The 288,358-nt window shown below is 38.6% G+C and overlaps 1 protein-coding gene across 1 annotated transcript; it reads right to left on the minus strand.

The window, feature by feature from the left end:
• Positions 1-267,114: 267,114 nt before the first annotated feature.
• Positions 267,115-287,087, minus strand: LOC139690392 (inositol monophosphatase 1). The gene is made up of 7 exons (XM_071587824.1): positions 286,915-287,087; positions 286,493-286,626; positions 285,762-286,027; positions 283,295-283,400; positions 281,105-281,256; positions 275,671-275,804; positions 267,115-269,511 (listed from the first exon to the last, which is right to left on the minus strand). The coding sequence occupies exons 1-6, from the start codon at positions 286,975-286,977 to the stop codon at positions 275,689-275,691; spliced, it is 837 nt and encodes a 278-aa protein (XP_071443925.1). The 5' UTR covers positions 286,978-287,087; the 3' UTR covers positions 267,115-269,511; positions 275,671-275,688.
• Positions 287,088-288,358: the final 1,271 nt, after the last annotated feature.

Raw genomic sequence — 288,358 nt, forward strand, 5'->3', positions numbered from 1 at the left:
TTTTTACCTTTTACCCCTTTTACCTACCTCTTTATCGTTTTTTACCTTTTACCCCTTCTTGACTTGTGGCGCTAGCCTACTAATTTCATTTTTACTTTGTTTAGAAAGGTAAACTGTTTAAGGCTATTGGAGTTTCACATTTATTATTATTTACCGTTTATTTCATACTAACCCCCAGCACAGAGTTATGGTTTGAGATAGACCAAAAGTGCATCGATAAACCAATAGGAAACATTTTCTGCATAAAAAGATAAAGGCAGTTAAGTCTACGTCATTTGGGTCCCGGGAGACATAAAGAAGGTAGACAGCAGCATTAGGACAAATTTTACTTCAAGCATAGGGGCATACCTGTAACTTCAATATCTCTTCAAACTAACAATTTTCATATCCTCTATCCCATAATAACCCGTAGGTTCAAATCTGATTGAAGGAAAAAGATTCAAATCGAAGCGATCTTACTTACTTTCTGGAGATGTCATTTATAAACGTTTAAATCCAGAAAGTAGAAACATTTACCATGCAAAACCGCTAAATATCTGAATCGAGAAAATAAAGATTATAATTTAATCATACGTAATTTTATGCTTCTTCTATATTTATTTTGAATTCGGCGAACGTGAATTTAAGTAAAGTAATGAAAAATGTTGCCTTTAAAGTGATAAAAACCGTTAGGAAAAATATGCAAAATGTCTTCCCCGAAAAAGTAAACAATTGAGTCGAAAGCTGAGCAAAAGAATGTAATATGTCACGCATTTCTACTTCGGTAACTTTCATGGGTGTTAATCGATGAAAGTTTATGTTTGATTACAATTTGCACACACTATTTTTCATTAACTGTAGCTATTCATTAACCAAATACGACTCTAGTAACATGATTCTCACAGAGCAGTCTATGCATATCTTTTAATATGAAACTACAGTAGCATGCGGTATTAAATTTGGTTCCTTCAAGCATATGAAGATTCAAATTGAAGCCGCGTTGAGGTAAGCTTGAGCTTCGATATTTTACGCGAATAGCAGAAAGTACGAAGGCAATTCAATACTCGTGTGATAGGCTATTAAGGGTAAAATTTACTCCGCACTAGGCCCTAAAACATGCAGCGATTTAAGGATCGCTGCTCCTTTTCCTCGGTCGCCCTTGCTTCGTAGATAACTTCGGCGCCCATAATGGCACGTGGAGGTCTGGGTTGGACTAAATGCAGATGATAGTGGCACAATTTCTACTTGAAATCCTATCTTTACCATAAAAGAGTGAACGACAGAAAGCATGAACGCCCCTGACTGCCACAGGTCTGCGATAATGTCCGCGTTTAACCTTGGAAAGGGGTTTATTCCAATACCACATCTGTTACGGATACGAATAGCATAAATTCTATCAATCTCACAATCTGAAAATTTAATTTACACATTCTGACTGACAAAAATGTCGGGACAAGAAGAGTTTATACATTTCTGATAAAAAAACATCACTTACAACAAGATGTTGGAACTTTCCTAAATCGCCAAGTTCCATTAGGAAAAATAATGTCACCATTATCAATCGAAAACCCATCCGGCACCTTATCATGGCGCTCATTAAATGATAGTGATGCTTTTATTCCACGTATAGAGCGAGGGTAAAATCACTGAACCGAGACAAAAATCGAGACCATTACGTTACACAATGCTCAACTTTGAAATGTACGACAGGGGAAAAACTTTTTTACTGCTGCAAAGTGACTTGCAGCCATATGTAAGGAGATGATTTTAGTGAGATGATTTTAAAATGCATTCATTCTCACACAATCTGACCCCGTAAATTTTAAAGCCTTGAAGTGGAAGGATTTGAATAAAAACCTAACTTTGCGGGGAGTTGATAAAATAAGAATAGGAATACGTCAAAAGTAATGGCAACGCTCAGTTTACGCTCTCGAGTCGCGCACGCTCTCCTACCCCGCTACGTGACAAGAACAATTCACGTCAGGAGATAGCAATGACCTCACGCCGTGCGTTTGACGTCAATCCCTCCTCCTCGCCCATATCTTATCGCCTGGCGGTGAGAAAGAGACCCGACCAGTGGGTACCGGTACGACTGGTATTGTCGCAAGAGCATGTCCCAGTTATGGAGAGTGCCATCAAGGCATGCGGGCGAGCGAAAAAAAACAAAAGAAACAGATAGGCACCACTCGATTGGTGGAAGTGGGTAGAGGAAATAACGTCCCTGGCAGGACGGGAAAAATAAACTGCCGAATACTCACCGGAACCGAAAAGAGTGGAAGAAGAGCAGGCCTCCATCCCCGAGCTGTGCTGGCGAAGTAGCTGACTGGGCGAGTAATTGGAACGGCGTCTGCGATGCGACCATGCAATCAACTTACAAGGGCAGTCGTGGAGAAACATTGGATTCAGATGCACACATTCCTGCGTAAAAAAATGAGAAGGGACTTTACAGTAAGGCATATAAGCACTTGAAGGAAATCTATAAAATATGTATTTTTTTCCCGTCACTTAAACCCTTTAACGCTTTTGCTCCAATGCGGTTCGGGTTCACCAGTTCGCAAGATAAATTTCAAGATAATCGATCCATCGCAATTAAATTCTAGAAATCTTGCCTTATGCCAGGGAAAATAAATTCACCACTAGTATTAAAGCCACAACCATGCACACGATCTTTTACAGAACTCAAAAACTTACTGTGATCAAAATATCGATTGCCCTCGTTATCTGTTTCCATGCCGCATTCACTGATTATAGCAATTTTGCCATTTCTCAATGACCGTCTTCCTCGAGTGATTCTTTAGCCCATATAACTAATCGAATTCACTGTAACGCAACGACTAGTCACCAAGAAATTCGGAAGTGTTCTTCACCTTGTGATTTATATTAATGGCCAGTCTTTGAGAGTGCACGACACAAAAACATTTATTTGAGCTCATGATTTTAAATTATTTTTGGTGATTCAACCCCTTGTGCATAACTTTTATATTGATAATACTAATTATCTTAAGCAGGACAGTACAGGGTAGAAGACTTTTCAGGTGAGTTTCAAAATCTTACACCCCAAGATTCGACATAGTATAATATTGCATTGAGTTTGCACTATTTTTCAAAGCATAGAACATAAGAAAAAAAACACAAAATAGTAACAATATGGCATTATGAATTTCGACTAACTTATACAGGAAAATTAGTAAAACTCTAATAACCAAATGTTTCAAAACTTACCACTATGGTTCGCGAAATAAATTCGTAACTCCACCAAAGTCACGAAAAAAAAGTCAGGCGAGTCAATATTCATTACTTTCGCAAAATCTACACACAAACTGCCCTCATACATCAATCACTAGAAATGCCTTTTATGGTGACTACAGAAAATACAAAAGAATCGGCATTCTACCGAAGGGGAACGAACATTCCCACTCCAATGCCTTCAACCGCTAACATCCTTTTTGACACTGTCGATCGTATGTATTTCACATGGCTTCGCTTAATGCTTCCGAGAAGTCGTTCCTCCGCCTGCTGTTAGTCTCTTTGGTAAAACTCCAAGAGGCGCCGCAGAAGAGAGATGGGTACACGGTACGTATGATAAGCTATATGCCCCGATACAGGAGAGGAGAGAGGAGGGATTGCAAGGGAGATGAATCAAGAAGAATGAGGAGACGTGCACTCCACTCGAAATCATGCTCACGGGACGTAACCGTGATGTAGGTTTTCATAAACAGCAGCAAAAAAGTCGCAATCAAGCGTTACGCAATGCCGCCTACGAGTATTCCAGCGACGGTCGACCTGACTTGGACACGCCATGTAAGAGGAGCAGAAGACAGATGGCGTGGACACAAAAACACGGAGATAGGGGCAAGCATACGCAACCGAATAATCTGTTGAGTTTACTTCTGAGCTAAGACTACATTTTGTTCTTTCTTTTCCCACCATATACTCTAAACCAGTGTATCCATTAAATGGTGACAGTGACACCTCCTCCAACATACTGATGGACAAATAGGAAATAGCTTTTTTTGCAATTTTTCCGTTATTCCCGTTTCCGAATATCCAACCACTTAAGTCTTATTCCATGATAACTGTTAATTTTCCATTGGTGCTTAAAGCTTCACTTTTTTAATTTCTACCCGTTATGACATAGTTTTTATTTAAATTTATCACAATCGACCATAATAAAATATTAAATGGTATGATAGGCTATGAAAGAGGCCAGACAAAAAGTGTGTGACATTCCGTAACAAAATAGGAGAGCCAATTAATTTCCCCATGTCATTTGTTGTTTTCCAAGAAAGATATGGCGCTCTGAGAAATCATACAGCTTGGTTGGAGCTGGAGGTGTCCAAATTCACCTGGACTCAAACCCGGGCAAACCAAACAGTAGTCGAATGCTTTTCCTTTTAAGCTACCATTCTTTTAAACCTGCACAACTTTATTTTACCAAAAACACACGTAAGCGCAAATAGGACAAATGAAAAACTTTAAAGCTATTTTAAATTATGATTACCTCTTCCGTTTTCTATGAATGTACTGTACGTATTAGATATTTTCAGCGTCTTTCAATACCAACCTTTACTTTTATGCCTGAATCTTAGGCCAAAAGAGAGGACGAATACGTAACATTTGCCAAAATAAAAATAAAGCCTTTCAGGATTCCAACATTAATTCAACACACTTCTTAATTTTCTACTCTTATTTATTTTCCTCGATCATAAACATTACATCCAGGTGCATCTGGCTGCGAATGCTTAATTTAATTCTCTTCAACCGGAATATGAGCAACAAGCGTACAAAATTTATCATATTGTGAATGGTCTCAGAGAATCATACTTTTCCGGTTGAACTGCCTTGGAGTTCTTTTTCAAAAATAAAACAATTTGCCGCTCGGAAATTGCACTTCGTATTTCCATTTTCCGAATTTGAGACAAGAAAAATTTTAGAATGACACAGGGTTAAAGGCAATGTTACAAATTTTAAATTCAAAATTTCATTAAATTAATACATCAGTCGCATTCAATCTATCCTTTTACTAAATTTTATGAATGAATAATGAAGAAAAACGCATTTATTACCTTCAATTCATTAGTTTTCAAATCGTGAGCATGGGTTATCATTTTAAGAAGATTTATTTGGCACTTTCACCTTTTCCAATTTTATAAAAGAAAAAAATTAGCACAATATACCGCGAAAAGTGCAAATTTGAACTGAATTTTGGGAGGCAATACAACGTAAGGTTGAGTCCAAGTTGAATCAAGAAATTACGAATCTTCCCTGTTTTTGTTTATTATAATTCTCAAATACTTCTTCACATATCACTTATCTACTATAAAAATTTTACCAAAATGTTTCCAAATGTTTAGACTTTATTCTACGCAGGGACTGAAAACTTCATATTACTTAAAAGTGGCGAAATCTCGGAAGTCAAAAAAACCAATGAGAAACAATCCTCCAGAATACAAAATTGAGAGCCACATCAGAGGCTTTCTCATTACCGGAGGTTAGATAGCAAAAAAATAATATGGCTTCGGGAAAAGTAGATCACGAGAAGAACATCTGCGATTGTTTGTTCATTACGTCATAAAACAGTGGAATAAAAGATGCACGTTATTAAAAATAGTAATAAAGCACCGAGAAAAGTTTCATCAGGCAAATTAAGGATGCGGAATTATCATTAAAATAGCAGTTGCGTTTCTTATTTTCTTCTCGGTGGTAAACAAAAGTTAATCGTTAAGTAAGAATTTCAAACTTTATGATGTACACCTCTATCGACCACAGAGAGGTGCATTCTATTTTCACTCTCAGCACCAAATCATGAACAGAGCTGATGTAAAAAAATATGCAGAGAAGTCAACAGTTCAAGGTTAACTGTGAGACCTTGGTTGAAATATCTCAACGCTTCAACGAATGTTTGTGTCTTAAAGAAGTTTACGCCACAATTAAAAAACATGCGTCCATTCAAATCTGAATAATTACCAAAAAGCCTCAAGTCTCGCATGGGAACACATGATCTCATTGGATTTTTAGGCCTGGCATTAGCGTCACTAAAATCTCAGTCTTCAAGGCTAAGGGTAACATATTTCTTCTGACATTTCAAGGAAAATTCGTTCCAAAGAGTTATTTTCAAGCTTGGTTCTCAACTAATAGTAAACAAGGTGGGGGAATTATTTTGTATTAGTCATGTACAACACTAATTAAGCCATTTGAAATAAAGCTTTTGGACTCGTGACAGAAAGAACCACTAAAATCCAAACGAATGCTTCCCAATTCATCTGAAATAGGCTGCTTTAACTCTGCTTTGAAGGAAATATTCTGAACTCTAAGCCACGTTTTTAATACCAAACGCTGATTTTATAGAGAACGTGACCCAACTCTGATGACTTTATTTTTTCCTTAGTAAATTTCGTTAGATTTCGTTAGAAGTACCTGTGATTTTCAACTACACATTTTCAATGAAAATTTCCCCAATTCTTTTCATTTGTTGGTGGTCTATTTATCTATATGAAATACTCATAATGACTTTAGTAGTGACATGCTATCGAATTTGTATAATGGATTCACCTTAAATATCCTAGATACACAAAAGTTAAGAGGAAATGATTCTAATGGATGCAAATTTAACGAATAGAGTACACAAATGTACCGTCAAACACTCGTAATGTGCACCCCTAGAACCGTTGCGAAAAGGCCCATGACTACATTTACTAGGAAAAGCCCCTGGCATAAAACACTGCTAACCTATAACTACCCAGTGAAACTCCTTGGTTACGCATTTTATAGCCATTTTTTTATATTTGACTAGACTATTGGCAACGGCAAAAAAAATCTTTGTAACATTAAATAAATAATTGGTACTTAATAAATAAAAATAAGAAAATGGGAGGAATATAACTATCTCATCTAAGGCCCTCACAATTGCGTGAGGCCTAAAGTTAAGAAGGGCCTACGCTTACAGGCACTGCCAGGGGAATAATATATTAGATTCTAACCTTTGAAACGCTGGACTCATAAACAAGCGAAAATCGCATGCTTTACTTCAAAGATTATTCGAATGAGTATTGCCACATAATTAAAACCATCAAATGGTTTTTGGCAAGTAACTAATGGTAGGTTCGGGAAGATACGGGCCTTGTAAATGGCAAGGCTTGGAATAAGAAAATATTTTTGATTTCTTGCTGTAGTACGAAGCCTTTTTTTATGTATTCATAACAAGAGCAACAGACATGCGCCTGGGGTCTAGGATTTGATAGGTGCTCTGCATCGTAAACATAAAAGATTGTCAAAGAATTTAGATCGAATAGACGCCTTCCTCTCTGCATCGAAAATTGAGGTCGCATTGCGAGCAACGGCCTACCGGTCACGAGTACTCTATCTCCATATGAAACGTTTGACTTTTGAAAGCCCCCGTACAAAAGGAACCATATTTACCCAACTACGCTATCAGCTTCTCATGCTCACACAAATTGGAAAAAGCAAACAAGTCAAAACTCCGGCTTCGTTTTGCTCTTAACCGCGCCTCGTAAACAAGGAGCTGCGACACATCCTCTACATGCCATGGGCGTGGTTTCATTCATGGACACGCACGAAGTCATGCGTCGTGCACTCTCGTATGTCAATGCAAGGTTACGAGAAAACTCAATCCATCAATCCTGAAAGAGATATTTTGAAAACTGAGATGACCTCACTTGAACCGAGGGGAATAATCTCCTCTCAAAATCTGAACTTTCATGAAATAGCGACAACTATTTCCATGGTCTTCTTCACTAACTAAAAATGGAGGGGTCAGAGACTTCTGGGGACATACAAAAATGACCCGCAAAGATGTTTATTTATGCTCGTTCCGTAGTAAAAATAATGATCATCTTCTACACGTGGAAAGGTACGTTTCCTGTTATTTCGAAAAAGTGAAAGCCAAAAATAAATAGAAGAATAACCAATGGGCTTTCATAATTTATACCAGAGCTTGAGATAGAAACCGAAGAGTTTATAGAATAGTATCAGAGCTTTTAAATCATTAAACACGCAGTGAACAGTGAATGAAATGATGTGCTTAATATATATTAGGCCATACTTTTACTATATTTACCTATGGCTACCAATATTTTACAAGGAGCTGACGAGTAAGATAGCTTTCGGCCTACACTGATGACGAAAGAAACTTGGGTTTTTACTCCAAAAGAGTAGCCTTTGTAAATGCTTAAACCAGTTTATGACTCTTTTTCTCATCGATAACCTCTATATTACGTACATAAATTAGCATAACTTCGGTTACTTATAAGGTTGGGTATACCATAATACCCTTAATCAACTTAATAATGGGTATAAGATATACCCATTATGGAATCGATCACGTGAAATCAAAAAACGATTCATAAGAAAATTACATGGGGAACGACCTTCCAGATTAGAAAGGAAACGGATTATAAAATAGAGTTACGAGATTGGAACTTCCCAGAACATATCCGCGGTCATGAGAAATTTGTAAACCATGTTAATCAACCCGAAAGGTTGACCTGATAGATGAAGGTAGAGCTCACCTAATACAAAGCTCTGCGGAGAGTGTTCCAGTCCACATCAGATCCATTCCGTGCGCCACCTGTGGTATCTGGAAATCTGGCACCCGAAACATAGCAAATCTTTGATGAAGCTGATGCAGCACAGTGACACTTGAATATGAATATTTTGCACTACGATCACAAGTCGAACGCTCTTAACTGATACAACTAAATTCTAAAAACATAAACATTGTATTCATAAAAAGAGTTAGTCAAAATGGACAATCAAACCGTCGTAAACAAAGCAGAATTAATAACAATTGACAGTTAACCAAACGGATTGGGTACTCTGAGTAAGAGATTTTCAAGTAAAATATTAACTTCTCAATAGAGATTATACTTGGATATAGAAGAATGAAAAAGTAATGGAAAAAACAACCAAAAATTATGCCTTCTTCGACAAAAAACGAATAATATCAACAGCTATGGTATTATGTCTAAATTGGAGCATTAAATAACACTTATAGTCCTCTCCGATCTACTTGGGATACCATAGCCAACCTACGGAAAGGAACTAGCTGGTATGTGAATTTAATACGCCGTCGTGCTTACCACTCATACTCGTATTGAGGGACTCTACCATCACCTACCAAATGCCCCTCGGGTTGAATACCTTGTTTATGGCAATTTAACATTCGGATGGCAAAATAGAACACAAAAATAAAATAGATAACACGTAAATGGACACACACATTTCAAAAATTTTAAGCTTTTGGCCTTCGGGTCAGACAGAACTTCCTGAAATGTGTCATTTTACGAGTTATCTATTTTATTTTTGTGTTCTATTGTGCCGTCCAAATATAAATACATTCATTCACATGGAAATAGATGCAAGGAAAAGGGATAGGAAGAGATATAAAAGACCAACATAGGAGAGGTGGGGAAGGCGGAATCGAGCAGATGACAAGTAAAAAATATTTCCCTGGCCGAGACTTGAACCACGGATCTTTCGACTAACCAAGCAAATGCTCTAACCACTCCAGCTATCGAGGAAACGTAATTTACATTGAAATCTGCGGGGGGTTCATGAAATTAAGTGCCCCGATTCTTTGGCCAAGAGGTGGCGTCAATGAGCTGCTTCACCCGCCAAAGGAGACAGTAGGGACAGCAATCATACAACATTATAGTTGATAGGAACAGTGCGTTTCGTGGTATGCACAGCCAGAGGAAGGACCACATTGGCCAAATACATATTCAAGTACGAAAACCCGCCTTTGCATGGATTTCTATACCCAGTTTTCAATCACCGCTTTGGTGATTTGTTTTAAATAATAATTTGATGAAATGCTCCGTCCAACCGGAATGAATTTTTCCACAACTATTATTGGCCGTACTCCTCTCTCTATCAACAGCATTTTGAGCCTCTGTAGCCAACAATACTTCCTCGTCTTTCTTATAATATCTATGCTAGGCTATAATGTTCTCTGACCAAAATTTTCTCAGCTTTCCGGTGAAAATTGGGATAATTGGCTTTTATAGTTCTGTGTACCAGACGCTTTTTTAACCATTTTCTTCTGAACGAGGAAGTACCTGTATATATTCTCTTACTTTCGAAGACATTCTGTAGATGTTTTCTTTCCTTTCATCGTGATATATCGTAGATTTTTTTCTTCTTGTATGTATGCTCAAGTACTCACACCTGAAAATGTGTGTAGCACAAATGAAGCGCTCCATAAATATAATACTTAAAAACAGGAAATTTTGGCAAAAGCTATCAGTATTGTAAATGTATCTGAAACCTTGAAGATAGTTGGATTTAGCCACAGCTTTTGAGCAGGTTAGTAGGGATTGCTATTTTTCAGATAAAAGCCAAGGAGTGAAAAACCTACATAAATCAATTTTGGGTTGGAAAAGCAGACTCTAATGCATATTTTCCAAAAGTACATAAGAAGTAGAGCAGTGCCAGCTCTTATCACTTTAATCCTAAATAATACTTTCCGGTTGAGTCCAGTTCAATCCGTACGAGTGCGAAAAAACGGTAAAGCGTCCTTTTCTCCTATGCGAGCGAGGAATGGGACTATGGAGGAAGGAGAGGATAGTATGGTTGAGACGGAGAATTGGAAGCAGCCCTCGAAAATCCAAAATAAACACCCAGACAATGGAAGGGATCCAACGGAGAATTATATGTTTCGAAATAATAGCCGGGCGAGAGGGATGAAAGAGGCAAAAAAAAATGAAACTGGTTCAAAGGGAATATGCACGTATCCCTGAACAATTCACCTGAAACCATGTAAACCTAACGGGGAATAATAACATTTAAAATAATACCATTTTGGATTTCTGAATTTACAAAATTCAGGCTTTCACGGATTTTTCGAAGCAAATTTTCAATTGTTCCCGTTAAAAATGGCTATGATGCAGTCCCACATGCTTATATATATATATATATATATAAATAGTTTTAGTATAAACTATATATATATATATATATATAGTTTCCTATTCCGAAAAAGGTAAAGGCTACATCACGTGAGGACTACGGGACAATTAGTTTGATATCGCACGCAGCTAAAGTTGTTCTCAGGACCATAAACAAAAGGATAGAGAGAAGGGCAAATGATTACTTAGGGGATGATCAGTTTGGGTTTAGGAAGGGGAGAGGTACGCGGGATGTCATTGCAGTAATGAGATTATTAATCGAGAGGAATATAGAACACAACCAGGAGATATTTATCTGTTCCGTAGATTTCGAAAAAGCGTTTGATAGAGTGAATTGGGAAAAACTAATGAATATATTGCAGAAAATTGGAATAGATTGGAGGGAAAGGAGGCTAATCCGCAACCTGTACATGTCTCAGACTGCTCAGGTGCGGGTGGGGAACGGGGAGTCCGGGTGGGCAGTGTTAGGAAGGGCAGTGGTAGGAAGTAAGGCAGGGTTGCCCGTTATCACCGTTGCTGTTCAACCTGTATGCAGAGGATATGATTGAAGAGGGATGGGAAGAAATGGAGCTAGGAATGAAAGTGGGCGGGGAATTCGTAAAAATCAGTTAGGTTTGCTGATGACCAAGCTTCAGGTTGTCAGTCAGCCAAGGGGTTGCAAGCATTGCTGAGTGAATTGGAAATTCAGTGCGACGGGAATAGGATGAGAATCAATATTAATAAAACAAAGGTAATGCGATTTTCTAGAAAGAAAAAGGCTAAGCTAAACATTAAAATAGGAGGGCAAAAACTAGAGCAGGTAGAACAGTTTAAGTATCTCGCTAGTGTTTTGGACCAACACGGTCAAAGTAGTCGGGACCTTAGAAGAAAAATTGCGTTTGGCAAAGAGGCTTTCACGCGAAGGAAGTTGATGACAGGGACGTTGAGTAAGGATGTTAAGAAAAGACTCGTAAAAACTTTGATATGGAGCGTAGCTACCTGTATGTACGGCGCGGAAACGTGGTCATTGAAGCGGGAGGATAGACGTAGACTGGAGGCTTTTGAAACGTGGGTGTGGAGAAGAATGGAGAAGGTGAAATGGACAGAGAAGAAAACAAGTGAGGAAGTACTTGGTATGGTGGGCGAAGAGAGGGGTTTGTTGAGAGAAATCCTATGGAGGCAGGAAAAGTGGATGAAGGGGGTATTGACCGGCAGCGGGATGTTGAAGAATGTAATTGAGGGGAGAATGTTGGGCAAACGAGGAAAGGGAAGGAACAGGATAGGGAAGTTGGACGGGATGAAGGGAGGAAGAAAGTACTCAGAGCTGAAGAGGGACCTGATGTAGGGTAGGATGTTGTGCTTTGCTAGGGGTCACAAATTAGTTAATTAATAAAATAGACATTAAGAACATAATACGAATCCCAACGTATTACGGGCAGCGGGATCACGAATATAAGATTAGAGAGATAGACTGCAAGACTGACAGGTTTAAATGGTCATTTTTTTCCAAGAACAATAAGAGACCTAATGCTTGTAATCGAAATTCCCCAGGAGTCAGCTCGACACAATAAGTATTAACCTACAAGGTAGGGACTGCGCATGGTTATGAGTATATTTATATATCTTTAGCAGGCTCCCCACACCTTTCCCAATTCATTTGAAAAACTGTCCCACTTACCCTGAGGCATGAATTTTACATTGAATATGAAATTCTTTAATTCCAAAAGCAGCGCCCTCGCAAGAATAATACGCATTAAAACCTTTTAAGCCTCACCGTAGGCTACGGTTTTAACTTATAAAATACCCATAATAATATACCGCCGATAGCCGTTAAATTTGGTTTTCTGAAAAATATTAACCCGCATACACTACTGCCAGTCCATGATTTATTCATTTCAAGTTATGCTATGAAATACTTGATCGAGTTAAGTTCAGATCCACTCAATTTGTTCGACACATGATATCGCAATAATATCTATCGTAAAAATTTAAGAGACATATTAAATCATAAAAAAACAATTACCGTGTTCTGTTTTCAAATTAAAAATATAATTAATGATTCCTAAAATACATTTTAATAGCAATATAATTATATTGACAAACATGGCGTTTCGGCTGTAAAGTGGTCAAGTAACTCTAATTAAATGCTTAATCCTAACGGGCAATGCTTCCCAACCATGTTCTATAAAAGGCACTAATTATGAAGAGGTAACCGAGAGAAAACATGTAGCAAAAATAGCATGATCGAGTACAAAGCAAAACCACCAAAGAAACTACATTCCGTGCCCCGGTAAAAACAGAACACAACGACAGAAATGCTTATGGAATCGGCGAATAAAGGTTGAACACAGCTATTTCTAATAGCTGGTATTTCAAGGAAATTCTTCAATGGGGAAGCAGATTGCGAAAGCAATCACAAATGTATTGACTTTCTTCTCCTAACTCTTCACAGAAGTGTACGCAAGCTCTTGAGATACCTATGGAGACATACCTTCGCGAACGCAGTGCAATGAAAATAGCTCTTTTTAAAATGCGCTTTGAAAAATTAGTGGTGAATAGAGAGACAAATAACTCAACGCGAGATGGGGACGAATGAAGGACATGGCACAAGGATTCGAATGACGCAAGATGGATACTGAGAGAACTTTCTTGCGCAAACCTCGACTTTTCAGTCCAAAGCCTCCACGAACGCCTTCCCAACATACTTCCCAAGAAGCCATTGAAAGTACAGCGGAAGACGACCCACAGGAATTTGGTCCGAAATCAACAGGGCAGCATCCCAACCTTTGGCCACACAATCGGTTGCTATGGAGGTCGGCTGCTTAACGAGGGGTGAAAGTGTCCCCGGGGACTATAATTGTCTGACTGAATGCCCGGCGGTGGAGTGAGAGAATGGGATGGAGAATGTCGAGCGCGCGTATAAAAGAGTGCGAATCTCGACGCCGGTTGGGGATGTCGACTTGGCCGGAACCGATACATTACACGGGTTACCCGGCCACAACCACAGAGCAGACTGTTTTTTTTAACTCAACCACGCCGAAAAATAGTACCAAAAACTTTATCCGGAATCCATATGAATGACAATACTACAACGGGCGGCACAAATTTTAGTCAAATCATAAGTTATTGGTCTAGGACGTGCAATAAACGACCAGTAACTCTCCCAACTCCCTCCCAAAACTGCGTTTTTATACTACTTTTTGAACTTAATTAAAAATTTTAACTGTAGGCAAACATTTCAGAATCAAGAAGAAAAAAATTAAAACGAGGATATTTCATATTTTAAACATTGAAATTACATAGTTTTCCGATGATAATAAGAAAAATAATAAATTCACCTAGTAAATCAATGAAATGACGCTACGCATTATACTAATATAAAAATAACAAACCCACCTGAACGACGTCACCCAATTAAGGATGGTAGAGATTAGGACAAGAAAGCAAGTCTATTATTTTTCATTAACGAGAGTAGCTGAGCGTATTCTTCGAAATTTCCTCCATGATACTAGCCTATTACCAAAACAATGAAAATAATATCCATGTATTTAATGCGTCTACACATATATCAGACAGCTGCCCAAATTTTACTAACGAAATACGCAAATTAACTGAAGGTTTACAGAAACCAGATTGACTGGATGGCTCCTCCGTTAGTAATGATAATACATACAAAGTAAGGAAAGGAAAACTACGTATTTGAGACTGACCGACAAGAGGACGAAGACATAAAATCCCATATCACGAGTCACCCCTCAGTGAAACATCTGTGATACATCCCGAATCACTGCATGACATGCCACGAAATCGTAGAGAAAAGGGCATGCATAGGACGTCTGACATTTAAGTATAGCAAATATGGTTTTATTTGATAATGTGAAAAGCCTCGCTCATGAAAAAAATGATTCCTTCTACTTGATGGTCAAGCCCCTTTAATTTATGCTACACGGTAGGCTAAGGAGGAGAGGCCGACAGGTTGAACATTGGCGATATGTTGAAGCAAAGAGCGCAAAATTTAGTGGGAATTAAGATAAGGGATTCCCACAAATACATGTACATAGTGTAGCCCTGTGCTTCAGTATGTTTTAATGAAACCAGTGATGCTTTGGTCGTGATTTACAGATCTAGGTACACGGATGATTTTGTTTATGCGTAGGAAACGCTAATTAATTGGGTTGAGATTCCATTTTTCTGATTATCAAAATAAATACATTATCGCCAGCCAAAGTTTTCATATGCGTGCTATACGCTAATGCTCATTTACGCAATCGGTTTTGCAATAATTCCAGCGAAGAAGATAAATTAATCCTACTGGCACGGAGATGTGAGCGCTGGAAACGAAACTAATTGATGTAAAAGAGTTTCCGGATTCGGGGAACAATTATTGAATTCTTTGAACTAGAGATTAAGATTAAACTATTGCAATGCTGAAGAGCACAACGGCAAAGCATAAGACTTTCTCTTCGTACCTGTGTTACAGAGGGTGCCCACTTCCTTCTTAAAAATGCCTCCAGCACACAAATCCTCAAAATATTCCGCAGGCAGAGAAATAATCAATTTTCCTCAGCATAAACGAGCGATCCGATCGCTAATACTAATTTCAAACACGTAGGTGCTCGAATTGCAGTGCCCATCCGGTGGCTGAAAATGGCCACTGTCGACATGATGACACAACGTGGCTTCCAATGGGAAACGCAGAAGGCATTACTAATTTTGATTACCGGGATTCGACATTTTCCACAAAAACACATACTCGACATATTTAAACGATTTAGGGCCGGATTAACCAATTCATGGTGTATCGCTTGTCTGATCCTATAATTTTGCCTTAATATCGCTAAATTACACCCGGCGGGAATTCTGGCTACCAGATCGGAGATCGGCATTTCAATCACAATAACCATTGTACTTTCATGATTCTACTCATATATTTGTATTTTATGAAAGTAGAGTAGCTAAATTTTGTCCTGGGGCCGTCCCTCTGCCGTTACAATCTTTAGTGTTTGCTTTAAATTGGCGTTCCTCCACCACAGCGACGCGTCAGTTCGCGTGCGTTGTAAGTTCCGAGGAAAGTTTTCTAGGGACAACAGAAATGTTACAAGTTGCAGCGCTTCAAATAATAAAACTTTTCCCAACTGCAGAATAGGTTCTAAAGCTGAAATTCTTGTGCGATCGTATAGACCAAAATAAGGCCGTCGTGTTTTCATACATGGAGCTTTCTGAGCCCAAGGACTTACAAAAGCAATACTTCCATTACGTAGTATGGGAAACCCTGAAATCTTTTTCTAAAAATAAAGTTTAAGGAATTTCCAGACGATAATTCAGTCAAATTTCTCAATTATTGACCTCTTCGGGAGTTAGATAAAGATTAATCCACGAATGTCACATCGCAGAGAAAAATTATGCGTTACAGATTCAACAAGAAATTCATAAATTTTACTTTCGCGGCCAAATAGCCACCTTCAAGAATATATTTATTTAAATGACTCACAAAAGTTATAAAACAGGAGCAAGAGTATAATTTTATTTAAGTTTATGGCATACATGAAGTATGAATGAATGAGAGGAAATTGTCTTCGTACTGCTTTCGTTATCTTACGTTTTCAACGTCATAATAGTTTTCCTCGCGGAGAGCGAAATAACACCAATAAGTCATCCTGAAATAAGAGTAACCCACTTCTCCAGCAGATAACAAGGAAGATCGTTACCGACACAGAGAAGTGAAAAAGGCCATAGAGTACACGAGGGGACTCGGGAACACATGCGAGCACTCCAAATGTCACGGGTTTTTAAGAGAGACGCAATGTTCATTTGAACGGCTACAGACGCTCACGCTCCCTCCTCTTCAAATCCGATCCCTGACCTTCTCAGTCGGCCCACGAGCATCGCTCATTTAGAAAAATATCCGTTTCCTTTCGAGATCTCTATAGCAACCGCCCCTTTCTCTACTGGAAAGGTCACAGAAAGGAGAGCAAAGCCATATACCAAACGTCCTCTTCTGCCCCTTGTGAAGATCCTTTGAAAATCGCCTTACCCTTAATGTCCGCTGTAGCCATCCCGTCCTTGCTCACTTTCTATAGAGCACTATCGAATGAAGAAGGGAGTGAGTGGACTATTTGATCTCAGCGTCGGATGGGATTTAGACCGCATGCGTCTATATTCTAAGATCTCCCACCCCATTTCGTCCTTCTCTTCTATCTCAGCGCTCGAGGAGTTTAAAGGATTAGGGAGGCATGATGGATGGTTTGGACCAGTGAGATACATCAGGAGAATTAGGGCAGCATCCCCAGTGAATTCCCCCTTTCCTTTAAATGGCTTATCATTTACGTTCAACAATCCATTGCGATTTTTCTCACAGAAGACTAAGTTCGTATCTGTCCGAAGGAGGTAGAAGTGAGACATGAAACTACCCTGAGGACCCCATTGGTGACACATGTCCCGCTGTTTGGCTTGTCCTTCAAATAACCTCCAAGAACGGCAACGTATTTTATTCAAGGTATTTTTTATGAAAGAGATTGACGCATAAAGGTAAAAAGATTCGCATAATATTTCCAGGTCGTCTAAATAGTTAAAAGAATTAGACGGAGAAAAAAAATTCCGATATTTCAGAGCATACAACTGACATCTGAGTAATTTCTGTCAAAAATAATTATTCTTGCTCTACTTCCTCTCTTTCCCAAAATTATCCACAGCTTTAAGAAAATGGCCTTTCAAAGCTTTGAAAAGTTGGTAATTGTTGAAGCATGCGTATGAGAGATTGACCGAGGCATTTTCAAAGAAGGTAAGTCTGTACCTGGTAAACATCGGAGCCAATCGATGGTTGAAGCTATTCGGAAGGGTTCACCCTTAAGTAGGGACTTTCCAATATCGATCAATACGTTTTCCACTTATTTAAATCTTCCGATGGGTTCAAAAATCGCGAGGCCAATTGAGTCAGTTAAGCTGAAGGGCAGAAGGAAACGGAGAAAGTGACAAGAAGAAGGGGGAGGAAATGGCGGGAGACCGAGAAAAAAGAGAAAAAAAAGATGCGGAATGGAATCGAGGCGAGGAAGGATTTTGGCATGGTGAGCATCTCATGAGCAGGTCGCAGCCTGGCAATTGGCCACCTTTGGCTACCGAGGGGCACCCCTTCCCTTAGAACCTGCCAGCCCTTTCTTCGCCGGCGAGGACAACAGTTTTCCGAGGAGCGGGCGGGAGTGCTCGCATGCTCGGCATACGGAAATAGACGAGCGGCAATGTGAACTTTGAAAAGTTATTGAACGGTATGAATTTAGAAGGGAGTAATCGAGACTGGTATCTCCTATCAATGAACTCGTTTTCCGTAAAAAGTATTTTCTCAACAACTGGTGGAAAAAGTGACTGAATACTACGAAGTTCAACAAAGAGATCACAAGGAAAAAAAGAATGAAAGGAAAAGGTTCATGAGTTTTCTATCAAGTATGACTTTTGACGACATAGCTATAGACTCACCCCGGTACCTTATTCAAAAGTGCAGACAATACATCTCTCGTCACACAAGTTTTGTGAATCCAAATATATGCATTAACATGTTGGTCCTCCAATCGTGGTAGCCCCTCTTAACTTTGGACCAACCTACCATATTTCATTAATTCACCGAGCAAATACGTATAGTCAGCAATATGAGGAAATAAACGATCTATGTTAAATTGCACAAAACAGTGAGCAAGGACGAAAAGTTAGCGAAGCTCATCTGGAACATGAGCGGCAAGTCCATCAATCAGAAACCTTAAAATCGACAACCGGGTAGCTCAAATAAAAATGAAAAACGAACTTAAGTCGAGTGGCTAGGGCTGGATCATGTAAGGAATTAAGGTAATTGCACCTGGTACTCATCGGCAACGTGAAATAAAAGGAATTTAGTAACTTATCATTCAAATTCCAACTAACCCGAAGATATTTAAGGAGGAGAACCACAGAAGAAGTACGCATCCAGTGTACCAGAATATCATCTCTATAATTATGCTAGTAAATCCTTTCCATACATTCTTTAAAGGTGATGGTTAAAGGATTAATAGTTTAAATGTCCCTCGTCGGTAATCGATAAGCCAGTATCTATAGCCACTTTATATTCACACATTATTATCTGAGTTACTTTCCAAATTATGGGTTAGGCAAGGTAGGTACGCCGACATTCAATTGCATCCAAAAAGGAAGCAAAGAAGAATTAACAATAAAGAACCGAAAAACCAATTTTCCAAAATAATATCAACTTCGGTAATTAACCTATAACCATGGCGAAGATATAAATCATAAACCAACTTCACACTTATTCGCAAAGAGTATTCGGAGAGGGGCTTACTTAAAATCTGGAACTACCTCCATAAAATATCACTCTTTTTCGTGATACACATTTAAGGAAGGCAAGGATGCAAGCAATGCAATACTTGCACTCGAAACCTTGGAAAGTGAGAATCAAATAAAAAACCTCATTAATAGACATGCATAATTAAAATATTCCGAGTAAACCACAGAGTCATCTATCACTGACGTAAGGGCCATTTTTTAAAATAAATATAAAAACGATAAATCCGACTACTATTGCGGTTAAGTTTTATTTATGGAAGACTTTGAGTAAATTTCACCAAACGCACTTTCAGTATATGATGTAATTACTAAAATTTACACTGCAGAAAAAGTCAGATACCAGGTACCATGTTTATTAAGAAAAGAATCGTATTATAATACGTCCATTTTTTTCACTAAAACACTGTACAAAGAGTCAGATATCAGGTACCACGTTTATTATGAAATGAATCGTATTATCATTTCTCTACATTTTTAGACAATACCAAAACTTGACTAAAGAGAATCTGAGTAGCCAACATACCTTCTGATTATTCACTGAAACTCTTAAGCATAATGGAATATTAGGGATGCAATCACTCGGCTCATATAACTTATTAATGCGTTTAACATGAGATCTAATAGTAATAGAAAATCTGCCATGTAAATGACCTCCCAAATATAGGAACAGAAAACGATGAGATAATTGAAAATTTTCAATCACTTTTACTTCCTTTCACCTTCTTCATCGTAGCATGGTAATATAAACTTCGCATTAAAATAAAAAATGGTCCACCATTTAGACATTTGTAGTGACCCTATGAATTCCTCGGTGACAATTCCAATTATATAACAATATGCTCAGAAGTATGTGAGCTATGGCTTGAAACATTCACCAACTCAACCAATAATTTTCCCAATCTGTTCCACATTTTGTGAACACTGGAGAAGATGCTACGTGTGTAAAATGAGATCATTCCACCTTAAAATAAACACGAACAATAAGAGTAAAGATAAATCTAGGCAAAGAGAAATACCATCTTCCCTGTTTCTCCACCATTTAAACATGCATGGCAAGTCAAAGGAAGTTAAATACAGTATTTTCGAGAGAGATAATATCCTCCAGGAAAGAAAAGTATCCCCCAGCGTGACCTTTCCGCCCTCTAAGAAGCCACGCCCAGTGATAAACTGTAGAAAAAACGTTGTAGGCTTGGGATGACTTAATAACGATCAGCTAGGATGATGAATCACTCCCAGGCATGGGCAATATCAAATACGTGTAACCAAGTGTATAAGATGTACCTATACACTCACAGAAAATCTTGCATACAAAAGTTTAAGGCGACATAAATTAACCTAAAACATTTTTATCATTCGATAATATAAGAACAGTTATATTTTAAATTCATTTCATTTTCATGGCGCAACGTTTAAAAAGTAATATTTTCGATTTTCGGGAGTTTGAAAAGAATGTAACAATGCATCATTTACATTTTTCTTATATCAGAGCATGAGACTTACAAGCATGAAAAGGACAATTTTCAGGATGTTACAGGATTCCTGAATTGGAATATAATTTTCTACACAGCAACATTTAGGAAATGGGAAATATTTAACAAATCCATGAAAACGTGTTATTCCTTATCATTAAAGAGTCATTAAATGATCCGAGTATAAGCGACTAATGAGGATAAATATTCTTAATATTTTAAAAAATATCATTACTTTATTTTAGGGGGACCACTTAGAACAAATCCATTCCCAAAGGAAACATTATTATTCCTAAAATTTAAAAAGTCTAGCCTATCGAATTTCTTCATCCCTTCGAGAGAAGCGCACTTCTGAGGTCATATGGGACCGTATTAAACGATTTCATGACCTCTTCGTTAAAAACTCCAATTTTTTACATGAAAGAGGAAGTGTATCGGTGAATACCGATTTTGTTGGAACGTACCGTTGTACAGTTAAGTTATAGGTGCATGTTTTATCACGAACTATCATCACGAATTTAAGTCAAATGCGACTGATTACACATGCATTTAAAATAAACCGGGTTACTCTTATTCCATGGAGTGAGTTCGAGCCCATTCTATGACAATCAACAAGAAAATTCAAAGGCGAGTAAAATTAAAAAGAGAACGAGCTATCAATTTAGAAAAGAGTGCTTGAGAAAAACATGCCGCTGGGTATATTAGAAATTATTAAGGGTAGACAATGAAGCCTTCTACTTTTTTGTGGAATCAAAAAAGCGGGTAACGGGTAAAGATAGACACCGTAGTCAGCACGAATTTCCTTGAAGGAACTCCACTCCATGGCATCAGCACATCACAAGGAATGCTAATCAAAAAGGGATGAATTGCGCAGCAATGAACTGGCCTTCGTAATTAGCGAAATGGCACGGACGTTAAAGAATGAATCCTGAAAAGGAAACCATAATACATGAAAGGAAAGATGACAAAAAAGCAAAAGATAAAACAAAGGAAAAATAATAAAATGAAAAATGAGAACCAATAACCTCGAAAGAGAAAAAAAAAGGAAATTGAAGAGGAAAATGAAACGTAAGACGATGTGGGCTGGAGAGAGATAGCGGAGGAGCGGGGATGCGATCGCAATCCTTTGCGGGACATGGAAGAGGACTTAAAGGGTAATAACGGCTAGGAATGGGATGGGGAGAGAAAATGAGGGTGGGAAGAGCAAGCGAGAGATGTTTGGGATTGGTATGACTGGGAGGGTATTACTGCAAAAAACAAGAGACGTTAGAAAGAAAAATAAACGCGGGAACTCAACCGGCGAACGAGAGGAGAGTTAGGAAAGTGAATTCACCGAGATTACCAGGTGACAATTAAGCGTATGCGAGCTCAGAACAAAAGAAAATACAATATGTCCGCGAAGTACTACGGAAGTTCGGGGCAATAAAAAAAAGTGGATAAATACACAGTAATTTACATTCCACAGTGAACACTTAACCACAGAAAGATGGCGCATGAATTTCTTCAATGCCAATTTCTATTTCACCCTTTTCATTTTCCATATCAAAATATTTAAAATTATAAAATATAACAGGTTTAAGTACGGTGTGTTCAATCATATTCACTTAAGGGTGCTTACGGGGTATACAAAATATATTAGGACTGAGGGGAAAAAATATTTCAATGATTTCGTATTTGTCTGGAAGTGCTAGGTAATCATTTCTACTTACTCCAAATATAAAGATCAATTATTTTGCTAGGGGAAAAACCAGAAATGCAGTCCGTTAGTAACTCAGGACTCCAAACAATCAGGATCAAAACAACAATGCAACAATTTCAGAGTGTAAAAAAAGCGAATGACTTTTACACTCTGAAATTGCTGCATTGAAATGCACATTAGCGGATGACTCCGTTAAAAGTTACTGTTGCGGCATCTCCCGCAGTTTCCTTGGAATTTCACAACAACTAGCTAGCCACTGACAAAATTCATAACGAGCAATGAGACCTGAAACATCGCAATATAATATAAGAGTATCATCTTTCGATTCACATCCAATAAATAGTTTTTCACATCCACGATGACTTTCTTTTAATAGATATCACGTAGTTGATCGACAGCTAGTCTTCGGGTAGTATTTACGTTTACGAAAGGAAATTAAGCGGCTGAGAAAGACTTCTGAGCAAGCTGGAGCGAGTTTGAGCTTCATTCATCCGTGTGAGCAACTCATTGAGAAAATCTGTCCACTAACTCACCACCTTTCCAATACCGTTCTTTCACATGGAAAGAGGTGGGATACGACAAGCTTTCAAATCATCTAACTCTTATCTTTATTAATGAATATGGCATAATATATGCCTCGTTAGCGTTTCAACATTTACACGGATGTCCTCTGTGTTTGTCTCAGTTAAAACAACGCTGTTTGCTTTTTATTCATTTTGTGCTAATTCTTGCCAGCGTTTGTCCTCATGGGTTTACGAGTATGCACACATAGATAGAGGGAGGGTTTTAAACAATCTGGAAATTTTGGAAAAGGTGACATCATGAAACCGTCAGATTTCAGAAAAACAAAAGCGACTTTAAATTATACAAGATACAACCACTCATTAAGAATTTTTTTATAATTCTCTTTCATATTTAAATCGAGCTTAAGGCTCTTTTCATTCTCTCTCGAGAGAAGTAAGAGATGTGAAGGTGGCTGCACGCGAAAGAAGTCAAGGCCGGAGATGAAGGAGGCCTCGGTAAGTGAAGTGGAATGGGGTGACGACACAGGGGAGGCCACGGGAGAAGCAGATCCTTTAGAAGATCGCGAAGGCATTGTTGCGTGCTCTCGAGTGAGGCCGAGGCAGTGGGCTCCTCAAGTGCATACGCAACAAGGGATCCTCACTTACAGTCCTCATCCTCACCCTTTCGCACGCAGTATTCTTGATATCCTTCAACTCTCTTACCCTCCGGTGAGTAAGACCCTCTTGCATAAATAAGGTTGAGTAGCAATTAAGAATCAAAGAGGATGTGGAGAAGGATACCGAGAAGTGGTTGGAGGATGTAGCTTACATCCTCAAATAACCCTTGAGAGCATGATGCTGGGAATTATTTAACATAATGAAAGGAAGGTAACTTGACTACTTCCGTTTCGGGGAAAATAGGTCAACTTATCTGTAGTGGGAAAAACTAAGTAATTTGACGAACCATTCCTACCTAAGATGAACCGCTCAAAATTATCAGGTAAGCAACCGCAAATGGGCCCTATTTAACGGATCTAACTTGAGAGGTAAGTTTGACACAAAAACACACTGCAAAATGAGAGGATTGCTCATGGATTTTCCATTCCCCAACAGATCTGCCACTGAATGCAGACAGCCTCACGAACAAATACGTGGATAAGAGGAACATTTGAAAACTCCGGACGAAGTCTGAGGAATAGCGCCACTGATGTGCTTCTAAGTAATTTTCCGTTAGTAAAATCTCTCAAAGGAAACAATTTTTCATTGAGCTCGGTTCTCTTGCGCTCAGCGTTCGCTTAAATCGAACAATTAGAGTGCTTTCCAAAAAATGCATGGAAGAAAATGCTGCTACGCTGTGTAAACATTATGCCAAGAAGGACAACATCGCTACAGAATACTAAAACGAAACTTCATAAACATTAGGACGAAACTGCGCCTTCGATTCAAATATTTTACAAGTACGAGTCATTTCAAAATGTTCGGAGATCATACCTGTATGAGCATGTTATTAGAATGTTATTAGACCGTTTCAAAACCGAGCGGCTAGAACAACGTCTACGATTGGTCGACACAGAAGTCCTTTTTCGAATCACGGACCACCAGCTCACTCCTCTGGAGCTGTGGCCGCCAAATTGATGAGGGTCACGATTCCAACTCGTTCCCCATCCCCTTATTTCCAGATTTGGCTGCCTTAGGCTACTACCTGTTCTCCAACACGAAGAAGTGACCGGCGGGATGGAGATTTGATTTAAACGAGGAGGTGATTGCGGAACGAAATGCTAATTTTGCTGACTAGGACAACCGTATTAATTGGAAGGGATTAACATATGTAGAAGCATTGGACGAAATAAAGGCGTACATGAGAATAAGTTTGACAATAGATTATCTTGAAAAATGAGGCAGACTTCTACAATTAGTTTTGTACATAGATATGAATATGAAATACTTCGCCAACGAAAACCTGCACTCATTTAAATAAATTAGCTTGTAATAAAACGAGAAGGATATAGATGAATGTGAAAAATCACGAATTTTTTGGAGCCTGGGGGTGACCCCTTCGTCAGTAACCGACCGTGAAGAAATTCTCACTACTTAACAGATCTTGTTGACTATAACCAGCTACACTGGAGGATTCAATGCGGTCACCAATAAACGTTTAACCGTATTTAAGAACAGATATAAAGTAACATTACATAACATAACGAAGCGGATATTTAATTTTCTGGTTGAGCCACACTTCTACCTGCATTTAATCCCATAAATGCGGGCCGCAAAGCACTTTAAATTCTAATGATCAATCAGAGCAATATTAAAGAGGAACGTTAGTAGCATTATCTAATCAAAAAACCTGTTATTCAGTCAGTGGATGCCGCCGCAAAACAGTAGTGCATTTGTCTCCAACAAACCATCTAGCGCTGACATGTAGATTGACAATTCACAGTTTCATACGTATTTCGGCTCAGTTTTTGGCCTACTCACTGAATACGGCTCAGAACTATTATGCCAACCTTTACACCAATACCAAAAATTTACCGTGCAACCTTAATTGCACTACTGTCATCCGTAACGCCGGGCTGAAATTTAAGTGAAGGAACAGAGAAGGGTATTGAGACATTTTATTTCGAAAACAAAAAATGGAATTCACCGACGGATTTAAGGCGAGATCCGAGGGGGACTGGTTGATGCACAACAGAGGCATACTTCCCCTTTTAACCCTCTCACTCTTTTCCTCTTGTGGACAGGTATCACCACCCCATCGTCTCCTGTGGTTCCACCCCTTTTAGGCTTCTAGCCAATACGTCGAGCATGACGGAGAGGAGAGAAACAAGTGCGGTTGGGTTTTGTATTCTCCTTCCTTCCTCCCTCCCTCTCTCTCCCTCCCTCCCAGAGAGAGAGAGGCAAGGAGGAGGAGGGTGAGGAAGAGAGAGAGGCTGTAGCTGGCGCGAGGGCGGACAAGTCATATGGATGAGGAGACAGGAGCGGATGAGGGAGGGTAAAAGGGGGTCAAAGTCCTTTTAACGGAATGGCTTGGGGAATGCCGAAGAAAACCGCTCCGTAAGGATAAAGGATTTTTTACGGAGTCGCCCTTTTGTTCTAAGAGCCAAAGAAATATCGGGAAGATGTGAGAGAGGGGGAGATTCAAGAAATGCTAGCAAAATGAGGAAGAGGAGCTTTCCAATCAGGTAAATAAACCAAAGGCGGGCGGAAAGAGGAGACCGAAGATTAAGGCGGCTGAGGGGAGGCGTTAGAGCAAGATAAACGAAAGCCGCTAAGAGGAGAAACGAGGAGTACAAGGTATTAGAGAAGAATTTTCATCGAAAAGAGAGAACGACAGCGGTAAATTTAATCCATCGAGAGCACAAGAAGAAGTTAAGGAAATGTATAAGTTTTGCGGGTCTTAAGAATGCGATAAGGAGGGAATCTTAAGGGTATGAAATGCTAAATTACACTTGGAGATTTGAAAGCAGAAATGAATCAGAACAATGTGGGCAGAAGTCCAGGTCATCGCAGAACGTACATAGTCTACCTAGTTCAAATCTCTTCGTGATACTAGTACGTATCAATCTATCCCATTGCAGGAGGATCGGATCAACAGTGTAAAAAAATGAATACATAATTCAAATAATTTCATCATAAAAGTACATATATGATATATAAAATATCCCTGTATGTCAGAAATCCACTAACGAAAAAGATAAACTGGCGATACGATAGAACCCCAAAATACTCTCAACAAAATTGTAGAAAAAACCAACGCTGAACAGCTATGAATGGTGCATTACGTTAAGAGGCTCAAATTTAAGAAACGATGATGGAGAATCGAATATCAAGCACTGATCAAATTTTATGACCACAGATAAATTACATATTTGTACTAAAATGGGTGAAATAATGAATAAGCAACATCAATAAGTAATAATAAGTGATTCGAGTAGCTAAATAAGAATCATATTATTAAAAAACACCCGAGTTAATATAATTTCGAGAAAGAAAAAAACCCAATTCTGTATTATCAGCTAAGTAACAGCGCCATCCGCATGATCAAAGTCTCTCCTTGGCAACAAGGCTGTGAATGCAAATACCATCTCCGGCCATCAAAGCAATCCATCCACAAACACTCGTATTCAAGGGAAGGAAGTGGAGGTTTATTTCGAAAACAACATACATGAAACACTAAATATAGAACCATTTGCACCCAGAATGGGACACTTATTTCCCACAAGGTTTGTAAGGGCACCCACAAATTAATGGGTTTTAAAATGGAGAATGGTTGTGGTTAATATTTGACCTCGAGGCGTATGGAGACACAAAAACCTGAGGGAACATCTGAAAACGCAAAAACAGGAATAATAACAGGGAAAAATAAATTCAGGAATCATTACTTACGTACGTGTCTCAGTTCCACCGCAAAGCTACAAGCACAATATCTTAGGAATCATGTTCAACGCTTTTACATTTTTCAGTGAAAGAATTCCTTCGTTGTTACATATATTACAATTTTAATCTGAGTTTAGTATCAGTCACGGAACGAATGCTCAGAAATATACAAGCCGCAGGGGGAAAGAAATCAAAGAACACAAGTAATACGTCATTCAAAGTATCTAAAAGTCAATCACCCGTTGACCTAATGGTTCAGGGCCATTGATTCCCATATCCAATATCGAGTAATCGACTACTCAGGTGACGTTCCGCGCGGAAAACCCGAAGTATATTACCGTGAGCACAGTTACTTATATAAACGCTTATCTCATACTCCACTATTGTCCAGAAACATGGGCACCAAACGTCATTGAAACACACTGATGGGAGATGAAAATGATTGAAAATAGAAAAATTAATTCACGCCAAAAACTTCGTAGCGAGCATGGTGTCAATTAAATAATTTCTCGAACGAAAAATTTAAAGTAAAATTGAGGAAAATATTTTAATTCTGGGGCACAAGTCAAATTAATCCGGGGTTTTAAAGTCTTCCAGTTTGGGATCAAACAAAGGTGAATTACGACTTCTCGAAGCCCTGAGGCTGGAGTCGTCACGGGATCAAGACACGATTTACGACACAAAAACTATGACATATTAGCTCTGTCATCAGAATTGTACAGTTCCTACAGTAAATTACTATTTCTCGAGGTGAAGGCAACGATTAGATTTTGGGGCGGAAGGCGTTTTTACTTCATTTCATCTAAGAAAGAACCGTATCAACCTAGCATTGTAGATAGAGTTTTCAGAGTTTCGCGCACTTCAACCCGTCCATTAAGCATATTTATACGCTTTATGGCACTGTCTTCATTCGCAACCTTGATACCCACTAGGTATCATCAGCGGCATGACTCTCACGGTCATTCTAGTCATTTCTATTTCGGCACTACTGTATTTTTATCACCACACTAACAATTAAGGGTGAAAATGACAGCGCATGGAGACAGAATTTAGGATTGTTTCCAAGCAACAACCTTAGAATCAAAATAGATCGTTCAGCGTTTTATCCGGGCTTCACAGATTCCCAGGAGAAAAATAATGCCGACTAGACCCGGAAACTGTAACAGCTAAGGCCAACAAAAAATATCACGGGATCGCGAAATAATGGAAGTATTTGTGAAGGACGACAGCGGGCGAAATGCTCAGATAAACATACCGAGGGCACTCGCTCGCGGTGGCAGTCTAAGAGATCAGGCGAGGATGGAACGGCGGGGCCTGATGGATATCCAACTTCTACCCTTCATGCCCACCGCCTCTTTATCCCGACTCGGACGGCTCGCCTCCTGCGCACTTAGTCGACCTCCCATATGGGAAGAGACGTAAGGGGGATCATTAATCGTCCAAGGATACTCCCCGCTCGACCCTCATAGCCCCACGAAACGCCTGACCCCCATCTTTCAAGCCTCGGCACGCGCTCTATCCCGCGGTGTAGACGAATGGCGACGAACGAAGGCGAGGTCATTCTTCGAAGCGAACAAAGGATGGGAGGCGATGGGCGAGACGTGTGTATGAGACGGGAAGAAAGGGAGACGGGAGGAATGGAGGGAGAAAGGCGGGAGGAAAAGACGGGCGAGTTGCGAGATAAAAAAAACAAAGAGGGAAGGAGACAGATGGGTGACGTGAGAACGGCGAGGAGTACTAGGAAACATTAGCATTTAAATGTGGGGAGTTAATCAAAGAGGCGAGAGAGAGAGAGAATGTGATCGCTCCTTCGTGGAGGCCATGGAAACCTCACACGAATGAAGAGCAGGGAACTAACAACGTGGACTGGGATTATGCTGTGACGCGGCGATAACCTAAAGAATATGCTAACTATACTTGCCACCATTCAACCACACAGCCATCTACCGCAGATTAAGAGACCCCAAGTTGAATATGACAATTCCTTCAAACACCTTTCCATGTGCTTATTTTTTGGTGCATTACGCTGCTTCTATTCTAATATAAGTCGTGGATAAAATGGGAGGGAAAACAAAGGCCGACGCCAAAGTTTCACACAAAACCACCAGCATCAACAGAGAGCTTAAAAAAAATCCTCAAGGATCAACTTTCATAGAGTTCAGAGCACATGAAGTATGAAGGTTGGAGCATCACGATATGAAGCATGAATGATAAGGGAAAATTTACATGAGATGCATAGAGCGTGGGGATAAAATTAAGGTCTAGGAGGCAAACTACTGCGCCTGCATAAACATATGTGTGTATGCGCCGAGCCCTCGAGACCAGACGAATTAAAACACGCCGCCTCAGCGATATGCCAGCGCCGGCTGCCGCGCTTCCCGCGCGGTAAAATAAAATTAAATAAAAACACTAAGTTCAAGCCATTCGGGCGACCGCATGAAAATAAAACTGTTCCGAGAATTAACCTAGCGCAGTAACCCGCATAGCATACTTGGGAAGATAGAAAAGGAAAACGAGGGGCACAAGGGCGCAGGCGAACGCGAGCAGCGAACTTCAACGTTTACGCGAACGATAATGGAGAGCAGAAGCCTTTCACGAAGACTCCACATTTCTGCGCTCGCGAGTGCCAATGTCGAGGGTAAGCACACTTCCCATACGTATATTCTTCAACAGATATACGTACTCAGGGGGGAAAAACACTAGTATTACTTTCCGTAACTGAAAAATGAAACTTTCATATCCCATCCATATTTTTCCGTGCGCCAAGCCCGAAACCTCGCAGCATTCAACGTCAATGGAAATTCAGCAGTGACGTTATCTTAGGGCAAATAATATAGTGAAATACATGGTAAAATCATATCAAGAGAAATGAACAGCAAATTTCATCAATTTAAAATAGGCTATTTAAAACTACTAATTTTTAAACGCGATGCTTGAATGTTTTATGAAGCTATTCTCATACAGTTGTGGCCCATAAAAACTTAAGGCATAAGATACTATGGACAACGGTCAAGGTCTTACACTCTGAAGTTCTTTACGACGTCATATATGCGTGACATCGACAGTGAAACAGCTTAATGAAGCGAATTGCAAAAATCATAATTGTATACGCATAAAAAAGTTACAGAGTTTAGAATTTTCCCCCGGGTAGAATGCCAGATCTCCAGAAATAGATACCTTTGTATTGTCCCAAAATTCTACTAAAGACAATTATTAATTACGAATTTAACTTGAATTCTTGGTAATATGTTAGAGAAAGCACGTGAGTATAAATTATAATGGCTCAAAGACAAGAACGTGAATCCATCGTCAGCTCGATTTAACGACTTGAACATAAGTAAGGGAAAGCCGCAGAGCTAAAAGAGACTCGCCATATTTATATCCTCTTCTGAAACACCGATGTCCGCCTCGGACGGTCCAATTAAACTTTCACATCAACAAATGCGTTAACCACATTCACTTCAAGGAGCCGAGCCATTACGGAAAAGCTTAAGGAATGAGTGTAACAATTCCTTGGGGGAACACTTATGGCAAATAATCGCAATGTGACCACAGTCGCTCCGCCACACAAAGGGAAATGTGTCAAACAACTTAAGTAAACAAAACAATCACATGCATCTGAGAGTTCTCAACTCGACGTCCCCATCAACGCGGGTAGCGGTAGCGAGGCCTAAAGGGAACATTCACAGTTTTCAACCTCTACTCCACAATCCCAGCGACCGCGATCGAAGGGGAAGGGTGGTGGGAGGGTGAATATTGCACAAAATGGCTAAGAGGCGACGGGAGGAGAGCGTAATTTAGTGGGAACAGAGGAGAAACCCAAAGTCAGAGCTAGCCGTCTCCCGTGGAAATATGGCAATCGATAAACTGCCAACTCCCCCGCACAACGATACACACTACTGTGTTCACTTTCCACTGAACACCAACCTCGCAAATTTATTCGACACACAAAATGGAAATGCCAGCATCTACCGGGGGGGGGGGGGGAATACATAGCGCGATCGAAGGAAAGAGTTTAATTTGGAAATTGGGAATTTGAGAATTTTGAACAAAACTACTCTACTTGAATTAATAATTCGTACGATCTCTACTATATTCAATATCTTTACATTAGGAGTTCAATTGCTTTGCCCAAGTTTGTATTTCATTAAATGCACTTATCAAAAGCTAAAATAAAAAGACTTATTTTTCTGTTAGCGTTAGAAAACTCGGAAATGATTGAATTCGAACATCCCAATAGTACTCGTATGTTCGTCGTTTGACCGTATCTGGAAACTGGAGCATTAATAACTTAACGCCCCTTCCCTCATTGCAGGTCACTAAATTCAGAGTACTAACCAATAAGATGCTAACAGCTAAAAATGCTATTCACCTTAACTTTGCTGTATAAGATTTTCACAGATGTTTCTCTATAAATAATATACTACATTAAAAAAATGTTATGGCCCGGAGTTTTTAATTTTTTGACATTCCGAGAGTACTGTAGGAGGCTTCGTACGCATGGGGAATGACAGTTTCGTGTATAAGCAAAAAGGAGTTCCAAAGTTCTCAACGTAAAATTTTAAAATTAAACTCAAGTATTGCGAATAAGAACAAACGTTTATAACTGAATAAAAATAATATTGAAATAATAGCTCAATCAAGAGATTACGATTGGGATCCCAAGGCTAAGACTCAAGGCCCAACGCCAGTTCCACATTCAGAATCTCTGGGCTATGATATCATAGGTGCCAGAAAAATTATCCTGCGTATAAATTTGGAACCCTTGAGCTTGATGTCCGAGCCAAATCTTCCTCTTCCTCTCCCCTTTCCCATTCTTTGGGAATGACAAAGGATTTGAGAGCACAAAAAATTCATTCCTTTGGGCCATGATAAAAATTCCAGAGCGATATTTAATTCAACAGGAAAACAAAACATCATTTCTGAAGGTACTGCTAGAACTTTGATAAGGATTAAATAGGTGATACGAATAGGTGGACAAAATTGATTTGCTAAGCTGTCCACTCGTGTGTTTTAACTGAGTCAATTAGGCAAATCTCTGCGACGGGAACGATTTGAATACAGACAAAAATACCTAGTCAAATAATCAATTTTTGCGCTCTTGGCTTCAAATTGCAGCAGCTCATTTTAAAATTCATTGATAGACTGGCTACCGCTCAAAATACATTCATGATAATATAATCATCATCGATATTTAATTGAATAACGGCAGCTATTTTGCACAGCTATGAGGCTTCCAAAAGAACCATTGGAATCATTTTTTAAATTCCAAGCTAAATCTTTTTTCACCAACTTAAACAAGAGGTCATAATTAACATTATACATTTAGTATCACCACTTTCATAACGATTTACGTTACGGTCATTTGTAATCGACAATAAAGCAATATGGTTTGCCTTTACGAAAGTGATTGATGCAGGTTTTCTTTGCATCCGCAGTAGCATTTTTCTCAACATTTCAAATGTTCCAAGATTAAGATGGTATTCTCGCCCACGAATGCCATCGCTGTGCAGCGTCTATTTTAAATGTATCATGACACAATGGAAACAAAAAGAAGTAAAGTCGTAATCGCCACACATTGGTATTACATAGAAAATATCGCAAAAAATACGCCTAACGCATGCGAGACTGTGAGCACCTAAAAATTATCATCATGCATAGAATCTCTCCGCTTCTTTCAATTCCCTACCGAGCTCCGTCGCACCAAAACCTCGAGCCCACAGAGGAGATATCAACCCTGCAAGTATTCACTGGAATTTATCCGCCCGCTCATTCGCTTCGATGATGTAATGCAATAGAGCATTGAGGTGCGGGATGGGAAGTGGAGCTCCGGGCGAAACTGCGCGAGAGGAGAGTCGGCGCGGAGGCCTAAAAGGATAAGGAGAGAAAGTAAGCGCATGAAGGAGCAAGTGACATAGGTTGCGCTTTTGGAGAAGAGAGAGCCTCCGGACTACGAGGTTCCGATCAAGAGCGGGGGGGGGGGAGCACGGGGAACGGCGAGTGCACGTGAAGTAGACTACCAATCGAGGTCCGAGAGCGGGTTAGAGCGAAGGGAAGGAGGATAGGAAAGATCCATGTCCTACAATAAACTCATTTGGCTCGAAATATCGACTAGACGCTGACGGACGGCTCGGGCGGTGTGGTGAAGGCGCGCTCGTTCGTTTATGCGACACGAAAAAGTGAATCCATGTTGCAGAGCACGGTGAGGAGGATAGGGAGTGAGGGAACGAGCGCAGCTTTAATCCCCGGCCGAGATTAAAGCCAGAGCTATTCTATGTAACGAAGCTGACTAACTTTTTCATCAACATGCTCACGCTATTCAGGGAAATTCTTTGCGTGTGGCTAGTGATGACGGCTTGCCAGGGAGTGGGAGTTATAACAGACGGGAGTGGGGGTAAAATACGTATATTCCGCGTCTATCAAGCAACCTACAAATATGAAAAGGAATTCATTGGCGGCCAGGATGGTATGTATTTACGCCTCGTTCCGAAAAGAATGGAAAGAGAGGTGAAGTAAGCGAGAATGCCGCGTTCGGTGAGAAGTCGGTGAAAGTATGGACTTGGAAAGAGAATCGAATGAGAAGGAAATGAAACGGTAAAAGAAGCAGTTTGTGTGTAAAGAAAAGTAGGTAGAACTGACCAGCTGGTCTCGGTGGCGAAAATGTGTCTTGGCTGAGCGTTTATGGCATGGTATTCGGCTCGTGAGAAATAAAGACAACAATTTGGGAATATTGTCTAATTAACCTCCATGATTGAGAACAAGATATTTCCCTCTAAGACAGCCGCGATTTTACATAGTTTGCAAAACTCTAGTCCAGAGGCTCGGGGTGATCGAAAACAGGAAGAAAGATACAAGAAGAATTTAAATTCACAGAAGACAAAAAATCAACTAAATGACGGGAGAGACACTAAGCGAACGAACTAATCCTTTTAAATATGATGAGAATGGTGACGGTTGGACGTGGAAGTTATATCATATGGCGAAACCACGGGAGTAAGAAAACAAAAAACGTTTTCAGAGAATCTGAGAAGATCCTGGAGGATGGGATAGGGTAACCAAATTTATCGTATTAACTCTTGACGACACTCTTACTTCCTGCCGTTATCTACAAGGTTTACATAAAAAGTATCAGTAACAATTTTTTCCTGACGTGTGCGTGAAGTGCTGAAGTCAGACCGTCGGTTAATTGTACCCATGATGGCAGATCGTGTTGGCATTGATAAGTTGATAGTGCACACCATTATCACTGAAATTTTTGCAGCGAAAGATCTGCGCTATACTTGTCCCGAAGGTCATGACGGACGACCACAAGAAAAGTCGAGTGTTTCCTTGCGAAGACCTTCTTTAACGGTATCGCGACGATTCCCCAAACCCATTTACAGTACCGACTTGGCACCAGAAGACCATTTACTATTCACAAAAGTGAAGTTCTCCTTTAAGGACACCACCATAAGACCCTAAAAGCCGTCAAGGAAGTTTGCACGCGTACCCTTAAGGACATTCCGTAATCCGCCTACCAGGGAGCTTTGGAGTCGTGGAAAAGCCGCTGGCGAAAGAGTGTCGATGCAGAAGGGATATAATTGGAAGAATTTTGAGCCATTTCAGCAATATCTGAAATAAATATATTTGTCTAAAAACCCACGCCATTAACATAATAACGCTAAGATAATGTATTTGTGAAATACCTTATTTGGACTCAGCCATGCTCATGTCAAATTTAAACCGCTAGGTTTACACGCGTTAATTGTATATATTACAAAACACCGGTGTTATATCACTAATAGAGAACAAAAATATATCATTTTCATCTTACTGATAGCATATATTCGTGTTAAAATAGCATATTTAAAATATTACCCGGATCTTTAACTTAAAAAGTCTGGCAGGAGGTTCTATTGGTATTACTAAAAATACCACGAAGAGGTATTTTGCTTTGCGGAACTTTGAAGAATTTTGAGTCATTGTAGTAATACATGAAATAAAAACCATTATTCCGAAACCTTCCCCGATACCTTTTATACACACCATGAATAACTGCACTGTAAGTATGACACAAGGGGGGACGGGGAGGAAAGAGGACGATCATGAAGTTTCATGGAGTAGAGACGGAAAAGCGGACGCGAAGCCGTGTAGTCTAAACATATTCGATTATCTTTTTTTTAACTACTTCTATTGTGCATATACATGGCTTTTCACACTTGTTTCGGAATGACTCAAACGAGAGACAGAAACTAGTGGTAACTTCCAGACACCTCGTAAAAGTTACGACGTCTGTAAAAACATCTTCCAGATAAAATACGATAGCGCTGGCATTACCCTGGAAAAGACCATTTCAAAAAAAGAAATGGATCACTACAACCATAAGCAGAAATGTGATCAACTTTTTACAGTACGCAGCCCATTTAAAATTTCTGAGATGGCTCCCCTCAAGGACAGTGAGAGTGGATGGTGGGTTCATAATTAAACACATCACATTTACCAGGGCACATACCAAATAACCCCGACAAAAGAGTAACATTTTTAAATGCAAGGAAGCTTTGAAAGAAGAATGGAACATTATCAGACATTAAATGCCCCAGAATGCGTGAGAGATAAAAAACTGACGGTCGTGAAACTCTGTCCTGAGTTATAAAGGTGAATGTATGTACTGAGGGAAAACCAATGCGACATTAGGAGTAACTTTTAGGGTTACTTTAGCAAAAAGCAAAGCGTAGAATAAATAATTTGTAAGAGATTCGGCATAAAAATAGAGGGAAACGATCAAAAGAAGAAACGAAGGGAGGAAAAGAAGGTCAAAAACTTGTACGAGTCTCAAAGACTAAAGAAGAAATCGCATTAAGATGCAACTAGAACTCAGTCGCAATGCAAACAGATTGCTTTATGAAAACTGAATGATACATTAATATCAGCAAAAAAATATTCCATTAATTAGACGCATAGGACTCAAATTAAATATTTACTTCAATAAATACGAGTACAATTATTAATTTATACCGCGCAGATTTATCGGCAGCCAAAGAAACTCTACACTACCCCGTCAAAATCTCCATTTTAACTTGATTGGAATGTAAACACAATATAAAGGCTAAATTCGTTACTCCCTGAGTCACCGTCGCAGGACTTTACTCTGTATTACCAAGAAATTTCAAGTTAGCAGGAAGGTTATTTTAGTGCCGTAGGAAAGTGATACGAAACGATTTTTGCAGTGGTACAATCCTGAAGGGTGAAATCTTTTCTTAAGGATTACTCTGTGTAGGATGGTGTCCGTTAACATCCCAGAGATCGTGGATATTTAAGTGCAATTTAATCTAATAAATGCCAGATTACACCATTTTTGAAAAGCTACCTACCAGTAGCCAGAGAAAGCGAGATTTCAGAGATCGAGCGATTAAAAGATCATAGCAAACAAATAGAGGTAACTCAAGTCACATAATTGCCAGAGAAACAGAGCAGCAGAGAGTGAAGGAATGCTCCATGGGATCAGAGGAAAAGATCTTACCTCCGACTACAGTTAGACGATTTGAATTCCGCTTGGCATTTTGATTACGAGATTTTTACAAAAAACTGTATTGATTCCATCTGTGATTATTTTCTTGCATAACACCTACATGCTCAAAAAATTCTGGTTTTCAGCACTGTTACCATTATGCCGAAGTTGCACTAAAGACATTCAGAGTCCAATTTTTGCTGCAAAGAAATTTTACTGAGTAATGAATATTTGACAAAGACTTATTTGGATAACATTTTTAACCAGGTATTAGAGATCAAACAAAATATAATTCAATAAAAGTAGAAGTATTTAGGGAAAATAAGGAGATTAAGTGGAAAAAGTATACGGTAAAGGCACTATGTCTACATAAATCAATCAGGAAGTGAATGACAAGAATAAAATTTTGATTTTTTTTATAACCGGATAATTTTAGATGAAAAACAAACTTTTTTCTTAATACTTAATCATGATCTGTTTTGAAAGAATAATCCGTAGAGACAAAAAAATTTATGATTTCCGATTATGCTCATTAATGCCATCCATTTCAATATTCCCCGTAGAATTTAAAAGAGCGTTTCGGCTAGACTTTAATAGCTGATCGATTGATCATTTTCACAGATAAGTCCAGCGTGGGGCGCATCGAACATATCCTACAACGAAAGGATATCGAACGCAGCTTAAGGCTCACTACATAATAATAGCCACTCTAAGCATTCCTACTCCACGCGTTAAACTGTTCGCACAACCCCTTCTCCATGCTCCCTTCCTCTCAAACTGAAAAAAAAACTCTCTCCAACCCGGACCCCCCCCTGACACTCCACGCCTTTCACATCGCTTTGCCTCCTTCTACCACCTCCCCCTCATTTCACATCGCTCTCCCTTCATCTTCATTCCACCACGCCCCCCTCCGTCACCCTCCGCCGCGTCGGTCTCCCCATCCCTAACACACATCACCCTCCCCGCTCTCTTTATCCCCCTCCCTCTCTCCTTTCTCCTCACCCTCTTGTTTCTCCACCCTTCCGCCCCGCCCCCACGATCCCCCATTTCCACGCCCTACATGCGACCTTCCCCAAAAGGAAGCACTTTACACGCCCCCTCTCTCGCCCTCTTTCGACCCCCGGGGGCTCTCCCCACGCCCTCCCCATTTCGCCCAAAACGAATCAAAGATAGCAGCACCGGCACTGTACCCCACTCTCACGCCCGCCGCCGTTAAAAAGGCCGAGGAAAGAGAGGATGGAGTCTCGTGTGGGCCGCCATTCCTACGGCCGAGGGATGACTCAACCTTTTCTTTCCTTCCTCCCCACGAGAAACGGTACAGTTTCCCCACAACCTTCGTGACCCGGTGGGGAAAAAATAAAAATGAATAGCTACATTTTAGGCACTTTTGAAGACGCCTTATTTCGCCAGTTTCGAAGCAAGCAAGTTTTGGAAAAGATGAAAAGCCAAAGTTCTAGATACATGTCAATGCTAAAGAAAGGATGCCGTCAAGGCCCCCTATTCTGTACCTCCTCAGCCCACTATACTTCATGGTGCGCCCAAATCTGATAAAACTCCCCAAGAATGCTTCTTTCCCTCCTGTCTACCCTCTCCAATGATATTCAATACAGACTTTGCTTCTCGTGTATCTCTATTATTACGAGAAAATGATAAAATATTTTAGTTGAGCATACTGAAATTGATTATCAGTGAAAATGCAAACCCTTGGAAAATTGAAATTCATCAAATTATTCGAGGAAAAAAACGAAAAACAAATGGGAGTGTATACATGTACGAGGGCTGTTGGATGAAAATTGGTTCGCATAATTAATTGTTCAAATATTCATTCTATAATTTTTGCAAATTGCGCAAAGAGAATTTTACACGTTTCATTTATTTGGCTCCGGTATTGCGACAGCAACAGCCGTCGCAAATCGGTACGACAACGATGGAGGTTACGCGAACAGCAATACGCTACATTGAAATCTTGCTTTCCCTTGAATAAACCCGAGGTCAATGTAATGCTACAGGAGGCTTACAGAAAGTATTTTCTTCTCTACAGCACGTTCACAGTATTATCAACAAAATTCACAATTTTAATACACATTATAATTGGTGTAACCCTAACTGAAAAAACTGTTGGTAACTGAAAAATTGTACATGAAACCTTTGTGCGCAGTGGCTTCTACGAAACCCAACGAGAAATCACATTCATCTCGCGAATTTCAAGGTAGAGTGTGCTGCTCTTCATAGTCCTCCCTATATTTCAGACCTAGCACCATGCGACTTTACCTGTTCGCCAATGTGAAGAAACACCTTCATAGAAAGCGTTTTCAACATCAGAAGCAGACGTAAAAGAACTGAACATACAACGGCTGCCGTTGATGCAATACTATGGTCAAATAAATTAAACATGTGCCACATAAGTATTAAATATTAAGCTACGAAATATAACAGAAAAAATTGAATATTTATGCGCATTAATTGTGCGCGAATAAAAGCAATATCACACATTCTAAAAAATAAAAATGGTCAAAACATTTTGACAAATATTGCCTCGCAAAAGAAATTAAATTAGTGCAGCCAATCGTAATGCACGCAGGATGATTTCTGACGCATAATTCACGAATAAAGGTAATTTTCTAAAATAAAAATCAAGGCACGGCAGCGAACTCACGGTATACCATGTAAAAACTAGAATACGATACACCAAGAAGTACACTTGAATTATTTCCACTTGGATACCGATTACAGGGTCAAGGATAGTAAAATTTAGTTTTAGTGAAAATATAGCATCGAAATTCACCACCTAAAAAAATACGATGCGCATATCCTGCCACAGAGTAATACCAAATACCAAATGAAAAAATATTGAAAATTTTCGGCAACACTGCTGTATTGCAAAAAGCTTTTCCTTGTCAAGTTTATTAGGCAAAATGTTTTCTGGGGACGAGTGGTAGTTCTGGGGCAAGAGGCACCCTAAGGAATGAACTCTCTTTCTCCCGTCCCCAAAATGCCCCCTACTTGCTCGCTCCGCATGAAATGGAAAACCCAAACATTGTTCTCTCGGCGGAGACGATGGGGAAAGAGGCCGCTTCATCGCCTGCCGTGCCACCTGCGCCCCCGCCACTGGACCAACTCCCATGCTCTATAACACTCTCTGGCGAAAGAAGAATTTCTCATAAGAGATCGCCCCGCAGTCATTTATAACAAGCCTATGGACGGGGCGTAAAATGAAACAACTAATGCGCGAGAAGGAGAACTTGTGCTACAATGCGGAGGCAATGGCACCCAAGTACTTTTGGAGAGAGGATTCCCAGGCAAGGGTACACGTTAATTATCGACTTTCCCTCCACTAATCAGGGTTTCTACGATGAAAGAAAGATTTCCCTAGCCAAGCACTCGATTAAAAAGAGCTAACGATGAGATGCGAAACGCCATCCTACACGGCCCATAATACCTACACGGTTTCCTTAAAGGGGAAGTCGTGCAGGTATTTTATGCAGCATTTTCCCCAAACAACATGAACCCAGTATGTTTGAATCCAGCCGTGCGGTGTCCGATATTTCCTTCTTCTATTTATATTACAGGACAAGATAATATGTAAACATGACATTTATGAGAAATTGAGTAAGTAATGCGTTTATTATGTAGTTTTCCTCACGTAAGTGCCAAAAACCTCTTCAAATTAATTTTATTACTTATTTCTCATACCGATTACCACATTAACGAATGCATATAAACCCACAGTTTACGAAAGTATCGAAAAAAATGCCCTGTTTTACTCATTAAAGCATTTAAACAACTACTAGAGAATTTAAGAGATAACTATTTACAAATAACATACATTCCCTTTAACTTTGTATTTCTCAGGAGAAACTACTAACTTAGCAGAGAAACACTGAGTTACACAAACCCATTAGCCATTATGGCAAAGAGCCTTGTTATGAGGAGTGGACCATTTGGAAGATGAACCGTTATTCAACACTGCCATTATAAACGGCATCACTCATCGAAATGACCCTTCAACTCTATTTTCAACCCACCAGAAGCATATGAAAAGGACAATAACGAGCGAAAAAATGGAAATGACTCCGTCATTACTTGCTGTAAGAGCTCGTAGACTCGAGACGAGCTAAGTGAAACAGTTTAGATTGAAAGGCGTATCGGTAGAGAGGAAATACGACATTGTCTGCCTAAGAGGGGACCATGTGTAGAACAATGCCAGCCCATTCAAATACAATTATGTTTCAAAATATTAATGGAGTCGGCCAAAAGACTCTTCTCGCTGGCATGCAACAGTGTAAGATTTAAGAACAGAAGGGTAAGTCAAGGACCATGTGTATCGCAATAGAAGCATATTAATAAGGTAAGTCCGGGCTTGGGACCGGAGGTAAAACGCACAGGCAGCATATAATAAGCATTTTATGCATTGAAGTAAAGGTCACTCGTCCCCCAAGAGATGGAGCAGAAGGACACTTTAGCTTGAGGGACTGAAAATACGGCGAAGAGAAAGGAGATAAAGAGAAAGGCAACAGGGAGATTCCTCGTCCTGCACTGACTCTTCCCTTGGGCGCTGCAGCAGAACGAAGTGGGAAGATAACAAAAGGAATTGTAATGAATAATAAACTCCCTTTACGGAAGGAGTCTAGCAAAAACAAAGGTGGAACTCAACGGCTGCTTGCGCATACTCCTCTAAATCTGAAGACCTCATTATCAGGATAGAGTTGTCAACTACAACCACGTCAACCTTTTTATAAAAGTATCTCCTCGTCACTTTTCAGTATAATATCATAGAAATAAAATATAAGAACATAAATGCTGATAAGAAAGCGCAAGGGAGTCGGTGAACATATCATGCCACTTTGGAGGATTCGGGGCACGGAATCGTTGAATTCGTTAATTTACTAAATGGATTACCTATCAACATAGTAAGCCAAATTAACGATCTGAGGACACAGAACTTTTATCAGATTACCTAAATACTATACAACGCTGCTGCGACACTTGGCAATTAGAAGTTAACCTAAAAAGTGCGTAGTGATGACTTTTCGGTAATCCTCCCGAACACTTACAGCATCGGGAACGCCGAAATGGAATGTGTAGACTCAACACGACTTGGGCGTCACCCTCACTCACGACATTTTCTGAGTGAAACACATACGGGGAAGAAGTGGACAAGCTAACAAAAAATTGGAATTAATTAGAAGAGCAATAGGTAAATGTGATGAAAAGGTCAAAGAGAAATGTTATCTTTAGCCGGTTAGGCCTCATTTAGAAAATGCTGTAAGTAATTGGGATCCTCACGAAGTTGGATTAATTGCCTAATCGGATCGCGTGCAGCGTAGAGGAGTCATCTTTGTAAAACTTTATAATGATAAACTTAGTAGCGTATCCAAAATATTAGATCAGCTAGGTAGGGAATCACTCACGCAGCGAAGGTTAAATTACAGGTCTAATCTCTTGAATAAATTGGAAGGACGTTTCTTTATCAATGATGCTGAAAATGTACTATTGCCCCCATCGTACTAGGGTAAGAGAGAATATGTAATAAAATTAAAGAGTTAAAGAGAAGAAAAGATGGATTTAAGATGTTAATTTATCCACGAACGATCTGGAATCAGAATGCCATTGTCAGACCGCAGTTGGGGTAAAAATATTCGGGCAAAAATTAGTGCGTATTCACCCCCTGCCAAACACCTTAGCGATGGGCTGCAGGGTATTGAAAAAATACAATACAAAAAACAAATGCACCGGCAATGTTTTAGGCAGGATTTTTTAAAGAAAGTTAACGACCGTTTCCTGGAGCATAAATTATTCCCATTTTTACTGCCGATATATAGTAATTGGAGATCAACCTGTAATGTAGATCACTATCTACCTAAGTAATAATATTGAATGTTAGTAATGTCATTGGAATTCATGCAATACACCTATTAATTGTTTCTCGCAATGCCATAGACATGAGAGGTACGCAACATAGTTGTGATTGCAAGGAAAATGACTTTTGGGTAATTTACTGAAAAAATCCAACTATGCGAACACGCCAGCGTACCTTTCCGAATAATCGTCAAAATGCCTCAGGATTACCAACACATGGTACCATGAAATTAACGCGGAAAAGTTTAGTATTTTAAGGGAAGTGGAAATTAAATTTAAAAAACTGTAGCGAGGATACAGACGTTGAAAGCATTACATTCGCCAAATTCACTCTAATGAATACAAATTGAAATAATGTTTTCAATAGTCATGCATCTTGTACAGAGTGCACTCACCAGTATCCCATTAAAACAAAAAAATTATCCCTTAAGATCCCATTAAGCCAACAAATCCTAATTACAAACGGAATCGGAAATACTCGATTCAAGAGAACATTCGAAATAAAAGCAGTTTTCCAAAGTAAATTAAAATACCACTTGCTGGTAAAAAAAACCAGTCGGAATTGATTTTGTTTAACAAACATTTCACTAAAAGGCCGTCAATTTAGTACTAATTGCGGTGTTGAAGCGAGATTCCGACGATTCTGAATTACTTCGTTTATTGTGACTAAATTCTTAGTGACATCCCGTCGCGAGTACGAAACAACCACAGAAACGAACTCTCTGTTTCCCCCTTCCCCGATACTAATGGCTTCTCTTATCTCTCGTAGCCCGAACAAGTTTTCTCTCTCATCCGCCGAGAGTGGGCGAATTGCCATGCGAAGCGTGATAGACAATCGTCAGCAGCAGAAAAATATCTTTTCCGGTCCGCACAATCCTTTGAAAATCGAGTCGATCACGCGCCACTATCATTCTAAGAATTGGGTAGTAATGATGAAGATAATAATAAAATTCATCTCACGGACAAAACGATCTCTATACGGTTTTTTCACAATTTTACCTGTCATGAAAGTCATTTTCTCGAAGCAATTTTTACGAAATTTCCATTCATTTTCGCCAAGATTTAATAGGAGCTCCTGCACCTCGGAAGATGTTGCTATGGTTTCACAAATGCGGCAAAGAAATAGGAATCAAAACAGTATTTCAAGGAATTGTATGAAGTAGACATGAAAATTTAGACATCTCATTATTTTATTATTTCATCACGCGTAGTACAGTTCAATATGCTGGTTTACAAGACTACAAAAATTGTTTAAATCACTATGAGAAAAAATGTCATTTAACTTCCACCTAAAAAAATAACCATCTTAAAGTACTGAATTTATTAAACTGACCAATAAAAAAGAAACTGCGAGCCCAAAAAGGTTTCCCTCAAAACTTTATTCATAATTCTTCCTGAAAAAACCTAGCATATGTAACCGGAGGATTGTGGATTCATTTTATAGCATCTCAGCCAACAAGTTATTTCTTGAGAGTCGTCAAATATGAATATGAGAAACGATAATAGAAGGTCCTCGCAGAATATATTTCAGTATTGTGTTCAGAAGAGTATTCCTCATAAAAAGAGGATGGCCATGTTCATTTGCATATAAATGTGCGCTCAAAAGTTAGGACGCACCGAGTTTCCAATCGAGGCAAATTCTTAGATAAATTGTGTCAATCTAAAGATAACAACTAAAGTCTGAAGCTACGGGGAAAACTTTTAGATATACCATACTAGTCCCATAAAGATGAATTAATACATAAAATGTATATTTGATTCATCGCACAATAAATAATACTATTCATGAAAATGGATTGATGCGAGCTTAATTAATCACAAAGATACTCTTACAACTAGCATTCTTACAATTTTCGAACCCGCGAAGCCGACTAACAATGCACGTTTAATAATTTCTCTGATAGAAAATTTAATGGAAACATTTCTTTATAAATATGTACATGCTAATAAAATAAATCAATAATAAGATAATACATTTTTTAAAGGATTAAAAATAACCTTTTTAAAGACATTTCCAGAATCAAAACTGTTAAATAATTTTTCTGATTAAAAATTAAATGAAAATATTTTTTTTATAAATTTGTATGTTCATAAAAATCAACAATATGATAATAATTTTTTAAAGGATTAAAATAACATTTGAATAGACATTTCTATTATCACAACTTATAAATTATTTTTCTGATTAAAAATTTAATGAAAATATTTTTTTATAAATTTGTATGTTCATAAAATAAATAAACAATTAGATAATAATTTTTTAAAGGATCAAAATAACATTTTTATAGACATTTCCGGTATCAAAACTTAAATAATTTTTCTGATTGAAATCGTGGATAAATGGTTCTTTTAATTTCTTTGTTTGTTAATGAAGAAAGGAGGGACACACGACAATCCAACTAGAAAGAAATGTACCATATACTAAACGATACGAGCTGTACGAGAAAGGATTCAAACAATCAGTTGGTCATTGATGATCAAACATACGTTAGGACAATTTACCGTTTCTAATCTAAATCTTGACGAGAAGGACACTTCGTTAAAGTAAATCTTCTGCATCCTCGAGTCGTGACTGCCAGCTATGGCAGCATATTATCCCCCACCCCTCCGTTTCCGCTTGACTTGAAAGAAAAAGCTGGGGATATGCGAGAGGAACTAGAAAAACCTAAGCGAGCCTCAACCGAGATGGGGGCGGGGCTGGGATAGCCTTGGAAGGAACTTTAATGCTGTTTGGATGCGAGCTTAAGTACTATATGTTCACGACAAGAAAAGCAAGTACACCCGCCAGCCATGACAATGTGGTTCGGAGAAAATGAGGACAGGAATGGGGACTCAGGGAGGAAGTTTCATTTCTCGACGGTCTCGAGCGGATCTGATATCTCTTTCCCTCGCCCATCGCTCCCTTTCACTGGTCTTTCTTCTCCGATAACGGAGGACAGGGAAGCACCGAGGAAGAAAACGGGCCAGAATGGAGGGGAAAGGGATTAAGACGATGGGAGCAGCTAAAAGGACGGATGTCGCTGACAACCGCATGACCGATATATCTCTCTCGATCACCGTCCTTCGCTGGTCCATATCTTTTTTCACAAACGTCAAAAGGGAAGTTCGGATGGATTCAAAGATCCCCTAACCCAACTTTCATTCCCATTTCATGCAAAAATTCAAAGACATTCCTCAGCGAGGTCGTGGACAAGGTCAAAAAAATGGATATCTACATTCAATAAATCTCGAGAGTATAATTAAACATATTACTACAAGGGTAAATATTGAAATACTCAGGATCATCATAAAGTTTTTTGTTTCGAAAACTTGTTTCTCAAACATTAACTCCCCAATAATTATTATTAATGCGTAAGTATTCCAGTATAACCGTTGTCAAATTATATTAATCATACGTGGATGTAATTTTTACTGAATGTGGTCTTTGCACTGAACAAAACCCTATTTACCAGGATGGAAATCGTGATAAAGGAAAAATCATTTTCTGGAGTAATGTACCCATTACAAACATGGCAACAATTTATGACAAATATGAACCAACAGAATAACATGGAAAATTAAAATCAAATAAACTAGAGCCTTCGCATTAAAAGTCGTGGCATCAGTACAACTCTCCCAACTTCCACTACAGTTAGGAACTTCGTATTTAGCTCGATAAGACCAAGCAACGTAATTTCGTCCATTAGCTCAAATCACTCCTCGAAGAATAGCGCTACCACACAATGAAGAGTCATTTTCCCATAAATTCCGTCGCTTAGTGCAAAAAACCAGCAGGCGAAAACGAACTGAATTGCCCAAAGCAACGGTATCTGGTCCACATGCAAATTACAACGTTCTAGACAAATATTTGATAAACAGGTATTTTTAAGAAAATTCTTATAGAAACATAAACTGAATGCTAATAAACAGAAAGCATAATTCTCCATTTATTAAAACATTATACTTGTAAGTAATACTCATATCGTATGCAAACGATAACTACAATATTTTCGTCAATTGCTTTTCCCCGGAACGCTTTCGAGGAAGCTAAAAGTCACCAAAAATATACAGGCGTACACGACCACAGCTTTAAAACTTTTGGAATTAGAGCTTATATGGACGAATAGCATGCAAAGTGAATACATCTTGAGCTTCGAAGTCAATAAGTGTGAACAACTCCGAACTTTACCGCTGGTGCGGGGAAGCTCAATCTGCCTGGAGTTTTAATAGCGCAACGATATACATGTTTGCCGAACATTTTGGATTGGAAAACGGGGTCGAAACAACTTAACGAATAGTGTGAAATCCTCAAACCAAAGAGTGGGAAAATATGGCAAAAACAGTTGAAGATTCAAAAAGCTTTTAGTATTAAGGATGGATATCTATTGGAAGATGGACGAGTTAAGGTATATGCATAATATACTGATGCCACGAACTTATGCAAACAAAAATCTATTCGCAAAAAGGGCCCTCACGAGCAGTTGATGAAAAGTAAAATAATTTTGTAGCACGTTATGTTGAAACTTGCCATGACAAGATGTTACAAATCAAAAACTGCTAATTTATATGGACAGGCTCTATTTCCCATGCCATATCTGCAATTGCAGTGAGATATCGGAAGCTGACTAAACTCTCCATCATTTTCAGCTTTCTGAACAGTTAATTACGTTTATTCCTTCGGATTATGGGTATTCTAATTTAAATCCAATTTTATAAATAAGAGTTACACGTTCCATGTTTGAAGTTATATCACAAGGCACTTAGCATTGACAAATGGATGGTGGACATATAACCGAGCATTGCAACTAGACCCACATTTCCAGACTGATTGAAAAGCGGAGAGAATCTTCTAAATATATAATACATTCTTGCACCATTAAATCAAGAATAATGTATACGACTCGACAACACAGAGTCATCGTCATAACAGATTAAATGCAGTTCGTCCGATTACAGACTTATGGAGATTGGATATTAGAGGATGAATTTTCTCTCCATGATTACACAGGTTCAGCCAAATAAAAGGAAGAGAAATAAAAACATTCGGAAACAGCCAAAGGACAGCTTATTTCCCCTGTGGGATGAAATTATATTTCGCTCGAAAGTACACAAACCGCCACCGACTTAACACTATGCCCTAATTTCGTTTGATGTGGCGTCCCAATCAAGCTGCCAGCGAGCGCCACAGCGTACCCCAAAACACCATTATAACAGAGCATTGATATTTCCCATCATCTTCTATCTCCCATCGTCGAATACAACATGTAGGTGGTACGTTCGACGATGGAAGTGAGATATGAAGTGATCTTTAATGATAACAAAAAGTAAGTGATATTCATAGAACTGACCACGAAAGCAAACCAAAATGAAAAATGATGCGAAACAAAACGGCAGTTGACTAGATGTAAGGCAATTACGTAACCGTTATTGAAAACCAAACACGAAGTTATTTCCGATCGGGCAGACTGACTTCATATTCCCCTCTCCGTATAATTTAGAAGTTGGATTATATGAACTATACCAACAAATTTCCAGCATTCCATTCATTTTCCATGTACGTACAAGCCCTGACCGTAAATACAGTGCGACTAATAAAATAAAAGGTCACCATTATGACCATTATCCCCAACGACAATAAAAAATGGATGCAGTACAGTCACAGGGAAATAAAGTCATAAGTGGTACGGAATTCACGCCCCAAGTGTTTTAACTTCACCCAAATAAACAAAACTAGGGCCGGGAACCCAAACCGTGACACTAGTTTTCAGCATATGTAGGTTAACATCATACAGGTCTGGTTAACAGCTCACTCAATCTGAGTGTCAATGAAAGGTGTTTTGAGACGCAATCAATATACGTTGAAGATAATAGTTTAAAACTATCCAACTACAGTCGCCAAAAAACCATGATTCTAAGCGATTACACCCAAGGCATAACAGCAGCACTGACAAACAGAAATTGCAGCTTCACTAAAAATTCATTAAGATTACTTTCATTTAAAAACCCTATAAGGTCAGTCACACTCGTCACTCCCTTGAAATCATCCCTCAAATTAATAATCTGCAGCTCTGTTTTCAATATGTTACTGCCCATACAAGGATAGGAATCTATAATATTTGCAACGACATCTAGGAAAATGACTTTATAAGTAATGGAAATTACATGTATGTTCGATTAAATATCTAGTAATTTGTTTGAAAATCCAATCTTTTCTTCGGCGTGCTCAGTAAAAATCACAAACCTTTTTGGCCCTCTGACATATTCATGTCATTGTATCCCCTCTTCTCTTTCCCGAGGTTTGCAATGCCGATGATTATATAAAAAACTTCCCTTATTTTCAATATTAACTTATCGAAGAAAGGGGTAACAATCTTAATTTGACAAGGGATTCAATGTTTTTAGGTTTAACTTGGAGGAAATCCATTATCACTGAAGTAAAAAACCAATATATCTTTCCGCCAAACCAAGACCCGAGGATGACGCTGATGCGTTCATGTTCAACTGTTGCCAAGTGGACAAACGAGTTTAAGTTTAACCGGAACAGCTTAGATAATGATCCAAAACACCGGCCTCGGTGGTGGCGGGGTAACGTCCTCGTCTGCCAATCCAAGGGTCACGGGTTCGATTCCCACCTGGGGTTGGGTTTTCCTCCATCTAAGGCTTGGGGATTTGTAATTATCTCTACTGTTTACACTGTTAATAGTTCGATGTAAAGGCCAAAAAATGCTGTTTTCGGACTAAAGCTAAATAATAAAATATTGGTCGGCCAAAATGTGCCACTACTCCAGAAACTATTGCAAAACGTGGTCATGAAGGATCGCCGAATGAAAGTGAGAGAAATAGCTGAAGTTGTAGGGATGTGATCTGAACGGGCATATCACATTTTAACGATGAAATTGGATATGAGAAAATTATCTGCTATATGGTGGCTATGAGAAAATTATCTCCTAGATGGGTGCCGTGACTTTTGACGCAGGACTAGAAACGCATCAGAATGGAAATTTCCGAACAATGTTTGACCCGTTTTTAGAGCAATCAACAAGATTTTTTGCACCGGTTTGCGACCAAAGATAAAACTTCGGTCCATTACTATACCCCGGATACAAAACAGCAGTCAAAGTAGTGAACACATGTTGATTGACCACACCACCCCAGAAGACAAAGGCAATACAATCAGTTTTCTGGGATGCGAAAGAAATACTGCTGATTGACTCTGCTGATAGATCATTCCACGGGTCAAACTATTACTGGACAATGCTACACTAACCTCCTGGACCAACTACAGCAAAAGATACAAGAAAAAAGGCCAGGTATGGCAAAGAAGTTAATCATCTTTCATCAACAATGCACGCCCACACATAAGTGTCGTCATGGCAAACATACGAGAACTAAGATACAAATTGATGCCACACCCGCCTTATGCGTCTGATTGGCTCCATCTAAATTCCATCTCTTCCCCAAGCTCAAAATTTTCCTCGGTGGTCGAAGATTCTCTTCGAACGAAAAAAAACAGCCGAATGAGATGGGTATTTTACAGGCCTGAAGGGTTCTACTTTTCGAGATGGGATCAATACATTGAAACATCGCTGGAACAAGTGCATTGGTGAACAGAGAGATTACATTGAAAAATAAAAAAAATTTCATTGAGGTAAGTCTTTTATTCCTCTTCCATTCAGGGAACTTTTCTAATTCCCCTCGCACGAAAATCTTCAAATGGTTATCTTCAAGAATAGAAAAAAACTAAATTCTTAAATCTGGATACTTGTATGGCGGAAAAGCATGGGATAGGAATCCTCGTAAAACATTGATACATTACGGTTATGGTAGTTAGCACTAAATACACGGGAGTGGTTCCCCAGACATTTCTATTACTAAAACATTACTTGAGGTTTGGCGAGGATTTTCCTAGGATTTGAATCCTCGATTCTCCGATTAATACCTGAAATATTTTTCGAATCAGCTAACATTCTTTTAAAAAATAGCTATAGGATAAATTTAATCTTTAAAGTATTTTCTTTTTTCCGGATAAATTACAAGTGGCATTCAATAATATCTATAAATAGCATTTGCAGGAACAAAATACGTACGAAAATAGATAGTTACTGAAGGTACACCTCTCCAGTAATGATACTAAGATAAAAAATAAATCATCATTTACATCACATTTTTGTTCATCTTCCACTGCAGTTTCTTAATAAATAAAGCCACAGCTTAAAGAAAAGGAAACGATGCAAGAGTAAAACTATGCTCAATCTTTCTCCAAAAGAAATGTGAGTATTTTTTATTCTTATAAGTAAATCCATCAAATATGCCTGCCGTTTTAAATTTATAGCGTCATTAGGGCAATACAACAGCAATTAAGACCGCGACCACGCACATTATAAGATAAGAATTAGACTATAAAAACAACGAATTTGATAAAAAAGCCCACATATGTGACCCCCTTCGAGGAGATAAATTCTCGTATTTTATACTTCACATGCGTTCATTAGAAATCGAAGCATCCACCATTGAGATAAAATTTGGAAACGACTTCTTTGTCAGAAAAAATAACCCTAACAAGATAAATAAAAATCTGAACTACTAGTGCACGCATACGAACAAAAATACATAAATTTCTACATTTTTTACGTTTAATGTGCCACAATTACGACAAAAAACGTGCGGAAACTATCTTCGGGATTATAAATATACATACACATTCACACTTTTATACTGATTTATTTTTTCAATACAAACTCTATACACGCTGACACTACGTTTTCATTAATATGGACCCAAACTTCCCAAAATGCCACTTTGAGGTAAATGAAAAAGATTGTCTTGAAACTCAAAGGTTAACTTTTCGGGGCCAGGAGGCCCCTTACAGATGAATTTTAAGTTATATATAAATATATATATAACAATTATAACACATAGTCTAATGAATGTTATACTTCGCATAAACTTTTTTACTAAATAAATTCCGTTTTTATACCGCTACTCCCTTTTGAGAAATACAACACCACCATAGTAAATTATGATGATAACTATCTCCCATTATAAATAAGGTTATAATAATCCCCGCAAATTGAATTTAAAATAAAATCATTCATAAAAGTTCATTCCGCATTTTCCCAAGTCCCTAATAGGTTTCACGATCGTTAGAAACCAGGCGAAAACGTTTGCGTGGTCAACCTTCATTTAATTAAGGCCCTCAATCGAGCCAAGGATAAATGAGTAACCATTTTACTTCGGTATCATACGTATTTCGCTTTTTGAATCGGATCGTTCGACTGGTCGAAATATGATGAGTTTTACTAATTCTCTCAGTATCAGATATGATCTCGAGTATCGTGCCCATTTCTATTTTAATTATATTGCCTTCTTCAAAATTCTCCAGTTCTGGCGTGAAGGCACTCGCTGGTTAACCGGAAGGCCGCGGTTCGCATACTATTTGAGGTATGGATGCTTGAATAGGTTACTTGAATGTAACTTTTCCCTTGAAATGTCCTAAATGGAGTCTTGTGCGTCCTTAGACGTAAGGTCTAAGGACGCAAAAGACTCCATTATTATTAATTTTGTACTAGCTGTAGCTGTAGGTTGTTACACCATATCAGAGCTTAAAATTGTACGTAAAACATACATTAATATTATTATATTTACTAGGTGTAGCCCACTGACTTAAGGTGGATTTTGAATGGATACTGGTACTACATACTACCGTACTCAAAATCCGTAACTACCATGAAAATATCATAAAATTCCACAATTTACACTTCTGTAACGCATTAATTAGCTCTGCTAATTGTCCTCCTGTAATTCGATACAATATCAGCATAATTTTCCTCCCATTCATTGTCTTACCCAGCACATTCCCTTCCATTACCGCTTTCAGCGCATCATTACCTCTCAGTATCTCCAGTTTCCACTTGCCCTGCTTTCTTCGGATTTCTCCCAACAGCCGTGTCTCTTCCCTTACCTTCCATAAACCTAATCGTTTATTTTCTTCAATCCGTTAAATTTTCTCCAGTCTTTTCCACAAACACACCTCAAACGACTCCAATCCATGCGTATTCTTAAGCAACAGTCACTAATATCCCAACCATACAAAACGACGTACGTGCGGTCAGGTTCGCGAAAAACACGAACAAAAGTTAAACGTAAAAAGCTTGTTCCACTGTTAAGAAAATGCCATCTAATAGTTTTCTGTTACGCTGAGTACAGTTTTAGGGTCATTTTCATCGAAGACCAAAGTATTGGAGAGGCATAGCAGAAATGAAGTTACTTCAAAATTTCAAAACATGACAGCTAGGTTGAAAAACACAAATATTCTGTCGAGACACACTCTTTCAAATCCGTAATATAATTATTAGCGTGTCGTAAATATTCCACTAGGTTCAATCATGTTAGTGTTGCAAGCGAAAACAAATATAATGAGTCTGAAAGGCCCGCCAAGCACAAATTATCTACTTAACAAATGCTTTCTCTTCACCTGATAGGACAGGTAATGAGGTAATAACTGAATACATAGTACTGGAGATGACATAATGATCAATGAAAAATATTGCGTCCAATGTAGATGATGTCGATACATGATCATAAAAAGTTGTTATTACAAAGAAAAGAACACTAATACTACGTTAGATGGCTTTGTAATTTTAAATAAACTGAGGGGTTCGAAATATAGATGTAAACAATATCGGGGAAATTAACGCCTTGATAAAACCAAGTCCAGCTCTTTAGTAGAACAATGGAGTCAATTCACGAGCATGCTGGCCAATTTGTGATATTTGAGAAAATAAGAGTAGTTTCAGGAGGAATTTAAGCTTATCTATCAGCATATATGTAAATTTAAGGATTTCACAAGGTATTTCATTAAGTGAGTTTTTCGATAATATATTGGCTGTCATTATTCTCCTGCAAATATTTGTGAAGGGGCTGCCAAGTGAACGTCAACGACGTCATAACTAGAAGTCGAAAAAATCAATACCTACTTAGATGCTAACAATGAAGTAGGACCTAAATTAAATAAAAAATGTACATGGGAAGTTTTGAAAAATTCAGCATTTATTGAGGACCTTGATATTTGAACCGCTCTTCATGCAAAGGTGGAATAAAAATAGAAACAGGAACTACCTTCATAAATCCATATGAGTATTGATTAGAAAAATACTTGTAAAACAAATGATCCCAAATTTGGAGTAGGCAAGCACTACACGACTGCCAAATGAGAAGGTGATTTCAGTAAACGAAAACAAAGTGCCCACTAAGACATGCTAACATGCAGACGGAGAAAAAGGAACTGAAAAGACCATTCTTACTTAGTATTTTAAATGGGGTTGTGGAAGGGGTAGAGGATAATGTTTCACAGCCCATCCTTGAGGGGAACCATGAAGATATCCAGGTTAAACGGAAACAAAAACATTCCGAATGTTGAGATTTTGCACGAAAATTCAAGTAAGCGGCAATGCTCCAATGAAAGTCATATTGCAAAAATCCTGGTCACAAATCTCTCTCAAAACCTACTGTTCTCATTCCCCCAGAGGTCTGGCAAGAGAGCGGAACAAGCATTCTTTCAGGCACACGCTCAGTTTCAATAGCTGCACATCAGATTTTTTATATTACTTAAATTATTATTATTTCTCATTAGAAAAGAGGCATCCGCGGTTCCTATTCGTCCCTGGCCGTCGTCATCTAGGTGGTAGAATTTCATAGTTACCCTTCTTAATCGCCAATTATCAGATGTTTTTCACATTATTATGTTCCTAATACAATACAAGACCCGAAAACTCCCACAAAAATTACCTTCATTTGAGGCACTTCTAACTATCCAACATACATATAGAATTTTCCTTGATTCATGGCTCCCAGCTAAGGCTACATTACAGACCTGCGACAGGGAACAGGTCTATTATTGAAAAGTGGTCCCACTTTAATGGTAATATATCCACATTATGGTCATGCATAGTTTACCGATTTTCAGTACACCTGGCAGTCTAAAATCATTAAATTTATGCATTTAAAATGCTACAAAAATATATTCATGCGATATAGCGAGTCTTTGAATTGATTTACTTAACTTAGTAATAGCTTTCATGCAAAGCAAGAGTTTTTACATTATTCCCCAGACCATCGACAACATAGGATACCTATTCTAATAAAACTACTTTCCTCCAAAACATTTATTAAATAGTTGATTTTTTTAACCCTCAACGTTAAAATTTACTTATGTTAGCTTTCCCATTTCTTGAAAATCTCAATACCTTCCGATTTATATGATAAATCCTCATCCCATACCTATCACACTGATTATATAATGCGCTAAGTAATCATTGTAATCCTCTGTCTGACCGGCTTACTGACGCATGGCCCTCCCAATTTCAACTTATTAGAAGAGTTCCCCAGCAGCCTTCGCTCCAACCTACATCCCTTCCCATGGTTCTCTTACCATTTCCCCGCATAAATTTTGAAAACAACAGGGAATAATGAATATCCCTGCCTAGCAATGCCAATGCTGAGTCTCCATTCGAATTCCACACCTGTGCAGCCTAAGACGTACGGGTTCCAAGTAAGTCGTCGTAAGACGTATATCGATCCAGTCTATTCCTATCTTTGGCAAAATATCTATCGTATTAATTGCACCAAATTCCTGCTGCACAAATGCTACGAATGAGCAGATATAACTCTTCCTTCCACATTTTACAACATTCTTGAGTAGTCCTCGCTATCTATTCCCAGGACATTCGACTTCATTATATTTAGCCTAATCTATCTCGCAGTCAAGTATTCTTGATCTTAGGCTATCATTGCCAACATTACATTCTCTTCGCCTACCCAAAATATCTGGCCTATTATCTTATATTCTTTCCATCTTTCAGACTGTCTTCTTCTTTGCTTAATATTATTACCGCCGTTCCTCTAATATGCAAGTGGGAGAATAATAAGTAAGTGGGTAAATAATCCAGTGGGTAGAGCATTGGGCCACTGATCGGACGGCCTGGGTTCAATTCTCTGAGACGCCTCAGTGCACCTTCGGCTACACCCAAGCTACGTGTATATTTGGATTTTTTGGTTGGCAAAACTTCCTCTGAAACCAAAGGCGGCACAAGAAAAGGAACTACAGCACACCCACCCACCCTGATGTGTGAACACACGCCGTTGGGCTGGGTAATGGGTGAGCTACACCCTCACACAATAAACCAACCTCCAGGTTGATAACTGTGGTTTGGTTTTTTATAGCTTCGTGTACAAGGAAATATCGTATACACCTATACGATATTCCCTTCTACACGTGCATACGATATTTCCTTGCACACGAAACCTCAAGTGTTCCTTCAACTTTCTGTGCAGCACGCCCTTTTAACCCTGTCCATGTAAAATCTCTATATCCCCTCAGTTTTCTTTCCACCTTCTATTTTTCCCCATTAGCTTCATGCCTCAGTTAATTTTGCGTCACAGTTCTCCCATTTCCTTATTACATCCATCTTTCTAATCATTGCTTCGTACCCATTTTTTTGTTTACCACTTCAATTGTTTCATTTACCGCTTTCCTTACTCCTTGTTTGAGACATTACACTTGAACAAAGATCATTCTTCTGTACGTAATCTATGGCTTCGTAACCCCTTTCCTATTTACCCTTTTTGTTGTTTCGCTCACTGATTCTTTATTCCTCGTTTGAGATATTCCCATCTATCTCCTACTTCACCCGTTTCCTTATCCTCGCTCAGAATTTTCTTACCTGCCTCGCGGTACTCATTCCTTTTCAGCCCATTTACCACAATAATTGTGAACCTATGCCAAAAAACTACAAGTATAATATAGTTTAACTGATATCTCCTGGCATGTCAAATGTTTACCTACTGTGGTTTTTGTACCAATTGTTTGTTAGTGATAATAAAGCGAATTCTCGTGCAAAACTCGATAGCTTTCTCCCCGAGATCATTAATTTCTCTTAAACCGTTCTCTCGTCTCAATCCCATCCCTAACTTTGCTTACCGCCCCACATTCCAATCCTCCATCACTCTCAATTGTTTTCTTCCCGGAACAATCGCAAACATTTAGTCTAACTAATTGTACACGCCATTCATTTACATTCATTCATCTCGTATTTCTTCCTCCCTTGGACTGCCTGTCGGCATATAACTGGGATTACCACTACATGAACTGGGTCTGCTCTTATTTCCAATAATAATATTCGTTACTTCACCTGGTCCACGTTCATTACCTTTCTACCCAGTTTTCTTTTCACTCCTATGGCTACCCCACATCTCTCCACCCCTCCGATATTATATTCCGCTATCCATCTCTCGCTTAATTTTTTCCAACCTTCCGGTCCTAAGCATGGTACTAATATTTCAGGATTTTATGCTTCCTCTTATATAGTCCCTATTTTTACGGTGGCGTTCATCTCATATATCTTCTTTTATGATGCCATCCGCTCGGTTGTCAACAATTTCGTGTGATGACGACCGTGGGGGCCCTAACTCACCCCTGTGGACCCATTCCCGCGGTTGCCGGGACTCATTCTTACTCCCGCAATAAGTTTCAACAGCATTTCTTGGAATATACGTATAATCAGGTAGTTCCCTGCTGTCTTCCTCAATAGAGTCATCAATTACTAAATATAATCACTGCAATGGCCGCTCCACTGGGGTCAGTCTCCTTATTGAGAATAAGACGCTGCCACATCTACAGCTCCTCTTTCTCCTACTCTTCGACCTATCTAGAATGGGTGACTCTACTAGGAGCAATTATTATTACTCCCGCCAGATCTGGTCATAAGAACATGCAAGCCCTTCCAGAGCATCAAACTTATGGTTCATGGGAAAATATATGAATATATCTTTACACTTCAAACGGCAAAAACTCTGCAAATTAATGCATTTTACAAACCAAAAAGACAAAATCGAAAGTTTTAAATATATTTCGAAAATGATTTCTAAAACCCTGGAAATATCTAACACCTCCCTCTATAATCATCATGAAAGTGAAGATTTAACGCATTTGTAGCCAAACAGTTGCCATGGTTTGGCAAAGGTGTGCTCAAGCAGCCAGACGCCGATCGAAGTTATTTGCCTGGTAAACACAGTGGATAAAGTAAATATCGTCTCCCCATCCTGTCACGCGAAAGGAATTTCAAACTCGAATGTGGTCGGTAGATATCCACAACCTAAATGAAAATCAGTAACAGGCTTCGATCCTTGTACACTCCTTCGATCAAGTCTACCCACATCTGGTTTCAATCAGAGGTTTTAACCAGTGTTACAAAATTTATGTTTACAGATGATTTTAAGCGTAACGCTCAAACATCCATTGCAAACATGTATCGAACCACAGGTCTTTAAAACATGCCGGCAATGCAATGTGGAATTGCTTTTCTTTTGATGCGAGGAATTCAAACTTTTTTTAACTATCATTAAGTTCATCGATATTTCAGAGGAACAGTTTCAAAGAAACACCTTTTTACTGCATAAATAAATAAATAACACATTTTACTCAACACATTTTCAATATTTATGAAAATATTTTCACTATCTACATAATCTTAAAAGCCCACTTAAAGAAATATTACAATCTTCTATTTATAAGAAATCTAACGAACTTGGTTCCAAGCGAAATGTGATTAATTTCTTAATTTGAGAGTTATCAAGAAAGAAGTAAAGATACAGCTCATAATATGAGTGGTGTTCAATAAAGTGTGATCATAAAATTTTATTCGCATAATTTATCGCACAAAAATTTGATTGTAAGTTATATTATTCATTTTAATGGTAATTTATGAGCGGTAAAGGTTTATTGAGTTGACTTAAATCTTGCGCTAGCGGCAGCTGTTGCCATTTAAGACATGTCTCAGTCTCCTACTGAGACGACGGAAGATAACACGACAAGCAATACGCTGCATTCAAATTTTCATTTAAAAGAAATTTCAGGTGAGGCCAATGTAATGCTACTGGAGGCTTATATAACCTGTCTTCCCACAGCTGGAGGATGGTTTAAAATGTTTAAATTGTGACAACAAATTTAAAGCAAACAATTCGAGAACCTGAAGCTCCAGTCACTCCTTTTACGGAACTGAACATTAAGTCCTCTGTGGTATTGGAAGAGACGATTGTCTAATAACATTTACACCACTTTCAGAAACAATGACAGTTTCAAGCAATGCCACTCACACGTTGGTAACATACCTACTGCACATGAGACGTGTTTGTGCTTGGTGGATTCCGAGACCGCTGATACCCGAGCAGGACAGGACATTCACTTGCAGGCTTGCTCACAGTTGAACTTGACGCTACACCAAGATGAGGAGTTTCTTTCGAAGGTTATCAATTTGGATTAAACTTGGCTACATCATTTTGATACTAAGCGCAAACATTAAAGCTCGTGTGAAACTCCCCGGCCTCATCAACAGCAAAAAGAAGTATTAATTGGTAGCTTCTGCTGGGAAATTTAGAGGCTGGTGTATCGGCATGGCATACCAGCAACCACCGACTGTCAATGGAGCCTGCTAAACGGGACATGTATTGAAAATTCTTCAAGATCATATTAAAAATCTCATAACGTCACATTTCAAAGCAACAGACTGGTTGATTTACCACGAAAATGCACGGCCGCATATCGCGAGTATTGCTGCTGAATATCACGCAAAAATCAATGTGATGTGTAAACGTCATCCTCATAGGCGTCCAGAGCGCCCATTTTGACTTTTATCGAAGAAGCATATTCGTGGAAATCGTTCTACATCATCAGAAGTTCACGAATGCGAACTGAAGATGTTTCAACTTGCAGCGGCTACCGCTTTCGCGATTTTGGAGTCAAAACCAAGAAACTAGTAACACACACACACACACAGATATATATATATACATACATACATATATATATATATACATACATACATATATATATATATATATATATATATATATATACGCATTGCACATTTAGCTAAACACGTTTAAAAAAACAAAATCAAATTTTTGGAGACGAAATTCGATGGTCAAATCGCATTAAAAACAATTAACAGATATTTCAAACATTTAATCGGAATGTAATCCTGAAATAGTGAATACCAATTACCACTTTTCCAATTATTTTAAATTCAGTACAAACAAAATCAAGCCCCAGTGAATCGAAGTAGATAACTAGACTTTCCTCCGATGCTAGAGAAAACTTGGCTAACAAAACAACTTCTAAAAAAAGTGCTCCACCAAATAGGTTGCATGATCAAGTTATACGCACAGAACTTAAACTTGGAATCTCTTAGTTGGTCATTTCCAACTCTAATGGAGAGAGTAGGTGACCTAATTCGCCATCGGAAGGCTCATTAGCGAGCGAAAAAAGAGAAAAAGTTTTTCGAAACTAAGTTACTGAGTTACTGACCAGGCTTCCATATTCGTCCTCAAATATGCCGTTTTCTCATTGTTGGGTTAGAACTAGGCCACTTCTCGCATTAAGTTAAATTACTTAATTTGAAAGGAAGTGAGGCTGTAAACTAGGCTTGAAAGGCAACACTCATTACGACTACCGTATAATGGAATTAATACAAAATTTCTAAAGAAAACTTAAATACCATATACAAGCAACTCTGGAATCTCCGGCTATTTTTTAACATATTTTTATGACACCGTAAAGGTAGACTAATCATCGCACTTGTCACACTAGACGTTGCTAATGGAATGAATTTCATTTCAGCAGACGAGTCTCCAATGTCTGTCAGTTCTGCCAGACATTGGGGACTTGCCCACCTTTTCTAAAAGAACGGTATGTCCGCAAATGTTCAAATTACGTTATTTCAGAAATATCAAATGTTCGTTCTAACTCTACAAATTTAAGACATACGATTAAGATTAAATAATGCCACAACGGGGCACACCTTGCATATTTGGATTATGCTGAAAACAACAAGTAAAAGACTTTAAGCACGACGTGTTTTTTTTAGCCAGCACTCATTTCTATTATTCCGTGAATTTACAGAAAAGCTTTATCTGTGAATATGAGCAAGTTCAAGCAACATGAAGCAGCGTATATATTACTTGCGAATTAAGCTACAGACTGTTGCACCATGATGATTTAAATACACAAAGAATTTATTCAAACCCAACGTTTATGACATAAAACAATACATGAATACACAATATCTAGCAATGAACAAGAAAGCTTTGGTTTCAGATCATAAGAAATACCGCAAGAAAAGTGGTTTATTTCGAATAGTGAGAAATAAACACAAAAACCCTATTTTTAAATTCTCCTGCTTACGAAAATGCTCTTTCTATTACCCAATTCTCGAGATCCAAAATTTAAATGCATCATAACTTTTGAGAATGAAAACGTTTGCTCCCACATATGCCCCTAAGATGATGGAAAGGAAGATGAGCTAGAAACAAAGCAGGCCATCGTTAACACATTGAACAGACGTGCCTCGGCCATTGTGGTTTGCTATATCCTGTGACGACAGGCATTATCAATTCCATTCATCAAGTATTCAGGCGCCACCAATTGTCGCAAACAGCGAGGGGGCAGAGGATGGGGGAGTCTGAAGAGGCGACGAGTAGGAGGGTGATGGGAGGCAGTGGTGAGGAAGCACCCATTCCTCCTCAAGAACCGCCAAGCGGCGGGGAGCCCTCTTCTTCAAGGCATATGGCGCAGACAAAGGCTGCCGAAGTTTGCCTCCGACGCTATATTCCTACTCGTTCTCACACTGGGCTGAATTATTAACGACGGGGGTGGAATTGCGGGATGTGGAAGATAGTGTAGGAGGTTGAGCGGTAAGGAAAAAGGTGGTCGGGGCAGAGAGAGAGGTAGGGAAGGGAGTCTGTCACGGCAGCTGCAAGGGGAAAGAGGTTGATGTGGGAGATGGAGGTGGTTTCTTGCCCCCAGGGTGGCTTGACGAATGGGATTGTGGCGCGTTGAGACGAAGGAAGGAGGTTAGGGAGGTGTGAAGTATGGGAAGGGATTCGCGGGGGGTCACGGCAGCCAAGAAAACGGCCGCGAATACGCAATACGAATTTGATGACACCGTTCCCAGACCACCTCATCCTCTTTAGATCACCGCACCAAGAGTCAATGCTTAGTTTAACTTATTTTTCGCCAGTCAAAGGTAGAGAGGCGCCCTTTCGAATAAGCCATAATTATGGGTAAGAGCGTCAATCAGAAAGGCGAGGGAACCTTCTGAACGCCGAATACCATTTCCTCGCCGCCCGCTCTCACTCCTTATCCTTTTATCTTAATGGGATTAGACTCGGGGGATATTTGCGGCTGAGGAAACCGATGAATTTATCGTCAACGTTCTCCTCGTAATTCGAATCCGAAGGGAGCCAACCATCCGGGCACTATAATGAACGCACGCGCCAACGGCGTCGAGATGAATGGCGAATATGCACTCGTACTTCTATAAGCTTCTCCAACTTGCTCTCAAAACAGGCGATATTTACCAGAACACCTTACGTTCCTCCCTCTAAACCGAGATATTTATCAATCATGTTAGATTAGGCCTTAGGTTCCACAGTCCTAGGTGCCTTTCATAAAATAAAACGGCGGTAAATGGTGGATCGAGGAGTATGTGTGTAGATGTAGAAAGGTTGCCCTAAAGAGACAGGATACATTTCTATAAAGTAAAAAAAAACAATGAAAATAAATCCCATTCACAAACATTTATAAATATAATTATTCAAACTGAAAATAACAGATATTAAACAGGAAACAATAACTTAACAGAAAAAAATGCCCCAAAAAATTCAGAAATTTTTCCAACTGAACCATTTGTGGAAATTGAATACATTCACCATTTGAAAAATACACGATCAAATGCATGGTCTATAATCCTATTCTGGACTGACAAGTTCTTGCCCCAACATGCAACCAACAGCCAAAATCAAAAATATGTAAGCATCAAAGGGTGATCCCATTGAAGGTCAAAATTATGTAATACTACTGCTTACAGGGGAATAAAAATTCATGCAATGCCTTCTATGATCATCACAATTACGAGAACATGCATTTCAACTATTTGTATGTTAAACAAAATTAATGAGATCAAAACAATAAAAAGAAAAAATGAATAATATTTACTGAATTCGGTGGCTTCAGCAATAAGACCATTAAGTTGCATGCCATTCACCAGACCAAAAGTAATGTTTTCTGGCTAGTAATATTGACAGGCCGTCAAAAAATGTGGTGTTGCAAAGAGAAGAAGTTATTTTCAACTTATTTAAAAGTACACTCCATTTTATCATAAGGTAGAAATAATAATGCAATTTCTTTTGGCCAATAAATACACTCTAAACGTGAAAAGAACGCAAATAAATGGCGAACTTACAACAAACTCTGGGGAACTAGAAACTGAAGTGACTATTAAACCTCTGGACAAGGAAGTTCCGGGGAAAAGATTCCCATTTCTGTCAAACTCCACATTTAATTGCCTTTAACTCATTGAGCATATTATCTATACGTCCTAATAAAAATATAATTGATGTCATTTTATTTGATATTTCATCCATTACGTAATAAAAAACAAAAATAAATATTATTAATTTTCACTTCCAATCATTGGAAAAGAAAACCATAAACAGTTCATCACAGTAATATAAAGAACCAAATATACGTAGCAATGATCATATTTGGAGTCAACGAGCTTTAAGCTCCTAAATAATGCCACAAGAAAGAAGGGAACAGAAGAATTTAAACCGCCCAAATTTTACGCTAGGTTTGTAAATAGTGGGCAATGACCGGAAGACGGGAAAACCCACAGTGATGAGAAAAAATGGAGAGGGTCGGAAACAACTGTAAGACGGAAAGTAAATGGAGAGGGAAGAGAAAGGTCAAGTGTGAAAGTGGAATAACGGAGGGTTTGGAACTTATGCAAATAAGAGGGAACGAATTCACAAAGTTGTCATTTTACAAATCTCCGTGACCTTCATAAATATCAGCGAACTACAAAAAATGTCATCACACGAACTCCAAGCAAAAGAAAAAAAAAGAAATTAAAACTCTCGTATATCTATAATACCTCCCACCGTTAACCTCAGTCCTAACGGCTCGCGGAAATCTCCCGATGACGAAATGACATGCAAAGCGGACATCTTATATTGTTTGCCATTGCAATCACATGATAAAAAGGCAAAGAGGCACGTGTAGATGTTGACAAATGCCATAAGAAGTAACAAGGTAAGTTTAACGGAGCGCGAATAGTGTATTTCAAAATTTGCAATAATTAAGTTATAATTACAGGCAACACTTGCTGTTTTAAGAGTGTTTGCAGATCCAATAGAAATATCACGGTGATATTTAGATAAGTCAGCATCGTTTTGCCTAGCGTGACATCGATTGATATTCTAACAAAAAAACATTACATTATTACATAAATACACTTTATAATCACTGTGAGGACAATACCGCATTTGACACGCTCGCTTTAAGTCCGCAGGTTCAATTCCAGGGGCAAGAATATACGTTGTAACCCTAAGGTTTTAATTAAGTTAATTCACAGTACGCAACGATATTGACCAACGGAGGAGGTATGACAACCCTCGCATGAATTACGGCGTCCATTCTATTCCTTAGACATAACAAACAATGGCATTACTAGGCATTCTTCATGCTACGTGTAAAACTGGAAGAATATAACGAAGCAATAGAAATCAACATCACCATTCTCCAACCAAAGAAAAGCGTGGCCACGGTTGCAGAAAGCAGGCAGCGGGCGTCGACAGAAAGAAGGGGACAGAAGAGGGGAAACAGCAGGGTGAGAGAGAGAGGGAGAAAGTACTACAGAGAACAGGGGGTCGATTTCGGCGGGTTGAACACCTTGACCTTATTCGGAGGATGAAGGCGGGGGCAGAGGGTGGGACAGAGGAACGAGAGGAGCGGCGAGCACCTGGGGGTTAGGAGCAATGCCGAGAGCCGGACGAAATGGAAAAGGATTGAATCAAGGGGAGGAATTTCGGAGGACGAGAAACCGGAAACTATGGGCGGGCGAGGGAAACAGGCTGAGGTGGGCGGAAAAACCAGGAGATGGGAACGGTGGCACCAAACGGGAGTGCGTGGGTGACGGGAGATAAGGCCGCGAAATTGGCGGAAGCCGGCTCTGGGCGGGGGACTACACCAAGATTCGACGGTGATAAAAAAAAAGGTGCCGGATGAAAAATCGCATTGTAAAGCGGGGAGTGGGAGATTCTGTCAGACGACGGATCCAAATCCGCAGAAGCCATATTTCTCCACGCACAATGAAAATACATATGTTGATGCAATGCGCCGGGGACGGAGGGAAATGGAACGGGGATGGGGAAGACGCTGCCGAAGCGGCCGATGCGACCACAATAAAGCCTGAGCTGAGGGAACGGAGTGGAGGAAGGGTGGTGGACCTGTTCGGGAACTCCTCCTCAGCGAGCCTTACGTAAGCGTTTTTGTAGGAGCGGAAGGATCAAGAGATGGGGGAAGTGGAGGCAAGAGTTCTTCTCCCTTAAGACCGGAAGCGTGAAGCCAACGCTGGCAAGGGGGAGTCCGCGCCTGGAAGACCGGTCGAAAGGGTCACTTCGTGAGTCTGAATATTCCGTTTGATATCCGCCCCTTGACCTCCTCCAGCACCCCTTGGGGCTCGCCCTTCGTCCCCCCACCCCATCCTGATCTTCCTCCACCACACTTAGGGGCCGGAAAAGAGAGAAACGCGCTAATTGACCTCGGTTGAAAATTGGTTTTCTGGACGGGGTGGAAGCATTTCCGCATGAGATAGCGGTGGAGAGAAGGACCTGTGGATGAGGAAAAGGAAAGACCTCGAATGAAGGGGGCACGGAATGAGAAAGGGACGCGAGAACGGAGAGAAAATGTTTGAGGAATTGGAAGGATGCAGGGAGTAGGATGGTGACGCCGGCAGAGTAGGGATTAAGGGAGACGTCGGAATCGTAGGAATGTCGGGCGGGAGATGGGAGGAAAAGCAGAGAGGGGAGGGAAGGAGAAGTAACGCAGAGGGGGGTGGGAGAAACGGCAAGGTAAACCGCCACAGCCGCCGACGTCGCTAGGTGTCGTTCCGTGTTTGTGTGCGCGAGTTCCTGGGTTTCGGCGTGTGTGGGTGGTTTGGGGGGATTTCGAAACGTGTGCCAAGACGCTGGGGTTGGCATCCCTCCCGTTCACCCTTACTCCCCTCTCCCCCTCCGACGAGCGAGTCCTGGACCCACCCTTGCTCCCGCTGCGGCTTTAAGGAAGGCGGGGAGAGCCCCTTCGATCTGCCCGAGGCATAACGAGGCTGAAATGAATTTAATAGGTCTCCTCCGCCCTCGGCTTGAGAATAAGCGGCGCCAAAAGGGGTTTTCGCCTCGCATTTGCGCGGGACGAAAGACAAGAAACGCTTTTTGTGGCCCGAGTTGCAAACAGCCTTCGGACCATGTAGGAATTTAAAGATCGGGTTTGATATCTAGCATCCTTTCGACGTTTCTCCCAAAGAAAATTTTTTTATGGAGGATCATTGCAGCATGGCGCATTCAAAAATATTCCATGATCATGCTCCAACGGATATTGCTATCTAAAAGCTCACATCGACCTACGCAAATCGCTGAACGTTAATGGTAAAATAACGATCTACAGGAGGCAAGTATAGCACAAAAATTACAACGATAAATATTATTCAAAGATAATAACAATATTTAAAGGACTGAAATAAAAAATAGTTCCCTTTTCGAATACGGTTTTTTTTTTAATTTTCATATTTTAAAATCATTGACATTAAAATCATATCAAGTAATACAAATGATTTTGAAGGGATCCTAAGAATCGATAACACTGGGTAAAAAATGTTTACTCTTTGTTTATGACTCAGTCTCCCTCAGTGTAACTGGTTCCGCTTGCACAATGAATGAAAATCAATGGTATAATGGCCCTGATTTCCCTTTGCGGTCAGGGCATCGAGTTTTTATGCTTTCATGCCTTTTCCGAATTTTTACCCAAAGCTTACTCCGAACGACCACTAAAAGTCTGGAGACCCGAGGGAGTCACCCTATACTAGAAAATGCAAGGTGGAGCCCGAAAAGCAAAAAAATTATTTTATAGCCTTCCTCGTATTTTTAAAAAAATGGCTGTTTTTGTCATTTAGGCACCATCCCCGAAACAAAGACTTTTACGCTATCTCAAAATGCGATATCTATCTATTCTAGACTTAAACATAGGAGGGTAAAATACTGTTTACTGGAAAACTCCAAATGCATTTTAAATGTAAATGCCCTATATATAAGGAATATAGCGCCGTATACTACTTAATGATACTAAAAAGCTAGTAAGTGTACTAAACGCACGTAAGCTGTAGCATTTAGACCAAGCCACATATCCAAAAGAGCGCTCTGGTTCCCCACAATCAAAACTAAGATCTCTAATCGAAGCGAATTGCAGTCTTTTGGCACACGTGAACTTGGTTTCAGTGGAAATGACAGGAGCAGGGTGTGAGCTTCTTGAGTGGTTGGCGAGCTGGGGCAAGGGGAGAGCAGGGAAGCTCGGACAAACAATGGGCTCCGAATTACTGCTGCGACTCGTGCAAAGGAACTTTGGACAGTTTGCGCCTTTGCTTTGCAAATAAAATCTATTATTTTTCGCTGAAATTTAAATGAGCTCCAATTAACTTTAATTTCATGCCTATAGTTTGAGTAATCCAATTCACAGAATGCATTATAATTGTGTGGATTAACTAAACAACTGCTTAATAAGAATTGGAAGAAGGATTTCGATGTACATCTCCGACGTTTTGGACAACGTCAAGATGACAAGAAAAATCTGATGATATAAGAAATTCAATCCACTCTTCATCTGATGATGATAAGACAAACGCACCACTAAATGTTTATATTTGTCATTAACTACGTGATGATTGATAGAATAAAGATGCCAAAACTGCAAAAAAAGATGTCAAAACTACTTTTAAAGGAACAGAACGGTCACCAGGCATCAACTCAAACGAGATGTGGCTTGAGAGCACTCGTTCCCATTTATCGTAGGTTATAATTTAGATGAGGTAACGCATTGATATAAGAAGAAAGAACTTCAGTAAGTATACCAATTAAGATGCAGTCATGCAAGAATGTCACGAGATAGATACCTTATATAATACTTAGCAGGTGGTTTAGACGTAAGAGATGATTTGTGTACATCATGACGTCTGTAAAACATGTGGACCATTTCATGGAACCTTCCCGTGACAGTAAAATGCGCTCCGTATTTTTCCAACATCCGAAGCAGTAAGCGAAACGGCTGCTTACTTAACCATAGCTCATGGGTCGCCTCTCGGGTGTGATGACCGTACCATAGTTGTTCGATTCCAAAATATACCGATGACAAGCCGCAATGAATTAGAGGATCTTCTCGGTTACACGGGACACCGGAAGCGTCCGGAAATACATTTTATTGGCCAAGGGCTCTCAGAACGCGCGTGGCAGTTGGTGGGTGGAGCACTGCGTCAAAATGGGAGCCAGAAATTATATTGGAATACATATTTTTTAACATGGAAATTCAATTTTTTATTACAATGCTGAAATTAAGACGATTTTCAGGAGTCGTTCGAACTGAATGTTTCATTTGTAATTTTAAATACAGCATATTAAACTATTGCTTCTGTCAAGGATCTTGGTGTATTAACTGATCGCAAACTAAATTTCTCAGGTCATATCAAAGCAGTTAAATGCAAAGCCATGTCTCTTCTAGGTCTACTTTACCGCTACACAGAAATAAAAGATGTACAATCTCTAACCGCATATTTCTCAACCATTATCTTACCATTAATTACCTACTGCTCCCCTATATGGTCAATGTCTGCCCTATCTAACCTTAATACCCTTAACACGATAACTAATTTTTTCAGTAAAATTGTCAAGTACAGAGTCCCCCATCTTCGGGACTCGCCCACTGAATCACTTCTTTCCTCGCTCTCGATTTGTAATCTCTCCACTCTACGTCTAAAATCCGATTTAAAACTCATGCATAACACCCTTAACTCCATTAACGACTGTCCTGAACTAATTTCCCTTATCAATTTCAGAGTTCCCCCCCGAGTTACCCGCGATCGCTCTTTATTCCACCAACCCGTTCCCAGATTGTCCCTCACCAAACGGTCCCTTTTCTTCCGTCTCCCCGCTTTACTGAATTCCCTTCCCGAAAGTATCGACCCCCTCTCACTCCCAGCCAACACATTCATAAACCTTTCTCTGACACATCTCTCACACCTCCCTCAATAGTATAGTCTTGTTGATGTTTGTATGTTTGTGTCCTTATATGTTCCTGTTATATGTGTCACTGTAAATTGGCAATCCTGCTGTATGTGCACAATTTTTACTAAATAAATAAATAAAAATAAATAATCAAATTACAAAATTACACTTAAATGATACTGAGTTTACATTTATTATAAAAACATACATCATCCGCTGCGACGACCAAACTCTGTATTCCTTATGAATATACATTTTTTCTCTCCGGACAATTTTCATATATTATAAAAACATTTATTTTCATCACTCTCCAGTACATACTCTTAGAGCATGTTTTCCTAAAATATCAACTTGTAGAAAAGACAATAGGAAACCAATGAAGCATAACACATAGAAACATAATCGCGTGCAAACACATGCAGGATGCCTCTCTTAAATTTGATTCGCCGATAAGCATCGTAAAGACTTAAATGTACAAATATGTATTTAGTCACCCTTGCTGGTAATGTAGGAAAAATTAATTAAAATTACCTCGAAGGAAGCAATTGTCAGTAATGGTTTGGAGCGCGAAAATTAAGTGCTAATAAATACGAGGGTCATCCGGAAAGTAGTACCCGTTCGTGAAATAAAGACAAAAGTAAATATTAACAAACATAAAAAATTTTATTTGAAAGAGGATACTTTAAACTACTTCTCAACATAATCTCCAAGCAAATTAAGGCATTTGTCATAACGTGTGACAAGTTTCTGTATTCCTGCTGCATAGTCCTTCGCCGCCAGCTCATTGAGATACGCGAGGGACCCATCTTGCACAAATTTTTGCATAATGCAGATGGTGTTTAACAATTTCATGAACAATTGTTCGAGAAACATTGGGAAAATGCTCACAGATGTCATCAATTGTGACGCGCCGATCGTTCCTCACGAATTCGTCAACTGAGCTCACCAGTTGGTCTGTAATGACAGACGGTCTCTCCGAACGCTCATCGTCGTGTGTGTTCCCCCTCCCCATGTTGAAGTTGCGACACCACCGCCGAACAGACGACTCGTCCATTACATTGTCTCCATACACCTCCTTTAATTGGCGATGAATATCACATGGGCGAACGTTTCTTGCATTGAGGAATTTAATCACTGCCCTCACTTCACAACTGGCGGCGTTCTCAATTTTTTTAAACATTGTAAACAATCACAGAAACAACACAGGCAATGCTAGCGTCACGCAACTTGGCTCAGAGAAGGCAGACAAGCCACTGAAGCTATCTGACCTCGTCCAGCGGCTACTCGCGTCGTCAGCACTTCATGCGGCACGAACGGGTACTACTTTCCGGATGACCCTCGTATATGTGTGTTCTCTATAACAGCCCCAATTCATTTAATGGATGTACGTGATTCTAACTTTGACACATCCTTCACATTAATAAGTCAATATTGCTTCCAAATAGAATGTCCCGTTGCTCCACTTCAGTGATTAATTTTCAGTTGAGATAAAACATCAATTTCTTCAGCGCAGGCCGTCATTCTTTTGGAAATATAAAACTACTGACCTATGACCTTCGGGCATCGATCATAAAATGGAAAAATGAAATCAAAATATTGTCTTTTCCTGCCTGTTGATCGTAAACGCTTATATTTCATCGAGACGTTACTCATATGGCACTGCCATTGCTCATTTGAATTGAGTATTCATAATTTGTTTCCACATTTAGCCTCTGCATGCATAAAAACTTAAGATTAATCAAAAGCAAAGTTATTTCATAAAACATGATAATTCCTAATATTTTACAAAACTGTTCATAACACATAATTTCCAATAAATATGTTTCAATACTAAGTTCGGAAATTCATTCTAGAGGCATAGCAACATTTGTAATTGCAATGAGGTGTAGGCGAGCGATTAAACAGAGAAATTCTTGTACAAACGAAGTACAGAGAATGAAAATTATGCTAATAATGAAATGGATGGAAAATGTACTTAAATATTGACCACAACTGGTAACCGATAAATGCCATGCTTCTTCGATTGAAGTCATTTCATCAGACTCACGGATTCCATGAGGAACTGAAAGATTAGTTTTACTCGCTAACTCAAAACAAATGGGCAATCATTGGTCATGAATGTAACTTTAGCAATAAATTAAGCAATCAAAAATTGTGAACCTATGACTACTGCACGTTCCCTACACAGTTCTCGCAAATTGCCTCAACTTCCCGCAAGCAAACGTCTCATCAGAAAAAGAAGAGAAATATCCTAGATTCCACACTGTTTTGAATAGATCGTAAAGCATGAGCACAGGAATACACATTCACATGCATATAAAGCACAAATTTATTATAGGCGTGAAACGTTACCAGGAATTTACGGTAGAAGTTATCACATTCTCAGCAGTGGATTACTAGCTCAGACCATCAGTCATGGAGCATGAGAAAATGGTGTATGAACCTTAATTTACTTAAGAACTATAAACCTATTATGATACTCAAAAACAGAACTGAAACACAGACTCTGAGTTCAATGGTGGGTTTATTCGGAAACGGCAAAATATGCTCAACAGTTGCTCTTTCTCGGAGAAGGGAAAATAAAAACTGAACAGGATACTAAACTGGCAAAATTCCAAAAAATGTCCTTACATATAAATGTTCGGCGACATTTCCAGGGCCATTAATAGCTTTGCAAACATTCAAATCTTCCAACTAAAAACAGTATCGAGCACGTTGTTGACCCATGGCTAACCACAGCCTCTCGCGATGGCCAAAAGATATATAGCACTCAGAAAGGGTGTTAAATATAATCACGTAGTTTATTTCCCATTGAACTTGTAAAATCTACTGAAAATAATGGACACAATAACTGACATTTTAAAGTTAAAAGTTTGTTCTCACGTTGTTCTTTACATGAATGCACCAATATTATGCAATGGTAAGACATATTTGGCGTTCATTGAAGCAATAATGTTAACTCCTCAGCAAATATATGCGTTTCAATATGGTGAGCAAGTGCACTACGCGTAATTATTGCCCACAAAAGTTTTTCCTTCGAACATAAATGGCTCCATGCCAAACCAATCGACATTGGCCATGTCAACGAACAAATATTAAGGGCAGAAAACTTACATTACATCACATTAATTTAGAGATAAATAAACATGGAAAAATACTTGCACGAAAATGAAAAATACTTTTACCTATCTCTACAAAATGTAAAATCGAAACATTTCTTCACAAAGACAGATAAAATCTTTAATTTAAATTCTTTTAATTTAATACTCAAATTCAGTACAAATCTCCAATCATACTAATAATATCAAAGAATACAGTTTTTTTATCATTCTTTCTACCCATCTACCCGGAAATAGTCATTAATTCCTAATTGAGAAATCGAAAGTGCAAAAGCGGAAAGTAGTCATGAATTCTACATTAATCGACTAATGCAACCTTAAATATAATAAATAAGAGGGATAAAATGGATTTGAAAAGAAATTTGAAGCAACTTAAGCAAATTCCGCTTTTCGAAACATTCACTCACTTCAAATTTATTTTAAACGCATTCATCTTCATTACCTTAAGAATACTTTAGCTTTATCGGCGAGGTCATGCATATCTGTGATATCAGAACAACAATTAAGTACCTGAATTAATTCGATAAATTTCGTAACTCCTAATTAACCAATTTTTGTATCTCAGAAGAAGATAAACGAGGATTTATCTCTTCATCCACACAAGGCAACGTGAGTTACCCGATTTAACTGAAGGATTAGAAATACCAACCCCAACGTCCACCCCCTACCGACGACAGTTTTCATTTACAGTTTTATGTGCCTCAATGAAAACAAAAAAACATCCATATCGGTTGACGAGTAGAGGCCATGAAAACTCTTGAGAGGAAAACATTATCCAAGATGACGAAATGGAGCGAAATGAACGAGACAGTGTATATACACTGTCGGAAATGGAAAGATGCCGACCATGGAGGACGGTGTGCGGGGGAAATGGGCGAGAGAATGCGAGATTTGCCGACTTCACTGGATAAGGAAAACCCCGAAATGATAAAAAATGCTCTTTTTTTAAACCCTCTAGAATTACACCCAAAAATTCCTCTCACTCCCTCCCTCCCTCTCCTGCTTCCTCTCACTCTCTCTATTCCAATTTTCCGACCACCTTAATCTCGTTTGAGAATCCAATCCAGCCCGTCCACTACGCCCTTTTGTCTCTCTTAGCCTCCTTTCCCCACTCTCCTTCACTCCCTCTCTACGCTACACTGTGCCTCTTCCTCCTCCCACGCCAACCCCGGTAATCCACGAGTCCATGAAAGGATTTTACCCAGGGCAACACATGGAGCGCCTGGCGACCGCGTCCTCTAAATCTCTCTCCCTTTCTCCCGCTACCTTTCTCTCTCTCTCTCTCTCTCTCTCTCTCTCTCTCCACCGCTTGCCTCAGTCCCTCCCTCCTTCCCACCTCCCCAAAAGAAACTGGGACGAGACCATCCCCCACCAACCCCTTCTCCTCCTCAAAAACTCTTCCTTCCGCTCAGAAGAGTCCAAGAGACGTACGCGACACGAGCCAACGAAATCGTCCCTATACGATTTCAACTCGGCTTTACCACTCACCTTCAATTTGGCGTATGCCGATGTACGTATATTTAAGTTACCAACGACTATTCGGAATGATATATCAAAACATCAATTCCTTGTAAAATATTAATTAGTAATAAACTCGCCATCACCCATTTGAGTACACAAGTTCCGGCGCTTGGTAAGGAATAACTTTAATTTCTGTGGTAAACATACATGTATGATGGCAGAAGAAGAGTTCGCTCGCTTAAATCAATCGGAGTACCTGCTCGCAAGATGTGACCTCACACGGGGAGCCTCAGGATTTGGGAGCTGCCTTTTGTATTAGAACGAGTATTGACATACAACGGGTAACTTACTCCCACCAGCACTTATTCCAGCAATGCTCATCGTTCAGAACTGCCACGGCACTCCTCTTCCTCTTGCCGTCCTCCGCAGCTACGTCTCCCTACCCTCCTCGCCTCCCTCCTCGCCTCTCCATCGATGGCAAGTGGCCCTTCTGCAAGGACGAGAATGACGCGTGTAGTGTGTACGTGTGTGTGTGTGTGTTTGAGTGTGCCATTGAAAGAGACAGCGGGGAGTTGGGTGGGAGGAATGCGAGCGGCAGATAGGGGGAGGGGGGAACGGAGGATGCGGGAGTGAAGGATGCGGGAGTGATGAGAGTAGGAGTGTGAAGGGGGAGGGAACGGGAAGACGGGCGACGCGGAGCAGGAAAGGGAAAGGGAAAGAGGGTGGAACGGACATCGAGTACGTGAAGAGGCAGGGGGAAGGAGTTGGGAGGGGTAGGCGAAGAAGTTTGAAAGACTTGGGTAATATAAGCTCAAGGGGGCTGGCAAGCAGAAAACGATTTAACAAAAAAGCGATGAAACGACGCAATTCTCCAGGCGAATCGAGTCCCTAACGAGTGCACAAGAAGGTTGAAACGAAGAAAAAACATTTATTTACTTAACATATAATTAGTAACTTTTATTCGCAAAATGGTATTTCATAGTACTTCCCACGCCATACACACCCGGAAAGTGTTCTTTCTAAAGGGGGAGCGGCTATTTCACTTGTATTAAAATTTTATTTAGCTTGACTGGAGATGTAATAGCAATTTAGTAGGAAAGTAAAAATGTTCCAAATTACCACGTATTATGATTATCTTTGGTTTAATGCAATATTGCGCGGTCGAAGATAGATTCAAGCATTTCGACACCACTTTCATTTTGTACCGCTATGATTATCGATTGCATATGAATTGATAAAATACTTCAAAAATGGTTATAACTCACGCTTGGCTAATTATCGTAAACGCTCAGAGGGGTATGCCTGACATGGCAGATATTGTGGTTTATTTATTTATTCAGCCACATATAATTAGAGTGAGCATCAAAGATATGCCCACGAGCAAGGTCATTAATCAATGGTGCCGGAATTGTACTTATCACATTAGTGGAGCTCAATTTTTTCCCATAACGGTTATAACGAAATGATGAAAAGAAAGCCATTGAACTTAGTAAAATTCATACAATCGTTCTTGGGAGAAAATTTGATAAACGAAAGTAATACTATAAAACGACGCCATACATTTTGGTCGTTATTCGATCCTATCCCATAGAACAATGAAAATATAAATAACAGTTGAGTCATGGGAAAAAGCTTTGCTCACAAAGTAGTCGACAAAAATATTTCAGTTGGATTAGATGGGCATTCAATATTTAATATATGCTGAGTGAATATAACTTTTAAAAAATACTAAAAAGTTTTCAAAACTCATAATGAAAACGAACTACGTAATTTTGCACTATTTTATAAAGTAGTTTCATTACATTGTAACATACTCATTTGCGGAGTACACAACAATAGAGGGCAACGCCTCACGCCGCTTATGAATTAATTGTGGGAAATTGGTTACTTTTTCTCGTTGATGATAAACAAAAGATGAGGATGATGAACAGCTGTGACTACAGTATCAACGAGAGCATGCTAACAACGAACTATTTATGCAGAATTACATCGCTACTAACTTCCTTCCACATCTCCATCCTCTTTGTTTTTTATCTACTCACCTTCTTTTTCTAATTTAAACGCCATCCAACTTGGAGCCCACGAAATTAGATCTGCGAGCGACGCAGACAGATAACAGATTAAGACAAGACGAACGACGAAGAGAGTGGAGTGGAAAATGAAAGGAGACGAGAACAGCGGAGGGACTACACATCCAGAACAAGAGGCGGACTAGGCTCGAAGGAATATGCATTGAATCGGATTGATGACTTCCTCAACATTTCACTAAGCCTTTGTCCATTCGCAGATTATTCATTGCACTTTCCCGATCACAACCAGTCTTTCTCGCTTATTATCGGATAAATAAGTGAACCTGACTCGTCTTCGGCGAAGTGAGCCGGAACACAACCCATGCTTTGACATGAAGATCCACTGAAGAATAATTCCATTGCGACTATCGACTACAGTCACCTCCCCTCAAGAACGCAGTAAGAATGGCCGGATAAATGTCCTTAAGAAACAGTCTAAGATAATAAGGGAGGCCGTCCCTTCAACACACCACTTATGCCACAGCTCCCACTTGTCCACATTACGTTTTGAGGAGGCGTCGACTCTGACCGCCAAGATCGCTTTAATCCCCATCGCAGCGGCCTGCTGAACACTGCCAAGGTTAAAAGATGAAGGCGACGCGATGGCAGTAACAACGAGGAGGGCTTAGAATGGAAGCAAATCAGGACAGAAATCACTCGACCGAAACGAAATGTGAATGTTACCATCGAAAATGTGACAAAAGAAAAACTAATACGATACGAAACTGTAACCTCAATAATGCCAGCAGTTTCAGATGACCTTAATGCAATAGAACGCTGGTGCGACACTCGGCAATTGGAATTAAACCTAGGGGGGGGCGTGGTCATGGATTTTTGGAGGGAGAGCGGTTCCCGCCCGGGCGCCTGCTGCGTTGGGAACGCCGGGGTGGAGTGTGTGGAATCAATTGTGTACCTAGGCGTTACCCTCGCTCACTATTCGCCTGGGTGAGGCACATACCAAGCGATTTTTAACGCGTTTCCTTCTTAATTACCCCACTTCCCCCAATATGTGGACAGGATAACAGGGGATTGGGATTTGTTGGAAGAGTTCTTGGTAAGTGTGATGAGGGGGTCTAGGAGACGTGTTGTCTGTCGTTGGTTGGGCCTCGTTTGAAGTGTACTGCAGGTATATGGGATCCCCACGAAGTTGGATTGGTTGCCGAATTGAATCGCGAGCAGCGTAGAAGAGCTAGATTTGTAAAACGTTGTTATGATTAACTTAGTAGCGTATCCAAAATATTAGAGCAGGGAAATGGGAATCACTCGCGGAGCGATCGTTAAATTACAGATTAAGGCTCTCACATAAATTGGCAGGTCTCTTTAGCAATGATGTTGAAAATGTATTAGTACCCCTATCGTACTGCGGTAGGAGAGATCATGCTAGTAAGGTTGGAGGGATTGAGTATGGTACGGATGGATTTAGGCTGCCATTTTTCCACGAACGATAGGGGATCATAAAAACATTGTTAGAACGCGGTAGGGTATTGTTCGGGTAACATTATTCTGGTGTGTGTTCACCCCCTGCCGAACACCCAGGCGGTGGCTTGCAGGGTATATATAAATAAAAATGAAGTTAAAAAAATGATAAAATTGGTACAACACCACTCCCCAATGAACGATGGCTTAAAAATAAATTACTAAAATAGCATACCAAGAAGAATAAAATGTCATGTTAATTGGCACAAAGAGGAACAACAAATAACTACAGGCACAAAATAACAATAAGCACTACCGTGCAAGGCACGCTGATTTCCTCAGACTTGTTGGTATCCGTGTCGACCAGATCGGACACTTTTGATGAGAAAAATTTAACATCCAAAATAATTAAGTCCTTAAACGTCACCATCCGGTCCAGAAATGTCATGAATAAGTTTCATATGGACCAAAATTACTTCCTGAAGGCAAGGAGCACGATAAGAGGGAAGAGTAGCAATATGCGTATCCTACACGAAATGGCTGAGGAATCTTTTCTAAACGCTAGAGGGTTTCCATTTCAATTTCCGGACGACTCCAGCACAGGTGTTTTCAATGCCAACTGGCGAAAATTCAATCCAATCCTCTCTGCTAGTACACAAGACAGGTATGCGCAACTCCTAAATGATAGCCACGGGTAACTGTACATACAGAAATATTGGAAGACTTATCTGGCAATATATCGAGAGAGAGAGAGATATATGATCTCCGGAAGGGCTGTATATTAGCTCTTCAGCGTCAGGTGAATTCTATTTTCATAATCTCACGCCAAAAGGCACCTTGAGGCTGTTAGACGAAATACCGAGGATGGATTTCGAAGAAACTTCCACGGACTTCTTCCCCATTTCTATAATCTGACATCACCAGGAAAAAATCCCACCTTAGTGATTAAATTTGAATGATTACTTTCAATATGTACTAGGTAACATTTCTGATGCACGCTTGACAACTATCCTTATCCGCAATGATGGCTATACAAAATCCCTCGCCTTTAACCCCTTTGGCGACAGCCTCTAGGAAAACACCATCTAAAAACATGGAATTAATTTGCTACTAATTATTAAGAAGAATGCATGTTTTTTTTAATTTTTTCATCTAATAAGCTCTTTAATGGAGGCAAAAAATGAAAAAAATCGAAAGCAGAGCATAAAGGCGTCAAATTCCTCCGTTGAATACAATGAAAGATAGCGCGGAGTCAAGCAACTTTTCATTAACTATTCACATCTATTCAATTACTTTCCTGGTATTTAATAGCCAAATAATAAAACTGATGCTGGGAGAGACAAATATAAAAGATGCAAGTAGGCAAATTAACGTACCACACATGTACATTCTAAAACGATTTTAGACCGTCATACGTTCATGGCAACGTCATATAAAACCACAGTAGAAACTAGGAAAACTGTTAACATTGAATGTAAATTTAGATGATGGACTTCACTGAGAGACCCATCAATTTCGTAAATCAGGTTACGCCGTGAGTCATGCATTTAATTTTCCCCTTTTCACCGTACCAGAAATTAATAATAAAGCACAAATTTCGTTCTCCCCATGGTCCTCTTCCCCTTCCCTTCTCGCCACCTTTTGTCCACCCTTGCCGCTTATCGATTCGGCCTACACAGCCACGAGTATCCTGACCTACAATTCCACTGAAAGACACTTAACCTCAAGACGCCTCGCCACCCAGTTTCACCTAATGAAGTAGAGGAGAAATAGTGAGATTTTCATAAAATAAAGAAAAACAATGGCCAAAGGAGTACACACGACGCAAAAATTCTCTCCTCACAAGGAAACTAATAGTAAAAGAAAAGACATTCTCGTTTACTTTTCGCCATTTCAAGATTTACGCTCTACTACGCCAACTATTTCTCCCAAGATTTCAAGTTCGTCTATCTCACTTTTATGCACATTAAGTGCATTCTGATGGATGATTGCATTACCATGATTTCATCACGAGGTAGGTACAGGATTTGGACAGCCTAACAGAGTGTACCAGCCATGAATGGATACCATCAGGAATAGTAGTGCAACTGAGGGAATCATTTGCATATGAAAAGCATTACCTCTTTCATGTCAAGGCAGTTGCTATCTTGGCTGGACATATTTTGGCAGCCAATGAAAAATGTACACCCTTCGTCCCTGCGATACATTTTTTAGCAGTCACGACAGCATTATCATCAAAAAGCAAAACCTAAAAAGTGGCGTGCGCGAAAACAGTTATATGAGCATGTCAGAGGTTGGTTCCGTCATAATGAAAGAACGTTACCTTTGCTCCTCGCAAATAAATGCCATTCGTGCAAATGCCGAGGCGAACATATTAATCAAAAACACAAAATAAAATATCAAGCCTATTTGGATCTTCAAAGAATACTGTGGCCAGAAGGAACCACAAAATGAAGTACACACAAAGCGTGGTGCACGAGTCTCGGGATATATTATGAAATAGCAGAGAAGAAAAATTCGAAGGAAAACAAAACCGGCAGAATAAGCCACGAGTACAAGTTTAGCGGCAACAAAAGAGTGGCACTTACTAATAGGAACGCAGGACATCCCTTGTGACTGGTGTGGAGATGGATGAAACTTGAAGGTGGAGAGAAAATGGAGTTATTAACATTGAGAAAGAAAGGAGAATAGAGGAGGGGCTGAGGGAACGACTGGGTGGGGACCGTAGTGTTGAGGGGCGGAAGGAAGGGTCTTCGGGAGGAAACGTTAGGGACGATAGAGATTTTTCCCGAGAGCGAGCGAGACCCACCTCTTCATCTATGCCAAGAAGAAAATCCCCAGTTTCATAATCCCACGCGATAACAAATGCCGAGAAAGTGACATATTCCGGCGTGAATGACAGCAGAAAGAGGGCAAGAAAAGGCGCAAATGGGGCCAGCAAACACCAGACCCAGTCTGTTTTTATGAGAACGCAAAATATAATCATTTTTTGATTAATTCCCCCACCCTACTATCACGTTGGCAATATTTTTATCACACTTCCCACCTCTTTCCCTTCTACTTTCTTTTTCAGCCAAGATGGAAGATTCAGCCATTAGCATATTGATGAAAACGGATGGCGTCACGGAAGACGTCGCAGGGATTTGCGAGTTATTTTAATTAGGCTCGTAGTCAATTAATGTGCCATCAGTCTTACTCCTCAATCTCAAGAGTGAACGATAATGAAAAAAGACAACTACAAATATTTGACGCTATTCAGAACGTTATTGCTCTGGAAAAATGGAACAACAAACAACAAGACCACGCAGATGAGTAAAGAAATCATTTGACAACTGGTTTTTGACATGTTAGGTACAGAGTATTTTAAAACAAACGCAGATGATTCTAAAATATCAACCACCCATTTTTAAGAAGCGTGATAGAAAATACAAAACTGTATGCAGACGAATAAAGCTCAATTAAGGGCAGAAATAAAAAAATATCTTGGCGATTGAGTATAAATAATTAATGATCGGCACAGAAAATTGAACTTGCACTAAGCCTTCACATGGCTGTCATCACTGTTCCAGTGCATAGGATAGCAAGTATGATATAAAGTAAAATAAGTAGATGGTAATAATCATAAGGCAATTTTTAGCAGAGCAACCTGAAAAAGGATATGTCAATAGCACTTGGGTACCATCTGCTCCTTCCAGCCAAGAGCATGCTTCCAAGACTCGCAATTCTATTCAGCAAAGTTAACAATAAATTGGACAAGGATAATGAAATAACAGTCTTAATCCCAGACTAACCCTAACCTTATCTTCTATTAATCCTTTCATCAGACGTCATCTCCTATACGACGGGCGTATCCTTTAATCCCCAATCCGTGGAGCTCAGTTAGCCTTAGCCTCGCCTCTCCTCTGTTTCCCTGATATCTTTTCGCACTTTCACCACTGATAAATATCTTATCTTATTGAATATACTATATATTTTTATACACGATATATATATATATATATATATATATATATATATATATATATATAGATATATATATATAGATATATATATATATATATATATATATATATATATATATATATATATATATATACACACACACATACATACATACACACACATGTGTGTGTCTGTTTGTGCGTGTTTGTATACTATACTTATCAATTCCCAAAGCTACAGTAATTCTATTCTAATTCTCGTATATTTGCAGGCATGAATTTTTTTAAATTTCACTCGAAGACAATAAATAATATTTACCAAAATTTAATTTGATTAATGAGAAAGATTTGGTATGTGAGGACAGCATTGACTCCAAATAGCCCATACGGCATGAGAAATTCACGCCTCCACGCCAAGGAGTTGAACAAAGGTATTTCCCTTCCGTGTCAACATTTGGTTTCCTACAATCTTGTGGTAACCAGAAAAAGACATAGCTGGATTGTACATGGGGACGTCTACAGACTTTACCCAGCATTTGAACCAGGGACACGGAACATAAACTATGCTACCCGCCGCCGCCGTGATTAATATTTGAAAACAAACAAAATTACAAGCAACCGACTACATATTATTATTAGTCTATTCAATCAGTTACAATCCAAACATAACTCTTTGTTCATTCATAAAGCTCACAAAATTCAAAATTACAACCACGAACGACCACATGAGAAATATGAAATATAAAACATTATGCCTATCGTGTCCATAGCAATACATCTGGAATGAAAAGAATACCTTAACAAATTCAATTAGGATAACTACACTAATACAGAAGATTTTATAGTTAACATCAAACTTCTCCCACACTAGTACTAATACGTCCTCAGAGTCGTAACTCCTACGACGATACTGGCTTGGATTAACAGATTCAATTGACTAGATGTAACCACTAGCCGCAGGGTGGGTACGAGGTAGTCAATTCTTTCATTTCAAAAACTGTGAAGCAACAGTCGGGCAAAATCAAATACAAATGGTATAATAATGCCAATAATGACAAACTATGGACACTAAACTGGTGTACGGAATTTAAGGTCGTTATCCTTATAGAAAGCAATATTCTGGCAAGAACACCTGGACTGGGAAAGGAAGCGACGGTATAAGTAAACACGATTTGACCCAAGAACCACATCCTTGCCTCTGTCCAAACACACAATTACAAGGAAATATGCGCCAGGAGACAAGAGAGAGCAGAGAGAGAGAATACGGAGAACTTAGGAAGAGAGAACACGAGCTCAAGCTACTTCGCAGAAGCGAAACCCGGGTTAAGACGATGCGGTAGACGGCAAAAGAGAAAAGCTAAATAATTCACGGATCAGGGATGAAAGAAGCCGAAACGAAAGGATGGATGTAAGAGAAGTGGGGTCCGCAAGGGACGTGAAGGGAGGAATAGAAGATGGAGAAGCCTGGATCGATTTAAAGAGATCAAACCCATAGCCGAGAATAGCGGCGATATTGAGGGGGAGGATGAAGTCTTTGACGATGGTGGCATGGAAAGCTGGCAGAAAGGGGTGAGAAAAGGGAAGGGAAGCTTGGGGAGAGATGAAGGGGACCTTGGGGACCAGTCCACCCCGCTACGACATGCTATGGGATTCTACTATCATAGTACGTCATTACGACCGCACCGCAGGAAAGCAAACGGCAACATGGAGTGTACAGCAAGGCAGAAACTACACACGAAGGAAAATCCAAAGAAAACACAATCTGGCTAAATATTTCAATGAAAAAGTGAAGTGTAGTGCAGGAAAATCTACTCCGACAGCTCTCCTGAGGATATTTATTAGGTCTTCCATTCAAGCTATTTACTGCATGACCCAAAATATCGAAAAAATTAAAATGAGTCACGAGAATTTCAGAGTTGATTCGCAAACCCTTCCGTCTCATTATTCTTAATCAAAGAGACATCCAATTGCGTGAAACTTTGCTCTTATGATAAATTTCGTTTAGTTTTACATATTTTCGCCATACGCTATTCTCCTCCTTTTAGTCACAACGTCCATTACATCATGGCAAATGTGTGAGCTCATCATGTTCATTCGCATTAATCCTGAGCTCCCGTTGTAACGTTTTTAAGGTAAAGCCGATTTTTAAGGGACAGTGCGGCCATAACGCACTTGAGGACATGCACAGAAACGGGCACTTCTTACACTCGCAATTTTGAAGTATCCTCCGCAAGCTTAAGAATAACTTATTACTCCTAGTTGAGGCATTTATCTTGAAGAAAAACTGTGTTTTCAGAATATAATGACATCAACCGGCAGATCACTAAATTCTTAAATTTATATTTCCGCTAAATAGGTTTCAACTGTAATAATAATATGATGCATGGTCTATATGCAATTACAAACAATGATAACCTATCTCCGGGTACACTTAACTAAAAATTGAGCAGCTAAAGGAATTGACCAAGCTAACAAGTATGTGGCTGACCAACACCATTAATATATAGGATGGTTCTTTGAAACTGCTGCTAATCCAAGGGGCATAAAAGAGTGGCGCCTATAATTAATGGATTACAATGGATTCCTATTTAGATAACGAGATTTTCTGCTCAAATAAACAAACTCAAATGCGGCGGCTATTTAACCCGTTTTTAAGGATACTGATGAAAGTATAGCAGTAAATGTTACGACATACGTGCAGACTTTCAGAGAGAGAGTTAATTGCTTATTCTTTTATTTTAACGAGTTTTTATATTAACGAGTTGAAATGAAATCCCTTATTTCCAAGTAATTCTTCAGGTCGAAAAACGAAGTTATCAGTAAATGCGGTATCTGACACGGAAAAATATTCAACTTAATTAATGTATACCACTCATCAAGGGAGAGATTAATAAGAAATGGTTATCGCTACGAGAAATTGTTGGAGGGGCTAACTATCACCGTTATTCGCCTGAAAAGAGGGCTGTATTATATTTATCTTATGACTGTCTGTTTCAATTTCTCGGATAATTAATTAATACCTTTGGAAATCAATCAGGAATATGAAACCTCCCTGCTTCCTTTCCAACCAACGGCCTACCACACGGGAAATCCATAAATAAATGGATTAAGAGAAATTGGCAATCCATACCGGTAATGTGTTAAGACATAAAGGCATTCGAGATAAAATTATTCTAAACAGTAACAAACGTGAGGTTAAGAATAAAATGAAAATCCCAATAATAATGATTCCCCCTTGAAGAAATACAACATAACGAAAATACAAACGCAACAGCAGAGAAATACTTATTGGGAGAGAACAAAGGGGATTGATGGCAGGGGAAAAGTCATTGGAAAATAATTGAATAAGGTGTTTACAAGAAATGTTTCTCCTCCTCAGCCTTCTTCCACCCGCCATCACAGAGTTAATCCCACACCAAAAGAAAGGGAAACGCAACTTCCCTTTCCCCTCACTAATGTACTTAAGCATTCAAGGTCGCCATTCACGCCAGCATAGCGGCTTCTATCGTTACCGCACGTCAAGAGAAGGAGCTGAAAAAAAAATTTCCCACGATCACCGTATTTATGAACCGCATCGGTACTTCGAGAGAAGAACCAGGAGTGGCATCGAGGGGATAGGTGTGGAAAATCCTCAAGAGAAAGAAAACGAGGGGAAAGAAATAGAAGTTGTACTCACCACAGGTCGAAGAGGTCCTGATACTCCATGAACGGACGGCAGGTTTCGCGAGAGTGCTCTTGAGTTCGTTCCGTCCGTGTGGTCTTTAGACGGGAGAGGGCGGGAGCGGCGGCGGAGGCCAGCGGTGTCAGAGGAGAAACGGGTCCACCAAACCACTCCCTGGTCACTCACTAATTCCTCCGGTCCCCCTTCGCATGACGCTCCCGATAACACAACATTTCTTCCCCGGGAACCGCACCTCAAACAAATGGGCACAGGCACACACCCTCCACGAAGGTTTTGGAAACTCAACGATGGCCCCCCGACCGTTGGAAAACAGCCTCAACGATCAGTTCAGTCGAGTTTAGTTTTCCTTCTCACTCACCTTCCCCTCACTACGCCTTCACACTTCCTGGGGGATCCAGCCAAGGGAGTCGCGGGAATGACTTTTCACGTGCATTTCCACATATCTGAGCGTAAACACTTCCAAAAATCACAATGGGAAAGGTATCACAGATCTGGGTGGACTATGAAGCACCACAGGCAATGGCCAATAATCCATACCACGTTTTCGTCTCATATGGTACCCCAAACAACGCGGTCATGAGGGGCGAAGAAGACAATGAGAACGTAAAACCTACATCTGACGAGAACCCAGATAGAACGCCGAAACGATCTGTGGTCCATTTTTTTACATCAGGTTCATGGAGTATCACCGCCGAAAGTATGTGATCTATTTCTCGAAGAACAATTCGATGAGATGATGATCAGAGCCTAATAGCAGGAGGGTGATGATCCCGCGACGACTAAACACCCTTCATGTCTCATTCGACTCTTCGATTTGCACTCATAATAAAATCGGGAACTCACATTCGGGAGTTTTTCTCAAGTTAACAACAACCAAGCAAATGACGAATACGACATACAAATAGCACAAAATACATATATGCACATTACAAATGATATAGTTTCTAAACCAATTATAAAAATGTACCAAGACTTCATATACGATAAAAACAAAACGTAAAAGACACCATATAAATAGGACCGAAGAACCAAGTAACGTAATTGACACATTAAAGACAAATATGTTAACCAGAAGGCAGGTGCGATTGAAGGTCAAGAATTAATTTATACCATTATCTGTCATTAAACTAACTTTTTTGGAAGGAGAGGAAGAAATGCGGGAGGTGGAATGATGAAATGAGAATGAGGATGAGGATTGAGGATGGGAAACCGTCAGGCGCAGAATCACTTCGGTAGGGTAGGTGAAAAAGAAACAATGGTAAAGAACGGTGTTATTGACGTAATTGAAGTTGAGTCAAATGACTGACGGGAAAAAAGAGGATATCAAGAATCACTATTTTTCCCAGAGGAAAAAGGGCACGGGTGCATCTTCCCATGAAATAAAGGGACCCACAGGTCCATTCCCATCACTCCCTCTCCCTTCGTCCGGAGCTAAATGGCTCGATTAGCTAACTGTATATGATGCTCGATTCCTGAATCATCGCAAAAGGGATGGGATAGAGTGCACAGTTTTGTGAGGGAGCAGGCTTGGAAATCTCTTTTATTTTCAAGCGCACTTTCACACCACGCTGTCGCTCAAATGCTCTCGTTCCCAGCCTTTGTCGATCGCATGGGATTCGCATTCATGTGTTTCACTTTAGGCGTAATAACCTACGGTAATTACAAAACGAAAGAACACCAAATAATAACGGTCAGGCCCGAAAATTGTGCATAAAAATGTGGAAAAACATGAATTAACCACGCCATGAATGCCACGAAAGGGTTCACGCAAATAAAATACTGCCATTTGAGAAAGAACTTTGCCACACACCACATTGCCAGATTGCCTTACAAGCGTATTTTAGCCCTCTTCGGACAACGTGAAAGAGAAGGAAAGTTTGACTGATAATGGAATTATAAGTTCTAATAAGCACCCCTTCGACAGCATTTAAAGATTTTCTTTCTGATGGTAACTACACGGATGGAATTATTTCAGAATGCTACAGTTACGACCGACTCCATTCACAGAGCAAGCATGGCACAAAGTGACGGGATTAAAAATATTACATCTCGAAGATGATAGTGGTGCCAACCTATTTTATAATTACACTTCAGTGAATAATAAAAGGATTGTAACTCGAGAAAGAGAAAAGATATGTAAAAGAGGGAACATCTAGACCCGCCACCCTACGCTTTATCCTCACTTTGACATGCATATCTTCCGGAAAGGCTAATCTATTTTCAAAAAATATCAAGGCCACTTACGGTTAATAATTCCATTCACAAATACAATAAAATTCTTATAATTCATAGTCATTAATATATCATGCAACTGATAATCATATTCCATTTCCCGTCGATAAATGCATTAAAATTATTCGAATCGCTTTAATATCTTTATGGGATCCAAAGTGTGAAGGTATCTTCCTACGGGTTAAAAGTCACTGGCCTGGTACTAGTCTTGCATATGCCCCACCGTCTCTGCACCTGGCCCGATCCCACACAAGGGATGAAAAAGAAACGGGAAAGAGATAGAATGGACTAAATCGACCGTCAGCAGAGGGCATTCAAGTGGCGGGAGGACGAGTAACGACGATCCGCGGTGAGATGTGCAGGAAGGAGAGAGGTGGGGAGGACGATTGCATCGCACAAGATACTACTCCTCCCTCCCCCGAACCAGTTTCACCCTGCCAACCCACAAAACCGTACGCCCACCCCGATATGTACACCCCCCCACCCGGCTCACCTCTCTTCCCATTCCCTTTTTACCCTTCGGCGAGAATAATCACTTCGCGAGCACTCGAAAGGGCTTCGCAGCCCGCGCTGTATATAATGGAGGAGGCCCTGCAAAAGCTCCTAAATTCCATCCACCCGCGGCCATTTCCCCGCCCTACTTCATGCCCGCTGCCCAACCCGCCGTACTTCCCGCACGTCCCGACGCCCATCCCCCACCAACCCACCCCCCTCAAAAGGCCCGCCTCGCATAAAACCCATCCCCCAAGTCTCCTGCCCCCCCCCCACCTACCACCCCACCTCCTTGTTCTTACCGGAATCCGGAAGATTCGGCAGCATATGCGGGGAAACTTACAAAATGTAACGTATCATCCGTTCCTACCTCGATGAAATATCACGGGGGAAGGAAAAGGTCCGGAAAAAAATTCAAAAGTTTAGAAAGAGAAGAACCATGTAAGATCCAGATCCAATATACCCATATTCCCTTCCGTTCTGGTCTTTTCGGAATGCGGAAGATATAATTTCATCGTTGTAATTCAAAAAGTATACAATTTTACCAGGATCGGAATAGCATAGGAGAGAGGTCATGTCTTTTTATTCCCTAAGTCACACGAGAAAAGCATTTTCAATTTTTCATTCTAGCTTGCATTTCGAAATGTGAGAAGGCGGTTGCACATCTAAAAAATAAAGGAAATGACATGCCAGCCACATTAATTTTTGTAATTGAAAATTCGTTCCTAATTAGTACCCGCAATTTACGACCATCATTAATCCATATTAAGAAATAAATAAAATGGCTGAAGGTAGTAAAAGGAAACATTTCCGGCGGAACGCCACAAAAATTAATTATAACTTTTACCAATTATTATTCAATGTTTTTCTTCCAATCTGAGAAATAACAGAATAGTGACAGTAAGCGCTTCAATGAATGACAGAGGAAGATGCTAGGGATACATAATTATTAATACCATACAAAAATCACCGACAACACCTGATACAACTATTGCTCCCTATTAATTTTAAAGCAGAGCCAAGGGTAATTTGAGAATAAAATACATTCCTATGCCCCGTTTTATTTAAAGATAGAACATATGTTTACGCTCGTAAAGAATCACAACGCACTGTAATTAAAAACGTATGGTATACGGTTAAATAGAGATTACAACCACTTCGAGAAAAATAAACCCTCGAATGCTTAAAACTACGATTTCTCGACGGCCATTTCTTTCTCAAAGCACAATATCACAGATAATAGGTGCGGAATTTGAAAGGCTTCCCATGACGAAATCTCTTCAAATGAGGCTCTTAAGAGGATTGCCTGAAAATGATAAGAGCTTTGCAAACTTGGGAATTTGCAAAGATGGAAATCACTTGGACATCTCAAAAATTTTTCAGGAAGAAAATAACGGAAGCTTTCAATATGAATGAAGGAAAAGGGCATATGAGAGATATTAATACACGTTCCGAAAGGAATAGTCTTTTCTCAAAAAAGACTTGCAGAGAACCAAACGCTGAAGCATAATATTTAACCAGAGCCCAACGACTTTTTTTAATATTCAGCACACACTTTCCTTAATTTCTACCTAGGAATTACACATCTCGAGGTACTCTATTTCGCAAGACAAAATCCTGAATACTCAAGCTCATTAAAGAATGACCTAAAATTTCGTGATGTGATTTCAATATGACGTTAAATGGTTGGCCATATTAGGACGAGAGTGAAATTGATTTCAAATAATCCAAGATGATGTATCAAGCAATAAATAAAATCAATACAGTTAAAAACGCAAGTCTAGGTCAAGAAAATAATTTAAAATGGAGTTAATAACACGTATATCCTTTATCACAAAAACCACCAATACACTTGCCCCTGATAAAACTGCTTTGAGGGTAAGAAACGAGAGGAACCGGGAAGGGATCAATGTCATAATATAAAATTGAATAACTCCATTTTTCAGAGTACCTAAAATCTGATTAAAATATTTGATAGGCGTGGAAGTGAAACGGGGAGACACTACATGCATATAAACATTAAATGTCCATCTTCAGTCGTCCCTACACAAACTCACATCAACAAAACTCTTGATAATTACTTTTTTCGAGGTGAACTTAGCGCGATAGCGCGGAGGCAAAATCAAAATACAATTTTCCTCTAAACGACCACCCTTAGGGATACTTACAAACCTATGAGCGAAAGAGAATGAGGTAATTACCGGATAGTCGTGGAGAGAGGTGAAGGCGTGATTCTATGCGTCTTTACGGTAAACAAGAAAATAATACAACGAAGGGAAGCAGGGAAGTGTCTAGGCAAGGTATATAGCACGGAGGTGAAGCACAACATGAGCAAAGAGACAAAGGATGATTAAGAAAACATGGCTTGAATGTGACGGGGAACATCCTACGATAAGGTTTCAAGTAGGCAAACAGTAGAAATGAACATACTATATCATTCGAGGTATTGAGAAATATTTGATATGCAAATTCTTCCTTCCTTCGCACTAATTTGTTTTAATGGCCAAATTTGCGAACGGGCATAACTACGAGTAAATGGGGAGGAATCAAAAATTGTAAGTTAAACGATTTGATCAAGTCGCACATTTTGAAGAACCTCGTCTTCGTGGAAGTTGCAGATAGCAGAAAATAATATGCACATGCTCAACCAAAATATATTATATATAAACATTTACAAGCTGTCTTCATCGAATAAACTGACCCCATGGTCATAAATTAAGACAAAATTTAAGCATACCAGACAACGTAACCAAGCAAAAAAATTAGAAGATATTGGAAACTGCATAAACATTTGCAAATGTGACTACTACAAACTACGCTTACCTTAGATTCTAACCAGAAAAAAATCTGCGATAAACAACTAGATTTACCAAGATAAAATTCTCATTTGGGAAAAATTCTGGCCTCGCAGCCATATCCTCATGGAACGGATATCCCTTTAAAATTCTATTTACACGACAAATACTATAATGAAAATACTTTCTCCTATATCTCCAGGTCGATCCAACAAATTCTGGTGACACCTAATAGCAATGCAGAGGAATGTCCAACCTTTATTGTGTGGAGGGTCCCCTTACTTACGAAAAAAATTCCGCTCCGGTTTATTCGTAAACCAAAGATATCTTAGGAAAACCGATCGAGTAGAAAATGAGTCCACGTTAGAACGGGCGCGCGCGCACACCCTACACACACACAAACACCGACACAGACATAAAAAAGCCTGCTCAGCCGAGCGTTCATAAGGCGAAAGAAGTCGAGTGGGCGGCGAGATGACGGGAAAAGTACGGTTAAGCACGAGATGGTGTCTAGAAAGCGATTGAGTGACGACACGAAGTTCAAAGAAAGAGAGAGACAAGGACAAGGAAGGCCACAAGGAGGACGTAGATGGTATCCAAATAAAATAGTGGAAGTGAAGCGCAGAACAATGCACTACACAAATGTTAGCGGCCGAACGTCATTAGAGGCAACAGCAACCCTAGGAAACGCAAACACGAAAGAAGGGATGGGAAATGGGTGTTAATGAATAATCGATTGCGAGTGAAATACACACCCCTTCCGCGACAGACAAACATTCGCACGAAAAAAACAAAACCCTTAGATCACTTAACTAAAATGGGACGACTCAAATGACCACCTTAACCAGTTTGTGCGGTAATTTTTTAGTGCGATTTCAATGAAATGCCTGTTAGAAGCATAATTAAAATCAATAAATTCATTCACCAAAGGTTCGTGACCCCACTTGAGTGAAATACAGAACACAAGTACTAGCTGCGAAAAGCAATGCTAGACAGCTATTAGGTGGAGTAGTGCATGAGACATAACCGAGAGTAAGGACTCAGGGAGTCCCCAACGATATGGCAAATGATAAAAAATATTGAAATAATACGAAAAAGATTAAGCTAAAGCGATAATGAAATGATAGTTGTCCACCAGAGGTGAAGCACGAGGAAATCATCGTGACGAACGAATTCTGAATAAGCACCCGTGAGAAGGCAATGAGACATTTGACCGCGGGCGTGTACACTTACACGCCAGCGTAATTGAAAGAGCTTCCTGAATGTCATTTCGAAGGTCATTCCAACAGCATTTCGTTAGTGCAAGAGGAGCATGATTTAGCATTCAGCGGAGAATGTTTTCGCTCAATCGTGCGCTCTTAACACCTCTCTTCGATGCTCCCTGCGTGAAAAATAAGGAGAGAGAACAGATGGGTGTGAAAAGTGGGCATTTTCGGAAAGGAAATCGGGAGATGAAAGAGGATACAAATTGGATCGAGGGTAAAATTGATGTGATCAGGCAGGGAGAGGAAAGTCGAAAGACGAGCTCAGGAAGTTAAAAAGGATGACTGAATGAAGGGGACATGCATGAGAATAGCAAGGGGGTGGGGTTGAAGAAAATTTCCAGCTAAGGCCGTCTTGCGTTCCGACAAGGAAAAAAAGGAATTTCAGGCACTTTGAAAATGCGAGATAATGGGCAAAGCCTTAAGAACTTGGCAAAGCAATGAAAAGTAAAGGAATTGATCGGTACCCTCTACAAGGCAGGAAGGGAAAAATACAGCCTCGCTTTCTACGAAAGCTTTCAATGAATAAAAGAATGAGAACATTCAAGCGAGGCGAGTTTCTGTGGAATTAACAATTTAAAGACGGAGCCGTCTATACCTGTCACGTTCTATTATCTTATAAATAATGACCTGGATGGTAGCCGAGGAAGCAATCAAGAACTTAGCTCAAATCCTGAATTAAAAAAAATAAAGAAGGTCACATCCGGAGTGCCATGTCACCGTTTCCATCCACTCAGCAAAGCAGCATATTTCATTACCCCAAAGCTTCCGGTGAATATGTCTTGAACTAACCTCTCCCTCTATCAGAAAAATATATGCGCAATAAGCAAAAAAATTTATAACGCTTAAAAACTTTCGATTTTATGATAAATAGTCTTGCCGTCACAGCTTTTATAAAATATCCCTATTATTTTCTCGTACAAACATAAACTCCTAACATAAACGTAGCATGATAAAATATTATTCAATGCGCACCCCATGCTATCAAAACAAAAAAAACATCGTGAAAGATAAACATGATTAATCTGAACGTGAATAATGAATTTTTATGGAGTAAATTACAGAATGAAAGCGGTCAAATGGAAATAAGGTCTAACTAATATATTCTGCTTTGTAATTAGCTATTCTCAAAGGCGATTAAATTTAGACTGGCAAATGGCTAACATGGAGCAGGCAATGGCTACCGCTGGATCAGTCGAGCACACACCTTGGCAGGTAGTGAGGCTCATATGGCTCAGTAAAAAATATTTTTACAGTTTATACAAATACACATGGGTTCAGCCATAGTCAGTTTGCAAAGACAGATTAATATATATTTATACGTTCAATTTTAAGACAATTATTCACATTACTGCACAAACAAAAAAGCGAGAAACAACTTCATATGCAAGCCAATGCATACGATCGTATTTGGTACTCCGAAGAATTATTCTGAATTTAGAAATTCTATTTCTGAACAGTTTCCCGTTGTCTAACAATGGATTTAAGTACTTCCCAAGTACTGCGGGCTATTCTCCCTTTCTCGAGGTCCCAAGATGTTTCCCCTCACGCAAGCCTATTGACCGACACTAATGGCATTATTATGGCGCCATTATTATTACATTGATAGATTCGACCATAGGAAGAAAATAAGAGAGATGGAGCATCACCGAATAATATATACCCGTTCTTTTCTCGCACGATACCCAACGATAGTAAAATATAACCTAACCATCCGGGAATTTTCATCGTAGATCAAAATTTTATAATCTAGTCTAACATAGCAACAACTTCATGATGTTTATAGGCATGCATGTGAGTGACTGCGTACCCGCCATACGCCCTTGCGGCGGCTCGTTGCGGGGTATTGTGCAGATGAGATGTAAATATGTGTTAATATGCATGCGTGAACTGATAATTGTGCACGCGTGGCTGGTGCCTTCATACTACCCGGCATACGTTCGCCCTTTATAAGGCTTGGGGGTATTCTAGATGGTGATTGACACATCTTCTTTCACTTTAATACTTCAAACTCAAAATATGGTGAATTTTCGTTATACTTGCGTCTCTGCCATATCTACTTACCACAAAACGATTAAATTTAAACACGACCTAAGGCGAAAAACTTAGGTTTTTTAAGCATTTTTATTAGCCATTGACGCAAAGACACAGTATTACATGCATAAACTGAAAAAGGAGCGATTTGGTTTTGACATCATTCAACTAATTTCTTATTATCCCCAAGTTGAATATGTTCTTCACTACACTATTTCATTCGTTGGGGGTCATTACTTACGTTTCAAAAATACGTAAGTTATCACGGATACCACCAGAGAAAAACACAACGCTCTCATTTAACCGTACCACAAAATAAATAATACTGACGGTGTATTCGACAGGAGAACCAAGAAGAGAACACTTTTCACTAAGGAATCAATAATGCAATAGAATAAATTGGAAATAATACGGGAGCAACGCTCTTGAGTTCGTGCCTTAAAAGAAAACAATCTGAAATTCAATGATAATGGTTGTATAGCAATCAGTTAGTGACAGAAATATAAAATTTATCCTACCCACTACTCCTTCTCCTATGCCTCCAGAGTCGCTATTTAAAAAATATTCAAAGGGGACAGAGTTTTCCACGAAAGCCTTAATGAGGCCTTAAAAACAATAATTGGAACTAACGGGCTACCACTCTCCCCCATACGTTTTCAAATAAATCGAAAAGCGACCTTGGAACGATATTCATTTTAGATTTGGGAATAAGAAGAAAAAAATACTCCACAGAGAAAACAAAATACGAGTGCACGTGCGGGCGGCGTGAGAATGAGGACAAGGCAAGGCGACAGAGGTGGAGCGGTGAAGATGGCAGTACGAGTACTACCCGACTTGAAGAAAAAAATGAACGGGGAGAAAGAAGCCGAAAAAGAGGTCGGGACTCTGAGCGGTCGTGACCGGAATGACTTGATCCAAAATGAGCGGGGATGGGGTGCGGAGACCCACGGATGGGGTTGAGAGCAAGGCGAAGAGGATGGGAGAAAGAAACAAAACAGTGTGAGCGGGAGGACGCGCGGATTAAAGAAAGGCAAAAACGTGCCTCTCTTCATTCCCTTCACCGAAAGTTCATCTACAGGTTCCCTCAAACGCAGGGAAGATCACATAAGACCACAATTACCGCGGGAAATTCTCAATACGAGCATGAGTATGAAGAGAAATTGATTTGGTTTACCTTCGTACGTTCGCCTGTAGGACTCCGGTTAAGGGTTTGATACCGCTCTAGGTCGTTCTTCACATACCCGTCGCAAACCCCACTATAGCGAAATTGCTTATCCTTTATGGGAACAGCATGTCTCCTAACCGTCCCCATTTCTCGGCCCCCTTTTAATTTCCCGGATCCGGTAGGTCTCCCCCCCCCCCCCCCAATAATGGAGTCAGCACTAAGATGGCTAAAGGTGGATGGGAAGGAAGGAGAGGGCGGGGGAAGGGAGATGAGAAGGACTTCCGAGACGAAACGGAAGGAGAACATCTACGGGGATGAGAGAAAGAGCAGGAAGGGTGGGAGGATGGGTACAGAGGGGTGGGCTAGCAGAATGGCAATCTGGAGGGAATGGAAAGAGGTTGGCGAGAGTGGATGGCAGGCCATCCTCAAGGTCTCCAGCGATGGGTTGTATTCGACGAGTCGGAAGAGCGGGCTGAATGAAAAATGGCGGAGGAGAAAATTGAAAGGGGAACGGATGATGGCGGAGTCGAGGAGGAAGAGGAGTAGAATAGAGGGGAGAAATCACGCGGAGGGGGTGCAGGGTAAGGGAGAAGAATCGGAAGAGCCCCTCCGAGGCGACTACCAATCCACCACACTTTCAAACTTCGGGGAGCGATTGCACAAGCCGAACACGGGGAGGCATTTCCAATGACTTCCCAAACAAATAGGATGTCATCGAATAAAAATACTGCTCCCAACTGTTTGAATGAGGCCAAAGAAAGCGTTCACTCGGAGAGGTGAAACATGATTTTTGCGCCATATTCGAGTGGAAAAAAGTCTCGGGAAATGCCTTTATGAAATTCAATACGGAACCCAAGCATACATCCAAAGCTTTTGGAGAAAAAAATAATAATTTATATTGGGCCATAATATTGGCTACAATTCTAATCATTTATCGAATGCATGATTCCATCACTGAATTTGAAGATTTAGCCAGAAATTAATATGGAAAATATTAAATCACCAGCGATATTATTCCACAGGCAAGAAGTAAAATAAAAAATCCCTAGAAAGAGTTAACCCATGTCATGCGCTTATGCAATGCCAAAATGAAATGTTTCATAATGCACATATTTTAGTATTTTCGATCGCCTAGAGTAAAAATGACGACTTTATAATTATGAAATTCGAAAATGAAAGTAAAGAAATTGAACTGGCGTCTTACCACTATTAATGCAATTTTTCACTCAGCTGGAATAAGATTGCGATATAATTTAACCGTCAAATATTCTATAAGCTACCTTTGATTATAAAGATAATTCATTAAGTGCTCATAAATTGCTTCCCTAAATAATAAATTTCGCGTCTGTTATTAAATAATAGTCTAAACATTTAAGTAAACTTTCTAGAATATCCATATTAACTACATTTCCATTATCAACTTATTTTCATTGATCTCAAATGAGCGTGCAATTTGGCGTTTTTTCATGCGCTATGCACTTTCACCGATATAATCCTCAGCATACAAACATCAATTTTAAAATATACAACGCAGCTCGATCAATCACCAATCCGGCGAAAGTCAAATGAACCACCAAACGCATCTTTCCCGTCTTTCGCAACGCAACCTGATCCCGCTCAACCATTCTTCCCAGTTGTATTTCCATTCGAAAACGTTATAAACCCCCTACATCCAGTTCCGCTACTACCCGGGGGGACGCCCATAACCCTCGCGCCACAATCCCTACCACTCACACACATAGCCGAGAGAGTCCCCGCCTCGACTCGCCCGGCATCATCCTCCCCCAATAGGAGGCGGCCTGAGGATGAGTAAGCCCCACTCTCCTCTTCCCCAGCAACTAACCCTAAATCTCCACAAACCCCTCAAACATAGACGGGAGAGGAAACAACGTTTACTTCGCAACGAGGGCAGAGAGAGAGATAGTGGGAATGATGCCGGCGGGTGAGGAATGAAAAGGGAAAGAAGAGGCATCACTAGGAAGAAGCTGAAGCTGGGTTAAATACAGCACTTGGAGCCTTTTAAATTAGCCACTCTGAAAAATATCATTTAGAAAGTTGTATCTTTCCGCCACAAATTTTATTTTTCCCAGCTCGCGCGAGTTGAAGCTAACGCAAATCCACACGCGCCAATTTTATTAGGCAGTCAAAAATGAAAGTATCACAGAAATCAAGCAACATGTCCTTTTCTTTGTGCCCAAAACGGATTCATTTCCAATTTTGGATGGTCGAATAGTAGACTTCGCTCCACCTGCAATAGCTTGCATATTCGTAACTAAATAGACCATATAACAATCAATTCTTAGGTGGAATAGGCCGCATAATTACTGATCAGTGGGAAAAGGTAAAATGAAATCGAGCTCTATATATTACGAAAGGGCATCCCTACTCCAGTTCTGAAGATGGTGACTGTGACCGATATGTATAGAAGCTCCTGTGGATGTTACGCTTATTTTTCGTCTTTTTTTATATTTAAAGTGACTTTTTATTGCTAAAATGAACTGTGTGTACATATTTACATAGATAAATATTTATTTATACGCATACATACATACACGTAGACTCAACATATAATTATCGCGATTATTTTCAGCTATTACTTTCAATATGAATAACTTGTGTCCAAAGTAAATCTTCATAATGACAGGAATGAATGAATAAAAACATGAACAGCACACTCGGTTGGTTAACATAGGTAAATTAATAACGTAAGAAAAATCATAACAAAGAATTGAGCCATTTAACAGGAAAATCCACGAGGCACAAAAACGTTTAACTGACCATTGAGGACTAGCACTTAGAAATGACAGTCCTACTATTTCCTGCTTTCAAGTTCATAATTTCGCTCGAGAATTACACCAGGTCCTCCCCATTACTCAATAGCTAAGATCTCAAAACGCATTGCAAATAACAAATGCCCATCCTTGAGTATATATGACGGTTCAAACTACACGATCCCCAAATCTCTACTTTTGGAACCACAAGCGAAGTCAGGCACCGCCCCCTCACCCAATTTTATCTTCAGAGCCACGCCGCACATACAAATAAACCACCGACCCACCAAAGGTCAACGCTTCTTCGACGAGGAAGAGAGACTGACCTAAAAGTAGCTTAGGCCGTCACAAGCAGTCAAAACAGATAACCATCCTTGACGTGCATTCCGAGCATTCCACTCTAGGTCAAGGCGAAGGTCGGAAGGCAAGACGGTTTTTGCCCCTTCCAATAACCTGTCCCCGAGGAGAACAATACAATCGCCAATCAATGAACGCGCTCCAAGAGATACAGTGAGAAGTGGGATGTCCTGTGGAATCACTGGCACGCTATCAATCACATGCCTCGTGAGTATCAAGGAAATCTAGGACCGATGTACCGATGCCAAACGCGGATTTGTCGGGCCATGTTTTCATTCGCGCCATGTTCCCATGTCCCTTTGATGAAGCAATAACGCAAACAACATGATGGCGAATCGCCTGGCTGGGGAATTAGCGTGTCATTAATTTTCCAATTGCCGCGCATTGGTAAACTTCACTCGAAGGATAACGGTACAACTGATTAAACGGAGCGTTAATGAAGGTACCTCCACAAATATTAATGGTAGAAAAATCACACTTGAGGCGGCAAGATACAACTGTTTCAAATCAAGTGTAAACACGGAGAAACAAACAAAATTGAGTATTATATCGCAAAAGAAAACCCTTATATCAATGCTTTGGACCAGAGGTATTGAGCGTGATGACGACTACTTGTCACCGAAAAGCAATCCATTTTCAAATAAGGAAATGGAAGAAACTCAAAAATATATTTCATTATTAAAGTAAATGACGATAGATTGGGCCGCAGAACACAAAATCTCCGCCTACGTATGACATGACACCACACAAATCAATGGTGCCCTAAGCTATCCACGTTATTTTGGGGTTTCAAAATTCCCAATCACCTGCGTAAAAAAAGGAGAAAAGTGGCCCACGTCCCATCGCTCTGAAATTAAGCAGAGCAGAGGTCTCGTCCGACCCCACGGCGCCGACACGTGATGTATGCGAGAGCCACGGGAAAGAGACAATGCGCTGCGAAAGGCGACCTCGTGAAAGGGAATGAAGGCGACTCGTCCCGCACGGCAACCCTCTTCCCGGACAGAGAGGGGGGAGGGGCGAGGGGTGGACGTCGCGAATTGAAAGAACTTGCGAGTGGGGGGTGCAGTGATGCAGGGAAGATGGACGGCGGGGGCGAGGGCAGTTGTTGAAGCTTGGCGGACAAAACCGTCGAGGATGGAGAGTGAAGAGTAGGAAGAGATTCCCATGCATATACGCGAATTCTGGTGGGCCAGCCATAGTGCTACACTATATGGATTTTTTTGGAGCAACGTTATCTCGTCCGAACGGCCCGAGAAAGAGAGCGGGGGCGGCCTTTATGCCATGCCCACGCACAGAGTTAAAGAGGGACCAACGACCCGCCGACCACTTTTCCATGGAGAAGGCGGAAAGCTGCCGAGTTTTCGCGGTTAATGGCATTACCCTTCCCCCCTCGTGGAAAATTCCTCGCCGTCGGGCAAAGAAACGGGGTAAAAATCAAGAATTGTCCACCTTTAGGCAACTCATCATTGCAAACTTACTATCCGTGGTTACACCCCATCTCCGAGAAAGATATTCCTTGGGGTAAAAACTCACTGGGATAACAGGGTATACGAGATAGTACGAGGCGAAATTAAAGCATACTAAGAAAAAATCAACTACCAGCATAAACTAGTTCGAACCCCGAAATTCTCCACAAAAGATCACTTGAAAAACTCGACGGTATACTAAGAACAAGACATTACATATGAACTACAGCAGAAGAAAGTCGCATGAGCTAACGATTTAATTTGGAATATTTCATCTAATTGTTCAAAAAGTTAGTATCATTTTGGCCGTAGTGACTTCTAGGTTTTCGGCAGCCAATTTAGAAAAGAAAAATGATTTTAAACGCCATTAACATTTACGTTCTCACATACACTGGACACAATTCTACATGCCCATGCAAATAAGCTCGAGGCATGATTTGATGAGACTTGGAAATTATATCCGTAGACTCTCTGGGAACAAAAGATATTTTAGAAAAGAAATTCACCCCCAAAATTTTTCTGAAACGACTGCTTGTATTCTGAGATTCTCCATTCGGCGAACATATGACACATCTAGACTTTTGAGCATCACATTCCGGAGAAAATTTACGAAAGGTATCGTTTTCCTAAGGAAAACTAGATTTTACCGTTTCCAAATCCTTTGCTCATTACTCCCTTCCATCCATAAGCTTTCCACCACGATTCCCTTCATTTCGCGAAAAGAGCAAATTTGAATTACTCCTCCCACATTCGACCCACACTCCCGCAGTTCATTTGCCTTCCTCTGACGGAAGAATGGAGTTGCCAACGGATCGAGAAAATTCCCAAGACGAAAATGCGAAGGAAGACGATGATCCACGGCAATTTTGGTGATGAGGCGAAAGTTGGAACGGGTGACGCACGCGATAAATATCCACGGCGGCTAATCAAAAAGCTCTAAAAGCCCCTGTCACATCTCCTAAACGGCGTTTCCTTGAGAGACTCGCTCTTGTAGATGGGTATCGACGAAGTCTTCTAAAAAAACGCTCACTCCGTAGCCCCGTACCCATCCCATTTATCCTGGAGAAATAATAGATGCTGGGAGTGTAAGTGTGTGTGTATCTGTTCTAGGACCGTTTTCGGTGATTAAGGGCGAAAAGAGATACCATAGTGGGAGGGGAGAAGCAACCCTTACTTTGAGGCATTAACCTTACGACTCCTTAAAAGTTTTCGGAACACTTTTAAGGGCATATTTTTGCTACCATCTACTCTATCTCTAAGTCTTGCAGCAACCAGTAAAAATAAATTGCTTCCCTCAAGAGAACTTACTCTATTAAGTTTTATACGAAGCCACACCGTCAAAATCATCACAGCATATTTTGTAAATTTCTAAAACGTAGCTTAATGGTTTGGTCAATATTATGTTAGGAGGCACACTAATCCGAGAAAAATCATAGGGAAAAATTTATGAACTCGATTAAGCATAAATAAATTCAAATCTCTTTTATCCTGTATACTTCCTGGATTATGAGATCAATCAAAAAACATTCAAAATTCAAGTCCTTATCAAAGAGGACAAGAAACGTGCTGAGCAGACATTTAGTACACATTATATTAATGCATCTACAAATTTCAATCCGTATGAATAGTATACAACCTACGACACTAATAGCCAAATATCTCACTATCAGTGTTGAATACATCCGCAAAATTAGATGATGAAGGTGGTTCCGCATATTCGAACCGTTGTATTTAAAGGAAAAGAGGTATCTTTTTGAATCCTCGTGAGTAGCTACTCAATACAGCTTTTGGAAGCTGACTGGAGGGTCCCTGTTTCAAATTCCGGGAGATGCCTTTCGACCACACCACCTTAAATCTATGATTATCTCGTTTTTGGGTCTTCATGCAAAACCGAAGCAACTGGCCACTTTAAACACTCGCCAATTCTTGCAAATGTTCCCGAGTTCAGTATCTAAAATAAAGTATATATACTTGATATGCAATTTCATTTGCGATTAATTACCTGAATTGCCACTCTTTAAATGAATATACCGAAATTTAATCATAACATAAATGAAATCTTATATATTCCAAATGATTAATTCCGATTTAAGACCCGATTCCTCGATCTTTTCAAATTATCCACTCTCCGCACTATCACCGAGAAAGATGAAACCACTGTCATATCTTCCTTTTTATTCGGCAAACAAAAAAATAACGCCGAAGATGCCGGCGAGGTGACTGAAAAGGCATTAACTTCCGATCGCATCCACCCCCAGTGAAAATGCAATCCTCGAGTTTTTCTTCTCTTACTAGCTCAAAATCGCGATTACGGACTGTGGAAAAGCAACGCAAAAACACATCAACGCTGTGTTTATAGGACAAACTGGAAAAGGTTTGAGGCCGGCGCGTGTATCCCCAAAAACAAGTGGAAATTAAAATATATAATCAACCGGCAGGAATAAAGTACGGGAATAATTAACATCTGAAGGGTTCTCTCTCTCCACTCCCTTTACCTCCTATTCTTCCCCTTGCCAAAGCAATCACACGTAGTGAGCCAAGAAATGACAACCGACCTCGAACTCCACTGTCATCTACCCACCGCAGCCTCTGTTCACCCCACCTGTTCAGACGTATTGGGAACGATATCCGTAAAATAGGACGACACCGTCACATCCAGAGACGTGACTGGGATTTTCATGCCAAAAAAATAAACAGAACAAGAAAAATAACATTTAAAAATCGATATTCTTTGAAGTGACGTTCTTTACTGAGATAAGAAAACTTTGCTTGCGAAGTTAAAACGGAAGCTATAGCCATTGACTCCTAACAGAGGGGAACGATAGGGACGGCACTTAGCCTGACCAAGAATAAACATTTCTTTTCTCAAGCGCGACTTCCAAATGAAGAACTTCAATTGATTAGTGAGAATAAGTTGAATCAATAGGTCATAGCCTCATTAATAATACTGGGAATGTAGTTTAAGGGAATCTACCCGAAATTTCCGAGAGAAAAATTTCCTTAAAAACGATGTTTGAAACGGGTGGCAACACCTAAAATATCTGGGTGGTCCATGGAAAATGTTTCGTACTAACGGGAGCACTCATCTATCCCACGGAACAGATAAAGACATCGAGGTAACCATCAACACCGAAGGTTTCCAAAGAATTTGGAAACGTCTACCGTTCTCATTACCTAATTCAGAAATATTCCGTCCAAATATTATCACGGTTTCCGTATTACTTTCGTATCCTCCCTCGAACAATGGCTGGATTATTTAACTTAAATGTGGAAATCCATATTTTCGAAAACTACAGAGAGAGAGGCAGAGAAGTAGCCACATATATACTACTTGTCAAACAAAAGACCAGCAAAAAGCAAACGCCGAAACGCGAGCTCCGACGCATTGGACGACCATTACGTGGGAAGAAAATATTTCCGAGTCTACGCAGGACTCAAATATTTCCCAAAACCTCGGAGGGCATACCTCTTCATATATTCGATGGGCGTAACGTGAACGAGCAATGGGGAGCGTCCAGAATTACCTTCCACCATAACCATGCGAGAATGTGCCGAGGGTCGGCATGAGGTGGGGACGTGCAGGAAGGGGCGCCGCTCGTGGATTGAAGGATGCGGAGAGGAGGATGAAGAGAGACGAAAAGAAAGATCTGAGGGTTTAGGCGACGTGGGGTTTTGGAGGACGATGGAGGTGAGGCATACGCATGGACATAAAGCGCGGGCGCATCATCATCTTTTGATTGACCCGAAAGCCTTTTTACGAGGCCGGTACTGAGTTTATCGAGCACTCCACGGAGTGCGTTTCAGCCTGCCGGTTTCGGGTAAACATGAGACGGAGGATAGGAGCGAATTAGGCAGGGATCGGAGGGGAGGGAGGCACGGCAGAAAGATCGAGGACTGCACGGGGTGGGGATGCGTTCGATATGGAGACGCGATAGCAGGTGAGGAACAGTTATTGTACGGCGAGGAAGAGAAGTGGGCGGGGTAACGTTTTCTGGAAGTAGAAAATTCGGACGAAAGAAAAGGACGGTCGGCGGCCGTGAGCTGTGCGTGCCTTGGCGCGATTGCCGAACCCTGCAGAGGAGCGTGGGAAGCGATTGATCGGCGAAGACGGAAGTCGCCGACCGCCGACGGGGAGCGAAAACCCGGCTAACTCCGCGTGAGGGTACGGATGAGAAAGCGAAAAATAAACGGGAAACCCCCCACGAACGCTTGTGTTGAGATATTCCCCCGCGCGTGGAGGGCGCGTGATGGGAGGGGACACGGATGGGGGGAAACGAGGGAGATGGTCCGCGACGAGAGAGAGCACGTCGTTAGGCGAACGGGTGCAGCGCGCCCACTGCGTATACAAACACACCCCCGCGCTACGTCGCCCTCGTAAACGTGGAGATGGATGCGACAGGGAAATGGATGGGAAGAGAATGACACAAAATATGTTGCGCGCATCCAAAACAAAAAAACCTCACCCTCGCATTTTCACAGTCATAAATCGAAAGGAAAAACATCCAACTGACGTTTGAGCAAAGGCTTCTGAATTAGATGCGTGTGCGTCTTCGTGAGCCTACAATATATCCTATGAACTGCATGCGTGGAAACTAATCATTTTGATGCAAGATCTACCTGCGGTAGAGATGGAAAATGCCTGAGGTAACTCGTAATTTGAGAGTAAAACAGCTCTTGGCAGAGGCAGGTAATACTATATGGATCTCGGTAGACGGGGATATTACTCAATCTCTTGCATATCCCGGAACACCCCGATCGTAATTCAGGAACACATGGAAAATATATGAATCCAAACTTGTGCGAACATATATTCAAACTTCAATTGAGTAAAAATTATATTATTCGTTTCTTTTTACAATTTAAAAACGAGAGTAAAGGAATTCTATCATTGACACAAAACAGGAGAACATACAATCCTTTATTTGCCAAGTTTTCAAGCAATAGTGCTCTCCAAACCATCGATTCAAATAAGGCGGTACACCTTACATGGGAATACAATTAACAAGGGAATTAATTATTACATAATTTTAGAAATTATATATACATAAATAATTAATTAAATATGCATAAAAAGTAATGAAGGACAAAATGATTGCAAATAAAAGCAGTAAAATCTCATGAAAACGAAACTCATTACAGAAGAAAGTTCGCCTACACCGACACCGACATAAATGGTCAGCTGTCAGTCTTAAATTGATGGAATCAAATATAGGATCTCAATTAGCTATTCGGGATCAAGAAAATAAGAAAAAATTCTCATGTAATTTATTAAACATGGGACAAAGTATTATTAATACAAGCATGACAAAAATAAAATGTTATCATCTGACAAATAACACCTATTTTCTAAGAAATATATGCGTAGTATCTCGCATCTGGGAATCTGGAAATATTTTTCACAAGATAGTGCGAACGTATACTCCAATCAAATGGATGATCTAAGCTAAAATGAATGGAGTACTTCCATGACACAAAATTTAGTTCCGACCACGTATCTACTCGATCATTTTAGATTCGTACAGTGGCTTCATGCGCGTTAGTGTCGATCACCGTTGGCGGTCATAAGGGTAAAACGATGGCTAACCGCAGAACCACCCCGCAGATAAAAGGCATGATGAAAAGCTTTTTTTAACAATGCGGGTCGCTGAAAATTTCGGCGAAACCGGGAGATCCACGCGAAAATCTATTAATCACCGCACCCTAAGGGATATTGGGAGGGTCGGAAAGGGAAGGAAGAAGCGGGTTCCCAAATCGACTCATAAACGCGCTATCACGGTGGAGCGTAGAATTAAGGAGATTGACAGGCACCGAGGCGAAAAACACAGTGCCCCAGTCCTCCCTCCCGGGGCCAAACAGAAAATAAAATGAAGACCCCGCAGGGAGCTGCGTAATCGATATTAATTTTTGGTGGCACGACCTCAGACGATAGACATGGTAATTCACCAGGTTTAACAAATGGCTTAACTCTTTGCCTACCTACCGGCCGAAGACCACCAACGACCCTAGCCGACAAGTGGTGAAAGCAGACGAACCTGGTGACCGCGGCACGACTTATCAGCATCTCAGGGAGCCTGATTTTGGCCATCCGAACTTCTAAGAAAGTTCGGCCTGAGTGCGAGACACGGCAGTTTGGGACTGAGCACCTCGGTTAATGATCCTCCGAATGAACAGTAGTAGGATGAGCGGCGAGATCACAGGGATACACAACACGAAACGAGAATTCGGCCACCAGCCTTTTAACAGTCACTTGCACGAGGGAAAAAAAACCCGAAGGAAAACGGAAAAACGGCGATTCGGGAACAGCTGGATAAAAGAATGCAGGACGGCAGAAGCAGGCTCTGTATGAGTGGAGAAAGCGTATGGCAAAAGAATAAGATAAGACAAAAACTAAAACGGGCTAAACAAGTAAACTAGTCTGCGCCATCACGTAAAAATATAATAACTTTAAGCAGGTTGATAAAATTCTACCAAAATATAAGCGCCACTAAAAGCCAATGAATTCGTCACTCTCAAAAGACTGGCGAGTGACTCATACTTCCGCACAATCTCGTCATCTGACAGGAATCGGCGGAGAATGCCAGGAGCCACTAAAGAATTATCAAGCCGATAAAAAAATATCATGATGATTCAATATCTAGCACGGATGGCGATGAAGAGAATGACCTCGACGCATCTTCTCCTTCTGATTACAGAACTAAGGAAATAAGACCGGGAAAAAATAGTCTCGCGGCAAGGGAAGCCGAAAGCAAACCAAAATCATAAGCCGGTAGTGACAACTCAGAAATATCTTAATATACATCCAGTGCAGACCCAACGCATAGAGGTCCCCAACATTACCACTGGCGCCGAACAATCTTAAGTATGTACTGAATCCCATCATTTTGATTGCGAGGAGACCAAATTTGACCCCATTCGAGAATGAAGGAAGAGAAAAGAAAATAACCCGCTTCTCAAGCCTTCCGAAGCTTTGAGGCATTTACGTAGAAATATACACCGTATACCTACATGAGGCACGAAGTTAAGTAATCGATTTTCAACGAAGTGAGGATTGTAAACCTGAAAGCCCGATAATTGGTGGGCACTTCGTGCTCCTGACAAGGATGAAAAATGTTCAAATTCCAAATGCAACGGGTAAGAGGGAGATCTGGGAAATGCAATAAGTTATGTGGCACAGAAATGTTGAAAATATTAAGTCGAAAGAATTTCCCGGATGCGGAAAGATTTTTCTTGGGAGTTGCGTGGGCGACTGGGTTATGGAGAAGGGGAGGTCTATCAAAAGGAGAGGACCGAAGGGTAGGCGGGGCAGGGAGTTTGATTCCGCGTTCCGATGGCTAGTGGACATGCTTAGAGGAACATTAAGAATACTTGATATTGACCTAAAGGATATGGAGTAAAATGCAAATTTAATCCTAGATATGGCTTCATAAATAACTTCCAAATGAAATCAAAATATAACACGTTCCCAGTTCACAGCACGAAAAAAATAAACACGACCATTTGAAGTCAGCCAAGAGCAGACAATAAATGATGAATACATCTTACGACAGGAATTACATAGTATTAGAAAGTTATACCAAGAAAGAAAGTAGGTGTGGTCAGACAGCTCCTGCTGCATACAAAATATACCCAGAAAATATTTTAAAAGAGCCAAAAGTAACTTCACCATGCACATTAACTGACATGAGGTTTTTCAAGGTTTATAAGAAATCAATACTATTGAAAAGTAATAAACATGTAATAAAAAGATTCTAGAACATAATACCTATTTTTATTAGGTAATGAAATTGAATAGGGAAATATTTTATTTTAGTAAAAGTTACTACATGAATAAATTAAACTACCAGATTGAAAAAATCATCAATCGCAATAAAAAATGTAGGATTATGGCAGCAGTCATAACTTCCACTGATTTTACATTTTTTCCAATAACAATTCCTAACCAACAATTGTTTGAAAGCTATTTCTTAAATAAAGAAATTTACCAGTAAAATTCTTTTTTAGTCCAAGAGGGACCTGAGACAACCTATGAGGCTTCTATTCCCTATAAGATCAATCAATATGTCATTTAAATGACTAATTTTAGGTGAATCTTCAAAAGTTATTTTCCCCACCATTTGAAAAACTCTTGAAGGAAAACTAAAAGCCAAAGAGACATGACTTCCTCTCCATTAGCCATTAAATTTCAATAAGCATGATCTATTAAATAGTAACTTGTAAGCATATCAAGTATATTTACCCGAGCTATAAACTATCAATCAGTATGGTTGTTTTGGCTTAATCCAAAGTGCCATATTTCACTGGACAAAAACCTGCAAGATTCTTTTAAACCTTTTTAAGAAAAATACACTTGAACATTCAACTAATTTAGAATGATTAACTTGACCGCCTGCTTAGAGGGTAGAATTTTAGGCCGCTGAGCATTTTCCCAGATTTAATGCAGGGTGATTCCTTTTTTAATTCCCAGTTAAATGTGAGCAGGGTACTGGAATTAAAACAATTGTACCTTTATACAATATTTATTTTTATCAAATGACCACAATTTCAATGTTTATATAAAATTCTCAAGAACAGTTTGAAAATGTTGTACTTTGAAACCTCAAAGAGAGTTACTGGTTAATAATAGATTTCTGTGAAATAATACAACAGTTTTCATTCCAGTATCATTTAAGGCCCTGAACTATTGATTATAAATTTTTGCCCCAAAAAGTTACTGGGAACTGCTACAAAATTTTCAATGCAAATCCTGATATCCTCCAATTTTTAGCATAATCCATCGGTATCATGGTTATCAAGTCCGTAACACCCAGCAATTATTACATGCATACCAACACAAGCTTCACCCAACCATTACACCATATACTTAGTAGAGCATAGAAGTATTATCAAAATTAACTTCAATATTTGCCATCACTTGTGAGAATATAATTTGCTGTGTGAATTAGTTCAACATTTTTCATCATCAATAAGGTCGAATTCAGTTCAATCTATTAACTAACCATGTGATTACACACGTAATAGCTACCAATACTACCTGGCCTTAATTCAATCAACTTAATTCAGGCTTTCCTCACCTTTGTGAGGAAAAATGTCTTTTCAATTAACAATAATCTACCAGTTACCAGTAGGTTTTGGATGAACACACAGACTAACTACTGCCATATTGCCAAGCCTAATCTAACATGACACAATGTGACACTCTACACTAAAATAAACCCCTCTTCATTTCCAAATACTTTCTGATACCCTTTATCAACAAGCCAGTTTTCTTCCTGCCCTAACCTGCTTGTCTCAGTCTCACCCTCTGTCACCAACTTCCCATCGCCAATCAAATTTCCCGACACCCACTATTTTACCTTTTTTGTATATTTCTCCACAACCCTATCTCCTCCTCTACCATGCAGAGTTGCTCCTCAATTGAATTTTATTTGCACTTTTCAATATAAATAAACTAATGTAGTTTCCTTCATTTAACATGATTATTCCACATACCATGTGGTGACGTAACCGCTTACATATCTTACCAGAAAAACAAGCTTAATATTTTTCATAGTAATACTTTAGGAAAAATCATCCAAGCTCTTATTTATTACTACCTCACATTTTAACATGAACATTTTCAATAAGCAAACACTTCCATGGAATTAGAAGAAGCATAGTGATTTATTTTGATTGTCGACTTATGCCTATCATTTGATTGAAGCACCTCCACTTCCAGAGTCGAGTATATATACTGATTTATCCACTCAATGACAAACTCATTAAGGCTGTAAGTGCAGATGACCGTTAAAAGTATATCAATACTGCTGCCAGTCTATGAATGATCGATAGCATCACTGGATATATAATCAAGATGTAACAATCTAATTCCTAACATTCTTAAATTCAATTAATGAGCACCTCCATCAAAACATCTCTTGCAATTGCCTACACTCAGAAATTATAAAACATATAGTTGCTTCCTTCCTTTCTCAATACCTACAGAAAATCTCAGACATATGCTAATGTATCTGTATAATAGCCAAAAAATTATTCATTTGCATGCAAATACTTCCAAATGAAAACAAGTAAAATAACTGTAAAGACAAGCAAGCAGTTTCACCAAATAACAACAGTATTGATATGGCTTAGAAGATGTAAGTGGCGGTTAAGGCAACAAAACAATTACACCTTGCACTCAAAGGATTAAGCTAAGGTTGATGAAGTATCCCAAGGTTTATTTTAAAATAGGATATTTAGAGATGAAACAGAATTAGACAAAAATGACCACTTTCCCTCAAAATTAACTCATAATATCAAATATGATGACTCCACTAAAATCATATATGGCAATTGTGAGCTCCAAGATTACCTTGGATATTGAACATACAAAATAGTTTCACATAATGGGGGTCACTAGAACTTGAAACCAAATCTGGTCAATTTTATAAAGTGCCAAATATATGCAAAATTGTAACAAATTTTAAAATGTTATGAGCTACCAATTTATCCCAAACTGTACACATTAAACAAAGTTCCCCTTGGAATCAACAACAAGATAAAGGAATTTACACTAATAATTGTACGACTGATATAAGCACAGTTCAGCAGAGCAGAAGTTCTACAGCGATTGCTACAATGGAAAACCACCAAGTAGCAAATAGATACTTAGTGTGAACTAGTCGAGACGACTAAGACCAAAAAGCAAAACTTCTAATTATAATAGAAAGCACAAGAGCACCTATATCATGATCAAGTATTATATCCACAGGGAACATGTCCTCCCACACAATTCTCAATTCTTGGAATAAAAATAAATGAAAGCAAATGCTAGTTCACACAAAATGAAGAAACTGGTATGATTTTATCTCTAAGTGACAATGTAGGACAAATGGGAGTTATCCTATGAAGCCATAACCATAACAGTAATAATAAAATTACTCCAAAAACTATTTACATTAGAACCTAAAACACTGAGATAGACCAACTGATATGACCCATAGGCTTATATTTACTGTCAGTATTTACAGAACTATAATATTTACTCCACAGGCTGTAAATGAATTCGATTCTCATTAACTCCGAGAAAATGAATGCAATTTACAAATTCACTCATGAAATAAGGTTTTAAAGGGAAAAGACTTAATGATACCTTCAAGTGCAAAAGAAAACAAAAAACTAAATTTATCACTCAGCAAGCTAATCACAAGAGAAAAAACAACAAACATACACACCTGATGAACAGTAAATGGTAAACCTAAGGCAACAATAGTATTCATCGAGAAATGACAAGTGACCGCTGGACCAAAACCACTGACCAAATGAATGAAATAATTTAAAAAATCTAAACAGTTATAGTACCCTGTCATATATTCACCTTCTTACGGGTTAGGACATATAATTACAACCCAGTACTTAACTATTTATGGGTAGTATGCTCATACTTATGTACTAAACACACCTAAAGTCAAAAATACTGAGATGTAGTCGGCTAAAAAACATCAAATTAGAGATGATAACTAAAACCCAGGGACCATTACGAAGAACATGTGAGTGACGATACTTAGGGATTAATTACCTTTACGATTTACCACAGTGCAACTACTGTAACTTACCTGAATGCGATTTTACTTTACCACAGGTTAACTCGTGAAGTGGCAACACATATAAACCGCCAAAACAACGGCATCCGATATCAAACAAAGTTACGTTTCACAATGCTACCAACTTCTTCAGGATGAAACTCGTGCATTCTAATTTACCCGCAATAAATATCGTAACCGGCAGACGCGCACTACTAACACACTCGCTAAAACATTGCCAACACTGAACTACCCTCGTACTAGAGAGTTGCCATATTGAAAATTCTGCCTTACCGAGAGAAAATAGTAGCGGCTCTCTCATTGGTGGACGGAAGCCAATTGAGGCCCGCGTTAGACTTTTTGTATTATTGGCTCATGGCTCAGGAAGCCATTCCATTGGCTAATCTAACATCCCGCTCTTTTTAAAATACTTGACCGCGAAAATGAATTTTCACGAATAATAATTTACAAAAAATTATTATATTCAGGTGTGCATCTATGACACAAGACACATAACGTGGGAAAATGTAACCAAAACCAAATATCTCAGTGATGGATGGATATCGTCATGAATTGATTTTATTTGGCAATCTTTCCATTCTTTAAATACCAATGTTGTTAAGTTTGCCTTCCAATGAAAACAAACTATCACATCACCGAAAAATATTTTATTTTTCGACTTAGATAAGTAAAAAATATTTGAATACGAAATACTACCACCAAGGTGTTGCAATTGTTGCGTATGCTGCAGTTAAATTTTATTATGGACAGTTAGTATCAATTATTATGAATTCGTACACTTTTACACTTTTTATCTGATCTCCAAGAATATGTGGAACATGCAACAGAGGTGACATCCGGAACCGAATCCGGATCCTCCGGTCAGTAGCCCAGTGTTCCACCCATTGAACTACCACGTCTTCTTGTTGAAAGAGGCCTGAAAAGGAAAATGGCCCTTTTTATAACACCTTCAATAGGAGAGTAGGAAAACATAACGACAATACAACGGAAAGACAACGAGAGAAACGCTTTTCTTCATAATAGATAAAAATGATATCCTCCGCAATCCCTAAAGTCCACTACCGACCCAAGTGAAGAGTTAGTTCAATGTTCCCGAGCAGAAGATTAGCGCGCGGACGTGGAATACCATGTACGCAACGAAGACTGAAAATAGCTCGCTTAAAAGATAAAGCTCCCTTTGGCGAACGTACATTAAAACCAAATCTCCTCTCCCTAACCCTTAAGGCATTGAACAGAAAGTATGAGGCTGGAGGATTATGTGCCCTTGTGTGCGAGTGTGTGTGTGTGCGTTGTGCTGGGGGTGACTTAAGCTAGCACTGTTAGCCGCGGTAGTTGGGAGAGAGAGAAAGGTGTGGATTAAAGAGAGGATAGGGTGGAAACTTACGTAGGGAAGAGATTGCTCATGCAGATACGAGGAAGGAAGGGCAGAACGACGCTCTTGAGTGATGGTCGTCCTTGTAGTCACTCGCTAGTTTTGCCGTGTTATGGGTGCCATGGATATATGTGTTAAGATGGGTCACGGATGTGGTGCATGTCGTGCAACGAACCGGTCAGGGGGAGCTGAAGAGGGTGGGAGGTTTTGTGGACCTGAAAGTACCGCGGTGGCACTGTGGGGTGGCGGGAGTCGTCGGGCTGTCGCAGACGTTGCGGAAGGACCTTCCCGTATTCAGGTCGTTGGACTAATTCGACGGTCACGAAAGGAAGTGGTTGTTGTGGAAAAAATTACTGCATAAATTTCACTGATGCTTTATGCAGAGTAAGGAGGAGACATGTTGAATGTCTCGCTGTTTTGCCTCGAGATAATGATATCTGGGGAGGAGTTTACGGTCGGCCGGATTTGGCCTACCCAATCAAAAATAGGAAGCCCTTCTTTTCTCGGGATTTTTCAAAAAACTTGAGACAATGCGGGTAGGGAAACAGACGTTGGAACGCTTTTCCAGCTAAAGGAAGAGAGGTTTCAGAAATCCTTCAACGCTATTTTCTCAGACGGACATGTTTTTAACCTACTTACGCCATCTATGTACCTCCCCTTTGCGATGTAAATGGATCAAAAGTTTATTTTTCTCTTTCAATGAAACCTTCAGATTCGGAAAAAACGCATAGTTAGTCGATCCACTTGAAACATACCAAGCACTGTTAATATCGTTTTAAACAGCCGAAAAAATTGCAATATTCAAGCAATTTTGTGTCCTGCAAGTACGGCGATATAACTTACTTTTTTCAAAACGCAAAATGCTTTAATTAAAGGAGGTTACATATGTTGCCACACCCTGTATTTGGTGAAAATAAAATGGACGCAAACGAAAGCCGCTGATGAAGTTACAGGTATGGTAGGATAGACAGCTGTTGGTAGAAATTCGAAGATGGCAGGACGAGTGGATGAAGGAGGCAATGAGATGCTAAAAGATAGAGGGGATAATGCTAGGAAAATGTAGCAGAGGGATTAAAATATTAGACATTTGGATGGAATCAACTGGGGATTGAAAGTATCCAGAGCTAAAGAATTATTTGCTTTATATAACAAGTATAAGGCATCAGAATGTTTTGTGTTTTACGACCCACAAATAAATTTGTGGGTAGTACCAGAGTTCATCAAAAACCTAGCCAAAGCCTGTAGACCACTGCTTATGACATCTATTCGGAGCAAATCGCTTGGAATACCAAAAGTTATACACGAATAATTCGTTATACAGGAATAAGTTCAAGTTTCTTTTGAATACTTTTTCTGTGCGTGCATACTTAACCGCTGTCTTTCGGTGTTATATTCGCGGATATTCGTTGATTTAATTGCATTGAAAGTGGTGTAGCTCGAATTAACAGGGTTAACAGCTGAAAAAAGATATGTATGATTTAATTATAATGACAGTATTTTTGGCTATAATCGCATGAATTACATCTACTATTTTTTTAATACAAGAAATTCATGAAAAAACATCATGAAATATAAAATTTTAGAGCGCCCAAAAAACAGTTGATATTATCTGCTTACTGCGTCCAATTTGAGCAAATCTAAGTTTATGGAGATTAGGATATAGGTTTCATTCATTGGTAAATAGGGAGTCTTAATATTGTTTGTCATGAAGTTTATGATTAGTCTTTAGCCTTGGGCACGGCCAGGTTTGATCCTCGAATGAGCAGAAATGTCTTTTTCGGAATCCAAGTGGCTTCAATTATACCAACCAATTCGTTCGGACTGGACTAGAAGCCATTGTAAAGAGCGCACTTTGTGTTTCATGTTCGCACTCATACTATATTGAAATAATAATTGATTTAATTCTAGAAAGATTTTTATTAGCTGATTTCAGCCGATGCAAACAATATTTCTGATGGTTTTAAGCGTTTATACACGAATTGACGTCCAAGTTGAGACGACTTGGTGTTCAATACGATAAAAATTGATCAATTATGTGTCATATTCTGAATACAATGATCGGTTGTATAATTGCTGCAATGGTGGGGAACATTTCACATTCTGAGCTCAAAAACTCATTGCGACGTACAGAATTATTTCGGAGTAAATTGACATGCAACTAGCTGGATCTCCAAGTTGTGAATAATTATTTATATAACTTCTGAGAGCCTCGCATCCTTTGGGTGAGACTCTATGGTTACCATGAAATTTATTAAGATACATAGTTAATGACTGCTATCGATATTTATCATAAAATATAATAATTTTACGGCAAGGTTCTAATTACACCGCAAAAAAATTAAATTAATTTTAAAGGGGTATTAAATGAAAAAGGATAGTATGAAGACATGAAAAACAAGATAACATGTTGGGATACCATAAACAAAACCAAGGATTCACAAACTGTGACGATATTGATGGTAAATTTGTTTCAAGTACTTAGTTGTTACGAAACAACTGTAAAATGTCTTGCCATTGGCCAACCGGAATATAAACTCATTTTATTCATTCCTCTGAAAATTAAACATAAGCATTGAATGTTGAAGAAGAATTGATAGACTAAGATAAACGAAGTGGCTTCGTTTATCTGAGTCCCCATACCCATTAGCCGTTAGTGTCGCTGGGGTGCGGCTTGTTTGTTTCAAAATGCTCACCAGCGCTGGAGTGTTTCTTGATAACAATGAAAATATTGATTTTTGATTTAAAATACAAACTCCTTTTACGAATAAAAATGTTCAATCTTACCTATGTGGAAAAAATATACAGAGCTAAACAATTGAGTTAAGAAGATACTGACTATACGTTATTAAAACCAAAGTTGTTTTTATTGCAAGCGTAACATCTCCGACGCCAATAATTACGCACCGTAACGTTCTATGATAATGATAATATATTCGTCTGAAACACGCACTCATTGTAACAAATTTATGAAAGTTCTGCCATTTGGCTTACAAGCCGGATTATCGATTCATATTTTTCTTTGCTCTGAAAGCTGACATTTAGCATCGAATGTTGAAGTGGCACTGATAATGCTTCGTTTATCTCAACTATCCTATTCATTATCTGAAAGTGACACTCGAGTGCGGTTTGCTTGTTCCAAAATGCTCAACAGCGCTCGAGTGTTTCTTGATAAAAACGTAAATATTGATTTTTTTATATAAACTGAGTAAAGTTGGAGTAAACTCTATATAAGGAAAAACATTCATACCTAACTTAAAGGATTATCTGTGTGGAAATAAAATATGCTGAGTTGAATAAGATAGGGAATAGGATATTGCCAAAATGATTAAAACTTTCAAGCATTCAAAATTCTAGTCACTGTGGACATAAATTCTGTATCGCCAATGATTAACTCTTACCGTCTTCAAACTTACCCTCACTTAAAAATCAACTTAATAATAAGCACCCTAAATTAACTGAATTCCTGAATTCCTAAATGGATAGAGTTTTATTCGGTTAATTTAAACGAAAGTTGCCTTAAAGTTTAATTGGTAGCATTAGTAAGCATCAAAAATGCTGGAAACTAAAACCTTATCCCTTTTACGAGTAATTAGCTCCTTAAAATAAACTCCTAAAGAAGTGTGTAAATAAATTTACAATGCACAATAATTGCGATCAGGGGCTGTTAAGCTTAAAAATAATAAAAATTATTCAGCATCCATCGCAAGATGCCAGCAATAGCAAGAATGGTAATTCAAAATTTTGAATTACATCTGGAACTTAAAGGACTAAAAATTAAAATGCTACTTCGTGGGCACTTATAATAGTTTCTGCCGCTAAGGAATTCTGCTTTCCATTATTATTTCTCCCTTCCCGCTTGCCCCGAGAGCTTCGCTCGTTTCGGTTGAGTCAACCGTAACGGGCGCCCCGCAATCCTCTGCCTCCCTCGATTGCAGTCCGCGGCCGGAGGAGAACGCGAAGGGGGTGAACGACGTGGGAAGTGGCGGGGGGCGGCGCACGGCATGCCGGGCGGCTGGCTCTGCGGTCGGTTGGGGGAATGGAGGGGAGACTTGTCCGGCGGTAGGTCAGGTGTGAGATAAGGGTGGAGTGCACATGCGTGACTAAGACGATTAGTCGCTCATCCAGGGGGCCACACTCGGCGGAGGCAGGGGGGTGAGCGACGGTGGAAGGGGGACGATCGTCAGGAGTCATCAATGGTGTACTTCTCACGAACCTCTTAGCCCTCTGCAATCTCCCGTCCCTCTCCCTCTCATCTAACCCCCGCCCAGTGGCCATCCCAATCCCTCTGCAGATTCTAGCACATTTTCCATCCATTCGGTAAATACCAATTGCCTACTTTCGCTTCCCTCCCATTTTACTCTTTTGGTTCCCTTTTATTGTTTTTTTCCCTTTGCGCACTGCGATTGAGTTGTGCAAATGCCATATTTATGCAGTCGATATAGGTTCTATGACCAAATTAGCTCAAGGCTCTCGCCAAATTCGTTAAAAGATATATTCAGGGCTGATTTCCCTGTTGTGGTGAGACATGGGCAAAAAATATTCACAAATGTGTCGTCAAATAAGCATAATGTTTATCAAATGTGCGGATCGAATATCTGATCAGACCTAAATTATCAATCCGCGATCTAATATGAGTAGGTTCTTTGAATGACGGGAAAAGAAATGCCTGACAATGAAAAGTAAAAGGGCTAATCTTATCGGACGCACATTGAGACACGATAGCTTGATGCAGACAGAGATCGAGGGAAGAGTGAAATGCAGGAAATTTGGAGGAAGACCCCGTATGATAAATATGGAAGAAAATGTAATAGTTGTAAAAACATAAGGGGTATTTGGACGGTTAGTGGGTTAGTGGTGGATAAGAATAAGTACAAGTTAACATGAAGAGGTTATCTTATAGACGAACGGATATTTGCATCAAACGAATCTAAGGATTAATGACCATGGATGACGATCTCGACCCCAAATGGTTTACTCACAAACAAATAATTACCGGCTCAAATCTAATTCATCGAAAACTATGTAAATTATAATGAAAATCTATTGTATGCCAATAATCTAATGTATGTACCATGATATTCCCAAAATTATTGGTCAAAAATCTCCATTATGAGAGAGTTCGTAGAGACTTCAATACTGTCGTAAGGGTGGGCTTTGCTGGATCGAGCGCCATGAATTGTTTGCAGAAATAATGGCAAAAATGGATATTTTACAGTTTAGTATCCAATGCCGAAAGGTAAGAGGTTCCCCAATCTATCAGCAGTCTGCCAGATATACGCCGAAATAATGCTGCTAAATAATAATCCTGGAAGAATTTTTATCATAGATGAGAACCATATGTTGAAATCACTATTGCTGCTTTTATAATCTATATTTTTGCAATTTTATTTCTCCATAGTGGAGTGCTTGATGCTCTAAAACTTTTATCGCCTCTTACGAAATAAAATTGATTCTATTCTACTTATTCTGGGGTCATGCATTATTCTGTTTTTCATCAACCTCCGCATGTACCTTCAATCAACCTAATATCTCCACCCATAGAGGGATATTTTCGCAATATTAGTTTCTTATTTAGCATAGATGTCTTGGTGATCCACTCGGCGAAGTGACATCTGCCACTCATACTAAGGATCTCTTTCAGGATTTTCTGAACTTTTATCTAGAAAATTCATTCCATCAGTGCGTTGTATTGAAGCGTAAAAGCAATATGGCCACAGAATCGGAAAGCGAATAGCGGCTAGAATCGAAAAATGGCATTTTGCAACACTCAAATCTCACCTGATAAATCAACCAAAACTACAGTGTTTGAGTGAACCCCGGTTTACCGTGGAATGTACATGGCACATCCAGCATATCTCCTGTGAGATGAAAGAAAGGTGGCTTGAAAACAATAATGGTTACGAAGGCTCTCTTTAGCGGAACATTTGGTGAATTTTTAATTTGAAGAGGAAATATTCATACCTTGCTAACGTCATGAAGAAAATTTCTTTATATCACTAAACTATTTAATGGGACCTATTATTGTAAATGCTTGGGTAGCTTCATTTTAATGCAATAATTTCATTGTATAAAAATCATTCTCCTTGACCGGGATCCCGGTCATGTCTGTACTATCGCCAGAAAACGAAGTCAGTTGTAGACGATGGCACGTATAGACGCTGGAAGAAGGGGCCAAATGATTCCACTAAAAGTTACTGTTGCGGCATCTCCCGAATTTTTTTGGAATTTAGCTAAATTTTTTTTCGAATTAAAACCCAAGGCTGACAAATAAATGCACCCATCAGTTCGCGGAGAATTAATTTCCCTAGCGTGACCATTTTTGCCCGGCGTCTTTTTCAAATACCATAGTAACATAAAAAATGATAAAACTACCAGAAGTTTTAAGAGCCATTAATCTTTTAGTTTTCGATTACTATTTAAGATTAACCTTGGCTAGGCCCTTGGTTTTAGCTAGTTGTATACCATAGTTCCCTTGACTATGCTATCCCATCTCTATGCTTTTATTTCTCTCTCTACGAAATGACGTAACAGAAAACTTAAGCTTAAAATACAATTCTTCTACGCAAGATAACTCTCTCAATTACCGTCATATTATTTTGGGCTCCCTAATCAAGAAAGACCTCTTCTCTTAAAACGTTAATTTCATCAACAGTATCTCAGCAGAAACTGGAAGGCACCATGCAGGTGTAAAAGATGACTATCTCCAAGAGACAATACATAAACATTATCAATCTTTACAATAACAGTGCCCTTGACGTTCCCTCCATCTCAATTCACTCCTCATCCTTCGCAAGCTAACCAAATGAAAAATCCTACCCTACGTCCACTATTTTCTGCCGTCTTCCTGTTTTCCTCCTCGCCGTACCCTACGCCGTTTTTCACACACCCCTCCCACTCTCTCCAACTCCGAATGCATAATGCGATCACCACTCCTCGGACCCAAATTTTCCCTTTCTAATTCCCTCTTCGTCCTCCTCGCCACATTCCCGTTCCATCTCCCAATCCCCCAACCTATCCACTCGGCATCTCCTTCTATTCCTCTCCCCTGCTCTACTCCCTTCCCCAACATCCAACCTCAGAAAAGGCTTTTTAATTCAACAACCCCTCTCGTTCATCGACCCCTCTCGCCTCATCCTCCCTGGATTGGAAACCAACTTCCATTAAATGCAAATTTCCGCGTCATCTTGTCTCGAATCTAGACATTCTAATCACTGGCGAGAGAGCGAACAGAGCGAGAAGAGAGAGAAGAGGGAGGAGGAATAGAAGGGAGACAGTGGGTGATGAGCGAGTGAGAAGGAGATAGTGGCGAATACATGGGCCTTCGTTGGTTATGCCGAGTACAGAGTAATTTTTTTAAAACCCGATTCTATGCAGAGGACGGAGGGCGAACTCTGGACGCTCAGAACATGCGGATACGAGGGAGATATGAGTGATGGATGGAAGTACTTATCCGTGCCCCAAACGTGAAATTTTCGCCAGCCATGAAGCGAGGGACGCACTAAACTTAACGCGAGAACTCAGGGATAGCCGTGTGCTGCTGAGCCAACGACGTGGAGGGAAGCGGCTAGTGTTTTCAATTACGTATAGGGAGAGAGAGAGAGAGCGGCGGAGGGAAGGGACATCAAACCTTAATTTATGGATGCCTCCCAGGGGTGGGATTTATGGATTTTCAATGGTCTTCCCTTCGGTCCCTGTCTCTCCCTCTACCTGACTGTACGAAAGTGTACGCGAGCGTTGAAACGTAGGGGAATCTTAGAAATTGGAAATATGTATTCCGGAAGGACGTGGAGGATGTGGGTCTACATTTTGTGATCTCTCTCGCTGAAAATAAATTCGAGTTCTTGAGCTTGTATAAGAAATATGCCAGAACAGGACTGAGCATTGGAAAATCTCTGACAATTTCGAAATGAGAGAGTACGATGGATTAAATGAAATAATTTCAATATGCCCGCCATCGAGGGTATATTTCGGTTATACATTTTAATAGAATATATTTTAGATGATAAATAAAATTTAATCTGGGTCTAGACGTGGCTTAGTATCCAAGGATATTTGAAACTGAATATTTTTCGAAGTCCATAAATGACCCATAAATGCTTCCACGCATGAGTTTTACCTATCTCAGGTAAAATGCTTTTAAGATTGTACGTGTATTGAATGCTTTGAGTTGAAAAATCTTAGGAACGCTAGTATCATGTCAAGTATTCGTAATACTTATGTGTGATTAAACGAATTATTCTCGCCGAAAGCTTCTCTGTTATATAAAGAATATTATTCCAAATTATCGTGTGCAGGGACATTTTAATTCGGTGTTTGTATTGAAAACAGCGTTGAGTTTTTCGCCTTTGCGTCAACGCTTTTGCCTCTTAGGTGTGCAATCCATGAATAGCTATCAGTCCGCCACGAAATCAGATATATGAGGCCACTTTGAGATACAGTGGCCTCCAAACTCCCTGAATAATGGCTGTTATGGCGTAATAGGCAATTATAATAAATATTGGCAACTCTGCGGATTTCAATTATTGAATATATTGCATCTTTACGATGAGACATGGGCATTTGAAAAACACTCCAACAAAAGTGGTAGTTAAATATAACAAGTAAATTCAGAAATAAATCATCAGAGTCTGAAAATGGTGCTGGTACTATAATTTAGGCGTGTGCTCTTGTTTGGAGTGTGTTGTCACGAATGTAACATGTGGGCAAAAACCTTATTATTTTGATTGGTTATGCAGATAATGTCAAACTAAGGTAATGACAGGTTCTTTCACTAATACTAGTCAACACGGAGCAGATCTTTTGCTGACTAAAATTCTAATTAAATGAAGTTAAACCTGCCAGAATTTTGGATTCTGTCTTGACTAAAAACTAACCTGGAGCTGCAGTAATGGCTAGCTTTGCCAAATTAAAGTCAGTGATGCACTCGTGGCTAGCATCTAAAGCTCTAATTTCGGTAGAGGGAAACGATTCTTGTGTTTCTTACGTACTATTACTGATATTTCCTTTTGGCGTACTTGTGTTATTTGTATTATCTTTATTATCTTGACGAGGTCAATTATAGTTTATAGACTTAACCACCAATAAATATTATCATTATATTTTGGAAAACAGGGGTTTCTGGACCATGGCAACTCGAAACATACTGTTGATACGTGATTTGCCTCTTTCTTAGAGTTTTTTGACAAGAGATTTCTTGACTAGAGAGTTTCTTAGAATTTTCTCCCGCAGTAAATATTTTTCTTCTCTTTTTGAGAGCTCTTGTAAACATCAATATGGTATTTGAAAAATTGTTGGACTTGGCGTGGAAAATCTCTTATGTGCATGTATCACGAAACTTGACTAATCTCTTGATTTTCTGCTCATGGTCCTCTTCGATCATGTGTTTGAGAGATGACGAAAGTTATCTACCCTTAGAATGGGAGAACTCGGCAAATGATTAGAAATACGTTAACTTTGTCTGATGATGTGAATGAATTAAGGCATAGTAGTACTCGTAGCATTCTGCTCTGAAAAAGAAGAAGCATTCAAATGAATGTTGAATATCAGATAACATTTCTAAATAATTCATAGCGCTACGTTGAGTCATTATTTTCAAGAAAAAAATTGGTAGTATTTTGTTCAAATACAAAATGCATAAGACTGACGTCATATTTACCATACCCAGAGTTAGGTTGGGCACGGTAAATAACATAAATGTCAAAATTAACAGAAATTATATTATACAAGATTATATTGCCATTAAATATATGATTCATAAAGATATTTAGCATTGCTTGAAAAATAAAATGAAAGCTCTTAGTTGTAATTGAATCACCGCATTTTATTTGGTCCGCTGCATTTAAAAATTATGAGTACGCAATTGGCTGATGAGAGAAGATTTGCGACTACGGATTACCATCCGTGCGCAGGTATTGGCTGTAACAACTACAAAATTCACAACTGAAGAGGCTTTCGGCCAAGCAACGAGCAATTGGTTTAGGTTCTAGCTGTTCAATAATTTCCGCCCATTCAGATATATGCGCATGTTAACTTAGAATTCATTTTGATGAAATTACCAAATGAGACAGAAAACCTATAAATTGGAGATTGTCATCATATCTGGCACACAAACACACACACACACATCTGCTCAATATAATTTGACTCGATTAGGAGATCTTAAACATATACCCAGTTAGTTAGAGGAAGAAACCCTGATTGAAAGGGTGAGGAAAATTAAAAATATTTAAATATTTTTAGCCAATTAATAAAGTGAATAAATAATTAACCCTTAAACCTCAAAAGTTACCTTATTTTCAATGCATAACAGGCATGTAAATACAAAATGCACATTCTTCAGTCCAATTTCTGATACTAAGTTTTAAACGGTAAGTATATCGCAAACTTCAAATTCTCTTTTAAAGTCTTCTCCATTAGCTCCTCTTTCTTACTGTTCCCATTTCTCCTGTAACTCTTGCATTTTTAATTTACCTTCACATGCTGAATTTATGGCCGCCGAAAGGGCTTTTAGCGTTTATACCTTACGTGTAACACCTCTTCCAGAAACGTATTACTTTTAAGAGCATAAGCCCAAAAATGTTCGGCTGGTAAAAATGACCTCGTGTGGTTCGACAGTTTTATGTTGCATTTTATTATGAAAGAAGACATGGTTTCTCCATTTTGTAGTCATTTTGGATTATAAAAAATTAGCAAAGCGAGTGAAGAGATTACTTATTTATGTATTAAGAGTCATCTATGGGTAGAGGCTAGTTTTTGATGGATCCAATATGTACGCTCTGCGATATTTACAAGCCACACTTAACACAATAAAAAATAGATATTCAAAAACCTCCAATACAATGAGCCATATTTCAAATTTACATAATTCATCTATATCTATATTTACAAATTGCCCAGCAAGCTGTCTCTCAGGAGTTTGGTGAGGGGTGTTAGAGCACCAGCCATGCATGCAATAACAATTCTGTTTGTTTAGCCAGAAAACTCAGGTGCCCCATATTTTTCTTGAAGTCTTAGCCTGTTCTCTCCGAGGATTGAGAGTCTTCCAGGCTAATTCCTTCAGAATATCCTTGACACTTATTTGCTAAGCTTTGAACAAACCCTGCACCCTCAACCAATTGTAAAGAAAAAAGGATCAGAAATATCCCTAAGGAAAACGATGAGTGAAAATCTGTTTTAAATATATATTTTCCAGGGGTACTTTATCGCTTGTTGACGTGCATTCAAATTAGAATAAAATTCATTTGAAGTTACAAAAATTAGCTATTTTCAGTTTTCAATGTAAATTCAGTAGATGTCGCGATCGAAAGGCTTTCTGAAATGAATAATCGAACGAGAGTCACGATTGCACCATCGAAATCCAAGTGAATATCATCTCTGAGTTACAAAAATGAATTTTGGTACCTATAGCGTTTACTAAAGTTCTGTCAGCCTATGAATACAATAGGTATGTTGTGACATTTGAACACCTGTTATCAGTTGTGCTGTCCATGCCCGAAAGAAACCATATTAGATCTAAGTACTAATATAAATTCAATCATATCGCCAAATATTACAGACTATGCGATCACACAAAATGAATTTCGTGTGTCCAGGTTTTCCTTTTTTCAGGGTGTTATATTGAAATTTAAATGTGGCAAGTCTTTCTTTTTGATTTGGAGAAATATTCATTGTTTTTATTATTAATTTTACTGAGAATTTTTTGCTGTGGGTATTATGTTGAAAATAATATTCCATTAGGTTTTTTATTTTATTTGAGGTTTTTTAAAAGATGTCCACTGCATTGAACAACATTCATATGGACTAGCACGTCTTTTTAGGGTTTTTAATGAATATTTTATACCTTTCCCCTACCATTTAAGCACCTTTCCTCTTCCTTATCCCTTACGCTACTCAACTGGTTCTTGAATCCCCTGCCACAAACCTTTTTGATGAATCGTGGGGCATTTATGCCGACATATGTGACTACTTTATACGGAATGAATACTTGGCGAGGGATAATTTGCTTTTTTTGTTTTATACATGAGACAATAGTTTCCCAGGATGATTGTTCATAGATTATAAATGATTAAGGCTATATGCTTTTAGAATAGCAGGAGGGAAGGTAGAATCATATTTTGCAATAAAATATGAAGATAGCTCATTGATAATCAAAGAATTTTATTTCAAAAACGGTGGAAGATTATCAAAATAAAATCGGAAATAATATTTTCATAAAAGCATTACTGTTCAAAGGCTTGAAAGTGAAAGTATTACCAGAAACACGTCTTATTTGGTGGAGAAATTCTAGTAAAATAAATAAAAATTTATTCCAAAGAGAGATATGTTATATTTAAGCTACGGTTTTTTCTGTCGCCCCTGCAAAAACAAGTGACGCCATTCAATGGCTAAAAAGATCGAGGGATAGATTCATGCGCAAAAATTAAAGATCTTGAAAATATTGTTCCCATAAAGAATACAAATTGATTTGAAAAGTAACGCCTCAATTAAGTGGATATACTAATGTGCCTACTTCTGGACTTTCAGATGTTTTTCATTGGTGTAGTAATTTTTACAAAAATGACGAGACGCATGAAATAAAAATTACTTTTGAGCGATTAATTCGTACAATGAATGAACAACGAATAAAATTGTTGAGAATAAATAGAATGGTTGAGATTTATTGATATTATGAACAGCAAAATAGGTATTATAAAATTTTTAAATAGTAGGATCCCATAATTTATCTTTAAATTCAATTATATTTATTACTAGCTAGAACTTATATCGCTTTTTCCACCAGAAAAAAGACCTTACCAAATTTCAACGGCCATGACTTTTTTAGAAATCTTGTCCGATTTTGAGCGAAGAAATTTAAAAGGCTGAGACTCTTATTACTGAAAATTCTGTAACTTTAAAGCTTACAATATACGGTTTTCAATCATTTCTTTATTTAGACCTATTAACAATCCCTCTCCAATCGTTGGAACCAACATGTTTCGGGGATTATTGGGCGATATACCTTTGCTTCAAAAAACACAAACATTTTCTTTAAACCGAGAATATTCATCTCTCCCACAAATAATTTCCTTTAAAAGTGGGCAAACAGGAAATATCAAAGGTATGTGAAGAATAAATTCCTTCAGACTCGGTATGTTGCTGCTAATTAACAATTAATTTTCCTATTGGTTATTATGCTCAGATGAAACGTGAAACCCTTACTGCTGAGTTGATTTGGTCCCAAATTTCTCTTATTCTCTACTTCACAAATTAGTCAGACAGTTCAACCGTTTTTTCCATAGCGCACGGAGTCTTCGTTGAAAATCAAAGGTCTCGAACGAAACGTCCTCTATCCGTGCCCTTTTACACAAAGGTCAGACTTTTGGTACAATGCGTTCTTTAAACTCCTATTCGACAACCGTCCGGGGAGCTATTGCGACTCACGACTCCCCCTCCGGGACACACCGGAAAATGTGACCGTAAAAAAATGGCACTTACCCACACCCGCTCCCACTTCATCCCCTCACCTCTCCCCCAATCTTCCGCACTCGTGCGCCACGTTCACTTTTCTTTTTTTTTGCGACATCAATCCGCTGACCGCCCCCTTATCCATCACCACTCGGGTCTCGGTCAGCGTTTCTTTCGTTTACGAGTGGGAGAATATATATATAAAAAAGAGAGAGCGGTCGTTTTGTGAAGCCAACCCGGCCGGGGTCACGCCAAGTTCGCGCCTTCCAACCCCCGCCCTCCGGCTGAGCTCTCCTCCTTCCCCAGAGCTCTTTTCCTCCTCCACCCGAATGCCTACCTCTTCTCTTACGCCCATGGTCTTTCCTCACCAAATTAGGAACATACGATTTTGCGGTATATCAAAGAACCTGATTCGTTTTCAAGCGATGTCTCATAGTCGATGTAAACTCTTTGAAAACATTGTCCATATCCACATGGTCGATATCACGTATCGATAAAAAAACCTATCGGGCGAGCGTGATGTGTACGCCTACGTATAATGAAAATGTCGGAACATTACATTATGTAATACTTAGAGTGGCACCGTCAGGATTAGTTCCAGAAAACCCGCAAATGGGGCACACGTTTCTTTGTGAACAAACATAATTTTACCTTTTCTTCTACAAAGAAAGATGAAAATCATGTTATCAGCGCAATCTGATGTATGAACAAATGCTCGGGAGATAAAATGTATCCAAAAGTAGTGCCCCTGCGACCCCGCTCTTTGATTTCCGCTCAGAGGGGTGGGGTCCGGTGTGCAGAACGTTCAGGAAATATGCGAAGTTTCACGGGTTCAAATATTGGCGATAACTTTGAAAACTTGTAGTTCTACCCGAGCTGGGTGATTTTCTAGTGACTGGTGGTCTGTGAGAAACCGAATGCTAGGACAGGAAAGGAAACTGATCCATACATGAATCAATTTCACACGTCTTAGTGCTAAATTCGAGGTGAGGTCTACCTTCTCAAATCAGGACCAACCTCAAGGTTAATTTCTCCGATAATTCACATCTCACTACGTTTTTCATACTCGAATGTCGCACGAAACTACACCCCCTCCCCTCCGATAACGCCAGTGATTTCCTGGGTCCCTATCACAACTTCCTATTTTTTTCCTCTTAGAATCACCCACTCACTCTCCTCAACCCAATTTTCTTTGTCTCTTTCCTTCCTTCTTTGGCCTACATCGCAGTTCTGCGATCGAGGGATAAAGACAGAGGTGAAGGACAAAGCAGTAAAAGTGGCAACCTCACCCAAAATCTCAGTTTATGTAATCTATTACAGTCTGATCGTACACTGTGGTTACTTCGTGGGGATCGTGGGTCACTTCAGCAAAGCTACATTTTACCCTTTGAACTTCAAGCAAGCTCACTAAGAGACTTTTTGCTGCTGTCGTGCTTTCTTCAGCGGAGGTTGTCGGATTAGCGGAAGCAAGCCAAGCACCAAACACACAAGTATGATGAATTATGTGCTCACATGCAGTAGTTAATTCCAAAATTTAGCGGGATTTAGCTTCGTATCTATTGCAATGGACGTTAATCACCAAAAAATGATAACGTTCAGCGTCTTATACTATTTATAATTTCGCACAAGTGTTTTCCGCGCCGGCGGCCCTTTGATGCCGGCGAGGATGGATACTCTAATATTCAATTATTTTGACATTAGTGGTCAGGGACATTATATCTACGCAAATGGAGTAATCGGGTATAAACCAGCGACGAGCATGAATGAAAATGGAGGATCGTTAAGAGGAGGGAAGGAGAACAGACATCTAGCTAACCAAAAATCTCGCTCGTCTGTGCTTCCATTTTACTGACTATAAATACAACATATACTACCCTTAAGGCCACTCAACTTCTAGCATCCCCGAGACCGCAGGTTCGGAAGCCCATCAAAACTTGATTAAATCAAACCCTTGCATAAGTAACAACGGGAATATGGCAAACTTTCTAGTTCCATTCAAAATGTTAATTTTATGAACTGGTTTCATAATACTGGCTTCACTGCTTTAATTATGGTATCACTCTGTATAGAGAACATTGTCTAGAAGTCCTTGGACACTGAGCAGGAACCTCGAGGTTTAGCTCAAATAATAAGAATGGCATCGATTTTTCTCTCCTAAAGGAATTGCGACTGTATTAAAATTACCCAGATACCACGCAAAATGTTAGGAGCACTTAAAAAGTAAGTCCGCTAGCAACCAAAATAAGTTATTTGATCACTCAAGTTATTTTTATAACAAATTTATTCCAATGGGTAAAGATTCTATACATGATTTGTGCAATTGAATGACCAGACATGAGGGGTTTCATTCAAAAAAAGAGAGAGGGAAGAACAAACTCAGAGAAAAGGAGACAAGTTGAAGAATCATAGAGTATCGATTCAAGGTGCTTTCCATCTGCCCTACTTCCCCTCTCTTCTTCACGTTCCTTCATAACTAAAGAACATTGTACTGAAAAATATCGTCATAACTTCGAAAAATTAATACACATTGAAAAGCGGTGACAAATTACAAGGGAGTATGAATCCGTTTACAGCCTTCCAACTATCTCGTACAAAATGGTTAGAAGAAGTTTTGCACCTTTTATTTATTATTTGAAAGGCTTATATTCCGCGAGATCTGGTCAATTAGGTACCTCCCGTGTCGCCATATCCTCTTGACAAATCTTTCAGCCATTAATTTCTCACAATCTGACTTAATTTTACTACATCATCTTAAACCTGCAGTCTTATATTCTCTGGAATCACGGACGCCCTTCATCTAAATTGGTTCCCTTCTCGAACCGACTTCAGCTCGTCTACCAGATTAACCCTATCCGATAAACTCTGAAAAAAATGATCCGACTTCCGACGGCCATAATGAACATCTGTGGCAAATGCGGCTGTTTTTGATGGGACCCATCCAGCCGGACGGAAAAGTGCCACTTCGGTCCAATAGTCATTCCGTTTTAAAATCCACACCGTGAGTTTAACCGAGGGCATAGCCGCGTGACCCGGCAGCTCAGCAGCAAAAGCTGACTTGCGGCGCTTTATTTCCCCCGAACACACCTCAAAATCCTCCCTCTCGCCTTCTCCTCCCACCTTTAATCCTCCCCAGGCGATAACGACTTTTAACAGTTGACGTGCCTCAGGCCCACATCGCAGTGCCCACACCACCCTTTTCTCTCTCCCGCTCCTACCTTCACGGGAACACCTACCACGCCCTCCCACCTCCATTACCCCGTCTCCCATCGACCCCTCTCTCCGGGATCCCAAAGCCTTCCACTTCTCCTCCCCTCCCGCACCCTCCTGAACGAGCTCTCCCTGCAATCCCTATCACGCTGCCCCCTCGTAATAACCTTCGTCGGATCCCTCCCTTTCCTCCACTCCTCCTTTCCCCGCCACGAACTCTCTCTCACACCTTCTGCCTCCTCCTTTCCCCTCCTCCCTGTGGGCCTCCTCGTGCGAGGGCGGCCTGTTGAATGCCCGGACGGCCCTGTCGGCGAAACTGTGGGCGTGGAGGTGTGTAAGGGGGAGGGATAGGACGGTGGAAGGAAAGGGGCAAGGCGTGCGTCGACGTGCGCAATGGCATGTATATCTGTGTGTGAGTGCGTGTGAAGGCATTTCGATGGCTGCCCGTTCCACCGAAGTCGCGAGGCGGGGCTCACCGAGAGTGAACGAGCTGAACTTTTTCCCCGGGAGGCTTTTCACACGCGCATTGGCCTTGACGTGACGGAACAATTGCTTTCCTCGGCTGACACCGAGATCACTTTCCTCCCGTATGACCGGGCAAAAGATGTAACCGCTTGTTATGCGTCAGGGAGACGAAAAATGCCAATCGTCAGTGCCCCCTCGTGTGGAGTAGCTGCGGTTTCCCAGAACAGTTTATTTGTAAAGAGTCACAGTAAAATAAATCGTACCAATCGACCGAAATATTGGTTTGAAAGGTGATTGTGGAGTCCACGTAATACTAGAATACTAACCCAAATGACGTACAAAATTCAAGCATCAGGGTAGTGGGACTCACGCATAAAGGGCCCTTCCGGTTCTTTTCTCCGTGCCACCTGTGGTTTCCAAGGAAATTCTAATTCTCAAAAAATCACACTGCTTGAGTGAAGGTAAGGAAGCCAAAAGACTTCCTCCGAATTCCAACCCGGGCCCTCTGGTCATTATCAAAGTGTTCTGCTTACTGAACTACCATGCACCCACTTTTAAAGAAATATACTTAGATTTTATGATAAAGGCCATTAATCAAACACAGTTTCACCAATATACTGTCATAATGGAAGATCGATAAGTAAGTATAACTTATCGCTAATGATTTGGTTGGCTTGCTTTTTTCTCAGTTGGGTGCTTAATATTATTGTCGGGAGCATAATTTGGGAGAGCTAGATGTTGCGATACGAATTGGAAGGCGTCTCAGAGTTTCTGGTTTATGAGAGCTTTAAGACAACGCTAGAAGGAGCACACTGTGTTCAATCTATCCTTTCCCCGTCACTCCTGGAGACTGAGAAGCAACCCCCTTTCATCTGTCATTGAATCGTATTGGATTTCGAGTGGGTATCGGTAAGTGCAAGAAAACGAAAAGGAAAGTGAAAGAAAAAGTCGGTAGAGAAAATAATGCTGCGGTGGATGTGAACGTTAAATTTGATGCAAGGAGTTAAATTTGTTGGACGTTGCTATGGAGAAGGATGCGAGAGGCGAGGTAAAATGAGATCAATGTTAAAGCATGGTCACGCGGGGAGCCTTTACGGGAAATGTTTCAGCGACCTTTTGCAAACATTTTTTGCCATTTTATTGACAAGCCACTCATGATGTTATTGGAGTGTTAGAGCAAATAGGAAATCACATCATAATGATTCGCAAAAAGTATACCTCTGCCGGTGGATACAAGTGCCTTGATAAAAATGTAAGAGGCATAAGAGTTTTTTTTAAGATAAAGGTTAAAGGCAGGACATGCATTATAACGATTTTCGGCGAGAAAAACAAGTGGCTACTTTCTAAATAAGAAGGGAAAGGAAAAATATAAGCTTTTAAAAATATTTATAAATTTGGTTAGCAGTATGAGCTGCAGTAAAGACAGATGGAAAATTTAAAAAAGTGTATTGCAGTATAAATGAAACAGGCATTCATACTTATTGCACTGTTTACTGGTAATATGGTCTAAAAAATGGAGTCGCAGTCAGGAATGTGTATGGAAATTGATAATTGAATTTGTCTTTTAAACAATTGTTACAATCACCAGACAATTTGACCGAGATTTACTTTTTCCATTGAATGAATTTCTAACAGTGAATGAATAATTGTTGTAATTTTGTCAGTTTTAAAACTTCGACGATTCCTTTCTATATTGCTACAAATGTTCAAGTTAAAAATGATATACGAAATAAGTTATAAAGAGAAAACTGTAAGCCACATTTAAATGAAAGTAAATATTTTTCGTTAAGTTTGTAAACTAAAGTGAGCTTAAGTGCTAAATGGATAGTAAAATTATTATAACTTCACCAGAAAAGGCGAAATTAGCATGTAGCCATACATTTGTAGCCTGTAACTACACATTTAATTCTCTTGGATTTGCATGGAAGAAAAATCATAAAAAACAAACGTTTACGACGTTTTGTGTGCCGCTCGAATAAATAAATCTCCACCACACAATCTTTGGCATGCACAGTTCACTTAAATGTTCACTGTATAAAGTAGTTTTAAAACAAATATTCCGAGTTACTGCACTACTGGCTTTTGGAGCTTTAAGGCAACGCTAGAAGGAGCACACTGTGTTCACTCCATCCTTTCCCCGTCACTACTGGGGACTGAGAACCAACCCCCCTTCATCTGTAATTGAATCGGATTGGTTTTCGAGTGAGTATCCGTGAGTGCAAAAAAACGATAAGGAAATTGAAAGATAATGCTTTCTGTTTATTATAGATTTTCTGACTATAATTGCTTACTTTCCTTGAAATATCAGGCAGCTACTTGACAAATGAAGCCTAGCTTTGAAACGAAAACCAGCTTCGTGCTCAAGAGCACAAAGCGACAAATAACCTGCATCCTAGCCATTAGCCAGAGGGAAAGAGAAGAAATGGCAATGGACGGTAATGATATGAGTGAGGCCAAAATTAAGAGTAGGGGTAAACTTGCGGAGGACTATGAGCACAATGGCGGTCAAGTTACGAAAAGGGAGAATAAAGTGAACTTTAAAAAATATGTATTTCCAAAATGTCATTCGCTTTGCTCGATGAGGAAAGAAAAGTCTTCAGTTGCTGAGGCGATTTACACTTACGTTAATTTTGCTAAGTGTTATTTTTGCACTCAAGGTGGTTTACCTTCAGTTCAGTTAATCTATCGAAAAAACCCATCGAAAGAAAAAAATAGAACAAAACACATTTAGGCGTAAAAAGGTTTGGAAACAATGTTTGAAAAGTTGAACGCCAGCGTCACAAAGCATTAAAAATAACATTTACTTTTAAAAATGATTAAATATGAACAATTACAGACATCGTCTCCCAGAGCTAAATGGATCTTTTGGATGATGTATTTTACGCTTAGAGGTGTACCACAGGGCTCGCACAGAGCGTCGTGCACCTCACCATAGGGCATGATTACTCACATTAGCCAAGTGCGACTAATTCTGAGCAATGAACATTTAACTTCTTGCCGGAGATTCCGGAGTTGGAGGAGGACCCACTCCAGAGTCCTTATTTCCCTAAGTTTATTGTCTCGAATAAGATCCTAGAGACTGGTACAGAACTTTCAGAACACGGAAGACATTTTTGACATTATATCGGATAATTGGTGGAAAATTGTGCTCAACATTTTCTTCGGCAAATGGGAGTGGGGGGTCTTTTAGAAAAGGTTTTCGTGCTCGCACATTATAAATATCTCACCCAAAGCAGGCGATGTTATCCTTCGAGAGAGACAAAACCACTCCTGCTTCAACCTTGCCGTTAATCGTTTAACCCAATCGCTTTACGTGAAATGATGTGCTGTCAGGGGTTTTAGCGCTAACCCTTTTTTATTACACTGAAGTGCAGTCTTCGCTTCGACGATAATGGGACTTAATCTAGGTATTATTATTATCTACATGTGTTGTTAGACAGTGCCAGGTGGCATGTATACGTGTGGCGCACAGATTGTTAGCTTCAGAATCAACTTGTTTTTTTCCGAAATAATTACTTGAAACATCCAAATAAAAATCTCTATCACAAAAAGGGATTCGTAAACCAATTCTCATTCACAAACAAATCTGAACTAAGCTGCTAAATACAAAAGATAATTAAAGCAAATGAAAGTAAGTAATATCATTAATGGAAAAAACTAAATGCTAATCTCTAAAATAAGATTTTATCTCATTAACAAAAGATTCTAAATAAATAATAAATCAAAATTATGATGCTGAATGAAAATAAAATCAAAGTAATCACATGGTCAGTATTATTGCACACTGCATACAGAATCATATATCACATTATGCTCCGTCCAAAATCACGCCCTTTCCAAATTCACGCACAGTCCAGCATAACATTTTTAAAGTTTACATAGTTCAACTGCTCCCTATTCTCCTCCCATATTAATGACAGGTCAATATCATATGCAGTTATTGCAAAGTTTATCACCCAGTCCTTTAACAAATTTCACGAAACTGCGGGAGATGCCGCAGTAGTAACTTTAAACGAAGTCATCCGCTAATGTGCATTTCAATGCAACAATTTCAGATTGTAAAAATCATTCGCCTTGACTGGGATAGTCAGTCCTTAGTCCTGTGGCTGTCTTGTACTTCTTCTGAAAACTCTAACAATTAATGGGAAGGGCTCAAACAACTCTCAAAGTTCAATTTAATTCCATTTCAAAATAAAAACTTTTTCTAATCATTTTTATTCTTATTCTTATTATCAAACATCATATTTTTCATTACAATTAGATTTTTAACTTTCTTCCTTCAATATTCCGTATTCTCAATTTTAACTATTCTACGCATCGCAACCAACATTTTCTTCTATTTTACGAGCTTCTCCGTTTCAGAATGCCCAACATATCCATAACGCTATATGTTCTTTTATGCCTACCGAGTATGTATCCGGCTGAATTGCATCGTACTTTTTCTAACTTTGTAATATATCCCACTTCATACGGGTCTCATATTATGGGCAAGTATTCGAGGATGAGTATTCCTTTTATGTTCAGTGTACCATATACTTTCATTGACTCTCAAATGCACAAATTTTACTCCAGCTGTTTCCAAGTGCCATGAGGAAATATTCAGTAGGGGAATTAAATGCGTGTTGCACGCTATAAAAATTCAAATTGAATGTATGTATGCATAAACAATATTATACATGTATATATGCATTTATTATTTCTATAAATATAAAAGTTACGAGGAATAAATGTGAAGGGCGATGAAGAAATCGAAGATGCATGCTTAAGTATCATACCATGTTTTTTAATAATTCACAATAAGACATGCTGGCAACTTGCTATAGACAGAAGTAAAGATTTATAAATGGAGCCAAAGACTGCAAAAACAACCCAGTTGCAGATGTTGGCAGTGGCCATAACTTTTGAAGCTCCAACATCAATTCTTAAAGAAAAAATAAAGACAGCGTCAAACTACGGAATTGCAAGTAAAAGATCATTATAAACTGAAGCGAGGCTTTTCTTAAGTGACCCCCGAATTACTAACGGAAAATGAAGCTGATACTTTAGGAACCGATGCAAGATAGACAATATTTAAATTAGAATTCTGGATGCTGTAAAAGGGAATGCGGGAAGAAAGCTGCTAAGAGATAGGCTTGGACTACGTAAGTAAAAAGGAAAATATTTGAAGAGAAGGGATTATAAGAACTTGAGGGCTGAACAATGGCTTAAGTAAAAAAACTTAAGAGATAAAATTGCTGGAAGGCAAGAAAATGCAAGAAGGAATGGTTGGACGAAGAAACTTCATGAAGCAGAGCGGAGCTAACTCGTTTCGGGATAAGTTTAAGAAGCATGGAAGAAGCCAGAAACCACTTTAAGAAGCATAATTTAAGATGCAAAACACACAGATAGAAAATGATTATATTGCACACGAAGACAAAGTTAGGGTATTAAACTCGTACTTAGAGAACTTCTACAAGAAATACGAACTTAAAATAAACAGAGAGGTATGCCCTATTCACAAAGAGTACAAATTAGATAACATGCATATGACAGCATTTCATAAAATAATTTTGCTTAAACTATACCATATAGCTTACTAATTAAGAAAACTTTAAGGAAACAACCCGTATCAAAAAATCTGTGACCATGGGCTTGGTCAGCGATGATTTTCCGAAAGAACGCGGAAATTCTCGAACAAATTACAGCAGAAAACATGAAAACGTTCCGACCATTAACCTGGTAAGACGTGGTAAATGAAGAGAAAAGCATCTTCCTCCTCTTAAGCACGAAACTGGTAAAAATTAGAGCTAAAGCAAATGGAATGCAAATAGATTGCAAGAGGAAGACTATTTTGTTCCTAAGAAACAGAGGCGCAAGGATGTTATTGGGACGTAATCAATCATTAATAACCTAGGAATGTCCTTCGACTACAGGGAACTAATAATGATGCATTCAGAAAAATAAGCGGCTTTGATTACCTGTGGGATGAACAGTATAAATGTAAGCAAGCGTAGGAAAAGGAATAAGGCAAACGTGCTCTTTTGCCGTAATTTTCAATGATTGCTCCAAGAAGGCAATAGATAGTAGAGTCGGCATTCGTATCCAGAGAAAAATAAGAAATATGTTGATTTTTCCTGGAGAAAAATGATGTTTGAATAGCATGATGACTGAAAATTGAATTAATTTTCAATTTTAAAGCAGGAGAAACGGTGCTGGAAAATAGATGTGGCGAAATAGCCCAAGCCAAGGAGATTTTCCAAAAATCTTTCTATCGAGAAAACCATGTTTTAAAATCAGTTGGCAGGGAGATTGAAAGAAGCCGAAAAAAAGACCGTAACCATGTATGCCACAGGATAATGACGGAGGCTAAATGACAAAATGATTGTCAAACAAAGAATTTCTAGTTTGACGAAAGAAAAAGTTGTCAAAACAATAAAAATCCACGGAGAACATTCCTTATGTTCTCTTTGAAGGTTAAAAATAGCTTTAGGCAGCTGTGTGAGACACATCTAACCACAACCGGTACAGGGAACGGAACTGGTCCCCTACCCTGCTGTGTGAATCTCACGCGCCGTCGGGCTTAGTACTGGGTGAACTCTACTATTAGATACCAAACCGACCTTCGGATTGATTGCTGCGTTTATGGTTTATTTTATATATGTATATATAGAAATATATAGAAATGTGTGTGTGTGTGCGTGTGCGCGTGCGTGTGTGTGTGTGTGTGTGTGTGTGTGTGTGAGTGTGTGTTTGTGTGTATACATTCAAACATGAAATTACGGCGAACAAATACTCATTTATATTGAAATAGATGTAAGGAAAAGAGATAGGAACACACAAAAAGGGCAAACACAGGAGAAGTGGGGAAGGCGGAATCAGGCAGATCACGAGTGAAAAAATATTTCCGGAGTAGAAAGATCCGGAGTCCATATCCCAGTCTAGGAAATATTTTTTCACTCGTGATCTGCCTGATTCCGCCTTCCCACTGCCACTAACATTTTAAAGGACACTCACACGGTAAATTGCTCGAGCTTTCGGCCCTCTCAGAGGCCTTCCTCAAGAGAGACTGAAAATATGCTGTTGCTGTGGAGAGGGGAAAGAGGAATGGGCGGAGAGGGGAGGTGTGGAGGGAATGCTGGGAGGAAATTAAATATGGCGGTTAAGAGTGGGAATTTTGAAAGAACGGAAAGCTAATATGTAGGCGAATTCACGAGTTCTCACCTCTACATTGGTGGCTGAATCAGTTAGGGATTCTAGGATGCTGAGAGCAAAACACTGGTCGAATGAAAGGTTGTGGGAATTGGCGTGTGAAGGGATAGAAAGAGAAGAGAGTGAGGCAGAATTGCAGGAGTACCGGTGATTATTCATTCGGATGGATAAGCGGGTAATGCATTCGCCTATGTAAAAGAAAGTGCAATGTTTGCATGATAAAAGATAAATAATATTTTTTGAGAGGCAATTAGCGTGGGAACGAGGTGAGGGGGCAATGAGGGGATGTAGGCAGAGGGGAGTAGGCATAATAAGAGGACAGGTTTTACATCGGGGGCGGTTGCAAGTTGGGGAAATATTGGGAAATTTGTCATGGGGGGGCGCCAAAGGGTTGGTGGATCTGAGAAGGTTTTTGAGATTGGTGGGTCGTCTGTATGCGATAGATGGGCATTGGTGTAGTAAGGATGAGGTCGCGTCATTGTCATGTAAAATTGGAATCAGTTCTTTAAGGAGGATTTTCAGTCTGTGTGATCCGGGGAAATAGGTGGTACAAAGGTTGAGTCCTGCGTCAGATGTGGGCTTGTTATTGTGTGGTGTGTGTGGTCGGGTGGAGCGGTGGATTTTATTTTGTAGTAACCTTTCTGGGCAACCGCGTTTGAGGAGTGCAAGATGTAGATTGTCAAGGTATTTGTTGAGAGTGGCTGTGGTGTTGCAAATTCGGTGTCCGCGGATAGACAGAGAGTTAGGAATCGAGCGTTTCGTGTGTTGAGGATGACAGCTAGTGTGGTGTAGGTATTGCTGATGGTTAGTGGCTTTGATGTGTACTGGAGTAGTGAATTTGTTGTTTTGAAGTGAGATGTCTGTGTCAAGAAAGGTGATGGTGGAGTCCGAAATGGAAGAGGTGAATTTAACAGTGAAAGATGAATTTAAGGAGGATAAGAAATTGTTGAGAAAATCAGAGCCATGTGTCCAGAGAATAAAAATATCGTCTATGTAGCGGACCCAGAAAAGAGGTTGAAAGGGTTGCTGTGATGGGAAAGTCTCTTCGAGATGGCCCATGAAGAGATTGGCGTATGATGGTGCCATCATCGTTCCCATCACTGCGCCTTTTGTCTGTAGGTAAAAACAATTTTGGAAAGCTAATGCATTTTTAGTTAGGACGAAAGTGGCAAGATTGAGGAGAAATTTCGTTGAGTTTCGTTCCCAAAAATGTTACTATTCTATTCTATTTGTGTTATATTGTGTCAGCCCATTATATATGTATATGTGTGTATATATATATATATATATATATATATATATATATATATATAGTACAATACACAGTAACACATAATATAGAAACACAAAAAAAGAGAACACTCACACGTATTTTCTTGATATTTCGACGGAAACAATCCGTCTTCCTCTGAAGATGTAGAAGTAATGACTGCTGGAATTGTTGAGGTGAGGGGTGCGAGAGAAAGGGAAGGGGGCCAGGGGAAGGGGAGAACGGGAGGCGAAGGAGGGGTGAAAGGAATGGTTGGGGAGAGGAAAGGGAGAGGGAAGGGGTGGAAGTAACAGTTTTAGGCCACTCCCATCAGTGAACGACATTGAGGCCCGGATGCTGATAGGCCATACAGATGTAAATGAAAGCCAATTCAAGGGTTTTTAATTCTATAGGGTTATCGGATGTGGGAAGGGACGCTAGGACGGAAACATTGTAACACTGGTTGAAGGGGGTATTGTGATGGGAAGCATGTTTAGGGATGGGGAGACCCGCGGACGGGGAGGAGGGATTGCACGAGGCGCGGTGGTTGTTAATCCTAATGTTAAGTGGTGTGGAACATTGGCCTATGTAAAAGGACGGGCAGAGTTTACAGGTAAGAAGATAAACAACATTCTTGGAAGTGCAAGAGGAATAGGGGAAGGGCGGGAGAGAGTTGAATGGTGGGATGGAGTGGGGTGGAGTGGTGAAAATAGGGCAGGTTTTGCATCTTGCTCGATGACATGGAGTGGGTATGGCTCTGGGTGTGTGAGGGGATTTTGAGAGTGGCCTGGTGGATTTGAGGATATCTGCTAGGTTGGCGGGACGTTTGAAGGTGACAGAGGGGCAATTGGGGAGAAGGTTGGAGGAAGTGTTGTGATTTTTGAGGATGGGGAATAGGTCTTTGAGGATGACTTTGAGAGACTGAATGCCTGGGAAGTAGGTCGTACAGATTGAGAGAGGCTGGGAGTCTGTGGTAGACGCAGGCTTGGGGGTGTAGGAATGTTTAAGTATTTTTTTATGGAGGAGAGAATCAGGGTATCCTCGTTGGAGGAGGGAGTGGTGAAGGTTGTTAAGGTATTTGTTAAGGGATTCGGGATGGTTGCAAATGCGGTGACCGCGGATAGAAAGAGAGTAAGGGAGGGAGCGCTTGGTATGGGAGGGGTGACAACTGCTGTAATGAAGGTATTGCTGCTTATTAGTAGGTTTGGTGTGAACAGAGGTAAGGAATTTGTTGTTGCTGAGGGAAATATTAACATCGAGGAAGGTAATCTGAGAGGATGAAATGGTCGAGGTGAAAGACAAAGATGAGGAATCATTGAGTTTGGAGATGAAGGAATTGAGGGAATCTATGCCGTGTGGCCATAGTAGAAAGATGTCGTCAATGTATCGGAGCCACAGGAGAGGTTGCAGAGGATAGTTGGAAAGGAAATTCTCTTCCAGGACACCGAGGTGGAGGTTTGCATATGAAGGGCTGAATCTGCTACCCATGGCACAGCCCTTTATTTGGAGGTAATGGTTATTGTTGAAAGAAAAGGAGTTGCGGGTGAGAATGAAGTTGGAAAGATCAATGAGAAAATCGGTACTGGGGATTTGAGGGGTAGGGCGTTTGGAGAGGAAGTAACGTAGGGAAGAAAGGCCTTCTTGGTGAGGAATGGATGTGTATAAGGAGGTGACATCGATTGTAGCCATAGTAATTTGGGTGTCAGGAGGGAGTGAAGTTGAGTGGAGCAATCTGAGGAAGTGGTAGGTATCTTTGATAAAGGAGGGTAGGGAGTGAACTAAAGGTTGGAGATAGTGGTCCACGAAGGCGGAAATTCTTTCGGTCGGAGAGCTACGCGAGGAGACTATAGGGCGGCCTGGGTTGTTGGGTTTGTGGATCTTAGGAAGGATGTAGAAGTGAGGGGTGTGAGGTTGGGAAGGGGAAAGGAGGGAGATGTCCCTGGGGGAAAGATTCTCCTTAGGGCCATTGTCTCGGAGGAAAGCGATTATTTCTTTTTGGAATGCGGGGTTAGGGTCAGCAGGAATATGTTGATAGGAGGAAGTGTCGGAGAGTAATCTGTTGCATTCTTGAAGGTAGTCTGTAGTGTTTAGGATTACAACTGTCGAACCCTTGTCGGCAGAAGTGATGACTAGGTTGGGGTTGCGTGTGAGTTTTTTTAACTCAGCTAATTCGGCCGGGGAGAGATTAGTTTTCGGATTTAGAGATTTAAGGAAAGAAGGACTAGATGTTTTGGACAGGAGAAGATTGATAAAGATTTCGACCGGGTGATTTGGAGGGAGCGGTGGAGGCTCAAGGTGGGAAGGCGGCCGGAACTTGGTGAGAGCGCTGTGTGTGTGTGCGGGGGATTGAGTGGCGGGTTGCATCGCCCAGAAATGTCGCCATCTAAGATTTCTGGCAAAATTGTTGACGTCTGCGAGGATGGTCACGTGATTAACCTTGGGGGTGGGGGAAAAAGAGAGGCCTTTTCCCAGAAGAGAGGTTTGGTGCTCATTTGGTGCGCAAAAGATACTGCCGAACACGTGCTGAACCTCTCTAGCACAACGCTGAATGAGCACCAAACCTCTCTTCTGGGAAAAGGCCTCTCTTTTTCCCCCACCCCCAAGGTTAATCACGTGACCATCCTCGCAGACGTCAACAATTTTGCCAGAAATCTTAGATGGCGACATTTCTGGGCGATGCAACCCGCCACTCAATCCCCCGCACACACACACAGCGCTCTCACCAAGTTCCGGCCGCCTTCCCACCTTGAGCCTCCACCGCTCCCTCCAAATCACCCGGTCGAAATCTTTATCAATCTTCTCCTGTCCAAAACATCTAGTCCTTCTTTCCTTAAATCTCTAAATCCGAAAACTAATCTCTCCCCGGCCGAATTAGCTGAGTTAAAAAAACTCACACGCAACCCCAACCTAGTCATCACTTCTGCCGACAAGGGTTCGACAGTTGTAATCCTAAACACTACAGACTACCTTCAAGAATGCAACAGATTACTCTCCGACACTTCCTCCTATCAACATATTCCTGCTGACCCTAACCCCGCATTCCAAAAAGAAATAATCGCTTTCCTCCGAGACAATGGCCCTAAGGAGAATCTTTCCCCCAGGGACATCTCCCTCCTTTCCCCTTCCCAACCTCACACCCCTCACTTCTACATCCTTCCTAAGATCCACAAACCCAACAACCCAGGCCGCCCTATAGTCTCCTCGCGTAGCTCTCCGACCGAAAGAATTTCCGCCTTCGTGGACCACTATCTCCAACCTTTAGTTCACTCCCTACCCTCCTTTATCAAAGATACCTACCACTTCCTCAGATTGCTCCACTCAACTTCACTCCCTCCTGACACCCAAATTACTATGGCTACAATCGATGTCACCTCCTTATACACATCCATTCCTCACCAAGAAGGCCTTTCTTCCCTACGTTACTTCCTCTCCAAACGCCCTACCCCTCAAATCCCCAGTACCGATTTTCTCATTGATCTTTCCAACTTCATTCTCACCCGCAACTCCTTTTCTTTCAACAATAACCATTACCTCCAAATAAAGGGCTGTGCCATGGGTAGCAGATTCAGCCCTTCATATGCAAACCTCCACCTCGGTGTCCTGGAAGAGAATTTCCTTTCCAACTATCCTCTGCAACCTCTCCTGTGGCTCCGATACATTGACGACATCTTTCTACTATGGCCACACGGCATAGATTCCCTCAATTCCTTCATCTCCAAACTCAATGATTCCTCATCTTTGTCTTTCACCTCGACCATTTCATCCTCTCAGATTACCTTCCTCGATGTTAATATTTCCCTCAGCAACAACAAATTCCTTACCTCTGTTCACACCAAACCTACTAATAAGCAGCAATACCTTCATTACAGCAGTTGTCACCCCTCCCATACCAAGCGCTCCCTCCCTTACTCTCTTTCTATCCGCGGTCACCGCATTTGCAACCATCCCGAATCCCTTAACAAATACCTTAACAACCTTCACCACTCCCTCCTCCAACGAGGATACCCTGATTCTCTCCTCCATAAAAAAATACTTAAACATTCCTACACCCCCAAGCCTGCGTCTACCACAGACTCCCAGCCTCTCTCAATCTGTACGACCTACTTCCCAGGCATTCAGTCTCTCAAAGTCATCCTCAAAGACCTATTCCCCATCCTCAAAAATCACAACACTTCCTCCAACCTTCTCCCCAATTGCCCCTCTGTCACCTTCAAACGTCCCGCCAACCTAGCAGATATCCTCAAATCCACCAGGCCACTCTCAAAATCCCCTCACACACCCAGAGCCATACCCACTCCATGTCATCGAGCAAGATGCAAAACCTGCCCTATTTTCACCACTCCACCCCACTCCATCCCACCATTCAACTCTCTCCCGCCCTTCCCCTATTCCTCTTGCACTTCCAAGAATGTTGTTTATCTTCTTACCTGTAAACTCTGCCCGTCCTTTTACATAGGCCAATGTTCCACACCACTTAACATTAGGATTAACAACCACCGCGCCTCGTGCAATCCCTCCTCCCCGTCCGCGGGTCTCCCCATCCCTAAACATGCTTCCCATCACAATACCCCCTTCAACCAGTGTTACAATGTTTCCGTCCTAGCGTCCCTTCCCACATCCGATAACCCTATAGAATTAAAAACCCTTGAATTGGCTTTCATTTACATCTGTATGGCCTATCAGCATCCGGGCCTCAATGTCGTTCACTGATGGGAGTGGCCTAAAACTGTTACTTCCACCCCTTCCCTCTCCCTTTCCTCTCCCCAACCATTCCTTTCACCCCTCCTTCGCCTCCCGTTCTCCCCTTCCCCTGGCCCCCTTCCCTTTCTCTCGCACCCCTCACCTCAACAATTCCAGCAGTCATTACTTCTACATCTTCAGAGGAAGACGGATTGTTTCCGTCGAAATATCAAGAAAATACGTGTGAGTGTTCTCTTTTTTTGTGTTTCTATATTATGTGTTACTGTGTATTGTACTATTCGGCACTTCCGTGTTACGTCTATGAAAGCATATACTATATATATATATATATATATATATATATATATATATATATATATATATATATATATGTATGTATGTTTTCTGAAGACGACAGCCGAGCTGTCGAAACGTCAAATAACAAATTGTGAGTGTCCTTTCTTTGTGTCTCTATATTCTAAAAATCTACATCTGTGTTTGTATATATTTGTGCGTCGCCGAAGAGCGCTCCATTTCGAATATATATATATATATATATATATATATATATATATATATATATATATATATATATATATATATATATATATATTAATAACACTTTTTAAAAGTCTCACGGACGTGAATAATAATGTATAACACTTAGCACTAGTGGACACAGACAAAAACACAGAAACACAAAAAAAGAGACTCACTATTTTTCGAATTTTCGGTGGTCGTTGCCACCTTTATCAAGGAAGAGAGGGACAGAACTGACCACCGAAAATTCGAAAAATAGTGAGTCTCTTTTTTTGTGTTTCTGTGTTTTTGTCTGTGTCCACTAGTGCTAAGTGTAATACATTATATATATATATATATATATATATACATATATATATATATATATATATATATATATATATATACAGGGTTCGTCCGGAAAATAAGTGTTATGACTCCTGGGCTGGGCGCGCCGCTCCAGGCGAACCCAGCACCGCTCTGACGGGCTGCGATTGGAGGGGGGTATGTTGGCAAGCGACGCTGAAAAAGGTAGTCGGCTCTGAGCTGTGGTGTAGTGAGGAGCTCTGTTAACGCGAACCTCCACGCTCGACCCACGTCATGGAACGCGATGCCGACGTTTTTGGAGCAGCGTTATTCCATCAAATTTGCGGTAAAGCTTGGGAAATCGTCTACCGAAACTGTCGGTATGATTAACCAGGCTTACGGGGAGTCAGCCATGTCCAGAAACATGATCTTTCGGTGGCACAAGATGTTCGTGGAGGGCAGAGAAGAGGTCGACGACGAACCACGGCCTGGACGCCCATCAACGACACTCACCGACGAAAATGTGCGAAAAGTTCGCGATGTACTGAACTCTGATCGTCGTCTTAGTGTTTGGATGATAGCAGAGCAGTGTAATGTGCCAAAAACAATAGTGCACGAGATTATTAGGCACCAATTACAAATTTTGCGAAATATTTGTGCAAAGTTGGTGCCAAAAGTGCTCAGTGATGATCAAAGACTCAATCGTTTGGAAATCGCGACACAACTTGCGGATCACTGCAAAAATGATCCACATTTTTAGAGAACGTTGTTTCGGGTGACGAGACGTGGATCTTTGGGTACGACCCGGAGTCGAAGAGACAAAGTGCGGAGTGGCACACCCCATCATCACCCCCTCAAAAGAAAGCTCGCATGAGCAAATCTCGGATCAAGGCGATGTTCATTGTCTTTTTTGACAAAAAGGGAGTCGTCCACTACGAATTTGTACCTGAACGACAAAATGTAAATGCTGCATTTTACGTCCAAGTGCTCGACAGGCTTCGAAAACGAGTCGCCCGCGTCCGGCCAGCGATCAAAAACATCTGGCGGCTGCATCACGACAATGCGCCGTCTCACACCGCGCTTGTCGTGTCGGACTTCTTGGCCAAGCACGGCGTGGCAACGCTGCCGCACCCGCCCTACAGCCCGGACTTGGCACCACCGGACTTCTTTCTGTTCCCGAAGATAAAGAGGAGTTTGAAAGGAACGCGATACGGGACTTTGGACGCCGTCAAAGAGGCCGTGACGACGTGTCTTCGAGAGGTTCCCGATGATGCCTTCGCGGGAGCGTTCCAGGAATGGGAACGCCGCTGGAACAAGTGTATCGACTCACAAGGGTCCTATTTTGAGGAATATTAGCTTAAGATATGTAAAAGTGTAATACATTTTTTTTCCTGAGCTCAGTACACTTATTTTCCGGACGAACCCTGTATGTATATGTATATTATATATAAATTTATATGTATAATTTTTTTTTAATTCCTGGAAATATGATAGATTTGAGGAAAAGAGATAGTAAGACGTAAAGGATGAACACAGAACAGGTTGAGGAGGCGGAGCAAGTCGAAAGATCCGTGGTTTTAGTCCCGGTCTAGAAAATATTTTTACACTAGTGATCTGCTCAATGCCGCCTTCCCCACCTCTCCTGCGTTCGTCCTGTATATGTGTTCCTGTATTTTTTCCTTTTATATTAAAAAAATAATATAGGAAATTCAACTGAATAGCCTAATAGTTGAGAATTGTCTATCGGAGAGCCAAACCAAACACATCCTAGTAAAGTAAATTACTACTTGTAGGAATATAAGGCTATGGGAGTTTTCATTTCATTTTGTTAGTACAAGTAGATATATACAATTACTTTGCAATTTAGGTTGTGGAGAGAGCGCTAGTGCGTTACTCGGTGTCATTGATATTGGGATTACATTCGAAGTTGAGTCAAGTGAAAGCCTTAAAACTGCGCCACAATTTCAAAACATCGTGCTTATGCCAATTTTTGTTTCCCCCAGGGATAGCCATGGTTTTATGAGAGGCCTACAACTGGCAGTACGGTACCAGAACGTACAATACGGCGCAACAATAGTGTAAACATAGCCTTTCCACTTTCAACATGCACCACAGAGAAACAGCGATCTTTCATTCGTTTATTCAGTAGTAAGGGGGTGTCAATATATCCAAAGTCATCGACGAATGAAAGTTCAGGTTGGTTGGCCACTTATTTTACTTTAGCAATGACACCTGGAGTAGAAGTTCTCCAAGTATTATTTAGGAATCTGGCTCCCCTTTACCAGGTTAGGCACACACCGTATTGTGGACCTGATCTGATGAGTATTTTAGGAGCCTCGTAGAACAGTTAAAACTACTGTTTTTCTATAGATATCCGTGAACTTCTGAAGCGCTGAAATACTTCTAATGTACGAAAAAGGGACTACATATGAAAGTTATATGACTGAGAACCTCTAGTATTTGAGATATCACGGGATAAGGTTTAAGATTTGACTCAACCTCGTAATACTGGTTGGAATGCCTGAAATTGATAACGTTATTTACCTATATACGATATTGAGGCAATATATTATTAAACTAATAATCTTCATAAGTGGGGATGATATAAATGCATACAAGTATTTTATCTTAGACCACTGAAAGAACGGAAAGATTTGGGGTCAGCTCCGAACATGTGCTGGGTGTGTACGGTGAGCGTCTAAAAACAAGCGACCTCTCTAATGCAGTTATTCAAGTTACTCAAGCAATTTGCTTCGTGACTAGTTTTAAGAAATTACCCTGAATCTGGGTTATAGCCACATTTCTCTTTTTTCTCTATTTTAACTTATGGTACTTAAATCCGGAATTTTAGAGGATAAGATGTTTCCAAAGGTGGATGAATATCTGACCCCATCGACGCCATCATTATTTCACGGCTAGAGGGCAGATCCCCTAAGGTGGAATCCGTGGACTTTACCGTGGGGTTAGAATTCAAGAAGTTTGATTTAATTGGGCCCGTCACGTCGAGGAGAAAAAACTCCGCGTGCGAAGTAGCGCATCGGATTCTGCAAATTCTGGATTCATTACGACAAGATAAAATACCGACAGGGGTCACGAGAGTCAAGAGTTGGAAGGATTTTTTTTCGAGTAATCGTTATTACGGGTTATTCTCATTACCAGTCGAAAGAAGTCAGGAATTTTTCTCCGAACTCCGACGTATTTCTCGACAAGGGTGCCCAAGGAGAGAAACAGTCACTAATAACCAGGTTTTCGTCCTCTGCCTCTAGTTCCCGTAATCCTCCTTTAATTCATCGTTACTTCGTTCTGACGAATCTTCTCCGTTACACCCCTAGGTTCCCCAAAATATTTTTTTTCTAAATAACCAAGGTCTTTCTCAGAAGAATAAGCGATTGATGTTGAATGAATTCCATTCCCTTTATTCTTTTCTTATTTAATGCATCGTATAAAGAAAAATGTTGCATCGATAAAAAAAGAACGAGAGAATATGAACAGCAGTCCAATTTTTAGGGTCCAAACATTTTCACGATGCTCTCTCTGCTTATTATGAATGAAAACAAGAATTGGTAAGTTGCTAATTTAACAACTTCAATTTGTGCAATGCAAAAATATATGCATTAGACTTTTACAAAGATGAAATACAGTTTTAACATAGAATCTATCAGATTTTGGGTAAAATTGATCTGTTGTAAGAATCTTTATTATTTAGGTCATATTACTTTTGTGAGTATCCCAATAATATTCTAACACGTGTGTGTTAGAATATTAGTAGAATAGCAGCACTGAAATAATACACAATTTTATCTCTCTGTTACTTTGAATGTCTTATGCAAACGAAAGTATATTCTTTATTTTATTTATTTGATTTTCAGCAGGATGAATTCATATTTTTCTTCTATCCTTGGACTGATTTCACATCAGTCAAGATTTGGTACTCCCAGCATCTTCTTATTCTTGTTTTCATTACTATCCTAAGCATAATATTCTCGAATCCTCCGTCAATCACCCAATTTTGTAGCTCACTTTGACTAGCCGAAGTCAATGTTTGCTTTCCTCAGACCTCTTTGATGATTTCTTCATTGATTCTGTTTACTCCGAGAGCTCCGTTTCACCTCAAGTCTTTCACTAAACTGTTGAATCCACTTCTCAATTCAACAGCTACCCGGATTTCACCGCTCACATATCTCTCTCATATTTAACTAAACGAACAGTTTTCAGCTTATAATACAGTTCCCCAATGTATCCCTTCCACATGCCTTTCATGCCATCATCTCCTATCAGCATATATACGAATCCTATTCCTACACATCTTACGAAATGAATTCGTAAAATACTGAAGGGAGTTTCCTCACATTCTTTTCTTGGTTATTTTTTTATTTTATCTTTCTTTGGATATGATTCCTTAGCTTCATCATTTTCCATAACCACCTGGTGTTATATTACTCGGATATTGCAGCTCTTCCTTTAACATTTCTATTATTTCCTTCACATCCTACTGTAATCTTTCGTCCTCTCGTCTCTTCTTCAGTTTCCCACTGATGGGCAGGGTGACTCTTGGTATGTTTTATTATTACTCCAAGGATTTTGGATTCAATTTTAATTCACGCTTTACCGCGTTCACTTTTTCCAACACGACACTCATTGAATTTTTAGCATTGGTAGTCATTAAATCTCCACTGGATAGGTTTTCACACAGCTTCATTTTTAAAAAATCTATCTATCTACATTATACCCCGCAAGGGCGTTTGGCGGGGGTTTTAGGTCACCATCCGTAAAAGAGTACAAAACTACATGCAAAATCAACACATCAATGTAAACCTATACCCGCAGTGGCGAATACATTCATGCAAAAATCCTTTCATTTTACACGTATGCCAATAACATATACTATCAACTTACTAACAATTGCACCTAAGGATGCAGTAAAAATTTATCCAATAACGTGCAAGCGAGAATTATAAAAGTATGGAATTCCACTACCACATGGACAAGCAACATACGACTTTCTCCTCCCCTAAGGACACAGGCAGGGAATGTGACCCAACACTGCAGGTAGCGCTAGGATCCTCCCACAGAGAGATAGACGAGGGATGGAAAGGGAAACTTAAAAACAGACAAAGCAGAGCAAGCAATACTGTACTCGTAAAGAGCACTACATAATTTAATGGCATTCTCATGCGGCCATGCGGGAAGGGTTTTGACAACAAAATACACGAGATTAGTGAAAATAGTATTGAGTAGAACTAATTATTTCCTTGACCCTGAGGGTAGCAAGTGAAATTTTTGCTATCTATAACCCTACAGTTACTATCCCGTATTGTCCGTGGGAGGAAGGAGTCCTTGAGTCTGCTAGTTCTGACATCTATTCCTAGAATGTTATATACATGATCCAAGCGACCATGTATGTTGTAGAGCGGATAGCTTTCGAGACTTCAGTGTCGTAACATGCGGATCTGAATTTATTCAGTTAATTCAGCCTACCGTTGAATCGTATTTCTTCTGATGATTCCCACCCCGACTCCAGAAGCATTTCAGTGACTCTTTTCGTTTTATCATAAGGGTGTTGAACTGCCCGGCGTTGAACCTTCTCAATATCCGGAATGAGGAGTTATTCACTCGGGTCCCATAAACTACATGTATATTCTGAACGAGGCCTTACAAGAGCGCGATAACAAAGTTCCTTGACCTTGGAGTCACTTCTGCCAGCAATGCGTCCAATAAATCCCAATTTTTTATATGCTTGCCTTTACGTACTGTACGTGGATCCCCCAAGTTAAGTCATTAGTGATTGCAACAACAAGGTATTTTACCGTATCAACTACTTCTAGGTCAACTCAAGCTAATTTGTAATTAAATCCCATTGAATTTTGAAAATAAATTACCAGCAAACATTTATTAAGGTTTTAGTGACAATCTCCATTTTCACTTTTCACTTCGCGGTTCATATCGTTAACGAAAATCAAGAAAAGCAACGGCCTAATTATACTTCTCTGAGGCGCCCCAGAGGTCATTCGTATACAGTCGGAACTAGCGCCGTCAAGGACTACCCCCTGTTCCCGCTCTGAAAGAAAGTCTTCAACCCAATTTATTACGATCTTGTTTATTCCTGCTTACCTCAATTTATGAAAAAGTTAACAATAGGGAACCTAATATAATGCATTTTGAAAATTTAAAAAGATCGTATCCACTTGCCTACCACTTTCATCCGATAAAAGTAAGTCGTGTGAATAATCCTAATTGGGTCTCGCATGAACTTTTTCCATCCCATAATATCCGATGCCGTCTTTGTACTCTCCGGTTATTGTGTTACACTAATCCATTATATGCAGATTCTCCTTTGATTTGAAAACTGAGGCCTCCAAACAGTTGTTCCTATACTTACTTTATTTCCTCTTCCCAAAGGTTTGACTCCGTAGGCTTCCACCATCACACTATCCTATTTTGATCATCTGAGTCCTGCTGCCTCAATGTTCTTCTCCATTCTTTTTCAAGATGATAACAATACCTTCTATCTTAACCTCACCGTCCAAATATAGAAAACTATACCTTTTCCTCAATAAGTCATTCATTAAGCTTTTTTATTTTTATCGATTCTTTGGATGTTCACGCCAAGCTTCGTCAACTACATACATACCTAAAGATATCACGTACACCAACCACATTTATTCCCTTGGCTTATGTTTTCTCCCGGTAGTATAACGGATGCGGGGATTATTTTGCCACACAAGCTACAATGAGTGACGTCAAAGCGAATCTTCTGTGACTGTGTGCAGGGAGGCTATCAATCAGCCACTAGGCTCGTCTAATACTTTCCTATCTCGCTCGAACAACCCAAGTTTTTCTTCGACGTGGCGGCTCCTTTGCCGTCTCTTCTCTTATCCACCATTCCATCCAATTCCTTTGCCATCTCAGCGGCTGATTTAGAGATGTAGGCCATCAAAGTCGATCCGATATATCTTAGCCCGTCATGGAAGCGACTGAAATGAGGATTCTACTTGCGACCTCTCTCTTTCTAACTTGAGTCCGAAACGATTTTTCTGTATCCCCACGTGGATTAGGAATCGAGACGCTTTGTTTTCAGAGGAGGAACGTGAAAAAGTATATCAGTGTGAGGAGTGCTTTTCCAATCCTCGGCCATGACCTCCCCTCCGACGCTCTGTCTTCATTTCCTATTTCGCTTTCCCATCGACCTCCGTCATCGGCACCCCTTCATTTTCCTCCACCATCTCCCCATCCCCTATCGCTGCACGCTTGCTTCTTCCTTATTTTTTTGTTATCGGACTTCCAATCTTGGTAGTCGATAAAATGAAAATGAAAAAAAAGATGCGGCGAGGACTATAAGTCACGAAAACGGAATTTTTCAGGAATATTTTGCATCTTGTAGTCACGGGGGATCAATGTGATTCCAGTCATTAAAAAATCAGCCAGTGAACGAGTTCACTTCAAAAAGGATTGCCATTTTTCAACAAGAGAAAAATCCATTAAAAGGGATAAGGAGAAAGAGATGAAGGGGTCTTTTGTTTTGAGAGAGGAGTGGGCGGGAATGGTGGACTTAGTGGGATGAGAATATGCGTTCGAGTCGTTGAAAATATTTTCTTCGAGGGAAAGGGTTTTGAAGATCAGCGATTAGGGAAAGAGTGGAGCTAATGGAAAAGAATGCCCCTTTTCGTAATAACATCAATCCATTATATTGCTGGCTTAGGGATATTATGAAGATTAACTCATAATACACTCACAAAAATTAAGGCCGTCAGCATTGGTTAAATATTAACTCCTTTTGAGCTTCCCCATCACGCTTCCTCGTGAATTCTCACTCGATCCTAAATAGACCTCAACCCTTCACTGGAATTTTATTAAAAATATTGACGGCCCACACAAGCAACAAAGTGAATCTTAACCTTTTACATACCATCCAACAGAATTTAGAATGTGATCAAAATTTGTTGACATTAGTCCTAAAAACAACATTAGTGCAGATAATCATAATATATTAATCGTTTTTGTGATATTTATCTCATGATTTTATTTCGGAAAATAAATAAGGTTTGAAAAAGAAATGGTTTTAAACGGAAATTAAGTCATTTCGTTTCGTATGCTCCAGTCAGAAACTTACGAAAAATTTTTGGTTGGAGAAGGTATTGATCTACTATCAGATTTTTTTATGGAAAATTGATTCACAAACAGCCAAAGAAAATATCCGAAGGTAATGTGAGATCTACGGGAGTTGCAATGAGGAATATTCCTTTCCTCGAAGTTAAAAATCATTTTAAGGTTTTAGTGTTTTTCCTAGTGCTTTGAAATTGAAGAGATTTCATAGAATATTGAACTAATTCTCGCCTAAATTCACTGTTTTCCAAATTTTTTATTTGCGTTGCATCCAGTAAAGACATCTGTTTTCAGTGCTAGAATCCTGTGCTTAATATTAGTCGATTCTCTTCACCTTTAACAGAAAGGTAATTTGCACTGCTTAATATTTTTATCGGAGTAAAGCACGTACATGTACTGAGAAGTGCATGTAACAGCTGATGATAAATTTCGCTGCGAAGTTTTTTTCAAACGGTATTTTCAAGCCTCTTGTTTAAGGTACACGCAACCCTTGCGCTTAAAATAAATTGGGACTATTCCATTGGGAGCCATGGGGATACAGATTGATATAAATCCATATATTGTAAAAACGAGAATTAGAGCTTGGAAAAAAAACTTGCTTTAGGGCAGGTACTAAACAACATTATTTTTTCATATATTTGCTTTGCATGTTTTCCTTTATGTCCTGTTATAACGGTGAACGTCTCGACGACGCAAAAAAATGTACGGAAGGAAAAAGCGCTGAAACAAATTGCCACGGCACCCTTGTCGATAAACGATGTGGCCTTATTAGCGATCACCAAGGCTTAAACTTTTCATAACTCCGAGACCTGTCCCCATTAAAAGTATTTTTCTGAGAGTGATGGAAAAGAAGACAAGTTAAATAAAAAGATTTTCTCGCGGCCTCTCCCTTCTCTTGGAAAAATCGTTGGCGAGAAACTTTTTCTCCGAATAGGAGCTATAAAATAAACACCAACGTAACTGAGAATCATGGTTGTGGATACAATGCAGGTGAAAATCAGTTAAGAGTCCCTTTAGAGAAATACAAGCTATTGTGTAATCTCCTCATTTTGCGGTCCATTGTTGTTCGTGTACTTATTTAACAAAACAATAAATGGGTATTATTGTAAAATGTTTTAAAAACTTTTGAATAAGTATATGTATAAAGGGCATAAAATCTAGTTTTTATAAGTTTTGATAAAACAGCAGTATAGATACAAAGCTATATCATGAGATTTGTAGGTTAAGGATGTCTGCATTGTCTATACTTGTCTCATATCTAAGAACTGAGTTAGCTAAGCATAGAGCCACGTGGTTATCGAATTGCATCAAGTGTTCAACGAAGTATGATAGGTAGATTATGTGCGATGAAAATAGATCTTTCAATGAAAGTCTTTCAAGTACAATATCATTCCTACTCTGTCTATAAGTGGAAATACAAGTTTCTTGCATCTATTTAGTTTAGTACGAGGATTCCTAATTATATTTTGAGCCTTGACAACACTAAGTGCTTTAGGCGACATCTGACGTTTCCATCTGAAAATTTGACCCTTTTAACGCTAAATTTTTTCAAACCATTTTGTCATTTGATCATAACTTGTGTTGTTTACAGTGACTCGAAAATTTTGTCTCAGCGAAAAAATGGAGTAACTTGTGAACACTTTCGTGCGATGATTTTTAAAGACTTTCGACGTGGATTATCAAGACAGGAGTGTATCGATCAACTAACTTACACTTTAGGCGATGAAGCCCCATCCTTTGCCACTGTGAGACCCTGGTATAACGAATGCCATCATGGCCGCCGTTCGCTCAGCGACGAAAACCGTGAAGGTCATCCAAAATCAGTGGTTGTGCCAGAAAACGTTGATTCTGTGCAAGAACTAGTACAGGAAGATTGTCATGTGACTTATTGTGAGATTGAAGCATCCTTGGGGATTAGTATGACGAGCATCAATAAGATATTGCACGAACATTTAGCAGTGAAAAAAATTTGTTCCCGTTGGATCCTGCATAATTTGACGAAAGCTTAAGAAGATGCTCGTGACAATTGGTGTAAAGAAATGCTCAAGAACTACAATCGCGGTGCATCAAAAGCTGCGTATAGCGTCTAAACAGGTGGCGTATCTTGGATATGTTCGTATGAGCCCGAAACAAAACAGCAATCCACTGTAAGGGTCTTCCAAGACGATCCAAATCCGAAAAAAGTGATTCGTGCACGAAACACAACGAAGCAAATGGTCGCCTGTTTCATCGGAATAACTGGACATGTGGCAACCACACCGTTAGAGCAACGTACGAGAACCGAGAATTCTGAATGGTGCACGAGCATTTGTTTGCCAGAAGTGAAATACGGAAAAAGAAGCGGCAAGGAAGGATCACTCTTCATCATGACAATGCAAGCTCTCACAGATCGCCTGTAACAGCTACCTATTTAACTGACCAAAACGTCAAATTGATGAGTCATCCTCCGTAAAGCCCTGATTTAGCATCAAATGACTTTCTTTTATTCCCGTTTATCAAGAAAAAATTGCGTGGCCAACATTTTTCGGCGCCTGAAGAAGCCGTTAATGCCTTCAAAAGCCATGTTTTGGAGGTACCTCAATCGGAGAGGAAAAAGTGTTACGAAAATTGGTCCGAGCGCATGCAAAAGTTTATTGATTATCATGGAGAGTACTTCGAAAAAAATTTAAGCCATTTTCAACAGCAAATTACTGTTTTTTCATTATTAGGCTCAAAATATAAATAGCAACGCTCGTAAAAGTTGACACGAGAGTTAAAATATTTCGAAAAGAATTATACAAGAATTTTGCTGAAATTGCATATTTACTAACCTAACCTAACATGGGCCATTTCCATTAAGGAAATGAGAGAGAGAATGGAATATTTTTTGAGCTAATTAATTTTCAGAGCCGTCTCTTTCTCTCAATCTGTCTCTCTCATCATTTGTCTCTCGTCTCAGCAAACATTGAGGAACGATTCCAATTTGAGATGAGATTTGGCAAACGTTCGCTTCAGGAGTTCCTCGCGAGATTTTCTGCCGAGGTACGGCAAATGCGGAGAGAAGATGTCACGCGGGAAGGGAAAGAGATATACGTATATGTATATAGTATACACCAAGAAGGCTGGTAGAGTGCTACCCCAAGAGCACTGCGAAAGGGAATCTAGGAACGGCTAACATTAACATTGGGCCCGGGGACTGGGAAGTGTTTCGGGAGAGAAAGGGTAAATGTGTACCATACGTGTCCAGAAAATACCAGAATATCATTTATGAGCAAGCTATACTCGGTCGAGACTGCCGAAAAGGGCAGACAACTTAAAACATGCACTCTCTTCGTGCATGGTCGATAACTCTATTTTTCAGTGGTTTAAAACATGAATCGTCACAACCTAAAAATTTATTTCGAGTTTTCCCCGGTTTGAATGAATGGCCCAGGAATGCTTTTTCTCACGAAAGGAAGCGATTTTCCTTAGGCAATCATAGGTTTGAACTCTTCTTGAAAATTTTTTAATTTAATTGAAATTTTTATTACGCCACTGGTAACTACCCATTGGCACATTTCCGAGCTAATAATAGGAAATAAACCTAAGAGAAAAATGGCTCTGCTTATAGAAATCATTGAGATACATGTTGTGGTAGATTTTTTTCAGGCAAAATCATCCGTGACATAGACTCTGCATAAATTTTTATCGATAAAACTCACTATAGATCTATTCATCTTATGATCAGAACTGTTCCAGGCTTTGTGACTCATCATACGATATTTTATTAGAAAGAAATAGGTTCAATAAGCAGTGTGGGCATTCATCGGGAACTGTGACGCATTGTCACTTTTCGGAAGCAGATTCGTCACTTTTGATCCACTCATTTCCTCGTAAGCCTTGGGTATTTTAAATATTAATGCGAGAGTTTTTTTTAGATGACGTAGTGAATAGGAGTTCAAAGACTTAAGTCGTTCTAACTGTTATACTCGCCACTTAAGGTTCGCGAGAAATATCGCAGAACATGCTTCATGACTTAAGGACGCATGGACCTGCCGCGAGCAAGCAATTGAGATGTGACTTTTTCGAATTTAATTTCAATCGTTACAAATGCTTCATTTCTTTTCTTCGCTTGATTTATTGTGTCTTGGTTCAGTCAGTTTCTTGCTATGCTAAATATGTTTCGAAAATGAAAATAAAGTATGTAGGCTCATACTTACTCTTCAAAATAGAATTGTTAGAATAATAGTGTTGTAACGAGAAATGAGCATCATATCCAATTAATTCTGGAGTTAATATTTCTATCAGCCAGGTGTTTGTATATTTATGAAGTTTTTTTATTTTAGAAGAGAATACTCACACTTATTTACTTTTGAAGGATTCTTGCACATTATGAGGAAAATTGAGTTACTTAAACTCCACTTGACAATATTTAGTCAATCTTTTTTGCATTTGGGACCAAAAGGTTTCAAAGTTTTACCTGATAACATGAACAGGGTAAATAATTATTGCAAATTTATTGGTATGCTAAAATTAGCGCTTATGCCTCACAGAAATGTGGAAATTATTTTTGAAAAATATAAAACCAATGCCATTAAGAATTGAATAAATTGATTTCGGAGACCCAATTTTATTATTTTCTTTCTCATTTTTTTTTACTTTTATCATGGCTAGTTTTAATTCTTAAGTTAATTGCTGATTCATATATTCCTAAAGATTTGCCGTCTTTTTAGCAAAATATACATTTGTAATTTGAAGGTAACCTTAGGTCAGGTATAACCTTTAAGGTTACGTTAAGCCTTAATCTTGTTTATTTTAATTGTTGTGAGTTATGCTGAAAGTATCTGTATATCCCTCTAATATGGGGAATAGTTGATGCTAAGCCAGTTGATAAGAATGAAGACACACTACACCTCAAATGGGCTCAATGGAGCAGGTTGAAATAAAATAGACTAAAACAGTTGGCAAACAATTGCTCAGTCAACTAAATTGAAACACGTTATTAAAATAACCATGTCTTACAGCTATTACCAAATGTAAATGATTAATAAGAAATAATAACGTTTAAATTTCAATGAAATTAAAGAAACTAGGCTGGAAGAAATCAAATTAAGAAACAAAAAATAAACAGCGCAAGAAGGGGAGGTTGATTGGTAGAACAAATGTTTACTCTGAAAACAACCTCATTCGTCGGAAATTTTTCACCAATTCAGTAGTTATCCAGTTATATTTAATCTGAAAAACTCCCCAAATAATGCGTTATCATGGTAAATTGCGTGACTCGCTTCAATTTTGAATGCAGATACGTGTTCTGAGGGATTTTCCTGCAATTAAAGTAAATATATTAATTGATTTTTCAACGCGACCGAGAATTCTCCCGTCAACAATCCGTCGACTTTGAAAGCCAACTTAGTTCTCTATTTCTCGACCTAACATTAACAAAGAAGTTTAATTAACAAAATTAAATTGACAAGTTTAATTAACAAAACAGGTTTGTTTATAACTAATGATTAAATAAGAACAAACTTATTGTTTAAACGTGTAGATATTCAAAAATTGCTATTTAAAACTCTGCTGTTTAAGGAAATCATGAAATAATATTCCATTCTTAAACTTTTGGCTATAAAATCTCATATTCTTTGATGATTCGTCGCCATCAAAATGTCTGAATTCAATACTGAGAGAGGACGTGCTTGATGATGGATAGAAATGCATTTGATAACATAGACTATTTTACGGAAGCGTTTTCACGTCCTTACATCCCAACACTTTTCGACTTGGTTCAAACGGGACCGTAAATATCTTGTTAAAAAAATTAAAAAAAAAGAATTACCGAGCTCTAAACAAATATTGCCCATTCGTTTTCGGGCTTCTACGGCCAGATGTCCGAAAGTGCCCGTCGACGCTGATTTTTATGCGCTCTGCTGATGAATGAAAGTAAACAAATGAGCTGCCGCGACGCGCATCCATGAGAAATGGAGAAGAACAAAAAAAAAAAAATAAAAACTGGGCGACCAACGCATGATGGAACGGAATGAGCTTGCTCACTATTCTCAAAACCCTGCGGATTTCTGGGGAGAATAATGCCCACCCTTTCGCTCCTCCCTCCTTTGCCTCTTCCTACACTCCCGGGACACGAGAGGAAGCGGGTCAAAAATTGATGATGGAGAAAAAGGTTTAAATTAAACAACTTCATATACTATTTGGACGAGTGGATGAGGGCGCGAGAGCGGGAAATTGAGCGAATGCGAGAAGAATTAGTGGAACTGGTGCTTTCGAGGACCAAGGATGGGGAAGTGGAGAGGGGGTGTGGGTGAACTGCCTTGAATGATGACGCTCGGATAGAAACACAAGGAGTGAAACGGTTGATGAATGGCGGAATTTTTCGGAATAAAATGTGATCACGGGAATGAAGGTAACGCGGAAGCAAAATACCTTAAAGTGACAGCAATGAATACGCGAGAAAATTGTCGGAATTCTGTTTCATTTTATCGGTAAACCCATATGAAATCTTTTAATTTGGAGTTTTCGTTGATAAGATTACAATGAACTGAAATTTATATGTAGTTTAGATTCTTTTTAATGGATTGAATTGGATTTTGTTAGTCAGTTACGAAATAGAAAAAAGTACATGAAAGATTTTTTAAAAGGAAAAGGGCTAAACACAACGCCAATTTTATAAGTATAATTGATAGCATTGTGTTTGAAAATCAATAAATCCCAAAAATACTTAAAGTTAAGGGAAAGTTTTCAGATCAATGGCATAATTTCCTCTTTCGTTAATTTGTGAATTATGGAGTTTTTGTTTATTTTACTTCACACACCTAATAGGAACCAATTAATTCTTAATATGGAATTTCAGTTCCATGAGATTCATGGAAGAATACATTTATTTATGATGACAAATTACATGAAACCAACAAATTACATTGTTTTGTCACTGATTTTCACCAAGGGATGAATCCGATAACTTTAATAAATCAGTGTTACATTTTAATTGAAATTTATGATAATATAATGAAATTTTTTGAAAATACATAGGATGTAATCGATCAAATATTATAATAATTAAATGGCATATTTTTGTACAAAAATTATTCTTCTCACAGAGTGATGCGCCAGTAAAAATTGCCCTTAAAACCAAATGTAGGCATTGTGGGGGAAGATACTTGTGAGAGATAAGGAAGTTGAGGAAAGCCTGAATTAATACCACTTTGTACAGGAAAACTAAGGGTATATTGTTGGTAAAACGAAGCCATCCCGAAGAAGAAGAGCCCAGGGAAGGGAAAAATGATAAACGGGGAAGGAAAACGATAGGTGCATTTTAACGGAGGGTGGAAAAAAGGGAATTTAAACAAGAGGAGAGATGGAGGAAAGGAGGATGGCAAGAAGCGCGCTAATCATTAAGCCATTAGAGAAGAAAGGGAAACCACGCTTGAGCCATAAATTAGCAGAAATGGAAGAAGGACGCCGTTTGAGGGGGAAGGGACACGGAGCGGGGGACACGTTTGCATTTGCACGTGTGCATGTGTGCGAGGGTGTGCCAGCACGAAGTGGGGTTGGGGGTGTGGAGGAAAGCCGTCAAGTTGGGATTAGGAGGCGCGGTCAACGAAAGGGTCGAAAATAAAGTCGATCAGAGGAGTCTCTTTCAAGATTGGTGAGGTATAGGAAGCTCTCCATTAGATTCTGCTATCACTTAACCTCATCACGCCTCCATAATTCTTCTTTCACATCAACCATTAATTTTTACTTCTCGTATTATTTGTCACATCACTCTTTGAAGCAACGATATTACCCTTTCAAACGATCAAGTCATCAATTCAGTCAATTTAAACCAACCAACCACCGACGGTGTTTCCACGTCGACAGCTATCGCCATATCCATGCTAAATGCACAATTTCATATTCACTCTCGATCAATATCCACGGAATTGGAAATTCTCGAAAATAACTCGACCATTATGAGCTTTAAGACGAGTATAAAGGCTCCCTTCCACTAATTTAAACGTACCTACCCCCTTCCCTTTTTAATCTCCGGAGCCCACCTTGCTTATACTTACTCCCTGCTCTCAATGGCTAGAATCTGATTTCGAGGCAGCGTTCACAGTACCATTTTCATCCTCAAAATATGAAAAAGTGAAAATATTGCTCAAATTTCTTCTTCCCATCCGGCAAGGCGGTTCTCATTACTAAAACATTTCTTGTTAACAAATATTCCTCCCACTATCTCCGACAATCGACCCGCCAATTTATACAACATTAAATTATAGAGGCATCGGGTATAACGTAATCATATGATATATGGGAAAGAGACCTTGGAAAATCAGATCAATAAATGACAATACATTTAAGGTATTTCCGTTATGCAAAAGATCACACCGCCAGGATGAAAACCATCGGCGTATCTATTTCTGTTGAGCGCTCAACCATATGTATGAGATTTGTGCTAATGCACGCATATATTTTGCTGATACTCGTGCAGAGACACATCCATCCATACAAAATTAATAAAAGGGTTTGACCCAAAGAGGTTTTTTTCCATAGTAGAGTACAGTAGCTATTAGAGCTAAGAGCGAATTCGTAAATGAATTAGAGAAGAGCGAGAGAGATCGAGAAAATGGGATGTTTCTCACGACTGGAAACCATTAATAGCTTCAGGGACGTGGGGCCTCTTCATCCGTATCGATTACACGTCATGGACCAACTTCAGTTTAACAGGGAGAGAGAGGTTGGCAAACGAAGATGCAAGCAGAATGCCTTCATCGACTCTCAGAAGGGATTGAAGACCATTTAAAGTTGGAAAACTCCAAGTAGCCTGAATACGTTTTTACCAAGTATTTCAAGCAACAATATTTTAATCATTATCGCTCAATTTAATATCAAAATGATTTTCATTAACTTTTCTGGCAACATGTAAGATATGGAGGCTAAGAATGACCCGGTGGCTTGATATGTTATTCCCAAGACGTCTTGGTCAAGGTACTTGGGTGCAAATGGGTTTCTCAGAGATGCTCGGATCACTAATGAATGACGTCTGAAGATCATTACCTCGAAAGGATAGTAATTATAAGTCGCACGTCAATGAGTCCAAACTGTTTACTACCTCACATATTCAGTAGCCGAATATTAACGAATAATTTCGACGAGGTTCATCGGAAAATCTTTAATTTTTAAGCATGGACATATCGTGTACATTATATTCAGAGTAATGATAGCATACCTCGAATGTTGAAAATGTTATTAAAAGGCATTTTAACGAACTAGCGACTTACGACCAGTTCTGTCCGAGATAAAATGCCGAAGCCCAGAACTTGAAAGCTTAAATTTTGCGGCCGGGTTAACTTAAACCTACTATTTCCAAGATAGCCCAAAAATATTTAGGAATCCTTCCCAAGTTGTATTCTTTTTCCTGTAAAATACTTCATCAACTAGTTTCAAAATATTCTTATTCCTCGAGCCTCGAAATGAATGAAAGAAACAAGCTTATTGGGGACATATGTGTTTTTAAAAAGATTCTATATAGAATGTCCTTCGTCGGTATTTTAGCGCTAAAAATGTGAAAATATATATTGGTGTGGAATTTTAACCACTGTTCCTTACATGCACTCACACAATCGTCGAATGCGTGAGAGATTTCCAAGACCAGTACCTAACCATCGCTCTCCAGGGGATCTAACTCCTATTTAGTATAGATGGACCATGTTCCCCAATTTCCGCATTTGATATTAATACCCATAGAAATTTTGTAACAGCTGATTCAGTAAGTTCACTGCGAGTCATGCTTGAACGGCACAAAAAACAGAGGCGTCTTTGGCTGCCATGGAAGCGTAATACGCTGCTGGATTTCATTCCATATTTGCTAGTGGCTGAGCGAAAAATCATCTGCCTTATTTTTGAATTAGTTCGGTAAATGCCAATAAAGATCACGGCGAATGATTTTTACATTCTGAAATTGTTGCATGGAAATGCATATTAGTGGATGACTCCGTTAAAAGTCACTGTTGCGGCATCTCCCACAGTTTCTTTGGAATCACAGGCATTTATTTCCCATTAATGTATTTAGACCAAAATTCCTACTATCTAGAAGTCCTGTAGGCCTTTTCGGCCGGTAAGTGTATACATTTGTGAGCGCAAGATAATGTTTGAGTTAATGAGCGCAAATATTATCTAAAAGTATTGCAACTTATTTTAATTCTCACAATTTACAGCTATTCAATTTTATGTAGGTTTTTCACAGGAGACTTGATTTTAAGATTAATTTAATAAGGATGCTCTAATTAAAAATGCGTTGGAAAGAAAAATTGAATTAAGGAAATGATAAATCCATATGCATTCTGTTTACATTCTTTGTTATTTTTTAGATGACGATAGAAACTACCGCGAGAATAAAATAACAATTAAAATAAACAATGGCGCTATCATGTACTTATCGTACGGACAGTGAGTTTTATTGGTTGAGAAGCGGCACTCAAACCATTTAATTCACAATGAAAAACGTTTTGCTTTGCTTTACCTCTGAGAGAACATTTAATGCCAAACAACTTGATGATGAAAGTTAACTAATTTGTATATCTTTTATGCTATTGTTACAATGTGCCCCTCTTAATACTCCATAAATTCTATTGACTTCAGCAAAGTGAAATTGTAACCTTATACTTTTTTTACCTGTATTGAGTCCATAATATGAAGCTTTTATCAGCATAATTGAGCATTAATTTCTTAAAAAAACACCATATTGCAGGCCATGTAGAATTTTAACTACAATGATCTTCAGAACACACATTTTTTTCCCTTGGACGAAAGTTTTTCTTTCTTTAATTATTCTTTTAAAACTGAAAATATAAGATACCTGTCATTAAAAAATTCTCGAGCCTTAATGTGCAATTAAAAGAAGCCAAATATCAACTCCATAAAAAACCCACCGTGTGAATTAAGAAATCAAATAAAAATGAATAATTTAACAGTCAGGTCGTATCCGTGAAGATTGCTACGGAAGGAAGAAGAAATTCATGAGCACAATTTGAATATTTAAAATCTAATTCTTTCATACATATCCCACTAATAAGGATTCATGGTTTTATTAGCCAAAGTGTTTAAATGATCTCCGAATTCCGAAATTAAATTCGTTATTTAAATTAAAAATTAAGATAACAAAATCTCTAAATAATTTACTGAATAATTCATATTTACTGAATTTCTTGAAATTTGCCCATATTTTTTGTGTCAAGAAATTTTAAATTTTACCAAATAATAGCTAAATAACCCTTTACGTGAACCAAAAGACGCAAAAAATATTTTAAAAATCAATAACTAAAATTTACCTTATTGTTGTAAATATGTAGTATGGCATCAGTGGGGTATTTGAAAGAATAAAATATTAAAAAATAGTAAAAATGAAAAGACCGCGATGAATATGTTATTATTAAATTGTGAATATATTGGAAATTCCTAGCGTGCTAAACCCTCATATATGGCATGCTTCCAATTCAAAACCAACAAAGCTAGCCACTCGGCTAAGAAAAAGTTTCCCGTATTTTTCATTGTTCTCAGCATATATCTCCTTATTGCTCCGGTATTTTATGAACGTCTGAAGTGGAATGTAAAGCCTCATATCGTCTGAGGGACAAAAAAAAGAAAATTAGGGTGATATGGGGAAAAAGCTGACAATGACGTAATTCTGATCCACTTGACTTGAGATAAGGTCATATTTTCCACATACACATGAATATTTGCACTTGTAGCTACTTCCGAAAGGGCATCATCCACTTCAGGCCATTTAAGCATGTCGGTGGCGCCGTGAGGGTCAAGGCGGGAGAATCCCGTACCACTGGTGGGGTCAAGAGGAAGGGCGATGAGAGGAGAAGGACAGAGAGAGAGAGAGGCGTATGCGAATTTGATATGTAAATAACGATAGCGTGTGGAAATATTGGAAGCGTGGGAATGTATTTCTTTTCGTCCGAAGGAACGTCGGGGCAGTTTTATAAGTGGCCTACGGGGAATCGGATATAGTGCGAAGTGCTGAAAGGTTACAGGAGTGTGAAAAGAGCCAACATTTTCCCGTCTGGTACTTCTGTTGAGTCGCGGACTCGTGGGCACTGATTTCCAGGTCGGCATAGGGATTGCAATGTCTCTAAAGAAGCCCATGCCTCTTCAGACCTCCACACTCTTTTTCCCATTCAAAATGTGATTTTTATCCATGATCTAATTTTCAAAAAGATTCATGGGCCTTGATCGGTTCCTGATGTTGGATTCTGGCAAAAATACATATATATATCTCCTAGCCTCGTCATTCTAAGGTGATAGTATCGAACGGAGATCATGAAGTCGATCCAACATAATATTTTCCGCCACGATTCAATGATAGATTGAAGATAACCGCGGACATTCATTCAAAAAGTAGCTTTATTGTAATTATAACAAGATGCGTCGAATAAATATATATATTTCATATTTTTTTCAGCCCATTAACTGTTGCAAAACTTAAGTGATATTGAATTCTACTCTTGAAAATTGGCAGAAAATTGCATAAGTTTGCTGCTTAAAAAGTTTAACAAGATTAATGCCTGAAGAAGGTCAGTTATGCTGCGAGGGTTGTGTTATGTTTCCATTATACAATTTCACTCAAGGGCTTGGATCGATCTTCCCATAAAAATTGATGGCCTGTTCTCCTGGCTTCGTTCCCGATGGTGTATGAAGTAGGGTCTGTTGCCGACCATTTTCATCTTCAAGCGATTGAAAGTCTCCCAATTCAGCGCTGCGTCACGGCGATGAAGAGGTCATCATTCAGCCAAAGAAATTCATGCCAATGTCCTCTCTCACTTCTCCTACATTCAATTTTTTTTTCACTCCTCGAGGCTAATGGCCATTATTTTTCATAGCCCTCGTGTCGTTGAAATGCGGTTTCCTTGCCATCTCCACTGGGGGGAGCATACAACATTCCACGGATGGAAATCAAAATTTCGTGAAAAAACTCTAAAAATTTAAACAAAGTGTTTTGCTATTTTAAAAATTTTATTCTAACTCCAAGCTAGAGGAAGAATACAATTATAAATAAATAATTAATCCAGAGACAACTCCAAAGGAAGGGTAAGGAAAGTCCTATTTTTCCCTGAATGCGAAATTTATACCTTAAAGATTTATTTAAATGATCTATGACGGCGAATATCTTGTAGAAAACATCAACGTTACGAAATCATAGAACTCAACTACTCTGCATACAATGGAACCCCTGGCTTGGCGACGGGTGTGCGGCTGGGACAAGGAGGCAATGTCAAAAAAGGTTGTGGAAGGGCATTCGACACGGAAGAGAGTCAGAAGGACTGGGAGGACTACGAGGAAGGGATGCATAACTCAAGGTGCGAGTCGATATTAAATCCGCCGACGCTGTCAGAACGCAGTGCCTTGAAGAAAATAATGGAGTTGGAAAGCAAGGCAATATTTTGAAACTTCAACCAATCGTACTAAATGAATTTCACCCAGGGTCATTAATAGCGATTCCCGATTACCATTTACTATAACTTTAAACGGGAGATTATTCAATTTATCAATGTACTTGACCTTTTGATTTAGAAATTTGGAAAGAGGTGAAAACAGTTTTCACACAAAAATAAGGATTCTACAGAATTGATTTGAAGTCAAATGCAACGATTCCTTTCCGTCAATTGTATTTCATTTCCGGATACGCTTCAAATGATCAACACTGGAGCGCTCAAAATTACAGTAACTGTGCATTATTGTTTCCAGGTAATGTTGAAATATGCATTTATAATGTGAGGTAAAGGTCACCTAATTTGTTTCTCAATATTTCAAGAAGAAATAAAAACGTGGTTGAGTTTAAAAACTTGGCGAGTCTTAAAAAAAATACTAGGTATAGATACCTAATCCGTTAAGTGCTAGAGGGTTGTATACTATCTTCTATGGCTATAAGCGTTTTCAATACTGAAAATAGCGTTGTTTTAATGTATATAAACAGCATATAATCAATCATTTTTCTCCATTTTCACGCTTTAACACTCAAAGAAATTCTTCACCAATTGAATGAGATATACGGTAACGGTGTAACGAATGCAAAATATGTGCGTTCGTGGGTGTGTCAGCTCAAAGTAGATCTAACGTCATATAATTACGAGCCCAAGAAGTCTAGGCCACGGATCAGTTAGCTTTTTCCAGTGGGCAAAGAGGATTCCTACGGGAGCATTCTCGGCGGCCTTCGAAACATGGCGTCAACGCTGCATAGAATGTGTACGTCTACAAGGAGGTCATGTTGCGAGGTAACAGACGTTACAACTTTCTGATATAATTATTTGACAGAAAACAATTAGCAAGCCGTAGAGATTGAACACATCTAATATATTACAAATGGCTGAATAGCTATAAAATAAATAATATGCACAGGTACAATTCCGAGGTTAGAAAAATATAGCTTTAAAGGCAATATTAAATAAAATGTTTTTACCTTTCTAATATAAATTACAGATTCAGATGTGACGTGGTTTAACTGTTCCATAATAACAGTGGCAATCACTATCACAATTTTTTACTTAATAAAGACTTATTTCCAACTATTTTATATATACTACATCATTCAGTTCATCAGTCAGTTTCATTTTGAAAAGGATGTAGTTCATTGAAACTAGTTGGAAATAAATCTTTAATTAGTGGAAAATTGTCTTCGTAAATGTTTTTATACCTCTAGGTAGGAAAAAAATGAAATAGTCACAAAACTTTCTCTGTAACAATTAAATTAACCTTGCTTCGTTTGAAATTCGAGCCAACAACTGAGGAAAAATAATTTATAGACGCCGAAAAAATGAAGTAATACATTTCTTACAACGTTTCGTTAAGTTGAATTGAGACGTTTAAATAATAATATCACTTGAGATAACACCAAACCTATTATAATAAAATGAGAAATTATTTCAAAATATTTACAAATTTCTGAAATGTCTTAAGACAATAATTTCCTAGCTGAAATAAAGAGTGTTCCAATACTGTCTAGCGCTTTTTCCCATGCTTCAGGCATGTCAAGGAACGAACTAGCTCGTAGAATTTAAGTAGAGCCGTAAATCATCTCTCTAAAGCTTTCATACGGCTCGCCTTTTTCGAGAAATTTCTTATGCACTTTATTGTAGCAGCGTCGTAGCGTAAGTGTAAATGGGTGAGACGACGAAAAAAAAGACAGAAAGATGCGAAGTTAAATTTGGAGAGGAGATGATTTATTTCGTGGGAAATCGGACAGCGGTCTTTATTTGGGTCGAAACTGAGACTGTATCATACCACCGAGATCCACGCCAGTGGGAAGATATAAATAAGGAGTAAGGAAGGAAAGGGCTGGGGTGGAATATGGGCCAAGCATTCCTAATGGCGGGAATGCGTGGGAGTGAGAGGGGATTTGGTATTCGAAGCATCCCCTTTAAGCCAAAGTGTGGAAAGTGAACGGAGAATGGTGGCAAACGAAAGAAGTGCGAAAATTAGGAGTGCTTGCCACTCATGTGCTACCGTTATGAGCATAAAATATTCGACGGACGCACGCGACGTCACGCGTTGGACGGGTTAGTCTACATGCTTGGGGGGAACGGGGATGACCGGGTTCTTGAATGAGAGCGAATCGAGCGGCGTGGTGACTAGAGTAGGAACCGATTTCTCACGTCGCAGAGCGTGGGATCGATTCCTGTGGTGGAGGAGCATTTCATTGATATTCCATAAAATCAATAGTGTTTTCAATGGTTCGAGTTCGTCTGTTGACGTGTGGAGAATATTATAAATAACTTTTGTGTCCTAGGAAGCAGGCTCATCCGTCGTGAGAAAAGCAAGAGAGGGATAGAATGAGCAGAATAGCCCAGGAAAAAACTGCCCTCTACCTTAAACCGTAAAATCGTAAGACGCGGATAATAACGTAAGATTGGAATTAAGGAAACATAATGTTTCCTTAATTTCACACACAAGGAAACACAACAAGGAAAAAAATGCGAAGTATGCCATTCTAGGCGGGTGAATCAAGGACTACCCCAGAGCCAGGAAAGAGAAGCTTAGACAAAGTGCAATATGAAGTTACAGAGGAATGAAAATGATTAAATGTGACTATATAAACCATGAATAAGTCCAAATAAACATAAGGAAAGGGAAGAAATTTGTTGGAAATACTTAAAACAATAGGGAGAAAAGAAATGGGACCTAATCAAATACCAATTAATAGATAATGGCATAGTGTAAAGGCAGTTGGGCAAATAGATAAACCTAGCTTGATATTAACTTCATAAACTTTACGATTTTAATTTCGAAGTCAATAAAAATGTTCCGAGAATTTAAAAAATCGTGCATTTCATTGCAAGAATTCAAAACATCATATCTCCCTTATGAATCAAATCAGGCTCATGGAATCCACTGACTGGCACCTCGTACTAAAGCTTGAAGTGGTACTTGAGCTTTAAATTTTCTTCTCATCGTTTCCTGCAAAAGCCATCATTAGAGATCACTAAAGAAACGTTCCAAAAGATGTATTACACAGTTTGCTTATTATCATTTCAGTACATATGAGACAACTTGAACGATATACCTTTATGCAAAAGCGAATGATTTTTATTTTATATGCACTCAGCATTACAAATATAATCGCCAATTGAAATTACCGTTGACGCAAGGATAAAAAGACACGTAGGCACGGTCGCTGATCCAATCTCGATGGCACTTAATCTAAGCCCTCACTCCTGAAACATGAACCACTCAACACTGGCCATTGGCTCGCACGCCTATGTGCAGCTCATACTCTGCCATCGGCCAGGTGAAGGTATTAAAGGGATTGTTGAGATACGAGACTTTAATCACAAATCGAGTGAAATCGTGAAGTCTTTTTAAACGGAATAGCAAATGATGGCAAGGCCACAAGAGTATTTTAATGCTTCAGTGCGGCAGTTTATATCTCTTTTTTTACCAGGGTGGCCTGATTTAGAGAGTGTAGCCTTTGGCAACGTGCACACACTCACACACACACACGCCCCTTTCCTCTCGAACCCTGAAATTTCGGGTCGCATTACTGGGGACGCGGGAACTCTTCACGCTCATCGTTTTTCCTTCCCCCATTTGCCATCATACTCTTTTCCCGCCTCACCCCTTTTATCACCCCACCACGCCGCTCTCCTCCCCCCCTCCATTCCCAATTTCCTTTTTCAATACCATCCAATAAATTACTCCTGTTTCCCTTCTCTTCCTCCCCCCCCTTCCTCTTCAAGATTACTCTCCATAGCGCCATTCATCTCCACTCGCTCCGTTGTCGCTCCTTCCCCCGCGCTCGCATCTCTGTCTATCTATCCTCCCACCACTCCCCTCCTCCTCTCCCTGCCCCACACTCACTCTTACTCCCTCCTACAACCCTCTTCCTCCCGCCTATCTCAGTCCTCCCTCCACCTCTTCCGAACATTCAGAGATTCCTCCTCCACATCTCCCCCACGGCTTAATCCTAATTTCGGTCCATCCCTCCCTTTGTCCCGATCCCCTCCCCTCCACTTCCTCCTCCTTGGTTTTTCTGAGGAAGTGAGCTCCAGGCGAGTTTGTCGGGCCTCTCCTTCCGTCTTCTGTTGCGTCCGAAAGGCCGCTGACTCCTCGGGGATTTCACGACTCCACTAAGTTCTCGCTGTGTTCATTTGGTGGAGGAAGACAAATGAACTTTTTAACTGTAGCCGCAATCCCTAATTCGACCAAATCTCACTTGACGAATGCTTGTACGTGGCATTTAATATTTTTACTCAACTTTATGTCACGTTAATCGTGGTGGCACTACATAACAATTACCTTGATTTTTCTCTCGCCATTTAACTTTACTTCGTAAGTGCGGTTATGGCTCGTGCATTTTTTTTTCGGGGAAATACCTAGGCAAATAACAGTTTTTCCAGGAACGCTTAAATTTCCAAAAAATGAGCGATTAGTTGAATTGTGTGCTCGTGTATGCTAAATGCCGAAAGGTTTCGTCATTCACGGAATATTATTTAACTTATTAAGTTCTTACAGTATAATTGGGAAAAGTTAAAGTAATATAATCACCATCATCCTTTCTTGGCGAGATTGCAGACGTTGTTATTCCTGTGACAATATTTCAATAGCTTGTAGAAATTCTCGGAAATACTTTAATATAAAAATTCATACTATACATTTAGAGTTTATTACTTCATGAGGTGTCACTAACAATTTTTAAGGCGCAGAAAACGTAACTAAGCCATATTCCAGTCTCAAAAATTTTCTTTGTAATCTCTCCTCCTCCTTTGCAAAAAACTCTCTTTCAGACCTGGATTAAGAATTTCGGGCCTCGGTATCCATGAATAGATCCTACTTTTTGTATGATCCTACTTCTGTATTTGATTATGAATGTTAAACTTGTGTTTTTCATCTTGAAACTCGAGGAAACGTGGTGGAATATTGTATGCTTATATTCTGATATTGTATATAAAAGCGCCAAAATATTATGTGTTTAGATTAAATTGCTATTTATTATCATTTACGAGGTTATTTCCAGTAGCAATGCAATGGATTCTCGTAATGCAGCCTCCCCAAAGATTTGAGGCTTTTGAGGCGGCCTAAACCTCCAAATTATAATTAATTTGTTTGGAATTATAGTTTCAAATTATAAGTAAAGTGATATTATCATTTTTCTATATTTTCAACTATTGATAGATTTATGGTAAAACATTTAATTAGTCAGTTCCAATTATAAAAATTCTTATCTGATTACGATTTCTTTGACTGAACCAAAATATTTATTGTTCCTTTCTATTAAAGTTTCAAAACAGATCGATAAAGACTGTTATGCTACGTTAACATCACATTTTGATGGAAGTATGCCTTCTATAGGGGAATTGCGAAGTCATAAATTGGAAAAATATTTCATTTTTAAGTGTACAGGTTTAAAGCAGTTGTCCTAATGAAATATTTCTTATTGAGATGGTGTAATTATTTATTGCTCTAATATTACACGCATGGCTTTAATATTTAAGACCAGATTCAGACACTGATAAATAATTAAACAGGAAAGGAAATTTTAATGCCAATTACTTTCTTTAGAATTAATATAGCCGTGATTTCCGCCGTTATCAGTGTCAAAAATTCTTCATAATGAGAATTACAAAGTAGATAGTGACAAGGGAACAGGAAATTCCTTCAATGTCAAACCCAGCTGCGATTCCTTTTGTGTGATTGTTGGGAGTAACAGACGAGGTATTGGCTGGCGGAGAATTTTCATAACTCGAAGCAAGCCCTGGGGGATGAGAGACACTCTACGGAGAATATAATTCGCAGATCGTAGTGAGGGATGAAGCGGAAGAAATGCCAGATTGGGTTCTGTCACGTCAATACATGGCGAATCATGTAAGAGACGGCTGAGCAGAAAGGGTGGAGAGTGGGAAGAGGCCATGAAGACTGCAAGGCGCAGTAGTGGGAACTGAACCGTGGTGGGCGTTTATCTAGTAAGATCGGAAGCCGCTTTGGAGCGGAGAAGTGTGTAAAAATGCTGTGCTTGTAAACAATTCCTTTCATAATGTTAAAATCCAGTGTCGCCAGTAATTCACAGATTCACAGCTCAAGTGATATATTTATGGTAGCTAATTAATTACTCTGATTTCATGCCCTTCTCTTCCAAAGTGAGAAGAACAAACCACATCCTTCTTCTAGTTCCCTCTGGGTGTAGGATATTAATTGAGGTCGAAAACGCTACAGGAGAGTCGGGCTTGCATGAAAACCGTGTACAAGGCGAAGTAGGTGCTTGAATATGCGGTCAACGATCATACAAAGGATTAAACAGTTCAACTATAAACAATGGAATACATATTCTAATTTCAATAAGAATTCCGAGAAATAGGTGAATTCCAAAAGAGGAATTATTAAGTAAAACATTGAAATCTCATTCAGTTTTTCATCGATTTTTTCATCGTGATGTTCCTTTATTCCACATATTTTCTCTAACATTAATTTTCAAACTGACTCGTCATTTATTTAAGTTTTCATCACTCCTATGTCAATTCACTATCATTGTGACCCCTGTGGAAAAATCTCAAATGGGTATCCAATCGTTTCGATTTAAGCATATAATGTGATATTAATAATAAAACCAAACCACAGTTATCAAAATAAAGGCCGGTTGGATAGATGCGGATAGAGTTCATCTAGTACTCAAGCCCAAAGGCGTGGAAAATTCACACATTAGGGTAGAGGGGCCCGTTCCTTTCCCTGTGCCGGTTATGGTTTCCGAGGAAGTGCCAATGCCAGATAAATCGCACAGCTTGATTAAAGCTGACGGTGCCCAGAGCCGTCTCCAGGAATTAAACCCGGACCCTCTGATCACCAGTCGAACGTTCTAACCACTGGACTCTCACACTCTTGATAAATAAGAAGTTACTATTAAAATATTGACGTCAATCGCAAATATAGGAGTTTTAAATATTTTCTGGTCCATACTTGATAACACTTATAAAGAAAATCTTTCGAGAGTTTAATTTTATTAATTTACACGAAATATAGATTCGATTTCCATCATTGACTATTTTCATTCAGCGGTTGGTAACAGCAACCATTCATACCTCCATATTTCTTCGCAGTGGCAACCCTGCATTCTTCTTGTTCCATACTAATGTTATGATTTGTCTTCAAAATCCATTATCCATAATGATCTCAAACTTCTTGACTTTTTAATTGCTAATCAGAATATTTTTACTAATTCGCCCTTAATACTTGTCCCTTGGTCCTCTTTAGATGATATCCGTTCAATTATTCCTTTATAGTACAGTTTAAGTATTCATTTAATGAGCAATCAACTTACCCCTTAAAAAATATGAAAAATGAATGTCTAGGGATTAAAGATTATAAATGAAATATTAAAAGAAAAATAAAGTTCTTCCACCGAAACCATCTAATCACCCGCTACTTTCCCTCTTTCCATTTTCTGATCCGCTCCCCCTCGAGCTCCTCCGGCTCCAAATCCCTCTTTATCCTTCTTCCACTGCCCTTTATTAACCCTCCACCGTTCGCACCCTTCACGGTTATCTCTACTGGGGAAAAGGGACAGGGTAAACTGACCCTCCCATTTGCCCTTTCCCTGCCCTACTCACCGTCCCTCCCTGCACGCCAGTAGCCGATCACTCTGAACTCTCACCTCGTCTAAATTTTCGTGCGAACCGATATAAGGAATGCTGACTCCTTCGTAAAATTATTCGCAGTCAAGGAACACAGGAAAGCATTTGGCACAACTTATCTGACTGTCATAAACTTAACTACTACCCCAAATGTCTTTTATGTTTTGCGGTCAAATCTCAAATTTCTCATGAAAACTGGTGATCAGAGAGGTACTCCTGTGCAAATCGTCAGGGTAATAAGTAACTTTACACTCTTGACAAAATCTTCTAGTTTGCATCTTTTCGCCTAACATTTGCATTCCTACTACCGTAGAACTTAATTCTCCTCATCATTTTCTTACCCCATTCACCCCTTCAGGGCCTTCCGATTCACTCAACGACCCCAAAAACCCCTGGAGACGCAGGATGTCCTTTTCTCCTTATATGCAATTAATTTATTTTTCTCCGATCTGTTAGAAGTGAGGAGCAAATGCATAAGCGGACAAATTCATACACGAAAGCAAACAAAATGGTAAAATGGCATTCTATTGGATGGTACGAAAGTGTAAATATCGAAATTCACCCTGCATCGACACTTCCAACATCCATGTACATAATACTTGCATATTCCACCTGTACATCACTCAGAAACTGCTCAAATTCCAGATAATGCATGACATGGTGAAGACCTACTTCTTTCATCTTCGGCCCTCATTTTTTTTACAAATAGATGTAAAATAAATGTTGAGAAAAATTGAAATATGCGACCGGACCCGCTCAGTTTCTTTCACTCCCGGACCCTTTATTCGATCATTTGTCATATCAATATTTCATATTCCATGCCGATTTGACAGTCTATTCCATCCTTCAGTACTCCACTCTTCAGATATATTTCACGCATTGAATTTTCTAAATCCCTAGTCGGGGGATATTTTCATTTCACTCTGGGTTTTAGACCAGCTTCTGAAGGGTTCGAAGTTACCCCACGCTCACATTTCCGCAGTTTATTTACAGCACCTTTTCGAAACACACTACTTCGCATGTCTTCTTCCTTTATCTCCTCCGACCCACTTCCATTCATTTTAACCAGGCCTTCTCTCTTTTTCCCCTTAAAACACCATATTCCCCTGACGCCCTACCATAGCTGCAAACTCTTTCGTAGCCTCGCCGTTTTCGCGCTCATAATCATGCTCAAATTCCATTTTTAATATCATTATTATTTTCCCCTTCCTTCACCAGTAGGTACAAAACTTTCCTCATTTCCCGTCTTAATTTCTCCCATATCACTCATTATCCCAGCTGTAGAGATATTTTTACGGCAAAAGTGTGGCTTCGAGATTGATATTAAACGGGGAAAATCATTTTATATACGAAAACTTTATGTATTCGTAAAAATTATTTTAGCCAAACTTTTTGTCACTCATGAATCAAAAATTTTGAGGCAGAAGCTCGCTCTAAACTATTGCAGGTAAGCAGAATCTATAATGATTTTATACGAGATAAGGGTTCACCAAAACCAAAGATTTTCCGACGCGTGGCCTTTGCAGTAAGCGTAGATTCATCGGTCCTTTCGGTGAGCTTTAGAAGGATATCTGAGAGCGCTATTTTATTTTTTAGGGACAGAAATATTTCTCAACATCAGAATAACTCATTATACTAGGTAGATTAGGATAACTCATTAATGCTAAGTAAAATTTATAAACGGGTGCGTTTAGCGAAATTATTATTTACGAGGCATATTCATAAAGGCGGGGCCGTTTGCTTATATTGAAATGTTGGCGCTTCAGAGCACAGTTTACTCCAGCAGTGCCATCTGCTGATTCATTGAGAAGCTATAGCAGCATTTTTTTTGTTTCAGAAGTCGTTTGCTTGTCCGTGCCTGCAAACAACAATGTCCACGACAATCGTTCATCCCGCCAGTTGGGAAGTGCGTTCTGTCATACGATTCTTGTACGCAAAAGGATTGTTGGCTGCTGAAATTCATCGGGAGTTATGCCTAGTTTATGGACCCACAGCTATGAGCTAAGGAAAGGTTAGACAATGGTGCCGTGATTTTAAAAATGGACGAACTAATGTACATGACGAAGAGCGAAGCGGTAGGTTCAGTATTCTGACCGATGAAATTGTTTCGCAAGTGGAACAAAAACTGCGATGTGATCGTCGATCGACAATTAATGGCCTGGCTGAACAATTTCCTCGACTTGGACACACTACTGCCTACAATATTGTCACGGAAAACCTTGGATACCAGAAATTGTGTCCAAGGTGGGTACCGAAATGCTCACCGACCACCACAAAGAGCAAAGAATGTCCAGTGGACGAGAGTTTTTGGGCCGTTACCAACAAGATGGAGATGACTTGTTTTCTGGCATTGTTACCGACGACGAGACGTGGATATCCTACATCAATCCAGAAACAAAACAGCAATCGATGCAGTGGCGACACTCATATTCACCCAAACTGAAAAAGTTTAAGCAAGCTCCGTACACAAGTCGAAAATTGATGGCTACCGTTTTTTGAGGCATAAACGGTATTCTTTTAGTGGATTTTATGGAATGTAGGAAAACAATTACAACTCATGTGTACTGTGAAAAGCTCAACAAACTGAGTCGTGCAATCCATAACAAACGACGCGGGATTCTGTCATCCGGTGTAATTCTCCTCCACGATAACGCGCGTCCTCACACTGCTACCAAACCAAAATAGAAAATTCAAGATTTTCGCTGAGAACGCTTTGGCGACCCACCGTACTGTCCTGACCTTGCACCTAGTGACTACTTCCTCTTCTTGCACTTGAAACAGTGGCTCGGTGGACAAAGTTTCGAAGGCAAAGAGGAACTCAAGAACGGCGTTGTCAATCGGTTCAACTCTCAAGCGACGAGCTTCTATGCAGAGGGGTTAAAGAAGCTGGTGCAGCGGTACTAAAATTACTTAGAAGTGAACGGCGATTATGTAGAGAGGTGAAGTAGGTTTACAGTTGACTAAAAAAGCCAATAAAATGTGTTTCATATAAGATTATTTTTTCCTGTGACCAAACAGCCCTTACTTTAGGAACATGCCTCGTATTTTAAAATCATATGGGAATAGGAGGGCCTTAAAAAGGTGAATTATCATCTGGGTTCACAATTCCAAGATTATTGACCACGAATTTAAGAATTTTTTCTTAGATTAGTGTAAGAATATTCATTTCGTGAAGTAATTATATTTAATAGAGAGCATTTCATTAAGGTTCATTGATCGCTTGTTGGATATCTTTCCATTTCCCTTTCCTTAATATTTAAGATAAGGTGCTTCTGTGTTTTTTATTTCCACAGCCGAAAGATTATCTCCTTGAATTTTGCTAATTTTTTGCTGTTTTTTTATTTATAGCATTTTTTTCTTTTCCGTCTCATATTCATTTGAATTCACAAAAATCTACGAGTCCTCTTTATTTAAAGCAAATCTGATTTATCATAGCATTTTATGCACAATCAGCAATACCTCTTCCATGTGACGTGATCCGTCATCTCTGAGCACCTTTTTTGTTCCTTGATGGAACGGTGACAACAAATTACAGCTATTTAGATTTCTTGGTGTTAATAAATATTTTTTTGATGTTATTGCACCACATGGTACTTTGACTATTTACCCTCTCTTTTTAATTAAGTACTAATACCTATTTGCTGGATGTTAATTCCATTAAATGCGATACAAATTTTAAAACATGAATCCTGATAATTATATAATCAAAATGTGCCAACTGTATGCATAAGAAAAGCTTACGCAAGCACCATAATACTTTTCCCAGATGATAAATTTTCCCAAGAAACTCCTTCAGTCTGTAAAAGTTCATTAAATGGTGGTATCGTCAAACGAAATGCCTCTCCATTTTCCTTTTATCTGTAGTACCTGTCTTCATTCACTCTATACTCAAAACTCTTCTTCGCCCACCACCGTGAGCACAAATATTTTGCGTATGCCTTTATAACCCCCTTGGTAGCACACGGTTCCTCTCACCAATTTCAACTGCTTCAGTGTCTCCACCACCTTCTCCCAAACCGCCCTAACCTCCTTAATGAGACGCCTTCCCTAGCGAGCAAACGAAGGCTCTCTTGAACTTTCCCACCTACCCCTTCTCTCCATCCCTCCCCTGACTGTCAGGGCTTTGGTTTGCAAGGTGAAGTTCCGACGGCTGGGTGAGCCCTGCTGGGGAAGTAAGGGGTGAATAAAATTTGCCGTAGAACGTGAACGTACACCCGTGTGCCTGCTCTCTGCAGCAGGGAGAAGGTGTATAGCATCCGGGATGGATAGGAGCGAGCGAAAATCTCCCAGCTTTTCCGTTGCTCATCATTCATTATCTCATTCTCAGCATCCAGTTAGACAACCACTCTTCAAACTTCTCATTCAACAGGTCCGGCAAAATTCCACATATCAAACGATGTACAGTGCATGCTTGAAGGCATCCGAAGTTTTCTTACGTCCAAGTCATTTGAACTCCTTGAGGTCCTGCAGAGACTTTAGCAATTTGGAGTTAATTTCAGTGCAAACATATGTCTGATGGTACATTATAGCCAGAACATTATCGATGCAGTTTTTATCACAAATTACAGCCTCCCTAAATGGAAAATAAGTTCTAACTGTCAGTTAAAGAAAAATAATAGAAAAAATAAAGCGAACTATTTCTTACCAGCCAAAATAATTTATTTATCGCCCTGTATATATTAATGCATTATCACTTTTGCTCATGCCTTGATATTTAGAGATTTTTCCTCATCTTGTTTTTCATCGAAAAATCCAGTTTTCTTATATGGAGAATAAATTAAAAACCGTTAGTGAAAGGATAAAAATTGCAGTTCAACATAAAATAATTATGCAATTGTTTTTAGTAATGTCTTGATATTTTAATATTTTCCGTCATTTTGATGTGAATTGTGTTAAAATATATTTAATACAGATACAGAATTATTAATCCGTTCAGTCGATACTCATTCGAGCATGAATGGAAACGATTTCAAAGTGTACTAACTTTTATTCTTTTATGATAGCATTTATGACTCAGTTGACGAGTAATTGGTGCGGTGGAAGATCCTGAGAAGAATGGGTACTTTGTTTCCGTGAGTGCGGAAAGTAGATTGAAGCCCCTGATTATGAGAACCAAGGAAAGTAGGGCAGCTCACCCTGGAAGCCGGCAATCGAGCAGTATTTGTTTGCCCATCCGTAATGGGTAAGGTTCATTTTTTTATTGACCAAAGTTAAAGGTGGTTCACAAATAACAGCATAACGTTCTCATTAAGAATATTTCGTGACAGCACAAGCAGTTACCTGGATAAATTTAATCTGGTGAAAAGTGAATCGATCCTATAAATTTTTAGCGAAGGTAAAATAAAACTCCGTTAAAAAATGATTCGATTCTCCAGTTTTAAAATTTGTTATCATGCGACAAAAATAATCCGTCAAAAATCTTCGAATAAAAAGGGAAGTAGTAATTAATCCCATTACAAAGGTATATATATATATATATATATATATATATATATATATATATATATATATATATATATATATATATATATATATAAATGACGGAGAAGGGGATATTCCAAAATAAATTGAAAGATCAAAGAATTCGAGGGTGATTCCGAGTTTAAATCCATTATGGCCAATGTGAGGCACAAAGACGTATTCTTGTGCACAATCCTCACAATTTTGAAGACTTAGATATCACTCCACCGCAGTAGTTGAACCATCAGGCCCGATAAGGTCATCAATTGATGATTTTTACATTTTCATTATTGAATCGAAATCATTTTCATTAATTTAAAAGGCATTGAGTACGCTTATGTTCCGCGTAAAGAAAATGTAGCTCGCTGCGCAGGGACTCTACTAGTAATCCTATATTCAGTTTTTCAAGTGGTGTTTTTATCTATCGCTGGATAAGAAAGAACAGTTTTATGAAGCAAATCACATGAGTGATTTACTTTATAAAACTGTTATATCAGTGAATTTTATGAAGCAAATAAAGTGAGTGCAAGAGAGTATCCCAGTCCCCTTAAAGAATGCTGCTATCTCCAACTGTTCCCAAATGGGGACTAGCAGCCCGAAAATAGCAATATTGATTCAATTGCTGCGAAATTTGAGCACGTATGGGTATCTTAACTACCTAATTCAGAATTTTAGGTCAATGTGCAATATTCAAGCAAAATGCATGTAATGATGAAATCACCCTAAAATTATTTCTTAAAAATTATTTCACAAAAAATTCCATTTACGGACATATCTCAAAATTTATTACTTAATATTTCAGTAATAAGATGAGTATTGTGTAAAAAACAAGGTGGCAGACATATAACGGTAGAATAAAAAAGGCATCGAATAAAAATACTCAAGTTTACAGAAAAATAATTTAACTAAGGTAATTATGAAGTTGATTACAAATATAAGCCTAAATGTATTAATTCAAATATGCAGGGCCTTCATGTAGTGTTATCGATACAATTTACGTACTTCAAGTATATTCGAGTATGAATTTTACTTTCTTGAATTTTTAGGTATTACTAAGCACTTAACATTTGGATAGAACTGAATACGTCGCGTGAAAAATTAGTAAAAGTACTAAACATAAAATAATGACAAAATTACGAAATAGAATTGAAATATTAAGGTGATCATTATAAGAAGATATTGTTACCATTCAAACTTTAGTCATTTTCTGAGACAGTTTTCGAAAAGAAATGTCACTCAGCATTAGCTGTGATGCGAATGATAAATTATTACATTTACGCTAAGTTATCCTTTATACCCTAACACAAAGATTTTTAGGCTTTTTATTTCTTAGATCTACCTTTGTCTGGCCCTTCATGTGTTGATAACATTGTACTTTCCGGTACGGCTGAATACATTTTATTGCCATCAATAATATTCCCCGGGATCGTCACCAAAATATCTCAGGCTCATAGTCTGGGCTCTATTTCACCTCCTTCAAATTAGGACAATTGAATGAATCGAAAAAAATATTTTTATGGATTTAGAACAAAAGGCTGTCACTTAATAATTCACCATCAATAATCTTGAGATTTTTTTGGCTATTTTTAATGTATGTCTAATAAAAATTTCAAGGAGTCACATTCAATAATTTACAATATTAATCTTTTTTCTTTTTAAATATCACACAATTTTGTTTCTAGTTTACCCGAGGCTGATGCAATCCTGAGGTATTAACATCGATTTTTCTTCGACTTAACACGATTGTAAGATGCCACTAATGATGCTCTCGGTAAACGGTGGTATATCAAGGGAAACTACAAATCCCACTCAGTTTTCCTAATTCAAAATTAATTTTTAAGTCATTAATTTTTAGGAGTATCTTAGAAAAATATTAAAAGGAAATAGAAAAAAGCTTATTCATGAAAGGAAACAAATGTCGTTAACGGAAAAGGCATAATTCCGCTGAGTCTCAAAGTTATGAAAACACAAGTACAAAGTGATGCCCAAGCATAATAAAGTCACTACCAATATAATTTGAAACGCATGCTTATTTTAAAGCTGAATATCTTCAAAAAGATCTCCCTATGTCCATCATGGAGGGATAAAGGTAACATGCATAACCTTAAAAATGTCCAAAATGTTAAATAAAATATGATGGACAGTCAAATGAAAACCGAACGCCCACTACAACAACCAGTCCGCGCACCAGCAAGGACATTATCCAACAACTGCGCGCGTCTGCGAGTTGTCACAATGCAGCTCTCATACCACAGCGTGGTAGAATCGATACATAAAAAACTAGCTCCTAGCTTTCAGCAAACTGAGTGTTATGGCGGGTGTTCGTTTTTCATCTGACGGACCCTATTATATTGAGGCACTGATGAAATATTTTGCGATCACGAGTAACTAATGTACAAATTGTTAAGGTATATGAAAACTGTGTAATTTCGTTTTACGTAATTAGGCGATAATTTAAGTCTATGTTCAGAACTCCACAAATATTTTTTATTTTGTTCATTTAATTTTCACAAATATTATTTCATCTTTGCATAAAAATATATTTCAAAAGAAATAACAATACAATACGCCTGATTGGTTAACTTAGTATCAGATGCCAGTTCTTAAAATGCAAAACATTGCCATTATCTTCTGATGATCTATTTGATGATTTTTCACAAAAAACCATCTTTTGATAAAGGAAAAAATTCATATGCTTCATTTTTTTATCAAAAAAATCAATGTTGATTCTCTACAAGAAATAATATCAAATTCATTCTCCGTTATTATTTTCGAAGAATTGATTGTTTTTGATAGAGAGAATTCGGTGGATTTTAGATTCATTTTGTTTCCAATGTACACCAGCAGGTAACATAATCTAAATCTCTCTCGCAATGAGCTAAAAGGTCCGCGAAGGATTGCATAAAGCCACTTGATTGCACTTAAAAAATATCTTCACATTTATTAATGTACTCGTGTGTGTATATATACACAGGGTGGAGCAGGATAGACCCCATGATTTGACGGGTAAATTAAAAAAAAACCAACAGTTTTTTGATTCACAAAAATACATTGAATGGCATTTTTTTCATTGGGGTTTGAACATTTTTTATCCAGGTGACGACTTTGGCCAGCGATGCACATGTTGAGTCGTTTGAAAAAGATTTCGTAAACTCTTCTCAGCATATCTTGCGTTATTCCAGCGATGAAATCTGTAATTGCCACCTTAAGAACTTCCAAGGTCCTTGGTTGAACTTAGTAAACCTCAGGTTTGAGGTATCTCAAAGAAAAAAATCTCATGGGTTCAAATCTTGGGAGTTAGGGGGCCATGGTTCGTCCCCTTTTAAGGAGATCAGGCGGCCGGGAAATTGTTCTTGCAGGATTTAGCGTGAACGGCGGGCGGTATGAACTGTGGTACCATCCTGTTGAAACCAAAAGGCTTCTGTGTCATATTTCTCACATTTCTCTTCCATCTTCCATTTTGAGGAGTAAAAAGTACTCCAGCATCTCACAATAGCGCCTAGAGTTCACAATGACAACAAAAATATTAAGGCTCAATAATGCCTCTGGAGGACACAGCGCACCAAACTGTCGCTTTGGTGCTATGAAGAGGTCTTGGGTGACGTTTGTGAGGGTTGTCAGTCGCCCAGTATCGAAAATATTGCTAATTTACTGAGCCGGAGAAGTGAGAATGCGCTTTATCGCCAGACCACAGAATATTGTCGGGTTGCGCAGAGGTTAAGATTGCCTTGCAAGCATCTGTACGTTTCACCCACTCCTCTGAACTCAATTCTGGAACAACCGTAATCTTGTATGTCGCGCCATTGTCGTTGACGACAATGACGCGACCTCATCCTTATTACCCCAGTGCCCCTCTCTCGCATACAGAAAACCCGCCAATCTCAAATACCCTCTGAGATCCACCAACCCTTTGGCGCCCCCCCTGACAAATTTCCTCCTGTTTCCCCTACTTGCAACCGCCCCCGATGTAAAACATGTCTACTTATTAGATCTGCCCCCCTCTCCCCACATCCCCTCATTGCCCCCTCGCCTCGTTCCCTCGATAATTGCCTCTCAAAAAACATTATTTATCTTTTGTCATGCAAACAATGGTCTTCATTTTACATAGGTGAATGCATTACCCCCTTAGCCATTCGAATGAACAATCACCGGTGCTCCTGCAATTCCGCCTCACTCTCTTCTCTTCATATCCCTTCACACGAAAATTCCCACCTTTCATTCGACCAGTGTTTTGATCTTAGCATCCTAGAATCCCTACCCAATTCAGCCACCAATATAGAGGTCACAACTCGTGAATTCGCATATATACTAGCTTTCTAATCTTTCCCACCCTTAACCGAACCGCCATTTTTAATTCCTCTCCCAGCATTCCCAGCACTCCCCCTCCCCCCAAAAACCGCTAACTTCTCTCCGAAATTTTCAGTCTTACTTGAAGAAGATCTCTGAGAAGGCCGAAAGCTCAAACAATCTACATTGTGTGTTTTTTAAGTTTTACTATTTTATTTGTTTTCTATTGTTCTATTGTGCCGTCCAATTATTATACTGCTCGTTGGAGTGTTTCGATATCATCGATATATATATATATATATATATATATATATATATATATATATATATATATATATATACACACATTACAATAAGGAAAAGGGATAGGAACACATATAGTATAAAGGACGAACACAAAGAGGTGGGGAAGGCGGAATCGAACGGATCACAAGAGTAAAAAAATTTCCTTGAGCGGGACTCGAACCTTATATCTGTTTCTGTATATATGAGTATTTATTCGCCGAATGGCGGTATTTCGTGTTTGAACATATATATATATATATATATATATATATATATATATATATATATATATATATATATATATATATATATATATATAGTGCATTATGAGATCGAACTTCCCCTAAATTATTAATCAACTAACTCTAAAACTGTATTTTTCATACCAGTAGTATTTTTTACGCTTGACAAATAAAAACTAGCACCAAATTAATCATAATTTATTTAACTGTTATTGCGAGCGTGAGTACGTCACTAATTCAATACTTATTCTTTAAAATTATTTTAGCAAACTATTTGCACTACCTCGTAGCATGACGACTTTTCTGTCCAAATCATTTTGCTGTCCAACTCATTGCGCTCATTGTCGTTCATTTAAAACACATCTTCTTTTCTAGGGCACTTTTCTGACTTAGCCCTCAAAGGGCCGCGGAATAAAACTAAAATGACTGCGAGCACAACTGAGCTCTTTGCAATGCTAAATCCTAAATCCTCATCACGGCTTTGTCATGAGCACATTTCCTGATATCTAATAAAATATTTTCTCCAGCTCACCATTAAAATCCTTAACGGTTCTGAGCCTGTGGTGGTGTATATTGTAGCATCTCATGAACTTAAATATAGGTTCCATAACATTATGCCTCTTTCATTCGTTTAAATTACAAAAGAAGCAAATGACGCGACATAAAATTCTGTTGAAATAGAATTCAGGCCGGACAGAATATACACTTGTAGTTTCAAGAAAAGTTACCAGTAGATCTCTTTCCGATGCCAACCAAGCCCAATTATTTGAGGAAGCAGAGAACCGACTGACGAACTGAATAGTGAAAGTGAATAAATATTTCTTAAAAGGGACAGTATCAGCAAATAATTCTTGGTGGCCTCATAAAGAACTCTTCGTGAAGTTTGTCTATAGTCATTAAATAAAGGAGTAGTGTAGCTAATCTTTTAATCATGTGCTCCGGACTTACGTCGTTAACATAAGTACAAAAGAAATAGAAGAAAGAAAAAAGTAATTTTGAAGATTTTTTCCGGATGTCTTGGCTTTCGGACCACTCAACATGCAATGCATGGCGAAAGTAAAAAAGGGAGAAAATTTTCCTTCAGCTCAGGATAATGAGAGTGAAAGAAAGGGATAGGTAAAAAGTCATAGGTTAAAAAAAAAATTACATTAAAATGAGAACGATTTAAAGCAGCGCATGTTTGGACGTGAAAAAGGGGCTTGATCGATCCCAGTAAGACGTACCGAATGAGAACCAAGAATGAGACCGCCAAGATGACCCTTTTAATCATAAATCCATTGCAGGGACAACTCCCTGGTTGTGTTTAGATTTACTCCTCCCTTAATCCCTCCTCCCGCCACTCCGTTCCCTTGCCGACTCACTCGTAGCCACCGAAAAGATTTCCTCCCAGATCTTCCTGTCGTTTTCCATTCCGCTCTTTTACGTTACACACGCTCCCCCCTCTCTGTCCCTCCTGTCCCCCGCGGAACCCCCGACCCTAACCTCTTCCAGCCCTGAGTCCTTTATTTCCTTTTACGCCTCTTTCCGCCTCTGCTCGTCCTCCTTCCGGGACCCCCGTACCATGCGATGCCGAGCACAGCTGCCTCCCTTCCCGCTTCTAATCCGACCATCCTCCTCTCTCTTTCCTCCCCAACCTCTCCCGTATTTTTTACCCCCAGAAATTTTCCCACTTTGCGCACCCACCCAGACCTCCCCACTACCCTTCCGCCTCTCTTATTATTGTCTTCGCCCCCAGTTATATTTTCCTTGGCGCTGTCTCATACAATTCCTCTCTCTCTCTCTCTTACTGCCTCTCATTCGCTCTCTCATTTTCTCTCTCCCTTTCACAGACAAACTCATTTCCCTCTCCCGAAAACTTTCTCGCATTCCCCATCAACGCTAGCTGCTTATTCAGTTCCTCTCCCATGATCCTCTTATTCATCTTTATCCCTAGTCCTCTTTCACTCTTCAACCCCAAGCTTCATCACTAACCCTGTCGATGAGCGCTCGACGAGATTCGGAGCGGGGAGGAAAATGTCCTCGTACGATGATGCCCTTTCCCGCCACGTAATCGTGTTGTTTTCTTTCTTAGCAGCACCGTGCCACTGCATGTCAGTGTCGCCCGTCCCGAAGTGGAGTGCATTGATCAGATGCCGTAATGGACGCCAACGAATGTCTAACGAGCGTGCATGCAGAGGGTAGGACGGAATATGCTAATTGAGGCGGCCGCCTGAATCGTTTTGGCCCTTCCTGGTTCGCATATTAATTTCATTTCGCTCCGACCGAGTTAGCCGAGCGGGTGACTCACATACAACCCGATCCAATGTCTACAAGTTTCATTCCGATCCGGAACATGAACTTTTTTCCGTTCAAGAGTAATTTTCTCGCTGGTCACATGGTGAAAAATAAAGGAATCATTTGCGACTAGTAAAATATATCAATGTTTTCCGACTATCATTTTTCGTGAGATTTTCCTTCCGGAGCAGGGAACAGACTATGAACAAGATGTTATTTTCTTTATCCAGTCTCATTTATTTTCTTTCGATCCTTCATGGGATTGAAAGACAATAATTATGATCTACAAGGGAATCACACCCGTTGTACTTGAATGTTCCGTTTTTGGCATTACATTATCATGTTTCTTTAAGTCTACCAACACTTTCTTTTTATTATTCTAATGTCACCCAAATAAGTTTTACAGTCAAAGATCTTTGAATTCATTACTGATATTAATAATATTTTTTTAAATTGAATAAAAACGCTTGGTTAAGCACATAAAAGAGTATTTTTGAAGGCAATGCATAGATTATCTTCGGTAGTTTTGAATATTTTTCATTTTTTATCTCCATATCTCGTTCAAATTACTAGAGATTTTCTGGGGGAGTTTATGAGTAATTATTTTAGGTAGACATAAAAGTTAACTGATAGATATTGAGAAGATTTTCTGGGAGTGAAAAATCAGGTAAATGCTATTAAATATAAACTCTGGAACAGCTTTTTCCTCGCCGTAGGAGACTATGTGACTAGTTGGTGGGCTCAAATGAATGATACGACAATCAAGATTTATACTAGAACTGAGACCTCTTGCTCTGTGTGGCATTTATAGAGTTTGTCATGGAAGTAAAAATGTCATGAATGAATGAAAGATTGATTAATTAAATTTTAACCGGACAAATTAAATTCCCCGAGGCTTCTTTTCTACAGGTATTTTGAGATGGATTAGGTTGAAAATGCAAATATGGTCTAATTTCCTATCTCTTATAATTGCCTCTATAAATTAGTAATATTCAGCAAAGTTTAAGCTATGAATGTATTTTACACTAGAAACGTAATTTACACTAGAAACGCAATTTGCAATAGAAACGTAATTTACACTATAAACATAACTTACAATATCAAGTGGCGTTCCATCTAAGAACATCTATTGACCCTTCAAATAGCGTAGCATACATTAGCATAGCAAGCGTAGCATTTAACTTCAAAAATATATTTATTCCTACCTTCTTAGAACGATTTACTCAGTATAGACGAGAAAATAGCAGATGACGGAAAGATCTCAAATTTCTGCATTGATTATTTTCATTGATTTTTAACTACGCCTCAATCCTAAGCAGTCCAACCACACTAATTCAAAGCATCTTCCAACTGTCCTTTGAATTTTGTGCAGACAGAAAAATAAAAATTGTTTTTTATTCGAAACAGACGTAAATAAATTATTAAAGATCAATATTACTTTAGAAAGCTAATAAGTGCCCTAACGCGTTACTTTTAGATTATGGTACCTATGACGATTTCTGGTTAGCTAATATAGCCCAGACAATTCAGCTTCCTGAAATCTGAACGGATCTATATTTTATTTTACTATTCATCATATGAAAGACTTAATTTTTTCTTTCAGATTTGGCGTAAAGCCCACCATTAAGATTTAGAATTTTTTTTATTTCCTGAACGAATAACATTTGTGACCGCAGAAGGAAAACCTTTAATAACGCTTTCGGAAGTCACACGATCACCTTGCGTAGAAGGGCAGCGAAGTTCAAAAACCTTTTCCAAACAGTTTCCGAATTTTACATCTTGTTTGACATTTAGAAGTTTAATATTTGCCTGAGCCGCAACGACAGCGTATTATTGAAATGCCCGCAAGTTTATGGAATACATATATATATATATATATATATATATACATACGAGGGTCATCCGGAAAGTAGTACCCGTTCGTGAAATAAAGACACAAAAGTAAATATTAACAAACATAAAAAATTTTATTTGAAAGAGGATACTTTAAACTACTTCTCAACATAATCTCCAAGCAAATTAAGGCATTTGTCATAACGTGTGACAAGTTTCTGTATTCCTGCTGCATAGTCCTTCGCCGCCAGCTCATTGAGATACGCGAGGGACCCATCTTGCACAAATTTTTGCATAATGCAGATGGTGTTTAACAATTTCATGAACAATTGTTCGAGAAACATTGGGAAAATGCTCACAGATGTCATCAATTGTGACGCGCCGATCGTTCCTCACGAATTCGTCAACTGAGCTCACCAGTTGGTCTGTAATGACAGACGGTCTCTCCGAACGCTCATCGTCGTGTGTGTTCCCCCTCCCCATGTTGAAGTTGCGACACCACCGCCGAACAGACGACTCGTCCATTACATTGTCTCCATACACCTCCTTTAATTGGCGATGAATATCACATGGGCGAACGTTTCTTGCATTGAGGAATTTAATCACTGCCCTCACTTCACAACTGGCGGCGTTCTCAATTTTTTTAAACATTGTAAACAATCACAGAAACAACACAGGCAATGCTAGCGTCACGCAACTTGGCTCAGAGAAGGCAGACAAGCCACTGAAGCTATCTGACCTCGTCCAGCGGCTACTCGCGTCGTCAGCACTTCATGCGGCACGAACGGGTACTACTTTCCGGATGACCCTCGTATATGTGTGTTCTCTATAACAGCCCCAATTCATTTAATGGATGTACGTGATTCTAACTTTGACACATCCTTCACATTAATAAGTCAATATTGCTTCCAAATAGAATGTCCCGTTGCTCCACTTCAGTGATTAATTTTCAGTTGAGATAAAACATCAATTTCTTCAGCGCAGGCCGTCATTCTTTTGGAAATATAAAACTACTGACCTATGACCTTCGGGCATCGATCATAAAATGGAAAAATGAAATCAAAATATTGTCTTTTCCTGCCTGTTGATCGTAAACGCTTATATTTCATCGAGACGTTACTCATATGGCACTGCCATTGCTCATTTGAATTGAGTATTCATAATTTGTTTCCACATTTAGCCTCTGCATGCATAAAAACTTAAGATTAATCAAAAGCAAAGTTATTTCATAAAACATGATAATTCCTAATATTTTACAAAACTGTTCATAACACATAATTTCCAATAAATATGTTTCAATACTAAGTTCGGAAATTCATTCTAGAGGCATAGCAACATTTGTAATTGCAATGAGGTGTAGGCGAGCGATTAAACAGAGAAATTCTTGTACAAACGAAGTACAGAGAATGAAAATTATGCTAATAATGAAATGGATGGAAAATGTACTTAAATATTGTACAACTTAAAATGTACTTAAATAAATGTACTCGTGTGTATATATATATATATTTGTTTGGTAGCTCAGCATGAGGAAAATGCAAGTAAAATGACGAAAAACCAATTTTTTCTAGAATATATCCACAAGCACACATTATGAAGGATTTTTGATAATACATCATAAATAATATGTGATATATTTTTATGCATTAATACATTTATGAAAATCTAGGAATTTGAATGATAAATGATTCTCTCCCATCTGTCCAACAGGCAATACATTTTCTCCCATCCAAAAATTGTCATTTCCCAGGGATCTCATACTTAGAATGAGATATTTTCAAAGTTTTAATGATAAGAGACTTTGACCACTCTTTTGTTCAAACGTGCTATCGGCAAACGGCTCTCTTCTTGTAGAAAAAGATGTAGAATATATTTAATTTAAACTCCGGGACTAATCCTTGACAACACGGGCGTCAAATATCTTTTACATTTTGAAGCCTTAGAACATTTACCTGAGGAGCCAGCGTAAACTAGGTTAAACCTAATTGCAGAAATGGATCCGCTAACGTCTGGCATTGATTCCACATTAGAGCGGTGCGTTATCTGGATTTCCTTTAAACGTGCTTGTAATTTCGACATGAGAGTGATTGCGCAAATCTTCGAAGTGATATTTTTGGCATTTTGCCATGGGGTCCATTGGCTTGTGAGTAGCACAACTCCGGCTTTAGATTCCCTCGCTCCCGGCTCGTTGGACTAAGTTATTGGCATTGGCGACTTCGCTCCAGAACTAATATACCAACAGTATTCCAAAAGATTAATACATTTGATAACTCATCTTTGGTTTGTAAGTGATTATTCTCCTGGATGAATTTGGTTTTTTTAAAAATTAAATGCCCCTTTTAAAAGAATTATGTATACTAACTTTGATCCCGGCCCTCTCCCTTTGGTCCTTTTCACTGACTACTGCACGTTTCAACTTCTTTCTGCCACCTCTACGACCTGAGCTTAATTAAAACTGTAGCCAAAAATTATAGCAATATCTAGATTTGAATGACGGAAATAATTTTTTTAGATTATTTGACGATAACGATATATGCAAATTAGGTAAGCTCCTGTGAATTGGGCTGTAGTTTATTATATAAATTGGCCGAAAACAAACGTTTGATTTTCGTCTCAAGCGTCACTGAGTTTACTAAATTTTTGTTAGTGGAAGCGTTACTGGGCACTTTATGGAGTCACTTTCGCTTGGGTTTACCCAAGTAGACCGTCTCCCCATCCTCGTAACTCCACGTAAAAGGATGGAAATACGACACCGTGAGCCACGCGCCCATGTGGCGAACCCACGCCCACGAAGTAGTTATCTCCCAGTCCTCCAGCCCGACCATTTTCTTCCCTTAAAATGCCCGTCCTGTATTCTGCTGCCTCCACCTCTTCCTGACCGGTAAATTCGCCCTCTTCCTCCCGGTTCTCCTCCTCTCCCACCCTAGGCCCCTCTCCTCACACAGCCAACCCCTCCTCGCGACCTCCTGTTACCGTTCATCCATTACCATTCAACTACGAGCATATTTTTCAAACCCTCCCCACCGCCCACTCACATTCCTCCCTCGCCGTCCCCTTCGACCACTTTCCCGGCCTCACATCCTCCCCTGACCGCTCCCCTCCGTCCTCTCTAGCCCCTTCAACCGCTCTCCTCATCCCCATCTCCCGTTGCTACATCATCCCAGCCGTCCCTTTCTTTCCTCCCGCCTTCCTCCCTCCCCACCCCACCCGATCCTCTCTCCCGCTCTCTCTCTCCCTCATCCCTGAAGGCCGCCCCATAAGAATCGATCCTGGAGGCGCAACAATGCTGCCTCGCGGCACGGATTCGCTGACGTCATCGTAGTTGTCACGGAGAGGGAGGTGTACTCTCCCCCTCGATCGGAGGGGGCGGGACGGGGAGGGGGGTGGCGTTGTGGAGTTGTGTTGGTTTGTGCATGTGTGTGTGTGCGTTTGTGAGGGGGCAAGAAGAAGGTGAGTCGGGGGATGGTGATATGACTCTGTCTCTCGTTACCAAGGGAAGAAAATGGGTGGAAGAAAAAAGAAGCTTGGGAGTTCGTTGAAAGGGACACGGGCGGGCTAGGCGAGGAAAGAGGTGTTTGTGTGAGTGTGTGTTAGTTTGTGTGCGAGAGGTCGGTCCGGATTTCGATCGGGAGTGTGGGACAGGGGGCGGGGCTGGTGGGGCGCTCGCGATGCGGCCCGCCGCCAGATTCCCTCGACGTGCCCGATCTCTCTCTCTCCCCCCACCGGTCTTGGCGGAGGGAGAGCGAGGAGGAATGGAGTGGTGGTGCGGGGGACGTTCGATGGGGGTGATTTGTGGGTCAGGGAATTGGCGGCAAAACAAGGGTGGACTTCAAACTCTAATATCAAGTCGGTCGGCGGTGATCTTTGGGGGGGGGGGGCGGGAGTCGTGAGAGGAAATAAATTTTGAGGAAAGTTGGCAGCGTGCTGGGGCGGAGGGGGAGGGGAGTAGGAGGAGCGGATGAGGTGTGCACGCCACTGAAAAACTTTTCGTGCGGCGGCGATGAAAGTTCAAACGCGTGTGCGGGATCAATACGGGAAGGAGGTCCATTCATCCGGAGGTTCGACCTGATTGGGGGGATGGGAGTTCGGGAAACAGTTCGGCCGACGCTAAGGAAAAAAAAAAGTTTTACGGGACGTAATTTGAAGGCAATGGGCCCTAAGCGGCAGCGACTCTAAATGGTGCACCAATAGTTCATTTTGTGGCAAGCTCATGCTTCCTTAAAGAGACAACCTATTGCCTGACGTTAAATGGCACGATAGAAACGGAAAGGCATTAATTTACCTCACAAGTTTTTGTTTTAATATTTTAAAATATTAGAAGTGTCATGGGAATTGAATATACTTAATCATACTAGATCTAAGTTAATTGGAATAGTATTATAATTTTAATCAATTCTGCCACGCGTCGCTGCAACTAGTTCATTAAATTATGAATCCTACAGTTGGTTCATGGTCCCTACAGCTGTCTTTAATTAAATTATATATTTTTAAAATTTTATGTTAAATAAATTATTTTTTCAACTGCAACTAAACAGAAACGAGTGGGTGTATAAAATGAAATACCTCGACTCTTAGCGGTAAGTTAGGTACCATAATGCTCTCATGCCTAGTTACGGTGAGGTCTTATATTAGTATAAGTTGTTAGAGCCGTCAGTTGTTATTTACATTATTTTTTAACCTAAAGTTATGGCAACAGGAGTTGCCAAAGTAAAAGTAAATACAGCCACTGTAGTCTTCATGTTTAATGAAATTTCGTACTTACGGACTCCCAAATAAGTCATGTTGAATAATTGGGAAATAGAATACTGACCTCTCTAAAGGAGATAAAAGTTTCTATTGAAACAGCAGTAAATATTTAAATTTAACAATATAAACAATTAAAAATTTGAAAAACTTATTATTACCCTTTCAAATTCCAGAAATATACGATTAAATGCTAAAAACAACGTTCTTTCCATTGCCTATAATATATCTTTAATCTATTACCATCAAGTACTTAGAGATTGAAATTTCCGTAGTAAACAACTGAGTACTAAACCGAGGCGAAAGAAGCAAATAGCATGTGTTATATTTATCACGAATTTTCAGAAATGTATCATTAAAAATCAAATAATTCTGACCGAATGAATACGCAACAAAGCAAGTTTTAATGTCATTGTGGTGGTGGCCGAAACGTTCGTACCTCGTTAAATATTTATACAATTTGTGATGTAATTAAAAGTCCATGTAGTGGGCTCCACGCCACGTGTTATTAATCCCGTTCGCGACCGATTGAAGTGGCAGGTATCCCATCCGCTCGTTGTTCATTTCACCAAATATATACTGAGATTTAACAATAATTCATAAGGTTAACCATCACAAAAAAATCTTATTGGATTAGCTGAGAAAGTGGCATTAGAGTTATGCGCCGTTAGTAACAGCCGTAGCTTTTATTCCTGGTCACCAAATTGCGCATGCATATTTAACCAATACGCTCACATTTCATTCGATGAAACAAAAATATTTTCGATAACTGAATAAACTCCATACCCTGTTTTCCGCCAACTAAGTGAGCAGCACAGGATGAAAGGGAAATACCCTTTGATTACCTATTTGAGGAAAAATATGAAGCAATGGCAAAATAAATAGCCGATGGCAACCCGATCTATTTAAATAGCTGAACTGCTGAACCTTATTTTTGTTGTAATCGCAAAATTTGTGAGGGATAACCAACGATGAAAATTGATGTACTCACTTTTTCCAATGTGTAACTTGAGAGATCTAATCAACTAATACTGTGTCAAGTATGAATAATTCATTTAATGCTATAAATAAATTAGAATGCCCTGTCTAGTTCTCTACCTTGGTGGTGGCAAGGGCACTCATTCCATTTTCTCTAGTAACTCCGTCGCACTAACTTTATTCTTGAAGATTTTTCTCGAAATTGGCGTACATTCTTTGAAATAAATCAAATTCCTTGATAAAACATTCTATGATACATTTAAAATATTACCTATTATACTTTAATTCATTTGACAGCCCACGTTATGGGTTGAAGTAATTTTTCTGATGCCATTACCTTTATAATGCATCACTTTTTCTGAAATAAGATTTTCCGATTTAGGCCTTGCAACAATATTTTCAATCAAAATGCTCGTAGCTCTAACAATCTTGATTTTTAAATTAAGTGTATCAGTGAATTAATTCTTTAGCTGAACCAGACGAAGCGCCTCCTGGTTTAGAAAATTTCCTACTTCACTTACAGCAGCTAAAGAGGAAACAAACAAGATCTTAAAATCACAAATCAGAAGCGGAAGAATCGATCTCTTATACGAGCACTGGGAATATCACGTGCTTCATTCGTTGTCCCGGTTTAAGAAAAATCAAAACGACTATGAAAGAGAGGGTAAACTAAAACACATCCAAGGAAGGTATACGAGATATCCTTAGGTTAAAAAAATTATAAAATAAGCTGATACGTAGACTGAAATCATGTGAAAATTAGCAAAAACATTAGTACGTGTAAATTGGGAACGTGGTTTTCAGTATGAACGCAAATAAAAGTATCAAGAAACAATTAGTTTCAATACTGTGGAAGTTGGATATTTTTTGCGTTACTCGATTTCTGGTCTATCTATGTTTTCACTGGCGCAAGTCATTAGTGATTATTAGAATGAAAATTTTAAATTTGAGATTTTATTTTGCGCTAGTTAGAGCTCAACTTAAATATGTTTCGTTAATATGAAAACATTTGAGAAATATGGGATTTATAATTTAAATGAAAGAATACTGATTCATTATAAATGATTATGAATGAAAAAACCATATGCATTAAAATTCAAAATCGGGATAAAACCCCAATAGCTGTAACTTAACCATATGCATGAATAAATCTTCAAATCGGTAGTCTTTGATTCTGACTCCAAGGAGGATTATAATCCCTCCTCAATCTAAAGTGGAGATAACAATTAATGTCAGTGAATATGCCAGCCATAACCAATGTTTATTCTCTGAAGGATTCCTGATCATCAGTGCAAAAAATAATATATTTGAAACCAGTAATAGTAAAACATAACTTCACTGTGCTTTAAATTTCATGATAAACCTGATTTGGCTTGAAATATGACATTTAGATGTAGCGGGTAGCATATTTCTGTATAAAAGATAATCAGATCAAAATTTCATAAAGATAAGGAACAACATTCGGAGTTATTGGAATTCCAGACATTGATTTTTGTTGAATTGCCTAGTGGGTACAAAACACTGCAGTACGAAAAGGCATCGATTATAGGTTTAGATCATTTATAAACCAAAATATTTATAGATTTGGAAACATATTTCTGCTTTACGCTTTCAACCAAAATTCAGAATAAACAAAAATGGTTACATGCTACGTTAAATCATGTCTTATTATTGGAAGAGTCTAAGAAACTTCACCCTATTTTTTGTTCCATTGCTTTCATTGCATCCAAATTTGCTGAAGCACTACGATATTTTTCTGCGTTCAAATTATTAGGAAGTATTCAGTTAATAACGTCAAAAATATCTGCGTCAAATAGGACTAGGACTAGGTAATAAGACTTAGACACTATATAATTTTTCTCAGCACATGCTTCTACTGATTACCGACACAATGTCAACGGAATAAAGTCAACTTTCAGAGAAGCAGAGCTCCATCGAACTCCAATTTCTAGGAGTATTTCATCCAGCAAAAGGAGATGGGATATTATGAAAGAAACGACTACCAACACTCACGTCAATTCTCCATTTCCCGCCTTGATTCAAGAAAGAAATGCGGAATAGAAAATGGAAATACACATGGCACACCCTTCGATTCGAACGTTTCCGCTGGCGAGAGGCTTTTGAGTTTTGAGTCGAGTTTTGCGTCGAGAAACAGTAGCCAGGGAAGATGGATTTTGCTGGCAAGAAGGATGGAAATGGAACGGGAGATGAACGAGGACAACCTCCGACCCATTTATCTTCACTTCACTCACATTGGAGAGCGGTACATTTATCAAATAGCCTTGCACTCAAGAAGTATTCCTATCCGCGGGAAGGATGAGATTACGTAAAATCGCATGAACGCAGGGTGTAATAGTTCGCGTGATCCGAGAAGTGAACCACTCTGTCGCAGAAAGTGTTGTGTAATGTAGGAAAAATTCTGCATTGATGCATGACCCCGAAACTGGGCTCGAGAGATTATCTGAAGTTTCTTCATCTCCGCTGCATGGGATTCGAGGGTCTTTAGTTCCAAAGGCGCTCGCGGATTTCCCGATCTTCATTCGAGTCCCTTGGAGTCATTTCTCGCTATATGCGAATGTATTTAGCGAGTGAGCCGACGCAAATATCGCGATCGGCTAGTTGGAATTTACAGAGTGGTAGTCGACTCGTGTACTCGAATTCTCTCAATAAGATTTTGCCGTTGCAAACACGCCCGAATCCATCGACAGACAAAGAGGCCAAATAAATTTCCTAGTCATGTTGTCTCTATTTTTCCGTTGATGTATTCTTGCCAAAAACGGTGTTCGGTGTCGTTCGGCGAAAGTCGATTGATTGCAGCTGTGTCCAACTTTACGACACATGGCCTTTCCCATTGCTTTACATGTCGTGTTAGAAAGAGCCGGTAAACATACTACAGCTTCGACGGAACATACAAGGGCATGAATAGTCATCCCCTGCAATGAAGTGGGGGAGGGTATGGAAAGTTTTCTGATTAAAGTGTAATGGCGAAGTCATGAAAGTATCTTTAATCATTAAGCAATACAACAATTCTTTAGCAAAACATTGTGGTGAAACTACTCTGATCGAAAATTAGAATAGATACATTTATCATTATCTTTGACTGTTGAACTTAATTATGGATTTGAAAAAGCATTAAAGTGACAATATAAATATACGATTCCCACATAAATAGTTGAAAATAGGTGTATGTCAGAGATCTGCCAAAAATGAGCTTCTGCGAATTAACACTCCATTTATGATTACATGCATGCGATGAGTATTTTAATTCGTTTAAAACGTGTGATGCCAAATCTTGTAGAAAATGCTACAGTTTTATAGAGAAAAGTCAATTTATGCCTTTTAAATAATGCGATCCATACCCATGGGAGTGAACGGAAAACATAAGCTCTGGTGCATAATTACAAGTGAAAATTCAGCAAAAAAATTGGAATCGTAAAATAATACTGTTACTCTTTCGGGGAACTTATTTTAAAATCCGTATATTAAGTTCAAAAATTATTTTAACCGCGGTAAAGAGGACAGGAATGGATGCTAAGAGCGTTTATGATGTGTAAACTAGGCCAATCAGTCCAGGAATAATGGGAATTTTTACCACCATAGTTGCATACAAGCGCATAAAGTATTCCTCACACAAATGCTATAAAGGATAATTTTGGGGAAAATTAATAAAAAAAATTTAAAATGAAGATATCTTTTAGATAATTTTTTAAGATATTGATTTAAAACTTGTTCTTCCAGAGTAGAATCAATTGAAAAATTAAAGAAAGTGTAGGCGACTCGGCAAATCATCGATTTAATCCATATTAATTTATTTATTTGGGTATCTTTTCAACATTAAACCTAGGTAAATTTTTTTCAGTAACGTACATTTGCTATGAAGGAGGCTAGTTGATGAACAAACAGCAGAACTCACAGAATACTTTGTGAATTTTATGACAAGAAAATGTACCATGATTAACTGCAAAAATCAATCCATCAATGCTGCAAGTTCAGAATTCGGGCCGACCCATTACGAATTATGAGCACGCAAAGCCAGGGAATATGCATGCTTTATTATAATAATTGTAATCATTTCACGTTCGTGATGCCATTATTCGTTTCATGACGTGGAAGCAGGATCGTGTGCCGCATTGCAATTACGCGCGATCCCTCAATCACAGAACGATAATGCTCGAATTCCCTCTCCTGAGTACCTTAAAAATTGAAAAAAAAGGATCCGAATGAAATTATGTCATATAGCGGAATTTCCGGCGTTTTCATTAAATTGTTTACTATGGGAAACAATTATTGGCCTCTCTTTCGCTCTAGCTGTCATCAAGCATTATAAAGGATGAGTAGGTATAAAGTCAATTGAGGAAAAGTTATAGTGAGATTGAAAGAAAGCTCTATTTACACACGCTTAGTTGAAATGATCATATCAAAAACATAAATATACTTATCTCAAAATGGTAAGAATTCAGTTTCACCTAACCGTGGTAACGATCAGATTTCTATATTAGGAGGGTTTAACTTTCGCTTCAACCTATCATATGGCACTATTACCAAAGATAGTTGTTGTGACAAAGTAATGAAATGTATTTTGATATTCCAATGAAGTTTCGAATTGATATCCATATGAGATTAAGTCACAAACGTTTTTCATAAACCTTTTATGAATATACCAATTGAGAAAAAATATAAATTAGCCATTACCTACAACTGAATGCTTTTCCTTGCATCTAGGTCTCATCAATTTATCCATCCATTGTATGTTGTACCTTGGAACACTGAAACCTAATTGCACTAGCTTTCCATGCGTTTTGGCCCATTCTTAATGCATTACGGCATTACGTGTACTTTATTATGCTCGTCAGTAATGACGGTTATGTCTATATTACTATATTTGTTCTAAATATTTAATAGAGAAAAAAATGATGAATCGAAATATTTAGAAATATTCACTGGTTGCATGTATTTTATTGAATTAACCGTAGTAATTTTTGTAACTCACCCGATAAGTTCCAGGTCCACGACCTCACCGGCTAACTTGGATTCTCAGGAATCAATATTTTGCATTAATTTCAATGGTTTTTAATGAATTTTTATAACATTTGAAATCAGCATAGTAGTCAGGTAACTATTACTCTATAACCCAGTACTTTAAAACTAGAAGTATTACTTAATAGAATGTTTATGAGAATATTTTATCAGACCCTGGCGGGTTGAAGCGACAACTGTCACGGTCAAGTAACTCAAAGTTTCAACTTCAGCTGACAAAGCGCCGAAAAAAACGTTGAGCGATGTAATTAATAAAAGTAAGGTTAATCAACCGATTTATGGGATTGGATTCAAGGTGAAAACATGCGTTGACAAGTTCCACAGGGTTTGCTCCGAACCAAAAAATACATGCTTTCCTCGAAAGACTTATAAAAATTTTCGTGTGGCAGAATAAAAATCCATAATTTCCACTGCTCTCCCGCGAGTGCGTGCTCTTTCTTCCTGAAAATGCGCCTCAAAAACGCTGAGCGTAGCTCGGCCACGATGGATACATTAAATTGAATAGAGACGAGGAAAAATGTGCGTCTACATTCATTTTTTCCGTCGCAGCACACATAAAAATGTGGTAAAGAGGAGAAAAGTGTACCTCAAATGCCACTGCAAATTTGAAAATTTTGCGAGGCATTAGATATCTACATCATGAAGCTTTTTTAAAACCTTTAGGGATTGAAAAACTCGGAGAAGGGGTAACTACAACTTCTATTGGATCCTCATTCTGAAACAGGTTGTTGAAAGTCAATTTGTCAGTATAAATTCCAGCTCCCGATTGGTTCTCGAGATGTGCACCAAAGGTTTCATTAAATTTCATACAAATACGTAAAGAAGGTTACGTTAAAGTTTGGTTTCAAGATTAAATGGTTAATTTCAATAAATATTTTAGCAATTATAGATAACTACATGCATCCAGTTTCTTGATTCCCATCTTCTACGTTTTCGTATAGAAACACGCACTATTAACAATAGAAATAAAATTTCGAAATACGTCAACTAAATAGTTACAAGTTACAAGGGGCATAAGCGATTTTTTTCGTTTCTGCGTCTTGATGTAGAAACTTTTTACCTTTACCGTAAGAGACTTTATGACAGCATATGATAGCTACCTCGTAGTTTAACAATTTTGGTGGAGAATGTGCCTATTTTTAACGAATTCGGAGATTTAAAATTCGTGAAACATTTTGTCGATAACATGACAAAGCATGAACTAAAATACTGTGCAATCTCTCACTCAGATTAATGGTTCAGATCGTAGACAATGACGTGAAATTACTTAAACCACCGGGAATAAAATAGCCCATTATACCAGTGCTGTAAAATGGCATACTGTGATATTTGCGAATGACTATAATATATTGCGTCATAGTACAAAAGGCATGATGTTACAACGTGAACCTAAATTTGATGCGATATCGTTCCTGGAGTGTTTTTGTGATGCATCTATTCTGGAATACCAACGCATATGTATACATGGAGCCAATAGGTTACAGCTTCAGCTCTCAATCGATGAAAACATTTCGCCTGATTGATTGATTTGTTCATCCAGAGAACTGCATTCAGGAGTTCAAGTATGAAAGTGGAAAGGCTAAGGTGAGTATGATAGACAGAGGACGGGACCGGAATAATCTTACGAATGACATTCCCTTGGGAAGGTGAGAGAAGTGAGCGATGGTAGAGGATTATATTTTACTGAAAGAAATGGTGTGTGTCGAGCAGGTGGGAGGGGGTGGGAGAGAAATAAGAGTGGAATGGAGAGAAGAGTGAGATATGAGGAGAACAAACTCAATGGAGAAACAAAAGAAGAGGGATTTGCGAGGTCTACCTTGACGAAGATTGATAGACGCACAAAGCAAATAAAAGAGAATGTTGACCATTGAAAAGAGTTTTCAAAAAAATTGGTTTCCACGAGAGGGGATGTGTTACCAGAAACGAAAGGTAATAAGAAGCAAGCATGACTTTGAGGTAATTATGGCCCGATTCAGAGAGGAAATCTGTATGCCAGCAGCCGCACGTAAAATTGCCATCGCGAGATCGATCGCGGGCTTCTCTTGTTATTTACCGGCAACATTTCACAGGAATTTAATTGCCGGAGTTTTATTTCGCCGAGTCGAATACTCTCCGACCTGTGGTAATAACAGATGACAGATAAGGAGTTCTGAGAAAGTTTTACTATCCCTTATTTTGGTTTAAAACCATCGTCCTCATTTTTTTTTTACTTTTAGAACTTCGGGTGACAAGAAAAATGATACTTTATTTCTCACGAGAAGTTTTCTCGTTATGACTTTCGAGACCTGTTAATGAGAACCACAAGTTCCACGCTTATATTAAGGGTTCTCCTGCCTGTGTTTTCAACATTGAAATGCACAAAATCTCGCAGTTCACGTTCACCACATTTATGATCGCGTTCATCATATGCATGTTGAAATGCTTGGAAATATTTCAGAAAATTAATCATATATATATATATATATATATATATATATATAATATATTTTATACATATATATGTATATATATATATATATATATATATATATATATATATATATATATATGCGTCGAGTTTTTTACGAAGCTGGGTGTCTGTCCGACGTGGTCCTGCAGAGACCGCGCCAAGTACTTGGCGAGTTGGTAAGTCGGAGCGTCGATCTGGCTCACAATCGGTCGGAGAGGTACATCCTTCTTGTGAATTTTGGGCAGGCCGTACAGTCTCGGTGGTTTCGGTGCAGTCGGAAGCAGGCGTCGTTGCTCTTCTTTTGGAATAAGCGATCGTTTAATGATAGCCCTTGTGCTTCTCTCCGTCTTGGCAGTCGGATCGCTTTTCAATTTCCTATAAGTCGGACTGCTGAGGATGAGCGATATTTTCCCTTCGTAATCCTCTCTATTTATCAGGACTGTTGCGTTGCCTTTGTCAGCTGGTAAAATGATTATACTCTCGTTGTCCCTTAGCTCCTTCAGTGCTCTCCTTTCTTTGCCGATGGTGTTTGATCTTGGTGGTTTTGCGCCATGGAGGATACGTGCGACATCTTCTCGGATTTCGTCGGCGGCCGCCTTCGGAAGTCTCCGGATCGATGACTCTACCTCCGCGATGATCTTCTCAAGTGGTATCGTCCTTGGGGTCAAAGCGAAGTTCAGACCCTTAGATAAGACTGCGAGGGTGGCTTCATCTAAATGAAGGTCCGTCAAGTTCACAACCGATTGGCCATTGTCAGCCCCATTAATCGAGGTCAGTGGATGCTGCTTACAATGAAGTTTGTTGAATTTGTTGACTTGCTTTTCCCGCGTCGCCATTAGACTGGCTCGGGAAGAGTCGTACGTAATCCGCTCGGTTGTGTCCCAATCGTCAGCTTGTAGGGTGGCAGCCAGCTCCAAATGAATATAGTACAATTCTTCGGAGAGGCGGTCGAGGTTCCAACGTTTATCGTGAATTCTCTCTCTCAGAAGGTCTTCGCTGCAGCGGCGGAGGATCTTCTTAGCCTTGGGTGTGTTCAGGTGGTGTTTGACTTCTACGCAGGTAGGAATCGTCTCCGTGTCTCTGCATCGTTGAAGGAACGCTAACGATGTCAAAAGTCTCTCCTTCCTCGTTCTGAGCTTCTCGAATCTCCTTATCTTCCTGTGAAACTCCTCCCCGTAGAGGTGAGTAATGTTCGTTCGAAGGTTTCCGCGGCGATGAGTAGGTGATTTCCACATTTTTCGGGCTGCGTCCGCGTATGTCGTTTAAATGTACAACAGTTTCGCCAGCTATCCTGCTGGCGTCCTCAGGTCAAGGATGAAAAGAAGCTTGTTGTCCCGTCTTATATAGGAAAAATCCGGCGCCAATACCGGGAAATTTCTTGGCCAATCAGGGAACGTCCTCATATTTGCGCGGAATTATTCGTTTCCACGCACTGTGGAGTGGATATCCATCCTCTCTGTTAAAATTTTCTGGCCTTTTAACGATTTCAATGGCCTCTCTGATTATTCTCCGGAAGTATTTTCCTTCTTTCGCTATTATTTTAGCGTCGTCGAAGAGAATAGAGTGTCCAGGTTCACTCCAGGCGTGCTCAGCGATGGCCGATGCTCTAAACTGTTTGGCCTTGGTTGCCCTCTGGCGTTCACTCATGCGTGTTTTCAGCGCTCTGCACGTTTCACCGATGTACCATTTGCCACAGGAGCATGGCACTTGGTACACGCCTTCTGATATTAACGGTGAAATTCCATCCTTGGGTCCGGGTAGGGTGTCAGCTATCTTGGTGACGCAGTTGAATCTGGTCACCACATCATGTTTCCATGAAGGGACTTCGGAAAGGCGTGTACCAAGTGCCCAGTCAGAAGACCTCACTGGTAGACACACTTGTCAACCGAGCATATAAAATATGTGACTCCGATTCTATTGCCAACGAGAAGAAACACTTGACAAATGCCCTGCAAAGGAATGGATACAGCGCTCATATGATCCAAAAAAGGGCCGAGAAGGAAGAAAAGAAGAGACAAACCACCGCTGTTCCTGACAGAGAGGAAGACTCCAGACCACGTCCGAAGGCTTACGTCACCATCCCCTTCATCGCAGGGACTTCGGAAAGAATCGCGAGGGCTTTAAGGAAACATGATGTGGTGACCAGATTCAACTGCGTCACCAAGATAGCTGACACCCTACCCGGACCCAAGGATGGAATTTCACCGTTAATATCAGAAGGCGTGTACCAAGTGCCATGCTCCTGTGGCAAATGGTACATCGGTGAAACGTGCAGAGCGCTGAAAACACGCATGAGTGAACACCAGAGGGCAACCAAGGCCAAACAGTTTAGAGCATCGGCCATCGCTGAGCACGCCTGGAGTGAACCTGGACACTCTATTCTCTTCGACGACGCTAAAATAATAGCAAAAGAAGGAAAATACTTCCAGAGAATAATCAGAGAGGCCATTGAAATCGTTAAAAGGCCAGAAAAGTTTAACAGAGAGGATGGATATCCACTCCACAGTGCGTGGAAACGAATAATTCCGCGCAAATATGAGGACGTTCCCTGATTGGCCAAGAAATTTCCCGGTATTGGCGCCGGATTTTTCCTATATAAGACGGGACAACAAGCTTCTTTTCATCCTTGATCTGAGGACGCCAGCAGGATAGCTGGCGAAACTGTTGTACATTTAAACGACATACGCGGACGCAGCCCGAAAAATGTGGAAATCACATATATACATATGTATATATATATATGAATATGAGGAAATATAATCTAATAAATGGTTTGTAACTGATTAAATTATGTTTCCAGCTCAATTGAACTGAGGTATAACGATTTACATAATACTCCATCGTAAAACTTAAAAGGAAACTTTATACTTTAAATATGAAAGGACTACTAACGTCTTGAGGATTGGTTTTGAAAAAATTTTAATTTTATGCGAAGGGATTTACTCGCCGTATTTTTGTGGAACTGCTCTGTGGCTCGCAACACGCCTCTAAATACTTACACATAGGTGTTCGTGTTCCGGGGAGACAAATATTGGTGTTGCCAATGATATTTGATTAATTATTGATTATAATCGGTTAGAGTTGCACAATAAAATGATATGCAAATATATATTTTTAAAATCCTGGCCTTCAATATATGATCAAAATATTCTGCATATTATAAACAATTAATATTCAAAATGCAGTTTAGAAATTTCAAATCATTGGTCTATTTAGTCTTTCATTTTATATCTCTTGTGTTTAATAATATCTATGTCGAGTTTGAAGTACTTAAATCCTTCTTAATGCTTTAGTAGGAAGGCACGAAAAACAATCGTTATTTGTTAGGAACTGACTTCGCTAAACTTGGTATAATATACAATACTAGACTTTCTTCTCTAAATAAAATTACTCCTATTAGTTTTAGTATGCTCAATGGTGAAACAAAACTTTAACACCATTGGTTATTTGAAAAATATTGTATAAAAGCATAAAAAATATTGACTGGTGGAGAATATCTGTATATTTTTGGCATTAACCTCATTAAAAAAAAATATTGTTCAAGCATCTTAAAGCTTCTCGGTAGTGAGTTTAGCAAAGGTATAAGGAGTGAAAAATGTATTACATAAACTATATTCTATATTCATAATCTATATTCTAAGTATATAATTTGTGTTTGTTTCAATCAACCCTAATATATAATATGAAGCCGTTTGTATAAAATATAATTTTAATTTTTATATTTCGTTAAAGGGCAATGCGTAATCATGGATTACACAACTTTTTAAAAATATATGGATAAGTTATTACAATGCTGATATTCGGCGACTTAAATTACTTACAAATTTTACGGCGAATCAGTTGTGATTTAGTTATATCAACAGAAATTATTTTTTAATCTCGTTCAGGGTTCAGATATGCAAGGAGTGTATGCAAAATAGCATACGTTAATATGGGTAGATATTCAACGGCTAAAAATACTGAGTAATCTCCTTGCGCTTCAAATTCATACTTCATGATATACTTTGTGAAAAGAAAATTCCAAACAATAGGCACTGCCGCATCTTTAGTTTGCACTCAGATTGGAGACCAAGAGTCAATCAAGTGGGGTTTAACCGCGTGGAAAAACAAATTTAACGCATGGAAAAACAAATTTAAGAGGAATCCTTTCTTTCTGGAGTAGACCAGAGAATTTAGATCGGGAGTATTTGTCTTTGATTTGATTTGTAACGATAAAAGTAAACAATAAATACGAAAAGAACGGTGCATGAGATTTACGTCAGCAAAAGAAGAGTTACCTTCTTTCCTTTGATATTCCTTCGTCAGGAATGTCGAATGATTCATCTGATCCATCTCCCCAACGATTACTGTGAAGGGAAAACAAAATCGGGCAAAACAGAAAGATCCCCATGCATAAGCTCAAAGATTCATATTCTCTCGCTCCCTCGCTCTTCTCCCACACCCACCCCGCCCGCTCCACCCATCCCCGTCCTCCGCTCCTTCACCTACGCCTTCTGCCTACGCCCCCTACCAACCAAGTCTCCTCCCAAGTCCCCGTGTCGTCCCTCCTTACCGCTCCTTCTCCACCTCCTCCGAGTTCCTCCAGGTAGGTCACCAAGGAGCACTCCGAAGAGTACACATCACGTGACATTTTTACTGGAGAGAAGTCTGCTGGCATGGAAGGCGAGCGGTCTTTAAATATCGCACCCACAACGCCTTTATCGCTTGGATGTGATTTATACAACACGGTAGAAGTTGCTCTGTTTAATTTTCCACAAAATACATAAATAAAAAGGCTCAAGCTTCGAGAAATAAAACAGATTATATAAGTTACTCTTAGCCTGACCCTCCCATAACTCTTAACCACGATCAGTGGCTAAAATACTGACTAAAATTTAACTTTCCAGCTTAACTTCTGGTTAAAGAACCGATGCCAAACCCTTGATTATTGTGCCATTTAATAAGACGACAGAAGGTTTCAGAAAACGATGATGGATATTGGGAAAAGGGAGGCCATTCTTTGTGGAAATCTCAAGCTGTTACTGATAGGGATAACGAGGATAAGTTATTTTTAACCCAAGAAAGCAGGAGTCAGTAGTATCATTTTGTTGAGCGCATCCACTATTGATTGATTAACTTTCTAGGCTTATGTCTTTCCATATCTCGGAATTTCTTGAAAATTGCTTCCTTAACTTATTAATGATTGATGAAATCAATTACTGGGTACAACAATGATTTATGACGGCTGAGTAGTTCCTTCATAAATGTGTTACATCATTAGGCAATTTTATTCAGCTTGAGTGCTCATTACAACTTTCTTATGAAATCATTTCTTTTCAAAATAAACGACGAAATACTATTTAATTAAAATTAACCAGGTGGTGACATATGAGTGTGAAATATAGTTGAGAAATCATGTTAATTGTGGCTAATCCTAACGATTTGAACCACAAAGGTTATAGACCTTTTTTCTTTAGGTGTTGTCTGCCATTCCAGGTCCATTTTCACCATCTAAATACTCAGCTATTTACGTAAAATAGTAAAAAACATTTATTCAAAGAATGAATCCAACAAATCAATTCTAAAATAAAGTGCATTTTGTGCGCGTTTTCTAATATAAATTCAGAATACAAAATTAAAAACATATTGAAATTAACATTGCCTAAAAAAAAGTGTACATCAACCGCGTAAGATCCTTGGAAGTTACCCTGCTACGTCAACCGTACCTCGGCAATGCATTTTCAATTCAAGAACCATTCCGGCAGGTTTTATTACTTTGGAGAAACCAATTTCTCATGTATGGACGTGATGGAAGCGTGACGGAAATAATCACCGAGGCGGATCAGTTAATATGAAAGGGAAATGACATGTGGCCGTGAGGGTCCCAGTCTCATCTCTTCTGTAGGTCCAGTTTTCCCTCGCACTGAGCGTCATTTGTTCTTTCCAGTCGAACAGCAACGTCATCTCTTTCCCTCCTCCTCACTCCACGCAAGCTCAGCCTCCTCCTCCGAGCCATCTTCCCCTTCCTAATCCCCCCTTCTCCTTTCGCTGCTCCTCTCGTTTCCTTTTCCCCGCCTCCATCAATACCTCTTCCACTTCCCCTCTCTCACTCGCTCCCACCTCTGCCGTTGTGAGGTTAGGCTATCAAGATGGATCATCTCCTTTTGTCTCTAACGAGAAACCCCCCCGCCCCGCCACCTCTTACCACTCGCAAAATTCTCCCCTCTGCCCTTTTAAAGGGCGACACTAAATCCGCCGGGTCCCACGTTTTGATTCGTCTGCATTAGGCAGGAGCTAGCCACCAAAAATTTTGATGAATCTCTCAATACCTCTTCGCCGAGATATTTTAAGCGTCTAAAATTAATAAGCTCTAAAATTGTTCTTTTACTATTAAATTTGAATTTTTCTGAAACTTTCTCAATAATATCATATTGCCGTTTTGCAAAAGGTTTATTGTGAATTGCCATGTAAAATTTAATTTAACAAATGAATCCAGTAATATTCCTACTGTACAGAAGTAATTCAGCTATTTTTATATGTTGATCGTATGAAGTAGTATCGTTGCCGGCCATTTAGCAATGCATGAAGGGTGGCGGTGTATAGAGTTGCTTCACGATACCTCGTACGAATATGGGGAAATATATGTTGAAATGGTGATACGAGGCATGTAAGACCTGGGTTTTGGTGAGAGTCACCATGTTCAAAACTAGCCATACAAAAGCATATAGCTTTCAATATACTACAGTTGGAAATCAAAATTATAATCTGCAAATTTAACAAATTTGGCAGCCCGCACAAAAGTTTACATCCCTTATATTATAAAAATAATATTTTCGTGCTCTCACGAAACTATTCAAAGTTACAGGAAAACTAAATATCAATTTTTTGGATAGATATCAAGTTGTAATTGGAACTCTGAGAGAAACTTTGTGGGCAACTTCGTTAATTGTTTAAAAAGAACACAACCAGAGATTTAGGTCCAAGGGTATCATAATTTTAAATACTGTGTTACATAAAATTTACGATAAAAATAAAATATTCCGATTCATTGATGAACTATTCTTTCGATTCTATATAAGTTGTGATTGCATTAATTACTTGGTTGATTTACGCGCTGTGCAATCTTTCAGCTGACTTGATCTAAATTTTATGCAAAGGCTAAATCTGTAGACCTTCTAAAGGATAACATACGATAAGATACCATCTGCAGGGCTTGACTGCAATAAGGATGACTATCATGACTGCTACGCCATTGAACCATTACATTAGAGTGGCAGCATGGTTCTTTTAGATGCAACTCGAGGGTGTAATTCCGAACATTTATCGCTATATCGTGATTCTTCCGATAGCAGCTAGCAATCTTTGAGAACACAACTGAGCTTGGATATAAGGGGAAAATGACAATGCAATCACAGCAAAGACATTTTAATTAAAATGTTTTCGTAGATTTACAAGAATATCTGGATTTTTGAAACGTTTCTGCACGTCTGAGGCGACAATAAAGGCTAATCCGGCGATAATAACATTTAATGAGGTAAGACATCTGTTTCATGGAATTTCGTTAATAGCTTTGCATAATCAACTTCGGAGCATTTTTAATGGGAGTCATTTAAATAGCATACATTTTGGGGCAAGTTCCCCAAAATGTTATTCCTGATACACATGAATTGTTAATAACCAATAAGATACAATCCCGACTTTTGGCGAAACTTATTTTTTCTTTGAAATAATAAAAATCACCCCCATAAAAGACATTCTTAGGGATCATTAACGTCACTTCATCTCACATTTTCATAAAAAATATTTTCCGCACATGCTTTCTAACAAATGGCACTTAATTGCCATCGTTCCTCCTATAACGGAAAAAGAAAAACCTTGTTTTTCGGTGAGTGTACTTCTTTTTTATTTCCACCGAAACGGCTGGCTCCCGAAATGACGGCGTTCTTTCTGGGTTAACTACACAATTGCTACAGGAACAACTGCGAGGGGGCTCTGGGAAGGTGGTTTAGGGAGAAAGGAAGAAAGACAGTTAAGGACCTTCCCACCCACAGATAAATTGTTTATGCACCCTTTATATTGATGTCCTGCTGTGCCTTATCACCTTCCAATATTTTTTCCTCCAAATTTTCCTGCCCCAGTCCCAACCCAATACGACTTCCTTGTTTTTCTTTTGTTGTGACGCCATTTTTTTTCCTCTCTCGATGATAAATTTCGCCCTCTCCCTGCCTCCTCCAAATCGTGAAGAAACCGCTCAATACGGAGCTCCTCCTCCGTCCTCCACCGCTTTTCCTTTCTCCCTCTCCACCCCGAGTGGCGCGCCGCCCTGCCCCGTCCTACATGCCGCCGTTCTCTCCCTTTGCCCTTCCCTCCTCCTTCCTCGAGACCTTCATCCCTTTCTATTAACGCCGTCTCCTCTCTCGTCCCATTTCTCCCCTCCTCCCTCCCTCCTTTCACCTTTTCCGTCCCGGGCACACGTACGCCCGCACAGGACGGAGCCCCTTCGTATCGCTTGCGAATTCTTAAGGGTTCCCCCTTTCCCCTCCTCCCCCCGTACCACTCTAGTCTCCCCCTCGTGGCTTTTTCTTCGAGTAATGGTTCCCTACCCCTCCTCTGACCACCATTAACTCACTATTTTCTCTCCTTTACGTCCACTTCCCTTTCTTCAATCTTACTCCCTGCGCTCTTTCCTCCACTGATTTTGTCCTACTTGGGGAGTTTTTTCCCTTAATACTTCAGAGATGTTCTGGATGTATCTGCAGTTCTTCATAAAAGGTTCAGCATAACACATTTACCATATCAGTGCACTAATCAATTTTAACACATGGTATGGTAGAGATAAGTCTCTATTCAATAATTTTGTCAAATAATATTTGCGATTATTTTAGAGGCAGGTGCATCAATTTCTTCAAGACGTGAAGAAATTTTTCCCAAAAAACTAACCATTACTTTTTAACCGTTTCATTGCTTCAAAAACGTGTTCTCATGGTCATTATGTTGCGATTTAATTACCTATTGATGATATTAATGCTCTACAAGTAATACCATGTATTTAAGCGAATGTTTCATAAACTCACAAGAACAACTTATAGTTTTGAAAAGAAACATTTTATGTATGAACAAATGATACACATCACGTCTGATTTCGTAATCATTATTCTAGTCATCGTAGATGCTATTGATATTTTCACAGTAAATAAATGGAAAAAATGTCACCCTTGACACCACATTTGATGAACTGATTGACACCTTTTCCGTTTGATCCTTTACGAAATGTAATATGGAGTGTATTAATTTTAACAGACTGCAATATTCTTAGATCTACCAGATGTTTGTTAAGACTGTATATAATAGAGTATTATTCGTGTTATCGGTATATGGCTTTCTTTTACATTAATTTTCTGAGAGTGAATTTCATTATAGATAAAAAAATCTTCATACCCTCTTAATTAGTCAAAAAGGCAATACTACATATGTGCGATATATTATGAAATTAGAATGAATAGTGAGTCGTGAAACTTTACTTAAAATAGAATGGTTGGCTTAAAGTTGGTTGATTGCGTGCGCATAAAATAATGGAATCTTTTGAAAGCATATTTCTAGCACTATCCTTTATTCATCCGATATTTACAAAAATAAAACGTCTATCGTGAAATTTTAATGTCCAACCGGCTTGAAAGCGATTAGTTTAGTAAGTTTTAGCAAGTTTTTACTCAACGAAGCACCACTATTGCATATTTACTTGTATATTCGAAATAGATTTTATCTGTCATGGAAATGCAGTGATATATCGAAGTCATTAATCCTAAGGCTAGGGTCATTGGCGAGGGTAGACTTCATCGCATATATTTTGAAAAATTTATTCAATTTTAGGATTGAAAAAATACACTTTCTGATAGCCCTGACTTTTTTTATTTCAGGTGTACGTGACTCTCTCATAATCTCTCACACTCTCATAATGGTACGTCATAGAGGGCAAAAGAAGAATTTCTCTTACAAAACGGTTTTTTTCTGATATGTAAGAGAAATATTTTGAAAATCAATTACAGATTTACCCATAAAGAAGGTACTTTAAAGAACCTTTGTATCAATAATCTTTTCTATAACAGTGAATGATGAATCTTGGGTAAAATTAAAGATGGGCCGTCTTGAACACGCAGAAATGTGGATGTAGAGAAGATGGTGAAAATAAATTGAAAAGAAAATAAAAAGAATCTTGAAGTTTTGAAAGAAGTTAATGAATCTAGGAAACTTACACGAGTAATGGAAGAGAGGAAAGTTACATTTGTGAGTTATAACGAGCAGGTTAGAGAAATTTTAGCATGAAAAGTTAAAAAAAGAAGGAAAGAGAAAGAATGAGGAGATATACAGATGAAATCCAGGCATATTATGGCGGCAGATAAATACTATATGCAATAAAGAGAGGAAGCTTCAGAGGATAGGTCTCTTTGCAGAGAAAAGTCTTAAGACTTAGGGCTGATGAATGAATATCCACCAGAAATCACACTGCTTCGGGAGTTTATTCTGCATCACTGCATCGGGTTTTCTGGGAAAATCACCCATTTTTGAACCCAGTATCTCTCCGATCAGTAGAAACATCATGGAAAAGCCACTTACCACTAGACTCTAGCTCATGTACTACTACTACGTTACCATGGAGAATTTTATATGCTAAATTCATGTTAATATATATAAATTACACATGGTTCCTGACTCATGATAAATTCGATTCGTTCCTACTCATAAATATGCTAGTCTTGCAGATGCTATCATTCTGCTCGGAATTCTCATTCCTTCGCTTCTGATGTACTCTCCTATATATTTAAATGCATTTTATATGTTTACCCCTCACTCCGCACAACTTTCTCTTTACTCTCCTCCGTGGTTCTCTCCACCAGGTTTTTACTTTTACCGAACCTTTGACGTTATTCTTCAACTCAAATTTCTCATCTTTCTTTCTTTCTTCCACCTTCCCAGCAGTCTCTAGCCATTTCTTTCGTTTTATTTCCTTTCACATTTCTACCCCTACACAACCGCAAGTTCGCCTCGGGGTTCTCGACTCTTTTATTCACACATGACCCTTTCATTTTTAGCCCTCCACTCCTTCCTCGACCTCCCCACGCCCCACTTTTCGATATGGGTGTCATCCTCAGGAGTGAGTGAAGTGGCAACTTATCTCTCTGCTTCTCATTTTTCTCTTCAGAGAGGCAGAAATTTCAGTTCTTCATTGCACGGCTGAAAGATGCCCCCGACTGACACCAGTGGGCTGCCTTTTTCATGGAGGTGATGTCAAACGTGCAGTACACAAGAAACATTTTTCCTATCAGCCTTAAGTGCACTGATGACGATGAGCGTAAGATTCAACACCGGTTCTTTATCCAATGAAATCATCAATTCGGATATTTTTTTATGAACAGGAAATAGTTTTAAAGTGTCTTTTTAAAATGCCCAGACTAAAAAATCCATTCCTGACAATGGATGAAAATTAACAAAGATAAAATATTTTGCTATTGAGAGAATTGTCATTTGTCCGTTTATGGCTATCCACTATTTCAAATCATTATAATCATTTAAAAACTGATTACTTCATTCTAGGGTTACCTTGCACAGGAACGAACCTCTTCCTTTGTATAAAAGGACTTTTAAAAGTCTGAGCGAAAACACTTCTCCATAAAAGAGCATCTAACATTTTCTTGGAGAAGCATTGCTTTTTGGATTTTATTCTCATTAATGACATTTCCTAATTCTAGAAACATCATTTTACTCTTACAAAACTTTTTCCCACTGAATACGTTTCATTGAGAATGAAATTTTACGGTAAGTGTGCGTCGGAAAATAAGAATGGTTTTTCGACTCCATTATCCGAATACATGGGTAGAGTTGAAGCTGAAAAAAGGCCAATGCAATTTGACAAAATGAATGCATGAACGGCTTTATTCAGAACCTTTCTATAACATTTTATCTATGCATAAAACAAATCTGAAATTTCGTTGAAAGAAAATAGATGCCAAAGCAAAGACAGCGGTAATATTATCAAGGAAAACATTATGGTTAAGTATTAAATCTTTGGCAATAGTCTCATCAAATTTATAAACGGGAGATGAAATACATGTACTGCTGTACGTACTGCTTGTTAAATTTTGCAGTTGTAATTACCATTCTCCATAAATTTTACGAGATGAATGACATATCCCAAGGGCGTAGCGTAAGACACGTAAATACTATATTCTGTCCCAACTTAAATATTGATTGATTGATGGAGGTGATCGACTTGGGTTTTTCATTAAAAGTCCTCTTTGGTTTAGTCTAACCATATTTATGTATCATCGGCCATATATATGCTTTATAATAATCTAGTGATGACCTTAAAAGACAAATATTTTTTCAAATACCACAAGAAGGAAGTTAAACATTGGTCTTTTGGATTATTCTAAGAATCCGAGGTATAAATAGCTTTATTTGGACCAAACTGCAATTTATTACATAATGTTTTCAATTTGAAAGACTTTAGACAGCCTGGATAGTTTTTATGTGTCAGGAACAATGTTAACATTAGTTTTTCAGCAGTAACCAAGCAAAAATATTACTAAGGATAGTATGACAATAATTTTTCATTTCCTTATTAACTGCGCTATAGATCCCATTAATTGAAGAATAAGTTCCTAAAACTGAAGTAAAGTAAAATGATTACTGCTTATCTGAATTTATATCAGATGGCATTCTAACCAGTCACAGGCCCATTTTTGACTAAATAATTTTAAAATATCAATATTTTGTTTTACAATTATTTTCAGGCAAGTGATTGCCATCGCAAAACTTGAGTTTGTTGGAATTTTTTCAGCATGCCAAAAATTCAGAACATTCGATTCCATATGTCGTAGCCAGTCTCTGCTCGGGATTCTTCATTGAATCAAAAGTTAGTACTGGAGAGAACAGTTGGAAGAATTTCATTTTTAAGCAAGATAAAATTATTCCCTTAAGCATATATTTCCCCGCACGTTTCACGTACTTTTATATGCAAAGCCGTAGAAATTTCCGCATGTCCTTCGACGCGGAAGATCCGACAGAAGAGGGAAAGAAGGGCTCGGGTCGTTGGGATAACCGGGAGGAGGGCTAAACAGGAGCAAGCGAGGGACTAGTGAGAGGAACTTTTCTGCGAGACCCGGAGGCCGAATGGGGTGTAGGGTGAGGGGCGGAAGTGGAAGGTGAGGTCTGGGAAGGGACACCCAGAACACACGGGGGGATAAGGGTTGATGCGAGGGCACAGGATGGCGACGCGTGTGGGATTCGATTGCTAGACATGGGGTTTGGGGCGAAGGATGGAAGTGGAGGATGCAGGGAGCGAAGAGCACGATGTCGGCCATTTAAAAAAAACGAGGAAGAGAAAAATCACGCCTTCGTCCAGATGAAGACGGATGGTGGTGGAGAGGGAAGGGCGAAGGAGGAAAAGTTCCTCCCCCGTGCCCGTTTTACGAAGTTTCTCGGTTTTGATGAAAAGATGTTTCTTCACCATTTGTATTTTTATCGGAGATGGGATGCAGAGTGCGTCGGCTCTAGACGAGGGCGCGGGGGGACGGGACGCGAGGAATGAAAATAAACCAGATGGGTGAGAGGACTTGGGTGTGAGAGAGAGAGAGTGAGACGGCTGGATGGGAGAGCGATTGGGCGCGCATTGTAAAAAGGAGTGTGGATAGGTTTCCAGAGCAAAAAGTTTTGCAGAGACGGGGAGGGATGGATTCAATGAGCATGCGAGGCTGTTCTGTTCGAACGACCACCATTCCTTGCGTGGTGAGGGAAGACCGGCTCCTCCTTCGTTGCCACATCGGGGGAAGCAGCCATTTATTAGCTACTACTACCTCAGCGAAAGATATCCGGGAAAATATTTCCTCCTCCCCTGCGCTGGAGATATGCTCTTTGAAAATCCCCTCCAAATGACGTTGTGTGCTTAAACTTCGATTCATGGAGCGTTTACAAAAAAACTTCTTTGAATTAGTAGGGGTAGTTCAGCGCAGACAAGATAAAATGAAGATGTAAATCCATTCTCATTATCCTTCCTTACCATTTCATTGAGTCGATTGAGTCATTATTTTCATCGATTTGGTGACTTGCTCGCAACGAAGAAAGAGGTTTGAATCTATTATCAGCCAATGAACGTCAGTTTGTTCTCTCTGATTCCTCAATACCCATATACTTACGAACCAACCCTTTCTAAACAAATTTCCAAACTAATTTTTGTTTAAATTCAAGTCCCCTTCATTTGAATGTTTCATTTGCCTTGAAAATGGATAAAAATTATTTCTTTATTGACAAAATGTTTTGAACGTATATCTTTTTTCTTTGTTTCATCATTAATTCATGCTAAAATAATTCTCTAAATCACACTGTAACCTCTCAGTGTACAACTAAGAAATAGGTGTAAAGACAAAAGAATGTATCAATCGTTAAGATGCACAGAAATAGTTTAATGTATTCAAATGCTAGAGTTAGAATTATAAACGTTTCCGACAATTATCCAAGAAAGATTGGTGACTTTTTGGACTATTTTTATTGAATTATTGGCCCGATATGTTTTTGACTTCCTGATGGCATTAGTTATTGATAGAACACACAAAATATTTCTGCACAATCGTACATATATTTAAAGAATTGATGTTCTGACATTTTAATGAGCAACAGAAACACAAAAGGTATGCATCTGCACCGAAATAATATAAATCCATTCAACAAGCATTTGGGTAAGTAGCTATTTTATTCACTAACCATGACTCAGCCTTTCAACTTCCTATTAGATCATGGTTATTTATTGATTCTCTTTGGGATCTTATTTTTAATTCTCAAAGTCGAAAAGCATGATCGACTCTATAATAACCTCTATGACCACTGACCCGGTGGAAAGATACTCTTCCTTGCCTCCATACGCCGTTCTATTGGTTTATTTCAGAGAACGAGAGCTTTGTGGTTCCTTTTATTTCCCCTTTCCTTGCACTACGGTGCCATTGGGACATCATTCAATGAATCGTATCATTTTCTTTTTTCGGACATCGCACCCTCTCTATTATCTCCCATCCCCGAAATCACTTGCTTCACAGTAGTTGTTTCCCTATCCGCCATATTTTATTTATCAATTTAGATTATAGTTCACTTCCTGAGTTTCAATTGGCGAAACTCTTCCTCTTGCTTTCTTATTTTTATAATTATTCATCTTCGTTCCACTAAGTTATACTTCGAATCGAATAGTAATTTTATTCAAAATTATGTTGTCTTTCAGTTCCGAATAGGATATCAAATCAGTACAAATCCTGAATTAATCCATTGATAATTACTGAAGATTTGTATTTGTTTTCTGTCAAAGTGGAAAATAACTGACTACTTCTGTCTACTAATCTCTACCCCAACATGCATGTACAATTTGTTTTCTCAGGCGTAACTTTATGGAATTTACATAATTAAATAATTACATAATTTGCATAATTACAAAGTCAGTTATTTCATTTCATTTCAATACATATACCAGTTTAAAAGCAGTAATGATCGATAGGACTCTTCATGAAAGAGGTAATGCATGAAATGTGGAAAATATAAATATACTATGAAGAAATTATTATGCATCAACAAAATAAATCTATGGTTGTGATTTAAATCACTGACTTAAATATGCCCCTTTTAATAAATTAAATAAAACTACATACGAAAAATACGCATAAAGTCGCATGTAAAATATTTTCCAGTACCAAGCTTTAATTTAAAACTATCCATGAAAGCTTTTCCTTTGGCGATTAAAAGTGAGACCCAATATTGGACGAGAAGAATTTTATTTTTGAATATATTGAAAATAAATACGACCGAGTGTGTGTCAAAACCTGGATGAATTCATGCACCATTGCTCAAAGGTAATGAATTGAAGGTGCTACGTGCCGTTTATCACTCCTTCCAATTCTTCAATTTTCACAGTTCTATCTAAAAATTATTATTCAACGATGCAAATTATAAAAATGTGATCATGGCATTGTACTTTGAATGTTCACTTTGAGGGCACAAAGAAATTCAAATCAAGTCAAATTATAATTCGTGCCTCGCCGAACCGTTTCTCAATTTTCTGTATCAAGTCACCTAGTTCAAACGTACTTGCTCAATGCCTCGATCACTATCTTCAATTTTTTATCTCCCCCCCTTTAATTACATAACCCTGCGAATCGCGATCGTCTCAACTTTCTCTCATTATTTCCTCAACCCTCGTCGAACTTCTATGCATCCGCAAGTCGACCTCTTCGATTTAAGCCCTCAACTTATTACCTTAAATTTGATCGATTTACTTTCCTCTCCACCCTTCTCCCACTTGTGTGACATCCTCTCTCCCCTCGCCATTTCCCCAACCTTTCCCCAAAACCTTCCCCACCGGAGTTTACCATATCACTCAAATAGTATCCCTTCAAAATTCTCTCCATCTCTGGAGAGCATGTACAATTTTTCGTTTCGCCGAGGAGACGAGAGACAGAGATAGAGTAGTAGAGAGAGAAAAAAAGGAGGAGTGGAAGTTTCTTCCTCCGCAGCCATATCCTCAGACCATCCCCATCAAGATGCGGATGCGGGAAGGAAGGTTGTGGGGTAAGGGGAAAAGGAGCTCTTCACCCTCAACTCTTTTTGATGCTCTCCCGCACTCCTCCCAGCCCTCCCCTCGACGTCCCATGCACTCTTCACCAGGGGGGGAGAGCCCTTCCCACCCCAGCGTTCCCGGAGATTCGGATTAAATGAGCCGTGGGTCCACGGAGGTGCGGGGAGGGGACGGAGGGAAACGAGCACTGGGAGAGAGGTGTGAGGGAACGAGCGACGAACGTGGGCGGGAGAGGGGGGGAATCGTTCTGATGGGCCTATAGGCTGCGCGCTTTTTCTCGAATGAAGGGGTAAAGGAAGGGGTTAAAAAAGGTTGGTGAGGACGGGACTTCGGAGTGGGACGTACAAACGCAAATACACATTTAACCTCCCGGTATGACAGACGCATTCGGACGCGAGGGAGTGTGGAAGCGGGAGTTGAAAACACTAGCTCCCTTCCTTCCTTCCTTTTCCCAGCCTTCCTGAAACAATATGTTCCCAGCACGCCACCGGAGGAGTGCTTTGTTTCGACTAGGCCTCGAATGAATGAGGTTGCTCTCTAGTTGTGCACTCCGCCTCTGCCCCAGCCTCGATGCTTCCTCGCAAGGCGAGGGTGGGAAAATTGAAAAAAAAAGGTGAGCCGAGCGGAGAGGAGTGGGGTGGAATTGTCGGGGTAGAACGAGGGTGGAGGAAGGAGAAGGGGTGAGCAGTGGTTGGAGGGAGAAGGGACAGATCTTTCATCGGAATGAGTCAACTTCGATGGCTTTTCTGGGTTATTCGTTGGAAGCTAGCGGCAGCGGCTAAGTGTGGTGGCGAAGGCCCGATCCGCATCGCTGCGGACGCGGGAAGGGTACTCTCTGCCCCTCCTCCCCCTGTCTCTCGCGCTCCCTTCACCCCCTCACTCCCTTCACTTCGCACGTAACCCATGATACCCGGGTCATATAATGGGTGCCATTTTGTGCGAGAGGGAGAGAATGCAGCGGGGGCAATATTAATTAAAAAGTCCGATGGGATGTTATAAAAACGACCTTTTATTGAGTTCTAGCGGAGGAACGAGCTAGACGGTTGGTGGAAGGGATAGTAATATTTTTTTGTGAGAATTGAAGGTAGTCTGACGTCATCTGCAATGAGTGCATTTCCTGCTTCACTGAAAAATGGTGTTTTCCGTCGTCATTCTTTATTTGCACACCTGCGCTTTTAGGATAAAAAGTTCACGGAAATGAAACATGAATGTGTATAATTCAACTGGCAGTGACATTTTAATACTACCCTTGCGTTAGGAGAGAGGTAAAGAGCATGTAAAATGTACATAAAAATACTATTATTGTGGAATTTAATTAAATTTTTCAAAATTTACACAGATGCTGAAAATTTTCTAAATGTTTTGACTCAGTAACGTAAATAAAAAAATGGGAGTGCACTTATTTATTCACTATGAAATATTAGCTACGCGCATGAATTTTGACCCAGTTTTTCTCGCGTGCTTATTAATGAATGTATTGTCGTTTGTGGATAAATACCGTACCTACTCCTAATCTTTAATCCTAATGGGAGTAAAAATTTTAGTTACCCTGAATGCGCTCGTACGCCTTCGAGTTGATAATTTTGCTTGTGAATGTGCTTAAATGACTTGCTATTATTCTGTCATTTACTATTTAATTTTCACGAAGCGGCATGAATATTCTCTTTTCCCAGCTACTAAATCACCTCATTTAAATTTTCAATTCTCATTTTTTTCGAAATAAAACATTTTATAATCCAGCAATAAATTGTGTAATATATTAAAAATATTATAATGGAAACGTTAAAACTCGAGGGTAAAATAAAGATCGTTGTTATCATTATTTTTATCAAGTTTGAGAAATCAATTGTTTCAAAATAATTTTAGAAAAACAATTAAAGCTATTAATTTATAATTTTGGAAATAAATTAATAATATAAACAAAAAGGCGAATTCTCCAATCGGTAAATTAAGTTTCAATAGAGGAACAAAACTAATCATAGGCATGTTAATCCTTGATTAGGGAGCAACAATTCTTTTTTAATTGCAAATAGGAAATCAGAGGCGATAATATTGATAGTAGGTACACATATACAATATTATTTCAATTGTTTTACGAAAATTAAAATGAATTTCCTGTATCTAAGGTACTTAATACAAAAATAATATTTTCAAGACTTTCATCTTAGCTAATCTTTGCCTTAAAAATACAAACCCATGCAATGAATTGATTTGGTGTTAAGATTGATACCAGTAGTTGATAACTGAGTAACACCAGACATCAAATTTCTTCCCGATTAATTCATTGTGCAGTTATCTTAGTTGCCCCACCCAAGAGGCGGCTAGTATGCTAGAAAGTAGCATCAATCCAATGGGAAAATCATTTACTGAGTAATAATTGCTAACCCAATTGTAACGTCCCTATATTAGTTGGTAAAAATGAAGAATGTTAGGATCAAATGCTATGCATGAATTATATTATATATATGGAGAACTCTTCAAGCATTATTTTGGGTTTTAACACAGTAAAAAGTAAAGCTAAGCACAATGTCTAGCGTAGAGGATCGTCGAGCATATTGAAAATGCATCAATATCTTCGCGACAAAGATGGCATTACTAATCTAAGAACGCTGACATTTGTGTAGAAGGCTTCAATAGTCCAATTTTCAAACCGATTTTTGATAAAATATATTTTTCACGTAAATTATATCAGTAACATTTTGAAATGTTACAAATATACATGAGGAAATCTCAAGTTTATACTACCGTGGTGGTTCGTATGAGAAAATGGCAAAATTGTTCCTCCAATAAGAGCACAAATGCTAGGATATTTCATCTAAGCATCAAAACTAAATTTTTCACACGGTTTGAGTGGATTCCAGGGTTAATTTAAGCACAATAGATGGACAAGGACAAGTCAAGGACAAGCGAAAAGAAAGCGACTTCCAACACGACATGTCCGTCTTATGAATCACTTCTTAATGAATTATCCAGCATTGGTGTAGGCGCGAATGTCCATTCAGAGCCTCGAATCGGACAGCTAGGCGTGGGTAGCAATCACGGACGGGGAACGCCTCGAGCGGTGGCTGCCTTGGTATGAAATTGTGAGGCGCCCGAGAAATACGCCACCTGCAGGACAAGTCGCATGCCGAATTGCGGGCTCAGCAGGATACCGAGGGAAAGGATGTGAAAAGCAGGGCTACACGAAGAGACAAGGCCAAAAAAAGCCTCTATCTCACTTTCGTGTCCATGGCAGAGAGGGATGCGGTATATGTTGTGCCATTTTTTTCCATGTACCCTCATTTGCAGTCTGCAAAACAATTTCGCCGGAGGGAAAGAGGGTGTCAAGCGAGGGAGAGCGGAGGATCAGGAGGGAACCCATGTCGACTCCTTGGAAGGAGGTCAAGGGTGATAGGAATAGAAACACCATGGACGTATTCTTATGACCGCGCAAAAATTTTCTGGATCAATAATTTAGCATTGGACGATAAATACGGGCAGTCGAATAAATAACTTTTTGACGATGGAAAATTGCGAGGCTTGTGCCGACACCCGATACTCGACAAAATGCACACAAACCATTAAAAAAATGCATGCGATAACTGCTATCGTTTCTGTGCCAGTTTTTGAAATTCAGTTTTGACATTTGTACCAGGCAATAATTTCAGAGAGCAGTCACAGGTTATCTGACTCAAGGAACATCATAAGGCGACTTATTTTTTAGTGCTAAATACTTGATATAATGCCCTTTAATAGTTACTAAAATTGTGCAATATACTCAGCATATAAATTACTTTATGCACACATATATATATATATATATATATATATATATATATATATATATATATATATATATATATATATATATATATATATATATATATAAGATTCATATTTAGAAATATATTCATTTAAATAAATAAAAGCGAACTGGATAGATTGTGAATTAAGAGAAGGCTGCTTTTATGTAAAAAAATGCGAATAAAGGCAAGGTTAAAGAAGAGAGGAAAAGTGGAAAAAGAGAATCAGGATACAGGATAATCTGAGAAGAGAAATGGGCTTTGAAGAAATAAAGAGAATGGAAAAGAAAAGGTGACAATGGAGAAGAAAGTGGTCAATGGTTGCTGAACCTATTTAAAAGTCGGATAACCTACTATGAACCAGAAATGAATTTGACGGTCATGGTAAAGGGCAACTAAACTATATGCATATATATATTTACATATATATATATATATATATATATATATATATATATATATATATATATATATATATATATATATTGTATAGATAGCACCCTTATTTGGTTTCACTTATTCTTGATGTACACTTGCATTTAATTATAGTAAAACAATAACAAGATTAACCAAAACACAAACAAATTACTTTGATATTTCGATGGTTTAAGCAACCTTCATCATGGTGGCGGAGTTACTGACGGGAGGATAAGGAGGCGGGGAAAACTGGGGGGAAGGGTTAAACAGAGGGACATACGTAAATGGCTGTTTAGAGGAAAGTGTCAGCTAATAAGAGCAACTTATTAGGCCAGCTAATACTATTTATTTATTATTTATTTTTAACTATGTATAATATTTATATTAATGTATATATATAATTATATATATATATATATATATATATATATATATATATATATATATATATATATATATATATATGAACATATATGTGCATATATCTTAAGTGCAATTAATTATTTTCCATCTGTAATGCTACAAATCGTCACTGAGACGATATTATATGATGTCCAATTTTAATATCTATATTTACTGGGACAATAAAATATTAATTACAATTAACGAAGACAATGATAAAAATAATTAAACGCCTTAATTGATATAAAAAGCCATGGAGGTAATTTCACTGACAAAAGACACTTATAACAAGTACGCCAAATTAATTTGTTGGCTATGAAATTCTCAATAACGCTATATTAGTTAAACCTTAGCCTCATTATATGTATTTATGGAACTACCTCGGTTTAAAATCGTATTTTTATCTAATAAAAGTGGTTAAATCATAATAAACGAGTATTTTAGTAACACAGTAGCTCATGCAGAGGGAAATCATGAGGTTTGAAACACCCTTTATTATAAAATCTACTGCTCCTGCTTTCATTCCAATGTGCCCAATTCTCGTACTTCCAAAAATGCGTAAATTAAAGTAACCTGTGTTAAATATAAGAGCTCAATATGTATTGTCTCCAAATTTCATTATAAGTATCATAAACTAATTTACTGCATAGGCTTACTATATGTCTGCATTTTATTTTAGTATATATTTCTATTCATAAGAGGATCTTTCTGAACAAATATGATAAAAATTAGGAGTTAAACATTTCATAGTCGACACAAGGACATTTCAAAATCCATCCAATTTTATCACATGTAAAACCACTCATACTTTGGTGGTTTATACGTGCATTTTAGGCAAAAACAACTAGTGTACTGTTTAGAGAAAACATATGTGTACTGTTTAGAGAAAATATTCTATATTCGGCACCAGCTTCGCGCACACTTTCCTCATCACAAGACCACCCTCTATTACAATGGTGTGGACGGTTCCTATTGAAAGACCGGTCTCCTCACTGATAAGGGTGATGGTTAAACGCCTGTGAGAGTCCAAAACGTTTTTCATTTTGGCCACCTGAGCATTGGTTTGAGCGGTCGTCGGGCGTCCGTCGCGGTTCTCGTATTCGACGAGCTCCCGGCCTTCCTTAAAAATTTTGTGCCTCTCAAAAACTCTTGTGCGGCTTAAGGCATCATCCCCATAAGCCTGTTTAATAAGTTCAAGGGTCTCCGACGCGGATTTCCCGAGTTTAACGCAAAACTTCACAGCCTAGCGTGCTCGACTGTGTGCTCTATGCTGGCGCGACGACACCACAAACAATCACACGTCACAAAGATCCATCTTCTGTCTCAACACATGCGCGGAGGCAACTGAACTAAGGGCGCCTGAGTAGTGGGGGACCCCTCTACCAAGCCGACCGGTCGGACTCCCATCCACCGCTCCGTTGAGGCTACAGCGAACCAGTCTCGATACTTATTGTACGGACCCTGTACTTTTAGTTAGGAATGTTGAAAAAACTCATCAGAAGAAAATGAAGCTTGAATGCAATCAATTTGCCGCATCTAAACCTAATGTTTACTAGTGATGTACGTATTATCTAAGGTTGTGCTTTAATTCACAAATGATGTAATAATGGTAGAAAAGGATTCACCTTATGGATTAAAAAAGATTAAAATCACGGACACTGTTGATTGAATAAATTTACGGTTTGAAGGGAAGTAATAATCAATACTTTGACATAAAATTGAATATATGTGTAATAGGTCATATAAGTGTATTCATAAACAAGTATTTATTGGTGCAGGTATGAAAACATATGGGCATAAAAGCATGGAAGATACTGTAACTGTATATTTATAATGAGGCACCCACGACTGATATGTACCCAGCTGTATTATAAGACGTAAGATATAAAAACCTGTCTATTCAATCCATATAGAATAATGTTAGGCATAAAGAGACAGCTAAACACCGAATGATAGCGTAACTTTCGTTTTAATAATAAAAATAATTATTATGTTATAAATATTTTTAATTTGATATTGAAATTTATGGGAAAGGTGTTTATTTTCAAATGATAATAATAGTTGAGAGAAAATAAAATTATGGAGCGATGAATATATGCAAACATTTTCATTTTACCGTCTCGATGGATATGAGTACAATAAGGAAAGCAAATGTTAGTATGATTTGTCATGAATGTTCACAGGATATCCAATAAAACTAGTAAACCCAAGTTTAAATGCCTGCAAAAGAAATTGAAGTACTAGATGGTCGACGCCGGGTGAGATTTTCCCAGGGAGAGGAATAAAAACAACAAAAAAGGAAAACAGTGATAAGACCGACGGCAGAAAAGAGCTTGCAAAAGCCTTGAAGAATGACATTCTTGGAGACATGAGTCTACTGTTACGAGTGTTGGATGGAACTTAAAGATACGCGCGGAAAAAAGATATTCAGATTGCTTTTTGTGAAAGATTCTCAGGTGATGTCTTTTATGACTGGGAACTACATCTTAAATGAATTTTTCACGTATCTTTCCATGAAAGTATAGCATTTTTTGCATCAGATAAAAGTCAATGCCATTTTTGTTTAAACATACTTCTAAGTTGTGCTACTAAAACACGTTGTTTCCTGTGAAATAGTAATCACGATAGCATTATGGAAGACATTCTGTACTCGACCCTGTTTGTTCTTTTGTTTATAAATTATTACAGGTCTCAATTAATGTTTCTATGAAGAAATGTCTTAAAAGTCGTGTAGTAATTTATGCTATAAACTACTCTCTTTATATTTCTCCTCTTAAATTATATTAAACTTTAATGAAAGAGCAAATTACTTCAAAAATAGCAGCGGGTATAAAAATTTATTTACTAAACGCAATAAAAGACAAACCATTTGGCAATTCAGTGAGCAGTTAATATGAAATAACCTCCCAGAGCACATTACATTCTGTAGACTATTACAAAATGCTGTACATGTAATAGTATTACTGCGACAAAGGGATAGATGTAGAAAAAAGATGGAAAAGTAAACGTGGGATGAGAATGACATACGCAAGTCGAAAAGAATGCTTTGACGATTTAGAAAGGTGGATAGAGAGCGAGATAATAAGCAACGCAAAGGAGAAGGCCTAAGAACCCAAAGGTAAGTAGGATAAAGGGAGAATAAAGGAGGAAATAAAATGTCATTTCGAAAGCATACCCTCTAGAAGCCGAGGTGACTTAAGAGCACGGAGATAAAGGTTAGAGCAAAGGTCGAGGAGCCAATAGTATTTACTTTCGTTTTCCTCCCCTTCACCTCCTCTTTGTCTCCACTTTGTCCAATGTTCTCGACATAAACCCCTCATCGTTTGCCACCCCTCCACCATCTCCACTCGGGTTTGCCACCTTTAAAAATTCCTTTCTTACCCCTTCGTCCTTCCTCCCTCATCTCCTAAAATCCGACAATTTTCTTTCCCAGAATTCCTTTCCTTATTCCACCGCTCCTTTCTCAGTAATCCCTTAGACATTTCCCGCAGACGCTAAGGCGATTGGCTAGGGATGTAAGCTTCGAAACTTCCTCCACCCGGAAGTAGACTTAACATCCTGCATGGGGAAGGGACTCGAGTTTTTCAGGTGAGCGTAAAGAGCCATGATCTTGCACGAGCCAGATGAATGATATCATGACAAAATGGTAGGTAAAGTAAAATTTCATGAGTAAGCTAACAGTCAGTTTCCGGATTAACTATATTTAATTAACATTAGTATAAAATTAAATAGAGTAAGAATTATTTAAGTTGGACCTCTAAAAGGTGCTTAAGATCTTTCTGTTGATAGTTACGGATTCATTTGCATCTCATAAATCTACAGAGTGTGTTATGGCATAGCAAATATTTTTTGACGAAGGAAAAGTTTGTCCCATTCTTTGGCTGCGCATTAAAATAATGTAAAAAATGAATTATTTAATATTTTCTTCAGATAATTCCTACTAATATTAGTTGTTTACTTTTAATTTATTCAAATAAAGTAATAAATTGAAATAATTAAACACAATTGTTAAATCAAATAAATATAAGTATATTCAACTTGAAAATATACAATTATACATATAACTGTATTGTAATGCTTGCACCTTATGGATTTAACTGTTTCATCATCGAATAATAATCGTGTGCCATAGTATGTATAAATATACATTTCACGAGTACATGATTATTTTTCGATGATGAAACAGTCTAACTCGTAAGTTTTAAGCAAAGAAGCCTAAAAAAGGCTAAATCATGGAAACCTTTATAATATAGAAATAAGAGCCTTAAATATCTCCGCTTCCTCCTCTTACATGTCACATTAAGTGTAAAACCTAATTCTCTTTCCTTTCAAATCAAAACGATTTATATTACAAATATTCAATTGCTAAAATTTCGTTATAATCTTCATGTACGAAAAAATTCTTGTGTTCCATTCACAGGAGTGAGCATACTGCAATAGTTAGGCTCCAATACGACTGATTGGTCAGTTATGCTCTCATTAGTCGCTACGAAGAGTTCGATTGGGTTATAAGTATTGTTTATTCGAATATTTACCATTAGGAACACTATCACAAAATACCGAATCAATCCTCTTGGCCTGAGCCTGCAGCATTATCCTCTTAAACAGTGATGGCTTGAAAGGATGGATTTTGGGAAATATTTTCGTGGCATTATATCAGCAGAATCCGACATAATTTGTTTTTTTAAATTGAAAATGGGAGCTTATACCTGAGGCAATATTTCTCCCTCCAATCGTCTGCCTTCCTCCCAAGAATTCGGAAATGAATGTTTATCTATTTACTATATCATTCAGCTTTAAAATAAATTGTATTGAGAATTTACAATTCATGACATTAGAGAAAAAACGGTAAAACCGAGGAACAGATTGGGTACATTGTTATACCTTTGACTTCGAAGGGATTAAGGTAATACGTGGAAGGAATGGCAAGGGTGCGCACCTCATCTTTAACAGAAAATAGTGAGGAGCAATGGGAGACTTACGATACCAATAATATAAACTCGCTTAGTATTACGTTGCTTCCTCATCACTCTACCTATTTTTCAAAAACGTTCGATGAGTCAAAGCTACTTTGGCTTCTCCACAGCGGTGCTAGTGAATTATCAATTGTTGAATGTACTAGCTAAGCGATGGGCAAGTAAACCTTTTCCGGTCTTTCGCTTTAATTGTAATCTGTAAAACCATACCAAACCGACCTTCGGGGTGATTACTGTGCTTATGGTTTATTATATATTATATATATATATATATATATATATATATATATATATTATTATTAGGTAATATACCGGTTAAGGTAGGTTTTTGGATGGACATAATTACTAATTAAATAATTTGTGACCCCTAGCGAAACAGAACATCCTACTTTACATCAAGTTCCTCTTCAGCTCTGAGTACTTTGCCTAACATTCTCCCCTCTATTACAGTCTTCAACGTCCCACTCCGGGTCAATACCCCTGCATCCACTTTTCCTGCCTCCATAGGATTTCTCACAACATACCACTCTCTTCGCCCACCATACCAAGTACTTCCTCGTTTGTTTTCTTCTCTGCCCATTTCACCTTCTCCATTCTTCTCCACACCCACATTTCAAAAGCCTCCAGTCTACGTCCATCCTCCTGCTTCAATGACCACGTTTCCGCGCCGTACATAGCTACGCTCCATATCAAAGTTTTTACGAGTCTTTTCTTAACATCCTTACTCAACGTCCCCGTCATCAACTCCCTCCTCCTTGCGAAAGCCTCTTTGCCTGGCGCAACTCTTCTCCTTACATACTTTGACCGTGTTGGTCCAAAACACTTCCGAGATACTTAAACTGTTCTACCTGCTCTAGTTTTTGCCCTCCTATTTTAATGTTAAGCTTGGCCTTTTTCTTTCTAGAGAATCGCATAACCTTCGTTTTATTAATATTGATTCTCATCCCATACTTGTCGCACTGAATTTACAATTCACTCAGCAATGCTTGGAACCCCTTGGCTGACTGACAAACTAAAGCTTGGTCATCAGCAGACCTAACTGATTTTACGAATTCCACGCCCACTTTCATTCCTACCTCCCGTTCTTCCCCTGCCTCTTTAAACATTTCCTCTGCTTACAGGTTGAACAGCAACGGTGTTCATTGGCAGCCCTGCCTTACACCTCTTCCTAACACTGCCCATCCGGACACCTCCTTCCCCACTCGCACCTGACCAGTCTGCAACATGTCAGGTGTCGGGTATGCCTCCTTTCCCTCCAATCTATTCCAACTTTCTTCAATATACCCGTTAGTTTTTCTCAATTAACTCTATCAAACGCTTTTTCGAAGTCTACGAAACAGACAAATCACGGTTTTGTGTTTTTCAACGGAGGGAAGTAGAAATTAAGACAGAATGGGAATCGATATTTTTTCATTAGTTCCCCCAACCGTAAAACGCATTCCGGACACAAACTGGTGACATTCCTGAAGATGTCCCTACGTAAAATTAATAATTTAAATGATAAATGACCTGTGCTTTAATTTTTATAAGTTCATAAGTTTTCAATATCGAATAATTAAACATATATTCTCCATTACATCAAAAATATTATGAATACAAAGACAAGAATTGTAGGATAAGAAGGGGATCCGTAAAAAGACGAAATAAACTCCTGATTAATGCATTCTTTAAACATAATCCAGTTTCTCCTTCAGGGATGCAAGCGACGGGTATTTACAAGAAATTTTCATTCCATTAGAGTAAAAATTCTTGATCCGAAATAAAATCAACGTAAAAGATGCTATGAAGGTAAAGAAGAGACTTAAGGGTTGTATACGGCTCAATATCTGTTTCTTAGCTATTCGTGATTGCAATATAATATTAAGTACTGGCATAAATTAACAATAAATGCAATGCTCTGGGAAATAACCTACAGAAAAATGCAGTTAGGGGTACACCTATAAATGTACACATCTCATTGTTTAAATATGGAAATACGTAAACTAATACATTCCGGAAAATACGTTCTAAAATTACAGAATCAAAATGTGCCTGATTATGCCAATCCTTTGTTCGTATTATAATAGATCTCTTTCTTTAGGAGTTTTCGGTTAAAAATGAGACAGTTTAAATACTTTTTAGTTTCAATAAATTTGGAATGTATACCAGGAGAATAAAAAATTTCATACTTACGCCTTATTTCAAATGTCTAAAGAAGGATCCTACCGCAGTGTATGCTGTTAAATGATCTCGCCACTAAATAGAATTACGACAACTGAACCACAGTTTGGTGCACTAAAATCATATTTCAGTTATTTATAGGTGGATTTAGTTATTTCATATGCACCTGTAATATTACATCTGAATAGTTTTTACACATTTTACTCCAATTGTTTCCTCGGCCAATATTTTGTGCATTTATGGACTAAAATAAGATAGAAATGTTATTTCCAGAGTCTCCTCTTGGAAGCCTTAAAGTGAAACTTAATGATCACCTCAGATCACCATTCATGCTAATTATAAATCAATTACCTTTCTTCTGGAGCTATTTTCCACTACAATTTCTTAATAGCTTCGACGCAGGCTTCGTTCGACGCCTCACCAAAATTTAAAGATTGTGAAAGAATTCTGGTAACTAAAGTCCGTCAATAAACTAAGCCTGATCGAAGTTTCACGAAAGGTGGCGATGTCCCCTTCACCAAAAACTTCTCCATTTCCTCTAACTCCCATTATTTTGTCCTTCGGGTCTATTGGGGCTGACCAGCGCGTATTGAGGGGAAGGTGAAGGAGAATCATTGTAGATAAAATATAAAAAGATCTTCAATGCAACAATTTCAGAGCGTAAAAATCATTCGCCTTGACTGGGACTCGAACCCAGATCCCTCAATATCCGGTCGAGTGCTTTAGCCACTTAAGCTACCGAGGCGTCCTCTTAAACTCTGAAATTTTCGGGCTTTTAAAGGAACTAGATGTTATGACGAAATACAGTACATACAATGTCACATGCATTCGTAGTTGTGCGCGAGGCGCCACTGTCCACGAGGTTAAAGCCAACTTTAAACACTTATGGTGTTTTCCCTTTGACAAATTCCAAAGAAACTGCGGGAGATGCCGCAACAGTAACTTTTAACGGAGTCATCCGCTAATGTGCATTTCAATGCAACAATTTCAGAGCGTAAAAATCATTCGCCTTGACTGGGACTCGAACCCAGATCCCACATCTAGTTCCTTTAATAGCCCGAAAATTTCAGAGTTTAAGAGGACGCCTCGGTAGCTTAAGTGGCTAAAGCACTCGACCGGATATTGAGGGATCTGGGTTCGAGTCCCAGTCAAGGCGAATGATTTTTACGCTCTGAAATTGTTGCATTGAAATGCACATTAGCGGATGACTCCGTTAAAAGTTACTGTTGCGGCATCTCCCGCAGTTTCTTTGGAATTTATTAAAAAGATCTTGGTCCACTCCTTCCGCATCTAGGGGTACTGGAGAGAGGAAAAAGCCACAAGTTTCTTTTCGTGTGATGCCACGCCCCAAAAAACTTTACCCTTCCTTTTTTTTACCTTCCTACTTTCACCCTTAACGATTTTCTCTTTTCCTTTCCCTCACATTCTTGCAAAACACCAATGACGTTATGTTTGGTAGCAGAGAGGGAATACGTATCTGCTGACTTGGAGCACTAAAAAAATTAACATCACTGAATTCTGCCACAGTTGCCAGCTCGTAGATAAAGTCACCCTCCTGCTATATTTGTCGACATGTGACTCCACTAAACAATAACCTCTATCTACCTGAATTCCATGGAATTACAGCATATGACATATATTAGTCAACCAAAAACTAATCCTTGATGTAATCAGCTACCACGTTATGCAGGCCATTTTAAAGTGGTCACTCAACAGAGATAGAATACTCAACAAAAAATGAAACTCCTTCGGCGTATATAAAGATGAAAACTGTTCACGGAGAGCAAGTATATTGACTTTCGTCCCACTGACTTACTTATTTGAATGCTTTGAAATAAGTTCACATGTTTTATCTACACATAAATACATTATGATTGTACTTTATCAATGACATTTTGAGAATGCCTGCTCTGTGTGTAGGTCAGGTGCCTGCTTAAGTCGTTAAGAAAAGATAAGAAACTACGAGAAACGGACTTTTAGAATACGTGAGCTTGTTTCATATTTTCGTTTAACGCTCCGGTTTTCGCAATTTAATGGCATTGCGTCATTTTCTAAGCTATTAAAGGATTTAATCGTGTCAAACAAAGCCTTTTCTAACAGTCACTCCTTTCAACGACAAAACTAGTAATTGTATTGCTCGTTTATTGTGTAAATAAAATTGTATATAATTGCTATTTTAAGTTAACGTGTACTATTTTGCCTAGTGTACGATCAAAGGAAAAAGAAAATCTTGTATGACTCTGTAAACTGAAGTGTTATCATAGAATAATATATTTATTTCTAATAATAATTATTATTGTACTAACTTTGGGTTGTACATTACTTCTGTAATTTAATGCTAATGTGTCATCTTGTTTGATATTTCTTTTTCTGATGTTGTGTAATTGATGTTAATTATATCAGAACACTTAACGGGGATTAAGCGAGAGCAGGAACCCCCTCAACATATCATGCTATTTTTCTGTATGCTATTTGTTTTGTATTTGCTTCCGCAATAAAAAAAGGAAAGGTGTGATTGAGGAAACTCCTTTGCCACCTTTCCTTACTATTATTATTATTTTTATATTTCTTGGCACCATTCTTAATTATTTTGTAATGATATTAAAAAAACACCTGGGTTGGCTAAAAACTAAAACTTGAAAAGACGTCCCAATTTTTCCTTTCTCCCCAAACATCTAGCGGAAATAGGCTCACAATAGCTATTTTCCCCATTTAACATGTAATCTCAAGCAATAGCAGGTGTATATGAACTAGGACAAGAGCAAAAAGGTTATAACATGATCATTCACTGCCTGGCTCTGATCAGCACATGTGTATTATTTAAACTTTGAATTATCGATCTAAATTAAATATTTTTGCGTTTAAAAACTATGCGCTGTCCCAAAATCCCATGCATAGTTCCAAAATAAGAGAAGAAGAAGGGATGAAAGCTCTTGAGTTGCCACTAAGCTAAATAATTTGGTATTATCATTGAGTTTATTTTTCAATAATAGCATGTATTGTATTAGAGGATTTTTTTACCCACCCGTTTTTACACCTTCGAATGAATCAATATCAAATCAAGAGATGTTGTTACGTCACAACCATTACGTTGCATGACCAGCTTCTTCTACGGGGATAAATTTGACGTAAGCATGTGTAGCCCATTACGGTTTATTGCCGTTAAGTGCCTTTAGATTAACCGTTTCTTATAAATTGTAGGCAATTTAATCAAAAAGCGATACGCACTGGAGGGAAAGACGGTTATTCGGCTGATTGGAGACTGCAATAATCATAAATGAAGAGATTTTGAAATTGAACGATGCGAGATGGGTTCCCTAAGATTAGCGCGTGCGTGATATACTTATTTAGTTCGTCGTGCACTCAAAGCGAGTATCCAAAGACGTTAAAGCTTAAAACCTATTGCGCCTACCTCCAGTAGGACCTCCACCTAGACCTTTCCCGCTATCTATTATTTCTAAGTATCCCATATTTCCTTTATTAAAGATTATATTAACGATTGCCAGGGTGATGTAAACATACGCATTAAAATAATGTCTAAATGTACTTCTACAAAGTCCACTGGAGAATAACGGTGGCGTATACCTTCTATAAGGGTTCGTAAACATGAACGATAGGCGATGGGTGAAGTTGAGAGCAGATTGTTTGGAAAACAGTTTTGTCAAATGGTTTTTCATATAAATCCTAAGCAGGAAGTAATACGTTTAGTGACGATAAGTTTTTTGAATATTTGGTCTTAGATAAAATGACAATAGAGAAACGATACATCGTTCAGTACATCGCAGAACGTTTGTGGACTAATGAAAGATGCTCAAGGGAAATGAAACTTGAATCCTTTGAATTTGGTCCAATTGTTTAATTTAGTTCAACAAAATTCAAAGATATTATGAATTAAACGATTCAAATCAATCAATTTTTTCCACCATTTAGATCAGAAAAACGCAAGTAACCTATATCTATGGCGTATCAATCAACTACCTAAAACATTTACATGCTTGCCATAAAACTCTCAAATAGAAAGAAAAAAAGTCTCATGTTAGAAAAAAGAAATCAGCTTAGTAAAGCTCTAACGAAGAAAACTTAACCTCTGACCTGTAACCTCAAACGGTAAATGCAGACGTTATGTTTCCGTCCCGAATTCTCCGATGGCTCGCATGACGGTTCCTGGACGCTTTAGGAAGGAAAACTCCAGTGAATACCAACCTCGGATTATCTGGAGAAAAAGAGACTGAGCGAGATAGAGAGTGGGAGAGATGGATCAGCGAAGCAGAGATGGAAAACTCTTTCGATTGACGGGTCAGAAGAGCTGGCGAAAATGTAGGCGCGCGGCTAGGGGGCACATTGAAACGAGGGTTTGACAGGGAGAGGGGCGATGCTGTCTAGAAGAATGGCACTCCCACCCCTTCCATTCCGCTCCCACCAACAGGTTCCAATCGTAGGGTTAAGGCCCAGAAGATAACGAGCACCGGGGGTAAAAATAGAAAAACCTGGTATCGGTTGGGTTTGCATGCGTAATATCTATGAAGTACTCTTTTGCAGTTAATCTTCGGCCTTTATCGGAGAATCCCTCTCTCTTTCTTGGTCCATGTGCTTGTGTACGTATGCGCGCGCGCCAGTGTTTGTGTGTGGGTATGGAAGCGGCCAGTATCTGAAATAGAATTTAAAGTGCTATTTAACAAGAGGAGCGAGGGAGAGATAGGATGCGACCGGGGGTGTATTGGAGGTGGGGGGAAATAGGGTTGCTGAGGACGGAGTTTGGCAGCAAGGATATGGGAGGGGAGGACGTGGACGGGCGGGTGTGACGGGCGGAAGAGGAGGGATAGGGTGGAGGGCAGGATGGAGGCGAGGAGAGGGGAAGGGAGTTGAGTGAAGGAGCGTTAAGAGGAAGAGAGAAAGGCGGTGCGAAGGAGAGGTCGATAGGGATGGCAGGGGACAGATTGAGTGATTTATCACCCCCATCTACCGGGTATTTGGGGCCACGAATTGTGCTATGCATATCGTCAGGAATAAATTATCCCAAAATATTAATATATATTGAATAAATGCATTGCAAAAAAGTTAAACCATTATTGATCATTAAGTTCAAATAAATATTATCACCAAAATCTGAGTATTATATTACAGGTAATAATTAGAGTCGGGTTCGAGAAAATACACCAAAATCTTTAAAAATCATTGAGGCCATAGATGTCACTTAATCACTTACAACCATGAAAAATATTCTTTGGGCCATTGATAAAGTATTTGGATCATCGTCAATTTATGGTTATAATATTGGTGTATGGTTTATGGATATAATATTTAGAAGCAACGAAGAATTCTGCATGTCCGGGTTTTCACCGCGTTGTTGTTTGAAGCCGACAACAGTTTCGCCGAAGTTTCATCCGGCGTCTTCAGGTCGAAGATCATGTGTGTGTATGGAAACAGGTCATACATAAGGAAATGTTTCTCTCTGTGAGGTACTGTGCTGAAAGCACACACGAATCATGTTGGGGAATATTCGACCTGAAGACGCCGGATGAAACTTCGGCGAAACTGTTGTCGGCTTCAAACAACAACGCTGTGAAAACCCGGGCATGCAGAATTCTTCAAGCCACCGCCGCGAAAATCTACGCAGCCATTTAGAAGCAACACCCAAAAGGGTTTATAATAATATTAAAGTTTTCATTAAAAATAGTTTTGAAAAAGCTGTGCATACATAATGCACTCGGTCATAATGCACTTTGACAAACTTTTGCACTACTCAATTAAGTGGACGGTGATTTCCATTAATATTCCCCAACATGATTCGTGTGTGCTTTCAGCACAGTACCTCACAGAGAGAAACATTTCCTTATGTATGACCTGTTTCCATCCAATGAAATGTTAACACTATTACGATCATATACAATTAGGAAACCATGGAACACCGAAAAGGCAATAATGTGACAGCATGTGCGCAATTCGGAATATTCGATAGTTTTCACGCGGAAAGGGGGGGGGGATGCCCAAAATAATACTGCAAATAAGGGTCTGGATGGGGAAGGACAGGGTCGGAAATTAGCTGGTGAGGTCTGTGAGGTGGAATTCAAAGTGACGGCACTGGAGTGGTAGAGGCAAATAATGAAGTTTGCCAATTGGGTTAACCCTTAACTAGAGACACGAGTAGCGAGAATGGGATTGGAGAGAGAGAGAGAGGCAGAGGCGGAGAGAGCGCGGGAACTGAGAGGAAATGAAATCGAAAATTTAGTTTAAGGGTTTGTGCTCCTGAGTAGGCAAAAAATATTTAGATGGCAAGAGCAGAAAGGGGACCGAAAGATGACGATCGGTTGAACAGAACATGTATTCGTGCGCGAGGGACATAAATACGAAAGCTTACGTGGGCAAGGTGGGAAACAAAGCGTGTACAATGGAGGACGTTCAGGAGCGAGAGCAAAGGACGGTGATATATAATAACCAAGCGAAAGGAAAGGTCTTGGGAGAAAAGGACGAAAGGCAAACAACGGACCCAAGATAGGTGGAGATAGAAGTGGCGTGAGTTTACTAAGGGACGGGAGAGGATGCGGCGGCGGTTCGGGGTGTTGTGAAGGTGAAGTCCAAGCGAGAGGGTAGAATGAGATATAGGTGTGTAGGAGAACCATGGGGAATCGAGATAATAGGGAACGTGTAACGTAAACTAAAAGGGGAGGAAAATATATAAGGAAAGAAGGAAGAAAGTATAAGGAATGAAAGGGGAGAGATATATGCTCAGGAGTAAGGCAACACGAGGGAGAAAAAGATTGGACTGGCCCAAAAGAGGCAGAGAGGGAGAAAGAAAGCACATCAAATAGAGGCGGAAGAAGCGTGAGCTATATTGTTCCGAGAGAAAAAGAGCAAAGAGGGGATAAGGAAGTACTCCACAGGGGAAAGTTTCATCAGGAACACTCGAGGTTATTTGCAGACATTCCACCAAAAGATCTCTGCTCTCCACATCAGCCCTACCTCATAGTATCCACTGTTCGTCCGACCACCTAGCATCTCGAATCCTGAGTACCAAACGATAGTACCGTAAAATTTTCAAAAATACCAAATTCCACCGTCCCTGTTTCCCTACGTTTTTAGGTTTACGAGTGAAGAATCTCTTGATTTCTCTGGAAAGAAGGAATTCAAACTAGCCCCAGACTAAAGCCGAAATTGTGTCATTCGAGGTAAATGGAAAAATATCAATCGGTAAGCGAACATTTGTAGCACCATCGACGGCCGAAATAATGAGCTCAGCTGGTCATATCTGGCACGCGAAATGTACGTGAAACTCCTACCTTCAGAGGTCTTAATTGGCCGCACACAGCATTTAGTTTTCATTTTTGTAAATATTATTGTTAAGACATCCAAAGATTTATCTATCTCAGATCTAAACTCACTAATTGTTGTCTAATTTTGTATTTTAAACACTTCAACATGCCATATGCATGTGTGGTAAAATATATCTCATAGAAAACAAGAAGAAAGGAAACGTGCAAGAAGTAGTGAATGTTTTGCGGTTGGTACATGGTAAGTGAAGGCTAAGGGAAAGGAGAAAATTTGGACTCTGGCCATAAAATATGAGCGCCAGACGAAAACCATGGTTTTAAGGAATGAGTAGAAAACAAACGGTGGAAGCGAGAGAACGGAAACAGAGGGGAATTAATTGGATTAACCCCGTATACGGACGCGTGGCAGACGTCTTCCGCCAAAGACGTTAATTCGCGGAGCTTTGGCTCACTATAAAAAGAATGCAAAAGGAGAGCATTAACGGCACTTATCGTGATGTAACATCTACACAAATTAATTATTAAAAATGAAAATTTGGTTTATTTGGGCACACTAATTTAATGAGACCAGCTATCTCTCTCTCTCTCTCTTTGCATTACATTTATCTTGGCTGCAATTCAAATATAGTACTTAAATGTGAAAATTACTCGAAATGAAAACGTTAAAATAGGAACAGTTTCATATATTTTAACTGCCTTTTTCTAATCATAAAACAGCATTAAAGATTAAATTTTGAAAATGAAAATATCAATAAAATATCTAGTTAATCATAAATTTTTATATTATATATCAATTTAGAATGGAATAGAATAGATTAATATTATCGGTATTATATCGTATAAGGTAGGTTTTGGGTGAGCAAAGACGACAATATATAACGACATACATGTATTTGTTTGCCTATTCCAACAAAACACAACCCGACATCCGGGAATACATCAAACCCTTTGTCAAAGTTTCCCACCTCTGTTTCTAATTCAGCTCTTTGTGCGCAGGTTCATCCCACTAACTCTGAGTCTAATTTCTTCTGTATTTTTCTCTCGTCTATCTTCTCAATCATTTTTTCTAAAACCCATGATTTTATCGTTCTTTCCTATGGTTCAGATTGTGGCTTTTGATTGCCCTTTTTAGGCATGTACCCATTTTTCTTCTATTTTACCCGTCTCTTCTGCAAGCTGATACTCCTTCCTTTTCAATCCAGTTAATGCTTCTACGTTCCATTTCCCAAATCTACTTTATCTTTTTAAATCTGACGTTAATCTTCATTAGTACTAAATTAAGATCTGAATCCGCATCCACATTCTAGAAAATGGGCGAATTAATCACGCTATTCGTAAATCTGTGCCTACCGATTTAATAGTCCAACTGATCTCTTTTTGAATTTCTGGGCATTTTTCAAGTAAATATATTTGAGTAATTAAGCGGAGTATTTTTTATGATTAAACTCTGTCTCCTGCAGAACTATTGATTTCTCCCCGCGGTAATTCCTTTTATTAAACCGTAGGGCCTTTCCTCACTACCATCTCTGCCTTCGCCAAAGATCACGTTTCAATCCCACATTACTATCAAATATTTTCTTTACAAACAGTCGCAATTATTTTCTCTAATTGGTCGTAATCCCAGTCTACTTTCCCCTCTATATGATTGCTTGTTGGCACGTAGACCTAAGCCACTACCTAGTTCTTCAATTCAGCTTTTACTTCAGCTAATAATATCCTATCACTCACCTGTTCTTTGTTTACTACGCTTCTTCTTAACGTTTTGTCAATATTGTTTAAATTCCTCGCTGACTCTCTTCCCCTCCACTGTTTATTACTCTATAACTGTCGTTCCATTAATCTTCTCCATCCTTCCATCTCATCTCACGCAGCACTTAAATATCTATATTTCCTCTCTCCATCTTTATATTTTCTAATTTACTTGTACTAAACATTTTCCACCCATTCTAAATAATTATTCTAACTGATTTTGTCCTCTTCCACGTCTTCTGTGGTGCTGCTGTCGATTTGACTTAGCAAGGATTGCGTGAAATGACGACCGCAGAAGCCTTGTCTCTCCCACTGCCGGGTACGAAACACGGCGCTATGGGCCCAGTCCCGTAGTTGCCGGGACTAATCCATCATTTTTCCGTTGGATGATTGAGTTGGCTTCCCATTGCCTTGCCAAATAGTGTTTTTAACGTGACGCCATCACTAAAATGACCGCCCCACTGGAGACAGGTCCCTTTGAAGCTGAGGAACAGACGCTGTGCGGGCTTCTTTCGTCCGACACCTACTCGTCAACCTATCTAGCATGGGTAACCGTACCAGGATCAATTATCAATGCTCCCGCCAGCACAGTTCTGGGAGTCATCAGTACGCAGATACCCTTTCAACCACGTCAACGCTGTAGTCAATGGGTAGGGAGGAATTAGATTCGATTTTACTGTTAAAAGAATACATTATACCAAGTTAAAAACAAATGATGATAACAAATCAATCTAATATTTCTAAGGAGAAAGTTATTTTAAATGTTTTCAGAGTAAAAAAAATATCTTTTTTCCCTAGCTGAAACATATTATGCTGTCGTAATTTAATAAAAATATGAATGATCACTGATACAATTTCGTAATTTTGCAGTCAACTTACAGCCATACAGCTATATCGATTATGATACAGCTAAAAAAAGGCTCAATATTTAAAATACATCATTAAATGTATGACCTTCAAAATATTTTAATGCATTCCCTTTACACCTGATATTAGGATATTAAATCACAGGCTTATATGAGATTTAAAAATGTTATCAATAAATTGAATTTATTTTCACGATCGTAAATACTGTCGTATGAAATTGTCTGCGTTATGTGACACAAGAATTTACGGTGTACGTGTAATCTGAGTTAATATGAAAAATATGACCTCTTCAATTATTTAAAATAATGATATTTAAAGGAAAATAAAATTCAACAAATATTTAACATTGGTATGTAAGAAGCAAAAGACATACCGTATCCATAATTTTATTCAGAAAACCCTTATATCAACGTATATTTAACTGAAAAAGGACTTGTAACCAGGAAGCTTAAATACACCGCGGACACCGGACTCGCTTTCCACCATCAAATTGTAAGTGCCCATTGGTCAATTTTTCTATCAATGCACTCACTTAATTAATTCACAGAGAGGACTCACAAACATAAAACATAGGGGAAACAATTGAAATGACAACGGGGGCAACTCTACTCTTGAATTTACGCCGTTGGTCGCACCTAAAAATTTCTTTCTCGCTTAAAGTTCTGCTACATTTACTCAGCCCATCTTCCCCACCATTATTTCGCTCTTTTCGTTTTTAGGTCGATCAAGAATGTACGAGTTACTAAATTCTCCCGTATCAACAGTCTAATGTCCACTAAAAACTCTCACCAAAATGATTACAACTTTGCTGAAAAAATAAATTTCATGCTACTACATAATTTGAAGTTATTAAATCTTCAGACGCACATGTCTTTAAATGAAGATCATCCTTAAGGGTTTATGAAAATCCTGTGCGAAGCAGGTAATATATTGACTTCATTCTCCCTTGTACCTCTTTGCATCGGATTCCTTTTCAACGCGAAATAATTTCACACTGAGATGATCGATCCTAAATTTTGATATTTCAGCACGTCAAGATACAAACACTCACGATGCATAGATTCCATTAATTTGATGTGATTCAAGTCCATGTTTATAATCTGTAAAACAAGCGGCATAATGATGCTAATCAAACTCGTCTGCCAAAACACCAAGGTCAAACGAAATACATTCTGAACGACCCCCTCCAGTAAATTGGACCGAATCACTGTTTGCTAATTATATACGTGATTAAGTGACCCTTGAAATCGAAAATAATATTAGCTCTAGGCATTTAAACCGAACATCTCGCCCACCGCCGAGAGGGGAGACGGGCTAGAATGTACGGTCGCGGAGAGGATGCTAGAAGAACGAAATGAGACCGAGCATTGCGATCGGGTGGAGGAGAGGCGGGAGTGGGGAGGGGAGGGGAACACGGTGAATCCGGCGGGGACGACGCACGCACATGCACGCACACGCACGCACGAACACACTCAACAGAGACAGCTGCACGCACACACTATAAACACACATGCAACTTTCACACACAGCGGGACCCACCACGCCCCCTTTTCGGAGGCGGTAGAGGTAATCAATATCCCCCTCCTTCCCTTCCCTCACGTGCTCTCCCTCCCACTCCAACCCACCGCACACCCGCCGCCACTGACGGTGGAGTGGGGGAGTAGGGAGGCCTTGGGGGGAGGGGTAGAGTAATGGAAAAGGGGAAAGAGACGGGAGACGAAGGAAGAGGCTAGGGAAGGTGAATGCGGAGAAGGGGGCAGGGATGTGAAGACTGTACTACAAACCGCGAGGCTCGTCCCTTCTCTTATCCACCCTCCATGCGGACTCTTCCCTACGCAAGCCTTTACCCTCACCTCCAGTCCATCCCACGCGAATCCCCGCCGCACACGTATTCCATCCCCACTTCCTTCTCATCCTTCGCTTTCTCCCAACTCTCTCCAATCCCTTCCTCTTTCTCCCATCAGCTCTCCTCAGGCGTCGCACATACCCCCTCCTCGTCAATAGATGTTATTTTTAATGCGCAAGCACAAGTAAATGCTCCTGAAAAATATTCGTGGTGTAATACTGATTGGAAAATTTACATCTTGGTTAAATGGCCACTTTATGAACTATTCATATGATAAGTTGCATTATTAAAACATTGAAATACGAAGAGTAAGCGGATATCTCTGTTGAACAATTCGGAATGGAAGGGATATAAAGTTTTGACAAACAGTGTGAAAGGCTTTTGAAGAATAAGGATGAAAGAAAAAATCCTTGGAGAGGCAATCGGATTGTTAAACCGATATAATAATAAGTAGTTTCCGTCTAATCGGAATGTCAGCGGTCGAATTCCTCACAGATGGGTGTTGTTTCTCTTCGTGACTGATTTATAAAGTCGAGGTAATGTATGGATATTATCTTAATAAACCAAATACATCATCTACTGGTAAAATCAGGCAGAAAAAATAGAGATGCTGGCACTCGAAAAGGTCATTACCCGAATTGCCCGGTTGCATTACCCAAATAAACGAGAAAAATTGAGGGAGCAATATTGATCAAAGAGTTCGTGGATGACAGGATTTTTGGGTAAGCCGCAAAATATAATGCGCTCAAAAATATATATTTGCATGGGTGACTCTCTAAGTTTCAAATTTTGCACAAGTAAAACGCAGTCCCATGGGTTATCAAAAATGATTGAGTCACAGAGAGAGGAAATATAGGAAATAAAGTCTTCTCATTTCCATTTCCCAATGTAGCCTTTGGCCAGGCTACACTACTTTTATCTACCTTTTTATTATTCTTTTTCTCTCACTCTCTCTTCCTTAATTTCCTTACATTTAATGCCTCTCTTTATTCACCATTGAGTGAACACTCAGTGTGTACGTCACACGCCAATGAATGGATAAAAATGAAAGTAACCTTATTTTACAAAGAGAATTTGGTCAAAACGCTGGGGTATGGAGGCCATTCACGCGTGAACATTCTTATATTACCCCGCATTAAATTCAAGAATGAAAATTCTCTTAAATAGCGTCGGCATCTCTTTCACATGGGTGGCATATATTGGCCACCGACGATTTGAATTTATTTTGCAGGCGAAAAAATATGCCGGGTGTGGAAGCGTCATTTATTTTCCGGAAATTAAATTGCATAAAAGAAGATTTTGTGTTACATTTCACTTGCAAAGAAATTTCGCATTGCATTATTAACCAAAAAGGAGTGATCTCTTAGGTCTTTTTCTTTTTAAAATTGTAATTCATGAATTTTTAAAGTATTTCCGTTAGACTGCGCTGTTAAGCGGTAGCTTTAGTCGTTCAAACATTTAAAATCAAAGTCAGAATGAGCTTTTATGATTTATTTAATTGTTTTCCGTCTTTGAAAGTAAATATTGTTTACTAAATTCGGAACATAGGGCATTCTAATACCACCGCAAGCACCATCCCCATTCACAGTTTCGTTTCATGTTTTATTTTTCAAAGTCACACCCCAATGACTTCGATCTGGAGCAATTTCTACCGGTCCCACCTCTATAAAAACTTGATGAAGCTTGGGGACCGGATTTTTTCTGCTGTCAGGAAATTCCATAACGTTGCGATCTGCCCGGAAATTTATCTTGGGCCTTCTTTCCATCTATGTCCATCTTCTCCGTATTGCCTTTCGACAGTCCTTTAGGGCTAAGCAACGTCGAACAGTATCCGGGTAGGGCCTGGCCGCAAACTGTCGTCGTTGGGCGCCGCCCTCCAGCCCTTCACCCTCCTCTACTCGCACGAGCGACGGATCCAAGTACTGTCGTCAGTCGCCTCCGACCCCCGCTGCCCCTCATCCCGGCGGCTCCGCATTGACGGGCGAGTGGGCGGTTTAACGGGAGGTTAACTGGGAGGGTGGGATTGGGTAGAGGTGAAAAAGGAAAAGGCTGGGTGAATGGATAAATGTGGAATTGAAAAGGACGTTGTGGACGAGATGGAAGAGGAAATAAAAAGAACAACGATGAAATCGAAAACAAATATCAGTATTAAAATCGGTTTGCTACACTCGTCGAATATAAATGGCAGTACAAAAAACACTAAATAATTGTGCTGATACGACTGAATTTCCCTGACGTTTAATTATTCACATCAACAACTCGGTTTAACAATCTCAGGATCGGTTTTTTAGAGCTCTTCACTCACTATTCGCAGTATTTCTTCATTTGTTAGACTATCAATTTTATTTTCCTCATTCTTCTGTGCCACAACACTTGTGTGGTCTCCAATCTCGTAAATGGAAGTGACAGAAGCAAATTTGTCTACTACAGCAGTCAAGTTTTAACGCGGCCAACTAATAAACACTAATATAGTCGTGGATAATTTTGAATCTATATTATCGGAAGCTTTTGAAACCAACGATTATTCTTCTTTCAAAATACGTAGTAATTCATTGGGAATAAAATCAAAAATGTACACGGGTGGACCATGGAATAAGACAAGAATAATACTAAAAATACTGAGTACTGAGGTGACTGAAAACGATTAATATATGAATACACTTATACGCCAGTTACACATTATTTTCCGGCAAACTTTTCCTGCGAATGAAGAATTTAAATCAAAGGAAAAGCTCCTGAGACTTTTACGTAAGTATTACTGCGGCTATGTGTTAACGCATTTAACGTCGCTGGATTCATCTCCGGCATAGCAAAATGTATACCAAAGCGTTTCACAGCACTCATGATGCACCCTGCTTTCATAACTTCCACGAATTCCAAAAGGCAGACATCCAATTTGTAATGTTCCCTTTGGACCCAATTAAATCGCTGACGGGAGACCTTAGAACTTTGCTCGAATCAGATGCTGATAATTCACGGAACACCACATGAACTAGATTTCGGGGAGGATACGAACCAAAGGAACATCAAACCCATACGTTACCCGGCACTTCAGCCTATACAAACTCCCTCTCGGAAGCGGTGGACAGGATTTTTTTTCCACGCGGATTTGCCTGTCCCTCCACGAAGCAGAGAATGAAGGACAGTTACCGGAGGGGCGTGGTGGAGGAGTGACCGAAGTCCTGCGGCGGTCGAGGGCATGGAAGGGGTAAGGGAGTGTTCACGACTATGTGGGGCAAATGCAAGAGGAGAGAGGTCGCGCGGACACGACGACGGTTACCTTAGCGGGGCAGGAGGGGGCGGGGGAGGGAAAACGGCCCTGCCGCTGCATCTGTGTACTGTATTCAACATCCATGTGGGAATCGGGGTCAGACGTGATATGCAAATTTCGGCACGGGGAATTGAAACTCCAGCTTTGCGGTAGAGAGCCTTCACTCTAAATATCCTCTTCCTCCGGGAGGAAAGCCGCAAGGAGGGAACGCAAAGTTGCGGTAAAGCTCCATAAACGGAGGATCTTTCAGCCTGTTTGAATGCTATTGGGACGTTTTCGTGATTTATGGGATTTTTGTTCAAGTTATTTAACAATGAAAAAACGAATCTGGCCGCTTACATTCTTTCCACCATCCTCTACCTAAACGTTTTTCCGCAAGATTTTTGGTCAAATTTGTTTAAAGCACTGAAATCAACCCAAGGTTAGTTTTGATGGCTGAGGGTAGAGTTTTTCTAATAATAAGCAAACGGCTTGTGAGACACATCATGGTCAATATAACTGTACCTTTCTCTGGGTCGCTTTTAGTTTCCTAGGACGCTCCGGTGCCCTAAAAATTACACGATGAGCGAATCTGAGGGAGCCCAGAGGCATCCCCCGGAATTGAACCCAGGCACTCCAATCATTAGCCCATAGTTTTTAACTCATATACTACCAGGCTCTTATCTCATTTGTATTTAAAAAGAATTTATTTTAGAGAAATACATTATTTTATTTATGAATAGCTTATCTATACTAATGCTGAAAAAATGCTATGAATTATTGGAAATTATCACACAATTTTAGAAAGCCTAAGGTGCTAATGTAATCTGGATGCACAAAGATAATATGGACGGTTTTACCCAACCTGAAATATGAGTTGTATGAGTCTAATTCTTAAACTGAGGAACTAACTCTAGTTCCACATTGGTAGGCCAAATTAGCATGCGAAAATAAGGTAAATAGATTGCCAAGATAGTAGATTTAAGGATTCATGCTTTCCGTGCATAATTCTCAAATAGACAGGGCAAAACAGTAGACTGTTTGCATAATTAAGTCACTAATTTTTTTATCGTCCCCCTACCATCGGTCATACGCTTCTAAAGGAGGTTTCAGGATAATAGTATTAATATGCTTTCGCGATGGTAGTACTACCTTGACAAAATGGAACTTCAAATTTATGTGATAATGTGTTGTAAAGCAAGATCACATTCGTGAAACAGGTATTAAAATTTCGAAAAAAAAACGCTTCGACACTTTCGACAAGGGGATTATCATACAAGTTTTGAAGAAACACATTCCTCTTTAGAATATATATATATATATATATATATATATATATATATATATATATATATATATATATACAGCTGTATATACATATATGTATATACACAAGTACATACTTGTATATATAGCCACAAAATTTAATATATATATATATATATATATATAAATATACAAATGTATATGTGTATACTATACATATACATTTAAACAAGAAACCCCGCCATATGGCGAACAAATATTCATTCTCATGGAAACAGATGTAAGGAAATGGGTTAGGAACACATATAAATGGCGAAAACATGGGGGGGGGGGGTAGAGAAGGCGGAATCGAGCAGATCACAAGTGCAAAAATATTTCCTTAGCCGGGACTTCAACCACGGATCTTTCGACTTTCGATGCTCTAACTACTTGAACTATCGAGGAAACGTAATTTACACTGAATTAGACTAACGTTACACGACATTACTCCGGGGGGGGGGGGGTTTATGGAACCAAGTGCCCCTATTTATACATTTGTTCGCCATTTGGCGGGCTTTCGTGTTTGAAAGTGTATTTGTACAATTTCGCTCGTATCCTTCTCCTGGCTATGCGTGCCACGAAACGCACTCTTCCTATCCTTTATGACGTTCTATGATTGCTTTACCTACTGGCCTTTCCTCTTGTGTCGTCTTTTCCCCTTTGTTGGATGAAACAGCTCCCTTACGCCATCTCCTGACCAAAGAATGGGGGAACTAATAAACTGACCGAGTGCCCAGAGAGGTGTACCTGAACCCTCCGGTCAGTAATCCAACGCTCCACCCCTGGACTACTGCGTCCCACATACATATTTATACAGGGTTCGTCCGGAAAATAAGTGTACTGAGCTCAGGAAAAAAAAATTATTACACTTTTACATATCTTAAGCTAATATTCCTCAAAATAGGACCCTTGCGAGTCGATATACTTCCAGCGGCGTTCCCATTCCTGGAACGCTCGGGCGAAGGCATCATCGGGAACCTCTCGAAGACTCGTGTTCGACCTCTTCTCTGCCCTCCACGAACATCTTGTGCCACCGAAAGATCATGTTTCTGGACATGGCTGACTCCCCGTAAGCCTGGTTAATCATACCGACAGTTTCGGTAGACGATTTCCCAAGCTTTACCGCAAATTTGATGGAATAACGCTGCTTCGGCATCGCGTTCCGTGACGTGGGTCGAGCGTGGAGGTTCGCGTTAACAGAGCTCCTCACTACACCACAGCTCAGAGCCGACTGCCTTTTTCAGCGTCGCTTGCCAACATACCCCCCTCCAATCGCAGCCCGTCAGAGCGGTGCTGGGCGCGCCTGGAGCGGCGCGCCCAGCCCAGGGGTCAGTACACTTATTTTCCGGACGAACCCTGTACATACACATGCTTAAATTTGTCGAGATTTCATCGACAATAAGTCCTTTCCTTAATCTCTCAATACAGTGACAAGGATCAAATTGTAGAGGGCTCGAGTCTTTTGTCTCTAGGAGAAGATGATGAGAGACTCCTCCCATCATGTACTTAGCTGGAATTGTAAGTGGGGTTAAAGTGATTAAAATTATTCATGACTTTCAAACAACTGCCTCTCTGTTTAACCTTAAGTCTTCCGCGACGTCTTTCTGATGAATGTTCTATGCTGCTTCCGGGAATTACTGTCACGGAGGTTGGCTTGTTGGCCAACAGTTTCGCCCCCAGTTCCGGGGGCGTCTTCAGGTCGAAGTGATCTTCGTTGTATTTTGGCCGATATATATATAGGAGACGCTGGCTAGCTCGTAGCTCTCCAAATGGTTTCAACCGTGAGGACGGTTGCACCCTGACATCAACGCGGAAAAGGATAATTCCACCTTACCGCCAAGGAGCAACCATCAGAACGCTCCGGGCCAGCCAGCGTCATATTTATAGCGACCAAAATTCAATGAAGTTGAATCTCGTAAAGGTGTATATACACATATATGTGTATATATACGCATAAAGGTATATAAATATATATATATATATATACTTTTTTAATTTAAGCAATTTTGAAGTTTTTATGAGTGGCAAACTCTCTTATATATATATATATATATATATATATATATATATATATATATATATATAGATAGATATTTGATATTGTTGATACGCACTAATACTTATACTATATATGGAATATTAGTATATTTCAACTGCTTTCATATCTCTTGCTTACATGAAAACGCTTTCCTCCAGTATTTAGTTATTTATTTATTTTGTTCGTTCGCAGGTTTCCGCGGCGATTAGTAGGCGATTTCGGTGAAACATGCAGAGCGCTGAAAACGCGCATGAGTGAACATCAGAGAGGGCCATACAGTTTAGAGCATCGGCCATCGCTGAGCACTCCTGGAGTGAACCCGGACACTCTATTCTGTTCGACGACGCTAAAATAATAGCGAAAGAAGAAAAATACTTCCCGAGGATAATCAGAGAGGCCATTGAAATCGTTAAAAGGCCAGAAAATTTTAACAGAGAGGATGGATATCCACTCCACAGTGCATGGAAAAGAATTATTCCGCGCAAATATGAGGACGTTCCCTGATTGGCCAAGAAATTTCCCGGTATTGGCGCGGGATTTTCCCTATATAAGACGGGACAACAAGCTTCTTTTCATCCTTGACCTGAGGACGCCAGCAGGATAGCTGGCGAAACTGTTGTGGATTTAAACGACATACGCGGACGCAGCCCGAAAAATGTTGAAATCATTTATTTATTTTATTTATTTATCGACTTAATTGGGCGAGGTTGAGACCTATAGTTCCTTCTTCCACTTAACCCTTACATTACAGACAACCACATACAACCAAGCCCTAGATGGAGGAAAATCTACCTCGGTGGAAATCGAACTCGCGACCTCTGGGTTGGTTGGCGAGGACGTTACCCCGCCGCCCCCGGGGCCGGCAATTTAGTTCACTTGGAAAACAGTAGCTTTTGAAAATTGTACCGTAGGAGATTGACCCCTCCACCATCTCTTTTTTTCTGCTTGAACCCTATCCACTCAGACCTCATGAGCCCTCTTGATAGAACGGTAGCATTTTAAGTCCAAACGACACTAAAAGTACGGGGAGCATTTACTGCGGAGAAGAGGTTTCGACCTTTTTATAACTTTCCTTGACGTCTTAGGGATATCCTTCGCTTTAAGAGGTTAAAGTGGTCCGTCTCCGATTGACGTGTGATGCGTTTTTGAGAAATAAAAGCGAAACGGGTAGTGGCTGTAACTGTGAGGATAAGATTATAATGGATGTCGTTGATTGATGTTGGGTAGAGAGAGATGCTGGGGTGTCGTGAATGCCGTATTAAGGCCCGTCCCCTCCTTCTGTATGGAATTGCAATCTTGTTGAGTTTGGAGGCTGTGAAAGAAAAAACACCGAATAAGCCGGCGTTGGTTAATCTGTCATAGTAAGGAAGAAATCGATGATGAGCGTGGGAGAACCCCCCTGATTAATTTGATGAAATTTTCATCAAAGCAAGATGATCTCACTGTGTTCGTTTTTCAATGAATTAAGGTAATTGAAAAGTATTTATTGGAAAGCTGATTCAACAGTCTCGTATTAATTTCTATATAAACTACTAATGATTTTCAAGATAAGAATGAATTTTGATTAAATTAAGAAAGAGGTGTGTTTTTAAACTTAAAATTCACATGCAGAAGGGTTCAATCTGTCTTTTTCATCGCTATCACCAACACCTACAATCCTCAATTATATGCATTCATATTGAAGAGAACACTAGAAAAAGTGGTACTATTGTTAAAATTCTGCATCGACAATAACTATATGAACTTTTGGAGATAACGAAGAGAGTATTACGTACATTCCTTTTTAAGTGAAATACGAATGAAAAAGGAACCTCGTTTTATTTCTATTAACTAGAATCAATACATCAAGAGTGTAAATCCTCTTGCCAGAAATGTGACTCAAAATAAAAATTAACATCATAGTGGTCAATGCCCAATGGATACTTCAATCATAATTGTTTCTAAAAGGCACTCCTTCCGAGAAACGCCCACAGGTTCCACCAAAACTTACCAGTAATATAGCTATTCCAGTTTTTATGCATTATAAGGTTAACTCATTCATTATGACGGTAACTTGTAGCATTTGCCTTGCCACTGTCGTCCTTTCAGAAAATCCCAGAATCCTTCAAAGGAAAAACATAAGCTGCAGCCTTAACACCCCACACATAATGGCGAGTTAAAATAATCACAGGGCTCGTCAACTATCCCTCGAAATGGTAATTTCAAAGCTCACTTGATAGCGATTTTTTCTCGATTTCCTCAAATGATCAGTCTCCTCGTAATCAACCTCCAAATTCAGGAAAAATTATCTTTACGAGGATTTCTCCGCCCAAGAATAAGTGGAAGTTATAAATCGTAAATAAGTGGAGTGCATGAAAACGAGTTGGAGAGAAATAATTGCTCGTCCAGATTCTATCTTAGAGGCAGAAGAAACTCCCCTTCAGAATCCCCACCCGCATCTTTCTTGCGATATCTCTTTCAAAATCTTCATCCCTGTCAACGATAGATATTCTAGCGTGGTCGTTTTCAATTCACCCACCGACAGCCTATTTCGCATTTTTTTTAATCGAATCCAAAGATGCTGGAACCACCCACTCTCCCATAATCTCCTCGCCAAACAACTTACTTACCCCTCGGCGAAATAGACCTCGTAGGGCACCGACTTCTTTGACGATGCCAGCCCATTCGTCCGTAAGCTCCCTCCATTTTTTACTCCCATCTTTCCAAAATCACCTATCAATACACCATCCGACCACCTTATCCTTGGTCTCTCCTTAGTCTTCTACCTCCCTGGTTTCCTCTGAAGTCCTTGACAAACCTAATTTCTACCATTCTCTCTACAAGTCTTAACCAACTGAAGCTTTTGCTATTTATATCAGATACGATAATAGGATAATTGTGAATTTTCTCCAATTAATTTTTTCGTATTCTCTATTTCCATTCCTCAATAATTGCGCCAAATACCTTCCTTAGTACCTTTCCACCCATATATAAAAGGTTCTTCTTTTGTCGTAGTCATTGCCCATGTTTCTCATTGTATTGTCTTCCTACTGCTTAATAAACGGTTAGCTTCGAGTTTTGACTAAGGTTTCGTGATTTAAGTACCTTCAACTTCAAGATTCCTAGGTACCCCCTATTACCAGCCCCAATTTTGGGTTTGATTACTTCCTCCATTTCATTATCTTTTGCAGCCTGTACTCCCATATACTAGAAGTTTTCACACCTCTCTTAATTTATCCCTCTTATCTTGTTGAATATTTCTTTTAACGTTACATTTTCCCAGGAAGCGAGTAGATAGTGGTTTTTGGATATAATTTAACTTAGTCCCATTTACTCCGTTTCCTATTTATCTCCATCCAGCCCTTCCTCTTGATCCTTTAGTCTTCGTGATAACATATAAACACCGTCGGCATCAGCTAGGCTTTGCTATATACTATTAAACGGGGTATCCCCTCGGCTACAATCCTGTATCCTCCTCATCATATTCTCCATAACTACGCTGAAGAGTAGCGTGGAAAATACCTAACCGAAACCCATGATTTATTAAAAATACTCAGGTAATGTTTTCTTCTATTTTCACCTTGCATTTTGCACAAGTCTGGATAATTTAAGTCAACCAAGCCAAACCAATCTGACCCAGCTACTCTTCTTGAGAGTGGGGAATCTCGCCTCGCTAAACAAACCTCCTTTTCGCTTTCATCATTTTCTCTAATACGATTTTCTCGTAACACTCCCTTTCCTACAATATCTTCCTTACCGATACCACCTGGTATTTTTCTAAGCCTTGACATCTTAATTTTACTTGTTAACACCAGTATGGTAAGGAAGATGACGAAAATATTTTTCAGGAGTTACACCTAGGAATACTCATTTGAGGCTTATGTCAGGAAATTTGGAAAGAAAACACGTTATCGAGCAAAAAAACACATGCGAATGGACTGTGGTCTTCCTTACTTGGTACCGTTCTTCTACATTAGATTTCAAACAAAACAGTAAAATAAAGCAGAATTAATGACATTATCAAAGAATTCATTTGTTAATTTGAGAACTTAACCATAATTCTTCTTCAAAGGTATTCTCCGCGCATTATGTTAATCGTTGCATATTACCTGTATATCCATTTAAACTGATTTTCGTAAAAGTCGTGATTTACATAGGGCACATGCTTTTGATGCCCCTCAATCCGTCGCATATATTTTGAAAGAAAGCGTTGACATATTTAAGTGGTTTATAGTACCGTTTCGAAAGTAACGCGCCGAACTATTTCACGTAGAACGATCACTTGTTATCTTTTCCAAGTCTTCCCAGACCTCGTCTCCCAGAAACGATCTTTTCCATTTTCGCTCGGTTATCATCTGGAGACCTGATTTGATAAACCCTCCTCCCATTCTTTGTATATATACACATACGTTTATTCAAAACAAGAGGCGGCGTATATTTCTCTATAACTACTACAATTTGAAGCTTAAATAGTCAATTGAAGTAAAATAACATAAATTTTAACCTGGATCAATACAGATGCTCAACTCTTAAAACTAGCACTCCTTATTGATGGATAAGTATTGATGGAAATCTCATTCATCTCGATCTTTCTTTTCTACCAAAATTTGCTCTCCTACAGCTAGTCAATTGTTAGATTTTCAGACAGCAAATCTGGTGGATTCTATAAAGAAGTCTATGTGTGATCAATCTAAAATGACTGTTTTGACGATTGTAGCAGTTTTCCAGCAATAATATTTCACACTAATCACGGAGCAACGCCTCTTGCAGCTATTTGGTTATTGACTTGAGTTTTTTGCAAATTGTAGTAATGTTGTACTTTTGCACAGTCTCCGTTTTCAAGGCACAAGAATATTTTCGAAGAAGTCTTTTTACCTATAGCTATTACCTCAGTGCACTGATATTTTGGTATTCAACGTTCTCTTTGAAAATCTTTCAAAGAAATTCCAGAACACTGTAATTAAACACAGAAAATAAGCTATTTATATTCCACCAAACAATCAATAGCACTACCTTCATGCCCGAGGTAGGATTCGAGTGTATGGGCTAGAGTTAAAATGTGAAAGTATTGCTTATCAGATTAATTCAGTCGATTCTATTGTTATTAGTTTTTATATTATGTTTATAATTATTTATAAAGATGTGAGGAATAGGCTATACTTAATCATGGAGAATAAAAATCGTCCCTGTTTCTTATTTTTGATTCGAAACGATTTAACTTCTACAGCATCTATTTTAAATGAAAAAGGTACTTGGAAGCCTGTTGCTAGGCTTAGGCCGTGGTATTTGTGTGACATCAAGGTACGCATTTAACATTAAGTCCAACAGAAGTCACATACTTGGCATCTAAGGATGAAAAAAACACGAGTTGCACTAGTTAAAGATGATAGAGTCGGAGCTGGTAATTCACAAACCACATAAAATAAGGATACGAAAACAATGATAGTAGGGGTGAATGCAATAACGTAACAAAAATTCTAATTAATTCTAATTGGAAATCCATCCATCCATAGGCAAAAACTTTACGTTTTTTACCGCCATCGATTTGAACCTCAATGAGTTAATCCGCTTTCGCCTGAAGTACGTAATATGCCGAAATGGAGCCTCTAGTAATAAGTTCACTAAACCAATAATCATTGAAGTCGAAAGCATTCATGACTTTTTCCTTGCAACATTCCTCCATCTTATATTCATTAAACGGTCATCTTATTGCTCTGAATTAATCATATTCGTGAACATTTATTTCCTGCTCCAGCTTCAGCGTCGGGATGCAAAAAATGTGAAAGCAGGAATACCAAATACGAGGCTTCTATGTAAGGGTTGGGTGTTTGCTTATGAGACCTTTATGTTTGTATTTCAAGTTCTTTTGACCTCTCGTCTTTCCACGGGAAGTCTTCATGTCGAGTTTGAAAACCGCCAAAAAGTCGTAAAATCAGTGCCCAGAGGAGAATTATATTTCATCCCATTCGACGAGAAGTAATCACCTTATCGATTCCCATCATCATTCGGTGCCTACGGTGATTCCGAGGAAGTTGCTATAAAATCCGACACTTTTCTACTACCTTCAGGTTTTTCCAGAATAATTTATTCATCCCCATCGCAATTTCATGAAAAGCTAAGTGAGACACACTTCAAATTTCTTCATCCCTTCGCTCAGAGGCATTTCCAGAAAGTGAAAGTCAGTGGAAAAAACTTAGTAACCTTCAATGAAATTAAAGGCGCACGTAGTAAATAACATTCGTGGATTAATGAAACATCCCTAAAGAGAAGGATGCGGACGGAGTTACAAAGTTCAATGAGAAGGCGACCGCGGAGGAAACTTTTAAACTCTCGAAAAGAACGATCATTGGCCGTACGATTAAATGCATAACACTTGTGTTGATTAATCTGCCGACGGTTATCTATTAATGACCAAAGAGTGCAAAACGAGTTTAGTTTTTTATACTCTACATTACTCAATTTAAAGTGCGCCATCTTTATGTCAAAAATGAGTTAATTTAATTAAAAGAACTTTTTTTATTTTGATTTTCCCACAAACAGGTCTATTACACAAGGATGAGTACTAAAATAACTTAAGCCTTCAACTCTATCAGAAAATATTCTAATGGTAATTCCTTGTTATCTAACGTTTATTAAACTATCTAAAGTAAAGTAAAATCTGCACCATGTGGAATGGAGAGGAATGAAATCATTGGAATACCAATTACTGGGTTTACGAATTTTAAATCACATCCTTGATTTTTTTTGCCAATTATCTAAGGCTGAGACTCATTTGTGAATATCTTCTGAATCATTAGCGATTATTTCCCTACCTCAAATAGAAGCCGGATCCAATCTTGATGTTAAATAATCAAGACTAGTTATTTACCCAGCGAAGTGACTTATCAACCTGAGCATGAAGGATGAGTAGCCAGTAGCCATGATATGTCACTAAAGTTGAACAATAACGTTGACCCTTGAGCCCGTGAGAACAATACATTTGCGCCTCTTTCGCAACCAATATTTCATGAATGCACGAAACTACAGGGCAACAATGTTGCAGCTATCAGGATGCAATTTCCCAAAACGAACTTCCCCGTCTTTAATTTGGCGGTGAAGGAACGTCCGGCACTAGTCAAACACTATTATAGATATTATTTATGGTTCTTCGTTCCCCAAAATCTGACTAACATATTCACATAAAGTTCTTATTTTCAATAATTTTACTCTCAGTTGATTATAAAGAACATTAGCACGCACCGATTTTAATTTCGGAAACGGGCGAGCAAAATCTCAATATCAGTTCGGTGTTTTAACATGGTTTTTACCGCAATATCTAAATGGGAATGAGAAAAGTGTGCCCGTCAGCCCCTCGTAGTTGGTGCTTGTGTTAGAAATGACTTTCGCCCGGATCCTCGTATCTGGGGGTGTGCTGTGCGGTTAATCTGGACGGCTTTCAACCGATAAGATAATTTGCATTAACGAGGGCAAATGAGGGGGGGTGGTATTTAGATTCGGGAGGAAAACAAACTTCACGCAAAAAAGGTTGAGAGAAACCTGGAAGCGGATATTGTATTATAGAAATGCAATAAATGCTCAAATTTAATTTAGCACTATTTTATGTCAAAATTGGCATTGAAATGTTCGAAATATGTGAACTGCCTATACCATGATATCAACGAGGACAGTTACTACACGGAAAAATTATTCCTTCCGATAACATATTCCGTTCTTCCACAAGGAAAGCCAATTAAGTGTTTATCATTCTAGATAGAAAAGTGGTTTGACTGCGTGGAAAACATTCGGTGATTTTTTCAATTACAACGACTCATCGAAAAAAATTAGTCTTTTTCATGCATGTACTCTGACAACGCAGTATCACTCACTTACTTTCTGCGAGCTCTGAAATATTTTTATTTAATTCACTTCTTTGATATTACTCATTGATGTACTTAAAACATAATAAATAATTTTTAAATTAAATCCGATAAAAAACCTTCAGAGTTTATGAATCCCGTTCGAAAGTTTAATTTTATATAGATTCACAAGTATGATAAAATGAATTTGATGATCACCGGAAATTTCAATAATCCTTTCAAATTTGGCTTATAGTAAACAACTTTAGAAAAGCGACTTGAAAATTAAAAAGTTGCCTTTGACATGCTACAGATTATGGCGAATAATCAGAAGGTTCTCTCAAGTTTTCAGCGCATCAACACCGAACTAATAATAGAGAATATATATGATTATGAAATCATAATTTAATGCTATATAATTTATAACTGTCGGCACTATAATTACTATAAAATTAGATGGAATACCATTTAAATTTTGCAAGAGGGATAATTGAAATTACCAACTTCGTAAGCAAGCTCTCCAGTCGAATACCAGATTAATAACGGCGTTGCTTGACAACAAACTCAGTCATTTGCGTGCCCTAGGTTACCTACGCTAAATATAAATAGACTACATCTTGCGAAGGCTTATGTTCCGAGGCAAAATATCCTATAGAGCCACCACGGGAGTCATTTCTGGCCTCCCAAATTCAAAATTCCTAATCCAGGATTAGACACGGGGTTTATTTCATAAAACGTTCATTATTAGTTTTAATATTTACTTTTAATTTCTGACACCAGGTATGCGATATAATATCAACGTGGAGTACTTAATTTTACACGTACTTAATTAACGTTAATTTTAAACCACCAGTCTCATTGCACCGTGCAGTGGAAATAAGGTACCTCCTTTTCTGATGAAAGAAAAACTCGGAGACGAAAGATAAAGTTACCTTTCAACAAATATTCCGAGAGCACTGGAATTATTAAATAATTTATAGCCTCCTACCCCGCAGGTATTTCCTCTTAAAAGAGTCGAGGTTAAATGCTTATCTTTCAAGTAATTAAATCTGCTTCTCCAGGTCCAAGTATGAAAAATAAATTCAGTGCATATTCCTTGGTATAGTTTTCCCTCTCTAGCTTGCTATCTTTATCCTTTGGCGACTGTAGAAATCCGAATTTGCTGAATGAACTTAAATTATACTGAACGATACATTAATCCCACAGTCCTGTCACACTAATTGATATTTTTTTGATAGGTATTTAATACTTAGTACATTCATCAAGCATTTGAAGAAACATCACATAGAGACTTTTTAATGGACGACGATAGCCAACATCAAGTCATGTTGAATAAAGGAGGGAAACGCCACAAAGAGTTTACTACAATTTTAATAAAGTTAGTTTAGGTAAAAATCTGTTATTAATCTTGTTCTCTCAGATTGAAGATAAATTTGCGATTTAAGCTAATTAATTACCTCTCAAATTCAGAAATCAGCAAATAACGAATGATGCAGCAATGATTGATTTCGTTAATAGAGTATACCGTGAAATAAACTACTAGATCAAAAACTTCATCATGCTAACCCATGAATTTACATGACCGGTTGCAGTCAATAACTGTCGTTAGTGAAAATCAAATGGCAAGAGATGATAAAGCATTTTTCAGCATAATTTATTTTGGAAGTAGCGACTCATTTGTGTTGAAACTTTCCATTACTGAGTAACTTGCACACCTTTTGCAATATTTTCTTCCAGAAACAAGGAACGAATCAAACCCTTCTCGCAGGATCTCAATTTAATAAATTATAAAATTAAAACAATCTTGCTAAGCCACTTTTTTATTATAATATTTCTTACAAATGAAAGTGAATATTTCTTTTGTACTCCCAAACGTAAATGCAGAATCTTGTAAAAAAATATTAAGCTTATGATTTGGATGATTGAATTCTGATCTCAAAAAAACCTAGCATCTTTATAATGACTTAATAAGCACAATATCCCTCTCTAATCACACGTTTGTCTATATTCTTCCACAAACTCTGACAAGGATACTTTCCTCTTTACTGTTGACTGCGTCACCGGCGCCTTTTCTTCCTCTGCATGCTATCTTGAACTTTACCGAGGAGAAATCACCATGGGAACGTGTATATAAGGGCTCTCCTATTACGAATTACGTCTTCTCTTATGACCCCTAACCGCTGGCGGATATTTTGCAAGCGGACGTGTATTAACGTCCAAGCCACGGGCTCGTGTTCATAATAGCTGTTTACATGATTTAGGGTGTGGAAGATAGCAACTATAACTTTGTTTGAGCTCAGAGCACTATATAGCCTGTTTATCTGGTCTTCATGGCATCCCAATTACATTAAAGCACTCCAAACTAAAGTCATCAACATTAAGGTTAATCTGATACTACTAGCGGATATAGGACAAATGATATTGGAATTTGATAGGAGTAAGCTTTTAATTTACCAATCATCATCATATAATTATTCATTAACTAGTAAGAGAAAGAACAGTTATTTTAAGCGCATTTCATTCGGTCACAACCACAGTAAAACCCGCCAAAATTAATAACGGTTATGTCAAATGTTAATCAACATAAAATTAAAATCATTTATAAAATGACGAAAAATCCAAAAATTAGAATATGTGAATACTTACGACAGAAAATATACAATCAATTTAAGTAGATTCTATAAATCTCGTCGGCAAACATTTTTTGCTGTACATTTATAGTATTGATAGGCGCGTGAATGTTGTTAAAGGATTCATTTTGAATTTTTTCAATTTTCAATTCAATTTGAGTTCAGATAAAAAAATATGAAGGTAATCACCCAACGTAAAAATTATAGCCTGCCTCAGAAGATAAAATCTGATAAAAGTAGCCCTTTTTTTACTACGAGCGTAGATTGATGAGGCCTCAAGGAAATTGTTTGGCAATTAACGCTATTAATGCAAGAAAAATTCCTCTAATTTAAAAATACAGTTGTGATTACTCTATACGATTGTTTAGGGTAGATATGGTGGATAAATATTTTACGCGTAGAAGAAATAATAATAACTTCATATACATTCACACACTGCCCCCAAGCCGTCGCAAGGACGTGTGGGAAAGAATGTATGGTCACCAACCATTTTACTTCTGCTCCACTACTTCTGCCTACAAATGGCGCCCCATGGTCCACCAAGACTTCTGTAAGAAAAACCTATCTTAGATTTTCTCAGGACATAATTGAAGTATTAGTAAAATTCTACAACCTCACAATCCAATTAATATTCTTCAAAGTATAAGGCTCAGAATTTACTCGCAACTGTGTAAAAGGTATTAACGGTTTTAAAAATTCTGAAAAAATGATTCGATAGCAGCAAAATGTTTGCTCTCAAAATTCTGTGTGTTATATTGACTGAGAGATAGTCGTTTAACAAAAAAACAAATAAGGAAACATTTACTGGACGCAATTACTCTTCTCTTGATGAATATTCGGAACAAAATTTACTCGATTCTCCTGACCTTATTTTCCTTGTATTATTTGCACCCTCATTTGCGTCGGGAACCCCGTCTCTTGTGGGACGTAATGAATGTGCTGACGTCAAGCTGTTGAACGAAACGAATTAACCAAGGAAACGCTCTTCCCATACAAACTCCCAATTTTAATGAACATTTTCACTGTCTTCGATCATCCTTTTAGCCTCTTTTCCATTACTTCCATCGTCATCTCTTCTAAGACGTAAGCTTAACCTTTGATATCTTGAAACCATATTGTTAAATTTTCGTCGGTTTTTAATCTAAAAAAATTCTTCCTCTTGTATTCGTTCATGAGAAACCCTTTCCTCTTCTACCTTAAAATTCCACGATTGACACTTTCCTTTCATCCATGATAATTCCATTTTGAAGATTCATAATTCCCTTTATCACGTTAAGTTCCCAATAAAGATTACCCCGTCCACAGTTTAGTCATAAAGGCCCTTCTCCAATTTTACCTCTTGCTTATGTCTTCATTGATACACATTCCAATATGTCATATTTTTCGTTTCTCCTCCGCTACCTATCACCATCCTCGGTCATCCCGTTAACATCTGCGAGGAATCTAGTTTACTTTATTTAATATTTGGTCGTCTAAACCATGCTATCCGCTATGAAAAAATGGAGTGGAAATTTTCTAATCCTCAGCTTTACCAATAAATTTTGAGTCGTTCTTCAATATTGTTCTTCGGAAATTTAAACTTTTTCCCAAAATCCTTCTAATGCCATATTTCTCCAAGCATATGTTTACAGCCACCACATAATTAGACCCTCTGTAACTACCATCATGACCGGACCATCCCATATCTTCCTTCTCATTCGCCTATTCTTCTACCACTCTCCACTAAGATTAATCGAAATTTTTGTTCTCTTGCCGATTCTTTATTTTGTCACCCCTCTGTTCCCTTCCCTAATTCTTCCTTAGCTTTACTTTGTGAACTGGAATTTTCTCATTTTCATCGTCTTTAATTGCTTCTTTCAAGTGCCTGAAATAAACCTGGTCTCAATACATGCTTTTCCAAATCATGAGAATTCTGAGTGACGTCATTAAGACCTTCGAAAGGTTTACTTGTAAGGCCAACGAAACTATTTGCTCCTATACTCAGTGTACCAAAGACATTCCAAATCGCAATTGCGATGAGTGTATAGTGAATTCCCCGAAAAGTTTGAGGTATTAAATATTTCTGGGCAACTGAATCTCAAGTTTAATGACTAGGACTATGAAATCACTTTTTTTATTTCACAATTTATGAAAATATTATATAAAATATGCCTATAGACACATTAAAATCGACATCATATCCCTTGAAGTTTGTACTAGTTCTGGCACATCAAAAATATCTCCGCTGGACGTCATCATCACCAACCATCAACATTACAACAGCAGCGCATGTTCTTTTATCTTCTTTGGTCAGGTGCTCCTTTGAAAATAAATATATTCAGAAACTCAACGATTTACATTGTGTGAATCGACATCAAAGCCCAAATTAAAATTCTAGTCCCTTTCAATATGGATTCTCGGACGTAACAAAATACGTTTACGATCCACGAGGGACATAGTCTCCGACGAACTACGATCAAAATGCTTCCAACGCCCCTTCCTATCTCCTTAATTCCCTTTGATCATCTTAATCTCACAATTTCCTTCTTTTCTTTTCGCCATTCTCAGATAATAATCTTCTTCTATCCTTCTTCTTTAAAATCCTCGTATAATCCTCTCCTCTCAGTTCCATTCCTTCTCCATCACACGATTCCTCCTTATTCCCACCAATCTGCCGCCTTGGCCCTCTCTTTCTCGGAATTGTTAATCTCCAACTTATTTTTGGGAAAGCTTAGTACGCTTTCCTTTTCAATCCGCACGGCCCATTCCTTCACCTTGCACACTCGATGATCCCACTCTCACTCTTTTGTTACTGGCTCCATTTTTTTATAACAAGGTAGAAGCAAGGTGTTTTATTTTTTCTTTGTCATTCGCTCCTTTCCTCTCTTATCCCCATCCTCTTTCCTCGAAAGCATTCACCAACCAACTTTACCCCTTCCCCCCCCACCACAGCCGTTCTCCCTTTCCTCGTCCTCCCTGTCGTTCCACTAACCTCGCTTCTCGCTAACCTGCCTCTCCCACCTTCCGCTCCTCCGATAATGACTCCTCTCCCCATTCCCTCCCCCCCCCGTCCTTCCCGTATCTCCCGTGCCGCCGCGACCACCGACGACCAATCTCTCAACCTTTTCCCTCGTCTCGTCCTCATCCACCATGCTTTTCTTCTTCCTTCCTTCCCTCCTCGCACCTCTTTGTCCTCCCCCTCCAGTAACAACCACCACCACCGCCGCCACGCAAGGCGTTTTTCCACCCGTTTACCTCCTCCTTCGCCCGCACGGACAATTCATCAACCGACAACGCCCCACTCCATCCCACTCTGCGAACCTCTTGTACGTGCCCTCGCCTCTTCTCTACTTCCATTTCCCCCCCTCTCTCTCTCTCCCTCCACTTTCTTATCCCGTCCCTCTTTTCGCCTTTGCAGACAGCCCCGACCCTTTCTGCCCCCTCTCTTACTGCCTCTCCGCGGCTGGCTAGATTCCCTCCCTACGACCACTATAGTCCGGTTTATAGTGGCAGGTTGTAAAGAATAGATTTTTACGTAGGGTGCATGAGAATGAGAAGCAGTCAATGCGGGGCAATGAACTAAATCAATAGTTATTTAGTTTTTAAAGTTTACTCGTCGATGTCAACGTTTAAACTGGCAATAAAACTGGATGGTCCCGGATTTCCCAGGGGATAAATCTCTTCCAGGGTATCCCGCAGGTTGTGGAATTTACGTTCGACTTTTACAAGGTCTTGTGCTGTAAGCCAATGGCGATCTTTTTCTTAAATTCTGTTCACGGTTCAAAGTTGCAGATGCTGTTAAAGAACAAGGTCGGGTTTGGCGCAAAAGAGAATGTGTGTGATGTTTGAGTCTTAGAATCCTGTTTAGGATGACCTCGATTGAAAAAATATTATGGTTACTTACTCGCACTGCAAAAAGCGCCATTAATACGTAGCAAGAAGCAATATCTCATATGTCATTGATCGTTTAGATTTAGTTGCTTCCCTATGATTGCCACTATTTAGCCTAAATAATGCATGCAAATGGCGACAACGAAGATGAGCAAATATCTTCCTGTACTGGAAATAATTTTTTTAAGTGAGCTTCGATTCATTGTTCTCCAATACTTTCGACTTCTACCCTACCCACGCATGGAAATCTATTGATACTCTGTTGGAAATCTATTGATCTATTGATAATCTGTTGACCAACTTTCAATCGACAAACCGTAATGCAATGGAAAATCCTCTTCACAGCCACCCTAAAAACGCTTTATATTCTTTCTTTAAAAGCGATGATTTTTAAAACGATGCTTCGAACGCGGGTGTATTAACGCGTGTCGATAAAGATGCAGAAAAGTCGACAATAAGATACTTGTCATATGTGGTCTCCCGCTTAAATCGAGCGAAAAAAAATTTTCCTTCAAAGAATGCTGCCGCGGGTTCACTTTATTTCCTCAACTAGTTCTCACTCTGCTCACGTTCTTGTCTCCTGACACCCTCCTCTACCTACATTTCAGTCACTCTAATTCCGAACTGTTCGTCCCATCCCTAACTTTCCCTGAGAACGCTCCCAACTGTTCCACAATTAGATTTCTCCGCTTTTCTCCTCTGATCATCGCCAACTCGTTCTCCTCATCCATTCTACCCTACGATATTTAACAAAATTACGACCCGTTAGGATTTATTTTACACATATACATCTTTCTTGACGTAATCCTGTCAACATTTTATACACTTAGATTATTTAATAAAATTTTTCTATCTTCAGTTTTCACTGGGGTCTGTTTTCCTGACTGCTAAAGTTCGTATATTTAGTCCTTCCAGCAGACAGAATATGTGCATCTTTTCCAATTGAAACAAGGGGAAAAAAAATCCACGACGGCAAGTATTTCTTCGAAGAAGGTTTGCCGCGACCACGAGTTCCTTTCAACATATATTTAAATTAAAAGTGGTATTCGTATATTATTCCCTCTATCGTGCGTAATCGCGGTTTATAATTCATTTTCCTCTTCAGTTGCAAACTGATAATTATTTACTCTTGGTATCCACAAACCAACACAAATGCGAATGATTTTTGGCAATGATAAAGAAACATTACTCACGTATAATGACTTAATAACGACTGTTTATCTGTCAGTTGTTAAAATTGCATAGGCCAAGTGGAGGAAATAAAAAGTGTTACAGAGGATGGAGAGTAAGAGAAGCTTCTTGTTCAAAAAATATGCTAAAATATGAGCATAACATACTGAAAATGAATGCGAGGTCAAGGAATACATAACTAATAATTCTAAGAATCATATTGAAAAATGGGGTTCTTCCATGGACCGTAAACGTTTAGTGAAGAAAGAACCAATTTAACTGAGGAAATGCAAATATAAATAAATTAATAATACATATTAGTTTATATATATATGCAAATATACCCATACAAATATAAAATGCCACTATCAGAGAAATTTTGGAAAAATCCCGATAAGTTTTAATGTAGTGAGGGAGAGAAAGAGAATAGGCCAAACAAAAAGGAATCGGAGGATATCGCTAACTAAAGAGATTCGGAGGACGTTCATTTCGCGTACTTTCATTTAATATTTTCAGAAAATTTTCCGTTACCCACTGAAATCCTTTAAGATTATCAAAAGTGGGAAGGAGAAATAGCATCGCTCTACGTGATGATTTCCGACTCCCAGAATGACGGCAATAACTATTTCCGAACATGACTCCAGCTTCTATAGTCAAACTTCAATAACCATGAGAACAGCAACCCTTCCCTCTATTTTTGCACCCTTTCCCTGTGCTTCTCTATTCACCTTCCCACTCACCCCCTATTTCAGTCCCCAAACAATTCTCGCCTCCTCCCACCCACCCGCCTCCATTTCCTTTTGTCTTCCCCGTCGCCAGCTCGACAACACGCTCTCCAACTCCATCGCGTCCCTACTCCGCGACGCACGAACCCTCGCCATTTCGCGATAAACGGGGCCCGCGTGCTTTCTCGAATCGCCGCCACCTCATCCTCCGGCCCTTGTGCTGGTCCGCGTGGTCCTTAGTGGGGCGAAAAAAAAACGAAAGTTTTGCTCAGCGAGGAAGAACACTCTGGCGCCGAAAATGTACCCCCTTTACTAAGAAAAAAATTAAAAAAAAACGAAACGGTTCTTATCTTACGATTGCCCCGAAATGTCTTTGGTCTGCGAGAGAGCCAGGAGCGTGGGAGCGGATGAGCGAGCGAGGAGGGAGGGAGCCAAACGCGGTAGAGAGAAGAAGGCGGGGAGGGATGGAAAAGGGGTGGTTGTAGGCTGTCGGGGGGGTTTTTGCGGCGCCGACGCCGCGTGGGTGTCGGATGCTGAAAGTAGGCGAGGGGGTCAGCGGGAAGGGCGGAGTGGGGTTGGAGGGTGAGTGTTACGGAGGGCGAGGGAGACAGGCATATCGCCGCCTCCCCCCCCCCCCGACCGCTGAGGTTTCCGATGGGGGATGGAGTGGGTTGGTGGGGAAGGGTTGGCGGAAAGGAGGAAGCCGTGTCCCACTTATATTGGCAATGGGGTCGACGCTGTTTCGGTGATTACAACTTCGCCCTCGCGTGGTCCTCGATGAAATAAGCGGTTATATGTCGCAAATTTCATTTAAGTTTGAACAAAGAAGCTCCGATGGGTGTGCTGGAAATGCTTGCACAGCTGCTACATTTTACTTATCATAGATTTACGAACGTTCTCGAAGGGAGCAGTTTCTTTTAGAACGAAAAACTACATTTTGCTAGATAAAATATATCGATAAAACATTGATAATACATAACACACATTTATCCAACTGCAGTCATTCACCTGAAGGCTATCTCTGCACGGCAAGGCAGTTAGGAAATGATGGCTGAAACACGAATTTTCCTAACCATCTACTAATGATTTTTTCCTTTTTCTCACGACATTTTTCTCTGTTTTCAATAAAAGTTAGAGTTTGCTGGATTCTAGACTCGTTTGGAAGCAATATTTAAATTATTTAGAAGAGCCATTGGTGAAATGAAAATGATACCGCCTGTATTCACTCATTTAAAAATTCATTAATGTGCCTTTTTTTAATCGGTAATGATTTATTTTGATAAAAGTTCATAGATATTTTTATATAAAAGTCATGTAACGCTACAAATTTTAATGTAATTTAATCTACAATACCATACGATACCAGGATGAAAATAGCTTAAGCCATTGCTATTACTATCCTAGAGCTTTAAAAGATATAATTTCTAATAATTAAAATTGGAGGGCTATTCAGGAACTTTCAGATGATTCCTCATTTTTATTATTTTAAGATTTTACTATGCATAATGCGATTTCCAATTTTAAATTCCTTCGTATGATGTTACAAGAGGGTAGATAGGACCATCTGTGTCACATACTCATGAACCTGCTAGAAGAATTTAAAACTTAACTGTTGATTTTCAAGTCCCTGAGAAAGAAAACTATGATGATCATAGCGGCTACCAAGCTAAACAAGTTGTGAAAAAATAAAGCAAGAAGGTGAATAAACTATCTGTTAGAAATAGGGCCAAAAAGCAAGAGAGACAAGAAAATAGTGCGCGAAAAGAAATTAAGGATGGTTTGATCAAGAACTAGCTTTATCAAAACTGGATTAAAAATACGTATGGAAATATCACCAAAACATTTCCCGAGTACTGGAATATACTATTCCAAGAGAGCAAGAGGAGTGCCAGTAAAGAAAAAACGTCACGCAAACAATCTAAACGGATATGAGTACAAGTAAGCAAAATAGAAAATTTTATCGATAAATAATATGAAGAGAAAATGATTCAAGATTAAATAAATGTAAATAGCAACACATGTGCAACTGTTAACTTTTCACGCAAAATATTGCAAGATAGATTGTGTACCATGAAGGGGATAACGCCTAAGACAATGGAAATAACATGCCCTTTTGATGACTAATAATAACCGATATTACGAGTAAAATATTTAAAAAGAGATAACATTGCACGATAATTTTTTTGTGAAAAGACAGTAATCATCAATGGGAACCTCCATCATTGTTTTACTACGGATTTGAAAAACAGTAAAAATTTCTTCCTTGTTCTGTTATTCAATTTTCCGTCCAGCTCCCGAGCTTCAGATGGATACAAATCGAAATGCTGGTAATGCCAGTGTACTAGCGCATCTGCAGCAGGTCACCGAATCAACCGCAAATTAAAAAAAAAAAAACTCGGAAAAATTTCGGCTCTGAAAATGCGGCCAGACGAGCGTGGCCAGCGAGTGTGTATAATGTTTCGATGGAATAGCGCACCCACTATTGTTGCTATGGTCCACCCGTTGAGCTTTGATCCCCAACCGGCCCCGGATGCGCCGATCTGATTCGGACCAGCCCAATAGCAGCCGCTAGAGCTAGGGGCCAAACTGATGATAATGACATTATAAGGGCCTCCCTAAGTTAGGTAATCCTTTTTTATGGGGAGCGTTGGTTGATATGTTTGCATTTTTGTCCACTCTTATACACTAATATGTTTTAGATGATATGTTATGCACTCTTTTTTTCCAGTCAAAAAAAGGACTTTAAATTATTTAGTTTGTCTGTATTGTGCTATTCTTATAGACAATTCCTTCCAATCGTATGATTTTCACGACATAGTCTCACCTAAATATTTATACTTATTTGACAATACCTCCACCAATATTGATATTATTGTTTGATTCTCCAACTTCGAAATATTTTTCTTACACTTTTCCTGAAGGCCTGCCATTTCATTTGATTCTAGTAACTTTCTCATCTTACAGTCTCATTTCATTCTATTATAACTTGATGAACACAAAAAACAAAGTACATGTAAGTAGGTAGTCACCTTGTTGTCCGTTCCAATGCCATAATTGCTTTGACCTTCTATTGCTACTTCATTACTATAAATTTATATTTTAAAAAGTGTTGAGATATGCAATATCCTTGGAATTACCCCCTCGTTGAATGCACAGAGGTTGTTAGTGGACTGCCTATTCAACTTTTCAATAACACAATATTGGTTTCTCCTCATTGCCATATTTGTGAAAATCCACTTCACTCTAACATCCGATGTAAGATTCATGATGGGAACACTTGTTTTATTTCATTGGTCTATAAACATACGGTCCTGTGAATATAAGTCCTATCCTATGATTTTCCATGCATAAAACTCGTTTTACCAGAAAATATTTTGATAAAAGTGAACTCACTCCAATTCCCCTCAATGTTACACCTATTCTATCCCACATAATTCATCCATACATCCTTCCAATAGCTAGCATTATACTAATTCCACAATAATTATGATATTCCTTCATCAATCCTATTTGTACATTGGTACTACATGAGCCAGCTTCCATTATTGGATATTTCTCCCTTTTACATCAAGCATTTAATTACTGTGGTTAATAAATGCAAGACTACTTGCTAAGCAAGCATTGAATAACTATATTGGAATGCTTTTAAAACTTAAGGATTTTCCAATATTAGGCACATTTTTATCCCTTACTTAGCTACATTTTCTATGCTTCTGTCTGTTCACCAGTTTTTCCATATTATTTCTACTCAATATTCCTCTCCATCTTCTGTTTTTAAGTTATAACAATATTTCCACAATGTTTCCATTTGCATCACTTGCATGTTTGAAGTTATTTTTTCTCCTTATACTGGATACTGTTTTCCAAGCCATTTTTGCTTTTATGATTCCAATTTATTGTATTGTTTCTTCCCATTATTGAAATAACAATAATTTTAATCAGAAACGAATTGAATTCTATCACACTGTGGCCAGGAAATCCTACCAAGAATATCTAAATGATGCAGTACTTCCACTATCAACCAACAATGCCAGACCATATTTAAATGGTGGAATTTCAACTTTCAGAATCATAAATGAGCAGTTAAAGTTTTCTTAACCAATAGAAAATAACATGATATCATGTAAATGATGTATTCATTTAAACTTTTCAATATTATCTCACACGGACGATTAGTTCACAAGCCTCTAATACATATTATCTACATAACTAACAAGTATTCATAAAATAATTTATATTAACAATTAGTGTCTCACTTGAAAATCTTGTTAATTTGAGTGAACAATATTGTTAGTTTCTTCATTTGGCAAAATTCCCCATACAATTGAATAGCTATTCAAACAAAAGTGAATGTGTCAAATACCCTATTAACTAGAAAAAGCAAAATATACATGCATATATTTGGCATGGTTGGATAAAAACATTTAACAAGTCACAACAGTATGAAGCCATTTATTATAGAGAAAATAACATTTATAATAAAATTATTTCTGAATCCTTTATTTTACTAAAATACTAACATCTATCACAGCAATATGTCAATTACCGTCTCCTGCAATTAACTTCAAATTTAGACAAACAACTGTTTCCATAAGTGGAAAAGAACACAATAGCTACTCCCCTACTCATACATAAAACCCCAATTATCACAGATAACCACAATGCACAGGGTAATGAAGGGTACATTTTCATATCTGCACTCAATGAATTCTGCAAAGCATTCAGAAAAATTCCTGAAAATTGGAGCAGGAAATGAAACAATAAATACGACACCAACAGTACTACAACCTCTTGACATGGTACTCTTCAGTAACATTCTACACGCAATTCTTTGGTAACATAAAAATTTGAGGATAGGTGATGGGCATATTAACCATCAGGCTAATCAACCTGGCTTGTTTTCTACAGAAAATCCATGTTTGTACCTGAGAATTCAGTAGTGACACATTTTTGCATTTTCCTAACATATAGAAAATAAAATTTTCCTTTTTAGAAAATTAACAACCCAAGTTCACATGATGTCAGATGAATTAATCTCATTTTGGCATTTAATTTCAACATCTTTACATAAATATTTCATTCATTTTTTCTTTAATGAATTCAGAGATTAACACTTAACAGGAATAGTTTTCCTCTAAGTTCTATGAGACTTGTATTGCATATTGGCAGAAGCTCCCAAGTGTATAAAAGTTATGCTAAGTGAACCATCAGGTTCATTAAAGTATACCCTTGGGCACATTCAGTCCCAAAATCTATAGAGGATATTAACAATAGAGCCTTGTAGCAGAGAGCTGCCAAGGTATATATGTATTGAATATTGCATAGACATTGTTTTCCATGGCAAATCAAATGACAAAATATTTAAACGCACTACTTTTTGTGGACAATGCCATTTTCATCCCAATTGTTCATCTGACAAGCTAAAAAAATCATAAAATAATTCTGCATACATATTACTTTCATGCCGACAAACATGATGTCATATAATGGCAGCAATAATGATCTAATTCGCAGTTTCTCAAGTTAAAATAAGAGAGATGAACTAAATGGTTTTATAAGATGAAATCTCAAGTTACATTCATTTGAATCATCACTATTTAACTAAGGTAAAAAGATTAGACATAGTTCTGAAAGGAATCTTGATATTTTGAAAATACAAGGTTGCATTTACTGTTTTTTTGTTAATTGGAAATTAAATTTATTAGTGAATTAGAGTTAACTAACAAGCAAACCATTATATTCCATAAATATATTTCAGTATACACTGTAACCAGTCAATGTTTGTTAAATGCATAGAAATCCAACCATTTATCAAAACTAGATATTATTTTCATTGAATTGTTAATTTATCAAACGCAGACAACACAAAGAGGCAGAATAGTAGAAACTGCACTAGCTAAATTGAAATCAGTTACTGATAATGAGGCAAACATCACAAGAATGGAGCACTTCCACTACAATATATAACTGCAGTTTATTTTTAAAATTATTAAATTCTATGCTTGTACACAATATTTTGACGTCTAAAAAAAAATTCAAAGTCAAGAATTTTCAAGAGCCTCAACCATTTAAAGAAGGAAAAACTTTATTGAGAAATTAAGTTTAGAGTATTAATGGCGCTGCAATAAATTTGCATAAGTTTAAAACAATGATCCCTGTTTAATAATGTTAGATACTAGTTTATAGCACCTGACCAGGAAATTTACCTCAGAATTTGCCAATTTGTTACAACAGCTCATTCACAGTTCCAATAATTGAGGAATAAACATATTATCTATCACTCAAAATTTCAAAGCAATATGATCCCCTTTTATTCACCATATTTTTTATGATAAATGCTCTATTTCCACCAATATATTTGGGTGGACATACTTTTTATCTCAGGCCACCAATTAAGCACCACTAAATAAATATTATTTCATGAAAATACACCTCTACTATAAAACACATATCTAAAATGGCTACAGTTAAAAGAATCAATCTAAACTTCTGAAAAAAAAAATTTCAAATTATTCCATGACGTAGATACATCAAACAATTATGCCATTGCAAAAATTAAGACAAGAATTTGCCACTGAAACATCATTTCCATTATTTCACCTTGTCCACAATGGAAAGTATACATGCTTTACATATAAAAAATAATGAACTAAGGACAAAAATGCAGAAAATGTTAAAAATGTTCACATATTAAGAAATATCAAACAATAGTTCCAGAAGCTCATTACTTACGACAATAAAATTTTAAGGTGGACTCGGATATTTTAAAATCAATTTTAGTTAAATTATAATTACATAAATTTCAGTTCTGAACAAAAACAACAATGGAAAACTATGGATGACATTCTGACTCCGCCTTACACCAACTGTTTTTACAAACCCTAAAAAGAAAAAAAATATCAATCACATAAAAGGGACCATAAAAAAGAGAAAAACTATCTTGTGTAATCATAACATGGATATGGAACATGATAACAAATGCTACACAAAAATTTGATACATCAATAAAAAGAGGTGATTAATAAGTTAGAAATCTGCATTTCAACTCTACAACTTGCACTAAAATATATTTTCAAATATCAGGAAAAAAATTTTGAAATATTTTAAAAACTAATGATTTTATAACCAACAGCCAGTTTTAAAACACCAAATAAGGTCACATTTAAGGACTAAATTTAAACTGTTCCTTTGAACTAAAAATTCAACTAACTTTTAATGATAATTTACTTTCAAAATTTACAATGCATTAAATTCAGATAACTATTGAATATAATGACTTGATTAACATTACAGATATTCAAGCTCAACTTGCTTTTCTTATGTTATATACAATGAATTGATCAATGATTGTATCAAGTAAAAATATTTAATTTTCCAAAGAAACAAGCTAATTTACGGTTGCTTAGGAAGAAAATTTTAATGGCCATAAATCAACATTCTTGCATTCATTCAATATAAAATTCTAGAAACTCAAAAAAAAGTTATTTTAAAAAACTTTATTTCAATTTAGAGCATTTATGACATTTCTGAGTTCAACATATATATTTTTTTAAATAGTGCCATGCCATTTTTTTTGGGAGCAGATTTTAATAAATATATTTTCATTTTAACTTCACATAGAAAAATGCAATATCAGGGGAAATGCATGCACAAATACATAATAAATACAAGATTGCTCTAGTACTTTAGCATATTAATGAATGAATAAAAAAACCCATATTACATTAGTGGGTAGCATAAATGACAAGTGCTAGTCAGTGCATGGTACATGTTGGTGGCAAATTTGCATAGGACCAAAGAAATTTTAGCCATTGTAATAACTAAAGAAATAATGGCACTAAATAAAGTGAATTGGTGCAAGGGTTTCATAGTTCACTGCATGCACCAAAAGATGGATGGATGAAAACTGTAAGGGTTTGGGGTCCACAAGTTAAAAAAGAAAAACAATTCTTGGACTGGGGAGCGTGGGAAACCACAATGACATAAATAAGGCTATTCAACCCTTCATTCATACGCCAAATAAGAAGCCAAAGATTTTTAGAAATCACTCCTTTCACACTAGATGAGATAAATCTACTTATTCTGCCCATGCTTTATATTCTGTACCATTGTAATCATAGATCTCTTGATTACTTTGATCACTGCTGACTCATTTTATGATGATAGTCAATAGCACGGAAATGCAGAACACATAAACAGCAGATGTATGAAGTGCCCACTGCTGAACTCTGATGTCCCAATGTTAATCAAGGATTAATGAAATATGATGCTAGCTCAAAATAAACCAAAGCAGCACATTTGAAAATGGAAAATTTCATAACAACTGTAGGATGCTCCTTGAACTTTTATAGGATGAAATGAAAGTGAATTATGGGCTACTTCAAATTTGGATGAAATAAGTGAGGAATCAGAATGGTCAAGTTACATGTTTGAAATTAAAATTCATGGTTTTACAATTGAATTGACACTCAGTCATAATTGAATATTGATTCAAATCTTATTTTGGGATTCATTCAAACCATTCATAAAAATATTTAGAGGGCAAAAAAGGACAATTAGAATCATTATTAGTATACTGTACAACTTCCTTTCCTTGCTAATTTTTAATGATTTCAAATTACTTCCGTGGGTACATAAAATTATTTTGGCTGATCATGCAAAAAGTAAATTAAAAAGATTCCCTTTAAATACTAAGTCCCATGAAAATTTACGAGGAATGTGTTGGATATTCACTATAGCTGCACATATATGAAAAACTCTAAAACAAAGAGCAAAATAAATGAGGATAAATTTATATTCAAGGGCTGTTCAATAAAGAGTGATAGTGATCATAAATATTTTAATTACATTATGTTTTGCCAATAAATTCAAAAATTTACTATTAGCTACATTTGCCATGCATATCTGGTATATGTGCATTATTTTGACTATGGTATTGCATCAAAGGCAGCCATTGCAAGTTGCCACATTCAGTTTGCCAATGGCAATGATGAAGGTAATAAGTGGTTTTGTGATGATATTGTGCTTCCTCCCCTGAACAAATAAGCAGCCTAGGTCTGAAAGAGGGGGAAATTTTAGACGAGGCTTTTTAAGAGTCAGTTCTTTCCTATAGCACAGTTAGTATATGATTTAAATGTTGAAAGAGGAGAGACAACCTCAAAAGAAGGAACATAAATGGAACTCAGTCACTGCCCTAACTTAAGTACACATGAACACAACTGCTGCTATTGGGTGACAGGATCTTAGAATAACATTGAGCACAATTATAAATATCAAAAATTTCATTAGGTGCAACCATTTGTGTGATAGAAAAAAAACTGCACAAAACATATGTTTGTGTGCAGGTTTGTTCGTAGATGAAATTCGTGTTACAGAAAGATGAGTTAATTTCACAGCCTTCAATGCAGATGAGACTGGGCTACATCATTTTGATCCAGGGAGCGACCGGTTAAGTTAACTGTGGAAATTTTTGACATTACCGACACCAAAAATAGCCTAAGTGGTGCATTCTCCTGGGAAAGTTATGCTCATCTCACCTTTCGATATTAATAGAATGACGCATTAGCATGCCATGCCAGTACACAAAACTGTGTATGATATATACTCAAGGAATTAACTGAAAATTCTTCATAATCACATCAATCACAAAAGCCACATTTCAAAGCAACAGGCTGTATGTTGCACCATGATAATGCATGACTGAGCATCACAAATGTTGCTTCCGAATACTTCATGAAAATCAAGGTGAAGTGCATTCTTCATACTCCCTGCAATTCAGGCCTAGCCACATGTTTTCCTGTTCCATAATGTCAATAAACTCATTCATGGAAAGAATATTTCATGATCAGAAGTAAAGTTGAAGGTGGGTGAAGAGATTTTGAAGGACCTATTAAGACATCTATTTGGGCAAGTTTTTCAAAGATGACAAAAATATGAGACAAGTGTATTGCATTCAATTAGGATTACCCAAAAAGGAACATCAAAATTTCTAGGAGTATTGTTGATAAAAAAATATGATAATTCTTTATTGAACAGTTTTTTCAACAGTTTGCCAAAGAATTTGAAACAAATAAATAGTTTGGTTTGATGGAAGTAAAAATCAAAAGAATTTCTGCAGCAAAAAATTAAATATTATTTATTTCAAGATTTTATAAATGCAGCATGAATTAACTTAATGAAAAGTTATAACCATATCCAGAAATAGCACTACTGAATATAATTGCAATGTATCTGAAAAATGTATATGCTTTTAAATTTTATTGAGATATCTTATATCATGTGCATTTATGATTTTATTACATAACGAAATAGAACCTTAGTCAGTTATATGTATAATTGATGCCGTAAAAAAACTACTGGGTCCAAAGTTTTCCAAAGGTCAAGTCTTAGTTGTGAGTTTAAATTATCCATGTAGACATTGAGATAGCTTGCAAAAGTTATACAAACAGACATGGGATCTTTTGAAAAACTGTGCTCCATGTATTTATTACCATTAATCCTCTCGGAAACATAAGTAATCATGTGCCATACTCTAACATGATTAATAGTACATACAAACACACAAGAATCATTTTTCTGGCGGAGGATTTGCTTTTAGAGAGATTTTGCATGCATGTTTATAACTCTGATTTCAGTAAATGAATCTTTTTCAGCAACATTCAAGTCACTATAATCTGAGCTAATCCACTCTAAAATCATTAATAATGAAGCTTCGCACAACCATTGTCAACCCCCCCAGAGCTTCATTATGCATGTACATCATTTTCATGCCAGAGAAAATGATGGATAGCAACAGCTTAATGGTTCTTCTTTGGCATTCCTCATGACTAAATTAAACATCACCACAGTTAGTCAACCCATTAAGTTAAGTTTTGGACAGCCCCTGAGAGCTATTACATAGGACTTTAACTTCTGCCAGCCTTAACTCCTTTTTGTAAATGGTCCAAGACCCTCCCAAAAGCTATCTTTCTTCAGCCATTGAAGCTCTGAATTCAAATCTTAAATACAAGATCTGTAGAAAAAAAAATGAGACTTGTCCTTCCAGGCGTGAACTGCTTGACAGATTACAACCAGTGAGGTGATGCCTTCTAATGGTATCTGTAAGAAGTAAAACACCACCTTGCTCATGACCCTATCTTGACTTGTCTCTGCACAACAGAGATTCTTGTCTGAGCTTGCACATACTTGCTGTACTAATTCTTGTGTTGATGAGAATGAAGGTGTAAGAGAAGCAGTGCTTGTGCATTGAATTTTGTTTCAACCTTGGGAAAAGTGACTCTGGAACTTATGAAATGATTCAAGAGGCATTTGAAAAAAAACAAACTACACCAATGTCAACACTTTGAATGATTTTATGAGTGCAAACAATGGGTAAACTGCCGGGGAGATTGCCAATGAAGTTGACATTAGCGTTGGATCATGTTTCACCATTTTGACAGAAATTATGGGCATGCAGTGTGTTGCATCCAAATTTGTGCTACAAGTGTTAATGGATGAACAGAGGCAAAAAAGTCTTGACATCAGCCAGGAACAACTCGATTGTCAAAACGATGACTGCAACTTCTGAAACACAATCATCATAGGTGACAAAACCTGGGTTTATCGTCATGATAAAAAACCAAAGCTTAGTCTTCACAGTGGAAGACATCTTGCCCATGACCGAGTAAATCTCAGTTGTGGCAATCCAATGTGATGGTGATGTTGATTGTTTTCCTCGATTGGGTTGGGATTATTAATTAAGAATATTTTCCTGAAAGACAAACAGTGAATGGGCAGGACTAATTAGAGGTTGAGAGAAGGTGAAGACACATCATGTTGCAGAAGAGACCACAAATGTAGAAAAACAAGTCTTTGTACTTTCATCCCAACAATGCACCATCACACAAGTTATTGGCCAAAAACAGCAACAATGGTGATCCCCCAGCCACCCTACTCTCTGGATCTTGCTCCAGCAGGCTTTTTCTTACTTCCTAAGTTGAAATCCACCTTGAGAGGATGATGATTTGAAGCTATTGAAGACATGCAACAAAAGTGTACGGCAGAGACTTAAAGGCCATCCCGAAAGAAGCATCCCAGGCAGCATTTGAAAGCTGGAAAAACCATTGGGAGTGTTGCATTGGCAGCCACAGGCTGTATTTTGAAAGCAAAAAACATGATTAAAGGGTAACTAATAAAATCAAGCATTTATTCAAACAGTCTCATCTTTTTGTGAACATCTGATGCTCCTAATTTTTCAAATCTTATCTAAACAGAATGACAATATTATAAGCATAAAAGAGTTGATATCATCTACACATAAGAGGCGATAACTTCACAGATAACCACACATATCATGAAAAGACTCATTTAGTCTGATGTTCTTATTTTCTAAAAAGATAAATAATCAAGAAAAATTATCCTCCAACTACCAGTCTAAAAATGAAATGCAATAATTTTCTAAATAGAATTCATGATATGCTAAGTTGCACTGCTGAAGGGTTACCTGGATATGGGATGGGACTAAAGGTTTGGTGTAATCAAGGTCGCTTTGTCTTTCTAAATGATCAATTATAAAAACATTACTGTGAAAAGAAGGCAAAGAGATTTCATTGACAAGCCTTCCCAGCCTATAGAAATTTGGAAATGGATTAAGCCTTTGAATTCATTATGGTTCCTTTCATTTACCTTCTTTTTCATACAAGTAGAATCAATTATTTGGAGATATATTTAAACACTGGGTCATATTTTTACAGGATCTCAAATGGTGAGTAGCAAATCACAGCATAATACTCTCAACTTGATTTCCAAATCAAACGAAAAATTTCCAGTTTTGCTCAAGTACAGGTTAATGGGATACGATATGATACTTCCTTTGGCTGATTTTTATTTTGTATCCCATTATCAGAAAGACTAAAAAGTAGGACTAAGAAGCCCCTAATGCTTCATATACACGGCGCTTCAAAACCACTTCCTTTTTAAAGGGGTTCTGCTTCATAAAAAAGGAAGTTATGTAGCTGCACCCTGTATAATAGTTGACTCAAATTCTTCTAAAAGATACTTACATCTCAAGGATGCTGAGGTTACTCAGCATCATCTCGAGGAGGATAATACTGAGTAACAGTTTTAATCATTTGGTCTGCTAAGCTTCTGGTTGATGCACAGAGCACTCGACGACTGAGGACATCAAATTGTCCACCTAAATGTCAAATAATACTATATTAATGCTATGACATATTTTTCGTGCAGAAGGACAAAAAAAACTAGTAAATAGTTAACATACCAAAATTTCACAAGATACTAATTTGTGTTCATAAATTTAGTTTAACAATTATAATCAGATTACAAGACAAATGATTTTATTAAAATTTGTACACCTTTTTAGTTCCCTGACTTATAATTGCCTCATCAATACACAAGTCATTTTTTGCAAGGGCAAAATTGAACTTCCTAGAATATGGAAAAAAATGAAAAACAAATTTCTCATTCTAATATACAAGATGTATTCTCGTTATGGCACACTAAATCCAGGATTACCGGAGTGCAGATTATTTTTCTCTCACCCATTACCATTAAATTTGATACACCAATCCTATTATATACCATTGATTTTTCCACAATGCTTAAAATGATCAAACAATGACATTTTGCAAATTTAAACTACAAAGGTGCACATTAATACATTAAATTTAAGCATAGCTGAATGGTTCACTTTACTGTTACAGTAAACACAAACAAATGATGCATAAAATGATATCACGATGTGCAATTACAAATTTACTAACCATACTTTACTTGAGCTCCAGTCAGAAGTATACAAGGCAGGATATTTTCAAGGATATCAATCATGCATTGAATTTCTTTATGATAAATGATAATTCCTAAATGGGTCTTATTTGAAAATGATACTTAAATCTATTAACCAGCTTTGTCAGCCTACTATTTACTGCGGGGATCATTCTTATGCATGTTCACATGCCAGGAGAACAAGCCATTTGATAATTTGATGATTACCCGTTAAAGCCTACCTATTAAATTTGCTTTTTCCATTAGCAAAATTTATATAACAGTTTTCTCAATTTACCTGCACTTTTATACATAATTCCTAAAGCCCAAGTTCAATAATAGTTAAAAGGACTTGGCGTAATTTTTCTGCAAAAGCCACATAAAATGAAATATAGAGCAAAAATAAGCAATTTTTAATAGATTTTACAATAAATTTTCCAAAACATTAAGTTTCTTAAAAAAATCATTTCAACTTCTTCACCAATAAAAAAGTTAAAGTAGGAATTAATTTAATTAGGTTTTAGGGCCTGCATGTGAGATGTCAAAAAAATTACCTCGTAAATAAAGAGGTGAATCTTTTTCATTGGGCATTTCTAATTTTATCAGAATTTTATCACATACTATCCTCTTTTATCACTAGTTAAAAATACAGTCAAGACCAATAACAACACGGTTACTCCATAAATTTCATTAAGAACATTGCTATTCCATAAATGAAAACATATTTTCCATTACCATGATCACAGTGTCATGACGGTGTGGAATCCTCAGATGTCATGATCGAGGAAGTGGAAAATACATAGTAATTTTTGGGATTGCAGTGTTTAAATTTGTCCATATAATGGAAATATGTCTTCAAGCAATGGCTGAAACAGTTTTATATAAAAATACCAAATCCTTTGTTACCCTGATTCCCTTATCAAAAATCCTATATTTTTTAAGAGAATGTATAAGTTGCATCTTAGATGCAAGCTTCAGCTCTATTGAAGAAAGATTGGATGACACTCCTTGTAAGCTATAGCTTAAACTAATGAAAAAACTAAAATTGTTCATTAGCTATATCAATGAAGTTAAAATGTCCACCCTCAAAGCACTCCTTATTAGTTGGACTTTCTGTAGTCTTAATAATACTATGCATTTATAGTGCAATAGAGTTCTTACTACTGGATTTGTTTTTTAATGTAATGAAATTTGTTATCACCTTCCATTCATCAATATCTAATTAGCCTTTTCTAATGATGAGATAAATTCCATTTAAATGATGAAATGCATTTCATTCATAAAAAATTGATACTAAGATGTGTCATCAAGGCCTCCTATGGATTAAATTTTAATAAAAAAGTCTTGATTATCTGGATAGATATTAGTATTAAAAAATACGCTTCGCATTAATTGTATTAATCATTAATATATAAAGATCGGGGCTTTATGAAATGCATAATTCTGTATTTTAGGTTCCATTACACTAATGCAGGGTTTTGCTTAGCAAGAATTTCAGCAGACACATTTGGAAAACAGTTAAGATAAAGCTTTACACAACTCTAATCCCAACACCTGATGCAGAATTTGCATTTTGCAAAATTTTGGATTTTCACATCGCTTATTTCTTCTTTTCAGTATTTGAATAGGTGGCAACTCTTTAAAAAAAAAAGGACTTGCATAAAGTCACTAACTTAGTACCTATTCGATGTAACATATACAGATGAATTTATTTAAGAATAACCATTTATGAATGGAGATATGTAAAAATATTATTTTTATACTTTGCAACAAATTTAAATTTATAAAAATAGTTAAGTTTACTTGAACTTGGTTCTTTACAACTGGATATGATCTCCATGGCCATTGTTTTATGCTTAGAGAGAAATGAATTAAGCAGAAACAAAATATCGTCATAATTATGCAGGCAAAATATAAGCAAAATTCAAATGCAAAAAAATTGCAATATATTTGGGAACATTTCTAAATAAATGATGGTTCTGAATCAAAGTAGCACATTATGACTTTGAATTTCATTGCAGATGCATTTTGATTTATTTTTCCTAACAAGCAGTGGAAGCCATAAGCTTTTGGCTGAGACCTGCTCTTAGCTTAGCTCCCACGAAGATCTGGTACCAAAGAAAACCAGGAAATTTGGGAAAGGATTGTCCGGGAGAGTAACTGGCAATCAATCCCTGGTCAGCTCTACCCATCGCAATGCTGTACCTCTATTTTGAATTATGTATCAGGCATGAAATACATTTACATATTACATTTAACAGTTTAATGCCATAAGCTAATTTCGACAAGAAGCAATCCCAGAAGTTATTAAGTGATGAGTGAAAGTTCAAAGAATCATGCACCATTTCATGTTAGTATAATCTCAGATAATTATTTCTACAGAATAAAACCAATGTAAATGTGACAGAGTTTATAGGCATCGAACTTGGCGAAACTCAAAAAAATCCTTCTCAGTTTGTAACAGAATGTTGTTTATAGGATACACACAATAAAAATGGAATCACTCTGGAAAAACGATTATACACAAATACCAAGGATAATGTGCAGTCTATTTGAAGATCTGATCAACCTGAAGACTTATAAGAACTTTACTCATATCTATAAGCCTGAGTTTCCGTGAATATAATTAGGTAACCAAGCATTCTGTGTATTTGGGAACTCTACTGTGGTCTTACAAAACTTAAGTTTTAAAAATTGAATAAAAATTATATGAAATAGTTAAAAATACAGGTAATTTTAAAAGAAGTGTTGAAACAATCAGCATAAAATAATACGGGCAGATCCATTATTAAGTGTGAATTTTGTAAAAATGAAATTTTGTTTTTCCTTCTAAGTGAAAGTGGCAATTTTAAAGATATCAGGAATATTATAGTTTTTAGATTATTAAAAACTGCATTTTAATGCATATTAGTGGATGACTCCATTAAAAGTTAGTCATGGTATCTTCTGCAGATCTTTGAACTTGCATTCATGTTTATTGATAATCTAATGATACCAAAAAAACACTAACAGTTCTGATAGAACTTATAATATAGCAAATTTTGTGGAACTTGGACAAAAATTATATCAGCTTGAATGCGTAAAAAATTACAGAGATCAGAATGGTGGAGAAATCAAAAAAAAAGTTATACATGCTTGAATATGGCTCTAATACTGCATTTCTATCAATTTAATGAACATATACATGGTCTGTTCATAAAGTATCGTGACCTTTATGTTTCTTCAAAAATTATTTATGTATTCATGAATATTTACTTTGTTCCCTTAAAAGTAATCCCCATTAGATATTATATACTTGTACCAACGTTCTTTCCAATCCTCGAAGCACTTCAAAAAATCATTTTCTGTGATCTTGTTCAGCTTCTCCTTCGATGCAGTCTTTATCTTGCCAATCGTAGTGTAACGTCATCCTTTCACAGGCCTCTTCAGTTTCAGCACAAGGAAATAGTCACTGGGGGCCAGATATGGGGAATACGGTGGCTGCAGAATCATTAATGCTTTGTTTTTGGCCAAAAATTTACGCATGAGTAACGATGTTTGACCAGGTGCGTTTTCATGGTGCAAAAGCCAATTTTTGTTCTTCCGCAAGTCCAGGCGTTTGTGGCAGATTGCTTTGTACAAATTGCGTATAACTTTCAGGTGATATTCCTTATTTAGCGTTCTACCCTGTAGCAAGAACTCATGATCCCTTTAATTGAAAAAAACTGTAAGCAAATCTTTCACATTCGACCGAACTTGGCGTGCTTTTTTTGGTCTTGGGTCATGCTGTAGCTTCCATTGGGATGATTGAGCTTTAGTTTCCACGTCATAACCATTAACCCATGATTTGTCACCAATTATGACCCTCTGGAACAATTTGGGTCTCCCGGACAGGGTCCAACACCTCATTAGCAGTGTTAATGCATTGCTGTTTTTGGTCGAAATTGAGCAATTATGGTATGAATTTCATGGCAACCTGTGTCGTGCCCAAATCATTGGTAAAAATCTAATGGCACAAGCCAATCGATTTTATAGGTCCTCAGCAACTTCTCTAATGGTGATTCGACGATTGCCAATACTATTTTCTTCTATTCATCAATGTTTTTGTCTGTCCTTGACATGCTCAGGTGTCCAGCACGGTCTTCATCGTTCACATCTTCTCGAACCTCTGAGAACATTTTGTAACACCGATAAACATTGCTCCGGTTCAAGTTAGCTTCTCCATATGCCACAGTGAACATTCGGAATGTGCCCGTGCACTTAATTTTGTTTTTCACACAAAATTTGATACTGACTCTTTAATTCATTTTTTGGAACAGGCAAAAATCAAAGACAAACCAAAACACGCACATGCAAAACAGCTCTCAACAATTAACTGAACATTCAAAATGGCCAAACTTTTCTGCATAAGTGAGAGACATAAGTACCAATATAATGGCACAAAAAAATTGAAAATCAAATATACTAACCCACGAAAATTCAAAATTCGCAATTCTTTTTGAACAGACCTCGTTAAATTAAAAAGACTGCAACTACAGCAACTATGTCAAAATATAGTGCAACGTGAACATTTGGGAATTTTCTAAAATATTTGCCTCAACAACTATTGTAGACAAACTTTTCATGCGTACGAGCAGTGGAATAGTATTTCGGTGCTTTGGCTACTGATGTCATTTTATCTGTGAACATAAAATGCTGGAGAAGACTGCTGCAAAAACACTTAATGTTGCATACCTGAGGGATCCATAACCACTCCTCCTGCTTCCCTCACTATCAAATCTCCAGCAGCAACATCCCAGGCATGAATGCCAGCTTCTAAATAGACATCAGCTCCACCACAAGCCACCATAGCCATGTCTAAAGCTGCTGATCCAAGTGAACGAAGACTGAAGAAAAGATTATCACAAATTAAAAATATCAAACAAGCTACATTAGAACGAATGATGAGGTCTCAGGCGTGATATGGTGGAAGCGTAACATATTAAAACCACAGGTATTGCAATTTTCCACTAGATATTTTATTTCAACACTACCGGTTTCGATGTTTTCACATCATCATCAGGTGTGTGATCATTCACACACCTGATGATGATGTGAAAACATCGAAACCGGTAGTGTTGAAATAAAATATCTAGTGGAAAATTGCAATACCTGTGGTTTTAATAAGCTACATTAGCTCTAAATTCAAGACCATATGTCACAGTGAAATGTCATGCCAGACAAGAGTAATCTCAGGCTATAATATGAAGGTGTAGGCTTCTAGAGCCCACCCCAGTGACACAGGCAGGAGAACCCTCATTACTTATTGGTTTGTCAGCAAAATTTGGCAGAAGTTTAAGCACATTACCTATGGATCATTGCATTCATGAATTAAGTAATTCTGTTTTTATTTCATAATAAACAAAAGGTGTGTTGCACCATTGCAGTAGAGCATTGGACTACTGACCGAAGGGCCTGGGTTCGATTCCTGGGCAGGCCTCACTGGGCATGATCAGCTCAACCCAAGCTGTATGGCTTTTGGGTACCTGTTCTTCTTTGGAAACCATAAAGGAACTGGCCCTCTTACCCTGATGTGCGAATTTCACATGCCGTCGGGCTTAGTACTTCGTGAACTTAATCATCACCTACCAAATCAACCTTAGGGTTGATTACTGTGTTTATGGTTTTTATAATAAACAAAATACCTATACCTACATTGCATTTTACTTAAGGGTGGTATAATTTTGTCTTTGTTTGAATAATATGGACCACACCTTCTCAAAAACTTTGTAGCACTACTCTCTCTCTTGATAGTATGTTATCATCCCTTTTCATTATGTATTATGAGAAAATTAACTCAGAATATGCCTACAATTCTACTTTCTATCTAATCTTCAATTTCATTAAAAATGAATGCAATCATTAAACCTGCTTAGGCACATATACATGTAATTCTAAATGCAGTAATCATGTTGGATCAGCCATAAACGTTTATAGATATTTTTAATTAGTAACCCAAGATTTTTTGTTAATAGATAAACCAGTAAACCAATGTGAACGGGTATTCCATTTGAAGTGGAAGTATACATGATACATGTATTAAAATTTTGCAATTCTTGACTCTTTTGTAGTTTCTGGTAGCTTGCAAATGTTGGAATTCTGTGGTATTGTCAAGAGTGAAAGAATATATATCTTGCATATCTGAACCTATTATCATGTCTTTTAATTGTGAGAAATAGTAATATTGAAAAGAAGGGCAAATTTACAAGTATAAAAATATTTCAAAGCAGATAGGCAGACATGTATTGACTTAATACACATTGATTTTCTGAATGGGCCCAAATAAAATTACACAGTAGTGTAACTATGAATGCCTCGAAGTCCCTCAACGATAATGATGAAATATTCTTTTCATTTTTCTTTCACACTACATATAGTATACCAAGTTATAACATATCATAATTTTGATCAATGAATGTTTGCCCCTCATTCTCCGGTGTCCATTGGTCAGAGCTACAAGAGGAGGAAAGGAGGTTACATTTCCTATTTAAATGAATAAAATGATGGAAAATGTAAATGTTAAAAACTACACAAGGTAGTGAAATGAAACTTGCACTCAACATTAATGACACTGTAAAGAGGCTCAACCTAATGCTGGCCAGGGAGAGAAATTCTTTTGTACGAAAGATTAATAGGAGCATAATATAGAAAAAATGATCTTGATATTTTGAGTTATTTTATAAGTTACCTTTAATTGCAAGTTTGGAAACTATACATCTCAGGTGATTCAAAGAAATACTTCACAGTTTATTCGCCTATTGTACACCAACTTATGGTCAAAGGCACCCTTTTTTTTTAATTTGAAGAGATATGAATATTCAAATTGTTTGATCATGTCAGTATAAGCAGTCATTAAAATTGTTACTATAAATTATTTTTACTCACCCATGCACTTGAGGAACAAGACGCTGTACATTTTCTTTTACAAAAGCCATCTTTTCAGGATTTCGGCTGCACCCAAACTCAAAACAAACCAGGGCCTTGGACAATTCTAAGAAATAAAGAGCACATAGCAATAAGCAACTTAGTCTAATTATAATGTGTATCATCCATCTAACACTGGGACTTTCACTTGACTTAATTCCTTCATTGTTTCAGACAACATAAAAATTACAGAAAGTCCCGCAGGAATTAAAATGGTCCAGATCTTAAATCAAAAACCTTTGAAGCTTGCATGAACTTTAATCGATGGTGACATGATTAAAAACTTTTACAATCTTGCAAAAAAAACATTTGCAATGAAATATCATCTAGAATACTTCCTTGAGCTCAAATAACTTCCCCAAATCCTAAGTAAAATGAAAAAATGTTGAATGTCTTTTTCAAATCTTGGCAACATATTCTTGAATAAACCTTATCAAATCATTCAATTTATTTAAATACGTGGTAAAATTTTTTCAACTTGATTTCTTATCCTACTGCAAGATATTGCCATAATCTTATAAGGCATTGCCTAAATCATTACTAAGTGAATACTGTAACATCATAAGTTGAAGCTAGACAGCTTTAGAAATGTTTGCCTGTGATTCACAATTGTCTATATTTAGACTTTTCTGTCCAGAGATGGAATATAATAACAATGTAATAAGTTATCAGGTAAGCCAGCAATTAGAACATCTGGTACAGATTTTCAAGGATAAGAATGTTTCTCAAGGCTTCATGCCACCCATTTTACCACCTTGGTCCACTGCATTTTTTAACGAACAATGCTCAATTTATACAGAAATATTAAAGCAATTTCACCCTTTGCAGAGATATTTATAGACATACGGTGAATTAATGACATGATCTAAAATTTGATGACAAACCTAAATAAAAAATGTTTCTTAAACTACAGGGATTACCTTGCCTGTAATTTTGGAGTCCTTCATTGCAGTTTTTGACTTAATTAAACATCTGCAAGAATGTTAACCATGCCATGACACCCTTTAGCATTTTTAATTGCTAGCATTCAGGAAATAAACATTCATAAACAAGTGACAACACAGGAAAATATTCTTAGGAATCTAGTGCCAGTTATGAAATCATTCTTATTATGAGCATTAATCTTATTATTCTTATTATGGGCCTCTTGCTCAAAGAAGGATCTGCCTTAAGTAATCAGTTGACGTGCAGCAGTAGACGGGTAGATTTTTCGTAGTGCAACTGATACTCATTAAATGCACAAATGCTCCTTCATAGCAACATGACACATGAGACAAGAGGCCTTTATACAGAAAACATAACACATTGAAAGGCAGTAGTTGCTTGATTAGTCATCATTTGAATTTCAAAAATAAATAAAGAGGTCATTCCTTCCAGAGGAGCTCTGGAGGTTATCAGAACACACAATCCCTTAGTATTGATGAGGAAGCATCAATTAAACAAGAATCCTCATAAATACATAAATACAGGAAAACAATTAATAAACAATGCAGAAATAAAATTTGAAAGATTGTTGACGCTAGTACTTTGTGGAAATCCACTGTAAAGGAAGGAAGAATCAAAAAGTAATTGCATTACCACAGGAAAGAATTTATTACTTTCATTATTATATTAATTTATTAGTTTCAATACACTGTAGCATCATCAGTCCAGATGATTCTACAGTGTAGGGAAACCAGTCGATAGTAATGAATTCTCTCTTGTGGAAACGAAGTCTTTTTCATTCTTCCTTCTTTTACAGGAATAAAAATTAAACAAGAATGATTCAATATAAAACATAAATTGTATTTGTAGGCTGCATAAGGAAAGTAACAATGACAATTACCAATACCCAGACAACAAAAACCAATTAGATAATTATATCCACAATACAATCAACACAATGCTTCCTATTATTTATACACAGAAAATAAATGGCAGAAGAGTATAAATTGATCTGCACAATTCCATTGCAATTAAAAAACCTATACAAATAAATATCACAATCATAACATTGCCCATTTAATGTTTACTATTTCTAAGAGTTTCTTTACTTCTATGAAATAATTTAAAAAATTAAGAGATAGATAAGGAAAGCATAGAAAATTAAATATCAAGCATGGCACCTGAAAGCAGTTCACCCTTATGAAGCCTATTGTTAGACATTTCAAATACTTCAACTACTTATGTTTATTCAAGGCTTTCCCAACCCACCATGGCAATTACCACGATAGTACAAAATATGTGAACAAATACGTCACAGACAACTTAAAAAATGCAACAAACATCTTTGAATATTGTAGAGCAAGCTAATTATTATGACATAAACAAAATGTTGCAATGGATTTCCAGGAAATTTGGGTCTATTAAAGCATAAAATGACATTATAAATACAAAAGCAATACTGGAGTAACATTTCAAACTTTATAATATCAATATCCGTACTTACCTTCTGTTTTCGACACTTTGATTGGTTGTTCATTTAGGAAGGCTCCAAGACCTCTTCGTGCCGTGAACATTTGATCCAATACTGGGTTATATATAATTGCAATTTCAGGTACTTTCTCAACCAAAAGGGCAATAGAAACACACACATGAGGGAATCCATGAACAAAATTTAGAGTCCCATCAACAGGATCTATTACCCAGGTAGGGCTGTCAGTTAACACAACCTTCTGACTCTTTCCGTCTGATGTACTTTCTTCTCCAACGAATCTATAACAAAGAAGATAATATTTTTTGATCAGTATGAGACTTAAATGTAATGAGTTCCACTAGGCATCCAACTACGTTATACCCGAGATCCATGGTTAACATGAAAAGTTTCGGATACCCTATAAGTGGGTATTGAATTTATAATAACTAAGTCAATATTTACTATTGGTCAAGTACATGACATTTAACATTTCGATTACTCTGATAGAACACACTTCGTTTTCTTAATAAGTTAATTAAAATTGTGTCTAAAACACTTTGGTCTCTGTCGGATTCGGTAATATAGGATAGACCATTCTTTCTTACATATCGAAAACATCAGGAGAATACCAAGAATTTACGCCTTCTCATGAATACATTTTGAGGAGACGAAGCGACTTAAATAGGTACGTCAAAATCTACACACAAATCTAGCACTGCAAACACCGACCATGTTGCAGCTTATGGGGACACATAGACACTCACTTGTGTTCAGGAAATTCTGCGGACAAACCGTGAATTAAGGTTTCCTCGACTTCCTTATCAGTTTCTGTGACAAAATCTATTTCGCTGTCTTTAGTGCTAATAGTTTTTGTCGAATTAATCCTCGTACGTATAAGCTGAAAATAAATATTTTATTTAGAGCATTTTTTTCACAAAATACATTTAAATTAGGTTGCTTCACTACTATATATACTTCTACTGTTACTTTCTAGCAAACCGTTTATTGAATGAGTCTATGAAGGAGAATTATTCCTTCAAAGAGTAAACAAATAATGAAAAATGTGCTAAAAACTTAAGAATATAAATGGACGCGGGTAGATAGCTATATTCAAAAGTCTGTAGGCACCCGCCACCAATACAAAATAACCAGCTCATTACCCAAAGTAGTTTCACTATCTACACACCTTTCCGACCTCTTGCGTAAGCCTAAATACTGTTTTGAAGCAATGATCGTATACTGCAGACATTTTTACAGCTATTACCCCTAACACACCGCTTATTACAATTTCTCGCTAACCTAATAACCCTAATTTCACAAATTAAACTTCTCCGAAAATCCGCAGATCATATCGCAAGATATCTGATGACAATCGATTTAAATCGCTTATTCAAACAAACTGAGTATCGAGGTTTGCAAATCTCGTTTCCCGCCGAACTCGAACTGTAAGCTGAAAAAATACTACTTGAATAACTTCTGACATATACAAACTTAATTAATTACTTTGTAAATATTTTTACCTCGTCTTTACCTCAATTAAATAATTTTTGGAAACAAATTTTATTAGTGATTCCATGAGACGAGGTTGGTTTCAGAGGTGCCCGGCCTGACCTAGACTTGGCGATAGTTGTTTGAAAAATGTCATTGTATCTAAAAGTACTCAATTCTTGCAATACGCAAGCACATGTTTCAAGTTTGAAGAAGCTGCGTTGTTTGGTATTTTTTTGGCAGCCATAAATAGTGAAGGTTTTCAGTGAATTTGTGAAACTGGAGAAAATTGATCATCGTTATGTGATACAATACTTTTATTTGAAAGACCTCAGCCCAACCAATCCTCCTTCGTTTACAACAATGAAATATTGAAGAGTTTAAACAAGTCCGTACGAGCTGTCAAGAGGAGCATCGCATTGGTCGACCAAATGAGGTGACGGCGCCAGGAGCGGTGAAGAAACCCGCAAAGTGATACTGGATGATCGTCCACTAAAAGTGCGCAAGTTAGCTGACGTGTAGTAGGCATTTCAAAAAGTGTGGTACATCGCGTATAAGAGAAAATTTGGACATGAGAGAGCCATTTGCAAGATGGGTGCCGTATTTGCTCACACTCGAGCGAAACCAGTGTCATAAAGATGTTTCAATTGAGTGTTTAGCAAAGTTTCAGAGCAACAAAGCAGAATTTTTGCACCGTTTCATAACCATGGATGAAACATGGCTCCATTACTTCACACCCAAGACAAAAGAACAAAGCAATAGATTCCAAAGGGAGAACTGTCTCCAAAGAAGACTAAGACTGTTTCATCTGTAAGGCTAGGCCATGGTGTCAGTTTTTTTCGGATGCGCGTGGGATAATTTTCATTGACTAGCTTGAAAAAGGAAAAACTATCAATGGCGAGTATTATGCGAACTTATTGCAACGTTTGAGCGAAGAAATCAAGGCTCGATGAAAAAATGGCTCGGTGGTCAAAGATTTTCCAACCCTGAAGAAGTGATGTCGGCAGTTAATGCCTATTTTGAGGAACATGACAGTTCTTATTATAAAAAGGGTATCGAACTTATTGAACATCGCTGGGAAAAGTGTATAGAGCTGAAAGGAGATTATGTTGAAAAATAACTACATTTTTACTTACAGTACT

The sequence above is a fragment of the Hetaerina americana genome, unplaced genomic scaffold (assembly GCF_022747635.1).
Source record: "Hetaerina americana unplaced genomic scaffold, ioHetAmer1.1.p SCAF_3, whole genome shotgun sequence".
Taxonomy (NCBI): domain Eukaryota; kingdom Metazoa; phylum Arthropoda; class Insecta; order Odonata; family Calopterygidae; genus Hetaerina; species Hetaerina americana.

What these genes read in the sequence shown, in the direction of transcription:
- LOC139690392 (XM_071587824.1), bottom strand. Translation starts at nt 286,977, where the DNA reads ATGTCTGCAGTATACGATCATTGCTTCAAAACAGTATTTAGGCTTACG. An exon ending in TTACGCAAGAGGTCGGAAAG is followed by an intron (nt 286,627 to 286,914) that starts GTGTGTAGATAG and finishes ATTTATTTTCAG; the next exon opens with CTTATACGTACGAGGATTAA. An exon ending in CAAAGTGTCGAAAACAGAAG is followed by an intron (nt 283,401 to 285,761) that starts GTAAGTACGGAT and finishes TTTATTTCTTAG; the next exon opens with AATTGTCCAAGGCCCTGGTT.